The sequence below is a fragment of the Rhodamnia argentea genome, chromosome 5 (genome assembly GCF_020921035.1).
Source record: "Rhodamnia argentea isolate NSW1041297 chromosome 5, ASM2092103v1, whole genome shotgun sequence".
Lineage (NCBI taxonomy): Eukaryota > Viridiplantae > Streptophyta > Magnoliopsida > Myrtales > Myrtaceae > Rhodamnia > Rhodamnia argentea.
Window position 1 is genome coordinate 31926979 of NC_063154.1, and position 288358 is coordinate 32215336.

At 39.5% G+C, this 288358-nt stretch overlaps 3 protein-coding genes and 1 long non-coding RNA gene across 8 annotated transcripts; all 4 read right to left on the bottom strand.

Moving 5' to 3' along the window:
• Window positions 1–944: 944 nt before the first annotated feature.
• On the bottom strand, window positions 945–11599 carry LOC115745820 (probable disease resistance protein At4g27220). Its single transcript, XM_030681422.1, has 6 exons — window positions 8816–11599; window positions 5898–6486; window positions 5729–5793; window positions 2428–3045; window positions 1185–1257; window positions 945–982 (listed from the first exon to the last, which is right to left on the bottom strand). The coding sequence occupies exons 1-6, from the start codon at window positions 11597–11599 to the stop codon at window positions 945–947; spliced, it is 4167 nt and encodes a 1388-aa protein (XP_030537282.1).
• Window positions 11600–54132: 42533 nt separating this feature from the next.
• On the bottom strand, window positions 54133–58756 carry LOC125315176. The gene is made up of 3 exons (XR_007198531.1): window positions 58701–58756; window positions 55103–55106; window positions 54133–54356 (listed from the first exon to the last, which is right to left on the bottom strand). It is a non-coding gene; the product is annotated as an uncharacterized LOC125315176 (long non-coding RNA).
• Window positions 58757–85281: 26525 nt separating this feature from the next.
• On the bottom strand, window positions 85282–196109 carry LOC115745815. The gene is made up of 12 exons (XM_048279801.1): window positions 194247–196109; window positions 192931–193183; window positions 191783–191847; window positions 184437–184683; window positions 184259–184323; window positions 182788–183247; window positions 181015–181319; window positions 89768–90484; window positions 87586–88071; window positions 86257–86712; window positions 85533–85720; window positions 85282–85378 (listed from the first exon to the last, which is right to left on the bottom strand). The coding sequence occupies exons 1-12, from the start codon at window positions 196107–196109 to the stop codon at window positions 85282–85284; spliced, it is 5202 nt and encodes a 1733-aa protein (XP_048135758.1).
• Window positions 167877–175667, bottom strand: LOC115745811. 5 transcript variants are annotated; one of them, XR_004015961.2, is made up of 3 exons: window positions 173763–174305; window positions 173192–173307; window positions 167877–167889 (listed from the first exon to the last, which is right to left on the bottom strand). XR_004015961.2 is itself a non-coding variant. In XM_030681412.2 (3 exons), exons 1-3 carry the CDS (start codon window positions 175610–175612, stop codon window positions 173218–173220), a joined length of 390 nt encoding a protein of 129 aa, XP_030537272.1. In that variant the 5' UTR covers window positions 175613–175660; the 3' UTR covers window positions 173157–173217. The 5 variants fall into 5 exon arrangements, 1 of the variants encoding a protein (XP_030537272.1); XM_030681412.2 differs by lacking the exon at window positions 167877–167889 and adding an exon at window positions 175532–175660 and having other exon boundaries at window positions 173157–173307; window positions 173847–174065; XR_007198524.1 differs by lacking the exon at window positions 167877–167889 and adding an exon at window positions 174312–174354 and having other exon boundaries at window positions 173160–173307; window positions 173763–174065.
• Window positions 196110–288358: the final 92249 nt, after the last annotated feature.

Genomic DNA, 288358 nt, shown 5'->3' on the forward strand with positions numbered 1-288358 from the left:
AAGAGGGTGGAAGTTAAGTAGATTAGCAGAGTTACATGAAAACTTACTTTGTAGTTATATACTTGACATGTATCTTTAATAAGAACTGATTTCAGCTTGCTTTACCAAATCGTACAATTTCATTGACTTTGATGTTCGATTTACGGTTTATGAAATTGAGATATTTGTAGTTTGATTTGACAAGATGATCAATCTAAAAAACACAAAAGCATTGACATTACAAAAAACAGAAGCATTTCCTCATAGAAAAAACCAAAAGACTGACCTGAGGAGTGAAAAGTGAAGGGGTGCCATGGTTAATCTCCATAGAAGCTTGCCAAGTCAAACTTCTCATCTTGGGGCAGTGGGCAATGATTAGATCTTGTAATCTGGGGCAATCCAACGTATTAGTCTTCCCTGAGAGGAAACTAGTCAAATTAGGCAAGCATTCCAACCTCATTGAACTAAGGCTTGGGAATGTAATTTTCTCCACAGCACTTCCCTGCCCTTCTTCCGCCGTGATCACTCCTTCGACGTGACCACACTCCTTTATGTCCATTCGAACAAGATTGGCAAGGCACTTAGCCATCAATGGAGTGAAAACGTGTCTTAAGTTGCTACAATTATAAAGGGTTAGGTCTCCTAGAGACTTGAAGGGCAGTGTTCCTTGAAGATCTTTGTTCCATAATTGGCTCAACTTTGGTAGATTGACCAAGTCCAGATGTTGTAGCTCAGGCAGCAGAGGAGTACTTCCCACGGCCTCTAACCTTCCAAGATCAAGTATTTCATCTAGTGACTTGCAATCGCGCACTTGCAATCTTCTCATATTGTTTAAAACGGGCATCAATGTGGATGGAATAGCATTATTAAATGATGGACACTTATCCACCACCAGCGATTCTAACTGCCAAGGTGACTTAATGGGATGAATTACGTTGTGCCATTTTTCCATCAGCCTGGGGCACTCAGACAGCCGCATAAACTTTACTCCAGGAACCATAGCCTGTCAAAAAATGCATCAATAAACATAAACTTTCAGTTATGACCAAAAAAAAAAAAAAAAAAAAACATAAACTTTCAGTTAGCACAAAGTAATTACTATGTGGGTTATCAAAATCATCCAATTACAAATAAGATGGTAACTGATGTATACCATTTCTTCAAACATATTTTGGATAGTGATTTCAAGGTTTTCCTTCCAATACGGCTCTGCTCCTGATTCTTGTACTCCTGATACTTGTGCTCCTGATACTTGTACTCGTGATACTTGTGGCGCTTCTATTGGACCGCAAGAAAAGAACTCCATATTGAGACATCCAGTCACAATGACCTCTTCCAGGAGAGGGAATTGCAAAGTGCATCTACCTAAGCTAAAACATCTCAACCCTATCAACCCATCGAGTTCCATATACTTCAATCGATGGAAATTCACTACATCCTCCTCCTTACTCCCCTCATCACTAATGACTTGAGTCAACATTTTACAATTACTTATCTTCAATTTTGTGAGTCTCGTCAAATTTTTAGCAATTGCCGGTGTGAACATTTCCGCTAGCCCATCACAATGTGACACTTCCAGAGTGTTCAGATGAATAAAATACATTGAAAAGGCTGATATGCTTAGCACACGACTTGGGCCTCCTTTGCTTTCCACAGTGATGCCCTGAGAAAATAGTCAAATCAGTGTAAAGGCTGCTTAGTTAAAAGAGTACTTTTGTTTATGGTATAACTGCTGCATATCGCGAATAATTACTGCATTCTAAGATGTTCAGTCTCATGTGATTTACCAGGAGGAAATGTGCCCTCATGAAATAGAGATTATCATCAATCCGTTTAGATTTGACTTGTATCCGTAACTGAACTTAAACAATTTCTCTCATTCACGTTTCAATAGATACGTACCTCGTGAAAATAACTTCTCCATCAATTATAGTCACAATACCAAATATTTCAGGGATTAATGTCAGCAAGAATGTCCCATCATTCCGTTATAGTATAACATTAGTCCTCTCTGTAGGGTTCAGATTAGAGAGCACGCCCGGTCCACCGTAATATCACACCGCATTCCACGTGTTTTCAATCTTCGTGGTACTTAAGAGAAAGCTAAACCGGCAGAATTAGCCTAAACCCTTTTTCAAGGGGGGTCAATAAGCATGTACGTGGTATATCAGAAGTTGACAAGAATGTTCAGTCACTAATTAAAGAAAACATGATGCTTCGGTGTCGTAAATTTCAATGGATCCAAAGACAGGCCTACAGTTTACGTCTTCCTTTGTAGAGCCACTTGTATCAGACACTTGGCTGTGACCTTAATCATGACGTCAAACATTCACCATCGAAGCAAAACAAAAAATCTTGGGTCATACCATTTTTACCAAGACGGAAGGCTGTTTACGAAAGTGACATCTTATTCTCAGGATGCAAAGCAAAACAGAAACTCTTGCGTACCTTTTTCACCAAGACAGGAGGCTGTTTACGAAGTGACATCTTATTCTCAGGTTGCAAAGCAAGTGTCTCCCCTTCGTCACAGCCATGCTCTTCCAAGGTCTTCAATGGCAGCCAATGTGAAGCATGTGAGGTGTCCTCAATGATTTCCGCATTGCCCCATTCATTGATCTCCGACTCCTCAAGTTGCATTAGATCTCTGGCCATTGAGGCTGGAAACAGAGAGGTGAGGCTCTCGCATTTAAAAATACCAACAGAACGTGGGCACTGGAAGTTAACTTCATGGAAGAGCTCCTCATCCCATACACTCTTTAGCTCTGGTAATTCTATTAACTTAAGCTCTCTCAACCGAAAAGAAGCAATATCATTTCCATCCAGGGAATTCAGTTGCTGAAGTTTGAAAACAACTTCAGCCGAACCACATGCTTTAGCTTCCAACTTTTCCAGGTTGCAGAGCCATCGTAGAATGCAAGAAGGACCGATGTTCACTAGCTTTCTGCATTCATCCACGCATAGTGATTTTAGAGCGGGGAAAGAATCCGCAGCAATTCGAGAGTCCCAAATCATCTCGATGTTATCCATGCCTGTGATTTTCATTGTCTCCAATCTAGGAAATGCAACCTGCGTTGCTCACGGGAAAGGATTTTGTTAAATATAGAAGAGTGCTATGAGGCCTGTAGGTTACTCTAGTTGAGACTGTTTGTTTCTATTGAGCGAGGAGGGTAATGATCGAAAGATAAAGGCAACGTTTTTTCCGGTTTAACATAATAAATATTTTTTCCATTGATAACTGGGGGGTCAAGGATATCGCGTTTCTAAATTTTGAAAAAAAAAAGGAAATTAATTCATCATTAGTTTGATTGACCGAGATAGTATAGTAAGAGAGTTTCTTTTTATTGAGCGGGTAAGGGATTTATCAAACACTTCATTTCAAAATTCAAACTAGCTAGCAAAAAAATCGATTTTCGGATGAAATTTGTACATTAATCGATATTCAGATCCTACGCATATATATTTCCCATATTATAAGATGTTAAGCATATCACATAAGACTCGAGCGTTAAGGTGCCAGATAATAATCAGTATTGTCATAAATTGTCACTTCCAACTTGCTAATTTGGGTGCGACAATATCATGGACATATTACCTTTGTTGAATGCTCAAATGCGGAATCATACTTCAAATTTGAGTTTTTAGATTGACAAGAACAATGAAAAGATTCTATTTTCCAATATTGAAAGGGATATCTGAAAACAAAATTAGTCTTGAGGATCGCGTATCAACTCTAATCCCAAAAAAAAAAAAAGGAGAACAAAATATGAAAAGAATTCAATTACTGAATGTTCACCTTGATAAAATTAAAAAAAATGAAAAATTGATTCCCATCCAAACTTATCTGATTTTTTTTGTCGTCACGTCCTTTTTAATTTGCTCTACTTTTCCTTCCACATGCATGAATTTGTGATTGGATTCTCTCTCTCTCTCTCTCTTCCTTTTTCTCTCATTTTTCCTTTTTTTTGGCTATACAATCATTATTTATTTTTTTCTTGCTTTAATGATCTCTTGATTTTTCTAAATAACTCCAGAAGTCCTTATTCTAAAAAAGTGATGGAGATGTCTAATCTACCCTCTAATCTACAAGAGTGTAGCATGATATTTTTTATTCAAAGGGGACTAATGCTATCTAAGTTTACTATGAAATTCATCCATCCATTGAGTTTCAAAGTACGCAAAAGCAATCATGCACGCGAGTGAGGACAAAGAGAATTTTGTAGAAAAAATGAGGAGTGAAAGGGCTGATAATTTCTAACATGAATTAACACTTACACCATTTTATGGAAAATCCAAAAGTGATAACAAATTGACATGAACTTAATCCACATCAGTTTTATAGCTTAATTAACAACAATACAAAGTTTTCTAATGACATAATTACAAATTCGCTCGCGACACATGAACTCCAATTGTCCGCTAGTCATTTTTTTTATATGAAGTACATCTTTGTTAAGATCTAGATTTTTTTTTTTTTTTTTTTTTTTTTTGGGTCTGTCCTAAGTAAGAACTAGATTCAGTAGCCATGACAAAGGAGATAAAACTGGAGCAATCTTACTAACCGACACAAATAAGAGGATAGGGGCAAGTAAGAAAATGTTCAAAGAAAATCGATGAAATGGCTTGACTTAATGGGAGACTACGGAGCTGAGAGACTCCTTCGCATAATTCCTCTACATTTAATTTCGAGGCAATTAGCAGCATTCTCACACGTTGCAGGGATACAAATTTCGTCGTTAGTGTAAAATTGGAATGTGTTTTAATAAAAATACTTAGTTAAGTTGTATATCCCTCGTTTTGGAAAAGAAAAAAGGTGAAATTTATAACTATTATGTCAAACATGGTGACTTGACAACAGTTGAAAATTCCTAATTGTCGTTGCTATATGGCATAGGAGATTTTCTATGCAAATTGTAATATCGAGAAAAAATAATAAAGCTCATCAAATGAAATTTATACAGGAAGAATTACGTTGTTCATTTGCGAAGCCAAAACTCATTAAAAACAGTAGCATTGAACGAAGCAAGCACCTATTAGAGGGAGGAATCCTCATTGGAAGCAAGATGAGTTGAGAACGAAAAAAAGTTCCCTTGCAAAGAGAATGATCAACATTTTGCAAATTAGAAGTCTAATGACCAGAGTACAAAACCCGTTACTATTAGACTATTAGTTGCCAGGAATGAATTTCACCCTGTAATTTAAGAGTTAACAATTGAGCTCACTGAAGATTAAGCATCCCACTTCTGTATCCGTATTGCTTTATTTTAATTCTCGTTTTGAATTAAAAAATCTCAATTTGAATTGTAACTTTACTTTTGACTTATCCAGATTTTAGGGGGCAGTGATTACGTGGAATGTGACCCAAATCTGAATTAATTTCATTTTTTTCTCAATAATTTTTAACCAAAGTAGGCTCTATAGGTAAATTAGTTAGTTCGCTATGCCTTGACTCCAGAGTAACTATGTAATGGCTATATTCAATTATTTATATAGGTGGGCACATTAGTCATTTACACTCCCATGTCTTTTTTTATATAATTTTTTTAATGTTTTCATGTGATTGATCCAACTCTTGCTTTCTTGGGACTGGCGTGAGTTTAGACTTGCTAATCGTCTGGAGTGCCATGTGGCAACTCAAAATGCGCAGCAAGTAAACGTCCCAGATACCATGACACATAACATTAATGCCACGTACCTTACTCCAACAGAAATCTACTATAATTGCTATTTTGATGTGAAGTTGAAGGCGTACCTCTCCATTGAAGAGGGCGGTGGAGGGTGATTTAATGTGATATTGACTCCGAACTCCCCGTGAACCTGCCAACGATTGATTATTGAATGGAAAAATTGCAACCATTAGTATTGCATAGATGAACTTATTTACAAGATCATCAATGACGACGATAAAAAATCAATCTTACCATTTCCATGAGAGAAGCACGTCAAACTTTCTAAACGTTCAAAGCATAAAGAGGTTAACATCGGAAATGCTAGAGCTTCTGATGTTTCCGTCCCAAACTCTTCTTCCTCAGCAATGATGGCCTCCATTATCTTACAATTTTGTATCGTTAGATCTCCCAATTGTGCAAGAGATTTAACCATGGATGGAAAAAATATAAACTTGAGGTTGTCACAGCCAGACACCTTTAACTGCTTTAAATAATCGAATCTCACTATACCACAAGGATTGTTGCTCCATATGCGCCTCAGGCTTGACAATTCCTCTAAACAAAGGGTGTCTAGCATAAAGGGAATCCCACCATTTTCATTGGCACTTGATTCATCAAGGTCAAAAATTGCATGCACCGAATCACAACGTGCTACTTTCAAGGTGCGTAACTTGCGTAGTTTTACTAGCGAGCCGAAGTTGATAACCTTCGAGAGGGATTTGCACCTCACCACCTCGAGAGATTGGAGACCGGCCAGCCCCAATGAAGAATCATCGCTCCATATTTCTTTGAAATTGGGAAGTCCAACCATTATCAAGGACTCCAAGGACGGGATTAAGACCTGAGGGATAAACCCATCAACAATAGCATTTACAATTGCAAAGGACAGGTAGGAGACTTATACATGCTATAGCAAATTATTGTTGGTGGTTGAAAGAAATTTACGAGCAAGGGAATTTACGACCCTTAGGTTTAATTTTTGCATTTACAAAAATCTATGATTAAAAAAAATGCTAGTTTACTGTTCAATCAGGTATTTTACGACCCAAAAAACAACTAATGAACGTTACTTTTTGTTAAAAATATAACCAGGTATGTCTTCATAATTAGAATTTGTTTGCAATTTACTAACATAAGGGGAAGTACGGTCGTAAAAAATTAGCATTCCTTCACTTTACTAATGACAATGAAAATTAGTGACCCACAATGCAAAAAGACCCGTCGAGGGCTAAAAAGATCCGTCGAGGTCTACTATCTCCCGAGTGGAGATTACTACCATGAAAAAATGAACTATACAATGACCGTGATTATTGAAGACATAGGCAATTTACTACCAAAAAGAAAATTGCTCATTGCAACGAGTGATTGACTATCTCAACAAGATGAGATTGCAATCATGAGAAGTAAATTACTGTGCTATAAAATCTTAATATTCATCCAAGATTGTATGGCCACACACTTCCCATCATTAACATTAACTTCCTTCGTTGCATGGCCTTCAATATAGCTATAGAGATCGTGACTCATCCTTTGATTTAGCTATAGAGATCGCGACATGTAGAATGCCATCAATTGACAATTACCTAATAACAAAGTTAAATCAAATTATTAGCTATTGTGTTTCGTAATGAGCTGCAGCAATCTCAAATTTCCTACAAGTTTTTGTTACCTCAAGTCCTCGTACATTTGAAAGTCCTAGAGACCCCAACTTACCATAGGATAAGTAAACAACTTGAGATTACCCTGAAGTTCGTTTTCCCTGTCATTAGTTAATTAAGGGTGAGTCTAAATCCATAGCCTACATGTCTAAAACCAAAACATTTTACGTGAAGAGACCCAATTGTCCAGGATTACAATGGAAAGCTTTATTTCATTCCCCTTTTTTTCATTTTTCTAGAAGAGTAATTCGTTCAGAAAACTTTCGAAAATCCTTCGCCTGCAAAGTTGCTCGCAATCTCCCATCACCCGTCGCTCTCATCTATACAACAAGTTCAACTTCTCTGGGTTTCGTTCATTGGGCTGTTGTGGTTATGATCCAAATCATCAACTACATATTCAAAAGTTTTCAATTACATAGCGCCTGAGTTAATTCTTAAAGTCTGATTTCTAGGGGATAAAGATAAATAAGAAACCATTATTTATTCATATCGAGAACGTTACTTCAACGAATTGAAAACTGTAAAATTTTCTTAATTAGTTTCTGAACAAGGGGCACTCGTTTACTAAGTTCAACTAGTAATAATAATGACAACAACAACAATAATTATAATGATGATGATAATGATGATATACTCATTTCACAATTTATAATTTATGTAAATGCATCTAGGGGGGCAAGAGAGAGATTCTATTGATAAAAATAGAGAAGAATTACAAATTTACTCTTGAAAAATCACATGTTGGAACATGCAACTAAAGAAATGGAGAAGGGTTGATGGCTCAAAGGGTTTTGCGTAAATTTTGAAATGTTGAAGGTAAATGTGTATCGCCCTAAATCTCCATGGGGGATTTCGTATAACTTTGCATCAAAGTCGCTCACTAATGCCAACGATTAGGAGATATTAAACATAAAAGTGTGCAAGTATTATACAATTTCGTACACGTGTGCATGAACATGCACAAAATTGTGTACTGTTCTAGCTATGGGTCTTAAGCAATTACTAAGTGCTTATTTAAATGTACAATACACGAAAGATGTGCATCAATTAGATTATAATAGTTCCTTTTATTTCAAACCCAGTCCTCTTACCCATTGTTCGTATTGGTTGTTACCTGAGTCATCTATATGATATATTTTATAGGCAATAGCAAAGTTAGATAACTAACTCCAGAGGGAGCTCAAAAAAATAAAAAATAACTCCAGTGGAATCCATTTCACAAGACTATGAAATTACTTTACCGTGGAATTATTTAAATGCCAAAATTCCCTTCGGGTTTGCTTTATGCAACCTTGTTGACATACATATACTTGCAGCATGAAAGTTGAAAAAAACTCAGAACCTATCAAAAAATAAACCTACATGGATTTCGTAAAATTAGTTGGATTACTACAAAAACAAGAGGAAAGGGAAGATTGCTTCATCTAACTAGAGAAAATCAACTGACCATAATAAAATCAATAAGCATTATAATTTGTCATTATAAACTATATTCTTTTGATAGTATGTTACCTGTTGCCCATAGAAGAATGCAACTTGAGTGCCAACATGGCCATCTGATGTACTACTGGAAGAAGCCGTCTCCGCAGAGAAAAAGTTCTCGATATCTGGCAATTCACGCAATTCCAATACCCGCAAATTAGGGAACTCAACTTTGCCACAATCATTAACTTCTACAATCTTTTGCATTGATTCGCAACTGAGAACTCTAATCTCTTTTAGCTGTGGAAGTTGCCTTGCTAATGGAAAAGGAAACAGAACTTTGATCTTGTCACAGCTTTCAACTTGTACTTCTTGTAATGAATTGAAGGACTCGGAGAAGGCACGGCTCTTGCATATCTTTTCCAAGTTGAGGAGATTCTTGAGAATTAATGACTCCAATGTCTTAAAATAAGTAACGGAAGGGCGCAGGAGAATGTAATGGACGGAGGGACTATTCTCGACCCATAGATGCTTTAATTTCTGAAAGTCTTCCTGGGATAACTTGCAAATAGTTCGCACACTTGGATCCAACCCGTCCAAATACAGATAGTCAGTGCTGTCTAAGATTTGTTGTATGCATGCGTCCCAAAGTTCAATTCTTCCTGGATTTGCCTTGATCATCAATGTCTTTGATTCTTTGTAACATGGCAAGTGCGACACATCACCTATTTGGATTTTGTACTCCTTCAATTTTTCCACCTCTAGATCCTTTGGGAGTACACTCAAATTGAGAATGGATACATGCAGAGTGCAGAGGTTCGGCATGTTTTTCAACTCAGTAAGACTAGCATTAGTACGTGGAGTTTTCGGATGCACGGGATCCCATTGATCAAAGCTATTCTCCAAATACAACTCCTCCAATTTGGTCAATCTTCCAAGCACATCCGGTACAATTGTCTTGAGTTGCGAACACTTACTCAAGTCTAATAGCCTCAGCTCTGTCAGCTGCCCAATTTCTGTTGGCAATCGATCAATTTTGGAGTTCACCAAGCTGAGAATTTGTAGCTTTTTTAGCTCACCAAGAATGGATACATCATCAAACGAACATTCATCAAGGCAGAGAGTTTGTAAGCTATCCAACAACCGAAACGGTGAAGGCAAATGCGAACGCGAACGAGTGAGACGTATCCCAGTAAGATTTAAGACTTTGAGTTTACTCATGTAGTTGAAGTACGAATCCGACACCTCAAGAGATTTTTTGCCAGAGAACAGCAAAAAGATGAGTAAATCAGGGCAATTTAACTCTTCCGGAAGCTTCACCGCATCAGTATCAGGAATACATATAGCCCTACAACTTTTGAGCTTGTCCTGCTGCAGGTTATCTTGATGTTTCAACAGGAGAATATGGTCATCCCTTGAAGCAACCAAGGCAACAAACTTATGAACCAAGTCATGTATCTTGAAACTATCCGCGTCTCCACGGTCTAACGAAAGAGAGGAGTCTTGAAGAGTCTTAATCAGTGTGTTCACCCTATTCCTGGCACTTCTCATGCTGTTATATTCTGAGACTAACGCATAACCCACGCCGTACCGCACCAAGTTTTCACGCTTGGGCTCAGCCACGCCATAAACAACACAAAGTCGTAAAAATGACTTCACCTCCCCGCCTTCTAAACGATCATAACTCGATTGGATCTTCTCATTTATTATCTTACCAATTCCTTCATTTGCGCACATGTCGATTTGGTTCAAAGCATCACTCAATGCAAATTCACTAGCATCTGTAAAATGATTTGCCATTTCGACAATAAGGAAAGGCAAACCTGCACATTTGTGGAGTGCTTTAGCCACAAAGGGTTTGACATCATCATGATGAGCTCTCTCTCCCATCTTCGTCTCAAACAATTTCTTTGCCTCTTTCTCATCCAGCTTAGGTAGGCGAAAGACGCTGTTGCTCTCGCAACGCATGTGCGTAGTCAAGACATTTCGATCTCTCGACGACAACAACAGCTTGCATCCCCTGACTTTGTTGCCAGGTTCGCAAGGAATGCCGACTCTATCTAAATGGAGCTTCTCCGAAAGGTTGTCCAGTATTATGAGGACCTTCTTGTTCATCTGCCCGTCGTTATCTAACCTACTGCGCAGGAAGTCCGCTCGCCGTACGTCATTCTCTATGTTCGGCATGGTCAGTGACAATTGGTTCGCAATCGCTCCTTGAATACTCGTGACCTCTCGTTTTCCCAACAAGTCGGCCTTAGCGATCACATCGAACGAACCCTGTTTCCTTATAATCCTTTCGACAGACGATAAAAGGGTGGACTTGCCGACCCCGCCCATCCCGTAAACCCCGACCACGCTTTTGCTGTCATCGGCAAGAGCGTCCATGATGTGCAACATGATCGAAGCTCTGGATTCGAAGAGGACTTCTTCCTTGTGCTCAATCCCCGTAACAGGAACGGTGAAATAGATCCCTTCGATATTCGCGCCTATTCGAAGAAGTCGCTGAATTTCCTCGATTTTGTCCTCGGCCTCCGAGCTGAACTGATAGAGATCACTGGGTTCGGGAAGAGTCCTGTAGCAGCAAGTCTTGGCCGCCTCTTCGAATTTACGCAACAGGTGTTGCGCCTCCATCAAGGTCGTCTCAGCATTTGCCTGCCAGTACGTGACACTATCATAGACAATCCCAAGATTGTTTCTGGCCTCCACCATGGCATTTCGGACTTGATCAAAAAGGAGTTTCAGTTTCGCAACTTCTTCCCGAAGATTCCGGTCGTAGGTCCTGGAGGAAGTGAAGTAACTGAGTTGATGCTGTAAGGGAACAGCTACGATCTTCAAGACATCCCATGCAATAGAAACGGCAGAGTCGCAAGACATTTTCCCTTGAATTTTTTTTTTTTTTTTTTTTGAGAGACAAAGAGAGCGACAAAAGAGAGAGAATGATGGAAAAAGAGCAGCAGATAATGAAGAGGAAGAATGGTTGATCGGAGGAGAGGAAAGAGAGAAACAGAGCAAGAATGATGAGAGAGGAGGAAGGCGAAGAGATTTGATTGCACGGAAGGACGACGGGAGGGGAACGTGGAAGGGCAATCAATGGAGAAGGAAACACGGCAAACCGCAGAGATTTAGATCTACCTAGAGGAGGCCAAATGGACCCGTGGGCCCGGAACCGGAACCGGCCCTCAAGGGCCGGTTCCGGTTTGTAAATTGTTGGAACCGGCCCGGAACCGTCGGTTCCGGGCCGGTTAAAAAAAAAAAAAAAAGTAGTAGACCGGGTGAAAGAGCAATTGGGCCTTGGAACCAGCGGTTCCGAACCGGAACGGGAACCGGCGGTTCCAACTATTTTTTGAACGGGAACCGCTTGCCTGAACCGAAACCGATGGTTCCGTTGAACCGGCCACCAATAGATCTACCGATCCATCCCACTATTCAAAACGTCATAACATTAACAAAGACCCAAACAGGCTCAACCAACCATCAGTCAATGTCAATTTTTGAGAAGCTGAAAATTCGGTAGCAAATTGCTCCCCCTCGTCACTAACCAAACATGAAAATTTTTAAAAAAGACCCTCTGGTCGTCTCAGTTAAGACAAAAAATTGTGGGAGCCATAAAAAAAAGGGTTAATACCATGGAAAACCCCAAACTAGTACACTTGTGACAAATTTACCCCAAATTATTTTTTTGACCACAAAAAACCCCAAACTGGTACACCCGTGACTAATTTACCCTAAACTGGTACACATGTGACAAATTTACCCTCCGTTAATTTTTATTAAATTTAACTATCAAATTGTTGATTTAGTGACATGTGATAGTTAATGGGTATACCAATATGGGGTTTTAACCCTCTATTTGTTACTGAGTTTATCAATTTGAGATAGGCGATCTTCGGATCCGGCAGTACGGTCTCGTGGAAGGCAAAAGCATTAGAGACGAGGTCTTCGAGCCATCGCCTTTCTTTGTAAGATCGAAGACTTGCTTTCCGTATCATTGTTACCGGGTTATCCCCATGGTCTCCATGGTCGGGATCTTCGCCACTGGGTCGCCCTAAGGCTTACCTATTTATGTCAAATCGTGAACCTCCTTCCTTCAATAGTCTCTTCTTGTACGATGACACCATCCATAGCGCACGGATAGGTGGAGCACCAAGGGTTGTGTCCTCCTATACCGTAGCAGACCAAAAGCCAAAACAAAGTGACAATTTAACGTGGGGTGAATTTGTCACATGTGTACCGGTTTATGGTATTTCGTGGTCAAAATAATTAGTTTAGGGTAAATTTGTCACAAATATACCGGTTTAGGATTTTTGGTGGTAAAAAAAATAGTTTGGGGTAAATTTGTCACATATGTACCAGTTTGGGGTTTTTCGTGGTTAAAAAAATAGTTTAAGGTAAATTTGTCACGGGTGTATCAGTTTAGGGTTTTTCATGGTATTAACCCTAAAAAAAAATGCAGTAATACCTATAGGCCTACATGCGAGAAATTATTCCGTGATTAGCAACTATTACGTCATGAGCCTATATGGGGTGCGTGCTCCACTAAAATAATGACACATGTCCTCCAACATGGAAAAGATGAAAAATGAGAAACTAAAATAAAGAAGTCTCGTTTATTTCTCCTCTGCAAAAAGCACTGAGCACAAGCAAACATTTATTGCTTGCTCTTTCTCTCTACTCTCTCTCCCCTCTTTTACGTTTTCAACTCTCTTCTGTAATAATGCTTTCGCCCTTTCATCCTCTCCCCCATTCACCTCAAGCCGTCCTCTTCTCCTTCTTCTTCACCTCCCTCCTTGTCGCCATCATCGCCTTTACGGCTTCGCTCCAAAGATCGTCCATTGGCTTCTCGAACTCTTCTTCTTCGTCTTCTACTTCTAATTCGCTCCCCATTTAGGACTTGGGTATGTTGCCAACGATTTTGAAATGGGAGAGGTCTGCGATGCTAGATATACCGGTGGCCACTCTGAGTTTTGAGGTTCCGGCTATTATAAACCAGTATAATTTTCTTCCTTTGCTCGTGTCTAGACAGTTGACATGCTTCTCTTGGGGGTGCGCCTTTACAACACCCGATTCTGCGTCTTTTCAAATCAAGTCCCTCGAAGGGTCTCTCCCCGTGCTGTACGCCAACCGAAGACAACCCCATTGGAGTCTGATTCTACGTCTTGTTTAGGAATCTACCTTCTTTATAATTTTGGGATTTCTAGTTCTGGTTTTGGTTATATTTGTTATCCACAACATTTGTGATTTTTTACTAACAATACAAATAATCCCCCAAACGAACTCAATCAATTTCGTGATACATCATTTGTAATCGCACCAGGCCGAAAGAACATTACAAGCTTTTCTAACCGAAAAAGATCTATATAATGTGGATAACAACCGAAGGCCCGCATCTAGATCCTCCAAGGCGATTCTTCTTAGTTCATTTCACCCGGGCATAAGGAGCATGTCTACAAAATCAAAATCAAGCCGAAGATCCAAAGTCTCCTTGGCGTTTATCAGCATTGTTGTTGCTAAACCCGCATTCGGTTTTAGAAAGATACCTCTCAAATATATATATGCGATCTCATCCGGTCATTTTCACGAACGCTTGGTGACCCCTTCAAACAAAGAGCACAGAAGCATCATCGAACAACTAATTCCAACCCGGACGATTTCGGGGACATTAAGACATGCTCAAACAACTGTTTTATACTAATCGAGACTCGATTTTTTCTCAAGCTTCAAATACAACTTTTGGACTCAGCTTACTAAAACAGATCAATGATGTACGTAACTTCAGTGACATTAAAATATGATGAGTTTTAGGAGAGGCCAAGTCGGCGATTTTTGGAGTCTGAGAGGCGACGATGGCTATAAGGACGAAGGCTAAGGCCCTGTTTTGGTTCAAGATTTGGCCAAGGGACTTTGAGAAAATGCAAATACCTTTGGACTAAAGGCCTTTTTCAAAATGCAAGTAGTGTTTGGTAAAGTATATTTTAAAAACACATTTAAAAAGCAACTTTGACGAAAATATTGTTTGGTAAAAAATGAACTTTGTAAAATATTTTTTCTTTTTGAAAAAACAAGCGGCGGCCGGCGGCGGCGACCGGCGGCGGCAGCGGTAGCGGCAAGCAAAGGTGAAAAAATTAAAATAATAAAAAAATTAGTTGCATTTCGCTAAAGTCCTTTAGCCCAAAGTACCTCTGGAGGTACTTTGGGCTAAGGGACTTTGGAGAGCATTTGAGATGCAATTGCATCTTCCCAAAGTGAGTCAAAAAATGAACCAAAAATCATTTGCATTTGACCAAGGGACTTTAGAGCCCCAATGCTCATTTGCAATGCTGAACTAAACAGGCCCTAAGAAGAAGGAGGGGAGGGCTTGAGGTGAACGAGGGAGAGGAAGAGAGGGCGAAATCATTTTTGCATAAGACAGAGGTTGAAACGTAAAGGAGGAGAGGGAGGGAGAGAGAAAGAGAGCAAGCAATAAATGCTCGCTTGTACTCAATGCTTTTTGCAGAGAAAAGAGCAACGAAAGCTCTTTATTTTAGTTTCTCATTTTTCATCTTTTCCATGTTATAGGACATGTGTCACTTTTTTAGTGGAACATGCACGCCACATAGGCTTATGACGCGGTAATTGCTGACCACCGAATAATTTCTCCAACGAAGGAGAGCTCCGTCAGACAAAAGAGTACATATGGCCCCCCACCTATGGCATGCATGGTTGTTGACGCCTAAATTTTGATTAATCTATTTTTTGCATAAAAATTATAAAAAATCATCTCACATATTTATTTTTAGCGTACATTGCATTGGCATATAATTGGGCAAGCGGAACACTTAATTTAGCATGCGTCTAGACTAGGTACGGGATGGAAAAATACACCGAGAAGATTTGAAACTTCGGGGATCGTATTGCAAATACTTAAAATTTCGGGGACTGCATTGCAAATACTTGGAACTTCAGGGACCGTATTGCAAATACCAAAAGAAGATGAAGAAGGGAAGATGAAGAAGGGAAGATGATGAAGGGAAGGTGATGAAGGGAAGATGAAAATGGAAGGTGAAGAAATGAAGATGAAGAAGGGAAGGTGAAAATGGAAGGTGAAGAAATGAAGATGAAGAAGGGAAGATGAAAATGGAAGGTGAAGAAATGAAGATGAAGAATGAAGGGTGGAGAAATTTGGCTATAAGAGAGGGGGGAAGTGGAAGAGAATTGAGAGAGAGAGTAGAAGAGAATTGAGAGAGTTTTTTAGGAAGAGTGGAAGAGAATTGAGAGAGTTTTGAGAGAGTTTTTGAGAGGAATTTTTAGAGAGGAAAAAGAGAGTTCTTGAGAAAAATCAGAAGAGAAAATTCGAGAGTGAAGAAAAATGTTTTAGTCGAGCATCATCTTCGACGAGTCCCGACACATATTTTGCCTCTCGCCACCCAACAACGCCATTGCTTGCCATTTTCGACGACGGCCGCGTTCTTCCAACTCCGAGATCTTGAAGGGAACTATAACGTGTATGTGAGTAAGATTTTGTGTAATAGAAGGTAATCCTTTCCATCTCGATCTACAAAAATGTAATCGTTTGGTTTGAACATTTGTTTGTTTATTTTAGACATGCCACGTGTTCCAAATTTTAGCATTATTACATGTTAATTTATTTTTATAAATACTCGTGATCGGTCGTTTTCTTTCTTTCTAAATCACCCATGGTGTATATCGTACAAAGTTCAATGTTTTACATCCCCATAAAAAAGAGAAAAAAACCAAAAACATTGCATCTTTGAATTTCAAGTAAAATCCATCAAAATTGCCAAATCAAATATTTTTCATGAAAATGGTACCGAAAGGGCGTTAGAGTAATCTAGCGTAACCAAATCCCCGAATTCAAAATCTCCGGTTCGCGGAAATAAGATAGTTTTCTCCCGCTATTTTATTTAGGTTTCTAATCAACCTACCGAAAATGATTAGTGGCGACTCCAAATTCAAAACACGTTACATGTTAATTATTCGAACCTTAAGTTGCGATTTGGTATGGACTTGGGAGAGTCCGAGTTAGGTTAGTTAATTAATTAACCCGATAATCCATTAGCCCGAAAATTAACTCGTTTATTTTTTTTGAAGGTCGCGACAATGGTGCAATCATGAAATAATAACATTAGTAATGACGTCATGGAAAACAAAAGCACAGATCGAGAGCACTAAGTGGACCCCCCTTATTGCATGCAATTTTCGGTCATAGAATTGTGGTCATAATCCATGGCGGCCTTCTCGGAATAATAGCTTTAGTAATGATGCTATGGAAAATGAAAGCGTAGACTAAGAGTACCGAGTGCTTCCATCAAGTCAATCGCCGGTTAAAGTTGTTACGAGGAACAAGCGATCGAATAATAAAATAAATAGAACAAGAAAATAAATCGGACACCGGATGTACGTGGTTCAGTCGTAGAGAGAGCAAGAACAAATTCCACTATAGAACGAGCGATACACGGAAATTACGCACCAAACTCGAGTAACTCAAACACTCTCGGTGTCACGCCCCGACTCTCGAGCTCGCGATCATCCCTCCCTTACTCGCCTCGTGTCATAATTGATAGCGTCCCGGGTAGACTATCGACCTATGAATTTACTGCGCATGCGGAATGTACAATCTCCCGGACAATCAAAACAGAAGGGATAGTATAGTAGGAAAAATTAACACAACCAATTCACAAAACATAACTTCATTCAAAAGACAGAATAGACAAATCTTAACCCTACCGAGCTACTGAAGATATACAACCCCATGCTTCGGGGTGGCTCACTAGGACCTCAAAAAGACATAAGGTTGGGTAAGGTTAACCCCTCGTTTACTCCCAAAAATCCTACCATAATCCTCTCGGTTCATCGTCCACGGCCTCCAAGATCGCTCGAAAATTGTTAACCACGACGGGGTGAGAAATTAATCTCGGTGAGCCAACGCCTAAGCCCGGTTAGGACGTTGATTCGCTCGTACACCCTAAAAAGCAATCACATGAGCACAAAACAGATATTTCAATCACGGGCAACTTACCCTCCAAGCCACACGTAATGCAATGCGCACTCGACTCAACGCTCAATCAACCAAATCAATTCATCACCGCAAAGCATCATAGCACTTGCATGCACAAGACACCACACGTAGTTCATTTATTATCGATCCGACCGTAGGTCCAAAGACACTAGTCGGTTGGTGCTCTCCCGGGCAGACAGTGCATCGCCCCTTACTTCCGGCGACGGCCTCGATAATCCATGCAACTCGCCTCGACCAACCGTAAGACAATGATTGTCGACACGACACGTAGCTAACGAGAATCCATAAAAGGCTTCGGCCCATCACAAGATGCGACCGGCAAACGTACACCCAAAAGACAATGACTGACGCACATTCAAGAACTAGAAGACAATGATTACCAGGACCGAACGACCGTAAGACAATGATCGTCGGAATTATCCCATTATGTGACCACTCGGGCACTTCGACAACCAGCCAGTTCATTTCTTGGATTTAGGTAGAATGCTCACACTCGCATGTTCAAATACTTGGCCAAAGGCCGTTTTCATGCAAAAACATGCAATTTTATCTCATACGGGGTCACATGAATGCGCAATTTAAATTGACTGACGGACCAAGCAATTTGGGGCGATTAACCTTTAATTGGACCCCCACGCAATCGCCAGCCAAACCGGCACTCACGGCCAATAATTCAATTAATCAATTGCGGCCAATCAAATATTAATCTCAATTTCAATTTCCAATTGTGCACTCGTCTCTGACCTATCGCTCGCTCGCGATCAATCAACACAAACAATCAGATCAATCAACCAATATAATCTAATTAGGCATAAAATCTTAACTAATTAGACTAACTTAACCAATTAGGGCCATTGAACCTAAACCAAGTGTCTAACCTATACCGGCCCTAATCGAGCTACCTAAATACCTAATAATCTAATTAATCTATTCCGAACGTAATTAGCGTCCTAACCAAGAGTTAGGGGCTAACTCACCAATTTAATAAGCTCGGGCGGTCTCAACTCGAGCGACGGTGACGCGAACTCGGCCCGGCCCGCGGCAATCGGCGACGACTCGCGGCCCGACTTAACTCCGGGCTTCCAACTCGGTCCGGGATGGCCCAAACAACCCGGAGACACTTTGGGACGGTGGCGCGGGTTTCGAGGGTGGTGGCGGCTTGAGCGGGCGGGAACAAAGGATCGGCCGACGTGAACAATGCATCGGGCAGAGGCAAAATGTAATGAACAAATGATCATGTGGCAATTTTGGGTGGTTCCGGGCGGCCAAAGGCTAGGGGAAAGGTTGGGCCTTGGTCGGGGGTCTCCGGGGAAGCTGGTGGGGGCGCCGGGAGCGGCGGCGGACGGCCGGAGGGGGGCTGAACAAGAGCGACCGTAACCGCGCAGAAAACAGGGCAATTTCGGGCAGAACGGGGGAGGGAGAAATCGGGCTCAATCCGAGCTCTACGGGCGGCGATCGGCTCCCAACGACTTCGTGGAGCCGAGAGAGGTTGAGGGTGACCATTTAGGGTGGTCGGCGGGCGGTAGGTCACGGCGGAGGAGGCCGAAACAACGGTGCGAGCCGGCGACGCGAAAACAGGGGATGTTGGGCGACGGTTCCTGTCGGGGCTGAATCGGGACGGCACGGGCGGCACACGGCGGTAAGGCGGCTTCTCGGGGTTGGAGGGGAGGTGGAGTGGTGGTGGGTGACGGCCAAAAGAGGCTCGGGGCGGTCGGAGCGGCTCACAAGCTCACTGGACCCGAAACAGGCGGGCGGTGCGTGGGAGCTCCGGGCGGCGGTCCGGCGGCTTCGCGGCGGTCGGAGGGGCTGGGCTGGACGGGCCGTGGTGGTGGTGGTCGAGGAAGGTGGCTGGAGGTGGTGGTGGCGTAAACCGAAGAAGAAAGAAGAAAAATGCTGCACGTGGCAATAAGTTTCGCGAGCGCAGGAGAAGAGAGGGAGCGGACGGGGAGAGAGAGAGAAGAGATAAGTCACGTGGGTCGCTAGAGGGTGGACCAGATTTGGCCGGGGTTTGATCGAGGTGGGGCCCACAAGATATTTTAAAAAATCTTGTCTTATATGCATTGTTGGAGGGCAATTTGTAATTTGATAAATCGGGATCGATCAGATTTTTGGCTCAACCGATTGGGAATAAAATGTGGATTTTCACGAGCTAGGCTCGGTCTGGAAAATTTTAGGCGCGACGATTAAAAATCCTAAGTCGCGGCAACCACGGTTTCGGGATCCAATCGAAACCGAACAAAATTTCGGGACTCGTCCAAATTCGTCACTTTCGTCCTTTCGATCCAAAATTTGCACCGACTGAAATTCAATTTTCTTCATTTATTGAATTCGGGCAAATTTTACAAACTTTGAATTTCCCGGGCGTCACACTCGGTGTTTTCCAAGCTCTAATTACATCCAAGAACGCACACAGTATTTAACCTCAATTCCTAATGAAATAATATATCAATCTCGCAAAGGAATTACACAAATCTAAAACTCACAAGATTTAATCGGCTCGAGCACTGGTTCTTCTCGATGTAATTCTGCGAATAAAGAAGTCCCAATGTCAAGCACTCGCTTGGAAACGGCGCTTCAAAAACTCCACAATTTCTTCGGATGAAATTCACGAGCAACTAGTTGCTCCGTAGAGAAGTCCCTCTGGTCAACTATCAGCGCCCTAAAAAAACAAACCCTTTTGAGAATATTTATATGTATAAGCCACCGCCAAAGAAAGTGCATGTCAATCTCGGTCAAAGAAGTCAACACCGAATATGCAAAGGGAGATTTCCTGTTCGGTTATTATCTTGCCAAATTTATACGAAACTGACTTCCGCATCTTCTTTTATTCTTATCCTTTATCTTCTGTTAACGGAGTCCAAGTCTGCGTTGGACTTTTCTATTTCTTGCTCAAAGACACCAACGCACAATCAACTTTAATTCGTAAGTTGATTACGTATATATTTTCCTTTGCTCGATTTAGAATGTCCGCAAATATTCGATTCAGAATCTTCACAAATTTCACTTTGGGCTTAAACTCGAGACATATTATAACAATCTCCAACTTGGCTCGATGTTTGAGCCAAGTCCAATCACTTCGCTATAATCCGGACATCATCTGCTACTCTCCCAACAGCCCCAATGGGCTCAATCGCCACAGATATCATCTAAGTCCAAGCCACGCTTGAACTTCGCCGTAATCGTGGACCTCATCAGAATATCAACTTTACATGCACCTTTAACTGCTCCACAAGTACTTTCCGATACAAGCTCCTTAATTGCGGATAAAGCAAAACCACCATTGCATCCATATCCGTCGGAAGATCGAATACGTACCTTGTTAATATCAGCGATTTGTGAAATCGTTGGCTCTACGGGCTCCACCTCGCTACAAGCATCATCTCGTGTCGACATCGCGCTAGTACTCGCTACCTTAGGAGTTTATGGTTGCAACTCCACCTCAAGCTTAACACCGTTCGGATCCGTATTTATACCGCCACAAACACTCCTACCCGGAAATCTTGGAGACTCGTCAAAGGTAACTTTTCTCGCGCGAACGGGAGAATTTATATTCGGCCACCACAACCGATAACCCCACTCACCTCGTGCATAGCCATGGAATATGCACCTTGCCCTCACATCGAGCTTACCATCACTTACTCGATAATAACACATACAATCAAATATTCTAAAAGTAGAATAATCAGCGACGTTACCCGACCACACTTTTTCGGGAGTCCAATATCCAATCACAATCGATAGAGATCGATTCATCGGGTAGCTTGCCATATTAAGCGCATCCGCTAGAATTCTTCTAACCATACCAGACCGTGAGATTATTTTACGGGATGTCTCTAGTAATGTTCTGCTCATCAATTCTACAAACTATTGTGGTTTATCGGCACTAGTGCGGTGTTTCACTATGCCCTTTATCATACATAATTTATTTATCGCCTTCGAGAAGGATTCCATGCTATCGTCAGCTTGCACATGCTTGATCAACTTACCGGTCTCCTTTTCGATTAAAGCTCTCGATCGCATATTCCCGACAACAAGATCAAACTTGTGCACGGGCACGTACACCCAAGCCTTCCTCGAGCATTCATTAGAATCTCGAACGGATGTCGACGTATCCGGAGCGAAACCTGTCAATGTCTCACCTTGAAGTTCATACGTGCCACCATGCTTGATTCCTTTCATTATCACCAGGGCATCTCGAACAATCTTCGGAACTCCACCTTGTAAAGAATACCTACATCCAATTGAATCTAGGGTTCCCAAGGAAATTAAGTTCTTTTTCAATTCGGAACATGTCTTACTCCGGTCAATGTCCTCACAATACCATCATGCATCCCGATTTTAACATCACTAACACCCACAACATCACATTCGGCGTTGTTTCCCAACCGCACTTTACTACTATTCGTGCACCGATAAGTAGCAAACTAGTTTCTATTTGGTGTAGCATGAAAAGAACAACCATAATCCATAATACATCCGTCAAATGACGAATTCTCGATGACAGACAAGACACTATCGACACCATCAGAATTTTCTGCTACACATGCAATATCATCCGCAGATTCAACTCTAATTTCCTTACCTTTCTCGTTTTTCAGCCTTAAGCAATTCCTTCTAAGATGCCCTCTCTTGCCACAGTTCCAACAGACAAAGACGCTGGCCCTAGACTGTCGTCGTCTATTCGAATTCATACTATTTCTGCTAACACGAGTATAAGTTCTTCCTCCATTTTCACCTACTAAAGCAGTAGATACATATTCACCAGATTCTCTTCTACGGATGTCCTCGCTCATAATTAAATCTCGAATCCCATCAAAAGTTAAACTTGTTGATCCAGAGGAATTACTAACAGCAGAATGATTAGTATTCCGGCTATCGTGCAATGAGGATAATAGAATCAAAACACATACCTCATCTTCAAAGTCAATATCAACTGAACTCAATTGACTAACAATCACATTGAATTCATTAATATGAGTAGTAACAGACGCACCTTCGCTCATCTTCAAATTAAACAGACATCGCATCAGATATACTTTATTAATTACGTAAGGCTTCTCGTACATATCCGAGTGAGCTTTCATCAAACCCGCAGTGGTCTTCTCTTTGACGATATTAAACGCGACGTTACGAGCCAACGTCGCCGAATAACACTCGCCGCTCGTCTATCCAAAGAATTCCCAATCGCCTTGCTTCATCGTCTCCGGTTTCTCCCCAGACAAGGGCAAGTGCAGCTTCATCCGATATAGATAATTTTCAATCTGCATCTTCCAGAAACCAAAGTTCTTCCCCTCAAATGCGTCGATTTTCACTTTTACTTCTTCCGTCGCCATCGATTCGCTTCAATTCGATAAACCTGGTTTCGATACAAATTGTTGCGAGGAACAAGTGATCGAACAATAAAATAGACAGAACAAGAAAATAAATCGGACACCGGATGTACGTGGTTCGATCGTAGAGACCTACATCCACGAGAAGAGCAGCAACGAATTCCACTATAGAACGAGCGATAACGGAGATTACGCACCAAACTCGAGTAACTCAAACACTCTCGGTGTTTCCCAAGCCCCAATTACATCCAAGAACGCACACAGTATTTAGCCACAATTCCTAACGAAATAATACATCAATCTCGCAAAGGAATTACACAAATCCAAAACTCACAAGATTTAATCGGCCCGAGCACCGGTTCTTCTCGATGTAATTCTGCAAACAAAGAAGTCCCAATGTCAAGCACTCGCTTGGAAACGGCGCTTCAAGAACTCCACAATTTCTTCGGATGAAATTCACGAGCAACTGGTTGCTCCGTAGAGAAGTCCCTCTGGTCAACTATCAGCGCACTAAAGAAACAAACCCTTTTGAGAATATTTATATTTATAAGCCACCGCCAAAGAAAGTGCATGTCCATCTCGGTCAAAGAAGTCAACACCGAATATGCAAAGGGAGATTTCCTGTTCGGTTATTATCTTGCCAAATTCATAGGAAACTGACTTCTGTATCTTCTTTTATTCTTATCCTTTATCTTCTGTTAACGAAGTCCAAGTCTGCGTTGGACTTTTCTATTTCTTGCTCAAAGACACCAACGCACAATCAACTTTAATTCGTAAGTTGATTACGTATATATTTTCCTTTGCTCAATTTAGGATGTCCGCAAATATTCGATTCGGAATCTTCACAATTTTCACTTTGGGCTTAAACTCGAGACATATTATAACAAAAGTACCGGCCATTTTTGGACAAAAAAACACAAAAAGTACCTGCCATTTGTTAAAAATGCGATTTAGTTTAACATCAGTTAAAAGATAGCGGTACAACAAAAACAAATATGGCTTATAAAACAAAAAAAGCGACGCAACCTAATTCTTGTGATTGCAGTTTGGACATGACAGAGAATATGATAAATGTAATTTAGATGTCCCTTTTTTGTACAAGATGCGACGGATCTTCGATTTTATCTTGCACAATCTCTCTCCATGTCCAAGAGTTGCAATTCGATTATTCGCTCATATATCCCTTGAAGAATGCAAGAAGAATTGTCTACCTGCATGTATATTTGAACAAGCAATGCATGGTTATGAAAGACCAAAATATAAGCACATAGAATGAGAAAAATAAGAAAAGATGGGCTACTTCGACATAAACAATCGTAAAAATAAGAAATATAGAAAATATCAGCTTGACCTTGACTATAACCATAGCTTAGGAAAATCCATCATGTATTAGCCAAATTTTGAAGAAACAAAATTGTTTTTTTAAATTGCATGAATCGAGTCCTCCCGAATCCAAATGATCTCACCCTTTGCATCACGTGATTTTCACTTGAGACCCAAATGATGATAAACGTTGAAATCCAAATATCTCACTCTATCTAATTACTTTGATAGTGTGGACTGTGGAGGTTTTAATATGTGGAAATAGAGTTTCATAAGAAAGGGAGACGATCTAAATTGACAAGCACAAATGATCAATTTATTCAAAAAAATTAACAAAAAAAGGTTAAGATTAGGTCATGATCAATATCGAGACATACACAATTCTTCTATTTTCATCGAAGTTTGAGGTACTGGTGCTTTAGTATTGCTGGGAAATTGCACACTCGGTATTAAAGGTATTGTATAGAATGTAATCGAATACTAATCTTTCGGTTGCACCAATTTAGTTCTAACTTTTCGAGGAAAAGTGTAATTACATCCTCTTGGTTAAGCTTTGCCTGATTTATTTGACGTGTCGGCCTAACCATGGCTGATTAGGCAAAATTATCCAAAAAGTTCTAACCCTTTCACACTTTTGCTAATTCATTGGTAAAGTTTTAACGATTGACTCCTAAACCTTTTCATTTTTTTGCCGATTTACTCATATTGATCGGAAATTGCTGATTCGAACACCGATCATCCTACATAGCACCGCTCGCGCTAACTTGGAGTGGACAAATTATAATAATTTGTTAAAAGTTTTACAAAAAATGTTGATTTTTTTCTATCTATTTTATCTTTTTTTTTATTTTATGATTTAGGGTTCAAGACTCGTGGCTTCGCCGATTTAGGGCCGGTAGGGGTCGTCTGCCCTTAGGCAAGGGCCGGTAAACCCCGTCGGACCCGGGACTAGGGATGCAAAGTCCTCGATGTGGCCACATCCGGCTAGGTGAGGGCCATTAGTGGCCAAATTTGGCTACATGAAAAGGTTTATGACTAAATTGACAAACTTAGAAGGTTTATGATTAAATTAGTAAAAGTTTGAAAGGTTTAGGACTTTTTTGTACCTTGCATGTAATAAGGGACAGATTCCATTTTGCGCATACGTGTAACTTCGTACATGAACTAACTATGACCATGATCAACGAACCGGCAAGACGCGTACCTATGACCATAGTCATCCAACACACAAGTAGCACTGTGCAGCGTGTCTAAAGATTATTTACACAAGATCAAATCACGAACGATTAGACATTGACCATGTTGATGGCTTTTATGTTGCTAATCATTGAATGCGTATCACATTTGGTGAACTTGTTTGGTACAAGCACATGTATTCTAATTCGGGCATCGCAATACTTAATGACTCGTGACTCGTCATTCTATCAAATATGTAATACTTAATAGTAAACTTAAGAACACATTGTTCTTGGCAGGATCATTAATATCCATTCAATGATACATCAATCGAGAACAATTTAAAGATTCAATCTAAATGTGAATCTATCACTTCTTGACGTCTCAAGAATAGGTTCAATCACAATTAATCTTATGGAATCATTTATATATATAAATAATTAAATAAATGAATGAACACGTATTTGTCACTAATTAAATATAAATTAAAAATACAACTAAAATGCTTAACATGAAACTATTATACGATTGTGTTAGGACATATGTCTAACAAGTTGTGCTGAGGAGAAGAAGGAGCAAAATAGAGCAAGGACGATGAGAAACGAAGAAGACCAGAAGGTTGAGTGCAAAGAATGACGAAGGAATGGTAACGTCGAAACATAGCAACTTTTTGCTGAAAAAGTTGAAGATTAGTCCGAGGGGTTGCATGCTACATGAGGCGTGCTGAACCTAACAATCAAACTCTCCTGATTCCTCGCATATTTTGATTTTTAATATCTTAAAATAAAAAAAAAACATCAGTATTATAACTTCTATGAAATGCTCATTTAAATGCCATAAATTCTTTTATAATCACTGGAGTGACATTATATTTTGAAAGTATTCGTTCTAAATGTCATGTCACGTCAAATTTCTGGCATTTCAAATGAACGTTTTACAAAAAATTAAGGTCTAAGAATTAAACACCATTAAGTGGACATAGAAATGGATGATTTTCTAGCAAAGACCCAACCATGAGAAAGATAGAGGAGATGGATACCATCAATGGAGCACACTAACCTAACTTTAGTTAGGCCTTAACTAAACATTAGTTAATTCCTTGGATATAGAAATGGATGATCTTTTGTATTATTGTTTCTCTATTGGAGCTAAGCACATCACCGATGTCCATATCTTCATCATTTTCTTCGCCACTAACGGATAGACATTGATAAGTAATCTGTCCTTTTATCCTTTGCCATAGCAAATGGTCATTTCATCCTTTTCCACCGCTAATGTGTTACTACTAATCCATCTTTTCAACATTATCTCCACCGGACAAACACCGATTAGGTACTAATTTTAAATATGGTCTTTGCGCGGGTCAATGAAATCATATTCAAAATATAGAAGTAACTTTATAACTAAGCAGAGACCCCTGTACGGGTTGATCGACCCCGTCAAGATAAGAATGATAATATGGACTTTTAAACAATTTGGATGACTTTTTCTGCATTTTGCTGTTTCTTGATCAGTGACCGTCATTAATATCTAAGACTTTTCTTCCGCCCACCATGGACAACAATCCAAAACATACCAAAGATTGCTTTGATTATGGTAGTGGTGGGAGCTGAGATGGCCTTTGATGCGACAAGTCCCTCTTTGTAGAAATGGGTATCTTTTTCTGCATTTTCTGTTCCTTTATTAATTAGTATCGTTAATGTGATAAGTGATTGGAAAAAAGCTTTCCCTTCACTTCAATTAAACCTTTAGTTGCGTGAGGATATGTGATATCCCAGTAAGAGTTAAAAGAGAAGGGTGATCTCAATGATTAGCCCATTGTCAAGATGTTCTCCTTGTGGACATTTTAGATTTAGTCTAATTTAGATTCTCATATCTAATTAATATTAACCAATACTTGAGAATAAGTCTTGACATTTCACATAGTATATTTAGCAGATTTGTTCATAGAAAGCCCCTCTAAGCGTCCCTTCACGTGGAAAACATAAAAACTCAATTCACAAAATAAAATTCAAGTTGTTTAATTTTTATGCCAACCATAATTATTAGATTAGAATGTGTAATAATTATCATAAAATTGCCGTGGGATGATATGGTTTGGAATTCTATTAGTATCTCTCTGTTCTTGCTCTTTTAAAAATTACTTATTGATATGAGTTTAATGTAAATTTTTCTAATTATTCTCAAACGGCAACATCGATCAATAATTTTCTTTGGTTTTTCTTTTGAGAAAGAAAGAGGTGAGTCTCGCACCAATAATGCAATGTGGTATTGTGTCCACTCGAAGTCCTCATCTAAGCTGTCAGAACTTTCATCCTTTTCTCTTTCAAATTTCTTGACGAGCTGTTCCATTTCCCACTACCTAAACAATAGTCTATCCTGGTGGTACATCAATGGAAGTCACATGGACATGTGTCGGCATTGACCCCACAAAATAAAATTAGTCTCATCCATGAGTCAATAAAGCAATAATAAAAAAAAGGCAACATTTGACCCCAAAAAAAGAAGAAAAAGGAAACACGGGAAACAAAGTTGTTCTAGATACTTCAAACATGTGCACCTCAAATGATACTCAGTAATGTTTCGTGAGTTGCTATGTATATTTTTAGCAAAGATTTTGAAAAAAAAAAGGTTTTTATTTGTTGAGAGCACGCAGTAGAAACCCAGCTTGGAGAGATTACCAAGAGAGAGTCCAAGTTTGACCGTGTCAACATATCAAATTGAATTCATCTTCACTTAAAAACTTAAACTATTGAGTTATGGATCAATTTAGATATATTAACTACTCTACAATACACCAATTTTCGATGTGGCACTTCTTTAACACAACTCACACTTATATCTAAATATTATTCATTGCATTTTCCAAGAAATAGATGATGGCTTGAACTAGCTCCGGAGGAGGATTTGATAATTAATAAGGGATTTAGGCATCGTAGTAATTAAATTTTTTACAAACGTTGTCGTTAGGTCTTTAAATTCTTTTTTTTTCTTCAATCAATTATGTATGTACATTGTATATTTAGTTTGTATTCTTTCAAATCCTCTTTATCAAAAATGCAAACGGAGTTGGTCATGATGTGGACTATATGCATCGGATATCTTTTAACTACCGCGTCATGGTGTTAGAACGTGTCATGAGTTTGAGCCCGAAGCGAAAATTTAAATATGTCGATTTGGATATTTCGTATTTTGATTGATATCACATTAGTTAAAGAAAGTCCGAATTTGAATGTTCTTGGATATCTACGACTATGCACTACGGAAACATAAATTCTGCTTGGTGATAATCGAAGTTGGAGAATAAATGATCTTTCCTATTGGCAGTTGGGAGTCTGCGCGTGAAACAGGAAAGTACAAGTGGACTGTGATTCGGTCAACAAAACAGCAAATATATGGCCTGTCGTAGTTGGATTAAAAAAGGGCTTGATGTATATATATGCTTGGATCATTAATTTGTCTTCAAAGCTACGGTTGATGTGCAAAGGGGACTTCTTCGTGGATTATAAGCGTTGCATGTAATTGCTTCGCTAATTGCATCCTGGTAAGGGTTAGATAGCTAATTAAATCTTGTTATTATATTTGTGTAAAGGAAATTGTTTCGTGAGAAATTGAGGGCTAAATACTGTGTGCGTTATTGGATGTAATTGAGGTTGGAAAATACTGCGAGCGTTTAGGTAACTCAGAGTGTGATTTGTAACATCTGCGTATTGCTTGATCTATAGTGAAATTCATTGATGTTTTTCTCATGGACATAGGTCTCTACGATTGAATCACGTACATCCGGTGTCCTATTTTTTTTTCTTGTTCTGTCTTTTGTTGTTCGATCGCTTGGTTTCGCGCAATAATTGATATCAAAGCTGGGCTTTGCTTGAATTAAAGTGAATCGATGACGACAAAAGAAGTTCAAGTGAAAATCAATAAATTTGATGGGAGGGATTTTGATTTCTGAAAGATGCAGATTGAGGATTATCCATATCAGATGAAATTGCATTTATCCTTTATTTAAGGAGAAGTTGGATATAATGAAGCAAGTTGATTGGGAAATATCCATCATAAATTGCCATATGATGATATGATCTAAATTTGGTTATTTCTCCCTCTTGTCTTGTCTTTAAATTACCCATCATAATTTTCTTTGATTTTCCTTTTGACAAAAGAAAGCTCTAAGTCTCCATACCAATAATGCAGAGTGGGCCCAAATAATTCAGACGCGGATGGACACATCTTTTGACGACTGACGGGAACTTGATGGTATATCAAAGATCAACGGAGCTCACAGCACACGTGCTTGCAGAATGTGCACATCATGCACGAATAAAAAAAGGCAACAAAAAAAAAACAGAGAAACAGACAGAAAATCAAGAAAAAGAAGGAAGGAGGAGGAAAGATGGTTCTGCCGAGAAGAAGAAAGGGGGAAACAGAGCAACTTATGTTTTAATGTCCGAGTGGTTGCTTGCTGCATGAGGCGTGCATGGACCTAACAATCAAAACTATATTTGATTCCTCTGCATATTTTACTACCAAAAGATCTCGTGATTACCATCTTTTCCACATTTGTAGCCAAAATCTCTTGTGTTTTCTGCTTCACTTTTGTCTATTTTTATTTCTTTTTTTTTCAAAAAAAAGTATCTTTATTAATGGTGGGAGCAACGTGCAAAGCTATTTTCCAATGAAAGAGAGCTCCATCAGACAAAAGAGTACATACGGACCCCCACCTATGGCATGCATGGTGCAGTCATGGAATAATAACATTAGTAATGACGTCACGGAAAATGAAAGCATAGACTGAGAGCACTAAGTGGACCCCCCTTATTGCATGCATGGCCCGGTCATGGAATTGTGGTCATAATCCATGGCAGCCTTCTCGGAATAATAGCTTTAGTAATTATGCTGTGGAAAATGAAAGCGTAGACTCAGAGTACCGAGTGCTTTCATCAAGTCAATCGCCCGTTAAAGTACCTGCCATTTTTGAACCAAAAAAAACAAAAAGTACCTGCAATTTGTTAAAAATGCGATTTAGTTTAACGTCAGTTAAAAGATAGCGGTACAACAAAAACAAATATGGCTTATAAAACAAAAAAAGCGACGCAACCTAATTCTTGTGATTGCAGTTTGGACATGACAGAGAATATGATAAATGTAATTTAGATGTCCTTTTTTTGTACAAGATGCGATGGATCTTCGGTTTTATCTTGCACGATCTCTCTCAATGTCCAAGAGTTGCAATTTGATTATTCCCTCATATTATCCCTGGAAGAATGCAAGGAGAATTGTCTACCTGCATGTATATTTGAACAAGCAATGCATGGTTATGAAAGACCAAAATATAAGCACATAGAATGAGAAAAATAAGAAAAGATGGGCTACTTCGACATAAACAATCGTAAAAATAAGAAATATAGAAAATATTAGCTTGACCTTAACTATAACTATGGCTTAGGAAAACCCATCACGCATTAGCCAAATTTTGAAGAAACAAAATTGTTTTTTTAATTGCATGAATCAAGTCCTCCTAAATCCAAATGATCTCACCCTTTGCATCACGTGATTTTCACTTGAGGCCCAAATGATAAATGTTGAAATCCAAATATCTCCCAAATATCACTCTACCTAATTACTTTGATAGTGTGGACTGTGGAGCTTTTAATATGTGGAAATAAAGTTTCACGAGGAAGGGAGACGATCTAAATTAACAAGCACAAATGATCAATTTATTCAAAAAATTAACATAACAAGGTTAAGATTAGGTCATGATCAATATCGAGACATACACAATTCTTCTATTTTCATCGAAGTTTGAGGTACTGGTGCTTTAGTATTGCTGGGAAATTGCACACTCAGTATTAAAGGTATTGTATAGAATGTAATCGAATACTAATCTTTCGGTTACACCAATTTAGTTCTAACTTTTTGAGGAAAAGTGTAATTACATCCTCTTGGTTAAGCTTTGCCTGATTTATTTGACGTGTCAACCTAACCATGGTTGATTAGGCGAAATTATCCAAAAAGTTCTAACCCTTTCACACTTTTGCTAATTCAATGGTAAAAGTTTTAACGATTCACCCCTAAACCTTTTCATTTTTTTGCCGATTTACTCATATTGATCGGAAATTGCCGATTCGGACACCGATCATCCTACATAGCACCGCTCGCACTAACTTGGAGTGGACAAATTATAATAATTTGTTAAAAGTTTTACAAAAAATTTTGATTTTTTCTATCTATTTTATCTTTTTTTTTAATTTTATGATTTAGGGTTCAAGACCAGCGGCTCCGCCGATTTAGGGCGGTAGAGGGTTGTCCGCCCCTAGGCAAGGGCCGGCAACCCTCGTCGGACCCGGGACCAGGGACGCAAAGCCCTCGATGTGGCCACATTTGGCTAGGTGAGGGCCGTTAGTGGCCAAATTTGGTTACATAAAAAAGTTTAGGACTAAATCAACAAACTTAGAAGGTTTATGATTAAATTAGCAAAAGTTTGAAAGGTTTAGGACTTTTTTGTACCTTGCATGTAACAAGGGACATATTCCATTTTGCGCATACATGTAACTTCGTATGTGAACTAACTATGACCATGATCAACGAACTGGCAAGACGCGTACCTCTAAACCATAGCCATCCAACACACAAGTAGCACTGTGCAGCGTGTCTAAAGATTATTTACACAAGATCAAATCACGAACGATTAGACATTGACCACGTTGAAGGCTTTTATGTTGCTAATTATTGAATGCGTATCACATTTGGTGAACTTGTTTGGTACAAGCACATGTATTCTAATTCGGGCATCGTAATACTCAATGACTCGTGACTCTTCTTTCTGTCAAATATGTAATACTTAATAGTAAACTTAAGAACACACTGTTCTTGGCGGGATCATTAATATCCATTCAATGATACATCAATAGAGAACAATTTAAAGATTCAATCTAAATGTGAATCTATCACTTCTTGATGTCTCAAGAATAGGTTCAGCTACAACTAATCTTATGAAATCATTCATATATATAAATAATTAAATAAATGAATGAACACGTATTTGTCACTAATTAAATATAAATTAAAAATATAACTAAAATGCTTAACATGAAACTCTTATACGATTGTGCTAGGACATATGTCTAACAAGTTGTGCTGAGGAGAAGAAGGAGCAAAATAGAGCAAGGACGATGAGAAACGAAGAAGACCAGAAGGTTGAGTGCAAAGAATGACGAAGGAATGGTAACGTCGAAACATAGCAACTTTTTGCTGAAAAAGTTGAAGATTAGTCTGAGGGGTTGCATGCTACATGAGGCGTGCTGAACCTAACAATCAAACTCTCATGATTCCTTGCATATTTTGATTTTTAATATCTTAAAACAAAAAAGGCAATATAAGTATCATAACTTCTATGAAATGCCCATTTAAATGTCATAAATTCTTTTATAATCACTAGAGTGACATTATATTTTGAAAGTATTCATTCTAAATGTCATGTCACATCAGATTTCTAGCATTTTAGATGAATGTTTTACAAAAAATTAAGGTCTAAGAATTAAACACCATTAAGTGGACATAGAAATGGATGATTTTCTAGCAAAGACCCAACCATGAGAAAGATAGAGGAGATAGATAACATCTATGGAGCACATTAACCTAACTTTAGTTAGGCCTTAACTAAACATTAGTCAATTCTTGGATATAGAAATGGATGATTTTTTGTATTATTGTTTCTTTACTGGAGCCAAGCACATCACCAATGTCCATATCTCCATCATTTTTTTCGCCACTAACGGCAAGACATTGATAAGTAATCTGTCCTTTTATCCTTTGCCATAGCAAATGGTCATTTCATACTTTTCCACCGGTAACGTGTTACTACTAATCCATCTTTTCATCATTATCTCCATCGTACAAACACCGATTAGGTACTAATTTTAAATATGCTCTTTGCGCAGGTGAATGAAATCATATTGAAAATATAGAAGTAACTTTATAACTATGCAAAGACCGCTGCATAGGTTGATCGAGTCCGTCGAGATAAGAATGATAAGATGGACTTTTAAGCAATTTGGATGACTTTTTCTGCATTTTACTGTTTCTTAATCAGTGACCGTCATTAATATCTAAGTCTCCACATCCTTTCTTCCACCGATCATGGACAACAATCCAAAACATACCAAAGATTGCTTTAATTATGGTCGTGGTGGGAGTTGAGATGGCTTTTTGATGCGACAAGTCCCTTTTGTAGAAATGGATATCTTTTTCTGCATTTTACTGTTCATTTATTGATTAGAATCATTAATGTGATAAGTGATTGGAAAAAATACTTTCCCTTCACTTCAATTAAACCTTTAGTTGCGTGAGGATATGTGATGTCCCGGTAAGAGTTAAAAGAGAAGGGTGATCTCGATGATTAGCCAATGTAGAGCGGTTCTCCTTGTTGTCATTTTAGATTTAGTCTAATTTAGATCCTCATATCTAATTAATATTAACCAATACTTGAGAATAAGTCTCGACATTTCACGTATTATATTTAGCAAATTTGTTGATAGAAAGCCCCTCTAAACGTCCCTTTCCGTGAAAAACAGAAAAACTCATCTCAAAGAATAAAATCCAACCATAATTATTAGATTAGAATGTGCAATAATTATCATAAAATTGCCATAGGATGATATGGTTCGAATTCTGTTAATGTCTCTCTATTCTTGCTCTTTCAAAAATTACTTATTGATATGAGTTTAATGTAAAATTTTCTAATTATACTCAAGTGGCAGCATCGATCGATAATTTTCTTTGATTTTTCTTTTGAGAAAGAAAGAGTGGAGTCTCGCACCAATAATGCAGTATGGTGTTGTGACCACTCGAAGTCCTCATCTAAGCTATCAGAACTTTCGTCCTTTTCTCTTTCAAATTTCTTGATGAGCTGTTCCATTTCCCACTACCTAAACAATGGTATGTCCTATTGGACCAAAAAAAAAAACAATGGTATGTCCTAGTGGTACATCAATGGAGGTCACAGGGGCATGTGTCGGCATTGACCCCACAAAATAAAATTAATCTCGTGCATGAGTCAACAAGGCAATAATTAAAAAAAAAAAGGCAACATTTGACCCAAAAAAAAAAAAAAGAAGAAGAAGAAGAACGAAACACGGGAAACAAAGCTGTTCTAGACACTTCAAACGTGTGCACCTCAAATGATACTCAGTAATGTTTCATGAGTTGCTACGTATATTTTTAGCAAAGATTTTGAAAAAAAAAAAAGGCTTTCATTTGTTGAGAGCACGCAGTAAAAATCCAGCTTAAAGAGATTACTAAGAGAGAGTCCAAGTTTGACCGTATCAACATATCAAATTGAATTCATCTTGACTTAAAAGCTTAAACTCTTGAGTTATGAATCAATTTAGATATATTAACTACCCTACAATACACCAATCTTCAGTGTGGCACTTCTTTAACACAACTTACACATATATCTAAATAATATTCATTGCATTTTCCAAGAAATAGATGATGGCTCGAACTAGGTACGGAGGAGGATTTGATAATTAATAAGGGATTAAGGCAACGTAGTAATTCAATTTTTTGCAAACATTGTCGGTAGGTCTTTGAATTATCTTTTTTTTCTTCAATCAATTGTGTCTGTACATTGTATATTTATTTTGTATTCTTTCAAATCCTCTTTATTAAACATGCAAACGGAGTTGGTCATGATGTGGACTATATGCATCGGATATTGTCTAACTACCGCGCCATGGTGTTAGAATATGTCACGAGTTTGAGCTGAAGTGAAAATCGGAATGTTTCGATTTGGATATTTCGTATTTTGATTGATATTATGTTGGTTAAAGAAAGTTCGAATTTGAATGTTCTTGAATATCTACAACTATGCACTACGGAAACATTTATTCTGCTCGGTGATAATCGAAGTTGGAGAATAAATCATCTTTCCTATCGGCAGTTGGAGTCTGCGCTTGAAACAGGAAAGTCTAAGTGGACTGTGATTCGGTCAACAAAACAGCAAATATATGGACTGTCGTAGTTATATATATTTGCTTGGATCATTAATTTGTCTTCAAAGGTACAGTCGATGTGCAAAGGGGATTTCTTCGTGGATTATAAGCGTTGCATGTAATTGCTTCGCTAATTGCATCCTGGTGAGTGTTAGATAGCTAATTAAATCTTGTTATTAGATTTGTGTAATTTATTTGTGAGATTGAGAGATTATTTCACGAGAAATTGATGGCTAAATACTGTGTGCGTTATTGGATGTAATTGACTCTGAGAAACACCGAGAGTGTTTGGGTAACTCGAGTGTGGTTTATAATATCTGTGTATCGCTTGATCTATAGTGAAATTCATTGCTGCTCTTTCCGTAGACATAGATATCTACGATCGAACTACGTACATCTGATGTCCGATTTTTTTTTTCTTGTTCTATCTTTTATTGTTTGATCGCTTAGTTTCGCTAACAATTGGTATTAGAACTGGGCCTGCTTGAGTTGAAGTGAATAGATGATGGCAGAAGAAGCTTAAGTGAAAATCGATAAATTTGATGGGAGGAATTTTGATTTCTGAAAAATACAGATTGAAGATTATTTGTATCAGCTAAAATTGCATTTATCCTTATTTAGGGAGAAGTTAGATACAATAAAGCAAGCTGATCGGGAAATATCCATCATAAATTGCCATATGATGATGTGATCTTAATTTGGTTATTGTCTCTCTCCTCTTGCTCTTTAAAATTACCCATCATAATTTTCTTTGATTTTTCTTTTGAGAAAAGAAAGGGCTAAGTGCCATACCAATAATGCAGAGTGGGCCCAATAATTCAGACTAGGACGGACGCATCTTTTGAAGATGATGTGCAAGAATCAATGAGGCATGTGCTTGCAGACTCTGCACATCATGCAAGAATCAATAAGGCAACAAAAAAAAAAATAGAGAAACAGAGAGAAAATGAAGAAAAAGGAGGAAGGAGGAGGAAAGATGGTTTTGCGGAGGAGAAGAGAGAGGGAAACAGAGCAAATCATGTCTTAATGTCTGAGTGGTTGCTTGCTGCATGAGGCGTGCTTGGACCTAACAATCAAAATTATATTGATTCCTCTGCATATTTTTACCACCAAAAGATCTCGTGATTACCATCTTGGCTTATTATTAATCTATTGATTTATTTCCACATTCGCAGCCAAAATCGCTCGTGTTTGCTGCTTCACTTTTGTCTATTTTGTCTTTCTTTTTTTCAAAAAAGCATCGTTATCAACGGTGCAGTCGAGAGGGAGATGGGACATCCCGCTATTTAACGTCTAGTACAATTATTGCATATTCTGGGCCTGAGCAACGTGCAAAGCTATTTTCCAACGAAAGAGAGCACCATCAGACAAAAGAGTACATACGGACCCCCACCTATGGCATGCATGGTGTAGTCATGGAATAAAAACATTAGTAATGACATCATGAAAAACGAAAGCATAGACTAAGAGTACTCAGTGGACCCCCTTTATTGCATGCATGGTTCGGTCATGAATTGTGATCATAATCCATGGCAGCCTTCTCGGAATAAGAGCTTTGGCAATGATGCTATGGAAAATGAAAGCATAGACTGGGAGTACCGAGTGCTTTCACCAAGTCTTCCGTTTTAACACTAAACCTTTTTCGAATTTTGTCGGTTTGCTGTCGTTGATAAAAAATTACTGATATGAATGATTTAATTGAAAATCGTTGATACGAACGTCGATCGTCTTATAATACCGACAGCGACATCTTCATTGAATGTGGACGCGGGAGGAGGTGGGGAGACCCCATTTATCTCATGTCTTAGTCAAATTATTGCATCTTGTCGACCTGACCCACGTGAACAGTTTTTTTCCAATGATAGTGCTCTATTGATCGGGAATCCCATGAAGATATTCGTATATCATTACAGCCTGAAAAATTAAGAGCAATAAGTGATTCTAGGAACACAGACCCTCGTGTCTCAACTGGTATTAGCCATTAATTGAAAATAAATCTTGACTTTTCATGTAGCATCTTTTTCAGATTTATTGATAGAAGGCCCCCAAGGAGCCCCTTTGAGTGAAAAAAATAAAAATAAAGAATCAGTTCACGGACTAAAATTGAAGTTGTGTCATCTTTGTACCAACCATAATTACTCGATCAGAATGTGAAATGACGACCATAAAACTGCCACTTGATGATATGCTTTAAATTTTGTTATTGTCTCTCTGTTCTTGCTCTTTTTTTAAAAATTACGTATTGATGCGAGTTTAACGAAAGTTTTTCCTACTATTGTCAAAGGACAACATCAATTCACAGTTTTCTTTGCCTTTTTTTTTCTAAGAAAGAGAGAGCTGAGTCTCACACCAATAATTCTAGTGGGATGGGCGCACCTTTTCAGGACATCTTCTTTGGCAGAGACCGATGAGAACTTGATGGTACAAGACTCTCCACTTCTTCATCAAGATGTGTGCACCTGAAACGTTACCCAGAAATATCTTGTGTTGCTCCCGAAATTGCATTCGAAATCTTTCTTCTTCTTTATTTATGTTGAACAGCTCATCGTCCTATTGCTTGTTTAAGACAAGATAGAAAAGATGAGATATTTCGACCTAAACAATTTTAAAGATAACGGATATGGAAAATACCAGCTTGACCTTGATTATAAAAATGGATTAGGAGTGATGGTGCGGCATGGATTAAAATTACATAAAAGAATAGCATTTGTCCATGGATAAACGGCGTCGTTGCTTGATGATGCCTCCCCAATTGCCGATGAGCAAGGTGGTACTAGATCCTGGCACATCTTTTATTGAATGTGGACAGGAGAGATAGGGAGTGGGGACACCCCATTTATCTCATGTCTTAGTCAAATTATTGCACCTTGTGGACCGGAAGCCAGGTGCGCAGCTTTTTTCCAATGACAGAGCTCTATCGATTGGGAATCCAATGAAGATATCCATATCTCTTTATAGCCTTAAAAAAAGGAGCAACAAGTGGTTCTAGTAACACAGGCCACCGTGAAGCGACGTGTGGAAGTTGCTTTGCCGACAACTTTAGGCCGGTTTTTTATCCGGGAGATATTTAGTCCAATTTTCTTTGTTGATTCTCATTGGACGAGCTAAAGACATTAAAAAGTATGTAGTATTAAATTATGAAATTGTACGCACCGTTCAATTATGTCTAAGAATATTAAGATTCGATCCAATGTCATATTACTCAATGCAATAGCATTTTTTTTAAATGCTTGTAAATTATTTAGTAGCTAAGATGATAGAAATAACATAGGAGCTCCTGTGCATTAAATAAGATTTTCCCATTTTTTCTTGAGTACCCACGACTTTTTTTGGCCTTATATCCAGACTTTTAAATGATTAACCTAAAGTGCTCATTTCACGCTGTTCTTTCTTTGCTCCATGGGCCTGATCCTTTAGGCCATTTTTCTGAGTACCCATGACTTTTCCGGCCTCATATCCAACCAATGGCCATTAGCTATATCGTGCTCAGGCCTAGCCAACCCATCTGCCAATCCCAAAGCAAAGCTGTAAAACATCGTCTAACTAGTGAACAATCAACAATCAAGAACGTTTACTTACCCGGTACGAAAAAAGAGGTTACTTAATTCATTCAAACAATTGATGGTAGCTAGAATTTCCCAATTATATGGTTATTGGCCTACCAATTACAATCGGAGTTCTACATTTTAGTACTTAAGATTTATAAACATCACAAGTACAACTATCATTCCAACAAGAGGCCTCTCTCTTTGACATCTCCAACTCAATTCAATCACGGAGTCGTTCAGTCTCTTGATAAGAAGTGAGATCTCCCTCTAAAATATTTGCTCTTCAAAATTTTGTTCTTCGAAATTTGTTATTCTCTCAAGAATTCACTTTCTCTCTAGCCTCTATAAGTCGAACCTTCTCCATCAACTTCACCTTTTGAGCCATCAACATCCATACGACTTCCCAGATGTAAAATGGGACTCTGAGGATCATACCATTCGAATAAATTCACAATCATCTTCCTCTAAAGCATTCAAGAATCGCTGCAGTAGGTCTTTGGTGGAAGCAATACCCAATCAAGCATCAAAAGCAATTACTCATTATCATAGCAAGTTTCACAATATCCATCAAAAATGGAAACCAACCACACCGAGACCTTCAGTTGTTGCCACCAGAAAGAGAAGACTGATAAAATACTTTGTTCGAAGAAAAAGCGGAGAATCAATTTATACGGAATCAGTCGAAACAACGTGCATGAAATAGTCGGGAAGTCTCATCTCTTCGAATTTTCTATACAAATTGACAGTGTAGTGCCCGAACGTCTTGGACTTAGGGCTTTGTCGACAGAAAAAATCCCAAATTGAATCTCTAATGGGTCAAAGTGTCGTCTAGACGTTACCAATCTTTTAATTTGGACTTGCTTGCGGACCCTCTTATTGGCTTAGAAGCGAATCCCTGTCTCATGATTTTGCTCATGCTCTCGCATTCGCAAGAGACGTTTTCTCTTATACTCCTCCTTCTCAAAGAATTGTTAATCTGGAGTCCCAAAATGAGGACTATTATATTCAAACAGCTTCACGTGTGTCGGAGCAAGAGATGAGTCCGCAAGGAGCAAGGGGAGTGCCAATTTAACAAAATTTTGTTGGTAATGCCAGTATAGAATGTAATTTTCTTGCTCGTAATCTAAAATTTGAATAATTTTAGGAGGGGAGGAGCTTTTTCTGAGGTCCTCGTTAATATTGTGTCAAATATTTTCGAGGAATGTATTAATCAATGGATAATGCACTTATTAAATAATCAATTTACGAAAATATCGAGCTTTCGATGACACAAACTTTAGTGTTATCATATATAACGTTGGCACTTGAATTTTTGTCGACAATTCAAGCGTCCGCCCTTGTAAAAGTACGAAAATAGAAAATAGCAAAGACAACAAAAGAGTGCGAAAAGGAATATATAATAAATAAATAAATAATACACTAATTAAAAAATAAAAATGAATTAGAAGATGATGGTGTTAAAAAGGGGGCTTTTTTGTAATTTGCTTCTCCAATCATTCCCAGCATGTGACCGACCACATCAAACAGCTGAAGATCGCTTGAACACTTGTATTCCCGTCAGTTCCGACGTATGCGACCTTAATGTAGACCCGGCCCAAAAAATTAGGTTGGATTAAAAAAAATGACAAATAATAACAACAATAATAATATATTCAACAAGATAGAAAAATTGAAAAAAATGAGTTGTCAGATTTTAGTACTAAATATAACTTAATTTTATTTAGATAACATACACTTAGTTTAGGCATTTAGTGAACAACTTTCATTATGGTTTAGTTTTAGTAGATTGATCTTTTAGGTAAGAAATTGGACTCAATTTGAACTTAGATCATGGAATTGCTGTCCTGCAGCTTGATAACAAGGTCGTGTTATATATTTCTACCTATTGATATTAGATTACTTTAGGACTCTTTCTTTAATTGTTCTGATGAATTTGTTGTAATTCTTTTATATCGCTTTTGGGTCGTGATTTGCATGTTTTACTTAAATAGGTAGATTACATTTTAGCATCACAATAATAATAAAAAAATCGTGTGGACAATCGGTGAAGATATTGTATTTAATGTAATCAAGTTCTCAACCTTTTAACTGAATCAATTTAGTTACAACTTTTCGAGGAAAAGTATAATTACACCCTCTCGGGTAAGCTTCGCTTGATTTATCTGATGTGTCAGCCTAATCATGGCTAATTGTCTTACGTGTAAGCGTGATGGTGCAACGTGAATTAAAATTACATAAAAGAACAGTGTTTGCTCTTAGATAAACGGCTGAAGCCTCGCAAATTGCTAATGAACGAGGTGGTACTAGATCTAGCCACATCTTTATTGAATCTTCTGGACCGGAGCCAGGTGTACGGTTTTTTTCCAATGAGAGAGCTCTATCAATTGGGAGTCCAATGAAGATATCCAAATATCTTTACAGTCTGAAAAAAGGAGCAACAAGTGGTTCCGGGAACATAAACCACTATGTAACGACGCGTGGAAGCTGCCTTGCAGACAACTTTAGGCCGGTTTTTATCCAGGAGATATTTAGTCCAATTTACTTTGTCGATTGTCATTGGATGAGCTGAAGACATTAAAAAGTCCATAGTATTAAATTATGAAATTGTACGGATCTTATGATACATTGGTGTAATTGATATGGGCAACTACATAACAATTCTCATTTGTTCCCAAACGAAGTTAAGTATAATTTAGTGCATCCCCGTTATCATACTTTTTTTTTAAGCAGTGTATCAATTTTTTAGATTCCAAGTGCAGAGTATCCAAATTTATGTTGAGTTAGCATACATTTCAAGGATGAATTGATTAAGTGTATTTGACATTCAATTATGTCTAGGAAAATTAAGATTTATCTAATGTAACATAACTTAATGCAATAACATTTTTTTAAATGCTCATAAATTATTTAGTAGCTAAGCTAATAAAACTAACATAGGAGTTACTGTACATTAAATAAGACTTTCTCATTTTTTCTGAGTACAAATGACTTTCTCGGCCTCATATCCAAACTTCTAAATGATTAACTTAAATCGCTCATTTCATGCTATTCTTTCTTTGCTCCAAGGGCCTAGTCCTTCAGGCCATGTATAATCATACTGGGCCAACCAATGGCCATTAGTTGTATCGTGTTTAGGCCCAACTTTCGACTGGTCAAACTATTTGACTGCACTTAATTAGTGCTGACTTAAAAATTCAATTAAGTTAGAAATTTACTTATCTCATACACAAAATAGGTTACTTAATTCATTCAAACAATTGATGGTAGTTAGAATTTCCCAATTATATGGTTATTGGCCTACCAATTCCAATCAGAGTTCTATGTTTGGAAAGAAATTCCAAATATTTGATGATTGTCAACCAACTTTTTATTTTAATTTTGGTACTTAGGATTTATAAACATCACAAGTACAACTGTCATTCCAACATGAATCCTCTCTCTTTGATTCTCCAATTCAATGCAATCACGTGCTCGTTCCATCTTTGATTGATGTATATAAGAAGTGAGATCTCCCTCTAAAATATTTGCTCTTCAAAATTTTGTTCTTCGAAATTCATTATTCTCTCAAGAATTCACTCTCTCTCTAGCCTCCATAAGTTGAACCTTCTCCTTGAACTTCAACTTTTGAGCCATCAACATTGGTATAACTTTTTTGTTGTAAAATGGGACTTTGAGGATCATACCATTTGAATAAATTCACAATCATCTTCCTATAAAACATTCAAGTATCCCTACAGTGGGTCTTTGCCGTATTACACAATCAAGCATGAAAAGCAATTACTCATTATCATAGCAGGATTCACAATATGCATAGAAAACAAACCATTGAAAATCAACCTCATTGAGACCTCCATTCGTCGCCACCAGAAAGAGAAGATTGATAAAAATCCTTTGTTCGAAGAAAAAATGGAGAACCTATTTGTGGTTAATTAGTCGAAACACTGAGCACAAAATAGTCAGGAAGCCTTATCTCGTCGAATTTCCCCACAAATTGACTGCGTAATGCCCGAACGTTTCAGATTTAGGGCTTCATCGAAGGAAAAAGTCCCAAATCGAAACTCTAATGGGTCAAAGTGTCCAGTCTTCAATTTGGACTTGCTTGCAGACCCTCTTCTGGCTTAGAAACAATGCCCTATCTCATGATTTTGCTCACGCTTGGGGTCGCAAGAGAAACTTTCTTTAATACTCCTCCTTTTCAAAGAATGGTCAATCTTGAGTCCCAAAATGAGAACTATTATATTGAAAGTGCTTCACGTGTATCAAAGTTAAGAGATGAATCTGCAAGGAAAAGGGAGTGCCAATTTAACAAAATTGTCAATAATGCCACTATAGAATGTAATATCGATTCTTATACTCTAAAATCTGACTAATTTTGGGAGAGGAGGAGCTTTTTCTTTCCTTCCTCGTTGTTATTTTTGGTTTTGTGGAAACTATTTCTGAGGAATGTGTTAAGCAATGCAAGATGCACTTGTTAAACAATCAATTTACTAAAGTATCGAACTTCCGATGACACTAACTTTCGTGTTATCCTGTATATCATTGACACTCGATTTTTTGTTGACAATTGAAGTGTCCGCCTTGTAAAAGTAGAAAAACAACAAACAAAAAAAACAACAAAAGGGAACGAAAAGGAATAGATAAATAGACATATAACAGCCTAATTAAACAATAAAATTGATTACCGACAAATTTTTTGTCGGTAATACTCATAAATAATGTAATTTTGATACCCATACTTTAAAATTTGACTAATTTTTGAAGGGGAGGAGCTTTTTCTTTTCGTCCTCGTTATTATTTTTGGTTTTGTGGGAAATATTTCCGATGAATGTGTTAATCAATGCACAATGCACTTGTTAAGCAATCAATTTACCAAAGTATCGAGCTTTTGATAACACAACTTTAGTGTTATCATTTATATCATCGACACTTAGGTTTTTGTTAACAATTCAAGTGCTTTTTTTTTTTTTTTGGTAAAGGTAAGAGAACAATTCAAATGTTCATCCTTGTAAAAGCTCAAAAATAAGAAAATAGCAAAAACAACAAAAATAGCCAAAAAGAATTGATAAATAAGTACTTTATAATAAACTAATTAGTTTGACAAAAAAATTAATTAGGAAATGATGGGTGTTAACAAGGGGGCTTTTCTGGTTTGTGGCCCAATGCACATAGCTCACAAGATAAAATTTCGCTTAAGTCCATCAAGCCCATCAAGATAAAATTATGCAGAGCAGATACATTCTCGAACCAATTCCCTCTATATGCCCAATCCACAAGTATTCTTCAGAACTTAGTGGAGGGGAACTTTATGATTCATGATTTGGTAAAAAAAAAAAAACCGAGTGGGCATTTTAGCTGACACACAATCAAGTTTGGGTATCGAATTGGCACTAATTAGATAAACTAGTGTAATCAGCATTACTGAAGATGGAGACTTTTGAACACCATGTTGTTCCTATCAATGAGCTCATATACAAACTTCTCCTTTATTCAGACAAGTTTCTCTAGCAAATGTGGACCAACCATCAGAGAAGTTCGAGGTACGGTGTTGTTGATTGATGTCTAGCTTCGCCAGCTCTGATATGTTTGAATTGTAAAAGTTCAATATCAGTTCAATGGTACCAAATCTATCACCTGAATTGATACAAACACAAACATAAAGGCCATCTTACGATTACTGTTCTGATAGCCTTTTTACCAAGTTCCATTACTCGGTCATTAGTGTGGTCGGTAAAGCCATGAGCACTTCAACGAAAATAACATGTCATGGGGTTTCATGTTCAAGATATACCGGTGATGAATGGAGATCACGTTGGTACCACTTGTCCTTTCATAACAAGAGATTGCCAAATCGCCATTTTGGAAAACGGATACACTGATTCAAATCCTTTAGTTCTTTCAAGAGGGTCATTGATGAGTAGAACAATGAAAAATTGGCTCGGCTTGGCTCACAAGACATTTAGGCCGTTTGGTCTGATCTCGATGAAGGAGAAGGAGATTCTCATGGGCACACATCCGAACCGAAGACGAGCTTCTGGGAAATGATTTAGCATAGTTTGCTAATCAATAAGTGTGAACATGGAAACTGGAAATTTTTTGACACGCTCTTAGTATTAGACATAACTATTTACTACAATTTGAGCCCCTCAAATCAATGCCATCATTCAGCATACCAAAAGCTTATCATCAAATTTTTAAGAATTTGGAAAGCGATAAATGACAGGTCACACCTCCAAATTATCCCCGAGTAGCAGTCCTGAACTTCTTTTGCTCGTTGGTGTTCAAAGCTTAGTCCTTTTTGGCCTCAAGCATACTTATTTGAAAAGTCAGGTCAGTGAGGGTGCAAATTGATTACTATGACACTCACAAATTGAAAAGGAATTCAACATCTTGGAAGGCCGATAAGAAGGTAAATGTAATTTAGCCCTTAGTTTTCGACATGGCGAGCAACCCTCTAAATCTTCAAGGTCCATGAGATCTTCAGATTCTTCCCATTTTCTCGAGAGGAATTCGCAATCTGGTCTAATATTTCATAACCCGCTTGCAATAGTAGCTCTCGTAAACCAGTTTTTGCAAGGGAGCAATATAGCGTTGCGGTGAGCTCAGTCATGGCTTAAGCTGGACATTTTGTGTTGCTTCTTCTTCCCAAGCCTAGGCAGCCAGAGAAAGTACCAAGGAGTCACTGTTCGGAAAAAGGGATACTCCGATTTGAATTCTTCGGCTTTCTCGAGGGCGGTGAGAGGCCTCGGGCACTTGGCACCATGAGAAAGCTGCTCGGGTTCATTGGGCATTTTTAGACTGCCTGTTCTGACCTACACAAAAGAAAAAGAGAATTCTGATGAGATTGTAGCTAGGTCAAGAAAGAGAAGCAAAGCCACAAGTAAGAGCACTTTGAATTGATTCATTGCAACTGAATAAAAGAAGCATGAATCGTTCAAACTAAGTATGCGATGCAGTTAAATTATGCGATGCACATAAATGTACGGCCTTATCTCAATCGACCTAAGTGAGGTCCTTACCAGCATAAATGGAGATGGAGACTTTGACCATAAACGTGGGGCAACCACCAGAGATTGTTTGCTGGGTAACGGTGTTGATAGGTAATCTTGTATCCATACTTTACTTTTAATATATATTTTTTTATCTGTTTAACGAATTTTCTAAGCTTAAAGTAACCCTAAATCAATAAGAGGTTCGATCACTTTTACATGAGTTAGTTACTTTTTATTTTTATTTTTATAATCATCACTTGACATAAGTATCGAACCCTATTTAAGCCACGACTCCGCATAATTCAGATAATTTAAGTATGATTTTCAATAACTGCGTTTACTTCTATTAATCCCCCAAGTTCTTTTTCCCTTGGCTAGTGGTTCATTTCATAGGTGGAGGAGGTTGTGCCCTCTTAATCCTATGGCTTTTAAGTTTTAACTAGTCTCTGTATTAACCACGAGGGAGCATTGAATATTTTGATGAACACAGACTTCCTTCGAGACTCTCTTTTTCCTTAAATGAATGGAAATTTCCCTTCGGGCTTCGAAATACAGTGAGCGGTTCGACAATGGAAATCTACTATGGGAGGAGCGAGCAAATGAGGCTGGCGTGGCTTGTACTGGAAGCTGGTTGCTTCCTCCATGCCATGGCTCATGACTAATCGCCATATGGTGACTGTTTAACATTAAAATCAAACAAAGGTTTCACACATTTGTTGGAACGAAACTTGTGCTTTTATCTGATTTTCCGAATCGGAAGAAGCAGATTCTAGCCAAGCAATTCTGAAGTTCTGTTCTCACCGAAAGCGAGCTAAAGCCGATGCTCTCCTCTGCCGTCTCCTATTGCATAGGATTTTTCACCTACGTTGGTCAGTGGTTTTGAAGATGTATAATCTAGACACGACGTTCATGGCCGATGAGCTTCCCTGGCCATGATTTGTCTTGAAAGATGAGAGCCACGGTCTGCGGGCTTTCCTTGATGTGCGTCTTTGGGAATGAATCTTCAAGTAGACGTTTCTCAATTTTGTCATCAGAAAGAAGAAAACAACCAATGATTTCAGAGGAAGACAATACGAGGACCATTTTCATAGCATGTCAAGGATAAAACATGAATTATTTGTTGGGATACACGTAACATGCATAGGCAAATAAAACATATAAAATACGCAACGGAAATAAATAAAAACCTATACACGTATCTCCGGAGGCGTAATTCGTGCGTTTCAATCGAAAAACATGTGCAACGAAGGGGGTTTAACGGATTACCTCTTGAAGCATGCTTGAGACAAAACAGGTTTAGATATTCTTCGATCCGAGCCCCACAAGTGTCGAGCCTCTAGTTTAGACACACCACCAATCACGAAGACGAACGGAAGAACGAACACGCGAAAGTTACCACTTAAATTGTGCTAGCAATTTGTGGCGACAATTCTCCGCACGCTCGATTCTCGGTCACCGCAAAAACGTAAAATGCAAAGAGAGTATTTTCTGTTTTCTCTCACACTTTTTCGCACCCATCCACACTTTGGACTTGAATCTGATTCACTACGTCGATGCGGTTTTCACATCTCAATAACCCTAAGCGGTTGCCGATCGTGAGAAACGCCCACGATCAGCAACCGCTTGCTGATCGTGGAAGAACACCCACGATTCATTAATCGTGGGTGTCCCACGCACACGGTCAGCAAGTAGTTGTTGACCGTGTGGTCAGCAACTACTTGCTGACCACATAGTGCATTACCTTTATTTTTATTTTATTTTTTTTAAATAATAATAATAACAATTATTATTACTATAAAAACAAAAAAGGTACACCACCCTTATGTGCGTAAATTGGGCACATCAATATGTGTTCGGACAATACGTATATGTCATTATATGCACGTATGTCAATGACCGAAAATAAAATTAAATTAAATCTCATTTAATCTAATTTTAGTCCGACTAATTCGATAGTCGTGATTGCAAACAAATTTACAATATCGCATTTCCGTTTAACGTCGTTATTTATTGGTTAAGGTGTGTGACATCCCTAGGTTCATCCCCGAAATGGCAATAAGACATGCACTAACACGTTAGTACTTCCAAGAGAATTAATTGTCCCGATTAACCTCTAGGTCCCACAAGCCATGAGTGACATCTAGCAATATGTCATGGCTACCCAGGCAGTGTGAATTCTTTAAGAACATAATGAACCCGTCAGCTCCGGCTACTGTGTAATTCAATCCCTCTGTCTTACTATATCCCGATCGAACAAAGACCATGGAATATTTGTCAAGCCACCAATTCGATCATTTGCACAAATTTAATCGACATGCATTTATACGAGACATAAACATTTTATTCTCGAATACAACCCCGGCCGAGGATTTCAATGCATTGTCATAATTAAATTGCATAGGATATCATACCTTGCATGTGACAAGGAAACAGATTCCATTTTGTGCACACGTGTGACTTCATATGTGCATGAACTGTGACCATCAAGTACAGAGACGGATCGACGAACCGTCAATATGCGTCCTTGTGAACCATAGCCATCCAACACACAAGTCAACACCGTGCCTCGGGTCTAAGGATTATTTACACAAGACCAAAGCATGAACGATTAGACATTGACCACGCTAAAAGCTTCCATGTCGCTAATCGTTCAATGCGTGTCACGTTCGATGAACTTGTCTTATACAAGCACCTGTGTTCTAACTCGGGCATCGCAATGCCCAATGACTTGTGACTCGTCATTCCCGTAAGCATCCAATGCTCAATAGTGAAGTTAAAAACACACCGGTCTCAACAGGATCATTGATATCCATTCAATGATCCATCAATCGAGAACAGTTTAAAGATTCAGTTTAACTGTGAACCTGTCACACATATTCTCAACGTCTCAAGAATAGGTCCAGTCACAAGCGATCTTATGGAATTTATTCATATAAGTAAATAATTGGACAAATGAATAAATACGTCTTTACCATTAATTAAATAAGAAATTGAAAATACAACTGAAATCCCTACCATGTAACTATTACATAGTCACTTTAGGGCATATCTCTAACATTATTGACACGAAGCACGATTAACCTAGAGCGAATAATAGCGTAGGCGACTCTATGTGATTTAAATCCAAGAGCTGTTATTATCATGAGAATCTTACCACATTGTTTTCTTCAGCTATGTTCGCCTCACTGCAATTTGCAAGACAGAATACTCGGGTCTAAATTTGGTGGCCGGTTCAAAAGCTCTGCCCGCCCCTGGCTCTGCTTGCTTCACCTGCATCAGTTGAAAATAGAACATGAAAAGAAAGCTTTCGCTTTCTAAGGCACATAATATTCTTGTTATGTGAAACTCATATTCACCGACACAGCGACCTTAAATCAACAGATCCAGTCTTTCTAATAGCCAAGCTTTCAAGGCCTACAAGCACACCGATGTCATTTTCATCACAATCAAATTCTATATGGCCGGTTCTGTTTGTTTCCATTGGCTTGACATTTACGAGATCCCCCAACACATATGTGCGCGCAAGCGCCCGCGGGGGAGCCAGAGACAGAGAAACATTATGAAGATGAATTAGCTCTATCTTAGCCTAACGACAAGGGGAGTTCCTTTATGGACCTCGAATCTAACAAGAGAACAACACAGTCGTGGGGAGAATTAGCTTGTAGATTAAGATTCACACCTCGAAAATCTAGTGGTGCCCATCTCTCCCCAAACTCCGTGCTGAAATTAATGTGAATAGAAACTGCCACGAACACCGCAAACTTAAGAAGCTAAGGATGGTTCGGCGAATGCAATTCAACCCCTAAGACTTAGAGCTCAGACGCAAACATCATGGCCATCGCTGGTGTCTCCGGTTGCTCACCCATCGGCACTTGGTGGTGGATATTCTATCTCGGATGCTCATTTATCAAACACGATTTCACGGAAAGGGAGACCCCTTCGTATCTGAAGACCAAAAATTGGCCATCACAGATCCATTCCAACCCTTTTGATAACCAAACCATCTCATCACGCTTTTCCTATTCCACAGGCCGAGCAATTCCACCATTTGAAACTCTCTTAAGCTTACTATGTCTGATAGTCTCCGGCACGAAAAGCAAAACTATTTCCTTTGTAGTCGACCATAAATCTTATATCTCATTAATATAATGGGACTTACGATAACTAAAACCTTTTGAATCAGGTTGTAGTAGAATGCGTTTGATTTTTTTGAATTTCTCAGAAATAGTAATAGAGATTTTGAAAGATACATAATATCTTCATGTACAATTGGATACCTACAAACAATTTCATTCAAGAGTCTATATTTGTGTTAAATCCGAAATGAACAGAACATAAAAATATCACGTGCAAGCCCATCCATTGGACGAAACAACCACATATCGGGGTTTAGCATGTTGTAATATTAACGTGGAAACGAGAACGGATCTTGCAAATACGTCAATGTGAAATCACTAGAGAACAAGGAATAAAAAAGGACACAAAAGATTTACGTGGTTCTGTCCGAGTGTTGGTACCTACATCCACGAGGAGAGCTAGCAACAAATAATTCACTAAAAATCAGAGTATTAGAGTTCCGATCGCTCACATTCTCGAGTGTTCTCCATATCTAGATTATCCCAAACCCAAAATGCTTAAAAATAAACAACTCAAGTCTGTCCTGGCCCAGCACAAATCAATTTTCATGTGTCCCTCTCTTGTACATGCTGATGAATGTGCATAGGAACTGTCATGAACTTCCCAAACCTGGTCAGATTCCAATGCCTTGCCAAGCCGAGGACACTTGGGTGAACGCAATTCATCCACAATTGTTGAGGCTCAGGTCCTCGTGTTGGCACTCATTGGCGGATATTCTATCTCAGACATGCTTTTATGAAATATGATTACACGGGAAAATGGAGTCCCCTTCAGATTTGAAAATTTGGCCCTCACAGATAGAGTAATGCTCTGCAAATTCGTTCCAGCCCTTTGATAACTAAACCACCTCGTCACATATTTCCAATTCCACATGCCAAATAATTGGACTATTTGACACACTCAGAAGCATCCCTTTTGAGAGATTCTCACCATATTTTCTCCTGAACCTCTTTGGTGTTCCCCGTGGAAAAAATATAACCCATAACCTTAAGCCTATGATACTTGATTGCAAACTCAAATTGAAGAACGAATAACAAGAATGCCTAAATCAAAATGTGACACCCTAGGATTTATGAACTACAAGATGAGGGCATTGATGAAGGTAGGACCCAATTTATTCCTAAGACCCCCAAGTCAAAAGTTGGCAGCCTACATCTCTCTCTCTCTCTTCCACGTTATCCCCCTCTGCCGCCTCTCCTTTTTCTTCTTCCTTCTCTTCTTTTCTTCTTCCGTCTTCATTTTTGTGCACCCAAAAGCCACCGCCATCACCTCCAGCCATCAGCCACCATTCCATCCGCTGCTAAAGATCATCACCACCGCCGCCGTCGCCACCGGAGTTGCCCGGAAAGGCCGTGAGACAGCCCCGCAGTCGGAGTGCCCTGTTTATGGGTTTACTGCTGCTCTGTTTTCCTGCCCCTGCAGTTGCTTCGGTTCTGCTTCTGTTCAACCCAACTCCGCCATGTCCAGTCGTCTTCTGCCTAGTCCAGACTACCCTTGACCATCCTGCGCCGCCTGCAATCACCACGAAACCGCCGGAGCAGCCCCGAAGCCCAGTCTGCCCTGCTCTGTTGCCTAACCCTGTTTCTGCTCTTCCACTTCTGTTCGAGCTTCCCGGCTCGGCTTCGCCTGACCCCGACCACATCCGGCCACCCCTGGCAATTTTCCTCGACCTCTAATTGTCGGCCAAGCTCGCTACAGACCAGTCGTTGCTCGTTGGACCCGAAACCAGCCCTGCACAGTCCCGATTCCCCTGTTCTGCGGCCTCCCCTGCTCTGTTCCATGTGCTGCAGCTTCTGTTTGCTGCTGCTTCGCCCCACTCCGGCCACCACGAGCGACTAACGGCATCCCCCGATATTTCCTTAGACCCCCACCAGTCTTCCTTGCCGCCGCCTTAGCCGCCTGTCGCTAGAAAAAGCCGCCACAGTCCTAGAACCCTCCCTACACCGCTTGCTCTGTTTTGCCCGAGTGCCCTGTTTCGGGCCTGAACAGCGGGCCACCGAGCTGGGCCATGGCTTGTTTTGACCTGGGCAGCGCCTGGCTCGTGTCCGGCCAAGTTGGCCGAGAGCCTGGGCCCTGTGCCAGGCCGTGGCCGAGATTCTGGGCTGAGTGGGCCGGCCAAGTTGGCCGAGGGCCTGGGCCATGTGCCGGCTCCGTGGGCCAATTTGGCCGAGAATTTTGGTCTATGGGCCGAGAGGGTTGGGTCGATTGCTCGAGGTGTGTCCCAAGTTTGTGCTTCAAGATTTTGAAGGATCGCCGCGTCTAATCGATGTGAGTCGACCTCTAATCCTTGGCTAAGTCGTTAATTACGTTTGGATTAGTTTAATTATATTATGAAGGTATTTAGGTAAATTAATTAGGGTCGGTTTAGGCTAGAAACTCGATTTAGGTTAAATGGCCCTAATTAATTAGGTAATGTGATTGTGGCTAGTTTGGACCGAATAATTGATTGATTGATTGGCGTTGCTTGATCGCGAGCAAACAATAGGTCAAGGATGAGCGTATGATTGATTGATGATCTGAATTTAATTACGTACGATTGGATTGATTGTTTATCATTGAATTACTTTTCTACACTCGATTATAATTTATATAGATTAATTGATGAAATGCCTTGGTGGATGGCTAGTCAAATTGATTGATTGGTTGGAGTTTGATCACTCGGTTTATGAATGTAAGGTCGCATGGGTAACATGTGCATTTGTGTGATTACTCAAGGAGTTTTGTTGTGTGAGCATATCGCGTGAGTATTTGACTAAATGCGGATTATAAACCGGCTATTTGCTAAGTATGCTTGAGTGGTCACACGATGGATTATTCCCGACAAGTTCGTATCGTGTCGGTCGTACGGAATCATACGACTTGTCGGATGCCCGTCAGCCCGTGCCGTGCCGGTCGTACGGATCACATGTATTGTCGGATGCCGGTTGCGGCTTGTGACGGACCGAAGCCCCTACGGAGATTCCCGATAGTGCTATGTCGTGCCGGTCGTACGAGTCACACGGGCTATCGGATGCCGTCATTGGAAGTAAGGGACGAAGCTCGATCCCGCCAGTAGACATTGCCGGTCGTAGTGTAAAGTCACACCGGCCGTGTGCAATTGGGCCGGATGGCCGTTAATAATCGGACCACATGTAGTGTCTACGTATGCGATTGACATGATGTCTATGGGTTGTTATGTGTGGCATATTATGTTGGTTATTGCATATCGTATGATTTTCGGCCAGTGAGTTACATGTGATTGAGATATTTATATATCAATATGTGATTGACACATAGGACCCTCTGGATGAATCAACGCCTTAGCCAGGCTTTGGCGTTGACTCACTGAGATTTATATCTCACCCCATCATTGTTAAATTATTTTTAGGTTCTAAGTGATGGAGCTAGTAGTACTTGAAAAGCTATTAAGGACGAGAGTGACGTAGCCCTATTGAAGTAGGTACTAAGTTGATCCTACCCCGTCTCGAAGTATGGGACCAATTAGCGTGTCATTTCGGTTGACTCACGACGTGATTGTAAATTAAATGATGTTTTTGAATTAATGTGTTTTTTCTACTTGCCTATCCCTATTTTATATTTTTGTCTGGGAATATTATACGTTTCCGCATGCGGAGTTAATCTTATGGGTTGATAGCGTGCCTGGGACGCTATCCTTTTAACCCGAGGGACGAGATGACAGGGATGTTGCGCGCTCGAGGATCGTGGCGTGACACAAAAAGGACATCCTTTTCGGTTCATTCAAATTTGAATGTGGCATTAATGAGTGTGTGCATCTGGATTATTATGAACCTTAAAAACCCAATTAGAATAGACGTACACTTCACTGAGTCATCAAGACTATACAAAGGAGACACTATTTGGAATACTGAATTTACTTTGGACCAGCCAAAGTAACACTTCCAGAGTTCTTTTTGGTCAATGCATATCAAGTCCTTACCAGCATTAATGAATATGTGGACTCTGCACACAACATCATCCCTATCAATGAGCGTAAACACCCAAACATCCTCTACATGCAGAAGATTTTCTCTTGCAAATGCAGGCCAACCAGCAGAAAATAATGGCCCCCCGATCGCGTCCATAGCTCCTCAGCTTCACCATCCATGACCTGTCTGAATACCTGACAGTTGCGATTTGCTTGTTTTCCAAAATATTTTGCCTGCCCATGTACACGGTTGAAAACCAGCTTATGAAGAAAGACCAAAACATAAGCATACACTAATAAGCGAATCAAATCACGCACTCCGCAAGTTTAAGGAGATAGTTGCTAGTTTCATGAGTTTTAATAGACAGCAAACCATATAATGGAAGTCATCATCAATCTTGAGCCGCAATCCAAAGTCAAATGTCAAAATCTATGCTCCTAGAGTGCAATAAGGTAAATACTCAGAAGAACCATGTCCTATATATACACGCACATACATTCAGCCACACGGACCACAAGCGCAGGGGAAAGAGAGCAAAGACATCAATGACTGGATTATGGATGGAATTGAAAATAAGCTGTTCAATGCTTTCAAGTGCAGCTCAAATAAGGTTTTATCAAACTATTGGTTCAGTTTGACAAAGTAGACTTAGCTTTTTTTTTTTCCCCCAAATATCTCATTAATATAACAAAATTCAACAGCATCTCATTAACACTATTAGTCACTAGATCTACAATGAAATTTCAGAATCATAAAAAGTCACCCCCTTATCTTTCAGGTCTTTCCCTTTAGCAATGAATGCAGCAATATTATTTGCAATTGACTTGTCCATATCAACATAGTCTCCTTGTGCGATTTACATATATATTCTACTTTTACGACATTGAATAACGCTGTATATTTTTTCCATTTAGCAGGACTTGGATTCTAGTATTAAGACTTGACTTAGCATGTAACACCCTGAAAATTGGGCGATCAAAATAGTGAAATCTAGTCTATGGAACGACTAGAAAATTTTAATTTGATGCCCAAGATAGGATACCAAGAAATTAGAAATCGGAAATTGGGAACTTCCGGGGTCGTTGCTCGAATTGGAATAAATTCTGATTAAATGAATAATTGTGTCCTAGAATTAGAAAATTTCATATTAATCCTCATTTGGGCTAAATTGACTCGAGTTTGGATTAAATAAGCCTCCGTCGAGTTTTCGGACGTTCGAGTTATCTAGAATGTGAAATTACCAAAATACCCTTGACCAAAGTGAAAATTACAAAAATGCCCCTAGGGTTTATTTGCTAAAAGATAAGGTTATTAGTGAGATGGGCCCCACCTTATCAATTCAGCCTACTTGGTCAAAATTCCAGATTTCTCTCTCTCTCTCTCTCTCTCTCTCCCTCACAGCTGCCCAAGTACACGTGCATCCCCCTCTCAACCGACTTGCAGCAGCTCTCCTTCTTCCTCTTCGTTTTTCATTTTTCGACCATGAGACCCACTGCACGAACTACCAGCACAAACTACGACACTCATAGAATCCCATCGACACCACCGGACCACCGCCGCACCACCGGAGTCGCCGGAAAGCCGGCTGCAAGACTCCTTCCCGACTTGCCCTGTTTTTCGCCTGACTTGTGCTACAGTCACCTTTTCACTTCTGTTTTGTCCAAGCCCAGCCACCGCCACTGCCTCCGACCACCCTCAGCCATCCCTGGACGTTACCTAGCTACCCTAGCTCGCTCAGCCACCGCCGGAAAGCTCGGCGAAGCCCCAGGACCGCCGGAATCCTCTGCTGCCCTGTTTTGGGTCCCTGGAGTGCTGGTTCTGTTTTTCAGAGCCAACCGCCGCCACACCGCCTTTCTCCGCCCACCTCCAGCCACCATACACTCTCCAATACCCCCTCAGAATTTGGCCACCAACCCGGCGAAGCCCCGTCGCTGCCGGAGCCCCGAAACAGCCCTGACCTCCTCCCCTGTTTCGGCCTCCCCTGCTCTGTTGTTGCTGCAGCTGCTGTTTGCTGGTCGCCGACGCCACCTCCGGCCACCGTGAGCCACCACCAGCCACCACCATCTCCCTCCGACCACCTTTCACCTCCACCACCAATCCCGAAGCCACCCACAGCCCCTAGACTCCCTAGAACAGCCCCCCAACCGTGCCCTGCACTGTTTCTGCAAGTGGGTGCTCTGTTTTTGGGCTGGGCCGGGTCTATTGAGCCCAAATGTGTGGGCCCGCGAGCTGGGCGGAGGCCCAATTAATTTGTGCACAAAGTTGGGCCTTCTATTAGGCCCGTGGACACATTAAACCGGAAGTTGGGCCCGTAGTTCGAGGATTTTGGTTCGCGATCCGTTCGAGCCCAAAGTTCGTGTCGAGAATTTTTCGAGGATCGTCGTCGGGCTAACCTCGCGCAATTAACGGTGAGTCGACCTCTAATCCTTGGTTAGGTCATTAATTACGTTCGAATTAGTTTATTTAGATTATTAGGTGTTTAGGTAGCTCGATTAGAGCCGATTTAGGTTAGAAACTTGGTTTAAGTTCAATGGCCCTAATTGGTTAAGTTAGTCTAATTAGCTAGGATTCTATAGCTAATTGAATGAGATTGATTGATTAAATGATCATTATTGATTGATCGGAAGTGGGTGATGGATTAGGGACAGAGTATACAATCGATTGACTAATCGAATCGGCTAATATTAAAGTGTCTCTTGAATTGAACATAAGTGCATATAATTCGATCAATATTCATGAGTGAATTGATTGACTTGCTTAGATCGTTCGTTTGTATCAATTGCCCGATTGAATACTTTGATTGAATATTGATGGATTGGATGTTCGATTTGAGGGTAAAATCACCCCGTGATGCATGCAGAGATCATTACATAATTTCGTGCATTCGTATGACTATATTTGATATCAATTGCACGTATTGACGTGAAAACGGCCTTGGGTCGAGTCTTTGGATACGACCGTGCGAGCATCCGCCTATAAGGAAAGTAAATAAATTGGCTTGATCAATGAGCATGCTTGTGTAGCCATGTGGTGGTCATCGTCGGCCCGGGGGTACCAGGAGACGATATCTAACATACTTAATGTATCCGTCCCGGGGTACCAAGGGGATCATTATCGTTGGCCCGGGGTTATCAGGGAACAATATTCAATATATTTATTATATCCGTCTCGGGGTACCGGGGAGGATTATGATCGTCGGTCCGGGGGTACTAGGGGACGATATCGATATATGTCCGTCCGGGGGTACTAGGGGGACTATCGGTTGCCATGGCCGAAAGAAATGGAATGATGCCTTGTCTTGCCAAAGAGAGCATCGGTTGACTAGAGCATTGGCACCCACCGACTAGTGTGCCTAATTAAATAACCCTAGTTATTTCGATTGAATTGTGTGATATTCTACTAGTGAATTGACTTGGGGTGACCGACGTATCAAGTTGTCCTTGTATGTTATGTGGTTTCTGACGGGTAAATTACATATGATTGATTAATATGATATTTCGGACGAATCAACGGCCTAGCCGGACTTAGGCGTTGACTTACGGGGATTTATTTCTCATCCTATTGTGGTTAACCTTTTTCGTGTCCGAAATGATGGAATTTAGGGTTCTGTTCGAATTGATGCGGAGGGCTATGTTGACATAGTCCTCTACCCGGAGAAGATGTGAGTTGACCCTACCCACTCCGAAGTATGGAGCTAAATGGTGTATTGTCTTGATTGGATAAGACAAGTTTGTCAATAAAATGATGTTTTTGAATTAATGCGTTTTTCCTACTTGCCTATCCCTATTTTATATTTTTGTCCGGGAATATTCTACGTTTCCACATGCGCAGTTAATCTCATGGGTTGATAGCGTGCCTGGGACGCTATCTTTTTAACCCGAGGGACGAGATGACAGGGATGCCGCGCGCTCGAGGATCGGGGCGTGACATAGCATGTGCTTTTCCAACAATTTTAGACGCCTCACCACTAAAGAGGAGATTATTGTTATCTCTCGAAACTCTGATGACCAACTTATGTCCCCACAATTGTCCTTTCAATTTTTTTCCCCCGCTTTAATTATTCCATTGTTAATATATATACCTGGTTATAAACATAAACCCATGAACATTCTTAGGAAAATAACATGTCGTGTGATTTCCTACACTATTGAAGTACACTTTGAAAAAACACTAGAGTATAAGCAAAGATATTAATAGCCTTCATATATTTGATTTTCAGACATGCCAGTTTGAGCTAATAAGCTTGGGATCTTACCGTGCCACCTTAACATAAGATGCACTTAGAAAGCGACAGCTTTAGAAACAGTTTATGTACACTTCATTCATCTCGATCAATATAAATCAAGTCCTTACCAGCACTAGTGAATATGTAGACTCCGCACACAGCATCATCCCTATCAATGATCGTAAACACACAAACATCCTTTACATGCAGAAGAGTTTCTCTTGCAAATACGGGCCAACCAGCAGAAAAGAATGCCCCCAATCGTGCCCATAGCTCCTCAGCTTCACCATTCATGACATATCTGAATACCTACCAGTTGCAATTTGCTTGTTTTCCTGAATATATTGCCCGATGAATTGAACAGCAGCATGCCCATGTACATGGTTGAAAAACCAACATATGGTGAAAAAAGACCAAACATAAGCATATACTAACGAGGGAATCAAATCATACACGGAGCGAGTTTAAGGCACTAAACCATATAATGAAAGTCATCAATCTTATACTGCAATCCAAAGTGAAATGTCAAAATCTATGCCCCTAGAGTGCAATAGGGTAAACAGTCAAACTGACACATACGCTGCACCAGAGAAAATGCGTAGACCAACAATTTGTCGCTGAATACGCTGCACCCAGGGAGTTTCGGCTGAAAAGCCAAGGAAGCAAAACACATGGGACAAAAAAGAATGATAACTAGAGAGAGATAGAGGCAAGTTGAAGCTGCAAGTTGGAGCTATCAGTTTTTAGAGGCTGATGAGGGCGGCTGTACGGGGCAAAAAAAAAAAAAATGTCAGAGTTTTGGCTGTGCATGGCAGAATATCTACTGGAAAATTTCAGTTCCAGCAGAGAGGGAATGATGATAAAAAATAAGAAGCAAGTTGCAGCTTGGTTCAGCCAATTCCCAAGGAGCCGCAGACCCATCGCTAGAGAGAGGAGGAGACACGGCTGCAAAAGGAATATTAGAAGGTATAATATCTCTGCAGCAGAGAAGTTTGGTTGCAACATGAGATAATCTCTACTGCAGAAATATTTGCAGCATGGATAAAGAGCAAGTTGCAAAGCCAAGTTACAGAGCAAGTTGCCGCCAAAAAAACAAAGAAAGGAAAAAAAAAATATATATATATATACATACACACACGTGGCAGAAAAGAATGATTACTGAGGATCAAGCTGGAGCAGAAGCATTTACAGAAAAATATCTTCTGCAGAAGGAAATTGCAGAGCGAGTTGGCATGAAGATTGATGGCCAAGTTCGGCTGAAGGACTAGAAAGGAAGAATGCTTGCAGCAGAGAATGTCTGCTTCAATAGTGGACAAGATTTCCAAGATAAGAACAAATTGCAGTTGAATCATTCATTTCTTCCCCCCTTCACGCCTGCTAGAGGAAGAAAACAAAAAAATGAAATGATGACTGAAGCAAATTACAGAGGCAAGTGGCCGGGAGTTCAACTTGTTCCCAAGAAGCTGCGAGCCAACTGATTGGCTACCAAGAGAGGTGGAAGGGACTTGGAGCAGCAGAATATCGGCTGCAGCAGAGAGAATGATGATTCAACGCAAGTAGCAAGTTTGAGATGATGTGGAGCTGATGTGGATGGCTCTTGGAGCCAGATTGAGGCTACTGTTTCAAAAAAAATTTGCAAAGAATGAGCTGCAGGATTTTTTCGGTTGAAAGGACATAAATGCAGGGGATTTGGATAGGTTTTGCCTCTTGCAGTGCAGGGGAGTTCGATTCTCGAAAGGATGAGAACGCAAAAAATAATAGCTGTTAACTGGAGTGAGACTATAAAAGGTGGAGGAGGCAGAACGTGAAGACAGGACGACTGATCGTTCTTTCTCTGAGAAAAAATAGGAAAAGCACAACAATAGAGAGGGAAGTAAAAAAAAAAAAAAAAAGGAAAAGAACATGTGAGGTCTGAATATATCTGAGCACGAGGAAGGCTCCCATGGTTTTTGACATCGGATTCATCGTTATTTGCTGTCCTTCCAACTTTCAACAGGTAGAATATCTCGTGGAGTTTGTTTCGTTTTCTTTGTAAACTCCCCAGGTTCGCCGGGCCAAGGCCCTTGTTTTACTCGGTCCGGCGAACTCGTACTCAAGCTGATACTATAGTTCATGTAAGGTGGAATCAGTTCATGTGATGTTATCACTGTATATCACATCGTCTTCTCTAGGTAATGTTCTACTTTTGGTTGTTGCGTGTGATTTTTGCTGTTGCAAGTATGCAGACTAGAAGTTATATGGCCCGATGTAGAGGTCTCTCGCATAGCCTGCTTTGCGATGCTTTTTCTGTGCGTCTGTTCAATCCTTTCCCAAGCTGATTGATGCGTTGAAAACTTCATGTTACCCAGTTTCATCCAGATCGAACCTTCTTTCTTCTCGTGACGTACGTGCAAAAGATTTCGGACTAGAATTAAGCTGTGGAGCGTGTCTACTTGTTTGGGATAAAACCCAGTTTTTACGAAATATGCTCAGTCGACAACTCTGGAGCGGCTTTCTCGTCACTTTCCTTTTTTGGTTGTTCATTTTATTTGCTGGTATTCGATTAATGCCATTCTATACGTACAGTAGTATATGTCTGTGTTTGAGGTCACCTTTTTTTGCACTTAAATCTCGAGACTGAAAGGTCAAAAGGAACCTCTGAAGGATAGTCTTCTAATTTTTTTTTTTAAGATAAAAGTGCTTAAGGAAACGCCTCAAAGAAGAACTCAATTCGCGTTATGTTTCGACTTTCTTTTTCCTTCTTTTAATAAAAGGCAGTTCGCAAATCCTTTAGAAAAAATAACGTAGAATTGGAAACGCATTTTCTTTGTATGTAAAAAAAAGAAAAAGAAAGAGGACATGAAAAAGAAAAGCAAAAAAAAAGGGTAATCCACTTTGTGCAAACTCATGTCGTTTTTATATAATTCGTACACGATCTTGGTTTTACATTCCTGTTTCACACTTTTCTAACGCGAAAGCTTTTTTTTTTCTTTTATATAGCGTAGAGTTAGAAACTTTTTTTTTGTTTATATAAAAGAAAAGTAAAAAAAAAATTTCAAAAGGGATGCAAAAAAAAAATCAGAAGAACCAAACAATCTTTGCTTTTGCATTTCCGCCGAATTAGTTTCTTTTGTCATTATTTTGCAATGGGGGTCGACTGATGTCCATTCTTGTTTAGTTTGTTATATACCCGATCACGTTTCATGTCCGATTATTCGAGTTTGCAATTCATCCTCGTGTTTACTTTTTTTTACTATAAATAGTCTTTATATATATATATATATATATATTTGGTTAACGCCCATTTTAGTTTAGTTTGTTATATACCCGATCACGTTTCGTGTCCAATTATTCGAGTTTGCAACTCATCCGCATGTTTATTTTTATTTTTATTTTTTTTGTCTGTAAATAGTCTTTCTTTTTTTATATATTTGGTTAAGGTCCATTGCGGTTTAGTTTGTTATATACCCGACCACGTTTCATGTTCGATTATTTGAGTTTGCAATTGATCCGCGAGTTTACTTTTTCGTTAATGGATAGTCATTTTTTTTCTTTTTTTTTCCTTTTAGTTAACGTCCGGCATCTCGCTAAAATTGCATTGAGGTTTCCTTTTGTTAAAGCTCCTTCTTATGAATATTAGCCTGAGAACTAAGTAGATAATTACATGAAAATGACAAAAAAAAACATCATGCCTAGTCACCTAGTTCTAGTTAGACGTCTTTAAGTTTTGATGTAATGGGTAAAATGCATGGTCATTTAAGGAATACCAATTGGTTAGGTACCGAAAGGGCGTTAGTTAAAATAATTAGCGTAAATAAGTCCTCAAACTTAGATGCTCTGGTTGCGTAGAAATTAAGATAATGCTCCCGTATTTCGATTGGTTTCTAGTCGACCCTAAAGGCTAGTGCCGACTCTTAATGGCTTGGAATGTTAGTTCATAAAAATGAATTCCAATATCACGCGAGGTAAGATTTGGGAGAATTTGCGCCTAAACGGATAGGTAATGCCTCTAAACCTAAACTATCCTTAGGAGGGGAAAGGATATGTCGTGACAATAAGCAAAGATATAAAGAGCCTTCATATATTCGGTTTGAGTTGATAAGCTTGTGATCATACAGTGCAATGCTTAACATAAGATGTGCTTAAAAAGCAACAGCTTTAGAAACAGTTCATTTACCCTTGATTCTTTTGTTTTTATTTTACTTGATGAAGCCACAAGGAGTACTCTGCCCATGCACATTTTCAGACAGCCAGTGTGATAAAGAAAGATCGTATATACTCCCGACAGAAGCACGCAAGACGTAGATTTAGGGCAACTATTGCAAGTTTAAGGACTTGTGCTTTTAGGCGTCAAAGCTCAAGAAGACGACGATTGAGGAAGGTTTTATGAAAACGAGCTTCCAATTTCAACTAATTTATGCGCAACAAGACACGAAAATCAGAAGAAATTCCGGTAGACCGAAGAACTCATGAGTGAAGAAAGGGCAAACTTACAAGTTCGCCCGAACTTCTGATTTCTCTGGCGTCGCACTTTTGTCTTCTCTCAAGCAACAGCGGCAACGACGACGACCAGAAACCATGAACTTCAGGGAATGGTGGGAGTCTCGCAAGAAAAATCCGTTCTATTTGGATAAACCTTGCAGTGAAGGAGGCGAAATCCGATGGGGTCGATGGTGTCGCCTAGCTGAAGTAAGAAACGAAAGATGAAATATCTCATCATTCAAGTTTTCCTTCTCTCGGGGAAAGCGAAATAGAAAATGGATTGTAAAAGACATTAATTGGATCTTACTAGTTTGCGCGGACCACTTTCGTATGGCTGTATTGAGATCACCCATCAAAGTGCATATCCCACTCGCATCTGAATAGCCTCCCATTTTTTTAGTTACCAGATGTATCAATCATATTTTGGATGGTGATGTTGAGCTTTTCCTTCCAAAACCACGCTTCCTTTGTTGCTTGAACTCTTTCCAGCTTTGGTGCCTCTATTAGTCCCCTAGAGAAAAACTTCATGTTAGGACATCCGGTCACAATGACATCTTCCAAGAGAGGCAACATCAAAGTGGATCCACCAAAGTTGAAACATCTCAACCCTATCAACCCATCAAGCTCCATACATTTCAATTGATGGAAAGCCACTTCATGCCCCTCCCTACCTCTCTTGTCACTAATGACTTCTGTCAATATCCCGCAATTACTTATCCTCAATTTTGTGAGAGCCACCAAATTTGTAGCCATCGTACGTGTGAACATATTTGATAGTCCATCACAGTATGACACATCTAGATTCTTCATATGTCGAAAATTGTCCATAACAATTTGTAGCCATGGCAGCGTGAGCTCGAGAAGGCCCGGCGACAAATGAATCTGGTCCAAACATGTGCAAGGACAGGAGAGGGAAGACTTAGAATTAGAGAAGAATTAGCAACGGGGGATAGCGTGCGTGCGACTCAAACATGGAATTTGACAGTGTCGCTCACTGTGGGATGATCTTGAATTGATGGAGATGAATCGGGGGAATCTAGAGCAAGATGTTAATAAGATGCAAAAAGATCTGGTCGAAGAAAATCTGGGGAGAGAGTCCGAGATGCCTTTGGCTGCAGCTAGAGAAAGAGCTGGATGATAGTGATGGTGGAGCCGGTGAGTTTGAGAGAGAAAAAAATGGAGGAAGACTCGTCGAAAAAGAAGGATGGACAGAGAGAAAATGTTGCTTGGCCGAAGAAGAAATGGAAAGAGATGACTCCAATTAAATGAAGGGGATTGATCTCTAGCTAATGATTCAATGCAACTGCGATGATGGGGGAAATTACCAAAAAGATCATAAATCTATTTGTAATTGTGCAATTTCAGTCCTAAATCTTCTTTTTTTGTCAATCCAATCCTAAATCCTTTGTGTTTATCCCAAAGGAAGGTGGCGGAGATGAAGGCTTTGCATAATGTGACAGAGAAGGAAAAGCTGGAGAATGCTCTTTTGGGCCAGGCGCTGCAATATCAGATTTTTTCGTAGGAAGAGATTGTTTCTGATACATCATCATTCTCTGAAAGTCTTAAGATCGGAATGGGAGCTTATGGAACTGTCTATAACTACAGTTTGCATCACACAAATGTGCAGTCAAAGTTTTTCACTAGAAAGACAGACACAAGCGAAAACAATATCATCCATTGTTTCACTTTGACCGCGACGTAACGTCCTGAATGACCCGAGTACCAAAACGGCAAATAATAGATCCAATTATGACAGAAAATCCGAAGATGGCGAGGAGTCCGTCCACAGAGTGTGCAACAGGACATTGAGCAGTTTGGATTGTACTGCATGCATGAGCAATGCGCAGGATCGAATAAAAGACAAATCCGGACACAACACTGGGGCCTAAATCCAACTCCGGGATTGTAGAGCTAGGCACGAGAAATACCTTAGAATGCCAAGGTGTTTCCTATGAAGAATATTTGGATACTTCGACGAAAGTATATATGTATGACGCCTAGCTAACTAGATATTTTCCATCCTTGACATGGAAGGACCGCAACTGGTGAGTATTCAAGGTCATATGTCAACAAACATATGATAAAATCCGTAGGACTGGTTAAGGCAAATAGTCCAGATATCCCCCATTACAAAAGTGAAAGAGTGATGGAAGTATTGAATGTTATAATACACGTTTATCTTGAGACATTGTAAAAATTAGGATTTAAGCAATCAATTGTTGATTGCTCCCTGTTTACTTTAAGGAGAGGAAATTCATTTCTCATTAACCTAATATAATCGGAAATGACATTGGGTTAATTTTCCAATTAGGGAAAATTCAAATAAGAATTTCAATTTGAAAGACCTCGGAAAAATAAAATGTTTCTACTGATTTTTTTTTTTTTGTTGGTTTCTACTGAATTGAAGTTGCAAGAAATGGGGTGGAATTTTCCCTTCACAAAAGGAAGCACATATTTTAGACATTATGAAGGATATGGGAATGAAAGGATGCATGCCTAGTAATATCTCAACGGGGTAAAAGTCCAAATAATCAAGTATCGGATAGACAAGGCTCATACAGAAGATTTGTGGTATATTGTTATATTTAGTAATTTCCCGAGTAGACACCACCTTTTTTCTAACACTCCAAGTCACTTTATGCAAAATCCAAGGGAGGAACATTTAGAAGGACTAAGGTTGTATTTTGTTCAACTTTCTCAAGGGCCTTGAAAGCCCCCTCAAGGAAAATTTGGGTTGCTTCGCAAGCTTTCCCAAGAGGCTTTAGGCCAAATGCTAGCCTTAGGTAAGCTATAAGCTCAAGGCAGGCTGCGTTTGGTTAAGTTTTCTCAAGGGGCTTTTAGCCTCCAAAGCCCCTTGGGGAATAGTTGGGGTGTTTGGCCAGCCATCTCAAGGGGTTTTCGGCCAAATGTTGGCCCGGATCACCTACCTTGAATTTTCAGTATTTTTGGAATGCTAAAATGATGAATTAATGATTTTTGGCTAGTTTCCTGTTTGGCCCTAAAAAACTTACTAAAGTGAGACAAAATCCCATTCCTCGCTCACGCTGCTCCTCCCTCCCTCACGACAGCTCCGCTTGATTGCTCTCTCTCCCTCACGACCGATGCATGCTCCAAGTTGGAATTTACAATTTTGAACCCCGTGATTCCGATCAAGTGTTGCAATTATATGAAATACAAAAAACTACATTAGGATTCCGTTTGTTTCATGAAAAATAATTTTCAGGAAAATAATTTTCATATTTTTCGGCTTTTTGTTCGTGAAAAATAAGCTAGTGAGGAAAAAAATTTCCGTCCATGGAAAAAACTCATTCAAAAGTAGGGATAGTGATTTCCTCTTTTTGAGAAGATGAAAACATTTTTCCCATATTTCCTTCCTCCTTCTTTCACATTTCCTTCCTTTTCAATTGTTCTTTTTTATTTTCTTTTCATTTTTTATTTTTTTTAAATGTTCAAAATTTTTTATTTTTCTCTTTTTTCTTTTTTTTAAAATTTTTAAATTTTTTTTTTTTTTCCGTTTCCCTTCTTCTTCAATGCCATGGCCATGGCAGGCAATCGGAAGAAGAGGACAAAAAGAAAACATAAAAAAATAAAAAATTATAATTAAAATGCAGTTTTTAAAAAAGAAAAGATAAAATAAAAATAAAAAAATAATTAAAGTTAGTGCACGGAGGAGAATTAAGTTGGATTTTCCATACCAAACGGTGGAAAATGTTTTCTAGTTCATTTTCAGATTTAGCCAAACATTGACAAATATTGTCATTTTAGCAAAAATGACTAGCTGGAAAACATCTTCTAGAAATGCCACATTTTTTTTTGCCAAAAAACGGAGCCTAAATTATCTGCAGAAGCATCATGTTTGCTGTTGTGGGAATGACCATCATTATTTTATATTGTTAGCTTTAGTGTTTTGCTGGCTCAATTAGGCTTTATTTGTGCTCTTTTTGTTGTTTAATTGGGATCCTTTGGACTTTTAGCTCAAGATAACGAACATCTTTATCTTCTATTGTTGGCCTTACCTTTTTACTTCACTTGTGCCCTTCTTTATGGTGAGCATCTGTAGAAATTTTAGACGGCATAGTCCTGTTGTGTGCTTTATTGGCGTTTTTACTTTACTTTTTAATTTCAAAAGTTGATAGGTTGTATGAATTCGGTGAGAAAAAAAATATTATTTACCTCATGGGATCTTGTGCAGAAAGATTTAAGATACCTTTACTTCTTGGCAATAGAAAAATAATCGACTTTTCCTTTATGGTTAATCTTATTTATTTGTGGCATGTGCCTCTCAAATTTGTGCAATATTATTAGTAGATTGCAAGTTCATCAAAGGAAAATGCATTTTGGAGCTTGGAAGATGTAAAAACCTTTTGTAAATTGTGCGTTAAGTAAATTGAAAAAGATAATTGTTTTGCAAACAACAAAATGGATGGATGGATAACCATAATTAAGACTATGGACTACTTAAATTAAAACCTTGCTAATTCTAGTAACACAAAATGGTTAGCAGCATTTTCTGCACTTACCTACTTGACTACAACGAGTATGTCCATGGAATTCAACATTCATCACATGTACAAGTACACATACATCGTGACCAACGACTTCACTTTTCAAGATCCACGCTAATTTTAAGTTGGTATCTTCTTATGCACTAAATTATGGGAAAGAAAATCTGGATGCATATTGTAATGACCCGATCCGACAAGGGAAGGGAGTGGTCGCCGAGGTTAGTAGGCTTGGATAAGAAGTGGCTTTTGGTAGGCTTCAAGGATGCGAAGGGGGCAAGAATGAATCCAACCATGCACTGAATAGGGAGAGAACGATTCTGGAATATATATGTAAAAAATGAAATTAACTAACGGATGCGCCTTTTGACGTAACGACAATGCTTAGCTTTGAAACTCCAAAATTAAGCATGCTAAGGTGGGAGCATTCCTAGGATGGGTGGCTTCCTAGGAAGGTGCCCACTTGTATGCCAAAGGACAAAATCATGAGGTTCAGTATGGGACGGGAAAAAGAAAACAATTCCTCAGTGAATTAATTCAGGATGTCACAACAAGGTATTAGAAGGGGACCCCTCCAGTAGGCATGTGGTTCGGTGACGAACCAAGCGAAAGCTAGTGGGTTTGTAACGACTCGGTCCGACGAGGGTAGGGAGTGGTCATTTGGGCTATTGAACTTGGACAAGGAGTGGCTCATGGCAGGCTTTTAGGATGGCGAATGGGACGGGCCAAAGGACAAAACCATGAGCTTTGGTATGGGACGGGCCAAAGCGGACAATATCCAATTCAGGATGTCACACATATCGTGTCAATACTAATATTCAGAAATGTATCTCAGTTGGGGATGTTGGAATCTTATTTTCTCATGATTTAAATGGGATTCGTTTGGTAAGAATGACTTGCTTATATGCATGCAAATTATCACAAAAAGGCATGACAAGAGAATTGAATTGGTAAAGAGCGACAAATTGGAGATTAAAAAAATGGGATTTTGTTTGTGGCGAGAGAATTCAAAAATGGTAGTACATTTGTGGCGAGAGACAAAATGCATTTCATGCGTTCTTGTATTGGGAATTCGAAGATTCTTGTGGAATGTAATTACACAAGAAGTTGGCCCTCATTACTTCCAAAATGTAAAAAAAGTGATAATATGTATACAAATAAGTAACTCATTTACTTTTGATAAGAATGAATCCCATTTAAATTTTGTGAGAATATGATAGCAACACATACGAGTGAGATGTATCAATGGAGATTACCATCAACAAGATATGCATCTAGATTTTCTTTTCCAGAATTTAATGCATAAGAAAATACCAACTTGAAATTATTGAGAATCTTAAAAAGTGAAGTTGTTGGTTACTATGTATGTGTACCAGTACACGTGATGGATGATGAATTACATCGACGTACTCATTTATAGTCAAGATGCGAACACAGCTGAGCTAGAGATGGAGAATCTTTATGAGGATGAATTAGCTCTTAACCCAATTTATCTTAGCCTAACGACGTGGAAAGTTTATGTATGGACTTCGAATCAAACGAGAAAACAACGCGAACACAGCTGGCAGGTTCCACTTTCATTGAAACAAATCCACAATTGCCAAGGCTCGGTTCCTTACCATCGGCATTTGGTGGCAGCTATTCTATCTTGGACACGCTTTTATCAAATATGACTGAATGGAAAACGGAGTCCCCTTCGTATCTAAAGACCCAAAATTGGCCTTAACAGATGCATTCCAAATAATCAAACCGTCTCATGACATTTTTTCCAATTCCACAGGCTAAATAATTGCACCATTGCAACCCCAAAACTTGGTCTCTCTCTCTCTCTCTCTCTCTAGTTGCCCACCTTCAGATATCATGAAATAATGCTGAGGCGGAACTCACCAGGCTCTGTGGGTGGGGTTTTTTCCTGCGGAAGATGAAATTGTTTCTGGATTTCCAGATTTGCTAGAGAATTGCGACGAGGCGCTCAAAGCAAAATGAGGAATGGCTGAAGTTCAGTAACCAATTTTCAATTCTGGTTAATCCATAAGCATTAATATGAATCTGTATAGCAAAGTCTGACCATATATCTTTTGTCTAGGGGCAGAGCAGAAACAAATGCTCAGGTGTTTTGGGTTGTTGACGACATAAATCACAAGTATCCTCTTCTGCAATTCTCCACCTGAAAAGGTTTACATTGGTTCGGATGGCATTTTGGCACAATCAATGGCTAAGAAAATCTGAGTCTACCTCTCTGACTCCATCCTGCATCCATTGTAGCCCCTCTTAACCGACTACTCACCTGATTTAGTGTTTGTCCAAACCAGCTTATCTTGAACTGGTAAAGTTCCCAATGGTTTTGAAAGAATCTCATTGGTTAATTCCTCACCGAACCAATTGACAAGAGTTTGTTCCTTCCCTGCATGATTTTGACCATCAATCAATTCCGAGACCGTCGTCGGTTCACTGCTATTAGCTGATCCTCCAATCATCCCTCTTGGTAGCCACTTACCCTCCCTAATTCTGATTTTTTTCCCCATTTCCTACAAACCATCTAACAGAAGGCTCGATAGTGTCTCTCCCCATTAGGATACCCTACCAGCCCCAGGACGCTCTAGTAGTTTCCCTTGCTTTCCAGAAGTCGCAACCCGAAAAGTATAGTCCCTTGAGCACTTGGCCCCAGAGAGAAGAAGGGGAGTTTGCCAAACGCCATGCCAGTTTTCCCAACAATCGTTAGGAGTATTTCCTGACCAGCCTTTGATAGCAATTTCTCCTTCCAACCCTCCAATTCATATATACCCAGGCTAAGATCCACGAGAATATCTGTGTTTTGGAAACGCCCCAATTCGAAAGAATCCCCAAATACTTCCCTGTTTTTTCAATTTCTGGGACGCATAAGTCGACCATCATATTTGATCTTAATCTGTGAGGACCGTCCTTGTAGTTAAATGATTTGATTTTTAAAGTCCTTGAAAATGTCAATAAGATTTTGAAAGATAATATCTTGTACGATTGGATAGCTACAATTCCAGGGTAAGCGCTGAATTAGAGATCCTTTCCAAAAAGGCAATTGTAAAAGCGTAGCAAGCTCAAGCGAAATGCCCAAAGTAGAAAATGTGTGCAGGACTTTTACGTATACCCAAGAGTCGCAATTTGCTGGTTTCCTTAACTGTATGTCTTTATGAATTCACAAGGCACGCTCTGCCCATGAAGACATTTGTCCAGCCGATATATGATGAGACATAGGAATGTAGGCATACACTAAGAGAAAAGGCAAACAAGATGTGCGTTTATGCTAGTATTTGCTAGTTTCCAGAGTCCACATTAGCAGTCTAAATGGCTTAATTGGAAAGTCTTTAATCACAAACTTGCAATCTGAGTTCAAAATATCACAATCCTGTGCTCTTAGAGTCTATAGCAAGAGCATGTAATCAATATAGAGACACGTGTCATGGGCTGGTTGTTCGAACCACGACCATGCGGCAACTCACGGCCGTTTGAGTGATATTGCGCACTAGTCGAGCCTAGGCCTGAGGATCGGTCACTTGCTCACAACGCTCGAATGTAGAGGGATGAGAGGGAATCGAGAGAGATTGAATCATGGGAGAGAATGAATGCTCTATTGCTTGATGATGTGTGTACAAGGTGTGTTGCAATGTGGGGGTTCACGCCTATTTAGACAAGAGAAGGCAGATGCGGATGGCCCCTTCAAGTCCTCTGTTTCGTCTTTTTCTGTTCGTCTTTTCTCCTTGTCTTGCATTGCATGGGTTCTTGGATTTTGTCTAGAATGGCTCGTCCCTTAGTGAGTCTTTTCGGCTCCCCCATGGCTGAATGCGTGGACTGCTCCATGGATGTTCTAGAAGCCCTTGGGAGGCGAGGGGTCTTGGTGACTCTTTGTCTGCCCGCTTGCTCGCTTGGTCATTCATCTGGTTGTTCGCTGCATCGTGCAGATCGGTCACTGATTGATGCACAACATCGTCCATGGAATCATGCTGAATGCATCGTATGCTGGTTCATGGTGAACGAGCACGGCATCAGTCCCGGACTCATTCTGATCAAGTGATGCATCATGCATTGAGTCAGGCTGCACGATCCGTGTATTTAACCGGACCGTGATACATGAATCTGGTGAATGTCTGAGTCGCCAATCTTGCATTGCGATGTCCATCGAACAAACATGAAAAGCTGCACCTAGGGTCCTAGATGGATACACATTCAGAAAAAGTAAGTAATCTTATTTTCCCCGGCAAACACGAAGTGATCTTCTTTTCTTCTTTTCATACCACCGAGGTGGTTGGACTAATATTAAAGGGTCTAGGGCCCAACTACCTTCCCTTCATTTCCGATTGCAAGTTTGAACCTGCTTGCAGTAGTAGCTCTCGTGAAGCAATTGTTGCAAGCTGTTGTCGTGAGCTCGGTCATCCTAAGCCTAGGCCTGTTGCAGTAGCTATGGCTTAAGCAGGGCGTATTATGTCGCCTCTTCTTCCCAAGCCTAGGTCTGTCGCAACTGAATAAATGAGGCATGACTCGTTTTAGTAAATACACGGCCTCAAGTGAGGCTTCCAGTGTTCATCTCAATCGATCTAAATGAGGTTCTTCCTAGCATAATTGGAGATGGAGACTTTGACCATAAAATCATTCCCATCAGCGAGCTCAAACATGTAGACATTCCCTTCATCCAGACAAGCTTCTCTCACAAACATGGGCCAACCACAAAAGGCATGATTTGTTCAAAAACCTAAGACTCCGAATTTGCTGATTCTTCTGAGTCTATCTCTTTATAAAACCACAAGGAACGCTCTGCCAATGTAGTATGACAAGGAAAAGAATAAATACAAACAAAATTTAAAGAGAAAAGGCAAAAGAAATGTAAATACATGCTAGTATTTACTAGTTTCAGGAAATTCAATTGACAGTCTTTACTGGTTCATAGAAGTCATCATTCCCAACCTGAAATTTGAAGTTAAAATGTCACAATACTGTTCTCATAGTCTCTACAAATAGCGCTCATAATTTTTGAACTCTCATGGTAACGCTGCAGGAGTTAATCTCATGTTAGCGCAGTTCTATCCTTAATAAAGGTGGCCAGATTACCAATTTCATAAATGGATACTCCAATTCAAATTCTCTAGGTTTTTTTCAAGAGCAGTGGGAAGCCATGAAAACGAGGGACCTTGCAAGACCTGCTCAAGGGTCTCACTTGAGAAATGAGAATTCTCATAGGTACTGCTGTAAACCTTGTATCGAGTTGCAACAATCTACAAATCAATACCCGTGATCATGGTATTAACATGTACATGTTCTTCACGTTAGACATAACCGGAAGAAGCCTTTCAATATACTGAATGTACTTAACACGCATACCGCAAGTGCAGGGGAAAAAGCAAAGAAATCAATGATCGTAACATGGATGGAATTGAGAATTTTACCTTAAGTTGTTCAATTCTTTCAAGCACATCTAAATTAATGATTTATCAAACTATTGGTTCAATTTGACAAAGTAAAGTAAGCTTTTTTTCCTCAAATATCTGACTAATATGACGAAATACAACAGTATTTCTTATTTGATATTTAATTTGTTAGCCATTAGATCTACAATGGAACCTTAGAATCATAACGAGCCACCTTCTTATCTGTCATGTCATTCCCTTTATTTATGGAGGTAGCGACATTCTTGCAATTTGCTTGTACATATCAACTAGTTTCCTTGTGTGATTTACATATTTATTCTACTTTAACAGCATTGAATAACATTCTCCATGTAAGAGGACTTGGCTTCTAATTCTTAAGACGACTCATCAATTGCTTTTCCAACACACACATAAATAAGGGCCAACCAATAGACATTATCTAGGAGTGTCAAAACCGAATTGGAAAATTGAACTGAACCACTAACTGAACTAAAAATTTCGTCCTATTTTATTCATTTCAATTGTCGGTTCGGGCAATTGAAAAATAACCGACAATTGAAAACTAACCATTATGTTTTTCCATTTTCTGTTTTTTCAATACAATTAACCAAATCGTACTAAAATTTTTCAAAATAACCATTCTTTTTTTTTTTTGTGGGCAAAGGGCAGTGACCCCACCGGCCATGGGTGAGGGGTTGCGGCCCGAGGCTGCTCTTGTTGTGGCCGATAAGGGCTTAGGCGAGGGCTCACGATGCCAAATCTGGCATTGGTGAGGGTCACGACCCCTTGCCCAAGGCCGGCGGCTCCGCCGGCTTTGAACAAAAAAGAAATAAGAAAAGAAAAGAAAGAAAACGAAAAAAAATCGAAAACCGAATCGAACTGGATTTTTTTGTTAAGGTCATATTTAGTTTAGGGCGAGATTTGGTTCCTTACACCCTAATGGTTCGATTTCTCAAGAAAATCGAACCAAACTGAACCATTGACACCCTTACCATTAGCCATGTCATGCTCAGGCCGAGCCAACCCTTTTGTCAATCTAAAGAAAAGCTGTAAAACACTACCTAACTAGTGAACAATCACCACAAATAGGTGCAATTTCAACAACAAATTATGGTTATAGATTTTAATGAATGATAAAAATATTATTTGTTACCCACCCACGCATGGCGTGGTTGGTTGAGTGCGTGCCCTTCTTCGTCCACGTTGAGGGTTCGAAACTCCCGATCGACGTATAGTCGCGGGCGTAAGCCGTGCGGATTCTTGAATACCAAAAAAAAAATATTATTCGTTCATTCATTTTTATAAGTGATATAAAAGATTATTTTCAAAAAAATATCTTTCAAATCGTTTATTTTTCCATAAAAAAAAAAGAAGTCGCTAGATGCCGTCCTAACAATTATTTAGTTGGCCAGCTTATAGGCTTCGTCATAAAAGTTAACTTGGGTCCTTGGTGTTGACTGGCCTCCGTCGAGCGAAATTTTGTTTTGCGGCCCATTGGTCTCCAAACTTCAACGTCCCTAGATTAAAATACATAAGAAACTAGATGGAGAATACAAATATAGGATACAAAACCACGATGTCTTCGATTAAGGGTTGAACTTGGGCGTTACTGAATAATTTGACCATCAATTGCGACGAAATTCATGAATAATACCTAATTTATCGATGTAAAATCGGAGATCCTATATCTACGACGTGTCTAGTATCTAAATGCAAAAGGGATGTAATTGGGAAAATGGACATCGTGTTATGGAAACTGACTATTTATTTTATCAGCAGTAAAATTTCATTGGTGACAACGAGTCTAATCTCTTAAACGAGTTTCTATGAATATGAAACTCGCTGGCGAAATTCAAGTGTCAACAATGTCAACATGAGCCACTATAGTGCCCAATTTGAGATCTACTCAACTCCATAATTGATGTTCCAAACTTAATTTTGCCTCAACCAAGTATTAATTTCATGTTGGAGCTTGACTCGAATAAAAGTCAATATTTTTACCTATACATGAGTGTGGCTAAGGATATCTACTCCTGATTTTAAAACAATTATATTTTTTGAATTAGGTTCAAAAGCTCGTTGAACCGAGTATTGGCGGACTTGAGCTTTAGTTTGACAAGATACTCAGAGTAATTTGAGTTAGAGCTTCACTATATTTTGGTCGAGCCGATCTCAAATGATTATCACCCTAATCTGAAATGGGCCGTGAATAGTTTGACTTAGTTCCGCTCTTTTTCTTTCTTCTTTTTTTTTTTTTTTGCCGAAAAGGTCTGCTCTTATTAGGCCTCCATATGTGCTGGTTGTGAGAGGAATAGGGTATATATAGGCTGTATGTAACATAATTTGCCCGACTTAATTAGCATGACAAGGGATCATATCTTGTGCTAGCACTAGCATGCTATTTTACATAAATTCTCATCTTAATACCAGGATATGAGGAGAGTATGGTTTGCAAAGACGTCAACAAATTCTGAAAATCGTTGCTTCGTTTCATCCCCGATTGAACTCCAGAGTGCATTTCGATTCATTCCAGATTTGTCTGTTGATTTCTGTTTCGCTTTTGTATTGTCCCATTCTCTCCTTATCTTCTGAATTTCCATTGCTGTCGGTTGTGCTGTGAAGGAGGAACAGAGTTCGCAAGGAAGTTATTCGGTGGAAGGAAGAAGCTGGACTCTGTTTGGAAGAATACCCGCTCAAGAGAGAGAAAGTCAGTGAGCTTTATCCGGCGGTAGAGCAAGTTCGAGTTCCAGAGCGCAAGTTATGGTCGGTACTAAGACGAAAAGCCACTACTGGGGGCTCAGATGCTGTCTTGTCGAGAGAGAGAGGTAGTCAAAGATTTGTGCTGCAGCTACGTGGTTATAGAATTATGCTACTAAGGCGAAAGAGATTAGTGTGAGAGAGACTCTGAATACTACGCATGCTGAGGAAATTCCCAACCAAAGTTCTTCCACCTGGAGGAAGCTTTACCTAAGCCGGCCAAGTTGAATCACCATCACCCTCAGGATCTTTCGGACGCGAGAATCGTCCATGGCATACAGAATAAGAGTTGCTTCGTCGGATTCTCGAAAAAGAGAAATATGACCGTTGTGTGTAACATCATCTCTGGTATGTTCCTCCAGCCAAAGTTCTTGCTCATGCTCTGCTTTTCCAGATTTTTGCAGTCACTAATTTCTTATGCAGGGGTCATCAAGGAGTGGATAGTTTGCGGGGTCACGAACTTAATTGGTGTTTATTCAATTCTGCTTTTCAGTTGCTATTAGCTATTATGGACGGTATCAACATAAGCCACAGAAAAATGAGACGGACATGACCCAAATGCTCAATATAAATATGGTAGGCGTAGGATGGTACCATTGTTATTACTCTTCTGATTAAACTCGACTTGTAAGCATTTGTTCGAAAGGGTAAGCAATCACTTGCAAATTCTGGATGCGCTCCTCTTGTTTCCAAGCTGTAATTTGCTTTGTGCTATTCAATGGCTCTATGCCCTCGTAAACTTTGTTCGTTGACTTCTTGTCGCATAGCTTAACCATGATTCTCTGAATTGTTGTTCCATTTGGTAACGAGGGTAATTAGTCAATGATTCGGTCTCGTCGAATTCGACCAGTAAATTATTTTGTCCGCTGTTCTAGGGAAATTTTCATATTGGGATCTTGATTTGCTTCATCAGGAAACCTTGTTTGCATGTCACCGAAAGACTTGGCTAGCGAGTTTAATGTCAATGTTCTTCCCATCGACTTTTCCTCCTCAATCCGGCCTAGCCTACTCATTATTTCCTGCATACCGTTCAGTTGTTTCTTCTGGAGTTCTGCCTCAGCTTGCAACTCCTCTTTTTCCTCATCCATGGCAGCGGACTCGTCATCCTCATTCTCTGTCTTCGAGTTCTCATCAATCTCCCTATTCGGGTATGACTGCGCCGGCCGACATGAAAATTCACAGGTTTCAACAGATCAGGCTTACCAGGATGTCTCTCTTCTTCTTTCGCTTCCTCTTGGAGGAGGAGGAGTCGTAGTCCGATTCGGAGTCCCCACGACGCGAAGACACCGTAGACCACGTCCTCCTTGGTCTCTACGCGCGCTTCTCTCTCCGCCGCCGGTAATAGAGCTCCCCGTCGATCCACTGTGGGTCCTTGTAATCATTGTCCATCCCGAACCTCTCCATCTCCTGGTCCTCATCCATCTTCGACAATCCCGTAGAACCGAAGCAAGAAACCTCTTGGGTTTGGGGGCTTCGGAGGCAGAGAAAGAGGTGCGACGTTGATGCCACATGCCAAGGCGACCGGCGGCGTGGATACGGCGGTGGTCGGAGACCTATATAGGCGGCATAGCTCGGCTCAAGGGTCGGAGAGAGAGATTGTGCGATGTTGCGAGAACGACAGGAAGAGAGGTTTTAGCGAGTGGAGATCGAGAAGAAGCGGAGTGACCGACGCTCAAAACCCAAGAAATGGAAAACCTACGAATCTTCTTCTTCTTCCCTTTATGATTTCTCAGGGGTTAACAATTCATGATTTTTTTGTTGTTGATCTAACCATAACCGGAAATCGCATTATGTAAATTTTCCAATTATAGACCTAGGAAAACTGAAGAAATTATTCTTTGGAATTGAAGTTGCGAAAAATAAAAGTGAAACTTTCCTTTGTTTGAAATGTATGTTAAATGTTACAAAGGACGAGGGAATGACACAACGCAAACTGATCAGGGATTTCTCGATCTCGTCCAAAAGTTAAAATTATCAGGGATTTCTCTGGGTACATTTCAAGTCAATTTATGGAAAAATTAAACGGAGGACATTTGGTATTTAATATTTCTCTACCTACATTTACTAATGCTCACATGCTTTTATCATTTGAGCTATTGATTGTCATAGGGATGAAAAAAATACAAGAGAATTAGGACTACCGACTCCTCTTGAGTAATGAGATTTTTCAAGAATAATATTGCACTCGAATTTTACGCGTAAGGATCATTAACCGCTTGAACAGATACGTCAACTCCTATTAGTCGAATTGGGTGTCAACATGGCTTGGCTTAAGGGTCAAATCGAGCTGCTACAGTGCCATACTTCTGATTCCAGCTCAAAAGTATTAATTTGATATTGGAGCTTGATTTGAATAAGAAGTCGATATACTCTATATATGTGTGAGTGTAGGGATCATGATGTCTATTTTTTAATTATATAACAATTACACTTTTTGGATGTGTCTATTTGAGTGAAAGTATTTTTGAGGAATTTATTTTTCGAACTTTCATTCGTTTGATTCATTAAAAATGACAAGACAATCGAAAATACTTTATGATCAAAATAAAAATGTTCATGCATAAAATCAAAGAAAGCGAAGAGGTGAAGACTCTAAGCAATTTTCTTCTTCTATTTTCACACGTACTTCTTTCTCATCCAACGGCCGCCGCTTCGCCTTTTCGCCACCGTTCTCCCTCAACTCAATCCACCCAAAATCCGAATCTTCACCGCTCCGCTCTGCACCGAATTCTCGTTGTTCTCTCTTCAGCTCGCCGCCGATCTTCACGCTCCGCCCATCGTCTCGGACAGACGATGACTCGATTGGCCTCGGATGCTTCGGTTGATGAAGCGACGCCGGACCGGGGGAGAGGACCGAGAGTGAAACCAAAAATCTCATCATTCGAATCGAGCGGATCGTATCCAGATGATCCAACCTCAGCTTGGCAATCCGGATAAGCTCTTGTAAACACCAGCGGCTCCCCGCTTTGCGCGCGGCCTAGACGGGCGAAACGAAGGACTCGCAAGCGACGGCAATTGAAGTGGAAGAGAACAGAAAGAAAGCAAAAATCGACAAATGTATTTGGAATGAATCGAAATTAACTCAAAAGTTCAATCGGAGATGAAACGACCTGATGGTTCAGCAGCGACGACGGTGTGAGAGAGAAAAAGAATGGAGGAAGACTTGGTGAAGATGAAGATGGACAGAGAGAAAATGATGGATAGCCGAAGAAGGTAGATAGAGAGAGCTAGCTCCGGTTGAATGAATGAAGGGGATTGATTGATGTGGAGAGAAGATGAAGCTCAGGGACCACCCATGGTTGCCTTGCCTGTACAGAAGATGAGGCTCGGGATCGTCATTTATTGTTTAGCCACCACGACTGTCGAACTTGACCACGGACTTTCCTGGTCGTTGAATGTGCTGCGTCCTCTGACCAGCAAGTGTTCGGTCAATTGCGCAAGAGAGCATCAGAGGGTGAGACGATTTTGAAAAAACAAACAGGGGAAGACAGCCGTTTACTCGCGTCATGCAGGCGATGCCGAAATTCTCAATGAACAGTCACACTTACTAGGTCGTTTCTTCTCCGATTGAACTCTAGAATTAATTTCGATTCACTCTGAATTTGTCTGTTGATTATTGTTTCGCTTTTGATTTCTCCCATTCTGTCACTGTCTTCCCAAATACCATTGCCGTCGGTTTCCCTGTGGTGGAGCAATCGAGTTTGCAACGAAGGTGTTTGATGGAATGATGACGAAGCTGGACTCTGTTTCGAGGAATACCCGTTCAAGAGAGAGAATCCGCAAGCTTTATTTGGCTATGAGAGCAAGTTCAAGTTCAAGAGCGCAAGATTCTGAGGCGAAAAGCCACTGCCGGAGGCTTGAATGCTACGTTGTTGAGAGAGAGGTTGTGCCGCAGCGACGTGGTCACAGAGTTATGCTACTCAGGGGAAAGAGATCACGGTGAGAGAGGCTCTGAATGCTACGCTTGTCGAGGAAATGTCTGCAGATCCTAGAGTTTTTCTTATGTGTCTAAAGTTTTTCTTATCTACATATCGGCTGGCCTTATATCAGTCCCAAATAGTTTCAGGAGGAGCTGCAGCAGGAGTTGGTGCCCAACATTCGAACACCCTGCGAAGACGTGGCCATCCCACCAAGAGGAAGCTTTACTGGATCCGGCCTCGTTGAATCACCCTGTCGAATGCAAGAATCGCCCATGGCATACAAAATAAGATTGCTCATGAACTGTGTGTGTGTAACATCTCCGGTATGTTCCTCCAACCAAAGTTTTTCCTCATCCTCTGCCTTTTCAGGTTTGCAGTCGCCCATTTTGAATGCAGTGTATTAGTTGCATTATTTGAATGCATTGTCATCGAGGAGTGGATAATTTGCGTCATCACAAACTTAATCGGTGTTTACTAAAGTTTCCTTTTCAGTTAATATTATGACGGTAGAAACATAAGCCGCAGAAAAATGAGATATACATGGCACAAATGCTCAATGCAACATCGTAGGCACAGGATGGCACCATTGTTGTTGCTCTGATTAACTCAGCTTGTAATGTTTGGTATTAGGCTCAGAAAGCTTCATGTCTCCTCCGTCCTTTTCCCACCTTCTTTTGTTTGAAAGGGTAAGCAATCACCCGCAAATTCTCGACATGCTCGTCTTGTTTCGAACTAGCAAATTGCTTTTGGTATTCGGTGGCTCTTTGCCCTCATAAAATTTGGTTGGTGACCTGTTGTTGCATAGCTTAACCCCCTATTCTCTAAATCGTTGCTCCATTTGGTAACTAGGGTAATTAGTCGATGATTCAGTCTTATCGAATTCGATTTGTTAATTACATGCTCTGGTGTTCTAGGGTTTGGATCTGCTTTGCTTCATGGTTATTAGTGTCAATATTACGTGTTGTTTTATTCTGTAATAATGCGGTGCAAGGAAATTGGTGAGCTCCTAAAGCTCACTCCTAGGCAACGTTGTCATCGATTATAGGCTACCTGCTGCATTTGTTTCTCTTTGTATACATGTATCTAGTGACAGCAGATTAGCATAAAGACTTTTGGCAATACAAATCATCTTCTTTGTGGATTTTTTTTGGCTACATGGGGAAAAAGCACATAGTTATGTGTGAATTATTTGTGATTGACGTCTATCAAGAAGCTATGACTGTATGTCTTTCTTTCGCAAATGCCTGCCAACCCCGGGATAGATACTACATCCCTCTAGCCCATCCATGACTCCTAATGAGCTTCACTAGCCACGATTTGTTACAAATACCAAAGAGTTGACATTCGTTTGTTTTCCTGAATATGTTGCTTGGCGAATCCAACCGGAACACCCTGGACAAGTACATGTTTTGAACAGCCAATACATGAAAAGATGGACATGAGAAATATCTGTGATGATTTAAGCTCCAAATCTTAACAGGCTATTGGTATGACATCGTGGGATCGCCGGTTTGAAAAAGCGATACTCCAAATCAATTTTGCTGTCCAGTTCAAGAGATGTGAGAGGCCATAAAAGTGTGGGACCATGAAAATCTGACTTAGAATGGCTCGCTTTGCACATAGAATGTTCGATCCCACCCGTCGGGGAACATGAGAACTACAATAGACTCGGGTGTGAAATGTCTTTTAAATTTGCTTGCTACGAAAAGATTTAGCATAGATTGGAAATTTTTCTTATCATGAAAATCAAAATTCAGTTAGTTCAACGGAATAAATTCTAAATCCTCTTCATAACAGAAGAAACTAACGTAGTATAAGTTGCACCAACATGCAAAAGGACTAGCATAACATCTCCAAGAATGTGAAAAGAGATGACGAAAGGAATGTGACGTAAGTAGTTAGATCTCGAAAAATCCCAGGTTGCTTAAGAAAGTTTTTTTTTTTTGGTCAAATTAGAAAGTCTAATTGACATTATGCCTCATGAAAGTCATCTATGTTAACCTGCAATCTAAAGCATTCTTGAAGAATTGGTGTCCATTAATAGCTATTTTCAATTAGTTAAAGGCAATCACAACCCAATTACTGTCTTTACTTAATTCATTTTTTCCCTAGTTCCGAATGGACACTTTGAGAACAATAACATGTCATATAGTTTCCGAGACAAGCCAAATCAACTTGGCAAAACGTAATATCGAGGCCTCATATATAGCAATCGTAATTAAACTTGATATATGCCAGTGATGGATTAGGCTAGATATTACCACTTTACTCTCTTGGTCTTGCTGTGTTAGCACTTTGAAGAGGGGATGCTCCGGATCAAATTCACTAGCTAATTTAGGAGAATTGGGTGGCTTTGGAGGTGGAGGATCACAAAAAACCGGCTTATAATTGTTCACTCGAGTCTAGACAGGTTCGTGGCTACAGTTAGCTAAAAATGAAAACTTTAATAGTCTTTCGTATGAGCACTTCCTCAACTATTTTACTGTGAAAAGATCTATACGTAGATTGAAATTTATGATTATCGTGAACCTCGAAATTCAAACAATTCGACGGATATATTATAATTGCTCTCCACGTTAGAAGAAGGTAATGAGAAATACGGGGATAAATTTATCCTTTAGAAAGTGCTCGAGTATGAAAGAAATTGCTAGCTAACATCCTTTTATAATACATATTACTAATGAGTATCATCCTAGTAATCTATTTGATTGCATTATAAACACTATACAGAGGAAAAAAATCTCCAACAAGTGGACATCAACTGCCAATGCAATCATGGAAATCCTTACACCGAGGAATTCAATAGACATTGGATTGAAAATTTCTTTAATTGACCAACTATGAAAAGATGTAGTACAGATTGGAAATTGCTTTGCCATGCCCATCAAGATTCAGTTAATTTACCAAAATAAATTCTGAATGCTCTTCCCATGAGAAGAAACTAATAAACTTCAATTTGCGCCCACATGCGAAAACACTCGTCATAAAATCTTCAAGAATTCGAAAAGACAAGACAAAAAGAATCTGATGAAAGTTCACTGGAGCTTGTAAAGCCATTATCATAAAATCTTAAGCCCTATGCCTTGAATTTCAGAGTTGGCATACGGCTTCAGAGAAGTGTACTCGATGTTACTGCACTCTACAGTTCCAAAGGTTGAGCCACCAGAAACCTTAAAGCAGCACCTAATTCAAGATGTTGTTTCCAAGATGGAAGTTATATAATCGACATTAGCAATCAGCTTCCTCCGTCTCACGACTCATGCCTACATGGTGACTGCTAACACTAGGATCAAGGAATGGGATCGTACACTTTCCGGACCATCGCATTCTTTAAAACAAAGCTCATGCTTTTATCCGTTTTGCCAAATCGGAAGCAGAATCCAGCCTAGCAATTCTGAAGTTCTGTTCTCACCGAAAGTGAGCTACAGCAATGCTTCCTCTGCTGCGTCCTGTTGCATAGCTTTGTTCACCCAAGTCTTATCAGTGGTTCCGAAGATGGATAGTCCAAACACGATGTCGTCCCTTCTAATAGGCTCGAACACACGCGTCTCCCGCATTCAGAGAAGTTTCTCTCAGGAATGCAGCCCAATTGGCAGATAACTTTCCATAATGTTCATGGCTGATGAGCTTCAACGGCCATGATTTGTCTTGAAATATGAGGGCCATGGCCTGCGGGCTTTTCTTGATGTGCATCCTTGGGAATGAATTGGGAACTCTCTGCTCAAATAGAAGTTTTGCAATCTTGTCATTAAAAAGGAGAAAAAACCAGTGTCTTCTGAGGAAGACAGTATGAGGATCCTTTTCAAAGCATGTGAAGGACAGAAACAGAAACTCTTGGCACGATGCACGATTAACCTAGAGCCAAAATAGTGTAGCGATTCTATGTGATTTAAATCCAAGAGTTGTTATTGTCATGAGGATCTTACCACATAGCTTTTCTTCAGATATATTCACCTCACCACAATTTGAAAGATAGGATACTTGGGTTTGAATTTGCTGGCCGGTGCGAGAGCTCTGTACAGGCCCAGCTCTTTTAGCTTACCTGCAGCAGTCGCAAACATAACATGAGAAAAGTTTTTGTTATGTGAAACTCATATCCACCAACACAGCAACCTTAAATCATTAGATATATGTCTTTCTATTGGTCTAGCTTCTTGAGGCCTATATGAACACCAATACGATTCTCAGCACAATCAAATCCAATATGTCCGGTTTGCTTTTCTCCATTGGCTTGACATATATGAGATCTCCCAATACATAGATATGCCCCCACGAGAGAGCTAGAGACAGAACTACAAAAATGACTCAGCCTAACGATTCGCAGAGTTCCTGTATGGAATTCAAATCAAACACAAGAACACAGTCTAGGGGATATTAGCCAGTAGATTAAGATTCATACCTCAAACTCAGTGCTGATGAATGTGCATAGGAACTGCCATGAACTTCGCAAACCTGATCAGATTCCATTGCCTGACGAATCCAAGGACAGTTGGGTGAACGCACCCCCCAAGACTTCAAGCTCAAGAGAAGCATCACGGCAATCACCGGCACCTTCCAATTTCGGGCGAGACAAATCCACAACTGCTGAGGCTTGGTTCCACGAATTGCCACTCATTGGCGGATATTCTATCTCAGAGGTGCTCATATTGAATATGATTCATGGAAAATGGAATCCCTTCAGATTTGAAGATAAAAAATTGGGCCTCCCAGAGAGAGTAATGCTCTGCGAATTCATTCCAACCCTTTGATAATCAAACCATCTCATCACATTTTTCCACTTTCGCAAGCCAAATAATTGCACTATTCAACACTCTCAGAAGCATCCCTTTTGAGAGATTCTCACCATATTTTCTCATAAAACTCTTTGGTATTCCATGTGCGAAAAATAAAACCCATAATCTTCATAAGACTATGATACTTAATTTCAAATGCAGAATGAAGATCAATATAACAAGAATGCATAAACCAAAAAGGACATCCTGAAGCACATTCTTTTCGGTTCATTCAGATTTGGAATGTGGAATTAATGACTTTGCCCATCTGGATTATTATGAGCCTTACAAACCCAAAGTGACACTTCCAGAGTTCATCTCGATCAATGTAAATCAAGTCCTTACCAGCACTAGTGAATATGTAGACTCTGCACACAACATCATCCCTATCAAGGAGAGTAAACACACAAACATCCTCCACATGCAGACCAGCAGAAAAATGCCCCGATCATGTCCATAGCACCTCAGCTTTACCGTCCATGGCCTGTTTGATTACCTGACAGTCGCAATTTGCTTGCTTTCCAGAATACTTTTCCTAGTGAATTGAACAGCAGCAGTTTCCCCAGGTACATGGTTGAAAAAACCAATATATGGTGAATAAAGACCAAACATAGTAAGCATACACTAATGACAGAATCAATTCACACACACCGCGAATAAAAGGTGGTAGTTGCTAGTTTCATGAGTTTTAACATACAGTAAACAATATAATGAAAAGCCATCAATCTTAGCCGGCAATCCGAAGTCAAATGTCAAAAAAATCTATGCTCTCCATGTCCTATACACTATTCCACACACACAAATGAACTTGAGCCACACAGACCACAAGCGCAGGGGAAAAAGAGCAAAGACATCGATGACTGGATTATGGATGGAATTGAAGATTTTAATTGAAGCTGTTACAATTCCCTCAAGCGCAGCTTAAAAGGAAGCCACAAAAGTTTCAATTCGTATTGGCCTTCGCAAGTGGCGTGAAGCGGCATGTCCAATATTAATCTCAATCAAATAACTCCGGTACTCACCAGCTTTGAGACTTTGAACACAATATCATCTCCATCGACTAGCATGAAATACGCAGAGATCTCCCTACACAGACTTGTTTCTCTCGCGAATGCTCTCATACGGGCAGAGAAGAAGGCCACATGCTTGTGTGGAAAGCTCCTTTATCTTCACCGGCCACAATCTGCACTCCCAGGTGCAAGGGAAAAAACGGAATTTAAAAAGGGAGCCCTAGCTGAAGAAGACGACGATTGAGGAAGGTTTTACGAAAAGCAGGTTCCGTCTTCAACTAATTGACACGCAATAAGACATGAAAATGGGAAGAAATTCTGGCATACCGGAGAAATGACGTGTGAAGGAGCGTGCGTATGGACTGTCTAGACTCGGCGGTGCCATATCCGGCATCGCGCTTTCGTCTTCTCTCCAGCAACGATGACGAAGAGCAGAAACCATGCTCAGCTCGCGCGAAGAATCCTTTGCAGGGATGGAGGCGAGATCCGATGTGGTGGGTTGATGATAACGTCGCCTGACCGAAGCAAAGAAACGAAAGATGAAATTATCTCTCATCTTCATTCGACTTTTCTTGTTCCTCTCGGGGGGGTCAAAGGGAAAATGAAAATTGGGAAAGAAATCAATTTCAATTGGATCCACTTTTACCTCATTTTTTTATTGCGCATATGTATTTGTTTATGCCGACAACTTTTGTATGGCTCTATTGAGATTACCCTCCCACTTCCGTCGCCAGTCGTATCCAAACAGAGTCCCATCACTTAGTCTTGGCGTGCTTAGCCTACCCTTAGAAAAGATCTTCATTTTGGGGCACTCTTCCACTTTAATACACCACAAGTATGGAAACCTCAAGATGCAACTTGTCGTGGAGGAGAAGCATTCTAGGCTTGGCATATTTTTGAGTTTCAATATATGAAGATTCCTAAAAGAAATCACTTTTATGTCTTCATTTTCATCTTTTGCCACTACTTCTTTCATTCTTTCACATCCTATTATAGTCATCGTCCAAAGATGCACCAAATTTGTGATCGCGGAAGCTGTCCCTAGATGTACCAATCTAGAGGAATTATTCACCACCAACTCCGTCAAATTCCAAAAGGATGTCACGGCCGGAAATAGTACCGTCAACTCGGGACAATCCCGGACCTCAAGTGTTTTGATGCTCAGAAGAATTTTGGACACTAAACAGTCTTCCCTCCACACACGCTTTAACTTGTGTAGCTTGCTCAACTTAAGTTTTCTTAAACTTTCAAGCACTGGATGTTTTCCCTCGTCAACAATCCCTCCGACGGGGAATATATCTTCAAAAGAGCTACGGAAGATCTCAAGACTTTCCATATTCTGAAATCTCTCTAATAGGAAACTAGGAGGAAAGGTGGCCTTTTCATCATGGAAGCATGCCAATGTTAGTGCTTTTGGCTTGCCAAAGATGTCATCGGGAAATTTCCCATTTTGTATCATCTGAATATCCTTAGCGACTAATAAAAGTCTCTCTAAGTTGGAAAAGTCCTGTCAAATTGCCAATGCAACATGAGAAATAAATTCAACAAAGGTTCATCAATAAGTGAAGTGCTGTAAAACCTAAACCTAATTTAGATGATTCACATGAAAGGTGGTCATCTTCCTACGGTTCATTAAATCTCAAGAGCCTTGCATACAAGTCTTAAGGTTTTAAAGTCTCAAATAGAGACTGGTAACATTAAGTTGGTAGAGCGAATCTAAATTCAAGTGCCCTCTAGCTCTTTGTATTCATCTTTTATTAGAAATATCTTATCTTGGTAATAAAAGTTTATCATCTTTGGAAATATTGTAATGAGGTGCACTCATAATGTTTCTAAGAAAAATACGGGTTCCACAAACTTGATAGTGTGCTCATTTGCAAACTCATAGGTAGGGGGTTTCGTGATCTCCATAGTATTATATTCTTACGTGATTATGTAGCGGACATGAAATATAATGGGTGAATTAAAGAATTAAGTTAAAAAATAGTTTTGAGTTTATTTTTCTTAGAATTTGTAGAAAAAAATAGAGCATAAAAGTACAATGTAAGACGTGTCAACAATGGGGGGATCTCATGTGAAATCCTCATTGACTTCCCCAAGGAGCACCATTAGATAAGATCAGAATACGAACATATCGTGTAGTCAGCAAAAATCTGTTATCATTTTTGTAGTTCTACGTAATGGAATATCGTATGTGTTTCCACAAATGAAAAGTATACTTGAGATACTAAAAATATCTTATGTTGTCGACAAACTAATTGGCAAGACAGATCATATTTTTTGTACTATCATAACGTGACGTGATTACGTAGAGGACATGAGATTAGTGGGTACTTTAAAGAACTAAGTAGAAATGGAGGAAAAGCAGATGAAATCATACCCTCTCAAACGAAGAGTGCGCTTCTTGGTTTGAAAGGTCCTGTTGATCATCTCTCCGAGTCCACTTGCTCATGGATGCCGCAAAAGACAACATGTTCAATTTATCACAGTGGGTCACTCGCAACTCCTTCAAGAATTGCCAATTCAAAGTGGGCAAATTAGGGCAAAAGGTCTTGAGTTGTGGCATATCATGTAACACCAAAGAGGTTAGTTTTGGAAAAAGAACTCGAGCAATATTGGAGTGTCGAGTGTTGTCTCCATTAGCGACTATTTCCTCGATCCTACAAGATTCCACTCGAAGCTTCTCAAGTTGGGTTAGACTTGTAGCCACCCAATGCGGAAACAGATTTTCAAGGCTCTCGCAGTTTTTGGTCTTCACTTTCATAAGAGAGCCAAAAGTGAGAGTTTCTTGAGGATTGTCGGGCCATATTTTGCTTAAATTGTCCATGTGAGAGAGAACCATGTGCCTGAGCCCAAGAAATTGTACCTGCCATATTGAGAAAAATGATACAATGAGTGTGATCATATTGAATTGTGATCTCGAAGAACGAATTTCCAAAGTTCCCTAGCTCTCACAAATCATGAGATGCAAGAGCTTGCTAGTGACATAAACAGGGAGGGGCTAATTGATGCTTTCATTTCAGCTATGATAAATGCATTCAGATAATCACTAGTACATTAAGCATCCCTTTAATTGTTGGAAAGTTGCAATGATGAATATTAACATGCAGTTTGTCAGATTTGTTCACACTCATCAATAACAAAGTTGGTTGCGCTAATCTTTTCATGAGTTGAGAATTTCTTAGATTTATTTGCTTTCAAGGAATGAATGAACTTCAAGCACGGTTCAAAGCGGGTTTGACACACGTGCTTCAATTCGGTCGAGATTTGTATACATATTCTTCTTCTCTCTTCCTAATGTTGGCTCCAATGCCCCGCTGATGGGTGCAGTTCAAAAAAATTAAATTCCCTTTTTTTTTTTGTAAGGTTTAACTTCCCATTTTCATCTCTACTAGATTTAGAAAAATCCAGAAATTATTAACAAAAGCGAATCGGTTACATTATGTTAGTATCATGTGTACGGAAGTGAAAGTACTCTGTACTATGGTGTTTATTTGCTTGTTATAGCATGGACTTGGAAGATGATTATATATATATAGATCAATGGCTGAGATCAATATGCTTGTTAAAATTCATGACCCGCATAACAACAAAGCCAACCTCTATGGGAAAACTTCAAACCCCTCGCAAACGAACTTTCAAAATGGTATTTGTCTTAAATAAAAAAAAAAAAAGCCCTGAAATTGTTGATTTCGAAATAGTACTTGTCTTAAATCTTTGCCAACCAGCGACCACGTGCGTCTCACGTGCCATTTTACTCTCTAGGGCTGGGGGAATTTCGAAATTTGCTAGGTGTGCTTCTTTTGAATTTTCCCCTCCTACAATCGTAAAAAAAGGTGAAGTCTCCCCCGCTAATCACGCAATGAACCCCACCAAATCCGAGAAAGAAAGCTGGAAAAAAAAAAAAGAACAAGGAGAAACAAAGACGCGGGTCAAAGAAATGGGAGACAGAGCTTTTGGTCCAACCGTCCAACGCAAGAGTTGACAAAAAAGACTTTGCGCCATCTGAATTCCAACAGCTCTTTTTCCTTCTCTGTTTAATTATTATTATTATCATAGTCATTATTATCATAATTATTCCATTTTCTCAAACATTTTTTATAATCTAATACAGTACCACTACAATTGATTTGCAACTCGAGTCCAATACTATTCAATGCGTCTTTTCGTTACATAGATTATTTCTTCAAGTTTTGTCTTTATTATTTATGGAAATTTTTGTACTGGAAGAAAATTAATTCGAAATAGGCATGGGCAACATAACAACTTGAATAAATGACCTATGTTATGATCTTAGAAAAAGCAAATTGGCTCAATTTACTAGTTCTACATTGAGAAGATTCGGATCCAACCACTGGCAAAAAGTGGGTGTAAGAGGAAACCAATTTCTTATCCTTGATTGATGCCGTGTTCCGAGGATATTTTTTTTTACACAAACAAAAAACCAAAATCGGATGTTACATTGCTCTGGGACAAAAATTGTTTCATGTGACGCGTGCATTCATTTGACTAGATGATTTATTTGAAAAACAAAAGCATTGGATTTAGAAAAAGAGACTAACCTGTGGAGTGAAAAGTGAAGGCGTGTTATGGTCGATATCCATTGAAGACTGCCAAGTCAAACTTCTCATTTTGGGGCAGTGGGCAATCCTCGGATAATATAATTTGGGACAATTTAGCACATGATTCTTTCCCGATAGGAAACTAGTCAAATTGGGCAACGATTCCAGTATCATCCGACCGAGCCTTGGGAACATAATCTTCTCCATTGCGCTGCCCTGCCCTTCTTTCTCTTCGATCACTCCTTCCATTTGATCACACTCCTTTATTTCCATATATTCTAAATTGGCAAGGCACCAAGCCATTGATGGAGTGAAAGCATGTGTCAAGTTGCTGCATTTATAAAGAATCAAAGAAGATAGAGCATTGAAGCGCCTCGTTCCTTGAAGATCTTTGTTCCATAGTTGCCTCAACTTTGGTAGACCGATGAAGTTCAACTCTCGTAAGCGAGGTAGCACCCGAGTGCTTTCCATAGCCTCAAGCCCTTTAAGATCGAATATTTCTTCCAAAGATTCGCAATTGCGCACTTGCAAGCTCGTCATTTTCTCCAAAACAAGCATTAATTTGGATGGCATAGCATTGATAAATGAGGGACACTTATCCACCACCAGGGTTTTTAATTGCCAAGATGAATTGACGGGATTATGTTCGTTGTGCCACTTTCCAACGAGCTCGGGGAACTCAAACAGCCGCACAAACTCAGCCTTAGCAACCGTAGCCTGTCGGAAAATGCATCATTAAACGTAAAATTCTAGTTAGCCAAAAGCATTTACTTCGTCGTTGATCAAAAACAACCAATTGCACAAAATTTAGTAGCCGATGCATACCATTTCTTTAAACATATTTTGGATGGTCATGTTGAGGTTTTCATTCCAAAAATACTGGTACTCTGTTTGTCCAAACCGTCTAATCATATCTACTTTTACTCTATCCAGCTTTGGTGCCTCTATTGGCCCCTCGGAGAAGAACTTCATGTTGGGACATACATTCAAAATGACATCTTCCAAGAGAGGGAATATTAAAGCGCATCCACTTGAGCCGAAACATTTCAACTCTATCAACCCATCAAGCTCCATACATTTCAAATGATGGAAAGCCACTTCATGCCCCTCCTTACTTCCCTCGTCACTAATAACTTCCGTCAATATCCTGCAATTACTTATCCTCAATTTTGTGAGAGCCACCAAATTTTCAGCTATTGTCGGTGTAAACATACTTGATAACCCATCACAATCCGACACATTTAGAGCCTTCAAATGTTTGATTTGTCTTGAAAAGGGTAATATTACTTTTTGCTCTTGACTAGGGCTTTCCATGGCTTCCACATTGCTGCTTGGCTCTTCTAGATAAGATTCACGTATGACTAGCTCTTCCAAGTTGGTTAAACTCTCAACAAAACGACTTGTAGATGTTGCAGATTCCTTGGAGAGATGACAAAGCTCAAGAACTCTAAGCTTGCAGAAGAATTCTTCATCATGAAAATCCCCATGCCATATCTCCATCCGTTCGCATAAATCCAATTTGAACTCTTGGAGATTAGGGAATGTGCCCCGAGAGAATAATCAAATCAGAACTTAAAGCCGGCTTATTTAAAAGAGTACTCAGGTGTTATGACTTTAGTCCCGCATATCGCACACAATAACTGTATTTTAAAATGTTGAGTCTTATGTGATTCAACGGAAGGAAATGTTCCCACGTCAAAAGACCCATTATCACTAATCTTTTAAATTTGACTTGTAACCATATTAAACTTAACTCCTTACATCCACGTTTCTAAAGATATATCCGTTGTGAAAATAATGTCTGCATCAATTACGGTCACAATTGCACAAAGTTCGGTGATTAATGTCAATATTAACGTCACATCTTTCCGTTTTTAGCTTTGCATCGGTAATCTTTAATCCAAATTATACAACACACTTGTAGGATGGTAAGATCACAACACATGCCACGTGTTTTCATCTTTGAAGCATTTAGGAGAGAGCTAAACCATAAGAATCAGCCTAAATCTTAAATAAAATGGGATTAACGAAAATGCATTTGATTCGTCTGACAATGCGATGTTTCAATGTTGAAATATTTCTATGGTATCAAGGTGAGTCTTACAGTTTACATCTTCATATGTGGAGCTACTTGTATGAGATGCTTAGTTGTGGCCACAAGGATCACTTCAAATATCCACCATTGAATCAAAACAAATAATCTTGGGTCGTACCTTTTCTATCAAGAAGAGAGGTTGTTTATGACGTGGCATCTCATTCTCAATTTGGGTAGCAAGTATGTCTACTTTGTTACAGCCATCCACCCTCAAGGTCTTTAATGCTGGCCAATGGGAAGTATGTGTTCCGGTGTAGAGACACTTCAACTCTGTAAGATGCTCAAGTTGGAGGGAGGTTAACTTTGGGAAATCAAACCTGGGAACTCTTACTCCTTCTTCCTTCTCGATGAGTTCTGCAATGCCACATTCACGGATCTCCAGCTCCTGAAGTTGTGTTAGGTCTCTAACTATCGAGGCTGGAAATAGAGAGGTGAGGCTCTTGCAGGAGGAAATGCGAATAGAATGTAGACACTGGAATTTAACTTGATGGTGGAGTTCCTTATCCCATACACACTTTAGCTTATTGCATTGATACACACAAAGCGATTTTAGCTTGGGGAAAGAATACGCAGCAGCTTGAATGCCCCATACCATCTTGATGTTATCCACGCTAGTGATGTCTAATGTCTCCAAGCTAGGAAATGCAACCTGCGGGTATTCGCTCGCAAAATTGGTGATTCAGTAGAATTACGATTCATGAACTTCCAAGATATAAATATAAATGAGTGTCAAAATGTAAATTATGAATACACAAAATTGATGATTCTGTCTCAATTTTAAAAGATTAAGATTATCTATCAAAGTCGGCGTATTAATCTTGTGGGAGGGCCCATTTTCACAGCCCCTTTGGCTGCATAGGCAACATTTTAGGTGAACGGCTTATATTGCTTTCCATTGAAACGTTCTTCCGCTATCCACTCAACGAGTCGGATGACTCAGCCGAAATGTATTTTATTTCTTTAACAAGAGTTTCATAAGAATGGTCTTGCAGTGCATGCGATAACTCAAAGGGGTGATTTCCAAAAGCCCCGGACCACGACCCTAATTGCGCCACTTCCTTCGATCATGGGGAAAAAGAAGAAGAAGAAGAAGATATTGTATATGAGAGGTTGCTGAGAGTTTTAAGTTTCTTCTAAATCTCGGAAAGCTTTTACAAATCCTGTTCTGCAATTGTATTACCCATTCATGTTTTGTGCAGATACCACGAGAGATATTCTACCATCTTTATGGAAACTATTTTCAGAGAAATTAAAAATAGGAAATTGCGACTCATAAAACATGTCAGCAACTTTCAACACTCGTGCTTGTACACTGCTCGTTTTCTTTTAAAATTTTATAACCGAAGCACACTTTAAAAGTAATTTAGTTAGTTTTTATTTTGGCTATGCTTTGTCTCTTGCATATTTTAATCCTTTTGTTATATTTAATATTTTGACGTAACGTTACGCATCGGGAATGCAAGAGTTTCTGATGCTTCCATTCCCAACCCTTTTTCCTCCATCATGATCGCTTCCATCTTCTTGCAATTGCTTACACTTAGTTTTCTCAGGTTTATGACAGATTTAACCATGGATGGGAAGAACATAAAACCGAGGTTACCCGAGCCGCTGATTTCTAATATCTCCAATCTCGAAAAGTCAACCCGCGGTAGTCACTCACGGAATAAGAGATTAAACATAATTATGAACTTAGGGGCTTCCAAGATGTAAATATAGATGAGTACCGAGGGGTGGGGGGAATTACTGAGTTCAACAAAAAGGGAAAAAGAAAGAATGATTAAAAAAAAAAAAAGCAGAGTAAGAAAATCAAGATAATAATATCGTTTCTAGTTTACAGTCTTTCCTGTGGCAAAGAACTTGCAATGCGGAGCTTAATTTGATTAGTGAGCCGGTTTTATTCCGTCCGTAAAATAAAGCAAACCCAACGAAATATGCAATGCTTGGCCAGTGTGTCTAATGAGAAGTACTAGTACTCAGACATTAAGAGCGTGTAGGGCCCACAAATTGTATTTCCACGATTCTTTACCAACAAGGAAACTATCATATTACGAGAGTCTTGGGCCCCACTGATTTAAACAAGATATCAAATGCCAAAAGTCCATACAAATATATCTCTATCCATGCTGTACGCGTGAGTGAACACGCACGAAATTTTGTGCTCTTACAATTATGGAGCCTATGCAATGACTAAGTTCTTATTTAAGCACAATACACATAAAATGAAAAACGTGCATCAATTAGGTTAGCATATTATACATTTTTTTTGGGATAATAACAAAGTTAAGTAACTAGATTCAATGGAATCCATTTCAAAGGAGTATAAATAACTATGGAATCCATTTTGAAGGAGTATAAATAACTTTACTTATGATTTAATGCCAAAAACATCCCCTTCAATTTTGCTTTATGAAACCCAACTAATATCGATAAGCTTGCAGAATGTAAATTTAAAAGAACTCGCAACCTCTCTCACAAACTAAATTTACATGGATTTCATTCAATTAGTTGAATTTCTACTCAATTAGGAGAATCGGAAGATTTTGCTTTATCTAATTGCAAGGAAGGCATGAACGGACAAGGCAATTATGAAGAAAATAAACTGAACATAACAAAATGAATAGGCATCATAATATGTGCTACATCTAATTAGCAAAGGGAGGAAAAAGTAATTAACAATTAATCTTCTTTTAATAGAAAGTTACCTGTCGTCCATTGAAGAATGCAATTTGAGTGCCAACTTGGTCGTCTGATGTACTACTCGAAGGAGACAAACCGCCGGTGATAAAATTCTGGATATTTGGCAAGTTACGCAATTTCAATACGCGCAATTTAGGCAACTCAAATTTTCCACGATCATCATCAACCTCTACAATCCCCTGCATTAACTTGCAATCGACAACTTCAATCTTTTCTAGATGTGGAAGTTGTCTCACCACTGAACAAGGAAATAGAACTTCCATCTTGTGGCAACCTTCAACTCGTACTACTTTTAATGCACGGAAGGACTCAGTGGAGATATGGTTGTGGTATATCTTCTCCAAATTGACGAGACGCTCGAGACCTAATGACTCCAACGTCTTAAAAGTGGGAAGGGAAGAGCAGTCGAGGATGTAATGGAGGGAGGAACTACCCTCGACCTCTAGATGCTTTAATTGTGAAAAACCTTCTTGGGATAACCGGCAGATACTTTGCTCAATTCCGTTCAAATTTTTCAAAAACAGATTGTCGGTTTTGCGCAAGACACTTTGTATGCATTTTTCCTGAAGAATATCGCTTTTTGAATTCAACTCCAGCTCCAATGTCCTCGATCCTTTGTACTCTCTCCAGCGCCATGCAGCACCTATTCGGATTTTGTACTTGGTTAACTTCTCCACATCTAGATCCCTTGGGAGCGCACTTGGATTGCGAATGAATACATGCAGAGTGCGGAGATTCTTCATGTTATTCAATTCAATAAGATCGGCATTTGTTGCTGGAGTTTGCTCCACGGCATTCCACTGATCAAAGCTACGATCTATGTACAACTCCTCCAAGTTGGTCAAGCTTTCAAGTACACCCGGTTCAATTATCTCAAGATTTGAACATAGGATCAATTCTAACAACCTGAGCTCTACCAATTGCCCAATTTCTTTTGGCAATCGCTGAATTTTGGAGTTCACAATGCTGAGAATCTGCAACTCTTTTAGATCGCCAAGAATGGCCACATCCTCAAATGAACAATTCTTAAGGCACAGGGTGTGTAAGTTCACCAAGAATTGAAACGGCCGAGGAGAGCAAGTGAGACGTATGCTAGTAAGATTTAAGACCATGAGATTCCTCATGGAGTTGAAATATGAATCTGGGATATGAATAGAACCGTTGTTTGTGGACAGCAAAAGGATGCGCAATTTGGGGCAATTTAATTCTTGTGGAAGCTCTTTCATGCTGGAAAAGCACATTGCCTCACAACTTTCGAGCTTGTTCTCCGGCGACTCTGTTAATGGCTTCACTTTATCTTCCAACACGAGAAGAGGGTGCTGATCTCTCGAAGAGACAGAGGCAACAAACTCGCGAACTAAGTCATGTATCTTGAAACCACCAACGTCTTCGCTATCTAACAGAAGGGCGGAGGCCTGAAGAGCACGGATATGTGTGTGCAACCTATCTCTAGCTTGTTCCATTCTGCTGACTTGTTGAAAGAACCCCAAACCGAAGCCGTACCTCACCAAGTTTTCAAGAGAGGGCTTGGAGACACTGTAAACAACGCAGAGTCGCAATAATGCCTTAGCCTCATCTTTTAATTTATCATAACTCCATTCCAACATGTCATCTATCAAACTATTGATTTCTTCACGGTTAAACTTCTCCATGTTTCTCAAAGCGTCCCTCCATTCAAATAATTCAGCATTTTTAAAACGTTTTGCCATTGCAACAATCAGGAAAGGCACACCTGCACATCTGTGGAGTGCTACTTCCACCCAGGGCTTGAACTCGTTATCGTGAACTTTGTCTCCCACCGTTCTCTCAAACAAAGCTCTTGCCTCTTCCTTCTCCAGCCCACGAAGGGGGAACTCCCTGTCGCAGCCCATTTCCCTTTGCAAAAGATGTTGATCTCTCGACGTCAACAACAACTTGCATCCTATGGCTTTGTTGTCATGTCCGCAAGGAATGCCGACTGATTTCAAGTCCAGCTTCTCCCAAAGGTTGTCCAGTATTATGAGGACCTTCTTTTTCTCCCTCTCCTCTTCTTTCAACCTCCTGTGCAGAAGTTCCGCTCGCGCACTGATAGTCTCTTTGTTTTTTATGTCAGTAAGACCCAAGGCATCCGCAATATCTCCTTGAATCGTATGGATGTTTGGATTTTTCGACACGTCGGCCTTAGCGACCCAATCAAACGACCTCTCTTCGATTAGTATCCTTTTGACATCCTCCAAAAGGGTGGACTTGCCCACCCCGCCCATCCCGTAAACCCCGACCACGCTCTTGCTGTTATCAGCAAGAGCGTCCATGATGTTCCGTATCATCGAAACTCTGGATTCGAAGACGCCATGGTCCCTAAGCTTAACGGACATCGAGGCAGATAAAACGGAGGCCGTCGCATCATTGCCTTCTCTCCTGGCAGGACCGCTGAAGTAGATCTCCTTGTTACTGTTTGCTTGAATGAGATTCATAATGTCATCGGTCATGTGCTTGGCCTTCCTGCTGAACTGATAGCGACAATTGGGGTCTGGAAGAGTCCCACGGCAGCATGTCTTGCTCGCCTCTTCAAATTCGCCCAACAGGCCTTGCGCCTCCCTCAAGGCCGCCTCAGCACTTGCCAGAAACTTTTCGACCCATTCGTGGGTTTTCCGAAGATTGTTTGTGGCCACTTCCGCGGCATTGCGGACCCTGGCAAGCTCGTGCTCCAGATTGTTGGTTTCCCTCCGAAGATCGCCGGCGTATCTCGTGGAGCACGTGACGTATTCGAATCGACGCTTGATGGGAAAAAACACGATCTTGAAGGCATCCCATGCAATTGAAACGACACAATCGGCACACATTTTTCTTTGATTTTTTGTCCGAGAAACAAAGAGCGCGAAAATAGAGAGAGTGATGTGATGAAAAGGAGCAGCAGATAATGAAGAAGAAGAAGAAGCAGCCGAGGAGGAAGAAGAATGGTTGTGCGGAGGAGAAGAGGGAAACAGAGCAAGGGCGATGGGAGAAGGAAGGGGAGCAAGAAAGAAACAGAGAATTGAGTGCAAATGAGGAGAAGAGCGAAACAGAGCAAGAACGGTGGATGGGAGACGAAGAAGGCCAAGGGATTTCAGTTAAAAAAAATGAGGATGCAGGAAAGGGAGCAAGAACGAAACAGAGATTTGAGGGCACATGAGGAGAAGAGCGAAACAGAGCAAGAACGACGGGAGACGAAGAAGGCCAAGAGATTTTGAGTGCAGATGAGGATGAAGGAAGGGGAGCGACGAAGACAAATCTATTTTAGCGAAAAAAGGAAAGGCCTGTAATCTAACCTTAGTTAATATCTTAACTAAACATCAGTTAATTACTTAGGTTGCTGCTTGGTAGAACACTGCTGCAACTCGAAACTGACCAAAAACACGAATCAATAGGGCAACATGTGTAACACGATTCGACAAAACAAAAAATTGTAACACAATATACTTAAATCATCAATTAATTGTCATAACCTTTTAAAAGTGTTTTATCTCAAGTGTCATGTCACGTTCAAATTTTCAGCATTTAAAATTATTATACTTAAGTGATCAATTGAAAGATATGACAATCAAGTCATAAATACTAGTCAATGGGCATGGAATATATCATTTTCCAGCATAGGCTCAAACCACGAGAAATAAATGGGAGATGGGTGGAGCTCCTAAACCTAACCTTAGTTTAACCTTAACGAAACACCAGTCAATTCCTTGGGCATAGAAAATTGATGATTTTCTGCATTATTACTCTTTTACTGGACCAGTCACTACCATCAATGTCTATGCCTCCATCCTTTCCTCGACCGTAAATAGACAGATATTAATGAATTATCTATCATTTCATCATTTGCCACCGCAAATAGCCCTTTCGTCCTTTTTCCACTGCTAATATGCTAGTCATAATCCATCCACTCAGCTTGCCCTCCACTGTTAATGGACAACCTTTGATTAGCTACTAGTCCTAAACCTGATCCTTGCACGGATCAACGAGATCATATTTAAAATATAGAAGTAACATTACAATTAAGCAAATTTATAGATTAGACTGTCAACCTAACTTCAGTTAGAATTGTTAGGTCAAAACTTCTACCTAAATTAAACGTTTGCCGTTCTTTATTTTCCTGGTCTCTCATTCCGATTGAAGTTTCCCCCTTTCCTTTCAAATGTTTGGGTCTATTTGGAGTCTTTCACTTTTAACATTCACTTTTCAAATATTGCAGTCATCCCAAATCGGTTTTAAATTTTCCAAAGACATGCAATTATTGACAAGTAAAGATATGCGGGTTTTCATCATTGACGAACCTAATTTTTCTCTCGTTTTCGAAAGACGGGGAACGAAAAAAATCAGCAACATTTTCCTGAAAAGCTTTGGTTTATAATAAACGGCTGAGTTTTAATACTAGGGAAAAAAGAGAAGATGGGAATGGATGGAGCTACACTTGGGAAGTTGAATGGTAAGCAGACAGCCCCGACGTACACACTCGCCAAAAGGTAAAAATACAAAGAGAGATCACTGCACAAGTCGGTCACCTCCATCCAGGGATAGAAATGGATGATTTTTTTGCAATTTTGTTGTTCCTTGATCAGTCACCGTCACTGATGTCCAAGTCTCCAGGTCTTTCCTTCTACTGCTCATGGAAAACCATCTAGAAAGACTGCTTCAACTAGGGCAGTTGTGGGAGAGGGAGAGGGAGAGAGAGAAATAGAAAGAGAGAGTAATCGGGGGTAGTGGTGGGAGCTTAGACATGGGATAATCATTCTGTTTATATATATTTTTTATTTTTTATTTTATTTTTGAGAATAGATTTAGAATAGAAATTCGTTTGTACATATTTTTATTTATTTTTATTTTTTGAACAAATTTTTAACTCAGAAGTAGGTTTGGAATAGAAATAACAAGTACAAATTATCTATTTTTCTATTTTTGCAACAAAAACAAAAATAAAAACTCTTCTTGTCATCAATGTCCATCCGCCAATCACAATTCACCAGTCGCCTGACCGCCATCCGTCGATCTCCAATCATTGGTCATCGATCACCATGGTAATTTTATGATCTTATTAAATAAATTTTTATTTCAAAAATAAAAATTTTGTATCATCATTAAACGCATCTCTTTATTAAAAATTGTTTTAGGAAGTGAACGGGGATCATCCATGGTGACACGAAAGTCCCCCTTCTAGAAATGAATGGCTTTTCTGCATTTTACTACGGTTGCTTTACTTGACCAGACACCATCACTAGTGTCCACCTCCACTTCTTTTCGTCCCTCACTACTGGACAAGCATCTGAGCATACGTAAGATTGCTGTAATTAGGATAATTGTGACTCTGAGAGAGAGAGAGAGAGATTAAATGAGAATAGTTGGGGGAGCAGTGATGGCACTTGAAGCGACAACTTCCTCTTGGCATCCACTTTGAGAATTAAAGAGCCGGGGAATCTCCATGATTTGCCAATGTAAAGATTATATAATGAACGTCAATTTTTGATAGCGTTCTCCTTATTGGTACATTATACTTAGACTAACTTAGACCCTTACATCTCACTAGTATCAACCATTAATTGAAAATGAATCTTGACTTTTCATGTATTATCTTTTCTAGATTTGTTGATAGAAAGCCGCTCAAGTTGAGGAGTCCTTTTAAGTGAAAAAAAATCTCAGTTCACAAAATAAGGAAAAAGTACACTATAAGTGCCATAACTTTTGTACGGTGTTCATTTGAGTGTCATAACTTTCAAAACGTTCACTTAAGTGCCATAACTTTCAAAAATCGTTTACTTTAGTGCCATGTTAACGTGGACGACGGAAAAGATGACATGACACGCCGGGAAAGTTACTATAACACGCCGGAAAATAGACGTAGCACATCGGAAAAGTTGCTGTAGCACTCAAGTGAACGATTTTGCTCCGACATAGCACTTAAGGGAACGATTTTTTGAAAGTTATGGCATTTAAGTGAACATTTTGAAAGTTATGACACTCAAGTGAACGCCGTACATAAGTTATGATACTTCTAATGTATTTTTTTCACAAAATAAAATTGAAGTTGTGTATTCTTTATTCCAATCACAATTATTAGATTAGAATGTGAAATATCAATCATAAAATTGCCATATGTTGAAATGGTTTGAATTTGATTGTTGTCTCTCTGTTCTTGCTCTTTTAAAAATTACCTATTGATATGAGTTTAATGTAAAATTTTCCTATTGTTCTCAAACATCGGCAATTTTCTTTGATTTTTCTTCTGACAAAGAAAAAGCTGAGTCTCGCACCAATAATGCAGATTGGACCCACTAATTCAGACTCGGATGGGCGCACATTTTGAGGATTGACTGGAACTCGATGGTACATCCAGGTCAACAGAGCTCACAGCGACATGTGCTTGCTGACTGTGCACATCATGCACGAATCAAAAGGCAACCAAAAAAAAAACAAAGAGACAGAGGAAGAACAACGGAAAAGAAGGAAGGAGGAGAAGAAAGAGTGAGACAGAGCAAGAACGAAGAGGGACGAAGAAGGCGAAGAGATTTGAGTGCCAAAAAAAAATATGTAAGAACAATAAAAGCTTTCATGATTCCTCCGCATATTTTATTGCCAAAGATCTCGTGATAGCCATGTTGGCTTATCATTAATCTATTGATTTATTTCAATATTGTAGCCAAAATCTCTTGTGCTTGCCGCTTCACTTTCTTCTATTTATCTTTTTTTTATTATATTAAAAGCATCTTTATTAATGGTGGAGTCGAGAGGGAGATGGGATATCCCGCTATTTAATATCTAGTACAATTATTGCATCTTCTGGGCAGGAGCAACATGCAAAGCTATTTTCCAACGAAAGAGAGCTCCATAATACAAAAGAGTACATACGGACCCCCACCTATGGCATGCATGGTTCAATCATGGAATCATAACTTTAGTAATGGTGTCATGGAAAATGAAAGCATAGATTAAGAGTGCTGAGTGCTATCACCAAATAATTCGCCGTGTAATGCTTATCGTCAATAGGAACTCATATTTTCAAGTACTTGCCCTTCATAAAAAAAAAATGCGATTCAATTTCACACCGGCTAAAAGATAGCAGTACGAGAAAAAATATGGCTTATAAAAAAACAATCGACATAACCAAACTTTTTAATTGCACATCGGACTTGGCATAGAATAAGATTAATGTAATTTAGTCATTCTCTTTTTGACAAGATGTGATGGATCTTCGGTTTTACCATACACGATTTGTCTTAATGCCCAAGAGTAGTAATTTGATTATTTCCCTCGATATATTCCTTGAAGAATGCAAAGAGAATTGTATGCCCGTATGCATATTTGAACAAGCAATGTATGAATGTGAAAGACCATAATATAAGCACACATAATGAGAAAAATAAGAAAGGATAGAAAAGATGAGCTATTTTGAGTTGAACAATTGTAAAATAATAAAAATAGAAAATATCAGCTCGACCTTGCCTATAACCATGGCTTAGGAAAATCCATCACACATAAGTGAAGGACGTTCCTAGTTGCCATCGGAGCCAAAATTTGAAGAAACAAATTTGTCTTTTTAAAAGAATGAACCCAATCATTAGGCATAGAAATAGATGATTTTCTGCATTATTATTTCTTTACTGGAGCCAAGCACATCACCAAAATCCATGTCTCCATCATTTACTTCACCACCGACAGATAAATATTGATGAGTAATCCGTCCTTTTGCCCTTTGCCATAGCAAATGGTCATTTCATGCTTTTCTACTGCTACTGTGTTACTGCTAATCCATCTTTTCATCATTATCTCTATCGAACAAACACTGATTAGGTACTAGTCTTAAATTTGCTCTGTGCACGGATGAATGAAATCATATTCAAAATATAAAAGTAACTTTATGACTAAGCAATGACCGCTGTACACGTTGATAGCCTCCGTCAAGATAAGAACGGTAGACTTCTAAACAATTTAAATGACTTTTTCTTCATTTTACTGTTTCTTGATTAGTGACCGTCGTTAATGTCTAAGTCTCCACATCCTTTCTTCTGCCGATCATGGACAACAATCTTAATATACCAAAGATTGCTTTAATTATGGCAGTTGTGGGAGATGAGATGGCCTTCGATGAGACAAGTCCCTCTTTGTGGAAATGAGTATCTTTTTCTACATTTTACTGTTCCTTTATTAATTTGTATCGTTAATGTGATAAATGATTGGAAAGAAGCTTTCCCTTCACTTCAATTAAACCGTAGTTGCATGAGGATATGTGATGTCCTAGTAAGAGTTAAAAGAGACGGGTGATCTCGACGATTAGCCAATGTAGAGATGTTCTCCTTGTTGACATTTTAGATTTACGCTAATTTAGACCCTTATATCTAATCAATATTAACCATTACTTGACAATAAGTCTTAACATTTCATGTATTATATTTAGCAGATTTGTTGGTAGAAAGCCTCTCTAGGCGATCATTTAAGTGGAAAATAGAGAAACTTGGTTCACAAAATAAAATTCAAGTTGTTTAATTGTTATGCTAACCATAATTATTAGATTAGAAGGTGAAATAATTATCATAAAATTGCCATATGATGATACGGTTGGAATTCTGTTAGTGTCTCTCTGTTCTTGCTCTTTTTAAAATTACTTCTTGATATGAGTTTAATGTAAATTTTTTCAATTATTCTCAAACGGCAGCTTTGATGGACAATTTTCTTTGATTTTCGAGAAAGAAAGAGCGGAGTCTCGCACCAGTAATGCATAGTGGACTTAATAATACAGACTTGTGAGGCATCGGGAGAGATGCCTTACATAGCACAAACAGTGTGCAAGGTGGTGTTGTGTCCACTTGAAGTCCTCATCTAACCTGTCGGAACTTTCGTCCTTTTCTCTTTCAAATTTCTTTAGGAGCTGCTTTATTTCCCATTGCCTAAACAACAGTCTGTCCTGGTGGTACATCAACGGAGGTCATAGGGACATGTGTCGGCATTGACCCGACAAAATAAAATTAGTCTCGTGCATTAGTCAACAAGGCAATAATAAAAATAAATGAATAAGGCAACATTTGACCCAAAAAGAAGAAGAAGAAGGAAACATGGGAAACAAAGCTGTCCTAGACACTTCAAACGTGTGCACCTTAATGATACTCAATAATGCTTCGTGAGTTGCTACGTATATTTTTAGCATAGATTTTGAAAAAAAAAAAAAGGTTTTCATTTGTTGAGAGCACACAATAAAAATTCGGCTTAGAGAGATTACCAAGAGAGAGTCCGAGTTTGATCTTGTCAACATATTAAATTGAATTCATCTTCACTTAAAAGTTTAAACTATAGAGTTATGGATCAATTTAAATATAGTAACTACCATACAATACACCAATCTTCTATGTGGTACTTCTTTAACACAATTCACACGTATATCTAAATATTATTCATTGCATTTTCCAAGAAATAGATGATGGCTCGAACTAGCTCCGGAGGAGGAAATGATAATTAATAAGGGATTTAGGCGTCGTAGTAATTGAATTTTTTGCAAACGTTGTCGGTAGGGCTTTGAATTCTTTTTTTTTTCTTCAATCAATTGTGTCTGTACATTGTATATTGAGTTTGTATTCTTTCAAATCCTCTTTGTCAAACATGCAAATGGAGTTGGTCATGATGTGGACTATATACATCGGATATCGTCTAATTACGGCGCCATGGTGTTAGAATATGTCACAAGTTTGAGCCCGAAGCAAAAATATAAATATTTCAATTTGGAAATTTCGTATTTTGATTGATATCACGTTAGTTAAAGAAAGTTCGAATTTGAATGTTCTTGGATATCTACAACTATACACTACGGAAACATATATTCTGCAATAATTATCATAAAATTCCATAGGATGATATGGTTGGAATTCTGTTAGTGTCTTTCTGTTCTTGCTCTTTTAAAAATTACTAATTGATATGAGTTTAATGTAAAAATTTCTAATTATTCTCAAACAGCAGCATCGATCGATAATTTTCTTTGGTTTTTCTTTTGAGAAAGAAAGAGCGGAGTCTCGCACCAATAATGCAGTATGGTGCCGTGTCCACTTGAAGTCCTCATCTAATCTGTCAGAACTTTCGTCCTTTTCTCTTTCAAATTTCTTAACGACCTGTTCCATTTCCCACTAACTAAACAATAGTTTGTCCCGATGGTACATCAACGGAGGCACAGGGACATGTGTCGGCATTGACCCACAAAATAGAAGTAGTTTCATGCAAGTGTCAATAAGGCAACATTCTTCACCAAAAAAAAAAAGGCAACATTTGACCCCAAAAAAAAAAAAAAAAATAAGGTAACCTGGGAAACAAAGCTGCTCTAGACACTTCAAACGTGTGCACCTCGAATGGTACTCAATAATGTCTTGTGAGTTTTTTTTTTTTTTGGTCCATTTTTAGCAAAGATTGAAAAAAAAAAGTTTTCATTTGTCAAGAGCGCGCGACAGAAATCCCACCAAACGACAATCCAAGTTTAACCGTGTCAATATATCAAATTAAAACATTCACTTAAAAGCTTAAATCATTGAGTTATGGATCAACTTAGATATATTAACTACTTCACAACACATCAATCTTTGATGCGGTATTTTTCTAACACAACTTACACGTATATTTAAATATTATTCATTGCATTTTCCAAGAAATAGATGATGGCTCGAACTAGCTCGGGAGGAGGATTTGATAATTAATAAGGGATTTAGGCATCGTAGTAATTGAATTTTTTGCAAATGTTGTCGGTAGGTCTTTGAATTCTTTTTTTTTCTTCAATCAATTGTGTCCGTACATTGTATATTTAATTTTTATTCTTTCAAATCCTCTTTGTCAAACATGCAAACGAAGTTGGTGATGATGCGGACTATATATATTGGATATCGTGTGATTACCGCGCCATGGGGAACCCAAGAAAAGGAAGGAAGGAGGAGGAAGAATGGTCGAGCTGGGAAGAAGAAAGAGAGAAACAGAGCAAGAACAAAGGAAAAAGTAGTAAAAAAAAAGCCATAAATCTATAATTGAACTAATTCAATCCTAAGCCTTTTTGCATTGATATTAATTGAGTCTAGCCAACTATAATTGATCAAAAATCACCGATGTAAACGCCGACCATCTTATGTGATACGACCGGCACTAATGTGGATGAAGTTAATATCATCAATCTATTGGTTTATTTTCCACGTTTGTAGCCAAAGTCTCGTGTTTGATGCTTCACTTTCCTCTATTCAGCAAAAGCATCTTTATTAAATGTCAAGTTAAAATTATTTTCTAATGACAGGGTTCTATAGAAGGAAAGAATATACATGCAGCCTTGTATTGCCGATTTGGATCGCCTAACATTGGAATTTTTGTGACATGCATGACATTACTCAAATCAAGCCATTCAAATTAAAATGAATGGCTTGATTTGAGCCACGTCATATGTTGAAAGGGAGGAAAAAATGTGGGCGAGAATTTTTTTGGGGTTTGAAAAATTTTGAATCCCAAACGTGGCTCAAATCAAGCTGTCTATTTTCATTTGGACGGTCTGATTTGAGTAATGTCACATTTATCACGAAAATCCCAATGTTAGGTTATCCGGATCCTCATATTGCACGCATGGTTCAGTTATGGAACTGTGGTAAAAATCCACAGCAGCCCTATTGGAATAATAGATTTAGTAATGATGCCATGGAGAATGAAAGCATAAACTCAGAATACTGAGTGCTATCATCAAATCATGTGCCCATGTCATGCTTTTCGTTAATAGGAACTCATACTTTTAAGTACCTGCCATTTGTAAAAAAAAAAATGCAATTTAACTTAACACTAGTTGTATAGCATTGTGAGAAAATATATGATTTATAAAACAACAAGCGACATCACCAAACTCTTGTGATTGCAGTTCGAACTTAACAGAGAATATGATAAATGTAATTTAATCATCGCCTTTTGGACAAGATGTGATGGATCTCCAGCTTCACCATGCACGATATATTTGGATGCCTAAAATTTGTAATTGGATTGTATCCCTTAATACAACCCATGAAGAATGCAAGGAGAATCGTCTGTCTACATGCATATATTTGAACAAGCAATGTATGAGTATGAAAGACCATAATATAAGCACATAAAATGAGAAAAATAAGAAAAGAAGGGCTACTTGGACTTAAACAATTGTAAAAATAAGAAATATAGAAAATATCAGCTTGACCTTGACTATAACCATGGTCCATGGCTTGGGAAAATCCATTGTGCATGAGTGAAGGATGTTACTTGTTGCCCTCGGATCCAAATTTTGAAAAAATAAATTTCTTTTTTTTTATGCATTAACACAGTCCTCATGAGAGCCAAATTGATCTCACTCTTTATATCAAGTGATTTTCACTTGGGACTCAAATGATAAATATTGAAATCCAAACATCATTCCGCCTAAATACTTTAATGGTGTGGAGTTTCTAATATGTGGAAATAGAGTTTCACGATGAAGGGAGGACATTAAATTAGAAAATCAAAATTGACAAGCGCATTTATCAATATACTCGAGAATTACGAAATGTATGAGGTTAAGATCGGGTCATGATCAATATGGAGACATGCCCAAGACTCTTCCATTTTCATCAAAGTTCAAGGTAATAGTGTTTTAGTATTGCAGAGGAAAATTGCATAATCGATTTTGGGCATATTGTAGAGAATGTAATTGAGTCTTAAACCTTTCAATTAAACCAATTTAGTCCGTACTCTTTGAGAAAAAGTGTAATCAAGTCCTCTTGGTCAAGTTTTGTTAGCTTCATATCCCCTGAATGACCCCGATTCAATTCGATATCTACGGGGCAAACCGGTCTGTTGACAGAAAATGCCTCGTCTTTTCTATATTCGAATTTGAATTTTAAATGTCACGGTTTTGATTATTATTATTTTTTCCCTTAAGGAAAACGGAAATCGAGTCCAAAAGAACTTGATCAATGCGTGGCATTTACGTGAACAGATTGGGACATGCGTGGGCATATTTGGAAGTCCGCTGAAAATTCGAAAAGGCAAAGACGTAAAGCTCCGGGAGCAAAAGCAGCACCACGTACAAAAAGTAGCCGTTGACACAGACGAAATTACGGTTATACCCTCACGCGTGATCCTCGGTCCCTGTGAATTGTGATGGCCCTTGGCCGATGATGAAGCTCGGGGATCGCGAATCCATGGCCGTTGATTGGCACCTGGGCCAGGTGGGGCCGGGCTGGGGCAGTGACGGGATTTCGTGGAGATGCGATACGGGGATAAGAGATAAAAATGTCGGCTTGTTTTGTCCAACTCGAAGCTGGCTTTAGGTTTTCTTGGAAGTGAAAAGACGTCGATGCCCTCGATCGCGACCGACGTCGACAGCAGTCCAGCCGAGGAGAACTAATGAATTTTCTTTGAGTTCAAACTGATACGTTCTTGGAAAAAAAATCAAGGAATCAACCGTCCACTGCTTTTGAAGAGATTCTCGTACTGCACAAGTTGCCATTAGACGATGAGTTATCGGCAATATTTGACACTGCTTTTGAAGTGCCCTTTGGAGTTTTAACTCTTTAATACTCAGATTCAATAGCTTCGGCAGGTACACACCAACAAAAGATTGATTAAATTGAAAAAAAAGACATTAGTTGATGGTGCTTAAATAATCTATGTGCTTAATCAATAACTAGTATCATACTTTGAAGGATTAATTATTCATCCATATGAAACGGTTTGTACGTTCTTGAAAAAAAGATTTCATCCAAAATTTCAGACAATTAATCTCGTTTCTTAAATGAGATTTCCTTTTACTTTCTCATGATCCTAGTGGTTTTCTCGGCTATAGTGTATGACGAGTAATCAAATCAATGAACAAATTAGTCGTAGGTCCAGGTCCAGCCACCTCATTATAGAACGTGGACTCAAGAGGGAGTGGAGGTCACACCCTATTGTCAATGTCTTAGTTAAATTATTGAATCTTGGGGTCCTGAGCATCGTTCATAGCTTTTTTTTTTTGGCAATTGGAGAGCTCTATTGATTGGGAATCCTATGCAGATATTCGTAAGTTCATATCATTACAGTTTGGAAAAGCACAAATAGATTGCTTGGTGACTAAGGGAAAGATGCTTGACATTAAGACACTAAGAGGAAATGGAAAAAGGAACGATGATCACGAAGCGACTCGTGGAAGTTGCTTCGCGGAAAACTTTAGGTCGGTTTTTATCCGGGAGACGTATATTCCAATTTTACTCTGTCGATTCTCCTTGAATGAGCCAAAGACGTGCATAAAAAAAAAGTATGTACTACCAAATTAGGAAATTATACGGATCTCATGAAACTTTTGGTGCAACTGATATCGCTTACTCTACGACAAATCTCTTGTGCTTCCAAATGAAATTAAGTAATTTAGTGCATTTGCATTATCGGATTTTTTTTTAAGCATTGTTTCAATTATTTAGATTCGCAAGTGTAGTGTATCTAAATTTATGTTGAGTTAGCACACATTTCATGTATGAGTTTTGGTACATAATATCATCTCAAGTCTTAGCCACGGGTGTAAGGAATTAAAGCAAACAAAGCGAAAAAGTCAACAGCAAACTACTGGGTAAGCTTTCCAATATGAAGACATGACACTAATGAATTAAGCATGGTAAGATAGCCACATCACCTAAGTGAATCCTGCTAAGAATAATTGATAATTGGCTAATTATTGCATCACTTTTATAAATCAGTTTCATGATTAAATCCTTATAGTTGTAGTATTACTCTTTGTTGATTCATCTTGCTTGGTGCTAGGTCAATCACAAGCTTACTCTAAACTCTAGACCGAGATGACATTACAACTTCAAAAATAGCAGTACTCGAAAAGGATGAGCTCGTTCGAATCAAACGATTGTAAAAGTTAGAAGAATAGAAAAAGATCAGCTTGACCTTGACCATAAGCATGGCCTAGGAAAATCCATCACGCATGAGCAAAGGAAGTTCTTTGCGAGCCAAATTTTGGAGAAACAAAATTGTTTTTTTTTTTAATTGCATGAACCCAGTCCTCACAAATTCAAATGATCCTGTTCTTTGCATTATTGATAACAATTTATGTCTTGATATATTCTCATGCACTATGAAATTATTATCATTTATTTACATTTGAAAGTGATACAAACGATTAATTTTGAAAATATGTTTTTTAAACTATTTATTTTCTGTAAATTAAACGGAATTTGTTCGCGAAGATGAGACGAAAAGATGAACTAGATCTTAGGTAGCAATAAAAAAAAAAAAGTGGCTGTTCAACCAAAGTTAGGACTTAATAATGATGTTGTCATAAACACCAGGAAATCCATGTGCAAATGTCGTCGCACTTGAGTGGTGGAATATGGTTGCATATCCATATCATCATTTGATTATGCGTCGGAGGCCTACCGTACTCACTGTTAAATTTAGTAGCAATCTAAGAAAAGAAAAAAAGAAAAAGTTCACGACTTCCACTCAAAAGACAAATTGTTGGAGCCGAAAGGGAGATGGAATGTGCGAGGTAGATGCAGCAATAGTCCAAGTAGGATAATTATCTTAAAATTGCAATATCATAATATGGTTGGAATCTTGCTAATGTCTCTCTCCTCTTGCTCTTCTAAAAATTTCTTACTGATATGAGTCTAATATTATTTTTTTCTGTTATTCTCCACGGCAACATCGATCCACAATTTTCTTCGACTTTTATTCTGAGAAAGAAAGAGCGAGAAAACATAGAGAAACCCCCTTCCCAGCTTCCAACAGAAAACAGAGAGATAGAGAGAGTGATGCAAAAGAGGAGCAAATACCAAAAAAGAGAAAGAGGAACAATGATTGTGTTGGGATACATTTAAAATGCATGGACAAATTGAGACATAAAACGCACCGGGAATAAAAATCGTACATATGTTTTCAGAGGCATTATTCGTGTGTTTCAAGCAAAAATCAAAATAAACGACGAGGGTTAATCAAATTGCCTCTCGAAGTGTGCGCGAAACGATTTGGTTCGGATGTTCTTCAGTTTGAGCCCCACAAACGTCGGACTTCTTATTCAAATACACCAAGAATCGTATGTCGAACGGAAAGCGAACTTGCGAGAAATCACTACTTTAGTTGTGGTAGCAATCTTATGAAAAAATAATCCGAACTCTCTTATATTTTTTGGTCATGGCAAGAACAATGAAAGCAAGACAGAATAACGTTTTTTCTGTTCTCTCTCAAGTTGTTCTGCACACACAAGTAGTACTATGCCTCATATCTAAGGATTATTTACACAAGACCAAAACATAAACGATTAGATATTGACCTCTCTAAAAACTTTCATGTTGCTAATCATTGAATGCATGTCAAGTTCAGCGAACTTGTCCGGTGCAAGCACATGCATTCTAACTTGGGTATTACAATACCCAATGACTCATAATTCATCATTCTCTCAAGTATATAATATTTAATGGTGAAGTTAAGAACACATTGTTATCAATAGGATTATTAATATCCATTCAATGATCAATCGATCGGGAACAATTTAAAGATTCAATTTAAATGTGAACCTGACACTTCTTGACATCTCAAGAATAAGCTTAGTCACAACTAATCTTATGGAATCATTCATATATAAATAATTAGACAAATGAATGAATACGTCTTTGTCACTAATTAAATAAAAATTAAAAATATAACTAAAATTCTTAACATGTAACTATCATATGATTGTATAAGGACGCATGTCTAACTGGTTGTGCCATGGAGAAGAAAGAGCGAAATAGACCAAGAACGATGAGAAACGAAGAAGGCGAAGAAGTTTAGTGCAAAGAAGGATGAAGGAAAGGTAACGTTGGAACATAGCAACATTTTGCTAGAAAAGTTGGTAATTAGTCTGGGTGGTTGCATGCTGCATGAGGCGTGCTGAACCTAACAATCAAACTCTCATGATTCAATAGTATATTTTGACCTTAAATATCATGAAAAAAAAAAAAGACAACATAAGTATCGTAACTTTTGTAGGGCACTTATTTAAATGCCATAAATTCTTTTCTAATCACTTGTGTGCCATTACATTTTAAAAGTATTTGTTCTAAGTGCCATGCCACATCAAATTTTCAGCATTTCAGGTGAACATTTTACAAAAAATTAAGATTTAAGAAGTAAATACTATTCAATAGATGTAGAAATGGATGATTTTCTAGCAAAGACCTAACCACGAGAAAAATAAAAGGAGATGAATATGGTCTATGGAGCACATTAACCTAACCTTAGTTAGGCCTTACCTAAACATTAGTCAATTCTTTGGGCGTGGAAATGGATGATTTTATGCATTATTGTTACTTTACCTGACCTAAGCACATCACCAATGTCCACGTGTCCAGCGTACCTTTGCCATAGCAAATGGTCATTTCATCCTTTTTTTTTCACTGCTAATGTGTTACTACTAATCCATCTTTTCATCACCATCTCCATCGGACAAATACAGATCATGTACTAGACTCAAATCCGCTCTTTGTGCGGGTGAATGAAATCATATTCAAAATATAAAAGTAACTTTATGACTAAGCAAAGACCGCTGTACAGGTTGATCGCCTCCGTCAAGATAAGAATGATAGACCATTGAACAATTTGGATGACCTTTTTCTGCATTCTACTGTTTCTTGATCAATGACCATCATTAATATCTAAGTCTCCACGTCCTTTCTTCCGCCGACCATGGACAACAATCCAAAACATACCAAAGATTGCTTTAATTATGGTAGTGGTGTGAGCTGAGATGGCCTTTGATGCGGCAAGTCCCTCTTTGTAGAAATGGGTATCTTTTTCTGCATTCGCTATTCATTTATTGATTAGTCTCGTCAATGTGATAAATGATTGGAAAAATGCTTTCCCTTCACTTCAATTATGAGGATATGTGATGCCCCAGTAAGAGTTAAAAGGGAAGGGTGATCTCAATGATTAGCCAATGTAAAGATGTTCTCCTTGTTGACATTTTAGATTTAGTCTAATTTAGAACCTCATATCTAATTAATATTAACCAATACTTGAGAATAAGTCTTGACATTTCACATATTATATTTAGCATATTTGTTGATAGAAAGCCCCTCTAAGCGTCCCTTTACGTGGAAAACATAAAAACTCAGTTCATAGAATAAAATTCAAGTTGTTTAATTTTTATGCCGACCATAATTATTTTATTAGAATGTGCAATAATTATCATAAAATTGCCATAGGATGATATGGTTGGAATTCTGTTAGTGTCTCTCTATTCTTGCTCTTTTAAAATTTACTTATTGATATAAGTTTAATGTAAATTTTTTTAATTATTCTCAAACGGCAGCATCGATCGATCATTTTCTTTGGTTTTTCTTTTGAGAAAGAAAGAGCGGAGTCTTGCACCAATAATGCAATGTGATGTTGTGTCCACTCGAAGTCCTCATCTAAGCTGTCAGAACTTTCGTCATTTTCTCTTTCAAATTTCTTGACGAGCTGTTCCATTTCCCATTACCTAAACAATAGTCTATCCTGGTGGTACATCAACAGAGGTCATAGGGACATGTGTCGGCATTGACCCCACAAAATAAAATTAGTCTTGTGCATGAGTCAACAAGGCAATAATAACAAAAATAAATAAGGCAACATTTGACCCAAAAAGAAAAAGAAGAAGGAAATATGGGAAACAAAGCTGCTCTAGACACTTCAAACATGTGCATCTCAAATGATACTCAATAATGTCTCGTGAGTTGCTACGTATATTTTTAGAAAAGATTTTGAAAAAAAAGGGTTTTTATTTGTTGAGAGCTCGCAATAGAAATCCGGCCTGAAGAGATTGCCAAAAGAGAGTTTAAGTTTGACCATGTCAACATATCAAATTGAATTCATCTTCACTTAAAAGTTTAAACTATTGAGTTATGAATCAATTTAGATATATTAATTACTCAATAATGCACCAATTTTCGATGTAGCACTTCTTTAACACAACTTACACATATATTTAAATATTATTCATTGCATTTTCCAAGAAATAGATGATGGCTTGAACTAGCTCAGGAGGAGGATTTGATAATTAATAAGGGATTTAGGCATCATAGTAATTGAATTTTTTGCAAATGTTGTCGGTAGGTCTTTGAATTCTTTTTTTTTTCTTCAATCAATTGTGTCCGTACATTGTATATTTAATTTTTATTCTTTCAAATCCTCTTTGTCAAACATGCAAACGAAGTTGGTGATGATGTAGACTATATACATTGGATATCGTGTGATTACCGCGCCATGGGGAGCCCAAGAAAAGGAAGGAAGGAGGAAGAATGGTCGTGCCGGGAAGAAGTAGTAAAGGAAAAAGTAGTAAAAAAAAGTCATAAATCTATAATTGAATTAATTTAATCCTAAGCCTTTTTGCATTGATATTAATTGAGTCTAGCAAACTAAAATTGATAAAAAATTATTGATGTGAACGCCGACTATCTTATATGGTACGACCGGCGCCCATGTGGATGAATTTAATATCATCAATCTATCGATTTATTTTCCACGTTTGTAGCCAAAATCTCGTGTTTGATGCTTCACTTTCCTCTATTCAGCAAAAGCATCTTTATTAAATGTGGACTCGAAAGGGTGATGAGACATCACACTATTTAATGTCGAGTTAAAATTATTTTCTGACTAGAGGGTTCTAGCGAAGAAAAGAGTACATATGCAGCCCCCCTGTTGCATGAATGGTTCAATTATGGAACTGTGGTAAAAATCCATGGCAGCCTTGTTGGAATAATAGCTTTAGTAATGATGTTATGGAGAATGAAAGCATAGACTCATAATACTGAGTGCTATCGTCAAATCATGTGCCCGTGTCATGCTTATCGTTAATAGGAACTCATACATTTAAGTACCTGCCATTTGTAAAAAAATGCAATTTAACTTGACACTGGTTGAAAAATAGCGGTGCGAGAAAATATATGATTTATAAAACAATTAGCGACATCACAAAACTCTTGTGATTGCAATTCGAACTTAGCAGAGAATATGGTAAATGTAATTTAATCATCGTCTTTTGGATAAGATGTGATGGATCCTCGGCTTCACCATTTATGACATATTTGAATGCCTAAGATTTGTAATTGGATTGTATCCCTTAATATAACTCATGAAGAATGCAAAGAGAATTGTCTGTCTGCATGCATATATTTGAACAAGCAATGTATGAGTATGAAAGACCATAATATAAGCACATAAAATGATAAAAAGAAAAGAAAAGATGGGCTACTTCGACTTAAACAATTCTAAAAATAAGAAATATAGAAAACATCAGCTTGACCTTGACTATAATTATTGAAATATAATACGCGAAAACTAACCAAGATCTTGCAAAATAAGTCAATATGAAAAGCCCAAAGAAATAACGAGAAACGATAAAGGGCATCAGAAATTACGTGGTTCGATCCGAATATCGGTATTTACATCCACGAGAGAGCCAAGATAAATAATCCACTATAATCGGAGAATCGAAATTACAATCGTTCAAAGTGCTCGTATTTCTCGTACCTAGATTATATCCAAACCCGAAGTATTTATAGATAAAACAACTTAATTGGATATATGAAAACTCACGAAGCAAATCTTCTTGTGTTCGGACTCCTTCGTGCGATCAAAGAAAAAGCTCCACCGTGCGGCTACTCAAGAAAGCGTCTCTGTATGTTTTCTTTCCTTCGGCCCCTGTTGGAGTTTTTTTGTTCGTCCTATTATGGAGTCACCGTGCGCGGTTTTTTCTTTTCTTTTTACTCTTTTAATACGGCTAGAAAAGAAAGTCTCCTTTTCTTCTGTACGAAGTTCCCTATTTGCCCCTCGAAAGGAATAAAAAATAGATATATGCGCAGCTAGGGGATTTCCACTTGCACGGTCAAATCTTTGATAAAAGATTTGGACTTTCTTGACCAACTTCCCACAGTATATTGATATTCTTTTCTAGAAAAATACTAATTCAAATAGGCAATATCAATTTCGAAGAAGTTGTCCAGCGCACGTCATGAAGATTTTCTTTTAACAAATCATATTCGAGCTCAAAATCGAGACAAAATTTAATAATAACCATGGTCCATGGCTTAGGAAAATCCATCGCGCATGAGTGAAGGATGTTACTTGTTGCCCTCGGATCCAAATTTTGAAAAAAAAAATTCTTTATTTTTTAATGTATTAACATAGTCCTTATGAGCCAAATTGATCTCACTCTTTGTATCAAGTGATTTTCACTTGGGACTCAAATGATAAACATTGAAATCCAAATATCACTCTACCTAAATACTTTAATAGTGTGGAGTTTCTAATATGTGGAAATAGAGTTTCACGATGAAGGGAGGACATTAAATTAGAATATCAAAATTGACAAGCGCATTTATCAATATATTCGAGAATTACGAAATGTACGAGGTTAAGATCGGGTCATGATCAATATGGAGACATACCCAAGACTCTTCCATTTTCATCAAAGTTCGAGGTACTAGTGTTTTAATATTGCAGAGGAAAATTGCATAATCGGTTTTGGACATATTGTAGAGAATGCAATTGAGTCTTAAACCTTTCGATTAAACCAATTTAGTCCCAACTCTTTGAGAAAAAGTGTAATCAAATCCTCTCGGTCAAGTTTTGCCAGCTTCATATCCCCGTAATGACCTTGATTCGGTTCGATATCTACGGGACGAACCGGTCAATCGATAGAAAATGCCCCATCTTTTCTATATTCGAATTTGAATTTTAAATGTGGCGCTTTTGATTTTTATTATTTTTTCCATAAGGAAAACGGAAATCGAGTCGAAAAGAATTTAATCAATGCATGACATTTACGTGAACAGATTGGGACATGCGTGGGCATATTTGGAAGTCCGCTGAAAATTTGAAAAGGCAAAGACGTAAAGCCCAGGGAGCAAAAGTAGCCATTCACACAGACGAAATTACGGTTCTACCCTTGCGCGTGATCCTCGGTCCCTGTGAATTGTGATGGCCCTCGGCCGATGATGAAGCTCGGGGATGGCGAATCCACGGCCGTTGATTGGCACTTGGGCCAGGTGGGGCCGGGCTGGGGCAGTGACGGGATTTCGTGGAGATGACCGGGATAAGAGATAAAAATGTCGGCTTGTTTCGTCCAACTCGAAGTTGGCTTTTCGTTTTCTTGGAAGTGAAAAGACGTCGATGCCCTCGATCGCGACCGACGTCGACAGCAGTCCAGCCCAGTAGAACTAATGAATTTCCTTTGAGTTCAAACTGATTATGTTCTTGGAAAAAAATCAAGGGATCAACCGTCCGCTGCTTTTGAAGAGATTCTCGTACTTCACAAGTTGCCATTAGACGATGAGTTATTGGCAATATTTGACACTGCTTTTGAAGTGCCCTTTGGAGTTTTAACTCCTTAATACTCAGATTCAATAGCTTAGGCAGGTACACACCAACAAAAGATTGATTAAATTGAAAAAAAAAATACATTAGTTGATGGTGCTTAAATAATCTATGTGCTTAATCGATAACTAGTATCGCACTTTGAAGGATTAATTATTCATCCATATGAAATGGTTTGTACATTCTTTAAAAAAGGATTTCATCCAAAATTTCAGACAATTAATCTCGTTTTATCAATTTATTTCTTAAATGAGATTTCCTTTAGCCTTCTCATGATCCTGGTGGTTTTCTCGGCTATAGTGTACGACGAGTAATCAAATCAATGAACAAAGTAGTAGTAGGTCCAGCCACCTCATTATAGACCGTAGACTCGAGAAGGAGTGGAGGTCACACCCCATTATCAATGTCTTAGTCAAATTATTGAATCTTGAGGTCCTGAGCATCGTTCATAGCTTTTTTTTTTCTCTCAATTGTAGAGCTCTATTGATTAGGAATCCTATGCAGATATTCGTAAGTTCATATCATTACAGTTTGGAAAAGCACAAATAGATTGGTTGGTGACTAAGGGAAAGATGCTTGACATTAAGACACTAAGAGGAAATGGAAAAAGGAACGACGATCATGAAGTGACTCGTGGAAGTTGCTTCGCGGAAAACTTTAGGCCGGCTTTCATCCGGGAGATGTATATTCCAATTTTACTCTGTCGATTCTCCTTGGATGAGCCAAAGACATACATAAAAAACAAAGAGTATGTACTATCGAATTAGGAAATTATACGGATCTCATGAAACTTTTGGTGCAACCGATATGGCTTGACAAATCTCTTGTGCTTCCAAATGAAATTAAGTAATTTAGTGCATTTGCATTATCAGATTTTTTTTTTAAGCATTGTTTCAATTATTTAGATTCGCAAGTGTAGTATATCTAAATTTATGTTGAGTTAGAACACATTTTCATGTGTGACTTTCGGTACATAATATTATCTCAAGTCTTAGCCACGGTGTAAGGGATTAAAGCAAACAAAGCGAAAACTCAATAGCAAACTACCAGGTAAGATTTCCAATTTGAAGACATGGCACTAATGAATTAAGCATGGTAAGATAGCCGCATCACCTAAGTGAATCCTACTAAGAATAATTGATAATTGACTAATTATTCACATCGCTTTTATAAATCAGTTTTATGATTAAATCCTTATAGTTGTAGTATTACTCTTTGTTGATTCATCTTGATTGGTGCCAGGCCAGTCACAAGCTTACTCTAAACTCTAGACCGAGATGACATTACAACTTCAAAAATAGCAATACTTGAAATGGATGAGCTATTTCGACTCAAACGATTGTAAAAATTGGAAGAATAGAAAAAGATCAACTTGACCTTGACCATAACCATGTCTTAGGAAAATCCATCACAAATAAGTGAAGGATTTTTCTTGTTGCTATTGGAGCCAAATCTTTTGAAGCGAATATATATATATATATATATATATATATATATATATATATATATATATATATATATTGGTATTTTGATTGCATGAACCCAATCCTCAAGAGCCCAAATGATCTTACTATGTCCCGTCATTTTCACTTCAGACTAAAATGATCCATGGTGAACCCAAATTTCTTCCAAATGCTACTTATATATGGAAATAGAGTTTTGGAGTAGATAAAATTAGACAATAGGAGTGAGCATGGTTCCAGGGTAGAACCGAGAACCCGGAACCGGAACCCGTAGGATCCGGTCCGGTTTCGGGTTCCAAGGTATGCAGGGTAGGTTCCAGGTTCCACTATCTAGAACCTGGAACCTAGAACCTAGACCCTAGTTTCTAAAATAAATTTTTATATTTTTCTTGGTATATGTTTTTGCACGATCATATAATATTCTATGGCATCCGATGATGAGTGTATAATTTAAAGCCAAACAAATTTTTAGGTTTTAGGTTCCAAAAAATGATAAACGTGTTCCAATAGATTGGTTTCAAGTTCTAAATGTAACATGTACAGAGTCTAAAATCACTCACCTCTACTTTCTCTTAGATGTTGTAGTGTTCACTGTCATTTTGCTTACCTAAAAATGAAAAAAATAAAAGAAAATAACAGAAATTGATAGGTTCTTGGGTACCCTGGAACCGACCCTAGAACTTGTGATAGGGTAGGTTCCGGGTTCCAAGGTATGACGGGTAGGTTCCAGGTTCCAAAAAATAAAGAACCCGTTCCGACGAGTAGGTTCCAGGTGGAACTTGTAAAGAATCTGGAACCGCTCACCTCTGTTAGACAATCAAATTTGACAAAAGCAGGTTATCAATTTTACTCAACAAATCATGAAAGTTCAGGTGCTAGTGCTATAGCGTTGCTGGAAAATTATACAATCAATATCAAACATATTGTACGGGAAAAGTGTAATCAAGTGCTCTCGATTAAGTTTTGCCTAATTAACCTGACGTGCTAGTCCAATCATGAATGTAGTCCTATGTGTAAGGAAGATGGTGTGACATGAACTACTACTTGGCCGAGCGGCCAAAGCCCCAAATCACTAAATATTTAGCTCGAATGTTAGACTTAAACAAAAGGATCGATGGTATACTCAGTGCATGGAACGATGGAAGCAAGCCCCAATAGCCCCACCAACAAAGCGACATGACTCGTTTGAAACAAGACTGTTACAGAAATACGCCAAACTCACCACAAAGGAAGGCATACAACAAAACAGAAGCAATTTCAACGTCAAAAATGAAATTTGCCGATGGACAACCAATTTTTTTTTTAATCATTAACCTATAGATTTATTTCCACATTGTAGCAAAACTCTCTTATGTGTAATGCTCCTTATGCTAAGCCATTTATAAATAGTCAAAAGTTTCGTCCTTTTAGCTTTATTATAAAGCATCTTTATTAAAGGTGGATTCGAGAGGGAGAGGGGACAACCCACCATCTTTTGTCTATTCAAATTTTTGCATCTTTAATGATGGGATTTTGGTGATAACGATTTTAATATGGATGTCGGAGAAAACGAAAGTAAAGACTAAGATCTTTAATGTTAAGAAAAGGAAAGAAAAAAAAATATATAAAACATAAAATATAAAATTTGATAAAATATTAAAATATTATTTAAAATTATCACTTTAACATCACAGCAATGCTAATCGTCAAATCGGTCAAAGTTCTTGTGTGAAATGCCCCTTGTGCTAAGCCATTGATGAAAAATCACCGCCTTTGTCCTTTTCATTTTTTTTTCAATAAAGCATCTTTGATGGAGATAGATGGGACACCCCACTATCTTATGTTTTCGAAATTATTGCATCTTTAATGATGGGATTCTTCTGATAATACAGGTTGCTTTCGTGGAATATTAAGTGGACGATTAGCTAAAGCAGCCAGTGTTGTGGCGAAAGTGACTGCAAAAAGCCAGTGTCGTAAATGGATGTCGTGGAACACAAATGGGCCCAATTCGGTTATTAAGAGTATGTACTATCAAATTAGGAAATTATACGGATATCATGAAACTTTTGGTGCAACTAATATCGCTTAATATATGATAAATCTCATGTGCTTCCAAATGAAATTAAATAATTTAGTGCATTTGCGTTATCAGATTTTTTTTTTAAGCATTGTTTCAGTTATTTAGATTCGCAAGTGTAGTGGATCTAAATTTATGTTGAGTTAGCACACATTTTCATGTGTGAGTTTTGGTAAATAATATTATCTCAAGTCTTAGCCACGGCGTAACGGATTAAAGCAAACAAAACGAAAACTCAATAGCAAACTACCAGGTAAGCTTTCCAATTTGAAGACATGACACTAATGAATTAAGCATGGTAAGATAGCCGCATTACCTAAGTGAATCCTACTAAGAATAATTGATAATTGACTAATTATTCACATCACTTTTATAAATCAGTTTTATGATTAAATCCTTACAGTTGTAGCAGTACCCTTTGTTGATTCATCTTGATTGGTGCCAGGCCATTCACAAGCTTACTCTAAACTCTAGACCAAGATGACATTACAACTTCAAAAATAGCAACACTCGAAAAAGATGAGCTATTTCGACTCAAACGATCGTAAAAATTAAAAGAATAGAAAAGATCAGCTTGACCTTGACCATAACCATGTCTTAGGAAAATCCATCACACATGAGTGAAGGATTTTTCTTGTTGCTATTGGAGCCAAATTTTTGAAGCAAAAAAAAAAAAAAAAAAGAACTGGTATTTTGGTTGCATGAACCCATCCTCAAGAGCCCAAATGATCTTACTTGGTCTCCTGTGATTTTCACTTCAGACTAAAATGATCCACGATGAACCCAAATTTCTTCCAAATGCTACTTATCTATTTATTTCAATAGTGTGGCGCATTTAACATATGGAAATATAGTTTGGGAGTAGATAAAAACAGACAATCAAATTTGACAATAGCATATTATCAATTTTTCTCAAACAATGAAATGTGCGAGGTTAAGATTCTGTCATGATCAATATGGAGACATGTACAGGAATCTTCCATTCTCATCAAAGTTCAGGGTGCTGGTGTTGTAGTGTTGCTGGAAAATTATACAATCAATATCAAATATATTGTACAGGAATAGTGTAATCAAGTGCTCTCGATTAAGTTTTGCCTAATTAATCTAACGTGCTAGTCCAATCATGACCACAGTCCTATGTAAGGAAGATGGTGTAACATGAACTACTACTTGCCCGAGCGGCTAAAGCCCCAAATCACTAAATATTTAGCTCTAATATTAGACTTAAACAAAAGGATCGATGGTATACAACAGTGCAAGGGCACAAGGCCGAGGACCCCCACCAACAAAGTGACACGACCCGTCTGAAACAAGACTATTACACAAGTACGCCAAACTCACAACAAAAGAAGGCACACAACAAAACAGAAGCGATTTCAACGTCAAAAATGAAATTTGCCGATGGACAACCAATTTTTTTTTTAATCATTAACCTATAGATTTATTTCCACATTGTAGCAAAACTCTCGTATGTGTAACGCTCCTTATGCTAAGCCATTTAGAGACAGTCAACACTTTCGTCCTTTTAGCTTTATCATAAAGCATCTTTATTAAAGGTGGATTCGAAAGGGAGAGGGAACCACCCCCACTATCTTTTGTCTATTCAAATTTTTGCATCTTTAATGATGGGATTTTGGTGATAACAACTTTAATATGGATGAATAATCAACGCTTACGTCCTTCCCAGCTTTTTTTCAATAAAGCATCTTTGAGGGAGATAGATAGGACACCCCACTATCTAATGTTTTTTCAAATTATTGCATCTTTAATGATGGGATTCTCCTGATAATGCAGGGTTGCTTTCTTGGAATAATAAGTGGACGATTAGCTAAAGTAGCCAGTGTTGTGGCGAAACTGACTGCAAAAAAGGGTGGAATTGGGCCCATTTTTAATATGGATGTCGTGGAACACAAATGGGCCCAATTCAGTTATGAAGTTTAGGTCGGAAAAAGGCCCGTTAGAAGCACGGCCCCTTTCTCTCACAAAAAATAGCATGGAATGGTTGGGCAATTGTAAGAAGCACCGTTTCGTGTCCAAGGGATACTACATTGCTTGCCTAGTTTAAATTAGTAATTGCATATTTGTGCAATTGTACGTCATCATGATATCTCCAAGGTACTCTCCTTGAATAATAATAATAATAATAATAATAATAATAATAGGCAAAAAGACGAATTCCCTTGATATTTGAAAACTATGAGGTGCAAATGGCCAGTGGAATAATGCTCAGTGATTTCTCGCTGCCCTATCCACAACGAGACCAAGTCATTATTTTCAGTGAACAAAGCACTTTGTTTAACGGTTTGATTCACGAAGCTACTTGGTTGAACTTACTGGATAAATCCTAGGATTTATTTGTACTTTGTTTAGAGGTGTTTAAAGTTTCTGGAGCACTTATCTTTATTTCATGTGAAAGGATTCCATATATAGACTCAAAGATCATAGTGTCATTTTCATAGACAATAAAGTCGCGTGGAGTCAAGATTTGCATATACATTTGCACCGCCAAACTTGTAAGATGGATGTCACATATGATCCAATTTACTTCGTCGATTCTCCTTGGACGAGCTAAAGACATTAAAAAGCATGTAGTAATAAATTGTGAAATTATATGGATCTTATGAAAAAATTTGGTGCAACGGATATGGCTAACTATATAGCAATCTCATGTGCTCCCAAACGAGGTTAAGCGGTTTATTGTATCTGCGTTATTGGGTTTTTCTTTCTTAGCATTATATTAACTATCCAGATTCGCAACTGTAGTGTATCCAAATTTATATTGAGTTAGCCCACATTTCATGGATGAGTTCTGGCAATCACGTTTATGTGCACCGTTCAATCATGTGTATTCTCATTATGATTGCCCAATACACCAAAAATATAGCTTAATGTAATAGCTATTACAAAACTATTCCTTAAAATGCTCATAAATTATATAGTAGCTAAGATAATAAAGGGATAAATAGGAGTTCCCGCGCATTAGAGTAGACTTTTCCTTTTTTTTTTCTGAGTAACCATGAGTTTTTGGCCATATCACATCCAAACTTTCCTCGCTAGTGGCCAGCAAGGGCTTGCAGGAGACTGCTGGCCCAAAGCCAAAATAAAAAAGAAAATAAAATTTATTGAAAGATAGTTAAAAAATTCAAAAAATATAAAGATATTATTAAAAATTATTATGTCAACGTTGACCGGCTAAATAGACTGAATTGACACAATTGCAAAAGGTTTAGGATTGAATTGGCAAAAAAGAAGAAGTTTATAACTAAATTGACATAACTATAACAGGTTTAGGAATTTTTTAATAATTCTCCCATCCCGACCCGATCACAGTCTTTACTTCTATTTTTTTTCCCTTTTTCCCGATTCGACATTACCACACCATTGGGATGCCCCAAGTTCAATCCAAGAAAAGTAACTCTTGTCATATGGTTTCCAACACGAACCAACTCAAGTAGGGCAGACACAATAATGAGGCAAGATTCGGATAGTGAACGTAATCGAACTTGATGAGACGGATCAAATGTCGATTGCTCGTAACTTGCGACTCAAATATGGAATTCGATGGTGCTGTTCACTACGGGAGGTGAACTGGGAGAATCCAAAGCGAGAGGGTAGAGATGTAAAAAAATCTGGTCGGAGAAAATCTAGGGAGAGAGTCCGAGATGCCTTTGATTCCAACTAGGGAAAGAGCTGAGTATTTTCTCTATGCCAAGGATCAAATTTAGCTGTTGATGACGAGCCTAGACTTAAATGATTTTAGAATATGGAACTTGCTAGCCAAATTCAAGTGCCAACAATGTCAACATGGCCCGCACCTAGGGTTCAAATCGTGCCATTACAGTGCCTAACTTCAGATCTACACAACTCCATACGCGCTAGTAAAAACTCAAATTTACCCCTTCCAAGTGCTGATTTCACATTGGAGGTTGACTCGAATAAAAAGTCGAGATTTTACATATACATGTGTGTAGCTAAGGATGTGTATTTCTTTTCATTTTAGCTATTAGACTTTTTGAGGTAGGTTCAAAAGCTTGTTGGAATCCAGTATTGGAGAACTTGAGCTTTAGTTTGACAAGATACTCGAGTAATTTGAGTTAGAGCTTCACTAGATACCAGTCGAGCGGATCTCAAGTAATCATCAACCCAAGGTCGAACAGCTTGTGAATAGTTTGACTTAGTTTCGCTCTCAGTAGGCCTCCGTATATGTGCTGATTGCGAGAGGAATAAGGTATATATTGGCTGTATGTGCTAATTTGCCCAACTTAATTAGCATGATAAGGGATCATATCTTGTGCTAGCACTAGTCGGCTATTTTACATCAATTTTCACTATAGTACAAGGATATGAGAGAGTATGGTATGCAAAGACGTCAACAAATTTGTGCATTTTAAGGGAGAGATCCGTCTCTCGTAAGATCGTTGCTTCAAGAAATCTGCATGGACAGCCGGTTCCTCGCCACAATCAGGCGATGACGGCATTCGTCATCTACGATTGAACTCTAGAATTAATTTCGATTCATTCCCAATTTGTCTGTTGATTTCTGTTTCGCTTTTGTTTTCTCTCATTCTCTCAGCTGTCTTCTGAAATTCCGTTGCTGTCATTTGTAATATGGAGGAGGTGTCGAGTTCGCAAGGAAGGTGTCCGATGGAATGACTAAGCTGGATTCTGTTTCGAAGACAACCCACCCAATCAAGAGAGGGAGAATCAGCAAGCTTTATCTGGCGGTTTGGAGCAAGTTCAAGTTCGAGAGTGCGAGATGTTGTCGACTCTATGAGGAAAGCGAACTGGGGGAGGCTCGCAAGCTGTGTTGTGCCGAGAGAGAGGTGGCGGAAGAGTTGCGCGGCGGCGGGGTTATGAAGTTAGGTTACTGCGGCGAAAGAGATGAGTGTGAGGGAGGCTCAGAATACTGCGCTTGATGAGGAAATGTCTGCTGATCCTAGAGTCTTTCTAATGGGTGTGGAGGTCGGATGATACCAAGGAGCCTACACACAAGCTGGTCTTCTTTGGCCGAAGTATGGACCTGAGAGGGTGGTTGATACTCCAATCACAGAGGCTGGTTTCATCGGAGTTGAAGTCGTGTTGCGACCTAATTATCGGTTTCATGCTAATAGGTTACCAGATTAATTAAATTAATTAATCTAGTTCAAGTTCTCTCAAGCTCTATCAAATCGCAATTTATGGTGTAATATTAACACGCGAATATTTTAATTCGAAGTCGCCAAATTGATTAGAAATCTAAATAAAATAACGAGAAAAACTATTTTATGTCTACAAACAAGAGATAATGTGTCCCGGAACTTGATTACGCAAGATTACTCTAACACCCTTTCGATATCATTTCATTTTATGAAAACATTTTTAAGCAAACAATTTAATTGATTTTAACATAAGTCACTATCATAGGTTATATCATACGGGTGTATAATCAATTAAATGAACAATTATAACTCAAGAAAATTGCATGGAGCATGCGACACAGAATTATTTTTATGATTTTAGTTTTTAAAAGGGGAAAAACTAACCTGTATGCAATGGATGAATTTATTTTAAAAATGCAATGACATGGATGAAAGCAAAACTATCCTATGATAGTTAATGTATACGAAATTAATTTAACTAACTACATGATTATTCTATATGACATGCAATTTAATTAAGCTAATGCGCTAATGATGTTACGGTCTAACTAAATTGACTACATGACGTGCAAATTAATTAAAGACCTAAACATGCAACTAAATGCGGAGTTAATTAACTAAACAATTGAACCATTCTCTGAAGCTTTACCGGATTTGTCCTTGGCATTCTCTTAGTGGGCATGCTGGACTTGTTAATCAAACCAAAGGAACCAAATGTTAATCTGTATTAACCGAGCTAAAAGACCAAAAGAAAAAAAAAAAAAAAACTACTGATGGGCTTCACTGGAATTTGGTGAGCGCGAGTAGAAGAATCACGGACAAGGACACCGAAGTAGGGAGAGACTTGACTCGTGCTCGTCGACTGGTGACAACCTGCAAAAACTGAAGCGAATCAAGTTAAACAGGGGCTCAACCACGACTGGTACAGACTACAGAGCATGAGCGGGGAAGCCGATGGGGTTCGCGGCTGACTCTTCGAACGACTTGGGGTGCTTGGTGAGGCTGTTGTGCTCGTGGGTATAGCTACAGTTCACAAACGAGAACAGGGACACCAGTGATCCACGGTCTGAGTATATTGCTCACGAATCACCAAGGTTGCTATCCTCTGTAATCTAACGTCTCTCTTGAAAAGTGCTCGTCCAGAGAACACTCTCGTGAGTGGATGATGACTTTTAGTGGATCCTGAGAAAAATAGAAACATGTGATATAATGTGTGTCTATATATACACACACACAAAGGATTATCCTCCGGCCTCTGTTTTTTTCTTTTTTTCAAGGAAACATAAAAAGGAAAAGTCTAAAAAAAATAAAAAATAAAAAATAAAGGAAATTAGGCCTTTTTTTTTTTTAAGACTTCATGGCCACTTCTGCCCTTATTTGAAATAAGGTTCACTTTTGAGAAAATAAGAGCACTCGGGCCCTTATTTGAAACAAAGTTCACTTGTGGCCTTTATTTGAGAAAATGAGAGCACTTTGGGCCTTTATTTGAAATTTTTCCAAGTAAAAGATTATCAATATAAATCCCTATCCGCCAAACACATGGTCACGTACAACAATAAATAAAAAAGTTCAAACACGTAATCACATATAATTATAAGCAATAAAAAGTTCAAACATGTAACATAAAACATAGATTATGACACTTGTTCCCCATTCATCAAAATAAATTTTTTAAACTCTCTTCTCCATTCATTCATAGAAATATTGATCCAATACAAACAAAGATATGTGGCAAAGAATGAAGAAGAAACAGATGAGGCGAGGCAGAGCTAGATTCAACTTAAAGAAATATGTTGCTTTTACTGTAGCTAATAACCGATTCCAAAAACGGTTCGGTTTCTGGATGGGTCTTCACAAGGAATCAAGAACCGAACCTATTCAAACTGGTTATAAAAACTTGGAATCGGAACCGGACCTGTTCACATTGGAACAGGGAATGGACCTGTTTTTCGAGCGGTCCGGTCTGGTTCCTAGTTCTACCCGATCCGGTTGCACACCCCTAGTTAATGCCCAACAATCCCAAGCCCTGCGAAGACGTCGCCATCCCACTTGGACGAAGCTTTACCGGATCCCGCCTCGTCGAATCACTCATCACTCTCGCGATCTATCAGACTCAAGAATCGCCCATGGGGTACCAAAAAAAAGTGTGCTCATGAACAGCATAACATTTTAGGGATGTTCCTCCAACCAAACTTCTTCCTCATCCTCTGCTTTTTTCAGATTCGCAGTCACTAATTTCTATTGCAGTGGGTCAGTCGCATTATTCGAATGCGTTACTTTACTCAAGTTCCCTTTTCAGTTGCTATTATTTTATGACGGTATCAACATAAGCACAGAAAAATATGACAAGGCAGGCACAGGATGGGACCACTGTTATTACTCTGATTAAATTCAGCTTGTAATGTTTGGTATGAGCACTATCATCATGTCCACCACGCACAAAATCCCAGTCCTGCTCGTAGTACTTTGACACTGTTTTTGTATCATAAGAAGTAACTGAGGACGCGACTTTTGTAAACAAGGCATGCAATGTGGAGCATTACTACGATTGGGACGATTATGCCGAGGCATTCTACACCGTCTTGCGCGATCTGAGGTCCACCACCGCGGAAAAGTGGTCCGACTACTACACCCATGCTTCTCTCCATCATGCCAAGGGCTTCAGCCACAGTGCGTGCAATCGTGCGTTGACACACGCTGGTTGTACTAGCTGCGTGGATTTCGCCTACAATGAAGTCCAGAGAGTGTGCGCCGCAGCTTTGGCTTCGCGATCGTAGACTTAGGTACGAGGAGCATTCAGTGATGGAATAAGCTAAGCTTTTATTGGAAATATCCAATATCATGATGTGTGCCGTCCAAGAAAATGTATAATTCAATAAGATCTCTGTTAAATGGGAAATAACTTGATATGGAACGAATGACATTGTTGGCGTCCCTGATCTTTGTATACGTCTGAACTAATCAATCTGTCTACAAGTATGAATCAATTTGATCCGACAATGTTTGCTTGACCTCACTCGGAATTGACAGTTTTAGACCTGGAAGGAGAGGAATGATTCCGTGTTCTGAGGGAAAACCCCCAAATCCAAAACCCTAATCGCGTCTGCAGAAGCAACGAGATGCTGTTGTTTAAGCAAAAACGGTAAACTCGCAACCTTTAGCAAGAAAACAGCTCAACGTCGTGAAGCATGGACTCCACTGAAGGAAGGGTACCTAAAGTTGAATATAAATGCATCGTTGGGGGAGAACGGCACCGAAGGATCCGTCGCAGGGGTGCTCCGAGACTCGTCGGGGGCCCTCCTTGATGGTTTCGCCAAAAAGATCCGAGTTTGTTCACCGGAGCTCGCCACAAATATAATAATTAAATTCAAAGAGGAAGGATTTCAATCTCCGACTTTTTTAGAAAATATCATGTAATGATGTGTCTATTATTAGAATGTACTATGGGAATACGGTATAATGTAATGGGCGAAACCATAACATAGAAAATCAAGATTATCGGCAACTAATTGCGTGAATATATGGAAAAACAGAGCAGACGCAGTTAATATGAAAAAAGTTAGACAGGCAAAATGAAGGATGCAAGTGAGAGCGACTCGAATATGGAATCTGACGGTGTCGCTCACTGCGGGATGATCTTGAATTGATGGAGGTGAACTGGGGGAATTCATAGCAAGATAGTTAATAAGATGCAAAAAGATCTGGTCGAGAAAATCTGGGGAGAGAGTCCAAGATGCCTTTTGGTTGCAGCTAGAGAAAGAGCTTGACGATAGTGATGGTGGAGCCGGTGAGTTTGAGAGAGAGAAAAAAGTGGAGGAAGACCTTTCGAAAAATGAGGATGGACAGAGCGAGAATGATGCTTGGCCAGAGAAGAAATGGAAAGAAATGACTCCAATTGAATGAAGGGGATTGATTTCTAGCTGATGATTCAGTGCAACTGCAATGAAGGGAAAATTTACCAAAAGGATCGTAATTCTATTGCAATTATGCAAATTCAGTCCTAAATCTTTCTTCTTCTTTTTTTCAATCCAATCCTAAATTTTTTGTGTTTATCCCAAAGGAAGGAGTGGAGATGAAGGCTTTGCATGATGTGAAAGAGAAGGAAAAGCTGGAGAATGCTCTTTTGGGCCAGGCGCTGCAATATCAGATGTTCGCGTGGGAAGAGATTGTTGCTGCTACATGATCATTCTCTGAAAGTGTTAAGATTGGAATGGGAGCCTATGGCACTGTCTATAAGCGCAGCTTGCATGGCACAAATGTGGCAGTCAAAAGTTTTTCCCTAGAAAGACAGTCACTAGTCAAAACAATATCATCCATTGTTTCACTTTGACCGCCCGACGTAACCTCCTGAATGAACTACAAAACAATATCATCCATTGTTTCACTTTGACCGCCCGACGTAACCTCCTGAATGAACTAAGTATCAAAATGGCGAATAATAGATGCAATTACGAGAGAAAATCCGAAGACGGCGAGGAGTCCAGCCACAGAGCGTGCAACAGGGCATTGAGCAATCCGGGTTGCATTGCATGCATGTGCAACGCGCAGGATCGAATAAAAAACGAATCCGGACACAGCACTGGGGCCCAAATCCAACTCTGGGAAACAGAGGAGGCAGCGGGTCCGGGGCTATTTCGGGGTTTAGTGAGCAACGGCTGGCCACCTGGGACTTGGCTGGCGTCGGGGGATCGAGGACGGTCGCTGTCGGTGGTCGGCGAGAGGCGGAGCTGGCCGGAGGAAGTCAGAACAGCGACGGCAGCGACAGGGGCAAAAAACAGAGCAGGGGGGCTGAAGCAGGGGTTTCGATGACTGGGAGCTGCTCCGGCGGCGTATGGTGGATGGCGACAGCTGAGGGGGGTGATAGAGGTGGCTGGTGGTTGTCGAAGGGGTGGAGCAACCAGCGGCAGCCATAGAACAACAGCAGCAGCAGCTTCGGCCCAAAACAGAGCAGAGCTGGCGTCGGCTTCTCCGGCTGTGGGGGTGGTGCGGCGGCTCGACGGGGACGGAGGATGTTCGGTGGCGGTGGTGTATCGTGGTGGCTCGGTGGGTGTCGTTCAGCCGAAGGAAAAGAGGAAAGAAGAAAAAGAAAAGGGGGCAAGGGAAGTCAATTCCGTGAAATAGAAAAGGAAGGGGGAGAGAGAGAGGGTTGGGCTGCCGACCTTGGGGGGTTTAATTGATAGAATGGGTCCCACAAGCATTGATTTCCTTGTCTTGGCATCCATTAGAAATCCCAGGGGCATTTTTGTCAATTCGAAATTTGGCTGAGGGCAATTTGGTAATTTTGTAGTCAAGGGTAATTCGGACATTTGGAAATCCGACGGAGGGTATTGTAGTCCAATCTCAAGTTGGTTTAGTCAGAACGAGGCTCCCGCGCGAGAATTTCAAGTCTAAGGCGCGGCAACCGATCAATCGAAACCTAATATAATTCGATCAACGATTCGAGAAATTTCCAATTTCCGTCGCTTAATTTCTAGGAATTTAATCTCAAGCAACAAACTAGAATTCACAGTCATTCCATAAACCGTATTCTATTATTAAACAGATGTCGAATTTCCAAAGCATCATAGAAAGTCAAGTGTGGTAAAACTAATATGATTCGCTAGATTAAGTAGAAATGGTTTTAGATTACTTCACTAGTCACTATTAGCAACGTCCATGTCTTCACATACTTTACGCCACCGCTAATGGACAAACAATGATAAAATACTAGTCCTATGTCCACTCCTTGTTAAGTCACTGAGATCATATAAAAACTACCGAAGTAACATTGTAATTCAAATAATTGAAAGGGAAAAATTTGAAGTTTAATTTTCTAATGATATACAGATTGAAACATCTCTAAAACGTAAAACGGCCATGCTATTGATTTACTTATTGAATATCATTTTTTGAAGATGTTTGCTTATTGACATTAGATATTGACCGTTAGTTGAAATAAGTCTTGCCTTATCATCTATTGTCTTCCAAATTTTCACAGGTTTGTTGATAGCAAGCCACTCAAGTGTTCCCTTTTGAGGCAAAATTACAATTTTAGTTCCAAAAGTTATATACGAAGATCACTTTAATGCCAAAAGTTTCAAACGGATCACTTTAGTGCCAAGTCGGAGACAAAAGGATCACTTTGGTGCCTACGGTAAAAAATTTTGGCCAAAATGGCCACGTGGAATTTTTAATTAATTTTTGAATTTTAATTGGTATTAAAAAAAAATGAAGTCCATTTTGGTCCACGTGGACTTCAAAATTCAGAACAAATGAAAATAATAAAATAAGATTATTAAAAATAAAAACTAACAAAAAAATTTTAAAATAGAAACTTTATTTGAAATAAATAATAATAATCTGAAAAATAAAAAAAAAATATAAATTTAAAAAATATTAGGAGCAACCCTCGTTGCTGCCGCCCCACGATTATCGACAATGGCCGACGAGGGTGGGGCATGGCCAGCGGTGGTTGACAGCGATGGTGGGGCGATGGCAGCGAGGGTTACAACAATCCTCGCTGCCTAATTTTTTTTATTTGTAACTTTTTGTTGAATTTTTCAGGTTATTTCTCAAATTCTTTTAAATAAAAAATTCAAGTTAAAAAAAAGTCATGGTGGACCGCCGGCGAGCCACGTCAGTCGAAAATATTAATAAAAAAGTGCCATGTTGGATTTTTTGGCGAAGCAAAGAGGACTTAGTGCAAAGTGATCGTTTTTCAAAAAAGTTAATACTAAAGTGATCCAATTGAAACTTTTAGCACCGAGATGATCTCCCTACACAACTTTTGATACTAAGAGTATACTCTTCCCTTTTAGTGAAAGGAAAACTCAGTTTACAAGGGAAAAAATGTCCGATTACTTCTGTATCTGTATATTGCTATTTGATAAGTTAATGGCTAATTTCAAACAAATAAAATGTTATGACCAATTAAGTGTCATGGGTGGGGTTCTCTTCGTAATGATTTCTGTGACGATGTTCTTATAATAACTACCTAGTGTATGAGGATTTGGTACTTATAATCCTGCAAGTCCCATTAAATCGTTAAGTACAATCCTTCATTTTCTGAGTTTAAAATATCCCAGCAGCCCAATCATGAGATTATGTGTGTGTGCATATATATTTTGCGTTAGGTATCCTTTCTTAAGAAAATGACATTGATAATTTATCATATTATTGAGGGAAAAGTGCCAAAGTTCATATACCTATTGCATTGGTGCCAATTCAGGTATAAACATTTTGCATTTATACCAATTTAGTCCTAATCCTTCATTGGTACCAATTCAGTCCTAAATATTTTGTATTGTTGTTAATTCAATGCCAAATCTTTTGTATTTCTATTAATTAAGTCAATCCGAACAAATTTGATTAGAAATTTATTGACGTGGATGTCGATTGTCCTACGTGACATGGCCAGCGCTAGCGTGGATATTTTAAAATATAAATTTACTATTTTTAAATAAGTCTAATAAATTTTTAAATGATTGAGAAAAGAAAAATAAAAAACAAAAATATTTATTAAAAATATTAAAAGTACCAAAAAAATATCAAAAAATGTTCACGTTAGAGTCGGCCATGCCACGTATGACAATCGACATCCACGTTAGCGAATTTCCTACTAAAATTTGTTTGATTTACTCAATTAACATATACAAAAGATTTAGACTGGATTGGTACCAATGCAAAAGGTTTAGGACTGAATTGGCACTAATAAAATGTTTAAGACTAAATTAGCATTAATACAAAAAGTTTAGGACTGAATTGGCACTAATAAAATATTTAGGACTAAATTGGTATCAATGCAATAAGTTTAGGACTTTTTTTAAGACTTTTTCCATATTACTGACATTTAACAATTGCAGGATAGAGATGCTAAGTAACTAATTGTTTTTTTAATTGTGAAGAATAAGTGTACTTCGCATTCTGCTCAATTTCTTATGATAAGATGAGAGCTTTATGGATTGTTTGACTGCAATTTTGAATCAAAATATAGAAGGTAAAAGATTCACTGCATTGCTTATGAATTAATTTTAAAGTGAATCTATCGATTTTTTCAAGGAATTTTCTTTGTAAAGTTGTGATGTTGAAGTGGATTCTCTTAAGTAATAGTGTAGATTAATATTCCGAAACATATTTTTACAGCAACAAACAAGTTCATAGTATTATCCGCATCAGCCTTTAAGTTACATTTTACCCAAAATTCATTTCGTCTTTTAATCAATATCCCATACTTTTTTAATTTTATACCAAATTTTCTCGTCGGGATGTTAAATTATCGGCTCCTCTATATTGACAGATGTCTATATAGTTTGTTTAACATATAAAGTTGAATTAAAGAAATAATGACGGATAATCACAATACAACAAACTTAACATTTAAAAAGTTACGAAAATTAACTAACTTGAAGTGGGAACAAAGCACAAAAATAGTTTTAAATAACATCTTAAAGAAAAGAATATATAAATATAGGCCTGGACCCGTTCAATGAACAGACATTTTGCTAGATTTATATAAATTCATCTACAATTACGGCCCAAAATTTTGTTTAAGATGAATAGAGGGGTATCATGCCCACAAACAACGTACTAGCTCGTCGGCACTTTCATGTGTGAGCGGACAAATTGTGGCCCAAATAGCGGACTTCCTGGTCGGTAGTACATCATTAGCTTAGGTGGCCGCAATTTCCATTTTACTTTTCAATGGAGGATTTAGCAAATCCAATTCTTGGAAGAATGAAAATCCTTTCTAGTTATCTAGAGTTCTGTGTATCAACCTTAGAGGTTGCTCTTAAGGAAAAGACTGTTCTCAATAATTCTTCATATATTTATAAGCTCATATGAAACTAGAGCTAGGAAGGCCTCATTTTGTTTTGTTCCCGTTTTTATTTTCCTTCTTCTCGATTCATGGGGGACTTATCATATTTAGAATCTTTTTGCGATGTACTATGTTTACTATTCTTCGGTACTCTCTTCTCTTTCTCACGTGATAGGTCAACGAAGCACCTGTATATATATCCTTATATAATTTTATGCGTGAAGTGAGTGCTTTTGTTTATGATAGTATAATTTGTCACGGGGAAAATCTACACCCAACAAACACAACGATAAGCATAATTAAATTCAGAGCCCTTTCCACACATAGAGATTATGCAGGTCATGATATAGAAACCCCGAAGACAAGACAGGCAATGGCAATCTTAAAATGTGTTATCTTAGCACTTTTTTTTTCCTTTTTGGTCGCTTGAGGGAATATCACGGTAAAATTTGGAACCACCCCAACGAAGTATCACGTATAAAATTCGATTTTCCATGGGATCCAGAGAAAGCAAGGCCCTCTTATGAAAAATGTCTTAAGAGGGGCTTCCATCGTCAAGCGAACTAACAATAAGCTAAGATTTTTATTGAAAAATAGTACAGGCAATATGTATTGTTCATTTTTTTAACCTATTCATAAGATTGCACATTCCCTTAATAAATGCTACTAGTATCGAATAGATGTATCTATCATTGTGGAAATGTGTTTCATGGTAAAACATTTCAGATGTTGTAAAATCACTCATTAGTAGTAACAAGTTATTTTTAGTACTATTTCCTTTCCATCAGTGTAATACCAACAAAAATCAATCGACCGAAACAAATAATGGTTAATCAAGAGCAAAACAAATAATCGTCGATCTTAACCTGCAATCTAAAGCATTCGTCGATCTCAACCTGCAATCTAAAGCATTCTTGAAGAAGTAGCTGTCCATCCAAGCTGCTGGACACGATAAGTTTTGGTACGAATGACATGCGTGTGATGTTATATGCATGGTCCTTGAGGTGTATAAATATGCATAGTGAGATGGGCATTTAAAATGTGAAATGTGAGGAATTTGATCTCATTTATGTAGTAGTGTTTTAGTCATGTGAATATACAGAGAGATGCTGCATTGATGTTACATTTGTTTTCCATCAATTTGAACGTTTCAAGGCATGAAACACATAAAAATGATAGGATTCCACGTTCCCAAGATTTGAATCAAGTAAAGTTGTTAGTTGTTGATGTTACTTAGTCATACTTGGACCTCCTCGGCATGTATAAATGGTAAGTTTCACATTAAGGAATAAAGTGAACGAAAAGAAGAGACCTTTTTTGCTCGGCAGCCAAGTGGTCCTCAAGTTAAGTTCCCTATGTTCGGGACACAGAGTGGACAACGGACTAACCTTTCTCTCAGATTCTTTATGAAAATTTTCATTTATAAAAACATGAATCTTCATGCGAAGTGGTATTCATATAAGAAAGTGACGTTTTGGATTTATATTGATTTCGTATTTGACTATCACATTCATATGCTTGAAGCGTACTTGAACTCAATTCGGGACGTTGTGTACAGCTTATTCTGAGCAATCGAAACTCACGATATTGTGCTATCATAATTGTGCCTAAGGAAAAATAAAAAGGAGCAACATGAGGCTGAGTGAGTTTAGTTTGAGCAAAGAAGAAGAAGAGGAGGAAGAAGCGCAAACCGGAACCGTGTTTTTGGTTCGGGTCCGATGCGGTTTGAGTCGGGTTTAGGGTCACAGCAAGCACATAACGACAGTTTCCGTTCGGGTATTAAAAAAAAAAAACAAACCTGAACTGTTAACAACCATTGCCAGTGATGGATTAGGCTAGAGATCTTACCCACTTTACTCTTGTGATCTTACTCTATTAGCACTATGGAGAAGGGATGCTCCGAATCACATTCACTGGCTAATTTTGGAGTACTTGGGGGCTTTGGAGGTGTAAGACCGCGAAAAACTAGCTATGGCTCACTCTGTGTCTACTGTCTAGACTGTCTGTCCCTGTGCTTAGCTAAAAAAGAGAACTTTAATAGTCTTTAATACGAGCGCTTCTTCAGTTGTCTTACTATGAAAAGATCTATGCGTACTGCATAGAATAGAAATTATGATTATCATGATAATTAAAATTCAAACAATTTAACAGAACGTACTCCAAAATCTCAACCCATATGCCTTGAATTTCAGAGTTGGCGTATGGCGTAATGGAAGTGTACACTTGATGTTACTTCACTTACAGTTCCAAAGGTCTTCATATTCCATAAAGCAGCACCTAATTCCAGAGATTGTTTCTGAAATGGAAGTTAGAGTGCCGACATTATCTGTTTTGCCACTCCGTTGATTGGTACAAGACTCATGCTTTTGTCTGTTTTGCCACTCCGTTGATTGGTACAAGACTCATGCTTTTATCTGTTTTGCCGAATCGAAAGCAGAATTCAGCCTGGCAATTCTCAAGTTCTGTTCTCACCAAAAGTGATCTGCAGCGATGCTTCTCTGCTGTGTCGTACTGCATAGTTTTGTTCACCAAAGTCTTATCAGTGGTTCTGAATATCACCCTTCTAATGAGCTCGAACGCACACAGGTCTCCTGCCATCAAAGAAGTTTCTCCTGTGAATGCGGCCCAATTGGCAGATATATGCATACCTAGGTATACAAACCAAATCAACTAGGGAATAAACAATAATGAGGAAAGATTCAGAGAGCAAACATAATCGAACTTGAAGAGAGATGGAAACAAATGTGGATTGCTCGTAACCTGCAAGTCGAGTATGGAATCCGATGGTGTTGTTCGTGACGGGATGATATGACTTGGTGGAGATGAACTAGGGGAATCCAGAGCGAGAGGGTAAAGAATGCAAAAAAATCTGGTCGTAGAAAATCTGGGGAGCGAGTCCGAGATGCCTTCGCTTCCAGCTAGGAAAGGAGTTGACTATTTTCCCTTTGTCAGGGGTCAAATTTCGCTGTCGACGACGAGTCTAGACTCAAACTGATTTTAGACTTGACTATTTTCGCTGTCGACGACGACGACGACGAGTCTTGACTATTTTCCCTTTGTCAGGAGTTGACTATTTTCCCTTCTGAAATTCCGTCGTTGTTGGTTGCACTATGGGGGAGGCGTCGAGTTCGCAAGGAAGGTGTTCGACGTAATGACTAAGCTGGACTCTGTTTCGAAGACTACCCAATCAAGAGAGAGAGAGAATCAGCAAGCTTTATCTAGCGGTTTAGAGCAAGTTCAAGTTCGAGAGCGCAAGATGTTGTCGATTCTAAGAGGACAGCCAACTGGGGGAGGCTCGCAAGCTGTGTTATGTTGAGAAAGAGAAGACGGAAGAGTTGTGCGGCAGCGGCGGCGCAGTTACGGAGTTAGGCTACTGCGGCGAAAGAGATGAGTGCGAGAGAGGCTCTGAATACTGCGCTTGATGAGGAAATGTCTGCATATCACGGGCTGGTCTTCTTTCGCCGAAGTAAGGACTTCAGAGGGTTGTTGATACTTCAATCACGGAGGCTAGTTTCATTGGAGTTGAAGCCGTGTTGCCATCCAAAAATCGGTTTCATGCTAATAAATTATTAAATTAATTAAATTAACTAATCTAGTTCGAATTCTCTCCAACACTACCAAATCGCAACTTATGGTGCTATATAACATGCGGATATTTTAATTCGGAGTTGTCAAGTTGATTAGAAACCTAAATAAAATAGCGAGAAAAAATATTTTATGTCTACGAATAAGAGATAATGAGTTTGGAGACTTGATTATGCTAAATTACTCTAACCCCTTTCGATAACATTTCATTTTATGAAAACATTTTTAAGCAAACAATTTAATTGATTTTATCATACGGGGTGCACAATAATTAAATGAACAATCAGAACTCAAAAAATTTGCAAGAATCACACACCACAGAATTATTTTTATGATTTTCGTTTTTTAAAGGGGAAAAGAGTAACCTATATGCAATGGATGAATTTATTTTAAAAATGCAATGACATGGAAGAAAGCAAACTATCCTAAGTTAATGTATATGAAATTAATTTAACTAATTACATGACTATTCTATATGACATGCAATTTAAGTAAGCTAATGTACCAATCATGTTACGGTCAAACAGATTGACCATATGACGTGCGAATTAATTAAAGACCTAAACACGCAACAAAATGCCGAGTTAATTAACTAAACAATTGGACCATTCTCTGAAGCTTTACCGGATTTGTCCTTGGGGTTCTCCTAAGGGGCATAAGCAGGGAAGCCAACGGGGATCGCGACTGACTCTTCGAACGACTGGGGGTTGTTCGGTGAGGCTGTAATCTAATGTCTCTCCTGAAAAGTGATCAAACAGAGAGCACTCTTGTGTGTGGATGACTTATTAGTGGATCCTGAGAAAAAGAGAAACATGTGATAGAATGTAAAGATGACATTTTTTAAAAAGGATTGCCCTCCTCTTTTGAGCGTGTCCTCTCAAACGGCAGTGTGCGTCGGCGTGTGTTTCTTCCCTCTGGAGTCAATGTCTTCACTGTCTTGGGATGGGGAACAGACCGGTTCTTCGGGCGGTCCGGTCCGGTTCCTAGTTCTACCCAATCCAGTTGCACTCCCTTATTTGGTACCGAACAATCCCAAGCCCTGCGAAGACTTCGCCATCCCACCTGGACGAAGCTTTACCGGATCCCGCCTTGTTGAATCAATCATCACCCTCGGGATCTATCATACTCGAGAATCACCCATGGGGTACGAAATAAGAGTTTGCTCACGAACTGCGTAACATATCTGGTATGTTCTTCCAACCAAACTTCTACCTCATCCTCTGTTTTTTTCAGATTTGTAGTCACTAATTGCTACTGCAGTGGGTCAGTCGCATAATTCGAATGCGTTACTTTACTCAAGTCCCCTTTTCAGTTGCTATCATTCTATGACGGTATCAACATAAGCACAGAAAAATATGACGACCCAGACACAGGATGGGACCATTGTTATTACTCTCATTAAACTCAGCTTGTAATGTTTGGTACGAGCATTATCATCATGTCCACCACGCACAAAATCGCAGTCCTGTTCGTGAACAATAGGTGCAATTATGACAGAAAATCCGAGGACGGCAAGAAGTCCAGCCGTGGAGCGTGCAATGGGGCATTGAGCAGTCGGGATCGTACTGCATGCAGAAACAACGTGCAGGATTGATTTGAAAAACGAATCCGAACACAGCACTAGGGCCCAAATCCAGCTCCGGGATTGTAGAGCTAGGCACGAGAAATACCTTAGAATGCCAAGGTGTTTCCTATGAAGAATATTGGAATTCTTGGACGAAAGCATACATGTACGAAGCCTAGCTAACATATGATAAAATCCGTGGAGTATGGTTTGCAAACACGTCAAAAAATTCTGAAGATCGTTGCTTCGTTTCATCTCCGATTTAACTCCAGAGTTCATTTCGATTCATTCCAAATATGTCTATTGATTTCTGTTACGTTTATTGTATTCTCCCATCCTCTTGCTGTCTTTCGAATTTCCACTGCCGTCGGTTGTGCTGTGGAGGAGGAACTGAGTTCGAAAGGAAGTTATTCGATGGAATGACGAAGCTGGACACTGTTTCGAAGAATACCCGTTCAAGAGATGGAGAAAATCAGCGAGCTTTATCCGGCGGTGAGAGCAAGTTCAATCTGGCCTAGCGTACTCATTATTTCCTGCACGCCATTCGCATTCAGTTTTTTTCTTCTGGAGTTCTACCTCAGCTTTGCAACTTGTCTTTTTCCTCATCCATGGCAGCGGACTCGTCATCCTCATTCTCTCTCTTCGAATTCTCTATCAATCTCTCTGCTCGAGCATGACTGTGCCGGCGGACACGAAATTCCTTTTGCCTGTGCTTTACCAAAAGTTTTCCGCTCAACCTGCGAAGACTGAGCCAAAGTGGCTTCAAAAGATGGCGTAACGCTCGTTCGGCAGGTTTTCATTCAACCGAAAGCGAATTCCAGTGGTGATGGTGACGATGGGCGAGAAGGCGGTGATTGCCGCTACGAACGGCGGCTAGGTTGAAGGGGAAAAGTGGAGTTGTCTTGAAATTTGTTAAAGGGAAACAATGGATGAGAACATCGTAGAAGACGACGGATTTATATATCCGTGCCATATATATCCAAAAGAACACAAATGTTAGTATTGCTTAGTCAAAGAATATTATTAGATGCATTGAGATTGATTTTCAAAATATAAGACCTACTTATTTAGGGTCAATCAATTGTGATGAGTGAACTATGTAGCGCATTTTTGCGACCGGGTCATTGAAGTTTGATTCCAATCATCCAATGAACTTCAGAACTTGTAACTAATCGAAACCCGACCAAATTTCAGCCAATTTGGTTGTCTCTAAAAACTTTCTTGATGGGGGGAAAACTCTAGTAAATAACGATTATTTCAGTAAATGAACAAACTCTGACACTACGGCGTTTGACGGAATCCGTCAATGAACAGTCACACTTATCCGAATTTATCTGCTTTGTTTCTCTTTCGTTTTTCTTTCACCCGTTCTCTCGCTGTCTTTCGAAATTCCATTGCTGTCGGTTTCCTCGGCGTTGAAGTCGGCCCCGCTTTCTACGATTCTAGGCCTGTCGTGGAGTTTATTGACATTCAATTTCGCTATGCTGGCGATTGACCACATTATAAGTTCTGCTGCAAAGACGAACTACATGTTGGCTGGCCATATATTAAGTCGCTATAGTTTCAAGAGGAGCTGCAGCCGGAGTTGGTGCCCGACAGCACACTCACAAAGCCCTTCTAAGCGGCCACCATCTCACCTGCAAGAAGCTTTACCGAATCCGGCCTTGTTAAATCACTGTGTCACCCTCGGGATATATCGTGTGCGAGAATCATCCAAGACCAAGGCGTACGAAATAAGAGTTAGCTCGTGAACTATGTAACATCAATGTCAGTAATATTAAAGCAAATTGCTGGTCTTGTTTCGAAGTAGTAATTTTCTTTTACTATTCAACGACTCTTTGCCCACGTAAACTTTGATTGGCGACCTATTGTTTCTGTAGCTTATCCGCCGTTTTCTCAATTGTCATTCGAATTGGTAACGAGGGTAATTAGTTGATGAGTCAGTTTAGCCGAATTCGATTTGTTAATTATGTGCTCTAAGTTACGGGTAGTATAGAGAAGCTGTTGTTGCAAAGAATGCAGGCCTTCAAGTGACTATCTCTTTCGGGCCTAGACAGAAATGGACCTCTTCCAACAAAATCATGTGTTGTCCCATTCGTTAAAGAGTGTGGTTTATGAATGAGACGTGTAGTTCGTGTATTCTTTTCGACCACCAGAGCTAGTTAATTGCATATTTACAGTCATTCAATATCCTGACAAGTAATAATAATAATAATAATAATAATAATAAGATCAATGAAAAAATGACAAAAAAATGGACGTTGCACTTTAGATTTAAGGGACAATTGCACTGGAAATCTTAAAACTTCTCACGAAGGTGCAATTAAGTCCTAAAACTTTTAAAAAGTACAATCAAGTCCCAAAACTTTTTACAACATTGCAATCAAGTTCTAAAACTTTTAAAAGGTGCAATCAACTCCAAAAACTTGTCGCGAAAGTGCAATTGAGTTCTAAAACTTTTAAAAAGTACAATCAATAGGGCTTGATTTCATCAATTTGACAAATTTTAAAATTTAATTGCACTTTTTGAATTTTGTAGGACTCAATTGTACTTTCGTGGTAAGTTTTAGGATTTCTAACTCATTTATTCCTAAATTTAAAATTGAGTGCTAAGTCACACCGCATTCTATTTTCGATCGGCGTCTCATTTTCATGGTTTAGGTAGGGAATTCGCATTCTCTAGTCTAGGGTAACCGCATGTTTAGATTCAAATTTAACTCACGAGGGTTTCTGTCTATATTCTTTGCCCGACTCTGTATCGGGTTATACTTTCCCGCACTTTTTAACTTTGATAGTCTTTACTTTTGTAATCTTGATTTGATGTCTCTCTTAGGCCGGGCGTGTCACTGAACCAGGAGGGGGCGTGTCCAGTAAAGCCCACGTTTCAAATTTTTCAAAAATCCCTCTCTCACTCACCACTTCTCTTCTACAAATATCCCCACCTTCGCTCACTCCATGTTTCTGCAAAAGAAGGAAGGTAAGTCTAGTATACCCAATATTTTCTCCAAAGGAGAGGGAAGGGCTCATCTGGCCTTTCCAAGGACCAAAATCGTCGTTCAAAGAGCTACGTCAAGCCTCATGCCGATGTCTAATTGATCAGACTTTCACGCCCATCACGGCCTAAAATTCCCAAAAACACAACTCGATAGTCGCAGGATTTTGGGAATCAAGTCGAATGAATGACCATGGTGAAAGGTGTCATATTTTCTTCGTTGAAGAGCTAATCACCGTGATTTTCGTAGTGCCATTAAGCTTATAACTTGATTTTTGAGATAGAATTAATCGGTCGGGCTAAATCATAAATTCCTTATACCTTACGAGTTATTGACTGTGATTAAAAGATGTGAAATCTTAAGATCGTACCATTCAATATGAAAAATTAGTTATGTTGGAAAACTCTTCATGAGTATGATCTGATTGTACCCTTCAATAAGCAATATTCTTTAACCTTTTTTTAATTAATAATTTTCTTGTGGGAAAGCAAAATGCTATAAAAGGTACTCAATATAAGTGCAAGCAAATAGAACTAGAACCCGACAAAATCGTGGGCTTAATAATTAATATGCAAGTTGCTGAATCGTTACACATAGCTTCTCTAATTAGTGCATTCCAACGTTGTTTTTCTTTAACTACTCGTATTACTTGCACAAAGCAAAAGGTTATGACTAATTCCTATCAAAAAATGTTTTGAGCAATTAAAGTCCGGCGTAACGTTCTCTTTGAAGTTAAGTTGATGAGGATCTTTTGCATAACAACTACCTAGTGTCTAAGGAAAAGTGCATATATAAAAAAAAAAAATTACCATGTAACGTTAGCATTCTCCTAGGTTATGCATTTTCCCTTTATATTTTAGGGGCATGAGTGTGGAGACTAGTCTGCCACGTAGCTTTAGCAGCGTGTAAGCCCCATGAACTGATTAAGCTCCGGTCTTGGACCCATGTAGATGCTTTTAATTCAGGGCAATTTGCACGCAAAGTGGACGACTTCTAGATTCTCAAGTTGGAAATTCCCTTAACGCCCCGATCAATCGCGTCAATCCTGAGGTTAGGGGCGCATAATTTTCTATCGTATAGAATGAATGTACCTTGCACTTTGTATCATTTCTTAAGAAACTGACAACTTTAAGATGAATTTATCATATCAATGATATAAAAAAATTGCCATATAGAGAGGCTGAGTATTATTTTTATTTTGTAAAGAATAAGAGTACTTTGCATTCTGCACAATTTTTAAGCTAATTATAATGTTATAAAACATAGTATCATATGAAAGATACTCATGATATTGGCCTAAGAACTACTTTGTACATTAAGCGGGATAAAATTTTATATGTTTGCTACTTTCACATGACAAATTTGTCGATAAAAATTATTAGGTTGGAAAAGTCAATTTACCTCTAAATCTGTAATTGAACTATGACCGTTTGAAAATATTTTGACTAATAAAAACAATTAAAGTCATGGGGGACACTATCCTTATAATTAGATTGAGTAGAACCTTTATCTAGTTTATAAGGAATTTTTAATATAAAAAAATCCCATATTCTGGAAAATGTTGATTTCTCTTTACTCAACACAAAATTGTTTTTAGATAGTCAAGAAGTTGAATCAAACGATGAGCTTCCACCATTCTCCTTTTTAGCTACAACCATTGTTCTTGAAGTGAAAACAGTGGCGTAGAAAAACAAAAGAAAATTAAAACTGCTCAAAATGAAATTCTCACCCTGTGCTCTTCCAAATTTTCTAACATTGTAAAAACAGAATAACAGATTAGCTATAGAAAAATAAATAACTTTTAATGTCTCAAAGCCATTGTCCGTGAGCATTTGCATAAAGAGAATTATGTGTAAGGTTATTATGTGTAAGGTTATTGAGATAACGATTTTAAAACTTCATGTTTATGGGTGAGCGATTTCAAGTTCCGGATAGGTTCCACCCGAAATCTACTGTTGGAAGAACTTCCTCATTTTTTGGAATCTAAAACATACCATGCATACTCTGGAACCTAGATCCGATAATATCACAAGTTTCAGGATCGGTTCTAGGGTCTATTCGGAAACTACATGTATTCTTAATCGAACGATTGCAATAATTCATCACCTTTAATGATCGCCATTTGTTGCTACAATCTATTGATCACAACTCATATTTAGACAATAAATAAATAAATATAACATATTAACAATATAAAAGTCTCAATCATAAATATCTTCCAAAATGGAAGCTCAAACTAGTGATTCTAGATAAATTTTTATATAACCAAAATCTTGATATAAGAGGAGTAGGTGAGAAGATTTAAATCAGAATCTCTTAGCAAGAGTCTCCAATAAATAAGAAAATGTACAAGACATATTTAATTTTTTGAAATAAATGGCGGGTCTATTAATGATTGAGCATATACTTATCTGAAGAGGCTACATTGTTCACTTTACTTAAATGGAGGTCATTTAATCTAAATTGGGTGCGTAACGATCGCCTGGCAGGGACAAAGAAACATAGCCCACCCAAAGTGTGGACATATGTTTACACCACTCGGTCCAATGAAGCAATTCTCAGTGCCAAAAAGATGACAAACCTAGAGAAGAAGAACGGCAAAGAGCCCTTCTCTTGTTTTCTCACCACAATCAAGAGATTCTCCTATCTTTTTTCTTTTACATTTTCCCTGACCCGACACCTCAAACATTTAATGTAAAGATTATGACAAGAAATTCAATCATGATATACTGACGTGTCATCGCGTATAGAAACATATACTGCCACAAGCTTCACATTAAAAAAATTGCTGTTCTTTGTTTGAGTGGGACTTGACCGGTTGTTACTGCTGGACCACCTGCTCGACCTTTGCCTGCAGCATCGGGAGACTATTTGACATGTTATTTTAATAATATGTCTACTTCATGTCTCTTTTGATGTGAAGAGTATGTCAAGTTGTCTGAATTCCGATATTCATAATAAAGATAATGTCCAATCTATGAATAAATCTTTTCATAGCAATTTAATTGAAGAAAGGCTCACACTATAGCCTATTAGGGTTCTTAGTTTTAGCTCAACGCAAAAACGAACTGTCTAAACTCATAATGAATCATTCTGAGCTAGTTTTTTTGTGGTCCTATGATTCCAAAGCCAATTGCTGCTCCTGAATTAGCCTGTAAATTTGATTCGAATCATTGCTCAAAGTGGTGAACAACATCATGGGAGTAAAGTGGTAAGATCTCAAGCCTAATCCATCACGGACATATCTCAAGTTCAAATACGATTGCTATAAATCATATCTCAAGCAACAAAGATGAGAGACCAAGCAAGCGAAGAGATTTGAGTGCAAAAGAGGATAAAAGGAAGTGGAGCTTCGAAGAGCAATCAATTTTAGCGTCGAAGAGCTCGATAATCTAACCTTAGCTAAGGCCTTGGCTAAACACCACTCAATTCCTTGGGTAGCTAAAAACTTGTTAGCAAAATGCTTAAAGTCGTCAACGGCCAAAAAATAAAAATAAAGAAAGACCACTTTCGGTCGCCTCAATCAAGACAACGACATGGACACATAAACAATCCGAGTAATACAAACATTGGTTGGGTACTAGTCCTAATGTCTTAATCGCTATTTTATATACATATATAAGTGGATGATTCTCCGCATTTTTGTTGTTCCTTCACTAGTCACCATCACAAATGTTTATGTCTACATCCTTTACTTTACCGCTAATAACCAAACATTTATTAATTACGTATCCATCCTTTCCTGCATTGCACCGCTCAAAGACAAACGGTGACTAGACAAACATTGATTAGGTGAATCATCCTTTTTCTCCATGGCTGTTGGACAAACATTTTTTTTATGAAGTCTCCATCCTTTCCTCTGCTAATACACAAAAATTGATTAGGTATCGGTTTTTTCCCGCACCGCTTAGAGATAAACAATGATTAGACAAACTGTGATTAGATAAACAATCCTTTCCTCCACGGCTATGGACAAATATTTATTAAGTCTCCATCCTTTCCTTTATCGCTAATGGACAAACATTGATTCTTACAGCCGTGTTATTGATTTGGGGAGTGAATACAAAATTTTGATGCCATTACCTAACCTTATTGACAACTTGGGCTAATTTGGACCCTTATATCTACTTAGTGACCATGCATTACTCATTCTAAATGAGATGCCATTACCTAACCTTGGTATTTAAATGAGTCAATATCATCCAGCGTGCCAAGATGACAAATCTAGAGACGTGAACGACCCGGCCCAATAAAAATAAGAAAAAAATGGACCTCGACCATAGCTACGGCTTAGAAAAATCCATCACTTATGCAGTGAATAATGTTCCTAGTTGCCATTATAACCAGATTTTGAAGATACAAAAGGGCTTTTCTATTGCATGAACCCAGTTCGCATGAAACCAAATGATCTCACTCTTGGTATTAAGTGATTTTCATTTGAGGCCCAACAAATATGAGTTGAACCCAAATATAGCTCAAACAAAAAAGAGGCAAAAATATGGAAAGGTGCAATTGGTACCTTGGGTTCATCATGGCCACATGTGTGGGACTCATCATAGGAAGTACTTGCTTGCTTGGGCTTTACTCTTTACCAGATTGAGCCCATTGCTCATGTGAGTCTCATGTGAATATCACATATAAGCTTAGACAATCAACGACTAACCTTGACTCAGCTTAATAGATCCGGTACAGGCAACAAACAAGTTGACACATCAATTCCTAAAGCTCATCAGGTTCATAGAGGACCAAGTTTACACAAAAATATCCCCATTGCCATTAACTTTGCCTATTAGGGTTTTGCAACTTTTGCCACAAACAAGAACATGGAAGGAATATAGACCATTCAGCTCCAGCATAAAGAAAATATTGCAGTGATATTTTCCGCCCTTAATTTGTATGTCATAAGTACTCAAGCCGAAATTCAAATGAGATTTTTAGTTTTTTGCTGACCTACTTCCTTTCTTCTTCTTTCTGTGGCTACTCAGCAACTCCCAATGGGGCAAATATAAAGGAGGAGATTCCTTCAGCCTTAACACCAAATCAGCAGAGCAGAGAGAGAGGGAGGGAGAGATAGCGAAGTAAGATATTGTGCTTTCCCAAGTTGATATGGTTTGGATCGTAAACTATATGACGTCATTTTTCCTTAATGTGCCCATGGGGAATCCTCATGATGGAGTATCGTGAAACCAGGAAAAAAGGAAAAATAAGTAAAGACATCACTTGAATATTCAGACATTCTTCACGAGCTGCTCTGTTAATTACCCAAGTGAAAGGATGGACAGTCACTTGATGTGGTAAACCTACTGAAATGGCTATTAATGGAAAATTCACTTCCTAAAGAATGCTTTGGATTGCTGGTTAATTAAGATCGATGAGTCACTTAAGGCTGTTGATTAGAACTACTGAACTAGCCAATAAGCCTGTCAGAGAGGATGATCCTGAAGAAGTGAGGGCTGCTACTTGGAGGACTCTCCTGCTCGGCAACAACTTCGTCTTGTCTACGGCGACAATCAACGAGGACGAGGATGAGGCCGAGCCATACATTGAAGGAATTATGAGAAGGACAGAAGACGGTGGGCGCTGCGAATGCCCATTTGCCTTGAGAAAACAGAAACAAAAAGACCATCAATATCACTTGCTGCATGCGCAAATTCGATGCTTATATGGAATATCATTTATTTTTAATATTCCTAAAGTCAAAACCGAAATCAAAAAATGAAATAAAATAAAAAATGATAAGAAGATCGAAAAGATATTTTAAATGGATTTCGCTGGATAATGATCTCCTAGATATATCCAATGAAATAGTTTTTAAACATTCATGTTTGAAACTTACATATCAACTAGCACGTAAAGCAAAATTGAAGGTCTATCAGTTTAATATTCTGAATTATTTAGATATGGTTAAGTGAATTATCAAACATAATTCCTATCACTTTACAGGAGATGAAGATAAAAGATATCTCTCTAAATTGGTGAGAACAAACTCTGAATTAAGAATTATAGTACGGTTATGAACGAGTTTTTCAAGGAGTTTTAGTATTATATGGATTTCGATAGGTCTTAAAGAAATTCTCACAATAAAGCGTACTTAGGTAAGAACATATTTTACAAATGCATGAAAATTCTAAATCAGTAAACAGTAAGATATCAACAAAAATAAGAGTTACCTATCATTTCAAAAAATGATGAAAAAGAAAAATTTTGTACCTAGGCATTGTTTCACCAAGAAAGATGAGATAAACTAATATTGTATTAGAGCTACATTTTGCCATGATTCAGCGGTTTCATGCTGTTGATTTTCGTCGCAGGTCTTGCTTCTCTAAGAAATATTAGATAAGTAGGTGTGTTGCTTCTGAGGCGAAACTTAGGTCTTCGAATTTGACTTTTGTCGATTTATTTTCGATTGATGCTAGATTCAATCGCCCTATACTGATGTCATTTTTTTACTTTTCTTCTTTTGAATGGTGACGATATTGCAGCAGGATTCGGCATCAGGGTTGCTGCGAAATCCAAGCATCGGATAATTCCTCCAGCAAGATTAGTTGAATGAGAATTGTTTTGTAGCACATTCCAGTGGTTTCACACGCAGACCATATGATGCTTTTCTCAGTATATGATTTATGTATCTTTAGAAATGTATCAAATGCAATCATGCGATGCTTTTGCCTTTCAAATTTATGAGTTGTATCTTTCACACTGACTGGTTTTGATATATCTCCAAAAGTGCGAAGTTTCACTACAACTATAGAGAAAAATAATGATCAAAGGACTCCACTTAAACAAGCTTTCACTACACACCTCTCTCTCCTCCCTATGACCCACATTTTGGCCCATTCTTTGTGGAAGTAAGTAATATGATATTGATGTTGAAGTAGTTTCATACGTTAGTTAACTAGTCAACGGAGCATCTGTTGTTTTAGTGGATTTTGATCCATTTTTTTTTATATTTGAAGTAACATCTCATTCATATTCGGAAAAAAAAAAAAAAACAAAGTGAAACATCGCAATTCGGATTACTACAACTTCAAAACACGACAAGTTCCAAATAACAAGATAATTCATCAAAAGAAAGATAGGAGTCACACGCTCAAAAAACAAATCTATGCCTTCTTCAAACCAAAATCGGCGGCCGATCATCGAATCCGTCTCCAGTAATGAGCATATATAGAGATCTTCATCTATTGTTATAAATTTGCCTTTCGGCGGTGCACCTAAGTTTAGCGTTCCCAACACCATTGCCATGCAAAATAAAAATGCTGAACGAGTATAGCTCCAATTGTGAGAGTGAAATCTTCACAAAGACTTGTACACTAAAGAAATTCGAGGGAAGCGAAATCCCGAAAACATAGCTAAAAAATTTCTCAAAACCAGAGAAAAGCTTTTAGATCTAGAATAGATTGGAAGAAAAAGCCTCAACAAACGGGAGAAAATCAAGAAATAAAAACTAAAACAGTTAACGAACAGAAAAAGGGAGGGGAGGGAGATCTCTAGCTCAAACCCTCCACTACATGGGAGCGAACATCTCTGTTTGTGGTTTTTCAAGTGTAGGATGGGAATCGGTTGTCCGAGTGCCCGAGTAGCGTATGTCCTTCAAATTTGAAACCTTGCCTTTTCTGGTTCAAATAATAGCTTGGCAGTTATGCTTTTCTTGGATTCGCTCCTCCATAACGGCGTCCCCCGTTGGTGGCAATGTGGTAACCATTTTCCATGATTGCCATGATAGGCATTACAATCAGGAACGAACCAAGAACTTGGAGGGTATGCTTTGGTTCGACATGAATCGGTTGTGTAATATAGTGTGGCTCACTTATAAGTCGATGTGTGTTCGACTGCTGATGTAGTCCAATCAGAACCATGACAAACAGGGAGGTTCACCGGTCCGCTAAACGTTTAAATCCATTGCGTTGGGCATCTAACTCCAGTGCACGCATGAGTTCTATATACTCCTAACATTGCATTTGATTTGATCGGAACCAAATCACAGAGGCATGTCCGAAAAAGCAGTTTTCTATGTGCTTCCCATCCTTGGAGCAAGTCTCTCGTTTTTGGACATAGCTTTCCTGCTGAACACTGCATATGAAAGAGGCTTGGTTACGCACCACTTATGGTTTGCAGCCTGGGTGAGCTTCTTAGCTATGTTGGTTTTACCTCATCGAATATTGCAGCATTTCCTAGAGAATGATGGAAATCACACAGGAAGAACAAAGGAAGGAAAACCAAAATCAAAGCACCTAATTTGACACAATGCAAGAAGTACAAATTGATATGTATAAATAGTAGATACCCACCGTCGTCTTCTTCAAGGAATGCTCTGGCATCACTATAGCAGAAACTGCAATAGTTAAAAGATGGATGCATGACTAGCTCATCTCTCTTACAAACAAAATTCAAAAACTAACAGCTGCTTGTGATTCCAAAAGCAGAAGCAGACTATGCAGTCCCAAAAGTTATTCAGCTCAACCTTCAAAGACTCAGCCAAAGTGGCTTCAAAAGATGGTGATGGTGAAGATGGGAGAGAAGGCGGTGATTGCGGCTACGAGTGGCCGCCAGGATGAGAACGTCGTAGAAGACAACGGATTTATACGTACTCACCATATAAGACCTACTTAATTAGGGTCAATCAATTGTGAGGACTGAATTATGTAGCGCATTTTTGCGACCGGGTCATTGAAGTTTGATTCCAATCATCCAATGAACTTCAGAATTTGTAACTAATTGAAACCCAACCAAATTTTGACCAATTTGGATGTATCTAGAAACTTTTCTTGGCAGGGTAAACTCTGGTCAATAACGATTATTTCAGTAAACAAACAAAAGCTCTTGAGCTTAAAAATATGTCAGAAAATTACCATTGTGCCGGTTTGATTTGTTCATAGCAACTAGAATTTCATGATGCTAAAGTCGCTTGTTGAGCTCTATCAGTGTTACGGGGGCAAATTAAAATCAAAATAATCATTGTCGACTCAGTTATATACATTTTTAGAGAATCTTATGGGGGATAAAATTCATTTTCTAGGCCCAAAAATCTGGAATATAAGTCAAAAACCTTCAATTATTCAAAAAAAATGAAACATATGTGGGGCCATCAACCTTCACTACCCAAAACCAAGTTCTGTCCAACCGGGGATGGAGAGGAGCGATCCTCTCGAATTCAAGTGGACAAGATAATAAATTACTCTTTTGAATATTTCTATAGTCTACAAGTGCATGCTAGAGGCGTGCACAGCAACACTTTTGGAGTGAAATTTTTGTTCCAGCAGAAACCCGTCGAATAACGGGTACAGTTACTACAGCAAATCCGAAGACGGCAATGAGTCTCGTTGCGGCCATGGAGCATGTAATGGGGAATTGAGCAATCAGGATTGCACTGCCTGATTGAGCAACACGCGGGGTTGAATGACAAACCAAATATGGGTACGTCATTGGGGTCCAAATCGAACTCCAAAATTGTAGAATTGGGCACGAGAAATACCTATTTCCAGAAAGCCAAGGTGTTTCCTGTGAAGAATTTTTGGATCCTTGGACAAAAGCAGAGTATGCATGGAGCCTACTAGCTGTTTTCCTTCCTTGTTACAAAAGCGACCAGTGAGTACTAATGTCATTTATGTCGACAAACATATGATAAAACACGTAGGACTAGTTAAGGCAAATAGTTAAGATTTCCCCTATTAGAAAAAGTTAAAGTGTGATGGAAGTATGGAAAGGTATAGAGCACGTTTAAACGAGACATTTGTCTAAATGAGGACTCAAGTAGTCAATCCCTATTGATTTTAAGAAGAGGAAATTTACTTATCATGAGTGATAATCTATGTCGATGACAGAAATTTAAATAGGACCAATTGTGCAAGAGAGAAGCAGAGAGTGAGGTGATTCTGAAACGACAAACAGAGGAAGATACGCCTAGAGACATATCCACGGACAGCCGTTTCCTCGTGACACTCGGGCTATGGCGGAATCCGTCAATGAACACTCACACTTATCCGATTTTGTCTGTCTTGTTTCCCTTTCATTTTGCTTTCAACCGTTCTCTCGCCATCTTTCGAAATTCCATTGCCGTCGGTTTCACCGGAGTTGAAGTCGGCCCTCCTTTCTACGGTTCCAGGCCTGTCGGTGGAGTTTATAGACATCCGATTTCGCTATGCTGGCGATTGACCACATTATAAGTTCTGCCGCAAAGACAAACTACATATTGGCTGGCCATATATTAAGTCCCTATAGTTTCAAGAGGAGCTGCAGCCAGAGTTGGTGCCCGACAGTACGCTCACAAAGCCCTACTACGCTCACAAAGCCCTGCTAAGAGGTTGCCATCCCACCTGCAGGAAGCTTTACTGGTTCCGGCCTTGTTAAATGACTCTATCACCCTCAGGATATATTGAGCGCGAGAATCGTCCAAGACCAACGGCGTCCGGACTCCAAAATAAGAGTTAGCTCATGAACTCTGCAACATCTCTATCACTAATTTTAAAGCAAATTGCTAGTCTTGTTTCAAAATAGTAATTTTCCTTTTGCTATTCAATGACTCTTTGCCCTTGTAAACTTTGATTGGCGACCTATTGTTTCCTTAGCTTATCTGCTGTTTTCTAAATTGTTATTCCATTTGATAACGAGGGTAATTAGTCGATGAGTCAGTCTAGTCGTTAATTCGCTCTAAGTTACGAGTAGTATTGAGAAGCTGTTGTTGCAAAGAATGCAGGCCTTCAAGTGACCATCTCTTTGGGGCCTAGATAGAAATGGAGCTCTTCGGACAAAATCATGCGTTCAAACAGTCCCATTCATTCAAGAGTGTGGTTTATGAATGAGACGTGTAGTTCGTGTATTCTTTTCGATCACCATAGCTAGTTAATTGCATAGTTACAGTCATTCTGTATCTTGACAAGGAATTAAAAAAAAAAAAAGATCAATGAAACAATGACAAAAAATGGACGTTGCACTTTAGATTTAAGGGATAAATGCATTGGGAGTCCTAAAACTTCGTACGAATGTGCAATTAAGTCCTCAAATTTTCAAAAAGTACAATCAAGTCCTAAAATTTTCACAACAGTGCAATCGAGTTCTAAAACTTTCAAAAAGTACAATCAAGTCCAAAAACTTATCACGAAAGTGCAATTGCATTGAGTTCTAAAACTTTCAAAAAGTGCAATTAATAGGGCTTGATTTCATCAATTTGACAAATTTTAGGATTTAATTGCACTTTTTGAATTTTGTAGGACTCAATCGCTCTTTTGTTACATGTTTTAGGATTTCTTACACATTTATTCCTACATTTAAAATTGAGTGCTAAGTCACACCACATTCTATTTTCGATCGGTCTTTTCATTTTCGTTGTTTAGGTAGGGAATTCGCATTCTCTAGTCTAGAGTAACCGCATGTTTATATTCAAATTTAACTCACGAGGGCTCCTGTCTATGTTATCCGCTCGACTCTGTATCGGGTTATACTTTCCCGCACTTTTTAATTTTGGTAGTCTTTACTTCTGTAATCTTGATTCGATGTTTCTCTTAGGGTGCCGATCACACAACCATTGATGCATGGTCACTCATTTCAGCATGATTTTCAAATAAAAATAGACAACACTGCATGATTCACATTTTCGAATTAGACCAAGAATAGAAACCAAAAAGGCGCTAGTTAAACCTTATTGTCTTTGATTCGTATTCACTTGGTCTAACCGGTCTCGATAGAATCTTGTACTTGCAATAGAGATTTCCAATCGTGAAACAACTTCCAACCCATGTGAGGGATTCCGAAGAGGATCACACTCCTCTGATAAACACAGGGAGTGCAAATGAGCAAGCAATGCAGGATAAATTACGAAGTTCATAATCACCAGGGAACCTTGTTTGCAAGTCACCAAGAGACTTGACTTCCTGGAGTTCTGCCTCAGCTTGCAACTTCTCTTTTTCCTCTTGCAAGCTCAGAGCTGTCTCCTCATTCCTGAGATCCATCCCTATCGATCTTCTCAATATCCAACTCGGGCACGTCCACAATCAACCATACATTGTGCCGGAGCTCCGGCATTGGACTATCACTCTCCCTCGTCTTCTCTTCCGACATTCAGATTCAACACCCTGCTCCTGCTTCTTCGCCAACAGCTCTTCTGCTGTAACAAATGCCACTTTGTTTAGACCAAAGCTTCTCCTCACCGGGCACATCAGGTAATGACTTCTTTTCCTCTGGCTCGAGTGAGGCAACAGGTGCCTTTGCAGGAGTTTATTTCTAGTCGTTGGAACCCATGCCCATATTCTTTCTTAGGACGCAACTTTGCCTCCATGGGCGTCACAATCCCCTGCTGCTGGTTCTTCCCTTGCTGCGCTTTCTTCTCCAATTTGGATTGCTCTCTCCTCCTCTCCGCTCCTTCCTTGGTATTTCGCCCAAATGCCGTTGGCAAGAACTTGTCCTCCCCGTCGCCGTTCTCATCGAAACCATCATCTCGCTTCTTAAACCCCAAACCCACACCAGCACCAACCCCCAAGCCCGGCCTATCCTCATCCATGGCAGCGGACTCGTCATCCTCATTCTCTCTCTTTGAAGTCTCATCAATCTCTCTGTTCGGCATGACTGTGCCGGTGGAAACGAAATTCACAGGTTTAGATAGATCAGCCTTACCCAGGAGGTCTCTGTTCTTCTTTCGCTTCCTTTTGGAGGAGTCGTCGTAGTCGGAATCAGAGTCCCCCGATGCGAAGACACCGTAGAGCACGTCTTCCTTGGTCTGCGCGCGCTTTTCTCTCCGCCGCCGGTAATAGAACTCCCCATCGATCCACTGCGCGTCCTCATAGTCATTGTCCAGCCCGAAACTCTCCATCTCCTGGTCTTCATCCATCTTCGACAATCCCGGAGAATCGAAGCAAGAAGCCTAGGGTTCGGGGGCTCCGAGGCAGAGAAAGAGCGGCGACGTTGATGCCAAATGCCAACGAGACTCTCGGCGTGGATACGGCGGTGGTCGGAGGACGAGATAGGCTAAGCAGGTCGGCCCGAGGGTTGGAGAGAGATGGAGAGAGCGGAGATTGAGTGATGTTGCCAGAACGAGAGGAAGAGAGGTTTTGGCGAGTGAGATCGAGAAGAAGCAGATGGTCGGATGCTCGAACCCTAAGAATTGGAAAACCTACGGAGGATATTCTTCTTCTTCTTCTTCGTCTCTTTTTAATTTCTCAGAGGTTAACAATTCTTGATTTTTTTTTATTATTCTCTTTTTAACTTGAAGGAGACGAAATTCATTTATAATGATCTTTTTTTCGTTGTTGATGATATAAAGATGACCGGAAATCACATTAGGTAAATTTTCCAATTATCGACCTAGGAAAATTGAAAAAAAAAAAACTATTGCTTTGGAATTGAAGTAAAACAAAAGTGAAACTTTCCTTTAACCATAGGAAATATACGTTAAATTTTACAAAGGACGACACAATGCAAATCTAGTAATTTCTCCGTCGAGTCCAAAAATTGAAATTATCAAGAATTTCTCCGTGCACATCCCGAATCAACTTATGGAAAAATTTGAAAGGAGAACATTTGGTATTTAATATTTCTCTGTGCCTACATTTACTAATGCTGACTTGCTTTTATTTTTTGGGCTATCGAATGTCATACGGATAGAAAAATACAAGAGAATTAGAACTGTCGACTCCTGAGTAATGAGATTTCTCAAGAATAACCCTGCACTCTAATTTTGCACGTCAGAATTATTAGCCGCTTCAATAGATCGTTTATTTCTATTAATCGAATTGGGTGGCAACATGGCTAGGCTTAGGGGTCAAATTGAGCCACTATAGTGCCAAACTCGAGATCATGTCATCTCCATGCTCGGAGTTCAAAACTAGATTTGAGCTCGAAAGTATTAATCCGGTGCGGTAGCTTGATTTGAATAAGAAGTCAATATACTATTATGTGTGTGTGTGAGTGTAGAGATAATGATGTCTATTTTAATTATAGGAAATATTTCAAATAAAAGTTGGAAGTGCTTAAATTATTTCAAAGAAGGGCCTGACCTAAGGGTCTTTTGGTCCTTTTAACTTTTTTCTATTTTTCTATTTTTTACTTTTTCTTTTTGTCTTTTCTTCCCTCTTTACCCTCTTCCCTTCCCTCCCTTTCTCATCGCCATCTCCATCGTGTTAGAATAGTTAAATATTAAACCACGCATTTAGGGAAAATTTCAAAAAAGGGCCGCAAGTGCTTTAATTTTCTCAGAAAAGGGCCTGAAGTAGCCATTGTTTCAAATAAGGGCCTCAAGTGTCCTCTTTGTTTCAAAATAGGGCCTAATAGGGGATGTTTTCGTCTTTTAAATTCAAAAGAGGGCCTAATAAGGGATATTTTCGTCTTTTACATTTTAAAATCTGTTCTTTTATAATTTTTCTGCGTTCCTTTACTTTTCTTTTTCCTATTCCTTTCCTTTCTCCTCTCCCCTCTCCCACCCATCGTCGGCTTCGACTTCTCTTCAATCGGGCGCATCGACTTACCCTCTCCTCCGAATGTCCTTGAGTTGCACCAAATGAAGAATCGACCCAACTTAGAAAAAAATCGGCAAACGTTCGACGAGAAGCAAGAACCATCCAACGCCCGCTGGAAAAATCAAGAACCGGAAAGAAAACCGCCATGTCCCGTACTTGGTGAGGAACTCCGAAATGGGGTGAGAACATAGGATCGGAGACTTCTCGCCCTAGTGATACGAGCAACATCCGGCTGGAGGTCCTCGTAGGTGATCACGGGCATGGTCTTCTTGTAGGACTTGCAATCGGTCTAGCCATCAAGGCCGTGGCGGCGCATGTACTCGACGCGAGCATTGCGGCCGGGGGTCTCGGCGAGGACCCACCTCTGGACCTCATCGATGGTCGTGACTACCTTGATGAACTGGAGGGCCTTCTTATTCTTGTCGAGGAGGTTATGGTCGGATGGGAGTTGAGTGGGTAGGAGATGGAGACAAGGGAGGCATAGAAGGGGTTGGATCGGAGGGTGACATAAGAGCAGTAGGAGTTGCGGAGGTCGTTGAAGGCGAAGCCCTCGGTGAAGTTGTCGTTGGTGGTGTCATCGCGGGCGAGTTGCTTGTTGTTGACGTACACTTGCCGAGAGAGGAGGAGGCGAGCTTGGTGGAGGAGGAGGAGGAAGAAGATGGAGAAGGAGGAGCGAGCGGAGAGAGAGACGGTGGACTCCATGGATTCCTCTATTGCTCAAAAATCAAAATAAGAATTGGAGTTGTTGGAGGAGGAAGAAGAAGACGATGACAGGGACGACTTGCAATGAAGGATGGAGAAAAAAGGGAAAAGGAAAGAAAAATAATAAAGAAAAGAAAAATGGGAAAAAATTAGAAAATGTAAAAAGACAAAAACACCCTTATCGAGGCCCTTTTTTGAAACCAAGAAGGCACTTTGGGCTCTTATTTGAAACAAAGTCTACTTCAGGCCCTTTTCTAAGAAAACTAGAGCACTTGAGGCCTTTTTTTGAAATTTTCCCCACGCATTTATTTAACGGCTTAAGCTTTTAGACCAGTTAAAAGTAATTTATAAAATCTCACATGGTATCAGAGTATGAGACCATGAGTTCGAATCTTCCCGACCCCATTTGCCTTCCCAATTATATACGTTCATGCTTAGTACTAGGCAAAAAGATCAGATTAAGCCCGAGGGGGGTCTAACAACTTCAGGGCACCGAAAAAGGTCCTCGAACATGCAAAAAGATCATATTAAGCCCGAGGGGAATCTAACGGCTTTAGGGCACTGGAAAAAGTCCTCGAACATGGAGTGCGGGTCCTACATCATTTGCAATCCGCATCAAGTATGTCGAAGCTCTCCAGTTGCTCTAAGCTCGTTTTCAAGTCGGGCGCGTACTCGTTTGCGACCATGGAGCACTCCACTGAAGCATTGTAGAACAATTTGTGGCTGCAAACTATGGACTTGTGGGGACAAAAAATAATTTCTGAAGAGAGGCTTTATTCTCGATTACGTGTACTCCTTACAAGCAATACAATGACTTACTTATAGGTTGTAGTCTGCCCATCTAATATTTAATTATAGACAATTCTATTAATAGCCATAAACCAAAATTAAAAACCATTATCACCTGTAAGAGTAAGCTGCGACTCTTGACCTTTCATTTTCTTACAAAACAAAAGCTGCTGAAATAAACTAATAAAAGACGGACATTTAATGTTTATTCAACAAAACTCCCCCGTAAACTTAAATGCTTCTGCCATCCTTCATGCCGATCAATCTTTTGCAGTTGTCGAGAAGTATAGTCGGTAGTGGTTTCGTGAAGATATCCGCGACTTGGTCCCGACTTGCCACGTGCACTAATTCCACACTTCCTTCCTTCACTTGATCTCGGATGAAGTGAAAGCGAACGTCAATATGCTTGCTTCTCTCATGATTCACCGGGTTCTTGCTCAACTCAATTGCTGATTTGTTGTCAACTCGTATCACGGTCGCATCGAGTTGTTGTTGCTCCAACTTGCCCAACAAATTTCTGAGCCATATCGCATAACGTACACACAAAGATGCTGCCGCATATTCAGCTTCACATGTCGAGAGTGTCACGATCGGTTGCTTCTTTGAAAGCCAGGTAAATGCCGTATCACCCATAAAAAACACATATCCCGATGTGCTTTTCCGATCGTCCAAATCTCCGCACCAATCGCTGTCGGAGTACCCAACCAACTTGTAATCTGCCGCATTTGTATAGAATAACCCGAGTGACCCTGTTCCTTGTATGTACCGTAGGATTCGCTTCAACGCCTTCCAATGTGAATAAATTGGCTCCTCCATGAACCGACTTACAATGCCGACACTTAATGCAAGGTCCGGCCTTGTGCATGTGAGATAGCGAAGGCTTCCCACTAAACTCCGGTATTTGCTTGCGTCGACTCGTTCTCCTCCATCAAACTTAGAGAGTTTTGTACCTGGTTCCATTGGTGTTGAAACCGGATTGCAAGACTCCATCTTGTACTTCTTCAAAATCTCCTTTGTATATGCCTCCTGGGATACAAAGATACCCGTCTTTCCTTGTCTTACCTCCGGACCAAGGAAAAACTTCATCCAGCCCAAATCTGTCATCTCGAATTCCCGTGTCATTGTGCTCTTGAACTTTTGTATCATCTCATTATTATTCCCCATAAAAATGAGGTCATCGACATAAAGAGCAACAAATAACATATTACCTCCACTCTTCTTCACATAAAGGGCATGTTCGTAGGGACATTGCTCGAACCCGTTCTCCTTGAAGTATGTATCGATATGAGTATTCCACGCCCGCGGTGCTTGCTTCAACCCGTAAAGTGCCTTCTTCAATTTCAACACCTTCTTTTCTTCTCCGATTTTCATGTACCCGGGTGGTTGTTCGATATAAACTTCTTCTTCAAGCACACCATTCGGGAATGCCGACTTGACGTCCATTTGTAATATCGGCCATTTGAATTGAGCCGCTTGTGAAATGAGCAAACACCTCGTCATAGTCGATTCCCGCCTTTTGCTTGTATCCCTTTGCTACAAGTCTCGCCTTATACCGTTCTATCTCCCCTTGAGCATTCATCTTTCTCTTAAACACCCACTTGACACCAATGGGCTGAGTTCCTTTCGGCAAGTCCGCTAACTCCCATGTGTTGTTGCGATCTATTGCTTTAATCTCCTCGTCCATGGCGGTTTGCCACTTCTCGTCTCGCACCGCTTGTTCAAAACTTATATTCTCGGAATCCACCAAAAGACATACAAGGTGTACCTCATTTGTCGATTCATACAAATCTTGTAAACTTCGCATTTTGGGTTGTCGCGGTTCATCTTCATCATCAATAGTTTCAGAATTTTCCGGTATGGTTGTTGGTATAGCAGTTGATGATTCTCCAACTTTGATGATACCCTCTGTTGCTTTATCCCAATCCCACTCATTTGCTTCATGAACTCGTACATCACGGCTCACTAGAATCTTCTTGCTTATCGGGTCGAATAGCTTGTATCCTTTTGTTTTCTCATCATACCCAATAAAAACGTACCTTTTGCTTTTGTCTTCGAGCTTTGTTCTTCGCCGATCCGGCACGTGTGCGTAGGCCAAACCGCCGAATACTTTGAGATGAGAGCGTCGGTTTTTGTCCGCTCCATGCCTCTTGTGGTGTTTGATCATACAACTTCGCATGTGGACACCGATTTTGAACATAGACGGCGCATTGCACGGCTTCCGCCCAAAATTCCTTCAGCATTTTCTTGCTCTTGAGCATTGACCGAACCATGTCGAGAATGGTCCGGTTCTTCCTCTCGGCCACACCGTTTTGCTGTGGAGAGTACGGTGCGGTTAGAAATCGCCTTATGCCTTGCTCCTCACAATACTCCATGAAAGTCGTCGAAGTGTACTCGCCACCTCTATCGGATCGTACTGATTTGATGTGTCTACCGGTTGCCTTTTCCACCAGCACTTTGAATTTTTTGAACACCTCGAACGCCTCGGATTTTTCTTTCGGAAAATAAACCCAAGTTTTTCGTGATAAATCATCAATAAAGGAAATGAAATACCTTTTGCCGCTGAAAGATTCGGGGGTGATTGGTCCACATATGTCGGAATGAATCAACTCGAGAGGTTGCTTTGCACGATATTCTGCCTTCTTTTGAAACGATGTTCTCGCATGCTTTCCAAGCACACATTCTTCACAAAATTTTCCCTCGTATTCCATGTCCGGTAGTCCGTGCACCATGTTCTTCTTTGCCAACTTGTTTAGGCCTTCATGATGTAGGTGACCAAAACGGTGATGCCACGGTGACGCCTTGTCTTCTACGTTGACTTGCAAACATTTTTCTCGTACACTTCTCAAATTCAGTTTGTACATCCGATTTCTCCCCATTTCAACTTGAGCGACTGAACGCCCTTGCTTGTCTTTCAAGAGTAATATCCGGTCTTTCATAAAAACCGAATAACCTTTCTCCATGAGTTGTCCCATACTTAAAATGTTGCTCTTAAGGTTTGGTACGTAATACACATCTTGGATTGACCCAACTAAACCATCCTTTTGTAAATAATAAATCGTACCTTGGCCTTTTACCTCAATCTTCGAACCATCTCCAAACGATATATTTACAGCTTCAACCTTTCGCATCTGTTTAAAAAAATGCTCGTGCCCACACATATGGTTGCTTGCACCCGTGTCGAGGTACCACACCGTGTCGTTGTCGGTGTTGACTTTGTTGTATCCCATTAAGAGAAAACCTTCTTTCACCTCATCTTCCGTGGCTAGGTTGGGTGTATCTTCCACCTTTTTCTCGACTCGACAATCTTTTGCAAAATGCCCCACCTTTCCACAATTGTAACACTTATCGGAGTGGCAATCCTTCGCATAGTGACCATATTTGCCACACTTGTAGCACTCGATGTTGGAATAATTTGACCGACCGCCTCTTCCACGACCGCGTCCTCTTCCTCGCCAATTCTGTTGGTTTGATTGCCCCTTCTCCTCATAATACCCTTCTTGACCGCGGCCTTTCCCACCGCGACTATTTCCTCGACCACCACGGCCACGCCATTTACCTCGAAAGTCTTGAGAATAGAGTATCTTTTCGTCATTGATCGATGCTTTGGTTTGAAGTGCTTGCTCAAGTGTCTCCTCCTTCTTCTTCTTCTTCTTACGATGTTCATGTGCCATAAGGGAACCGGCAAGCTCATCGACCGTGAACGTTGCTAGATCCTTCGACTCTTCTATGGCACATACGACATTCTCGAAACCGTCGGTTAACGACCTCAAAATCTTCTCCACGACCCGCGCATCGGACAACTTTTCTCCGTCTCGGTTGAGTTGATTCACCACGGTTTGAACACGCGTGATGTAATCGGACACACCTTCCAACTCCTTCATCTTCATGCCTTCCAACTCTCTGCGAAGAGTTTGAAGGCGAACTTGTTTAACTCGGTCGGCTCCTTTGTGCGCGATCGCCAAGATGTCCCACGCTTCTTTTGAAGTTTCCACACTAGCAATCTTCTCAAAGCCCGATTCATCAACAGCTCGGAAAAGCATGTACAATGCCGTCTTATCTTTTGATCGCGTCTCTTTCAACGCCTTATTTTGAGCCGCCGTATATCCTGCGGTAGTTGCTGGTTCTTCGAAACCTTCTTGAACCACCTCCCAACAATCCACGTAACCGAGAAGAGCTTTCATTTGGATGCTCCAATTCTCGTAGTTCACCTTCGTTAATCGGGGCAGCGGGACATTATTGGTTACACTCCCCATCGAACTCCCCATCGGCTACGATACCAAATTGTAGAACAATTTGTGGCTGCAAACTATGGACTTGTGGGGACAAAAAATAATTTCTGAAGAGAGGCTTTATTCTCGATTCAGTGTACTCCTTACAAGCAATACAATGACTTACTTATAGGTTGTAGTACGCCCATCTAATATTTAATTATAGACAATTCTATTAATAGCCATAAACCAAAATTAAAAACCATTATCACCTGTAAGAGTAACTGGCGACTCTTGACCTTTCATTTTCTTACAAAACAAAACTGCTGAAATAAACTAATAAAAGATGGACATTTAATGTTTATTCAACAAGCATGAGGCTCTTCGGTGGTGGAGGTAGATGAACAAGCCTGTTGGCTCTTTGGCGACGGCGACAAGGGTTTTGGGAAGCCACTCGTAGACCCTGGATTTCCATTTGGAGACGTTTCATCAAACCATTTCTCTTGTAAATCCTGGATTTCATATATCGACCCCAAACACGGCAACCTATTTCGTCCCCCCTCTTTTGTACCTCTATATATACATGTGTTTTGTGTGCATATGTTCATCATCTTACGCTCCCATATCCTTAAAATCTTGTTCCATGGACCATTGATCCTCTTTCCATAATGGCATCTCGGCCACCAAGGACCCCGCCCCGGATCTCCTTGGCTCGGAGGAGGAAGACAACGATTCCTATGCTGAGCTGTGGTAACAGATCCTGAAGCCGACTTTGGATGAGGACGACAACCCAGCCGGCCCGTAGAATCAAGTCCTATACCCGATCATTGCACGCCGTCTCCAGTTAGCTGTTCTGATTGGTGGATGAACAACAGTAACTTCGTCGAGTACTTCTGAGGAAATAATTGCACCATGTTATGCTTGTGATCGTTGGTGGTCGTCGACGTCATGGTCGAGATGCTCACACCGACAGAGCTCTTCACGAGATAGATTTGATGGTCTCCAGTGAGGTGGAGGTTCAAGGAAGAAGGAGGAGGAGGAGGATTGCCGGTGAATGGGCTTACCGGAAACCCTCCGGAGAAGGTGATGAGAGTAAACGTGGTCAAAGTCTACGGGTTTCGGAGATGGCCGCAAGGTGAGTAAAGAGAAGCGACGGTAGCACTAGAGGAAGAGTTGAGGAAATCATGGAGGAGAAGCATGTCAAGCGTGGAGGAGCTGGCAGCGATGCTCCTCTAAAAAGGCGATGTAGTGGTCAATGGCGGCGCCCGAGGGGAGGGGGATGTGGGACTAGCAAGTAGCAGTGGAGATGGCTATAGCAAGAGAGATGAGAAGGTAAGAGAAAAAAGAAAAGAAAAGAAAAGGAGAAAAGTAAAAAGTTAAAAAATAGAAAACAAGTTAAAGGATGAAAATACTTTTCGTTAGGCCCTTCTTTGAAATGATTTGAGTACTTTAGGCCCTTATTCAAAATATAGTCCAATTGAGACTCTTATTTGAGAAAATGAGGGCACTTCACGCCCTTGTTTGAATTTTTCCCTTAATTATATAACAATTATACATTTTGGGTATTGTTTTTTTGAGTGAAAGTATTTATCGGGAATTCTTTTTCCGAACTTTCAACCGTTTGTTCGTTGAAAATATCAAGTCAATGGAAAACACTTCTTGGTCAGCAAAAATATTCATGAATAAAATCAGGAAGATGAATTTTCCAATCTAAGGAGGTGAAAACAATTTTCGAAATTACTATTCTCGAATTTTTTAATGTCTTTTAACATTATATATTTCATTTTCATTTTTATTTTTCTTTGCCTTAGCTGGTCGCCGGGTCAACGAGGCTCGACCTTGCCCAAGAACTCACCTAAGGCCAGTGAGTCTCGGCCTAAACACCAGCAAGGTAGAAGGAAAAAAAAAGAAAAAGAAAATAGCAAAATAAATAAATGAATAATTCGAATTTAAAATTGAAAAAATTTAATATTTTTTTGCCTATGATAAAATCATGAGATTGAAATAATTTTTCAAATGAGAACCAAATATAAAAAATTGGTTAAATATCACCAAACAAAGGAAAACAAACTAATTTTTTGGAAAATGATTTCTTTGGCGGGGCATACCGTTACGCCCTAAATCTCGGGCACGCAACAACCCTGAAAAAATGCCTCAGGTCATTAAGGACAACGTCCCGGACGCGTTATCAACCTTTTCATTTTATCTTTGATTAAGCGTATGCGTAACGTGCTACTTCCCCATATAATATTTAAACGACAGTAGGGATAGACTAGCGGGCGGTCAAATCAATCAACATCAGCAAAACATCATTTTTATTTATTTACTGTTAACCCCGAGAAGTACGTATATGCAAGCCCTACCTCAAGGCCACTTTCTGCAATCATCAAAAGATACCAGATCGGAGTTGGGGTTAACACTACTTCATACTACTCAAAAGGAAGCGACGTCCATGTCCATCTCAGAACAAGCTCTCCATCGCTAGGGTCCTGAAAAATGGTTAACAACAACGGGTGAGATATAAAATCTCCATGAGTCAAAGCCTAAGTCCGAGTAGGGCATTGATTCACTCGGGGCGGTCTAACCTTACAGAACAAGTCGATAACAGGTCAATAACGTGCGACTCACACTACGCTCTAACTATTACAGAGGCGGGCACAATCCGACGGTTTATCATTAATCACATGCAAGCTTACCCCGCCTTGATTTACACATAATGCAGGACTTGGCACCAATCAATAGTCACACGGATCAAGGCACACAACCAGAACACTCATCATAGTTTGCATGCATAATACATCACACGTATTCCAATTATTAATGATCGAACGAAATCACAAGCAAAATCATGTTCTTCGACAGGACCGGGATTTGTCCCATTCCTTCGGCGACGGCAACCCATAAGCCATGTGGTTCCAAATACCTCTGGCATGAACTAATAATTTGGTATTCCTGTAGAGAGCGTCGGTCCGCACCTTGCCGCAACCGACAACCGATAAGCCGTGTGATTCTAAGTATCCTCGGTACGAACTTACCAGGCTTGACCCCAAGCACCCTCGAGATGATGGTAACCATTATATGACCATACAAGCATGTCGGACAACCAGCCAATTCTTATCTTTGCATTTAATTAAATACTCACGCGGTCGTGCTCAAAACTTGGCTCAAGGCCATTTTTCATACTCAAATATGCAATTTGACTCTACACGTGGTCACATGAACATGCTTTATCCACTAGAATTTGCATCCATATAAGGGTGATTAATCTTCTTATCCGTACATGTATATACACACAATCAAAGTATATATCAATCATCAACGGTCACCAAACAATTACTCAATAATAATTAATTAATTATCCGACCAAGATTAATTAGCACAACTATAATTAATTAACTCACTTAAATTAATTAGCCCGACCGTAATTAGTTAGGTCTACCTCGGTTAATTAGCACCATAATAATTATCTCAGTTGATTATTCCGATCATAGTTAATTAATCTAAGCGTAATTAATTAACTCAATAATAGTTAATTAGATCAACCTTAATTAATTAACCCGACTGTAGTTAATTAAACTAATTATAATTTATTAGTCCAACCATAATTAATTAAAATCTACTTTAATTAATTAACCCATTTTTAACTAGCTAACTCATATTAATTAATTAACTCTACTTCGATTAATTAGCACATCAATATTCCATCAACTCAACTTTAGGTAATTAAACTAACCACGATTAATTAAAGTAACTAGAGTTAATTAAACTAACCATGGTTGATCATAAAGTAACTACGGTTAACTAAAAGTAACTATAGTTACTTTAACTAACCAGGGTTAACTTAAACTAACCATGAACAACTAACTTAACCATAGTCACTAATCTAACCCAACCACGGTTAACTAAACTAAATCGCCATTAAACTAATCTAACCAACGATTAACACTAATTAAACTAATCCTAAGTGCAATTAATGACCTCATAAGAGATTAAGGGTTAACTCACAACTAACGGTCCGGCGACGACGGCGGCGGCGACAACACTCGGACTACTCGCGACAAACAGCATGAGGCTCCAGGGCACGGGTGCAACAATGGTGGTCCTCGGCGTTTCTTGGCCTCTCGGCTCGAAACGACGGCGTGGCGAAGGGGCTGCGGGTCTTGGGCTTATCGGCGGCCACGGGTCGTGGGACGACGAGCTCGGGTTGTGGGCTTCGGTGTTGCGGTGGAGGAGGGCGCAGCGACGATGACCACGGTTGCTCTGGGGCAGGGTGGACACGCAGCTCATGGGTGAGGTGGAAGGACGATGGGTCACCAGCGGAGGTTGGGCCGGCTCAAGCGACGCGGGTCGCGCGCGAGACTCATGGCGACGACAACAAACGGTGTGCGGCAACGTGAGAGGCGCGGCTCGCGGGGGTTCTCGGAAGACGGGTCATGGGAAGCATGGCGAATGGTGCGGGGGCTACTGATGGCGACAAAGCTTAGCGTGGCGGCGACAGACTTTTGGGGGTGGGGGGGGAGGGGGACTAAGGAGGAGAATGGAAGGATGGTGAGGAAAAAATTGAAGGAAAGGGAGGAAATGGGGAGGGGGCTTCGGTTGTTGGGGGGGAGAGAGAGAGAGAAGCGTGATTTGAGAGGTGGCGGGGGTCGCAGTCAAATTGCACTATTTACTATTTAGTCATATACGCATAATATCTAGGAATAAAATGATAATTAGCTCATCGGGGGTAAATTAAGCTATTAATACTAAAACTGAGGACGTTTTTGGTAATTTCATAACTAGGACTCGATCAGGGCTAGGCTCAAGCAAGAAAGGTATCAGTACTACGACATGACGGTTCGACTACCCGGACTTGACTTTTTCTGAACGACGTCTCGGGATAGTTCAATTATTGTCCCTTAAATCCTTGAACATCCAATTTTATTTTTTAGGCTGGAATTCATGATTTAAATTCATCAAATTTAGTTATCTTACATACGTCAAAATTTCGAGACGTCACACATACTCTTCCTTTAATGTCCTTTTGATGGCAATGAAGCACAATAGCTCATTGCACATCGACAGGATGGTTTGGCACCTCGATGTCGCCTCTTTGCCACCGGGATTATAGAATGTTCCAAGGGTTGTGTTGTTCGCCCTCGAATCCTGTCTTTGACAATGATCATAGTGTGTCACGTTGGGAAATTGATCGAATGTTTTCTGTCTCGATTTCGTTTGTTTTACGAAAAATGAATGATTTGAAAAATATTCTCCTGAAAACAGTCTCTCATATCTCGTACAAAAATGAATAAATGAAAAATATACTCATCATCCACGAAAATATTTGGATGTGAACTATTGGCAATAATAAAAATATTTTCCATGGACTAATTATTTAAGCAACACAAGCAATCATTTTTAGGAAAAAAAAATTTCAAATAATTTATTTTTCATGAAACAAATGGAGCATCGCAGAAAATATGACATTTGTGAGATTTCCTCACTAGTCAAATCCTCCCTCCCCTGCGCCGCCATCACGCCCTCGTCCACCCTCGCTCAGCTCCTCAAGCGCGTCGGCGACGCTTGCAAACAGGCCATTGGCGACAGCGGCGGGACGCCTGTCCACCATGGCTCCCTCTATGTCGACCCCAGCAACGCCACCCTTGAGCCGCGCTCCCTACCCTTCGTCCTCCACTTCAACAACCTCACTTATAGTGGTGAAGGTTCGCCGCAAGGTCGCGCTGTCCTCACTTCTCCCCCGGCACCGTGGCAGCAGAGGTCATGAGGAGAGAGAATGCGGTAGCAGTCGTTAGAGGAGAGAATGGGAAGGGAGGAAGAGGGGAGAGAGCGAGAGAGGAAGATGTCTTTGGATATTCTTTTCACAAGCACGGGAGAGAAGCGTGATCGGGAAAATCATTTCCCTTTCTCAAAAAAGGAAATTAGTTTCCTCAAATTTAAAAGGAAGTTTTCTATTGATTGAAAAATATTTTTCTTGACCACATATTTTCTGCCTCCCAAATGCTAGAAATTGAGGAAAATGTTTTTCAGGACAACTTTTTCAGTGAAATAAACGCAGCCTCAATGTCAAGAAATTTTCCGTGAAACAAACACATCAAACACATCCTTTGAATTAGGCTTACGAACTTTATCGAGCTGAGTATTGGCCTTGTCGACCTTTCAATTTGCAAGATAGTCAAGTAGCTCGAGTTAGAACTTGACTAGATGTAGAACCGTCAATATGGGTCCATGACCCATATTTGATCCATATTTTGAATAAATAGGTTCTATATGAGTTGTTAGCTTTTAGAGGGCCTAGTAAAAATGAGTGCAAAAATTTGAAGCTAAATGTGATAAGTCAAAAATGGGTTACATATATAACACACATAAAGCCCATTCTCGACCCATCAAAAGGTTAAATTATCGATATACTTGGGTTGGGTCATGGGCCACCGACCATCGTCGCCCATCGTTAGCCACTACCATTGCTGCTATCCGCACTCGCCGAACACCGCCCGCCGCCCACCGTCGCCGCCACCAACCTCCGATCGCCCCCTGCCGCAGTCCTCTACCCGCACCTACTGACCACCACCGCCAACCACCACCACCACTCGCCGCCAACCGCCCCCGCTGGTAGCCACCCGCTGCCCCCCGATCACAGCCGACTGCCACGTTGCAAGGCCATAGGTAACAAGTTACGTACACGAACAATGCAAACATGGCAATCGGCATACATAATACACGAGGCCGTCGAGAATGGACTGGACTAGTGGAGAATCAATGTAATAGGCAAAGTTTGAAAAGAGCTGGAAAGAAAGTATCAAGGATGAAAGAAAAGTTAGGATTGGCCATGTTTGATTCCCTCGATTCCCGTGTAAAAGATTTGATTTATACGACGTTTTTTTGTGGGTGTGGCCTTAGAGATATGTCCATATTTTGACCAGAAATTCTAATCCTGCTCACATCTACACTTCCTAATTCCAATTTGATTGAGATTAGGGATTTAACAACTGCGACATGCTGGCATATTTTCCTTTGACAGGATAAATTTTATCCAAAATACCAAATTAGCCTTAGTGAATCATCTCTCGTGAATAAAATATATATCACAACAATTGTTAACTAATCCCTTAAATACTTTATTTTCCACCATTGTATTGTTAACTAGACATGTAAAAATTACGGGATTCTATCATTTTTTATTTTACTTACTAATTTTTTTATTATTTAATTTGCTCTTTTCATTTTATGTGAAGTTTTTATATGGTAACATATACACGTGAAAAGCTTAAAATAGGTTAAATGAGTTGTATAGGTTTTTCTAAAATATTAGTGTATTTTGGTAACATGAGTCAAAACGGGTCGGGTCGGGTCGACAATGGGTCGGTTGCGGATCGCGTCGGATACGGGTCATCAAATAGGAGTCAAAACGGGTTAGATGGGTCAATATCGGTCGAACTATATTCGACCCAATCCAAATCCGACCCGACCCACCCATTTGACACCACTAGATGTTAGTTCTCAAATAATCATCTATCCTAAGCTCGAACAACTCATGAATAATTTGACGTAATTTCACTCTTGGTGGGCCTTAAATGCTCAATTTGCGAGGAATGGAGTATGTACGGGGTGTAAGTAACATTTTCCCAACTCGATTGGCCTGACGAGGGATCATATCTTGTGCTATCACTAGTTGGCTAATCTACATAAATTCTCATTTAAATATAAGGATATTACAAAATATTGATTTGCAAAGCCGTTAACAGATCTTCAAATTCTTTAAGGGAGAGGTTCCTCTTTTGGTCTCTCAATTTAAATTATCTGAAAATCAAATTATGATAATATATCGAATGAAATTTTAAATGAATTCAAGGTCAATTTTTGTCATCTAGCACTTAAAAGTGAGAATCATCATTAACGGCCACTCTCCACTGCCCTCCACTATCTTAATGGAGCTAATAAATTGTAAAACAGAAATTATAAAGAGGCATTGCATAATCGTTCATCTACTACATGCGGTAACGTATCTTGTACATAAGCTTCACGTCGGATCACTTCTTATGAGAATCTGACCCCATAGAGGCCCGACGAATGCAAGTCTGAGTATGTGTGATGTGGAGATCGTCATCCTAGGGTTCTTTGTCTGGGATAAGATTGCCACACCAGTGCTTCTTATGGCGATGCCACATGCTTCGGCCGTGGAGCAGGTGCCGTCGGCTGGCTCAGTCGGATTGTGCTACTTGCATGGATTTCGATTTTGATCAAATTAAAGAGTTATGCCCGCTTAGTGTCGGAGCACAACTTTCACTTTTTGACTGTCACATTAGATATGAGCAATATGAATTCATCGAGTGAGGTATTAAGTCCACAAAAGTTGACAATCAGTTAATGAATGAGGGAGCGTATAACAGTCTTTACTATCATATGAAGGAGGGTTTGAAAGCTATGTTATGTTGTCACTTGTCCACATCTTGCTTAGGTTTGGTATGGTGAAGTGGTAAATTTTTTTTTACCATTTTCTGTTTATTTCTTTTTCTTTTATTAAAAAATATTTATTTCTCTCCAAATTTGTTGAATATATAGGTTTCCAAAAAAAAAAAAAAGTGGAGTAGAAAGATCTCCATACTAATACCGTTTCTAATTTCCAAAAGTATTTCGGAGAATAACAGTCTTTTCTTGGGCAAACAACTTTGAATTGCAGAGCTTACTTTGTGAAGCATAATAACCCCCCTCTCCCCTTGGCACTCATCTCCGGTATAATCGATGTACAACAAACAATATCATTATGTGAGGAAGATGTGTTTACTGCATTAGACACATTTCTCATATTTCCCAAATGCATAATTTGTTATGACTTTTATGATTAGATATATAAGTATATACAACTCATAATGAGATAGTTTTCTTATTCTCATATTTGAAAATTACATGTTAACTAGCACGTAAAATAAAAATTATGGGTTCATTTCTTGATGAAGATAATTCGTATTTCTTTAGAATTGGTGAGGAAAATTTTGACTAAAGGATTACAGTGATTCTTTTGGAGAGCCTTTAAAAGAGTTGCAGTATCCTATAAACTTCGATAGGTCTTGAGAGAATTCTTATAAGAATGTTTACTTTAGCGGGAACATCTTTTACGGATGAATGAATATTTCATAGCTATACAATAAACATTATATTTATGTCACAAACATATCTTTAATAAATGTGTTTTTCATATATTACACAATTTGGCATGCATATATTGAAGATTTTCTTGAAGGTGTTTGAGAAGTACCTTTAGGGATAACTTTGCTAGCTAGTAGTCAACTGATAAACTTGGAGCAGAACTCATTAGAGATGATTTGGACAATCTCCTAACCCTTGTAGTGGGTTCAATGTTTTTCCTAAACGGGGTCGCACCATGACAAGATTAGATCCGTTTCCCATCCCGACCATCTTCACTATAAGTAACCCCAATGAATTTGTCCGTTTGGGGGACTTCAAGATAAATGGTCCTTGAGAGCTCATTTTCAAAATTGGCAACTTCAATGGATGAAGCTTTTCAATTTAGTCTTCTTCAACCAATCCACATCGGTGACTTCTTCGATTGACTTTAACCTTACATGCTCTTCACATTAGATGTAACGATCTATCTTCAATTCTGCACCTCCTAGATCATTATATAATCATGTAGGTGATGTCCGTAAATTGACCACTGTTTTTATCACTCTTTTTTCCTCTAAAATCTTGATGTTCCCCAACATCTTCGAAATTTTGCCCTTTCCGAGAGAGAATCTGACCCTTAGATAGTTAATCATTAATTAACAAGGGACAATCCATCAAACTTTCACTTTGCATCGGCAAAAGAGTTCCCTTCATATTCGAAAAGCATGGGGTGATCCTAACCAAAAGAGAGATACTTCGTCAACTAGCATCAGAGCATAATGTTTTTACACTTTCCAAAATATGGTCAGTTTAAGCTGCCACACAAAACCTTAAAGATTCACCGAATTTGAGAGCTTCTTTTCGAGCAAGGTAGCCTTAGAATTGAAACTAGCACAGAAAAGAAGAAAGGAGAAAACAAAGACAGAAACTAAGTGCTTTCCATGGATTCAGCACTGCGCTGCTCAATAAAAGAGGCATATTTTCACGTCCTGAATTCGTATCCAAGCTGCAATGGCCTAAATTAATGCTTTCGATGTTCATCTCAATCAATGTGAATCGTGACATTAGCAGCAACACTCAATGGAGAGTTTGAACCTGATATCATCCCAATTGATGAGCTCAAGCATTAAGACATTTACAGCAACAATGAGTTTCTTTGACTAATGCACGCCAACAGGCAGATAAGGCCCTATGGTCCCTCTGGCCTGTCCATGGCTCCTAATGAGCTTCAGACAATCTTTCTAAGTACTGAAGAGTTGGCATTTGTTTGTTTTCCAGAATATGTTGGCGAATCCAACCGGAACACCCTGGACATGTACATGTTTTCCACAGCCAACACACGAAAATTGTTATATTGAACATGAGATATATCAGTGATGATGTAAGCCCAGGCTACTGATGTGACATCGCGGGATCACCAGCATCACCGGCTTGAAAAAGGGACGCTCTAAATCAATATTGCTGGCCAGTTTAGGGGAGATGTGAGAGGCCTTGAAAGTGTAGGACCATGAAAATCCAGCTCAGAATGGCTTGCTCTTCATGTAGATGGTTCAATCCCACCTGTAGTAAAACATGAGAACTTTGTAGACATTGGTGCTGAACGTCTCTTTAATTGACTGGCTATGGAAAGAATTAGCATAGATTGGAAATTACCGTTATCAAGAAAACCAAATTCTGTTAATGTGACCGGAATTAATGACAAATGCTCTTCATATCAGAAGAAACTAACGAACTACCAAGTTTCACCAACATGCAAAAGACTTGCACAAAATCATCAAGAATTTTGGAAAGAGATAAGAAGAAGTATGTGATTAAGTTGAAATTGACCTCGTAAAAGAACAGGTTGCTCAAGGAAAGTCTAACTGACATTATCACACTTTATCAGTTTTATAGGCCAGGTTGAGCCACTGGAAACCTTAAAGAAGCGCCAAATTTGAGAGTTTCTTTCTAAAATGAAAGGTACAGAATTGAGACTAGCGCAGAAGAGAAGAAAACATAAACAGAAAAGAGTCTACTTTTCATTGATTCGCAACTACTGAGCAAAGGAGGCAAAATTAGGAATCCTGGATTAATATCAATGCTGTAAATCAGCTCCTTACCGGCATTAATGAAAATGGAGACGTATCAATGAGCTCAAACACAGATATCTCCCATACACCGATGAGTTCTGCAAATACGGGCCAACCAGCAGCAAAGAACACCCGGATTTCATGCATATAGCTTAAGAGCTTCACCGGCCATGATCTGTTTGAAAACCTAAGAGTTGCCATTTCCTCGTTTTCTTGAATATGTTGCTTTGCAAATTGACCAGGAAAGTCCTGCACATATGTACATGTTTGAACAAACTACTGTATGCTAAAAGGACATCGCAAAAGAACACACTTGCGAAAAAAGCACATGATGTAGATTCATGACCATATTTGCTAGTTCAGGAGCTTTAATCACCAGCCTTAAGAGGCTCATGAAAGTCATCAATCTTAACCTGCAATCTAAAGCATTCTTTAAGAAGTAGCTGTCCATTAATAGCTATTTTCAGTTAGTTCACCATTCAAGTGACTGCCCACTCGGATAGTAAATAGAGCAGCTTGTGAAGAATATCAGTGATGGACTAGGCTAGAGATCTTACCACTTTACTCTCATGATCTTGCTGTCACCACTTTGAAGAAGGGATGCTCCAAATCAAATTCACTAGCTAATTCAGTAGTGAGGACCACGAAAAACAAGCTCAGAATGGTTCACTCTGCGTTTTAAACTGTTCATTCCTGCGTTGAGCTAAAAATGAGAACTTTAATAGTCTTTTAGGGTAAGCAATTCTTCAATTGACTTACTATGGAAAGATCTACACACAGATTGTAAAATATGATTATCACGACAATCAAAATTTAGACAATTTGACAGAACATACATTACAAGTGTCTTCACAACCGAAGAGACAAACTACCTAGAATTCCCACCTAAATCATTATGTGCCAAATGAACCAGAGTCTTACTAAAACGATTGTGTCTATTTATAAATAACAACGAAAAAAAGTGTACTTGTCAGTGATGCAGCACAACCAAATAAGGGAGGCATAATTGTAAACCCAGAAGTCAAGTCACGCTATAACCAGCCCAAAGTGACACTTCGAGTACTCACTTCGAACAATGTAAATCAAGCCCTTACTGGAACCATTCAAAATGGAGACTTCGAACGCAATATCATGCCCATCAATTAACTTGAACACGCGGACGTTTCCTATAGGCAGACGAGCTCTCTCGAAAATGCACATCAACCAGAAGAAAAACACAGAGACAGAGCCCCTCTGATGTGTCTGCAGCTCCTGACGGGCTTCACTGTCGCAATACCTAAGACGTTCTTTGCTTTTCCTGAATATCTTGCTTGATGAATCCACCCAAAACACTCTGCTAATTGTTTAAGTGGAATGAGAAATCCAAGGACAAAATTGGATGGCAAAGAGCAAGAAGGTAATGACTTGAAGTAGAAGAAATCCAAGGATGAATTTATCCTTTTGAAAGTGCTCGAGGATGAAAGAAATTGCCAGCTAACATCTTTTCTAATACATGTTATTAATGAGTATTGTTCTAGTAATCTATTGAACTATATTGTAAACACTATGTAGATGGGAAAAAAATCTCCAAGAAGTGGACATCAACTGCGAGGATGAATTAGATCTAACACAGTCTCTCTCATCCTAACAACATGGAAGCTCCTGTATGGAATTTGAATCAAACACAAGAACAACACAGTCAAAGGGATAATTAGCCAGTAGATTAAGATTCACACCTCAAAAATCTTGTGATGAGCATTTTGAACTTTCGTCTCTCCCCTAACTCTGTGCTGATTAATGTGCGTAGGACCTGCCATGAACTTCACAGACCTGATCGGATTCCATTACCTTACAAAGCCCAGGACACTTGGTGAATGCAATTTATCCCCTCAGACTTCAAGCTTGGCTGCAACATGACGAGAGAATCAAATCACACAAGGCCTAAGTTTACGGCGGTTTCATGAGTTTTAACAGAATATAATGGAAGTCATTAATCTTAACCTGCAATCCAAAGTCAAACGTCAAAATCTATGGTCTAGAGTGCAATAGGTAGACATTCACAAGAACACAGACGAATTTGAGCCACACAGACCACAAGCACAGGGGAAAATCTGTCTAAATGAATGTGTTTCCTGACGAAGCCACAAGGAGTACTCTGCCCATCCACATTTTCCAAAACAGCCAGTGTGAGAAAACAAGAGACCACACATACTCATAGGAGAAGCGCGCAATATGTATAGATTTTAGGGGCAACAATTGCTAGTAGTTTGATTTGAGGATTAGTGCTTTCAGACTCTAAGGTAGCCTACATGATCTTCAAGTCACAGGCGCAAAAGGGAAAAACAGAGCCCTAGCTGAAAAAGAAGGCGATCGAGGAAGGTTTGACGAAAACCAGCTTCCGACTTGGACTAATTTAGGGGCAAGAAGACAAGAAAATTGGAAGAAATTCTGGCAGACTGGAGAAATCATGGGCGAAGCGACTGTGAAGACACGAATTTGCCGGATTCAAGAGTGAAAAGAGAGTACCATCTTTGATGAAGTGAGGACTGTCGAGAATCGGCGGTGCGATCTCCGGCGTCGCACTTACTTTCGTCTTCTCTCCAGCAATGGTGGGAGGGCGCGGCGCACTGTTCAGCTTGCAAGAAAAATCCAATGGGGGTTGATGATGATGTCGCCTGACCGAAGCAAAGAAACGAAAGATGAAAATATCTCATCACCATTCCACTTTTCTTCTTCCTCCCTCTAGGGGGAAAGGGAAAAAGGGAAAATGAAAATTGCGAAAGAAATCAATTTCAATTGGATCAACTTTACCTCATTTTTTATTGCGCATATATATTTGTTTATGACGACAACTTTTGTATGGCTCGATTGAGATCACCCTCCCACTTCCGGATGTGTCGCCAGTCGTATCCAAACAGTGTCCCCCAACATAGTCTTGGCGTGCTTAGCGTACCCTTAGAAAAGATCTTCATTTTGGGGCACTCTTCCACTTTAATATATTCCAACGATGGAAACGTCAAGATGCAACTTGTGGTGGAGGAGAAGCATTCTAGGCTTGGCATATTTTGGAGTGTCAACTTTCCTAGCTTCTCAAAAGAAATCACTTGTCCTTCTTCATTTTCATCTTTTGCCACTACTTCTTTCATTCTTTCACACCCTATTATAGTCATGTCCCCGAGATGCACCAAATTTGCCATCGCTGAAGCCGTCCCTAGATGTACCAATCCGGAGGAATTCTTCACCACCAACTCCGTCAAATTCCGGAAGGATGTCATGGTTGGAAATAGTATCGTCAACTCGGGACAATCCCAAACCCCAAGTCTTTCGATGCTCGGAAGAATTTTCGATACTATATAGTCTTCTCTCCACACACGCTTTAGCTTATGTAGCTTGCTCAACTTAAGTTCTCTTAAATTTTCAAGCATCGAATTTCTTTCCTCGTCAACAAATCCTTCGTCAGGGAATATATCTTCAAAGGAGCTGCGGAAGACCTCGAGGCTTTCCAGATTCTGAAATCTCTCTAGGAGGAATGCGGGAGGAAAGACGGCATTTTCCTCGTGAAAGCATGCCAATGTTAGCGCTTTAAGCTTGCCAAAGATGTCATCGGGATATTTCCCATCCTGTATCATCTCAATGTCTTCATGGACTAATAAAAGTCTCTCTAAGTTTGGAAAGTCCTGTCAAATTGCCAATATAGTGAGAGAAATAAATTCAAGTAGAGGTTCAACAATAAATCACTAATTGTGAAAGGTAAACCTATTTCATTTGATTTGCGTGATAGGTGGCCATCTTCTTACAGTTCATTGAATCCAAAGAACTCTACATACATATCTCAAGTAGAGGATGGTAGAGTGAATCTAAATTCCAGAGCCCTCCAGCTCACCAAATTCCTCTCATATTAGGTATATCTTATTTGGAATTTTTTGTAATGAGGGGCCCTCGTAATGTATCTAAAAATTATGGGGCCCACACCCTTAAAAGTGTGCTTAATATATAAGAGACATCTTATTTCATTTGCAAACTCATAGGTAAGGCATTTTGCAATTTTTATAGTGAAGCAGACATGAAATATAATGGGTGAATTAAAGAATAAGTTTAAAAAAAATTGTTTGAGTTCATTTTTCTTAGAGTTTGTAGAAAAAAAAAATAATAGAGCATAAAAGTACAACGCAGGACGTGTCGACAATGGAGAGAATCTCTTGTGAATCCTCATTGACTTCCCCACGGAGCACCATTAGATAAGAGTAGATTACGAACATATTGTGTAGTCAACGTAAATCTGTTATTATTTTTGTAGTTGTATGTAATGGAATATCCTAGGTGTTTCCACAAATGAAAAGTGTACTTTAGATATTAAACATATCTTATGTTGTCGACAAATTGATTGGCAAGGAAGAGCATATTTCCTATAGTATCATAACGTGACATGTGATCATGTAGAGGACATGAGATTACGTTAAAGAACAAAGTAGAAACCAAGGAAAAGCAGTTGTAATCATACCCTCTCAAACGAAGAGTGTGTTTCTTGGTCTAAAAGATCCTGTTGATCATTTCTCCGAGTCCATTTGTTCATGGATGCCGCAAAAGACAACATGTTTAGTTTATCACAGTGAGTCACTCGCAACTCCTCCAACAATTGCCAATTCAAAGTGGGCACGTTAGGGCAGAAGGTCATGAGTTGTGGCATTTCATGTAACACCAAAGAGGTTAGTTTCGGAAAAAGAACTTGAGCAATGTTGGAGTGTGGAGTGTCATCTCCATTAGCGACTATTTCCTCGATCCTACAAGATTCCACTCGAAGCTTCCCGAGTTGGGTTAGACTTGTAGCCATCCAATGTGGAAACAGATTTTCAAGGCTCTTGCAATTTTTTACCTTCACTTCCCATGGAGAGTCAAAAGTGAGAGTTTCTAGAGGATTGTCGGTCCATATTTTGCATAAATTGTCCATGTGAGAGAGAGCCATCCGCACAAGCCCGGGAAATTGTACCTGCCATATTGAGAAAAAATGACACAATGAATGTGAGTATATTGAGTTATCACCTCAATAAGGGAATTTCCAAAGTTCGCTAGCTCTCACATATCATGAGAATGCAAGGGCTTGCTAGTGATATAAACAGGGAGGGGCTAATTGATCCTTTCATTTCAGTTGATTGATGACTGAGGCCTAGTATATTATTGCATTGCAAAAAGCATGAAAATGATAAATGCATTTACAATCACTAGTACATTGAGCATCGGCTTTTACGGAGTTTAATTGATACTTAATATCGGCGACGCCTTATCCCTTTAACATTTGGAAAGTTGCAATGATGAATATTAAAATTTAAAAAGCGGCTTGCACCGATCATTATCAAAGTTTAGAGCACTCTAAGGGGAACATGCAATTTGCCAAATTTGTTTGCACTTATCATTATCAAAGTTGGTTGCGCTAATCTTTTGATGATGCAACATTAGATAAGCTAAGAATTTCTTAGATTTATTTACTTCAAGGAATGATTGAAACTGAAGCATAGTTCAAAGCGGGTTTGACACACGTGCTTCAATTCGGTCGGGATATATATTCATATTCTTCTTCTCTCTTCCTAAAGTCGACTCCAATGCCATGCTGGTGGGTGCAAGTAAACAACGCTCCAACGACAGGTATAAGCTGGTTCTACATTATCTTTTTTATATTGAAAAAAATTAGCTTCCCATTTTCATCTTTACTAGATTTAGAAAAATCCAGAAATTATTAGCAAACTTGATTCGGTCTCATTATCTTAGTATCATACGGGTACGGATGCATTGATGGCAGAGATCAACAAACCACGGAATGGGAGCACAAATGAGAGTAGAGCAACTTCACTTATAATTAATTTGCAACTTGAGTCCAACACAATTCAATGCATCTTCTCGCGACAGAGATTATTTCCTCTAGTTACTGTGAGCACCGCTTCTTATTCAACACTAATACTAATTGCGAGCATTGCTTATGAAAATTTTATGGCAAACAAGATAAAAAAATAACTTCAATTGTTTACTAGTTTTGCCTTTATTATTTATGGAAATTTTTGTACTGAAAGAAAATTTATTCGTAACATGCATGGGCAACATAACGACTTGAATAAATGACCTATGTTATGATCTTAGAAAAAGCAAATTGGCTCAATTTACTAGTTCTACATTGAGAAGATTCGGATCCAACCACTGGCAAAAAGTGGGTGTAAGAGGAAACCAATTTCTTATCCTTGATTGATGCCGTGTTTAGAGGATTTTTTTTTTTTTTACACAAACAAAAAACCAAAATCGGATGTTACATTGCTCTGGAACAAAAATTGTTTCATGTGACGCGTGCATTCATTTGACTAGATGATTTATCTGAAAAACAAAAGCATTGGATTTAGAAAAAGAAGACTAACCCGTGGAGTGAAAAGTGAAGGCGTGTTATGGTCGATATCCATTGAAGACTGCCAAGTCAAACTTCTCATTTTGGGGCAGTGGGCAATCTTCGGATAATATAATTCGGGACAATCCAGCTTGTGATTCTTTCCCGCTAGGAAACTAGTCAAATTGGGCAAGCGTTTCGGAATCATCTGACCGAGCATCCGGAATGAAATCTTCTCCACTGCGCTTCCTTGCCCTTCTTCATCTTCGATCACTCCTTCCATCTGATCACACTCCCTTATTTCCATATAATATAGATTGGGAAGGCACCAAGCCATCGATAGAGTGAAAGCATGCCTCAAGTTGCTGCATTTATAAAGTTTCAGAAAATATAGAGCATTGAAGCGCATCGTTCCTTGAAGATCTTTGTTCCATAGTTGCCTCAACTTTGGTAGATTGATGAAGTACAAATTCTCTAAGTGAGGTAGCACCCGAGTGCTTTCCATCGGCTCAAGCCCTTCAAGATCGAATATTTCTTCCAAAGACTTGCAATCGCGCACATGCAAGCTCGTCATTTTCTCCAAATCAAGCATCAATTTGGATGGCATAGCATTAATAAATGGACACTTATCCACCACCAGGGTTTTTAATTGCCAAGATGAATTGACGGGATTATGTTCGTTGTGCCACTTTCCAACGAGATCGGGGAACTCAAACAGCCGCACAAACTCAACCTCAGCAACCGTAGCCTGTCGGAAAATGCATCATTAAACATAAAATTCTAGTTAGCAAAAGCTGTTACTTTATCGATGATAAAAAACAGCCAATTGCACGGAATTTAATAGCTGGTGCATACCATTTCTTTAAACATATTTTGGATGGTCATCTTGAGGTTTCCCTTCCAAAATCCCGCCCTATCTACTTTTACTCTCTCCAGCTTTGGTGCCTCTATTGGCCCCTCGGAGAAGAACTTCATATTGGGACATCGATTCACAATGACATCTTCCAAGAGAGGGAATATTAAAGCACATCCACCTGAGCTGAAACATTTCAACTCTACCAACCCATCAAGCTCCACACACTTCAAATGATGGAAAGCCACTTCATGATCCTCCTTACTTCCCTTGTAACTAATAACTTCTGTCAATATCCTACAATTACTTATCCTCAATTTTGTGAGAGCCACCAAATTTTCAGCTATTGTCGATGTAAACATACTTGATAACCCACCACAATCTGACACATTTAGAGCCTTCGGATGTTTAATTTGTCTTGAAAAGGGTAATATTACTTTTTGCTCTTGACTAGGGCCTTCCATGGCTTCCACATTGCTGCTTGGCTCTTCTAGATAAGATTCACGTACGACTAGCTCTTCCAAGTTTGTTAAATTCTCAATAAAACGACTTGTGGATGTTGCGGATTCCTTGGAGAGATGACGAAGCTCAAGAACTCTAAGCTTGCAGAAGAATTCTTCATCATGAAAATCCCCATGCCATATCTCCATCTGTTCGCATAAATCCAATTTGAACTCTTGGAGATTAGGGAATGCGCCCTGAGAGAATAATCAAATCAGAAGTTAAAGCCATCTTATTTAAAAGAGTACTCGGGTATTATGACTTTAGTCGTGAATAATCAACTCTTGGAGATTAGGGAATGCGCTTGAAAAAAAAAAACGAAGTCAAATCAGAAACCGAAGTCAACTTACTTAAAAAAGTATTCATGTATTATGGTTTAAGTCCCGCACATCGTGCATTTTAGAATATCGAATCTCAAAAAAATAAAATAAAAGAATATCGAATCTCTTGTGACTCAACGGAAAGATATGTGCCCTAATGAAATAAACACCGTCGTTGATATTTTATATTTGACTTGTATCCTATTTAAACTTAAGTAACTCCTTACATTCATCTTTCTATAGATAAATCCATTGTGAAAATAACATTTGCATCGATAACAGCCACAATTGCACGAATTTCAGTTGTTAATATTAATGATAATGTCCCATCTTTCCGTTTTTACCATAATATCAATATCCGTATAGGCTTCAAATTAGACAACACACTTCGTGCCATGGTAAGATCACACCACATGCCACATGTTTGCAATCTTTGCGGTACTTAAGAGAGAGCTAAATCATCGGAATTAGCCTTTTTTTTAAGGGTTCAATGAGTAAGCATTTGGAAAATCAGACATGGACAACAATGTTGGTCAACACTTGAAGAACATATGATGTTTCAATGTTGTAATATTTCTATGGATTCAAAGCAAGTCGTCCAGTTTACATCCTCGTTTTTAGAGCTACTTTTATGCGATGCTTGGCTTTGACGTTAACCATCACTTCAAATATTCACCATGGAAGCTAAACAAATAATCTTGGGCCGTACCTTTTCTATCAAGAAGAGAGGTTGTTTATGACGTGGTATCTCATTCTCAATTTGGGAAGCAAGTATCCCCACTTTGCTACAGTCATCCATCTTCAAGATCTTCAATGTCGGCCAATGGGATGTGTGTGTTCCATTGTAGAGGCACTTCAACTCTGTCGGATGCTCAAGTTGGAGGGAGGTCAACTTTGGGAATACAAACCCGGGAACTAGTAGTTCTTCCTCTTCCTCGATGAGTGCTGCAATGCCACATTCATGGATCACCAACTCCTCAAGTTGGATTAGATCTCTGGTTACCGAGGCTGGAAATAGAGAGGTCAGGCCACTGCATTTGGAAATGCTAACGTAACGTAGACGCTGGAATTTAACTTGACGGTGGAGTTCCTTATCCCATACACACTTTAGCTTTGGTAATCCCGATACTGTCAACTCTCGTAACGGAAGAGCAACAGGATGCCCATCTAGAGGAAGTAGTGGCTGAAGTTCAAAAACAACTTCAAGTGAAACACATGCTTTTGCCACCAAACTTTCCAGGCTCTTGAGCCGTCCCAGAACGAAAGAAGGAACAACGGTCACAAGCTTATTGCATTCATCCTCAGAAAGCAATTTTAGCTTGGGGAAAGATTCCGCAACAACTTGATTGTCCCATATCATCTGGATGTTATCCAAGCCGGTGATACATAATTTCTCCAAGCTAGGCAAAGCAACCTGCGGGTATTCCCTCACGAAGTTGGTGATTCAGTTAAATTACGAATTCATGAACTTCCAAGATGTAAATACATATGAGTGTCAAGATGTAAATTACAGATTCACGAAATTGGTGTTCTGTTTTAAGTTGCACAAAAGAAAAAAAAAAGTTAGCAAAACATCTCCATACTGATGTGTATGAGTCTAGGACGGGAAGGGTAGGCTATTTGAATTACTAGAGACAAATAAAAAAGTAGGAATTCTATTCCGACCAGATTCTGTTGACAGTGGACAAAATAGTAATCTGGATATGCTCATATAACAATCATATAATCACATTAGTCTAAGAGAAAGCAATTAAAAAAAATTACTTGGTGCAAAAGAACAAATCTTACTTGCATCATTTCACACTTGAAATAACTAGATACACTTAAATCGATTGAATTTTCCCTTTAAAATTCATTGATCTTTTATCAGTGCTAGACGAGTCGGATGACTCAACTGAAATGGCTGATCTGCAAAATGTATCTTATTTATTTAACAACAGTTTCATAAAAATGGTCTTGCGGTTCATGTAAAAACTAAAACCGGTGATTTCCTTTCGCTGGTGCAATTAAGAGAGAGTAAACCTTCCTTCGATTGGGAAAAAAAAGTGAGATCTTGTAAGTGCAAATGAAGTCAAGTGCGCGCCTTGCAAGTGCAAATGAAGTAAATTAAGAGAGAGTAAAGCTTCCTTCGAACTCTTGAACCTTACTGCTCGTTTTCCTCTCAATTATTTTCGCAATTGCTTTCAATGCATATGTATACGTGCAAGTACCATTAGAGATGTTCAACAGTCTTTATGGAAACAATTTATAGAGAAATTAAAAGTAAGAAATTTGCAACTCATACTTGTTGGAAACTCTCAACACTTATTCTTATATGCTACTCATTCTCTTTTTTAAATTATTTTAATCGACGTACAGTTTTGTAAGCAATTTAGTTAGTTTTTATTTTGGCTATGCTTTGTCTCGGGTATATTTGATCACCTACCTCTTGATTGAAGAGTGCAGAGGAGCGTGATTTGACGCGGTTCTGACTTCGAGTTTCTCGTGAACCTGTCATTGATTTTTCATTGGACGAAAAGAATGTCATCATTTGTATTGCCACAATGAATATATCTATAAGAAAATCTTTAGTGATGAAAATAATAAATCAATCTTACACTTACCGTGAGAAAAGCACGTTAAACTTTTCAAATGTTCTAAGGATAAATTGGTTAACATTGAGAATGCCGGAGTTTTCGATGTTTCCATTCCCAACCCTTCTTCCTCCATAATGACCGCCTCCATCTTCTTGCAATGCCGTATGCTTAGATTCCTCAGTTGCGCGAGAGATTTAACCATGGATGGGAAAAGCATAAATCCGAGGTTATCCAAGCCGTCGATATCTAATAATTCCAATCTTGGAAAGGCAACCTGCAGTATTCACTCACGAAATAAGTGATTCTGTTTAATTATGAATTTAGGGACTTCCAAGATGTAAATTTAGATGAGTGCGAAGGGGAGAGGGGATTATTAGGTAATACAAAAGGAAAATGAAAAAAAATAAAGAAACGGAGTAAGAAAATCACCCCGCTAATGTCGTTTCTAATATCCAGTCTTTCCTTTGGTAATGAACTTGCAATGCATAGCTTAATTTGATTAATTAGTTAGTTTTATTGCATCTGAAGAACTTCTTCAGAAATGATTTTACGAGTCGAGCATTACTTATGTCCCTCTATATGAAAAAGCATGCCCCAACTAGGAAGAAGAACACTTGGCTTAAGTACACCCCAAGTGCCATAAGTTGTGTACGGCGCTCACTTTAGTGCCAAAACTTTCAAATCGATCACTTTAGTGCTAAGTTTTTGTAACTTCGATCACTTAAGTGCCAACTTCTTTTTAAAACGATCACTTTAGTGCCAGAGCTAACGTGGCTTGCTGAAAATTCGACACGTGGTATTTTTTATTAATATTTGAGATGACGTGGCTCGGTGAATTTGACACTAAAGTGATCGTTTTTAAAAGAAGTTGGCACTTAAGTGGTCGAAGTTACAAAAACTTAGCACTAAAGTGATCGTTTTGAAAGTTTTGGCACCGAAGTGATCGAAGTTACAAAAACTTAGCACTAAAGTGATCGATTTGAAAGTTTTGGCACTAAAGTGAGCGCCAGACACAACTTATGGCACTTGGGGTGTACTTAAGCCAAGAACACTTGCACTACGTTGTGGGACCCACAACTTATGCGTCTTGGGACCCACCATCAGTTTCATTGACTATCGCGCCATTATAAAAGCCACGCGCTTTCCCCAACTGACTGGCCAATTTTTTTTCAGTCATCTATTGACAATGGACAAAATAGTAATTTGGATATGCTCATATAACAATCATATAATCACATTAGTCTCCCACGGATTCCAAATTTAAATAAAATCTCTCCCTCTCTTCAATTTAGTTACTTCCCTAAAATAATGAATTAGCTAATGTGTGTAGCGATAGTTAATTCACTTACAGACGAGGAAGAATTTATTTAGAGAAACAAGAACCGCTTCAAAAGGGTAGCTAACATTAGAACTTAGAAGTCAATGGATTGACATGGTAAAAGAAAAATGCAGCTGAGGATAGCTTGAGGAAGAATATTAGCAATTAGAAAGAAAAGGTGTGATTTTATCTACTACCTAGTGCCTAAAATCAATATTATATCACTCTAAAGCAATTTAAAAAGGAATTACAATGATCAAACGAACAAATCTTACTTGCATCATGCCACACTTGAAAGAACTATACTTAATTCGATTTAGTTTTCCCTTTAAAATTCATTGATCTTTTGTCAGTCCTAGAAAGTCCAATAGTTAGATACTAACGACATATCATACCCACACTTGAGTCAAATGATTGAAGATTTTCTGAACTTATTATAGAAGATTAAAGTTATCTAAGATAGTCAACGTATTAATCTTGTGGGACGGCCCATTTTCACAGCCTAACAACATTTCAGGTGAATGACCCATATTGCTTTTAGTTTAGTTAGAATGGACCTGCCCGTAAATTAATCTTTTGTCATTTTCCAGTGAAATGTTCTTCCACTTCCGCTAGAACCATAATCCTGTGGAAAGCTTTGTTTTCTGTTTTTATTTTTAATTTCTTTTTTGTAAAGAATAACTAGTCTTTTCCAAACGTTCATTACTATAAGAAAATCCTCCGTCTGCCGCGCCATCACCCATCACACGTTTTGAGAATCACGTTTTCTCTTCGTAGACTCTAAGAGCATATTGAAGAATCTCGGGAAGCTCCTCGCTTGAAGAAATTCGGCTAAGATTGTGTTCAAAATAACCACCAAAAGCTTGAAAAAAGCTAAGCAACGGTAAAAATTATAAAAAGAATTCTAAATGCATTGCACTTTTTCCAATTAATGATAAACTTTCCAATTTTGTCAATTTGATCCTAAATATTTTAATAATTTGTCAATATAGTCCATCCGGCCAACTATGGCCAGAGATTGACGACGTGGACACCGATCGTCCTACGTGTTACGGTCGACATTGAAGTGATTTTTTTTTAAATTTTTCTCAATTTTTATGTTTATTTTTTAATGTTAAGGGTCGGATTAGGCCGCCGGCCACCCTCACCAGTTGTGGTGACTGTCGCAGCCCTTGCTCATAGGCCAGAGAGCCACATGCCGCCGCCCAATAGCCGGTGACCCCCTGTCGGCCATTGGAGTATCGTCAACACCGACAAGATTACGACGAAAAAAGAAAAAAGAAAAGACAAAAAAAAGCAAAAGAGCAAAAAAGCAAAGCCCCACCATCAACTTCGGTGATAATGATGTAATTATAAAAGGGCAATCTTGTCTACTCAACTAAAACGTTCCACTCCACTGCAATTTTTTCCCGTATAAACTATAGCCGTGAGCTTTTCTTCTTAACTAGGCAATTGTTTATCATTAGTTTACCAATTCAGTTTAATGTTAGTAAATTACTATTAATGACCAACTTAACAAGTGGAATTTGTTTTGTTTTAAATCCAACGGCCGATGTTGGATAACGGGACTGGTCCCGTAAAATAGCATATAGGGCCATAACATTTATTGTTAATAGTGTAACGTCATTTTCATTGATAAAAAAATAATAATAAAGCATTTTCCACCTGCCTTTGCTCCCCTTTTTTAACTTGAATGATTTGTCATCTTTAAAGTGGGAGTTGAGATTATACCTAGTGGATCTCCTATTAAATGTCATTACTAAAGCTAGTTAAACAGTTAACTACGTCTCCGCCTGCTAGTCTGGAATTTAATATACTATAAATAATCTGTCAATTTCTGCCATTAATTGTTGTTGTCATGATCTAATTTATCAATTTTGTATTCAAAATATTTACTATTACATAGTGCTTGTGACACTTCTCTAAGTCGGATTTCGATGTGATAAAGGTTAAATATATAAAATGATTAATTATCAATATTATGAATGTTAAGATCTATTGTGTCTCAATTACCATTTCATACACCAGACAAAAAAGGAAAAATTTGCCATTTCATACACTTGAGTCACGACAGCATCTTGGCATGATGCTTCTAACTATGGGTTGAGCTTTTTCTAACTATGGGTTGAGCTTTTGCTATGCTTTGTCTCGTGCATCTAATTTGATGTAACGTAATCACATACCTCTCCACCGAAGAGTGCAGCAAAGTGTGAGTTGACACGGCCACGACTCTCGGCTTCTAATGAACCCGTCATTGGTTTGTCATTAGATGAAAAGAATGTCATCATTTGTATTCCGAGGATAAATCTATCTACACGAAAATCTTTAGTGATAAAAAGAAAAAATCGATCTTACACTTTCTGCGAGAGAAGCACTTCAAACTTTTCAAACGATCTAAGCGTAAATTGGTTAACATTGAGAATGCCAAAGTTTTTGATATTTCCATTCCCAGCCCTTCTTCCTCCGCGATGATCGTCTCCATCTTCTTGCAATTTGATACTGTTAGATCTCTCAGTTGTGCGAGAGATTTCACCATGGATGGAAAAAATATAAACTCGAGATTGTCACAGTCATCCAACTTAAACTCCTTTAATTTATGGAAACTCACTATTCCACTAGGATTCTCGTTCCATATGCGCCTCAAGCTCCCCAACTTATTTAATTCCAAGGTGGTTAACTCTGACAGAGTCTCGACATCTCCATTGGCGCTTGGTCCTTTAAGGTAAAAAATTTCTTGCACCAAACTGCAATCATTGATACTTAAAGTTTGCAACTTGTGGAGCTTTACCAACGATCTGGAGCTGATAAACTTTGAGAGAGATTCGCACCGCACCACTTTGAGAGATCGGAGATTGCTCGACTCTAGTGGAGATTCATCGCTCCATATCTCTTTTAAATTGGGAAGATTTCCTATTGTCAAGGAGTCCAACAATGGAAATGAAACCTGACGAACGGACCCATCAACAATAGAATTTACAATTACAAAGGACGGGCAGGAAATTTATGTGCTTATAGCAAGTTATCATCATTGGTCACTGAAGAAAATTTACAAGCAAGATACTTTACAACCTTTAGATAATTTTTTCCATCACAAAAATTTATGATAAACAAAAGCTAATTTACAATACAAAATGCAATTATATGACCCCAAAAGACAACTAATGAACTTGACCATCAATTTTCTAGTGACAAGGAAAACTAGTCACCCATAAAGCGAATGGAAAATAAAGCTTTCAAGGTAAATTACTTCCTGTAAGGTAAGCCCATAAAACCCATCTCAATTAATCTTCCTCGTTGTCATAATTTCTTTAAGGATGAGTCTACATACGCAGCCAACATATCTGAGACCATAAGATTTTAGGTGAAAGGACCCAATTGCCCCTGCTCTACAATGGAAAGCTTTATTTTCTATGTTTTTCCAAACGATCATTGCTAAAAACTCTGGAAAATCCTTCACCCATGGGACAATCGTCATCCCCAACAAGCATGTGGGACCCACGATTGCCATGACTCTTCGCTGACGGGGAGCGGGCTCAGATTCCTTCTGCTGGTGCACCTAGGGCCAAGGGAGAGTAAAGCTTCCTTGGACCAGGAAATAAACGGTACGAAATTCCAACTCATATATGTCCGCAACTCTTGTGAGATATTTCAATCAAAGTAAAGGTTGTAAGTAAATTTAGTTAGTTTTAATTTTGACTATGCTTTAGCTTCTGGTATATTTAAGAGATGTAACGTTAATCACGTACCTCTCGATTGAAGAGGGCACTGGAGTGTGATTGGATGCGGTCCCGACTCCGATCTTTTGGTGAACCCGTTATCAATTTTTCATTGGACGAAAAGAATTGTGAACATCTGTATTCCATGGATGAATCCATCTACACGAAGATCTTCGATGATGAAAACAAAAGATAAATCTTACATTTTTCGCGAGAGAAGCACGTTAAACTTCCCAAATATTCTAAGGATAAATCGGTTAACATCGGGAATGATAGAGTTTCTGATATTTCCACTCCCAATCCTTCTTCCTCCGTAATGATTGCCTCCATCTTCTTGCAAAAGCTTACATTTAGCTTTCTCAGTCGTGCGAGAGATTTAACCATGGATGGGGAAAACATGAACCCAACGTTGTTCAAGCCAAAGACTCGTAATGTCCCCAAACTTGGAAAGACAACCTGCGGAATTCGTTCATGAAATTGGTGATTTATTTAAATCTAGAATTTATGAACTTCCAAGATGTAAATATAGATGAGTACCAAGGGGTGAGCGAAATTATTGAGTTGCTCAAAAAGAAAAAAAAGAACAAAATAAATTAAAAAACGTACTAAGAAAATCACCATACTAATGTGGTTTCTAGTTTCCAATCTTTTCCGTGCGTGTGGAAGAGATTGGAAAATTGATGACCCGAAGACCCGGTTCGTACCGCGATGTGAGCGAGTTAGTTGGTGGATTAGCGACCATGGGAATTGACTCATTAATTAGTCAATTTAGGAAGTCGCGATTTTGAATTTTAAGCCGGGCCTATATGTGCTCTGCACAGCCATTGACCCCCCCTGGTTTGACTTTTCGTAATTGCCCTTTATTTTCGTTTATTTTATTTTTGCACATTTTCTGCTCTTTCGTTATTTTCAGTTGCGATACGATGCCGGCAACAACTGAATTGTCTTTACTGGATTATTTCAAATGTCCCGAGATAAACGGCCAATTTTGAGAAGAGCTTTATATTCATTGACAACAACGGTAGGCAAGATGCAACCATGCATACTAGAAAGTAGAAATAAATAAATAGAATAATGCTTAAAAGAACAATCATGTCAAATAAAATCAAGAGAAATGTGGATAAGGGCCTGAAGTGGGCTCATTTTCTCAAATAAGGATCTGAAGCGAATATAGTTTCGATTAAGGGCCTGAAGTGGGCTCATTTTCTTAAATAAGGGCCCGAAGCGAACATTGTTTCGATTAAGGGCACGAAGTGCATTGTTTCTAATAATTCTCTTTCCAATTATTTTAATCAAAGTACACTTTGTAAGAAATTTAGTTAGGTTTTATTTTGGATATGCTTTGTCTCGGGTATATTTGATCACCTACCTCTTGACTGAAGAGTGCAGAGCGGCGTGATTTGACGCGATCCGGACTTTGAGTTTCTCGTGAACCTGTCATTGATTTTCCATTGGATGAAAAGAATGTCATCATTTGTATTGCAAAGATGAATATATCTACAAGAAGATCTACAATGATGAAAGAATAAATCAATCTTACACTTACTGTTAGAGAAACACGTAAGACTTTCCAACCCCGTTAAGGATAAATTGGTTAACATCGGGAATGACAGATTTTCCGATATTTCCGCTCCCAATCCTTCTTCCTCCGTGATGATCGCCTCCATCTTCTTGCAACCTCTTACCGTTAGATTTCTCAATTGTGCGAGAGATTTAACCATGGATGGGGAAAACATAAATCCGAAGTTGTCCAAGCCCCGGACTTCTAACGTCTCCAAACTTGGAATGGCAACCTGCGGAATTCGTTCATGAAATTGGTGATTTAGTTAAATCTCGAATTCATGAACTTCCAAGATGTAAATATAGATGAGTACCAAGAGGTGAGGGGAATTATTGAGTAGCACAAAAAGGAAAAAAAAGAGAAGAATAAAATGAGCAAACGGACTAAGAAAATCAACAAAGTATGCAATGCTTGGCCAAGGTCTAAGGAGAAGTACTAGTACTCAGACATAAGAGCGTGTAGGGCCCACAAATTGTATTTCCACGCTTCTTTACCGACGAGGAAACTATCATATTGAACTCTTGGGCCCCACCGATTTAAACAGGATATCAAATGCCAAAAGTCCGTACAAGCATATCTCTATCCATACTACTCGCGTGCATGAATACGCACGAAATTCTAAAAAATCCCCATCAATTTTGATTTGTGAAACCCTATTAATAACGCTATACTTGCGGAATGTAAATTTAAAATAACTCGCAACCTCTCACAAACTAAATTTACATGGATTTCATTCAATTAGTTGCTCCCGATATATTAAGAGATGTAATGTTAATACCTCTCGATTGAAAAGCACACTGGAGCATGATTGGACGCGGTCCAGACTCCGATCTTCTTGTGAACCTGTCATCAATTTTTCATTCGATGAAAAGAATTGTTAAAATTTGTATTCCGGAGATGAATCCATCTGCGCGAAGATCTTCGGTGATGAAAACAAAAGATAAAATCTTACATTTTTTGCGAGAGACGCACGTCGATTTTTTCAATCGTCCTAAGCGTAAATCGGCCAACATCGGAAATGACAGAGTTTCTAATATTTCCACTCCCAATCCTTCTTCCTCCGTAATGATCGCCTCCATCTTCTTGCAATCACCTATCTTTAGTTTTCTCGGTTGTGCGAGAGACTTAACCATGGATGGGGAAAACATAAACCCGACGTTGTCCAAGCCATGAACGTCTAATGTCTCCAAACTTGGAATGGCAACCTGCGGAATTCGTTCATGAAATTGGTGATTTAGTTAAATCTCGAATTCATGAACTTCCAAGATATAAATATAGATGAGTACCAAGGGTGAGGGGAATTATTGAGTTGCACAAAAAGGAAAAAAAAAAGGAAGAATAAAATGAGCAAACGGACTAAGAAAATCAACAAAGTATGCAATGCTTGGCCAGGGTCTAAGGAGAAGTACTAGTACTCAGACATAAGAGCGTGTAGGGCCCACAAATTGTATTTCCACGCTTCTTTACCGACGAGGAAACTATCATATTGAACTCTTGGGCCCCACCGATTTAAACAGGATATCAAATGCCAAAAGTCTGTACAAGCATATCTCTATCCATACTACTAGCGTGCATGAATACGCACGAAATTCTAAAAAATCCCCGTCAATTTTGATTTGTGAAACCCTATTAATATCGATATACTTGCGGAATGTAAATTTAAAATAACTCGCAACCTCTCACAAACTAAATTTACATGGATTTCATTCAATTAGTTGGTCCCGATATATTTAAGAGATGTAATGTTAGTACCTCTCGATTGAAAAGCACACAGGAGCGTGATTGGGCGCGATCCCGACTCCGACCTTCTTGTGAACTCGTCATCGATTTTTCATTCGATGAAAAGAATTGTTAAAATTTGTATTCCGGAGATGAATCCATCTACGCAAAGATCTTCGGTGATGAAAACAAAAGATAAAATCTTACATTTTTCGTGAGAGAAGCACGTAAGACTTTCCAACCGTGTTAAGGATAAATCGGTTAACATTGGAAATGCCAGAGTTTCTGATATTTCTACTCCCAATCCTTCTTCCTCCGTAATAATCGCCTCCATCTTCTTGCAATCGCCTATCTTTAGTATTCTCGGTTGTGCAAGAGATTTAACCATGGATGGGGAAAACATAAACCCGGGATTGCCCAAGCCATCAACTTCTAATGTCTCCAAACTTGAAAAGGCAACCTGTGGAATTCGTTCATGAAATTGGTGATTTAGTTAAATCTCGAATTCATGAACTTCCAAGATGTAAATATAGATGAGTAACAAGGGGTGAGAGGAATTATTGAGTTGCACAAAATGAAAAAAAAAAAAAGAATAAATGAACAAACAGACTAAGAAAATCAGCATCACCATACTAATGTCGTTTCTAGTTTCTAGTCTTTCCTTAGGTAAAAAAGTTGCAATGCAGAGCTTAATTTGACTAGTGAGCCATTTTTATTCCATCCGCAGAATAAAGGAAGGAAACCAACGAAGTATATGCAATGCTTGGCCAGTGTGTCTAATCAGAAGTACTAGTTAATAGTTCCATTATCATATAAAGCAAGCTCTCTCTCTCTCTCCGTGGAAGCTCAAAGCATGAAGAGAAGATTTAAGAAGTACTCAGGCATAATAGCATGTGGGAGCCCACAATTTATATTTCCACCAACTCTTTATGGACGAGGAAAACTATCATGTTGCTGGAGTATTGGGCCCCACCAATTTAAACAGGATATCAAATGCCAAAAGTCCATACAAATACATCTCTATCCATGTTGTAGGCGTGCATAAGCATGTACGAAATTCTGTGCTCGTACAATTATGGGGCCTATGCAATGACTAAGTGCTTATTTAAACACAATACACATAAAATAAAAAAAAACCGTGCATCAATGGAATCCATTTCGAAGGAGTATAAATAACTTTAATTATGAAATTAATTTAATGCCAAAAACGTTCCCTTCAATTTTGCTTTGTGAAACCCAAGTAATATCAATATGCTTGCAGAATGTAAATTTAAAATTACTCGCAACCTCTCACAAACTAAATTTACATGGATTTCATTCGATTAGTTGAATTTCTACTCAATTCGGAGAAACGGAAGATTTTGTTTTATCTAATTGCAAGGAAGGCATCAACGGACAAGGCAATTATGAAGAAAATAAACTGAAAATAACAAAATGAATAGGCATCATAATATGTGCCGCATCTAATTAGCAAAGGGAGGAAAAAGTAATTAATAATTAATCTTCTTCTAAAAGAAAGTCACCAGTCGTCCATTGAAGAATGCAATTTGAGTGCCAACGTGGTCGTCTAATGTCCTGCTCAAAGGAGACGAACCGGCGGTGATAAAATTCTGGATATTTGGCAAGTCACGCAATTTCAATACGCGCAATTTAGGCAACTCAAATTTTCCACGATCATCATCAACATCTACAATCCCCCGCATTAACTTGCAATCGACAACTTCAATCTTTTCTAGATGCGGAAGTTGTCTCACCACTGAACGAGGAAATAGAACTTTCATCTTGTCGCAACCTTCAACTCGTACTACTTTTAATGCACGGAAGGACTCAGTGGAGATATGGTTGTGGTATATCTTCTCCAAATTGATGAGACGCTTGAGAAGTAATGACTCCAACGCCTTAAAAGTTGGAAGGGAAGAGCAGTCGAGGATGTAATGGAGGGAGGAACTACCCTCGACCTGTAGATGCTTTAATTGTGAAAAACGTTCTTGGGATAACCGGCAGATACTTTGCTCAATTCCGTTCAAATCTTGCAAAAACAGACCGTCGGTTTTGCGTAAGACACTTTGTATGCATTTTTCGCGAAGAATATCGCTATTTGAATTCAACTCCAGGTTCAATGTCCTCAATCCTTCGTACTCGCTCCAGCACCACACATTTCCTATTGAGATTCTGTACTTGGTTAATTTCTCAACATCTAGGTCCTTTGGGAGCACACTTGGATCGCGAATGGACACATGCAGAGTGCGTAGTTTCTTCATGTTATTCAACTCAATAAGACTGGCATTAGTTGCTGGAGTTTGCTCAACGGCATTCCACTTATCAAAGCTACACTCCATGTACAACTCCTCCAATTTGGTCAACCTTCCAAGTACATCCGGTTCAATTATCTCAAGTTGATAACAATGGCTCAAATCTAATAACCTCAGCTCTACCAGTTGCCCAATTTCTTTAGGCAATCGCTGAATTTTGGAACCTCTAAGGCTGAGAATTTCTAACCCTTTAAGCTCGGCAAGAATGGCCACATCTTCTAACGAACAATTATCCATACATAGAGTGCGTAAGTTCTCCAGGAATTGAAACGGCAAAGGCAAACGACTGAGACATATCCCAGTGAAATTTAAGACCTTGAGTTTTCTCATAAAGTTGAAATATGAATCTGGGACCTCTAAGGATTTATCGTTTGCGAACAGCAAAAAGATGCGCAATTCCGGACAAACTAATTTTTGGGGAAGCTTTTTCATGTCAACGTAGGGAAAGCATATCGCCTCGCAACTTTGGAGCTTGTCCTGGGACAACTTTGCAACAGACTGGTCTTTCAGCACAAGAAGAGGGCGGTCTTTTGAAATGATCGAGGCAACAAACTCACGGACCAAGTCATGTATCTTGAAACCATCACCTTCTTCGCTGCGTAACAATAGGGAGGAGTCTTGAAGATCTTCGATCAGTAAGCTCAACATATTTCTAGCATCTTCCATGCTACTATTTTCTCCGAGTAACCCCAAACCAAAGCCGTACCTCACCAAATTTTCAAGAGAGGGCTTAGAGACACCATAAACAGCAATGAGTTGTAACAATGACTTCGCCTCCTTGCGTTTTATACGTTCATAACTAATTTGCAGAGTCTTGTTTATCAACTCACCTGTCTCACCGGTATCTTTGCTCCAGATTTGTGTCAAAGCACACTTACATGCAGAGTAAGTAGTGTCTATAAAAAGCTTTGATATTGCAACAATTAGGAAAGGCAAGCCTGCACAGATGCCGAGTGCTTCCTCCACCAAGGGTTCCCACCCAACTTTAACTTTGCCTCCCACCATCTTCTCAAACAATCTCTTTGCCTCTACGTTTTCCAGCTCACCAAGGAGGAAGGCGCTGTCGCAGCGCATTTCCCTTCGCAAAACACGTTGCTCTCTCGCCGTCAACAACAACTTGCATCCTGTAGCTTTGTTGTCAGGTCCGCAAGGAATGCCGACTGATTTCAAGTCGAGCCCTTCCCAGAGGTTGTCCAGTATTATGAGCACCTTCTTTTTCTCCCTCTCCTCCTTTTCCAACCTCTTGTGCAGAAGTTCCGCTCGCGCCGTGGGATACTCTTCGTCCTTCATGTCAGTAAGGTCCAAAGCGCGCGCAATCTCTCCTTGAATCCTCTTGATATCTGTATTTTCCGACACGTCGGCCCTAGCCACCCAATCAAAAGAGTTCTCTCTCCTTATTCTTTTTTCGATATCTACCAAAAGGGTCGACTTGCCGACCCCGCCCATCCCGTAAATCCCAACCACACTGTTGCTGTCATTGGCAAGAGCGTCCATGACTTTCTGTATCATCAAAGCTCTAGATTCGAAGACGCCATCCTCCCTAGGAGTAATCGAAGTCGAGGCAGAAGAAACAGAGGCCGTCCCGGTGGGCGGCTGGACTCTCCTGGCCGGATTCGGAACAGTGACTTCCCCTGGAGCAGGAACCCAGGAGATGTCGTTCAATTCCTTGAATCGATCAATGGATTGTTGAGCGAGCTCCCGAATGGCCTCGATCTGGGCCTTGGCCTTGGTGCTGAACTGATAGCGACATTTGGGGTCGGGAAGTCTCCCGTAGCAGCAACTCTTGGTCGCCCCATCGAAGGCGTCCAACAGGCCTTGCGCGTCCCTGGAGTTCCTCTTGGCATCATCCTCCCACCTCGTGAAGCCAAGGTACAAGGCCCGACAATTGTTTCTAGCACTTTCGGCAAGACGGCCGACCCTCTCCACCTGTTCATCGAGCTTCCCGACCTCCTGCCGAAGATTGTCGGCGTAGCTCTTGGAGGACATGACGTATCCGAATCCACGCTTGATGGGATCAAACCCCATCTTCAAGACCTCCCATACAATATCAATGGCAGCACCGATCGGCATTTTTCTTTGATTTTTTTGTCCGATAAGCAAAGAGCGCGAAAATAGAGAGAGTGATGAAAGGGAGCGGCGGATAATGAAGAAGAAAAAGAAGAAGTAGCTGTGGAGGAAGAAGAATGGTTCTGCGGAGGAGAAGAGCGAAACAGAGCAAAAGCGATGGGAGAAGGCCAAGAGATTTGAGTGCAGATGAGGATGAAGGAAGATGAGCAAGAACGAAAAAGAGAATTGAGCGAAACAGACTAAGAAGAGCTAAACAGAAGGCCAAGGGATTTCGGTTAAAAAGAAAAAAAGAGGATGAAGGAAAGGGAGCAGGAACGAAACAGAGATTTGAGTGCAAATGAGGAGAAGAGCGAAACAGAGCAAGAACGTTGGGCGACGAACAAGGCCAGGAGATTTGTGTGCAGATGAGGATGACGGAAGTGTTGGACCAAAATACAAGGGGGTGACTCGGATATATGAAACGAGGCACGAAAGATGGAAAAAATATTCTTATTGAAGAATATTTCTGATGGAAACAACTCGAAGCTCACTTTTTGTGAAACCGTGACCAGGCCCAAACCAGCCCGTGGCCATATCTATCTATAATCTAGTTCATCTTTTCATCTCGGCCTAACAAATAAATTCTGTTTAATTTACAGAAAATAAATAGTTTAAAAAATATATTTTCAAAATTAATCATTTATATCACTTTTAAATATATAAATGATAATAATTTCATAGTGCATGAGGATATATCAAGACATAAATTGTTATCAATAAGGCAAAGAGCAAGATCATTTGGGTTCATGAGGACTGGGTTCATGCAATTAAAAAAAAAAAACACTTTTGTTTCTCAAAAATTTATCTCGCAAGGAACATCCTTCGCTCATGCGTGAAGGATTTTCCTAGGCCATGCTTATGGTCAAGGTAAGCTGATATTTTCTAATTTCCTTATCTTTACAATTGTTTAAATAATGCCTTTGTCACAAACACCAGGAAATCCATGTGCAAATGTCGTGGCACTTGAGTGGTGGAATATGGTTGCATATCCATATCATCATTGATTATGCGTCGGAGGCCTACCGTGCTCACTGTTAATTTTAGTAGCAATCCAAGAAAAAACAAAAGTTCATGACTTCCACTCAAAAGGCAAATTGTTGGAGCCGAAAGGGAGATGGAATGTGCGAGGATTATCAATTTGTTGAATGAACGGATAAAGGGATTAGCATAAAAAGCATAATTAGGGATCAGAGCCGTCTGATCGGCTACTAAATAATCGCGTCGAAGAGTCCTGCAAGCATATTGGAGCTCATTGCCCAAGAGAATTGAGCCGAAATAATGCCATGAGGTGTCGGTGGCGATCGTGTTCCGGTATGGGGGTTTGGGTAGGAGTAGGAAATTCATTATTCAGGAGGGAAATTTTCGAAAAAAAGAGAGAGAAGAAGATATGTTCGTAAATATGTTGACAAGCACAATTAACGTGATGGTGTAGAGTGGTCAAAAAAAGTAAAAATCCAAATTAGGATTTTGGTATTATTTTTCACAATTTGGCTTTTACCATTATTCCATTACACAAGAACATGTGCTTGGTTAGAATGATATGGTTGGAATTTTGCTAATGTCTCTCTCCTCTTGCTCTTCTAAAAATTTCTTACTGATATGAGTCTAATATTATTTTTTTCTGTTATTCTCCACGGCAACATCGATCCACAATTTTCTTCGACTTTTATTCTGAGAAAGAAAGAGCGAGAAAACATAGAGAAACCCCCTTCCCAGCTTCCAACAGAAAACTGAGAGATAGAGAGAGTGATGCAAAAGAGAAGCAAATACCAAAAAAGAGAAAGAGGAACAATGATTGTGTTGGGATACATTTAAAATGCATGGACAAATTGAGACGTAAAACGCAGCGGGAATAAAAATCGTACATCTATTCTCAGAGGCATTGTTCGTGTGTTTCAAGCAAAAATCAAAATAAACGACGGGGGTTAATCGAATTGTCTCTTGAAGTGTGCACGAAACGATTTGGTTCGGATGTTTTTCAGTTTGAGCCCCACAAACATTGGACTTCTTATTCAAATACACCAAGAATCGTACGTCGAACGGAAAGCGAACTCGCGAGAAATCACCACTTTAGTTGTACTAGCAATCTTATGAAAAAATTGTCCGAACCCTCTTATATTTTTTGGTCACAGCAAGAACAATGAAAGCAAGACAGAATAACGTTTTTTCTGCTCTCTCTCGAGTTGTTTCTGCACACACAAGTAGCACTATGCCTCATATCTAAGGATTATTTACACAAAATCAAAGCATGAACGATTAGATATTGACCACTCTAAAAACTTTCATGTTGCTAATCATTGAATGCATGTCGAGTTTAGCAAACTTGTCCGGTGCAAGCATGTGTATTCTAACTTGGTTATCACAATACCCAATGACTCATAATTCGTCATTCTCTCAAGTATATAATACTTAATAGTGAAGTTAAGAATACATTATTATCAACAAGATCATTAATATCCATTAAATGATCCATCAATCGGGAATAATTTAAAGATTCAATCTAACAGTAAACCTGTCACTTCTTGACGTCTCAAGAATTAATAGGTTCGGTCACAACTAATCTTATGGAATCATTCATATATAAATAATCGGGCAAATGAATGAACGCATCTTTATCCTTAAAATGTAACTATTATATGATTGTATTAGGACACATGTCTAACTGGTTGTGCCGAGGAGAAGAAAGAGAGAAATAGAGCAAGGACGATGAGAAATGAAGAAGGCGAAGAGGTTGAGTGCAAAGAAGGATGAAGGAATGGTAAGGTTGGAACATAGCAACTTTTTGCTGGAAAAGTTGATAATTAGTCTGAGTGGTTGCGTACTGCATGAGGCATGCTGAACCTAACAATCAAACTTTCATGATTCAATCGCACAAATACCACAAAAACAAAAAAGACAACATAAGTATCATAACTTTTGTGGAGCGCTCATTTAAATGTCATCGATTCTTTTCTAATCATTTGAGTGCCATCACATTTTAAAAGTATTCATTCTAAGTACCATGCCACATCGAATTTTCAGCATTTAAGATGAATGTTTTACAAACAATTAAGGTTTAAGAAGTAAACACCATTCAATGGACATAGAAATGGATGATTTTCTAGCAAAGACCCAACCACGAGAAAGATAAGAGAAGATGGATACGGTCTATGGAGCACATTAACCTAACCTTAGTTAGGCCTTAACCAAACATTAGTCAATTCTTTGGGCATGTAAATGGATGATTTTATGCATTATTGTTGCTTTACCGGACCTAAGCACGTCAACAATGTCCATGTCTCCATCATTTCCTTCACCACCAACGGACAGACATTGATGAGTAATCCGTCCTTTCTTCCTTTGCCATCACATATAGTCGTTTTATCCTTTCTACTGCCAATGAATTAGCCCTAATCTATCTTTTCATCATTTTCTTCACCGTTAATCAACAAGAACCGATTAGGTATTAATTTTAAACCCGCTCCTTGTGCGGGTCAATGAAATCATATTTAAAATATAAAAGTAACTTCATAACTAAGCAAAGACCGCCATAAACGTCGGCCGCCTTCGTCAAGATAAGAACGATAGTCTTTTAAACAATTTGGATGACTTTTTTTGCATTTTATTGTATCTTAATGAGTGACGGTAATTAACGTCCGAATCTCCACGTCCTTTCTTCCGCCGATCATCAACGACAATCTAAATATACCAAAGATTGCTTTGATTATGGTAGTTGTGGGCGCTGAGATGGCCTTTGATGCGACAAGTCCCTCTTTGTAGAAATGGATATCTTTTTCTGCATTTTACTGTTCCTTTATTAATTACTATCGTTGATGTGATAATCTATTGGAAAGGAGCTTTCCCTTCACTTCAATTAACCTTTAATTGCGTGGGGATATGTGATGTACGATTAAGAGTTAAAAGAGACGAGTGATCTCAATGATTTGCCACCTTGTTGACATATTATATTTACGCTAATTTAGACCCTTATCTCTAATGAATATTTACCATACTTGAGAATTAAGTCTTGACATTTCATGTATTATATTTATCAGATTTGTTGATAGAAAGCCTCTCTAGGCGACCATTTAAGTGGAAAACAGAAAAACTCAATTCACAAAATAAAATTCTAGTTGTTTAATTTTTATGCTAGCCACAATTATTAGATGCGGTTAGAATTCTGTTAGGGCCTGATTAGTAACGTTTATGTTCCAAAAAAGTGAATCTAATTAAAATTAATTTTTTTTTAATTATGTTCTCTGGATGAGTTTTAGAAAATCAGAACGCATTTGATAACTGCATAAAATTTCTGTTCCCGGAATGAAAATGCTTTTGGTAATTGCACAAAATTTATGTTCTGAAAAATAATTTCTCTTCTCAATTTGTCATTTAAATCAAATAATTACATAATCACATTTGATTACTTTCATCATATCCACAGTTGCGATTCTCTTGCACCATAACATCTTTTTGGCCAAAATAAGGATGCTTCAGATTTGTTCTTTGAAATGATAATACACTAAACTTGTTGTTTTTCCATGCTTCTCTTGAGGCTATGCATATGTCAAAGTTGAAAGAGGTGACTTTGATTATCTTTTATTACTCAAAATGAATAAATTCTATCTCTGCTACATAGGTGGCTTACTTTTACCCTTAAATATCATATAGATGGTCACTGATGCAGTATAGTACTCCCGCAACAAATCAAGTAGGGCTTGGGAAAAATCAAAATGCAAAATCACCAAAAATAGAACTGGCCTATTGAATGGACCCATTTCCTGTTTTTTGAGTTTTTTTTGAGAATTTTGGGATTTTTTGGAACGATTTATTCATGAGGGGAAAAATCATCATTTAGGAGAAATCGGAAGGTAAAATCATAAAAAATAGGATTGGCCAGTTGAAATGACCCATCTCCTAATTTTTGAGATTTTTTTGGATTTTTTGGATTTTTTTTCCAATTTTTATGAATTTTCCATTTTTTGGATTTTTAATTGTTTTTTTAATTTTTTATTAATTAATTAATTTTTATTAAAAAATTATTCGGACCGAGTCGGGTTGACCTGGCTCACACCTCACAGGCGTCCGACAAAAGTGAGAGAAGACTATCGCTACCTTTTTTATTGTCAAAATTGTTCCTTTTTTTTTAGAACCAACTTTTTTTTGTTCTTATTTTTGGTCCAAAAGTATTTTTGGGAGCATAATCAAAATCATTTGTGTTACTCAATATATTTTCAATTCTTTTTGTCTCTCTGTTCTTGCTCTTTTTAAAATTACTTACTGATATGAGTTTAATATAAAAATTTTCAATTATTCTCTAACGGCAACTCTGATGGACAATTTTCTTTGATTTTCCTTTTGAGAAAGAAAGAGCAGAGTCTAGTACCAATCATGCATCTTGGACTCCATAATACTAACTTGTGAGACATCGTGCAAGATGCCTTACACGGTACAAGCAGTGTATAGTGCGGTGTCGTGTCCAATCGAAGTCCTCATCTAAGCTGTCAGAACTTCCGTCTTTTTTTCTTTCAAATTTCTTGACGAGCTGTTCCATTTCCCATTGCCTAAATAATAGTCTGTCTCGGTGGTACACATCAGAGGTCACAGGGACATGTGTCGGTATTGACCCACAAAATAGAAGTCGTTTCATGCATGAGTCATTAAGGCAACATTCCTGACCAAAAAAAAAAAATAAGGCAACATTCGACCCAAAAAAATAAGGCAACATGGGAAACAAAGCTGTTCTAGGCACTTCAAAAGTGTGCACCTCAAATGATACTCAGTGATGTCTTGTGACTTGCTATGCATATTTTTAGCAAAGATTGAAAAAAAAAAGTTTTTCATTTGTTGAAAGCACGCAACAGAAATTCAGTTTGGTGAGATTGTCAAGAGAGAGTCCAACTTTGAATATGTTCACATTTATTCAAAAGCTTAGACGATTGAGTTATGATTAGATTTAGATATATTAACTACTTTACAACACATCACTTCTTCGATATGACATTTTTTTAACATAACTCACAAATGTATCTCAACGTTACTCATTGCATTTCCCAAGAAATAGATGATGGCTCGAGCTAGCTCCGAAGGAGGATTTGATAATTAATAAGGGATTTAAGCATCGTGGCAATTGAATTTTTTGCAACGTTGTCGATAGGTCTTTGAATTCTTTTTTTTTTTTTATCAATTCTGTCCGTACATTGTATATTTAATTTTTTTATTCTTTCAAATCCTTTTTGTCAAACATGCAAACGGAGTCGGTGATGATGTGGACTATATACATCGTCGGATATCATCTGACTACCGTGCCATGGGGAGCCGAAGGAAAGGAAGGAAGGAGAAAATGGCTATGCCGGGAAGGAGAAAGAGTGAAACAGAGCAAGAATAATAGTAACCAATGATAGAGCTCTATTGATTGGGAATCCTATGCAGATATTCATAACTTCATATCATTGCAGTCTAAAAAAGCACAAATAGATTGCTTGGTGGGCGAGGGGAATATGCGAACAAGCTTGTTAACCAGGGGTACACTACCAGCAAAGATGGTTAACAAGCTCGTGCTAACAGAGCAGGAGTTTTCACTCCAGCGACTCACCCCAGGCGTGGGTGGAGTTATTTAACCCCGGCCTACCTGGCAGTAGCCAGTCAAAGCAAACGCATAGTGTACTTTTCCTACTGTTGCTCTCCCAATTTCTAATAATTTATTTTTTCTTCACTTGTTAGGAAGGAAATAACCCCAGAATTTACGTCTCAGAGTTCAAATGAAATACTTTAAAGATTTGTTCAGGTCCAAAACAATAAGACACTAATAGGAAGTGAAAGAAAGGAAAGACCATGAAGCAACACGTGAAAGTTGCTTTACGGACAACTTTAGGCCGATTTTCCTTCGGGAGATGAATATTCCAATTTTACTTCATCGATTCTCCTCGGATGAGCTAAAGACATAAGGAAAAGTTTGTACTTGTAATTTATAAAATCATATGGATCCCATGAAACATTTGGTGTAACTGCTATGGCTTACTATATGAGAAATCTCATGTGCTCTCAAACGAAGTTAAGTAATTTAGTGCATTTGCGTTGTCATATTTTTTTTAAAGTATTATATCAGTTATTTAGATTCATAATCCTGTTGTAACTAGAGTAGCTGTGAGAAAGAGATTAAGGGAACATTTAGTGGCATTTTTTATTTTTATTTTTCTGTTCTTTTATGCACCCAAACAGAAAAGAGCAGCAATTCATTTGTATACGTCAGTTTTTTAGCTCCTGAGAATAGAATTATGGCTAGAGAATAGATTAGTGACAGACAGCGAACAACGAATGGCAAACAGGAGTCGAGAACCGGAGAACGGTGGTTGGCGATTGATTGCCGGCGGCAGAGATGCGAGAGAGACGATTGGCGGCCAGCAACTAGCGACCAATGGTAGTAATGTTGGAGAGAGGGAGAGAGCAATAAGAAAAATTATTATTTTTATTTTTGGAAAGTATAAAATTTATACTTCTTATTTTTATTCCAAACACATTTTTGGGCAAAAAATTTACCCTAAAAACAAAAAATTGAAATTTCGTACCAAATGGATTTTTACGTCAAACCTCTTTCCGCAGAATAGAAAATAAAAAAAATAAAAAATAGAACTGTTGTTGTGCGCATCTTTATGCAACATGTATTTTAATTTTTTGCGAAGATTGTTGGTAGGTCTTTGAACTCTTGTTTTGCCGGTTGCGCCCGTACATTATATAATCCCTTTTTTATTCATTCCCATCCTTTTCGTCAAACATGCAAACAGAGTTGATGATGATAGATGCTAAAGAAAAAGAAGGGGGCAGGTGGAACGGTTGTGCCGAGAAGAAGAAAGAGCAGAACAGAGCAACAACGATGAGAGACATAGAAGGCGAAGAGATTTTAGTGCAAAGAAGGATGAAGGGATGTAGCATAGAAAAACAGCAACTTTTTGCTGGAAAAGTTGATAATTAGTCTGACTGGTTGCATGTTATAAGAGGCGTGCTGGACTTAACAATCAAACTCTCATAATTTCTCACATTAAATCACTTGATTGTCCTAACTTTTTAAATATGTTTTTTCTCAAGTGTCATGCCACGTTGTATTTCCGGCATTTGGGATGAACGCTTTAAAAAAAATAATGATGCATGAGTGATCAATTGTAAGATATGACAATCAAGTGAACATTTCAAGACACAAACACTTGTCAATGGACATAGAAATGGATGCTTTTCTAGCGAAGACCTAAACCACGAGGAAGAAAGAGGAGATGGATACGGACCATGACCTAACCTTAGTTTATTCTAAACGAAACATCAGTCAATTCTTTAGGCATAGAAATTGATGATTTTTTGCATTCTTGTTCCTTTACTGGACCATTCACCATTATCAATATCCATGACTCCATCTTTCCTCCACCACTGATGGACAGACATTGATGAATTATCCATCATTTTATCCTTTACCACCGTAAATGGTCATTTCGGCCTTTTTGCACCTTTAATGTACTAGTCCTAATCCATCTATTGAGCTTGTCCTCCACTGTTAATAGACAAACATTGATTAGTTACTGGTCTTAAACTCGCTCCTCGCGCGGGTCAATGAGATCACATTTGAAATATAAAAGTATCATTATAATTAAGCAAATTGATAAATTAAAATGTCAATGGTAATTGTTACATTAGACGTAACTTCAGGTAGAATTGTCAGATTAAAACTTTTAAGTAAATTAAACTTTTACCATTCTTTAGTAGCATCATTCTAAATAGGTTTACTTCCTTGAATAGCGCTACTCATTACTGGACAAAATTAATATGACAAACAATTCCGAGTCACCACCAACATTACATCTTGGTCTCTCAGTCAGATTGGAGTTTTGCCCCTTTTCTTTCAAATGCTTGAGTCTATTTGGAGTCTTTTACTTTTAACATTTACTTTTCAAATATCGCAGTCATCCCAAACTGGTTTTAAAATTTTCCAAAAACGTGCAATTATTGACAAGAAATGATATTCACGTTTTCATCATTTACGAACCCAATTTTATTTTAAGTTTTAATTTTTTTCGAAGGACAGGGAGCATGGAAAAATCAGCAACGTTTTCCTGAAAAGCTTTGGTTTATAATAAAGGGCTGAGTTTTAGTACTAGGGAAAAAAAGAGAAGATGGGAATGGATGGAGCTACATTTGGGAAGTTGAATGGTAAGCAGACAGCCCCAACGTAGACACTGGCCAAGAAGGAAAAATACAAAGAGACCACTGCACACGTCGATCGTCTCCATCAAGCGATAGAAATGGATGATTTTTTGCATTTTACTGTTCCTTGATCAGTCACCGTCACTGACGCCCTAGTCTCCAGGTCATGTCTATGGAAAACCATCCAAATATTCTGAAGACTGCTTTAACAAAGCTAGTTGTGTGGGAGAGGGAGAGGGAGAGGGAGATGAAGAGAAAGAGAGAGAGTAATCCACGGCAGTTGAGGGAGCCTTGACATGGTATAATCATTCTGTTTAATTTTTTTTATTCTTAAAAATAAATTTAAAATGAAAATTTATTTGATAATGTAATTTTATTTTTAATTTTTAAATAAATTTTAATTCAAAAGTAGATTTATAATAAAAATAAAAGTAAAAACTCTTCCCATCATCGATAACGTCAGCAAGGCGCCATGCATCAGTTTCTGGTTGCCATCCATCGGTCTCCAGTCATCAGCTGCCAATCATCTCAGTAATTTTATGCTCTTATTTAATGAATTTCTGTCATCTCTTTTTTTTTAGAAACTCGTCCAAAAAAAAATTATTTTAAGAAGAGAACGGTTATCATTCGGGGGGAACACAAGAAGTCCCCCTTCAAGAAATGCGTGGCTATGCGTGGCTTTTTTGCATTTTACTGTTGCTTGACTTGACTTGACCAGACAACATCACTAGTGTCCATCTCCACGTCTTATCGTCCTCCGCTACTGGACAAGCATCTGAGCATTCATAACGTAATGGCAGGGGATCCGGTTGCCTAAATGTTTTCAATTCCCTCCCCTCTTATAAACAAGGATGGATGGTGAGGATGTGACTGAGCGATTAAATGAGAATAGTTGGGGATGCAGTGATGGCACTCAATGCGACAAGCCTACAACTTCATTACAAAACCGGGGAATCTCGATGATTTGCCAATTATGTAAATATTATATAATGAACATCAATTTTTGAGAATTTTCTCCTTTTTGGTGCATTGGATTTGGACTAACTTAGACCCTTGCGTCTCACTAAAATTAACCATTAATTAAAAATGAATCTTAACTTTTCACGTATTATCTTTTATAGATTTGTTGATTAAAAGCCCCTCAAGTTGATAAGTCCCTTTAAGTGAAAAAAAAAACCCTCAGTTCACAAAATAAAACTGAAGCTGTGTAATCTTTACACAAACCATAATTATTAGATTAACATGTGAAGTAACCATCCTAAAATTGCCATATGATGACGTGATTTGAATTTGGTTATTGTCTCTCTGTTCTTGCTCTTTGGAAAATTACCTATTGATATGAGTTTATTGTAAATTTTTCCTGTTACTCTCAAAAGTCATCAATTTTCTTTGATTTTTCTTCTGGACAAAGAAAAAGCCGAGTCACACCAATAATGCAGATTGGGACTCACTAATTCAGACTCAGATAGGCGCACCTTTTGAGAATTGATGGGAACTCGATGGTACATCCAGGTCAACAGAGCTCACAGCGACATGTGCTTGCTGACTGTGCATAACATGCACGAATCAAAATGCAACAAAAAAAAAAACAAAGAGAGAGGGAGAACAAAGAAAAAGAAGGAAGGAGGAGGAGAAGAAAGACTGAAACAGAGCAACGACGAAGAGGGACGAAGAAGGCAAAGAGATTTGAGTGCAAAAAAAAAAAAAAAAAAAAGGAATTAAAGGATTGCCTGCTGCATGAGGCGTGCCTGGACCTAACAATCAAAGCTTTCATGATTCCTCTGCATATTTTATTGCCAAAGATCTCGTGATAGCCATCTTAGCTTATCATTAATCTATTGATTCATTTCAATATTGTAGCCAAAATCACTTGTGTTTTCTGCTTCACTTTCTTCTATTTATCTTTTCTTTTTAAAAGCATCTTTATTAAATATGGACTAGAAAGAGAGATCGGACGTCCCACTTTTTAATGTATAGTTTAATTATTGCATCTTCTGAGCCTGAGCAACGTGCAAAGCTATTTTCCAACGACAGAGCTCTATCAGACAAAAGAGTACATAAGGACCCCCACCTATTGCATGCATGGTTCAGTCACGGAATAATAACTTTAGTACTGGTGTTATGGAAAATGAAAGCATAGATTAAGAGTACTGAGCGCTATCATCAAATAATTCGCCATGTAATGCTTATCGTTAATAGGAACTCATATTTTCAAGTACTTGCCCTTCATGGAAAATGTGATTTAATTTTACACCAGTTAAAAGATAACGGTACGAGAAAAAATATGGCTTATAAAACAAAAATCGACACAACCAAACTCTTTAATTGCAGTTCGGGCTTGGGTTGAAGTGATTCTAACCGTCACTGATGTCCAAGTCTCCAGGTCTTTCCTTCTACTGCTCTTGGAAAACCATCTAAATATTCAAAAAGACTGCTTCAACTAGGGTAGTTGTGGGAGAGGGAGAGAAAGAGAAATAGAAAGAGTAATCGGGGGTAGTCGTGGGAGCTTAGACATGGGATAATCATTCTGTTTATATATATTTTTTTATTTTATTTTTTATTTTTGAGAATAGATTTAAAATAAAAATTCATTTGATAACGTAATTTTATTTTATTTTTATTTTTTGAATAAAATTTTAACACAAAAATAGATTTGGAATAGAAATAACAAGTAAAAATTATCTATTTTTCTATTTCTCCAATAAAAACAAAAATAAAAACTCTTCTTGTTATCAATGCCCGTTCCCCAATCACTATTCGCCAGTCACCGTGCATCAATCCCTGACCGCCATCCGTCGATCTTCAGCCACTGGTCATCGATCACCGTGGTAATTTTATGCTCTTATTAGATACATTTTTATTTCAGAAATAAAAATTTTATATCATTATTAAACGCGTTTCTTTATTAAAAATTGTTTTAGGAAGTGAACGGCGATCATCCATGATAACACGACAAGTCCCCCTTCAAGAAATGAATGGCTTTTCTTCATTTTACTACTGCTGCTTTACTTGACGTCTTGACCTGACACCATCACTAGTGTCCATCTCCACGTCTTTTCGTCCTTCACTACTGGGCGAGCATCTGGGCATACCTAAGATTGCTGTAATTAGGGTAATTGTGACTCTGAGAGAGAGTGATTAAATGAGAACATTTGGGGGAGCAGTGATTGCACTTGAGGCGACAACTTCCTCTGGGCATCCTCTTTGAGAATTAAAGAGCTGGAGAATCTCCATGATTTGCCAATGTAAAGATTATTTAATGAACGTCAATTTTTTATAGCATTCTCCTTATTGATACATTAAACTTGGGCTAACTTAGACCCTTACATCTCACTAATATCAACCATTAATTGAAAATGAATCTTGACTTTTAACGTATTATCTTTTCTAGGTTTGTTGATAGAAAGCCCCTCAAATTGAGGAGTCCTTTTAAATGAAAAAAAAATCCTTAGTTCCCAAAATAAAATTGAAGTTGTGTATTCTTTATACCGTCCACAATTATTAGATTAGAATGTGAAATAACAATCATAAAATTGCCATATGACGAAATGGCCTGAATTTGGTTTTTGTCCCTCTGTTCTTGCTCTTTTAAAAATTACCTATTGATATGAGTTTAATGTAAATTTTTCCTATTGTTCTCAAACGTAGGTAATTTTCTTTGATTTTTCTTCTGACAAACAAAAAGCTGAGTCTCGCACCAATAATGCAGGTTGGACCCACTAATTTAGACTCGAATGGGCACACATTTTGAGGATTGATGGGAACTCGCTGGTACATCCAGGTCAACAGAGGTCACAGTGACATGTGCTTGCTGACTGTGCACAACATGCACTAATCAAAAGGCAACCAAAAAAAAACGGAGATGGAGGGAGAACAAAGGAAAAGAAGGAGGAGAAGAAAGAGTGAGACAGAGCAAGAACGAAGAGGGACGAAGAAGGCGAAGAGATTTGAGTGCCAAAAAATATATATGTAAGAATAATGAAAGCTTTCATGATTCCTCCGCATATTTTATTGCCAAAGATATCGTGATAGCCATGTTGGGGACTCGAGAGAGGTACCTTTTTCAAAAATATGGTAAAAAAAAAAAATCACCAATTTAAGCGTTTTTGTAAAAATTTTATCAATTTAGAACATGTGCGCTATGCGCCTCTATGGGAGGCGCCAAAGAGGCGCACATGGCTTGTGCCCACAATATTTTTTTTTACTTTCTTTTTCTTTTTGTAGCCCCACATTTTATTTATTTTTATTTTATTAATATTTATAATAATGTTTATTTATAACGTATATATTTATATAACTCGAACGGTAGGAAGGGTGAAAAACAGCAACATTTTGCTTGGAAAGTTAAAAATAAACGGCTAGGAAAAAATAGAAGATGGGTATGGACGGAGCTGGACGTGATAGAAATGGATGGCCTTTTCTTTTTTTTTTTTTTGGGTGCATTTTACCGTTCCTTGATCTGTCCCCATCGCTAATGTTCAAGTCCCCACGTCCTTTGTTCCAGTGCTCAAGGACAACCACGTGAAAAGGGGAGAGTCGTGGGAGACGGAGGGAAAGAGAGAGTAAATGAGAGTTGCTGGGGCAGCTGAGACATGGCCTTTAATGCGACAGCTCCCTCTTTCTGTATTTTACTGTTCCTTTACTTGGCCGGTTCCCATCGTCAATGTCTATCTCCACCTCCTTTCGTCCATCGCTACTGGACAAACATCTAATACACGTAAGACCGCCGTACTTAGGGTAGCTGTGAGAAAGATAGATATTTAAAGGCGCGTTATATTTGATAACCTTTTTAATTTTCTATTTTTCTGTTCTTTTATTTTTTGAAACGAAAAAAAAAGAAATTTATTTATGTACATCGATTGATTTTTTGTTTCCGAAAATAAATCAGAGGCCATGAAATAAATTTGAAATAAAAATAAGAATCGAGAATAAAAATAGAAACAATTTCATTTAAAAAAAACAAGTTCAATGTAATTTAATGCTCGTCTTTGCAATTACGAATCTATCATCGGTCACTTGCCGCCGCTAATTGTCACCATCACCGATCACCGCTTGCCAAAAAACCAGCAGGGGTCTGCCAGTTGCCGCTCACTGCCGTCTATCACCCTCGTCGATATAATTATTTTAGGGGCGTACTAAACGCATTTAATTTTTTTTTTTTTTAGGAATAAAAATTTTATATAATTACTAAATGCGTTCTTTTGCTCAAAAACTAATTCAGAAAATAAAAATAGAAAGAACTATTTCTAAAAATAAATTATTCTCAAAAATAAAATATTACCATACGCACCACCTAAACAAGACGACGTTTCATGCCACAACTTCATCTTCTAGCATCCTCATAATTGTGTGACAACTGATTGGAAAGAAGCTTACCAAACTTCAGTTGAGCCTTAGCCGCGTGAGGGCATGGGGATGTCCCATTGAGAAAAAAGTGGATGGGGATCTCGATGATTTGCCAATGTAAAGATTACATATTTATATTGCAAAATATGAAAAATAGAAAATATCAGCTTGACCTTGCCTGATAACCATGGCTTAGGAAAATCCATCAAAATCCATCATGCATGAGTGAAGGATGTTCTTTGTTGCCATCGGAGCCAAAATTTAAAGAAACAAATTTGTCTCTTTAAATGAATGAACCCGGTCCTTCGGCATAGAAATGGATGCTTTTTTGCATTATTATTTCTTTACTGAAGCTAGGCACATCATCAATATCCATGTCTCCATTATTTCCTTCACCACTTACGGATAGACATTAATTAATGAGTAATCCGTCCTTTCACTCTTACCATAGTAAATGGTCAACCATCCTTTTTCACTGCTAATGTGTTACTCCTAATCCATCTTTTCGTTATTACCTCCACCGTTAACGGACAAACACTAATTAGGTACTAATCTTAAATCCGCTCTTTGCACGGATCAATGAAATCATATTCAAAATATAAAAGTAACTTTATAACTGAGCAAAGACTGCTGTATACGTTGATCGCCTCCGTTAGGATAAGAACGGTGGACTTTCAAACAATTTGGATGATTTTTTCTACATTTTACTGTTTCTTGATCAGTGATTGTCATTAAAATCTATATGGACTACATAGATTACTGTTTCTTTGTCAAACATGCGAACGGAGTGGGTCATGATGTGGACTATATGCATTGGATATCGTTCAACTATCGTGTCATGGTGTTAGAACATGTTATGAGTTTGAGCTCGAAACGAAAATCTAAATATTATGATTTGGATATTTCGGATTTTGATTGATATCACGTTAGTTAAAGAAAGTCCGAATTTGAATGTTCTTGTATATCTACGACTATGCACTATGGAAACATATATTCTGCTCGGTGATAATCGAAGTTGGAGAATAAATCATCTTTCTTATTGGCAGTTGGAGTCTGCGCTTGAAACAGGAAAGTCCAAGTGGAATGTGATTCGGTCAACAAAACAGCAAATATATGGACTGTCGTAGTTGGATTCAAAAGAGGTATATATATATATATATATATATATATATTTCTTGGATCATTAATTTGTCTTCAAAGCTACGGTTGATGTGCAAAGGGGACTTCTTCGAGGATTATAAGCGTTGCATGTAATTGCTTCGCTAATTGCATCCTGGTGAGTGTTAGATAGCTAATTAAATCTTGTTATTAGGTTTGTTTAATTCTTTTGTAAAATTGAGAGATTATTTCGTGAAGAATTGAGGGTTAACACTGTGTGCATTATTAGATGTAATTGAAGCTGAAAAACGCTAAGAGTATTTAGGTAACTCGAGTGTGGCTTGTAATATCCGTGTATCGCTTAATTTATAATGGAATTCGTTACTGCTTTTCCCATGGACGTAGGTCTTTACGATCGAACCATGTACATTTGATGTCCGATTTTTTTTTCTTGTTCTGTTTTTTATTGTTCGATCGCTTGGTTCCACGCAACAATTGATATCAAAGTTGGGCTTACTTGAGTTGAAGCGAATCGATGACAACAGAAGAAGCTAAGTGAAAATTGATAGATTTGATGGGAGGGATTTTGATTTTTGGAAGATGCAGATTGAGGATTATTTGTATTAGATGAAATTGTACTTATCCTTGTCTAGGGAGAAGCCAGATGGGAGAAGCCACATACAATGAAGCAAGCCGACTGGGAAATATCCATAATAAATTGCCATATGATGATATGATCTTAATTTGGGTTTTGTTTCTCTCTCCTCTTGCTCTTGCTCTTTTAAAATTACACATCATAATCTTCTTTGATATTTCTTTTGAGAAAAGAAAGAGCTAAGTCCCATACCAATAATGCAGAATGGGCCCAATCATTCAGAATCGGATGGGCGCATCTTTTGAGGATTGACGGGAACTTGATGGTATATCAAGATCAGTGGAGCTCATAACGACATGTGCTTGCAGACTCTGCACATCATGCATGAATCAAAAAGGCAACAAAAAAAAAAAAGGAGAAACAGAGAGAAAATGAAGAAAAAGAAGAAAGGAGGAGGAAAGATGGTTCTGCGGAGGAGAAGAAAGAGGGAAACAGAGCAACTTATGTCTTAATGTCTGAGTGGTTGCTTGCTGCATGAGGCGTGCTTGGACCTAACAATCAAAATTATATTGATTCCTCCGCATATTTTTACCACCAAAAGATGCCGTGATAACCATCTTGGCTTATCATTAACCTATTGATTTATTTCCACATTCGCAGCCAAAATCGCTCGTGTTTGCTGCTTCACTTTTGTCTATTTTATCTTTTTTTTTTAAAAAAGCCATCTTTATCAACGGTGGAGTCAGAGGGGAGATGGGACATCCCGCTATTTAATGTCTAGTACAATCATTGCATCTTCTGGGCCCGAGCAACGTGCAAAGGCTATTTTCCAATCGGAAGAGAGCTCCATCAGACAAAAGAGTACATATGGACCGCCAGGCCCCACCTATGGCATGCATGGTTCAGTCATGGAATAATAACTTTAGTAATGAGGTCATGGAAAACGAAAGCACAGACTAAGAAACGAGGTGGTAGTAGATCCAGGCTCCTGCCACATCTTGATTGAATGTGGACGTAGGGAGTGGGATCCCTTTATTCATATTTTGAATTATTGCTTGTGGACCTGACTCACGGCCCGCTTTTATCAATGATAGAAATCTATTGACTGGGAATCCATGGAGATATTCGTATGTCGTTACGTCTAAAAAAAAAAAAAGTGGTTCTAGGAACAAAGACCTGTGTCTCAACTGATATTAACTATTAATTGAAATAAATCTTGACTTTTCACATAGTATCTTTGATTTGTAAGGCCCCCAAAAAACCCTTTAATAAAAAAAAAATTATGGCTAAAATTGAGGTGTTTTTATACCAACCATAATTAGTATGTGAAATAACGACCATAAAATTGCCACTTGATGATATGCTTTAAATTTTGTTATTGTCTCTATGTTCTTGCTCTTTTTAAAGAATTACATATTGATATGAGTTTAACGAAAAGTTTTTCCTACTGTTGTCAAAGGGCAACAGTGATTCACAGTTTTCCTTGCCTTTTTTTTTTTAAGGAAGGAAGGGCTGAGTCTCACACCAATAATTCTGAGTCAGATGGGCGCACCTTTTCAGGACATCTTCTTCGGCAGAGACCGATGAGAACTTGATGGTACAAGACCCTGCACCTCCAACGCTACCCGGAAATATCTTCTGTGTTGTTCCCGAAATTGCATTCAAAATCTTTCTTCTTCTTTATTTATGTTGAACAACTCATTGTCCTATTGCTTGTGTAAGACGAGATATTTCGACCTAAACAATTTTAAAGATAACGGATATAGAAAATACCAGCTTGACCTTGATTACGAAAATGGATTAGGAAAATTCATCACGCATGAGCGAAGGATGTTCCTTGTGATCCAAATGATCTCACCCTTTTGCATTACGTGATTTTCAGTAAAGGCCCATGTGTTAAACGTTGAAATCCAAATATCTCCCAAATATCATTGTGTGGAGTCTGTACTATCTGCAAATAGAGTTTCACGAAGAAGGGAGGTGATCAAAACTATCTAGGCGCAAACGATCGATTTACTCGAGAAATTACAAAATGTACAAGGTTAAGATTGGGTCGTGATCAATATGGAGACATACACAAGAATCTTTTATTTTCATTCTAGGTATTGGTTCTTTAGTACTGTTGGGAAACTGTATGGTTAGTATTGAATTAGAGTCATAAATCTTTCAATCAAATCAATTTAATTCTAACTTTTGGAGGAAAAGTGTAATTATGGCCTTTCCGTCGAGCTTCGCTTGATTTATTTGATGTGTCAGCCTAATCATGGCTAATTGTCTTATGCGTGGGAGTGATGGTGTGGCATGGATTAAAATTACATAAAAGAACAGCATTTGTTCATGGATAAACGGCGTCGTTGCTTGGTGATGCCTCCCCAATTGCCGATGAACGAGGCGGTACTACTGTACTAGATCCAGCCACATCTTTTATTGAATGTGGACGGGAGAGATAGGGAGTGGGGACACCCCATTTATCTCATGTCTTAGTAAAATTATTGCATCTTGAGGACCGGAGCCAGGGCACAGCTTTTTTCCAGTGACAGAACTCTATTGATTGGGAATCCAATGAAGATATCCATAACTCTTTACAGCCTTAAAAAACAGGAGCAACAAGTGGTTCTAGGAACACAGGCCACCATGAAGCGACGTGTGGAAGTTGCTTTGCCAACAACTTTAGGCCGGTTTTTTATTCGGGAGATATTTAGTCCAATTTTCTTTGTTGATTCTCATTGGACGAGCTAAAGACATTAAAAAGTATGGAGTATTAAATTATGAAATTGTACGTACCGTTCAATTACGTGGACGTGCTCCTGATTCAAAGATATTGTGCTTATGGATCAGTAGCAGCGGTCGGGGCTTTATTTGTACAAACTGCTGCTGATGTTACTCCACCAACAAAAGAGAGAACTCCGCTCTTAGGACACGAAACCAAACACACCGACACCCATAAGAACAGTATGGACATCAACAGTTGGTGAACAATAAGGGAAAGAAAAATGAAATTTTGGCCCTTGATTGGCGCTCGTAGATGACAAATTCAGGTCCAACACGCACCCACACACTCCCCTCGCATCTTCACCAACCTCCATTATTGTCTCCAGAATCACCCAAGATAAGGGTAAGAGAGAGAGAGATGATGATGATGAAGGAGACGGGGAAGCAAGAAAATCCAGATGCAAGGGACCCAGGAAAAATTGCAGAAAGAGTAGAATCCATGTGTCTTTTTCGTCGCGTTTCCATGGAGAAAGCCAGCTCGGACACCACATGTTTCCACTCCGACCGCCCCCACATGGGACTCTGGAAAAGTTGCTAATGATCGACAGGGCTTTGCAGATGCACGAGGCTCGTTTGGTACTGTCTATCGTTTAGCAGATGTTTGCTTTGATTCTTGATGGCAGGTTTTGTTATGGAGGACATGCAAGAAAAAGGTTAAAAAAGAGGAGTACTTGCGCTCGTGTTTGGAATGGGAAGATGATGATGACCTCCTCATAACCCCGTGAATCTCTCTTGTCTTTACTAATTTACTCTCTTTTAAAAAAAAACAATTATTAAACAAGTCACCTGACGTTATTGGAAAATATTTTTGAGGAAGTCAATTTTTTACTAAAAACTAATTTTTCAGAAAAAAAAAAATTAATTAGGAAATGATGGGTGTTAACAAGGGGGCTTTTCTGGTTCGTGGCCCAATTCACATAGCTCACAAGATAAAATTTCGCTTAAGTCCATCAAGCCCATCAAGATAAAATTATGCAGAGAAGATACATTCTTGGACCAATTCCCTCTATATGCCCAATCCACAAGTATTCTTCAGAACTTAGTGGAGGGGAACTTTATGATTCATAATTTGGTAAAAAAAAACTGAGTGGGCATTTTAGCTGACAGACAATCAAGTTTGGGTATCGAATTGGCACTAATTAGATAAACTAATGTAATCAGCATTACTGAAGATGGAGACTTTTGAACACCATGTTGTTCCTATCAATGAGCTCATGTACAGACTTCTCCTTTATCCAGACAAGTTTCTCTAGCAAATGTGGACCAACCATCAGAGAAGTTCGTGGTACGGTGTTGTTGATTGGTGTCTAGCTTCGCTAGCTCCGATATGTTTGAATTCTAAAAGTTCAATATCAGTTCAATGGTACCAAATCTATCACCTGAATTGACACAAACACAAACATAAAGGCCATTTTACGGTTACTGTTCTGATAGCCTTTTTACCAAGTTCCATTACTCGGTCATTAGTGTGGTTGGTAAAGCCATGAGCACTTCAACGAAAATAACATGTCATGGGGTTTCATGTTCAAGATATACCGGTGATGAATGGAGATCATGTCGGTACCACTTGTCCTTTCATAACAAGAGATTGCCAAATCGCCATTTTGGAAAATGGATACACTGATTCAAATCCTTTAGTTCTTTCAAGAGGGCAATATGAGGCCATTGATGAGTAGAACAATGAAAAATTGGCTCAGCTTGGCTCACAAGACATTTAGGCTGTTTGGTCTGATCTGTAGTAAGGAGAAGGAGATTCTCATGGGCACATATCTGAACCGAAAATGAGTTTCTAGGAAATGATTTAGCATAGTTTGCTAATCAATAAGTGTGAACATGGAAATTGGAAATTTTTTTACACGCTCTTAGTATTAGACATAACTAATTTACTACAATTTGAGCCCCTCAAATCAATGCCATCATTCAGCATACCAAAAGCTTACCATCAAATTTTTAAGAATTTGGAAAGCGATAAATGACAAGTCACACCTCCAAATTATCTCGTGTAGCAGTCCTGAACTTCTTTTGCTCGTTGGTGTTCAAAGCTTAGTCCCTTTTGGCCTCAAGCATACTTATTTGAAAAGTCAGATCAGTGAGGGTGCAAATTGATTGCTATGACACTCACAAATTGAAAAAGAATTCAACGTCTTGGAAGGCTGATAAGAAGGTAAATGTAATTTAGCCCTTAGTTTTCGACATGGTGAGCAACCCTCTGAATCTTCAAGGTCCATGAGGTCTTCAGATTCTTCCCATTTTCTTGAGAGGAATTCGCACTTTGGTCTAATATTTCATAACCTACTTGCAATAGTAGCTCTCGTAAACCAGTTTTTGCAAGGGGAGCAATATAGTGTTGCGGTGAGCTCAGTCATGGCTTAAGCTGGACATTTCGTGTTGCTTCTTCTTCCCAAGCCTAGGCAGCCAAAGAAAGTACTAAGTAGTCGCCGTTCTGGAAAAGGGATACTCCGATTTGAATTCTTCGGCTTTCTCAAGGGCAGTGAGTGGCCTCGGGCACTTGGCACCATGAGAAAGCTGCTCAGGTTCATTGGACATTTTTAGACTACCTGTTCTAACCTGCACAAAAGAAAAAGAGAATTCTGATGAGATTGTAGCTAGGTCAAGAAAGAGAAGCAAAGCCACAAGTAAGGGCACTTTGAATTGATTCGTTGCAACTGAATAAAAGAAGCATGAATCGTTTAAACTAAGTATGTGATGCAGTTAAATTATGCAATGCACGTAAATGTAAGGCCTCATCTCAATCGGACCTAAATGAGGTCCTCACCGGCATAAATGGAGATGGAGACTTTGACCATAAACGTGGGGCAACCACCAGAGATTGTTTGCTGGGTAATGGTGTTGATAGGTAATCTTGTATCCATACTTTACTTTTAATATTTTTTTTATCTGTTCAATGAATTTTCTAAGCTTAAAGTAACCCTGAATCAATAAGAGATTCGATCACTTTTACACGAGTTAGTTACTTTTTATTTTTATTTTTATTTTTATAATCATCACTTGACATAAGTATCGAACCCTATTTAAGCCACGACTCCGCATAATTCAGATAATTTAAGTATGATTTGCAATAACTGCATTTACTACCATTAATCCCCCAAGTTCTTTTTCCCTTGGCTAGTGATTCATTTCATAAGTGGAGGAGGTTGAGCCCTCTTAATCCTATGGAGCTACGTTAAGTTTTAACTAGTCTCTGTATTAACCACCAGAGAGCGTTGAACATTTTGATGAACACAGACTTCCTTCGAGACTCTCTTTTTCCTTAAATGAATGGAAATTTCCCTTTGGGCTTCAAAATACTGAGAGCGGTTCGACAACGGAAATCTACTATGGGAGGAGTGAGCAAATGAGGCTGGCGTGACTTGTACTGGAAGCTGGTTGCTTCCTCCATGCCATGGCTTATGACTACTTGTGCTTTTATCCGATTTGCCGAATCGGAATCAAATTCTAGCCAAGCAATTCTGAAGTTCTGTTCTCACCATAAGCGAGCTAAAGCCGATGCTTTCCTCTACCATCTCCTATTGCATAGGATTTTTCACCAACGTTGGTCAGTGGTTTTGAAGATGTATAATCTGGACACGACGTTCATGGCCGATGGGCTTCCCTGGCCATGATTTGTCTTGAAAGACGAGAGCCACGGTCTGCAGGCTTTCCTTGATGTGCGTCTTTGGGAATGAATCTTCAAGTAGACAGTTTCTCAATTTTATCATCAGAAAGAAGAAAACAACCAATGATTTCAGAGGAAGACAATAGGAGGACCATTTTCATAGCATGCCAAGGATAAAACATGAATTATTGACACGATGCACAATTAACCTAGAGCTAATAATAGCGTAGGCGACTCTATGTGATTTAAATCCAAGAGCTGTCATTATCATGAGAATCTTACCACATTGTTTTCTTCAGCTATGTTCGCCTCACTGCAATTTGCAAGACACAATACTCGGGTCTAAATTTGCTGGCCGGTTCAAAAGCTCTGCCTGCTTCACCTGCATCAGTTGAAAATAGAACATGAGAGAAAGTTTTTTTAAACATATATTCTTATTATGTGAAACTCATATTCACAGACATGGCCTTAAATCAACAGATCCGTCTTTCTAATAGCCTAGCTTTCGGGCCTACAAGCACACCAATGTCATTTTCAGCACAATCAAATTCTATATGGCCGGTTCTGTTTGTTTCCATTGGCTTGACATTTACGATTCCCCCACCTGGGCATCCGCGTGGGGGCAGAAACAGAGAAACATTATGAAGATGAATTAGCTCTAACAGAGTCTATCTTAGCCTAACGACATGGAGAGTTCCTTTATGGACCTCGAATCTAACAAGAGAACAACACAGTCGTGGGGAGAATTAGCTTGTAGATTAAGATTCACACCTCGAAAATCTAGTGGTGCCCATCTCTCCCCAAACTCCGTGCTGAAATTAATGTGAATAGAAACTGCCACGAACATCGCAAACTTAAGAAGCTAAGGATGGTTCGGCGAATGCAATTCAACCCCTAAGACTTAGAGCTCAGACGCAAACATCATGGCCATCGCTGGTGTCTCCGGTTGCTCACCCATCGGCACTTGGTGGTGGATATTCTATCTCGGATGCTCTTTTATCAAAAACGATTTCACGCAAAGGGAGTCCCCTTCGTATCTGAAGACCAAAAATTGGCCATCACAGATCCATTCCAACCCTTTTGACAACCAAACCATCTCATCACGCTTTTCCTATTCCACAGGCCGAGCAATACCACCATTTGAAACTCTCTCAAGCTTACTATGTCTGATAGTCTCCGGCACGAAAAGCAAAAGTATTTCCTTTGTAGTCGACCATAAATCTTATATCTCATTAATGAAATGGGACTTACGATAACTAAAACCTTTTGAATCAGGTTGTAGTAGAATGCATTTGATTTTCGAATTTCTCAGAAATATCAATAAAGATTTTGAAAGATACATAATATCTTCAAGGACAATTGGATACCTACAAACAATTTCAAGATTCCATATTTGTGTTAAATCCGAAATGAACAGAACATAAAAATATCACGTGCAAGCCCATCCACTGGATGAAACAACCACATATCGGGGTTTAGCATGCTGTAATATTAATGTGGAAATGAGAACGGATCTTGCAAATATGTCAATGTGAAATCACTAGAGAACAAGGAATAAAAAATGACACAAAAGATTTACGTGGTTCAGTCCGAGTGTTGTACCTACATCCATGAGGAGAGCCAACAACAAATAATCCACTAAAAATCAGAGTATCAAAGTTACGATCGCTCACATTCTCGAGTGTTTTCCATATCTAGATTATCCCAAACCCAAAATGCTTACAAATAAACAACTCAACTTGGATGTCAAACTCACAGCACAAATCAATTTTCGCATGTCCCACTCCTGTACGTGCTGATGAATGTGCATAGGAACTGTTATGAACTTCCCAAACCTGGTCAGATTCCAATGCCTTGCCAAGCCGAGGACCCTTGGGTGAGCGCAATTCATCCACATTTGTTGAGGCTCGGGTCCTCGCATTGGCACTCATTGGCGGATATTCTATCTCAGACATGGTTTTATGAAATATGATTACACGGGAAAATGGAGTCCCCTTCAGATTTGAAGACCAAAATTTGGCCCTCACAGATTGAGTAATGCTCTGCAAATTCGTTCCAGCCCTTTGATAACTAAACCACCTCGTCACATATTTCCAATTCCACAGGCCAAATAATTGGACTATTTGAAACACTCACAAGCATCCCTCTTGAGAGATTCTCACCACATTTTCTCCTGAACCTCTTTGGTCTTCCCTGTGGAAAAAATAGAACCCATAACCTTAATAAGCCCACGATACTTGATTGCAAACTCAAATTGAAGAACGAATAACAAGAATGCCTAAACCAAAAAGGACATCCTTTTCGGTTCATTCAAATTTGAATGTGGCATTAATGAGTGTGTACATCTGGATTATTATGAACCTTACAAACCCAATTAGAATAGACGTACACTTCACTGATTCATTAAGACTATACAAAGGAGACACTATTTGGAATACTGAATTTACTTTGGACAGGCCAAAGTAACACTTCCAGAGTTCTTTTTGGTCAATGCATATCAAGTCCTTACCAGCATTGATGAATATGTAGACTCTGCACACAACATCATCCCTATCAATGAGCGTAAACACCCAAACATCCTCTACATGCAGAAGATTTTCTCTTGCAAATGCAGGCCAACCAGCAGAAAATAATGGCCCCCCGATCGCGTCCATAGCTCCTCAGCTTCACCATCCATGACCTGTCTAAATACCTGACAGTTGCGATTTGCTTGTTTTCCAAAATATTTTGCCTGCCCATTTACATGGTCAAAAACCAGCTTATGAAGAAAAACCAAAACATAAGCATACACTAATAAGAGAATCAAATCACGCACTCCGCAAGTTTAAGGAGATAGTTGCTAGTTTCATGAGTTTTAATAGACAGCAAACCATATAATGGAAGTCATCAATCTTAAGCTGCAATCCAAAGTCAAATGTCAAAATCTATGCTCCTAGAGTGCAATAGGGTAAATAATCAGAAGAACTATGTCCTATATATACACGCACATACATTCAGCCACACGGACCACAAGCGCAGGGGAAAGAGAGCAAAGACATCAATGACTGGATTATGGATGGAATTGAAAATAAGCTGTTCAATGCTTTCAAGTGCAGCTCAAATAAGGTTTTATCAAGCTGTTGGTTCAGTTTGACAAAGTAAACTTAGCTTTTTTTTTCCCCAAATATCTCATTAATATAACAAAATTCAACAGCATCTCATTAACACTATTAGTCACTAGATCTACAATGAAATTTCAGAATCATAAAAAGCCACCCCCCTATCTTTCAGGCCTTTCCCTTTAGCTATGAAGGCAGCAATATTATTTGCAATTGACTTGTCCATATCAGCATAGTCTCCTTGTACGATTTACATATATATTCTACTTTTACAACATTGAATAACGCTGTATATTTTTTCCGTTTAGCAGGACTTGGATTCTAGTATTAAGGCTTGACTTAGCATGTGCATTTCCAACAATTTGAGACGCCTCACCACTAAAGAGGAGATGATTGTTATCTCTCGAAACTCCGATGACCAACTTATGTCCCCATAATTGTCCTTTCAATTTTTTTCCCCCGCTTTAATTATTCCATTGTTAATATATATACCTGGTTTTAAACATAAACCCATGAACATTCTTAGGAAAATAACATGTCGTGTGATTTCCTACACTATTGAAGTACACTTGAAAAAACACTAGAGTAGAAGCAAAGATATTAATAGCCTTCATATATTTGATTTTCAGACATGCCAGTTTGAGCTAATAAGCTTAGGATCTCACCGTGCCACCTTAACATAAGATGCACCTAGAAAGCGACAGCTTTAGAAACAGTTTATGTACACTTCATTCATCTTGATCAATATAAATCAATTCCTTACCAGCACTAGTGAATATGTAGACTCTGCACACAGCATCATCCCTATCAATGATTGTAAACACACAAACATCCTTTACATGCAGAAGAGTTTCTCTTGCAAATACGGGCCAACCAGCAGAAAAGAATGCCCCCAATCGTGCCCATAGCTCCTCAGCTTCACCATTCATGACATATCTGAATACCTACCAGTTGCGATTTGCTTGTTTTCCTGAATATATTGCCTGATGAATTGAACAGCAGCATGCCCATGTACATGGTTGAAAAACCAACATATGGTTAAAAAAGACCAAACATAAGCATACACTAACGAGAGAATCAAATCACACATGGCGCAAGTTTAAGGCGGTGGTTGCCAGTTTCATGAGTTTTAATAGACACTAAACCATATAATGAAAGTCATCAATCTTATGCTGCAATCCAAAGTGAAATGTCAAAATCTATGCCCCTAGAGTGCAATAGGGTAAACAGTCAAACTGATACATACGCTGCACCAGAGAAAATGCGTAGACCAACAATTTGTCGCTGAATACGCTGCACCGAGGGAGTTTCGGCTGAAAAGCCAAGGAAGCAAAATACATGGGACAAAAAAGAATGATAACTGGAGAGAGATAGAGCAAGTTGAAGCTGCAAGTTGGAGCTATCAGTTTTTAGAGGCTGATGTGGGCAGCTGTACAGGGCAAAAAAAAAAAAATTTGGCAGAGTTTTGGCTGTGCATAGCAGAATATCTACTGGAAAATTTCACTTCCAGCAGAGAGGGAATGATGATTAAGAATAAGAAGCAAGTTGCAGCTTGGTTCAGCCAATTCCCAAGGAGCCGCAGACCCATCGCTAGAGAGAGGAGGAGACACGGCTGCAAAAGGAATATTAAAAAGGTATAACATCTCTGCAGCAGAGAAGTTTGGTTGCAACATGAGATAATCTCTACTGCAGAAATATTTGCAGCATGGATAAAGAGCAAGTTGCAAAAAAAAATTAAAGAGCAAGTTGCCGCAAAAAATATATATATACACACACACACGTGGCAGAAAAGAATGATTATTGAGGATCAAGCTGGAGCAGAGAAGCAAGCTAGTGCAGAGAAGCAAGCTAGAGCAGAAGCATTTACAGCAAAATATCTGCTGCAGAAGGAAATTGCAGAGCGAGTTGGCGTGAAGATTGATTGCCAAGTTCGGCTGAAGGACTAGAAAGGAAGAATGCTTGCAGCAGAAAAAGTCTGCTTCAATAGTGGATAAGATTTCCAACAGAAGATAAGAACAAATTGCAGTTGAATCATTCATTTCTTCCCCCCTTCACGCCTGCTAGAGGAAGAAAACAAAACATGAAATGATGACTGAAGCAAATTACAGAGGCAAGTGGCCGGGAGTTCAACTTGTTCCCAAGAAGCTGCGAGCCAACTGATTGGCCACCAAGAGAGGTGGAAGGGACTTGGAGCAGGAGAATATCGGCTGCAGCAGAGAGAATGATGATTCAACGCAAGTAGCAAGTTTGAGATGATGTGGAGCTGATGTGGATGGCTCTTGGAGCCAGATTGAGGCAACTGTTTCAAAAAAAATCTGCAAAGAATGAGCTGCAGGATTTTTTTGGTTGAAAGGACATAAAAGCAGGGGATTTGGATGGGTTTTGCCTCTTGCAGTGCAGGGGAGTTGGATTCTCGAAGGGATGAGAACACAAAAAATAATAGCTGTTAACTGGAGTGAGACTATAAAAGGTGGGGGAGGCAGAACGTGAAGAAAGGACGACTGATCATTCTTTCTCTGAGAAAAAATAGGAAAAGCACAACAATAGAGAGGGAAGTTAAAAAAAATAAAAAGGAAAAGAACATGTGAGGTCTGAATATATCTGAGCACAAGGAAGGCTCCCATGGTTTTTGACATCGGATTCATCGTTATTTGCTGTCCTTCCAACTTTCAACAGGTAGAATATCTTGTGGAGTTTGTTTCGTTTTCTTTGTAAACTCCCCAGGTTCGCCGGGCCAAGACCCTTGTTTTACTTGGTCCGGCGAACTCGTACTCAAGCTGATACTATAGTTCATGTAAGGTAGAATCAGTTCATGTGATGTTATCACTGTATATCACATCGTTTTCTCTAGGTAATGTTCTACTTTTGGTTGTTGCGTGTGATTTTTGCCGTTGCAAGTATGCAGACTAGAAGTTATATGGCCCGATGTAGAGGTCTCTCGCATAGCCTGCTTCGCGATGCTTTTTCTGTGTGTCTTTCAATCCTTTCCCAAGCCGATTGATGCGTTGAAAACTACATGTTACCCAGTTTCATCCAGATCGAACCTTCTTTCTTCTCGTGACGTAAACGTGCAAAAGATTTCGGACTAGAATTAAGCTGTGGAGCCTGTCTACTTGTTTGGGATAAAACCAGTTTTTGCGAAATATGGTCAGTCGACAACTCTGGAGCGGCTTTCTCGTCACTTTCCTTTTTTGGTTGTTCATTTTATTTGCTGCTATTCGATTAATGCCATTCTATACGTACAGTAGTATATGTCTGTGTTTGAGGTCACCTTTTTTTGCACTTAAATCTCGAGACCGAAAGGTCAAAAGGAACGTCCGAAGGATAGTCTTATAATTTTTTTTTTTTGTAGATAAAGTGCTTAAGGAAACGCCTCAAAGAAGAACTCAATTCGCGTTCTATTTCGACTTTCTTTTTCCTTCTTTTAATAAAAGGCAGTTCGCAAATCCTTTAGAAAAGATAACGTAGAATCGGAAACGCGTTTTCTTTGTATGTAAAAAAAAAAAAAAAGGGGACATGAAAAAGAAAAGCAAAAAAAAGGGGTAATCCGATTTGTGCAAACTCACGTCATTTTTTTATAATTCGTACCTGACCTTGATTTTACATCCCTGTTTCACACTTTTCTAATGCGAAGGCTTTTTTTTTTCTTTTATATAGCGTAGAGTCAGAAACTTTTTTTTTTGTTTATATAAAAGACAAGTAAAAAAAAAATTTCAAAAGGGAAAAAAAAAAAAAATTGGAAGAACCAAACAATCTTTGCTTTTGCATTTCTGCCGAATTAGTTTCTTTTGTCGTTATTTCGTAATGGGGGTCGACCGATGTCCATTCTTGTTTAGTTTGCTATATACCCGATCACGTTGCGTGTCCGATTATTCGAGTTTGCAATTCATCCACGTGTTTACTTTTTTGTCTATAAATAGTCTTTATCTATATATATATATATATATTGTTAACGCTCATTCTGGTTTAGTTTGTTATATACCCGATCACATTTTGTGTCCAATTATTCGAGTTTGCAATTCGTCCGCATGTTTATTTTTATTTTTATTTTTCTTGTCTGTAAATAGTCTTTCTTTTTTCACATATTTGGTTAAGGTCCATTGCGGTTTAGTTTGTTATATACCCGACCAAGTTTCATGTTCGATTATTCGAGTTTGCAATTGATCCACGAGTTTACTTTTTCGTTAATGGTAGTCATTTTTTTTCTTTTTTTTTTTCCTTTTAGTTAACGTCCAGCATCTCGCTAAAATTGCATTGAGGTTTCCTTTCTGTTAAAGCTCCTTCTTATGAATATTAGCCTGAGAACTAAATAGATAATTACATGAAAATGACAAAAAAAAAATCATGCCTGGTCACCTAGTTCTGGTTAGACGTCTTTAAGTTTTGATGTAATGGGTAAAATGCATGGTCATTTAAGGAATACCAATTGGTTAGGTACCGAAAGGGCGTTAGTTAAAATAATTAGCGTAAATAAGTTCCCGAACTTAGATGCTTTGGTTGCATAGAAATTGAGATAATGCTCTCGTATCTCGATTGGTTTCTAGTCGATCCCAAAGGCTAGTGGCAACTCTTAATGGTTTGGAATGTTAGTTCATAAAAATGAATTCCAATATCATGCGAGGTAAGATTTGGGAGAATTTGTGCCTAGGCGGATAGGTAATGCCTCTAAACCTAAACTATCCTTAGGTGGGGAAAGGATAGGTTGTGACAATAAGCAAAGATATAAAGAGCCTTCATATATTCGATTTTCAGACTTGCCAGTTTGAGTTGATAAGCTTGTGATCATACAGTGCGATGCTTAACATAAGATGTGCTTAAAAAGCAACAGCTTTAGAAACAGTTCATTTACCCTTGATTCTTTTGTTTTTATTTTACTTGATGAAGCCACAAGGAGTACTCTGCCCATCCCATTTTCAGACAGCCAGTGTGATAAAGAAAGATCGTATATACTCACTACAGAAGCACGCAAGACGTAGATTTAGGGCAACTATTGCTAGTTTAAGGACTTGTGCTTTTAGGCGTCAAAGCTCAAGAAGACAACGATTGAGGAAGGTTTTATGAAAACCAGCTTCCGATTTCAACTAATTTACGCGCAACAAGACATGAAAATCAGAAGAAATTCCGGCAGACTGAAGAACTCATGAGTGAAGAAAGGGCGAACTTACGAGTTTGCCGGAACTTCCGATTTCTCTGGCGTCATACTTTTGTCTTCTCTCAAGCAACAGCGGCAACGACGAAGCGGCAACGACGATGACCAGAAACCATGAACTTCAGGGAATGGTGGGAGTCTCGCAAGAAAAATCCGTTCTTTTTGGATAAACCTTGCAGTGAAGGAGGCGAAATCCGATGGGGTCGATGGTGTCGCCTAGCTGAAGTAAGAAACGAAAGATGAAATATCTCATTATTCAAGTTTTCCTTCTCTCGGGGAAAGCGAAATAGAAAATGGATTGTAAAAGACATTAATTGGATCTTACTAGTTTGCGCGGACCACTTTTGTATGGCTGTATTGAGATCACCCATCAAAGTGCATATCCCGCTCGCACCTGAATAGCCTCCCATTTTTTTAGTTACCAGATCTATCAATCACATTTTGGATGGTGATGTTGAGGTTTTCCTTCCAAAATCATGCTTCCTTTGCTGCTTGAACTCTTTCCAGCTTTGGTGCCTCTGTTAGTCCCCCAGAGAAAAACTTCATGTTAGGACATGCAGTCACAATGACATCTTCCAAGAGAAGCAACATCAAAGTGGATCCACCAGAGTTGAAACATCTCAACCCTATCAACCCATCAAGCTCCATACATTTCAATTGATGGAAAGCAACTTCATGCCCCTCCCTACCTCTCTTGTCACTAATGACTTCTGTCAATATCCTGCAATTACTTATCCTCAATTTTGTGAGAGCCACCAAATTTGTAGCCATTGTACGCGTGAACATATTTGATAGTCCATCACAATATGACACATCTAGATTCTTCATATGTCGAAAATTGTCCACAACAATTTGTAGCCATGGCGGCGTGAGCTCGAGAAGGCCCAGTGACGGATGAATTTGGTCCGGACATGTGCAAGGACAGGGGAGGGAAGACTTAGAATCAGAGAAGAATTAGTAAGGGGGGATAGCGTGTGTGCGACTCAAACGTGGACTCTGACGGTGTCGCTCACTGTGGGATGATCTTGAATTGATGGAGATGAATTGGGGGAATCTAGAGCAAGATGTTAATAAGATGCAAAAAGATCTAGTCGGAGAAAATCTGGGGAGAGAGTCCGAGATGCCTTTGGCTGCAGCTAGAGAAGAGCTTGACGATATTGATGGTGGAGCCGGTGAGTTTGAGAGAGAAAAATATGGGGGAAGACTCATCGAAAAATGAGGATGGATAGAGAGAAAATGTTGCTTGGCCCAAGAAGAAATGGAAAGAGATGACTCCAATTGAATGAAGGGGATTGATCTCTAGCTAATGATTCAATGCAATTGCGATGATGGGGAAATTACCAAAAAAATCATAAATCTATTTGTAATTGTGCAAAGTCAGTCCTAAATCTTCTTTTTTTGTCAATCCAATCCTAAATCTTTTGTGTTTATCCCAAAGGAAGGTGGCGGAGATGAAGGCTTTGCATAATGTGAAAGAGAAGGAAAAGCTGGAGAATGCTCGTTTGGGCCAGGCGCTGCAATATCAGATGTTTGCGTGGGAAGAGATTGTTTCTGATACATCATCATTCTCCGAAAGTCTTAAGATAGGAATGGGAGGTTATGGAACTGTCTATAACTACAGTTTGCATCACACAAATGTGCAGTCAAAGTTTTTCACTAGAAAGACAGACACAAGTGAAAACAATAGGCTTAAGTACACCCCAAGTGCCATAAGTTGTGTACGGCGCTCACTTTAGTGCCAAAACTTTCAAATCGATCACTTTAGTGCTAAGTTTTTGTAACTTCGATCACTTCAATGCCAAAACTTTCAAAACGATTACTTTAGTGCTAAGTTTTTGTAACTTCAATCACTTAAGTGCCAACTTTTTTTAAAAATGATCACTTTAGTGTCAAATTCACCGAGCCACGTCATCTCAAATATTAATAAAAAAATACCACGTGTCGAATTTTCGGCAAGCCACGTTAGCTCCGACACTAAAGTGATCGTTTTTAAAAGAAGTTGGCACCGAAGTGATCGAAGTTACAAAAACTTAGCACTAAAGTGATTGATTTGAAAGTTTTGGCACTAAAGCGAGCGCCGTACACAACTTATGGCACTTGGGATGTACTTAAGCCGAAACCAATATCATACATTGTTTCACTTTGACTGCGACATAACGTCCCGAATGACCCGAGTACCAAAATGGCGAATAATAGATCCAATTATGACAGAAAATCCGAAGATGGCGAGGAGTCCGGCCACAGAGTGTGCAACAGGGCATTGAGCAGTCCGAATTGTATTGCATTCATGAGCAATGCGCAGGATCGAATAAAAGACGAATCCGGACACAACACCGTTGAAACTCGTAGTTGCGAAGCACGTCTTGATCCTCAAGATGATCGAAGACTATCAAAGGTGAAAGATTCTCTTCACACAAGAGAAGTTTTCAAGGGAGGAGATGGATGGACTCTATAATTTACTATATTCACCTTACTTTCACCTTATTGAAACGATTGCAAAACTCGCCTATATATAGGCGTAAAAACATGACTCCCGACATGCCCTAGGTACATGAAAAGACACGTCTAGATACATAGCAATAATTATACATCGGAATACTAAAAGACTCTCGAGACACACGACAACTAATGACTCTTAAAAAACTACAAAGCAATAATGACACTAAACACACGCGCCGGATAGACGACTGTCGAAAATCGAAAAGTCTATCAATAACCATAAAAATATGAAGAGTTACGTTATTGAAGATTCTAGAGTAGGCGGTGATATCTTCAATACTCCCCCTCACCGACTACTCTCTTTTAGGACAAATCTTGCGACTATACCAAGCTGAGTTCTAAACTCATCGAACTTTGCTGCTCCAAGACCTTTGGTGAAGATATCAACAACTTGATCAATTGTCTTGGTGTATTCCATTTTGATCTCGCCTTGCAAGACCTTCTCTCACGTAAAATGATAGTGTATTTCCACATGCTTTGTTCTAGCATGAAAAACCGTATTTTCTGCCAAACTTATAGCAAATAGATTATCACAAAACAATATTGTCGAATAATCTATCGATTGATGGAGATCCTTCAATAATCGCACTAGCCACGAACTCTCCCGAGCTGCTATTGCTGCTACTCAGTATTCAACGTCTGACATCGATAGAGACACAGTCGGCTGTCTTTTACTACACCAAGATGCTACCGCCGATCCAATATTAAACGAGTATCCAGTAGTCAAGCGCCTTGTGTATTGATCTCCAGCAAAGTCGGCATCGCAATAATTGACCAAATCACCCGATGAGACTTTCTTGTACAAAAGGCCAAAAGCAAACGTCTTCTTTACATACCTCGGGATACGCTTGGCTGCATCCAAGTGAGGCTTCCGTGGCTTTTCCATAAATCGACTTACTACTCTCACTGCAAAAGCGATATCGGGTCGAGTTATGGTAAGGTAAATTAGACTACCTACCAGTTGCTCGTACATGGTCGAATCTTCTAACTCTCGACCGTCATCAACACACAGCTTTGCATTCCCATCCAACGGAGTAGATATAGCCTTGCAATCGAGCATCTCGAACTTCTCCAAGAGATCTCGTGCATACTTCTGTTGACATAGGAATAATCCTTCCTTTGTCCGATCAATCTCGAGTCCCACAAAGTGTTTCAGCTCTCCAAGCTCCTTCATCCGAAAACGGACAGAGAGGTTGGCTCTAATTCGATATATCTCATCTTCATCATCTCCAGTAATGATGAGATCATCCATATAAACCAACACAGTTGCTATCTTTCCATCTTCCGCCTTCACGAACAAGCTCGAATTTGCTGGGGCTACTGAATAATCGCTTCTCAATAAGAATTCTGCGATCTTCCCATACCATGCTCTCGTGGCTTGCTTCAAGCCATACAATGCTTTCTTTAGCTTGCAGACATATTCTGGATGATTTTTGCTCTTGAAACCATCCGGCTGCTCCATGTATATTTCTCGATCAAGCTCTCCAAGTAAAAAGACATTCTTCACATCCATTTGCCATAGATTCCAAGACTTGCTTGCTGCAAGTGCTACTGTAACTCGAACCGTAGTAACCTTTGCCACCGGGCTAAAGGTTTCTTCATAATCGACGCCGTACTTTTGTGAAAATCCTCGAGCGACTAGACGTGCTTTATACCTCTCTATCAACCCATCCGGTTGAGTTTTCAATTTATAAACCCATTTGCAAGATATAGGACGTACCTCTTCGGGTTTCGGCACCAAGTCCCATGTTTCATTCTTCATTAGTGCGAGGATCTCTTCCTCCATGGCTTTCCTCCACTCTGCATCCTTCAATGCTTCCTCATATGTCGACGGCTCCACTGCGCCAACATCTTCGGCCAACGCCGCATTGGCATACTTGGGGTTTGGCCTCCTCTGCCTCCATGATCTCCGAAGTCGAGGCTCCTCTTCTTCGAGTTCCTCTACCCGACTTGGTCGAAATTCTTCTGTTACTATTCGATGCTCACCAGATGAACTTGTCGAACCTTGTGACCGTGCTTCGACGTCCTTTTCGACATCTTTTTCGATAGGATGATCCTCATCGAATTCTTTCAGTCTTTCTTGAAACTCTTCTTCGATATGCTGTGAATCCGGCAATTCAACAGCTTGAGATGACCACCATGACAACAATTCGTCGAACATCACATTTCTCGAAATATAGCACCTCCCCGTTGTAGGATCACAACACTTCCACCCTTTTCGTTGATCATCATAACCCACAAAAATACATCGAATCGCCTTCTTGTCGAATTTGCTGCGAAGGTGTTCTGGCACAAATGCATAACATACATATCCAAAAACTCTGAAATGACTTACCACGAGCTTGCAATTCCATAACCTCTCGTATGGTGAAACGAAGCCGAGCCTTGCTTGAGGCAATCTGCTAATCACATGCGTTGATGTCTTCATACACTCAGCCCAAAATTTGGGTGGAACATTCTTCGCATTAGCATGCTTCTGCATGTCTCTGCTAGATGCCGATTCTTCCTCTCAACAACTCCATTTTGCTGTGGCGTATACGGACAAGTAAACTGTCGACGTATCTTGCACTCTCGCAAATACTTCGTGAATTCATTAGAAGTATATTCTCCCCCATTATCAGCACGAAGGAAAAGAATTTTCTTGTCCACTTCACTTTCTACCTTCTCCTTAAACTCATTAAATTTGATAATGCCTCAAATTTATCTTTCATAAAATCAACTCAAACATACCTGGAGAAGTCATCGATAAATGTGATCATATACTTTGATCCACCAATAGACGATTGCTTTACTGGACCAAACACATCCGAGTGAATGAGCTCGAGAGGCATACGAGCTTTGAATGATGATTCCTCATAAGGAAGCCGATGTGCCTTTCCATACTAGCATCCGGGACAAATCACATCTTCTTGAACTTCCAACTCGGGGAGGCCCTTCAAGATATTCTTCTGCATTATCACTTTCAACTTGTGATAACTTACATGCCCAAGCCGCGCATGCCACAAATCAGGTGTATCATTCCTCCGGGTTTTGTTTACGTATGCCGTTTGAGCGGACATCATGTAAACGGACTCCGGTCGACGTCCCTCCATGATTGGTCGACTAGTGAGTTCACACTTCGGTACACCTTAACATCTCGTGGACCAAATATAACATAATTACCCGAGTCCGTGAGCTGAGACATAGACAATAAATTTTTCTTCATCCCCAGCACGTGATACACATTTTTTAATTCAACTTGCTGTGAATTGAATCGAGGAGTTATCACCGTCTCACCAATATGAGAAATTGGCAACCTCGAGCCGTCTGCAGTAATAACTACACGTCCACCGGTATAATTAAGCGTATTCGACGGCTTGCTTTGATCTCCGGTCATGTGATTTGAACACCTCGAATCAACAATCTAGTCAACATCATAATTAATCGACTTATCACTTACAGTGATTAAAGCCATCGAATGGTTCAACTCGACAATGGACGAGGCAGCGAGCTCGTCTTGCATCTCTGTTGCGACGGATGCATGAAAATCCCATTCCACATTGTCATCGAAATCATTCCTCTTCGATGATGCTGCGACATTTCCTTCAACTCTCTTTGCTCGACAATCTCTGGCGAAATGACCTTCTTTGCCACAACCGTAACATCGTCTACTACGTCTTTTGTCATTGCCATAGCGGTTCCACCAAGCTCCCCTTGATTGAAGGCTCATCTCTTCTGGATGCTTTTTCCATTCTCCACGAGCTGGCTGCTTTTGCCTTTCGTCATGAGTTTTTCCTGGCTTGTCATCTCTGTTGTCAACACCGATTCTCCTCTGGCCCTTGAACCCTCTTTTATCACCGAAGAGGGCACTCTCATCTCCCTTAAGCGAAACCTTAGACATTTGATTATCTAAAGTTTCTTGGTTGGCCAAAATATTCTCCAGTTCGGTCAATGTTGGTTGAGTTGCCCATCCACGGGTAGCCGTAACAATACCATTATACTCCGGCTTTAACCTGTGAATAATAATCCTTCTCATTCTCGTTTTAGAGATGGCATTATTTGGATCTAGCTTCGAAATTTCGTCACAAATGGACTTAACTTTGGAGAAATACTGACTCACCATCATATTTTGTTGTGACATCGACAGCAGCTCGTTCTCTAGCCTTTGCAACTTGGCATCATTCGACCTCGCGAATAACGCTGCCAAGTTATCCCATGCCTCCTTGGGAGTCTGCCCACTCTTTATATGTTGCAACAAGTCATCTTCAACAATCACAGCAAGAGCGTAAAGAGCCTTACCCGCTTTGATGTTCCATCTCCTCAGATCACCATCGTTTGTGGGTGCCGTGATGTTGCTTCTGCCAACAATATCCCACAAATCTTTACCCCGCAAATAAAACCGCATGCGGGTACTCCAATTATTATAATTGGAATTGTTGAGCTTCTCAATACCATTCGTCGAACTTGATACATTGCCATCTGATTGGAGAAAAGTGCCTAGCTTGGTCCCAATCAATTGATCACGCTCCCCGATCGTACACCGGCAGCAACTCGATGTACTCCGGCCCTCGACCGCTTGCACACGAACAATGGTCGCTGACCACCGTCTTCACGAACCACGCTCCGGAAGACTTAATTCACAGTCCCCGATAACTCCGGCTCGATACCAAATGTTGAAACTCGAAGTTGCGAAGCACGTCTCAATCCTCAAGATGATCGAAGACTATCGAAGGTGAAAGATTCTCTTCACACGAGAAGTTTTCAAAGGAGGAGATGTATGGACTCTATAATTTACTATATTCACCTTACTTTCACCTTACTGAAACGATTACAAGACTCGCCTATATATAGGCGTAAAAACATGACTCCCGACATGCCTTAGGTACATGAAAAGACACGTCTAGATACATAGCAATAATTATACATCGGAATACTAAAAGACTCTCGAGACACAAGACAAATAATGACTCTTAAAAAACTACAAGGCAATAATGACACTAAACACACGCGTCGGATAAACGACTGTCGAAAATCGAAAAGTCTATCGACAACCAACAAAATACGAAGAGTCACGCTATTGAAGATTCTAGAGTAGGCGGTGATATCTTCAATAAACACCGGGGCCTAAATCCAACTTCGGGATTGTAGAGCTAGGCACAAGAAATACCTTAGAATGCCAAGGTGTTTCCCATGAAGAATATTTGGATACTCGGACGAAAGTATATATGTATGACGCCTAGCTAACTAGATGTTTTCCATCCTTGACATGGAAGGACCGCGACTGGTTAGTATTCAAGGTCATATGTCAACAAACATATGATAAAATCCGTAGGACTGGTTAAGGCAAATAATCCAGATATCCCCCATTACAAAAGTGAAAGAGTGATGGAAGTATTGAATGGTATAACACACGTTTATCTTGAGACATTGTCAAAATTAGGATTTAAGCAATCAATTGTTGATTGCTCCTTGTTTATTTTAAGGAGAGGAAATTCATTTCTCATTAACCTGATATAACCGGAAATGACATTGGGTTAATTTTCCAATTAGTGAAAATTCAAATAAAAATTTCAATTTGAAAGACCTCGGAAAAATAAAATGTTTCCACTGAATTTTTTTTTTTTTTTTGGTTTCTACTGAATTGAAGTTGCGAGAAACGGGGTGGAATTTTCCCTTCACAAAAGGAAGCACACATTTAGACATTTTGAAGGATATGGGAATAAAAGGATGCATGCCTAGTAATATCTCAACGGGGTAAAAGTCCAAATAATCAAGGATTGGATAGAGAAGGCTCGCAAAATCCTTCTCAATACAGAAGATTTGTGGTATATTGTTATATTTAGTAATTTCCCGAGTAGACACCACCTTTTTTCTAACACTCCAAGTCACTCTATGCAAAATCCAAGGGAGGAACATTTAGAAGGACTAAGGTTGTGTTTTGTTCAACTTTCTCAAGGGCCTCCAAGGTCCCCTCAAGGAAAATTTGGGTTGCTTCGCAAGCTTTCCCACGAGGCTTTAGGCCAAATGCTAGCCTTAGGTGAGCTGTAAGCTCAAGGCAGGCTGCATTTGGTTAAGTTTTCTCAAGGGGTTTTTAGCCTCCAAAGCCCCTTGCGGAATAGTTGGGGTATTTGGCAAGCCTTCCCAAGGGGTTTTCGGCCAAATGTTGGCCCAAATCACCTGCCTTGAATTTTCAGTATTTTTGGAATGCTAAAATCATGAATTAATGATTTTTGGCTAGTTTCCTTTTTGGCCCTAAAAAACTTATTAAAAGTGAGACAAAATCCCATTCCTCACTCGCGCTGCTCCTCGCTCCCTCACGACGGCTCCGCTTGATTGCTCTCTCCCTCACGACCGATGCATGCTCCAAGTTGGAACTTACAATTTTGAACCCCATGATTCCGATCAAGTGTTGCAATTATATGAAATACAAAAAACTACATTAGGATTCCTTTTGTTTCATAAAAAATAATTTTCAGGAAAATATTTTTCATATTTTTCGGCTTTTTGTTCGTGAAAAATAAGCTAGTCGAGGAAAAAAATTTCCGTCCATGGAAAAAACTCATTCAAAAGTAGGAAAAGTGATTTCCTCTTTTTGAGAAGATGAAAACATTTTCCCCATCTTTCCTTCCTCCTTCTTTCACATTTCCTTTCTTTTCAATTGTTCTTTTTACTTTCTTTTCATTTTTTTTTATTTATTTTTAAACGTTCAAATTTTTTTATTTTTCTCTTTTTATTTTTTTAAAATTTTTAAATTTTCTTTTTTTTTTTTTTTGCGTTTCCCTTCTTCTTCGGTGCCATGGCCATGGCAGGCGATCGGAAGAAGAGGACAAAAAGAAAAAATAAAAAATAAAAAAATTATAATTAAAATGCTGTTTTAAAAAGAAAATATAAAATAAAAATAAAAAATAATTAAAGTTAGTGCACGGAGGAGAATTAAGTCGAATTTTCCATACCATATGGTGGAAAATGTTTTCTAGTTCATTTTCAGATTTAGCCAAACATTGACAAATACGTCATTTCAGCAAAAATGACTAGCTGGAAAACATCTTCTAGAAATGCCACATTCTTTTTGCCAAAAAACGGACCCTAAATTATCTGAAGTATCATGTTTGCTGTTGTGGGAATGACCATCATTATTTTATATTGTTAGCTTTAGTGTTTTGCTGGCTCAATTAGGCTTTATTTGTGCTCTTTTGTTGTTTAATTGGGATCCTTTGGACTTTTTAGCTCAAGATAACGAACATATTTATCTTCTATTGTTGGCCTTACCTTTTTACTTCGCTTATGCCCTTCTTTATGGTGAGCATCTGTAGAAATTTTAGACGGCATAGTCCTGTTGTATGCTTTATTGGCGTTTTTACTTTACTTTTTAATTTCAAAAGTTGATAGGTTGTATGAGTTCGGTGAGAAAAAAATTCTTATTTACCTCGTGGGATCTTGTGCAGAAAGATTTAAGATACCTTTACTTCTTGGCAATAGAAAAATAATCGACTTTTCCTTTATGGTTAATCTTATTTATTTGTGGCATGTGCCTCTCAAATTTGTTCAATATTATTAGTAGATTGTAAGTTCATAAAAGGAAAATGCATTTTGGAGCTCGGAAGATGTAAAAACCTTTTGTAAGTTGTACGTTAAGTAAATTGAAAAAGAAAATTGTTTTTCAAACAACAAAATGGATAGATGGATAACCATAATTAAGACTATGGATGACTTAAATTAAGACCTTGCTAATTCTAGTAACACAAAATGATTAGCATCATTTTATGCACTTACCTACTTGACTACAACGAGTAAGTCCATGGAATTCAACATACATCACATGTACAAGTACACAGACATCGTGACCAACAACTTCACTTTTCAAGATCCTCACTAATGTTAAGTTGGTATCTTCTTATGCACTAAATTCTGGGAAAGAAAATCTAGATGCATATTGTAATGACCCGATCCGACGAGGGAAGGGAGTGGTTGTTGAGGCTAGCAGGCCCGGACAAGAAGTGGCTTTTAGCAGGTTTCAAGGATGGCAAAGGGGTCAAGAATGAATCCAACCGTGCACCGAACAGGGAGAGAGCGATATATATATATATATAAATGAAATTAACTAACGGATGCGCCTTTTGACGTAACGACAATACTTAGCTTTGGAACTCCAAAATTAAGTGTGCTGAGATGTGAGCATTCCTAGGAAGGTCCCCACTTGTATGCCAAAGGACAAAATCGTGAGGTTCAGTATGGGACGGGAAAAAGCAAAAAATTCCTCAGTGAATTAATTTAGGATGTCACAACAGGATATTAGAAGGGGACCTCTCCAAGAGGTGTGTGGTTTAGCTGGTGGGTTTGTAACGACTCGGTCCGACGAGGGTAGGGAGTGGTCGTCGGGGCTATTGGGCCTGGACAAGGAGTGGCTCATGGTAGGCTTCTAGGATGGTGAATGGGGCAAGAATGAACCAAACCGTGCACCAAACAAGGGGAGAGCGATTCTGAAGTATATATATATGTGAAAACTGAAATTAACTTACGGAGATGCCTTTTGACGTAACATCAATGCTTAGCTTTGGAACTCTAAAGTTAAGCGTGCTTAGGTGGGAGTACCTTAAGGATGGGTGACATCTTGGGAAGGTGCTCACTTGTACGCCAAAGGACAAAACCATGAGGTTCGGTATGGGACAGGCCAAAGCGGACAATACCCAATTCAAGATGTCACACATATCATGTCAATACTAATATCCAGAAATGTATCTCAGTCGGGGGTGTTGCTACCTTATTTTCTCGTGATTTAAATGGGATTCATTTGGTAAGAATGACTTGCTTATATGTTTGCAAATTATCACAAAAAGGCATGACAAGAGAATTGAATTGGTAAAGAGCGACAAATTGGAGATTAAAGAAATGAGATTTTGTTTGTGGCGAGAGAATTCAAAAATAGTATTACATTTGTGGCGAGAGACAAAATGCATTTCATGCGTTCTTATATTGGGAACTCCAAGATCCTTATGGAATGTTATTACACAAGAAGTTGGCCTTCATTACTTCCAAAATGTAAAAAAGTGATAATTTGTATACAAATAAGTAACTCATTTACTTTTGATAAGAATGAATCCCGGGAAAAGTACACTAGAAGTGCCATAACTTGTGTACGGCGTTCACTTGAGTGCCATAATTTTCAAAATGTTCACTTAAGTGTCATAACTTTCAAAAATAGTTCACTTGAGTGCTACGTCGGAGCAAAATCGTTCACATGAGTGCTACAGTAACTTTTCCGGCGTGCCACGTCAACTTTTCGACGTGCCACGTCATCTTTCCGGCATCTACAGTAACTTTCCCGGCTGCCACATCAGCTTTTCCGGGTGCCACGTCAACATGGCACTCAAGTAAACGGTTTTTAAAAGTTATGGCACTTAAGTGAACGTTTTGAAAGTTATGGCACTCAAGTGAACGCCGTACAAAAGTTATGGCACTTACAGTGTACTTTTCCTAATGAATCCCATTTAAGGTCTGTGAAAATAGGATAGCAACACATACGAGTGAGATGCATCAATGGAGATTACCATCAACAAGATATGCATCAAGATTTTCTTTTCCAGAATTTAATGCATAAGAAAAAACCAACTTGAAATTATTGAGAATCTTAAAAAGTGAAGTTGTTGGTTACTATATATGTGTACCAATACACGTGATGGATGATGAATTACATCGACGTACTCATTTGTAGTCAAGATGCGAACACAGCTGAGCTAGAGATGGAGAATCTTTATGAGGATGAATTAGCTCTTAACTCAATTTATCTTAGCCTAACGACGTGGAAAGTTTATGTATGGACTTCGAATCAACGTGAACACGCTTTTATTGAAACAAATCCACAATTGCCAAGGCTCGGTTCCTCACCATCGGCATTTGGTGGCAGCTATCCTATCTTGGACACGCTTTTATCAAATATGACTGAATGGAAAACGGAGTCCCCTTCGTATCTAAAGACCCAAAATTGACCTTAACAGATTCATTCCAAATAATCAAACCGTCTCATGACATTTTTTCCAATTCCACGGGCTAAATAATTGCACCATTTCAACCCCAAAACTTGCCCTCTCTCTCTCTCTCTCTCTCTCTCTCTCTCTCTAGTTGTCCACCTTCAGATATTATGAAATAATGCTGAGGCGGAACTCACCAGGCTCTGTGGGTGGGATTTTTTTTCCTGCGGAAGATGAAATTGTTTCTGGATTTCCAGATTTGCTAGAGAATTGCGACGAGTTGCTCAAAGCTAAATGAGGAATGGCCGAAATTCAGTAACCAATTTTCAAATCTGGTTAAGCCATAAGCATTGATATGAATCTGTATAGCAGAGTCTGACCATATATCTTTTGTCTAGGGGCAGAGCAGAAACAAATGCTCAGGTGTTTCGGGTTGTTGACGACGTGAATCACAAGTATCCTCTTCTGTAATTCTCCTCCTAAAAAGGAAAATCTGAGTCTACCTCTCTGACTCCATCCTGCATCCATTGTAGCCCCTCCTAACCGACTACTCACCTGATTTAGTGTTTGTCCAAACCAGCTTATCTTGAACTGGTAACGTTCCCAATGGTTTTGAAAGAATCTCATTGGTTAATTCCTCACCGAACCAATTGACAAGAGTTTGTTCCTTCCCTGCATGATTTTGACTATCAATCAATTCCGAGACCATCGTCGGTTCACCGCTATTAGCTGATCCTCCAATCACCCCTCTTGGTAGCCACTTACCCTCCCTAATTCTGATTTTTTCCCCCATTTCCTACAAACCATCTAACAAAAGACTCGATAGTGTCTCTCCCCATTAGGATACTCTGCCAGCCCCAGGACGCTCTAGTAGTTTCCCTTGCTTTCCAGAAGTCGCAACCCGAAAAGTATAGTCCCTTGAGCACTGGTCCCCAGAGAGAAGATGGGGAGTTTGCCAAACGCCATGCCGGTTTTCCCAACAATCGTTAGGAGTATTTCCTTACCAGCCTTTGATAGCAATTTCTCCTTCCAATCCTCCAATTCATATATACCCAGGCTAAGATCCACGAGAATATCTGTTTTTTGGAAACGCCCCAATCCGAAAGAATCCCCAAATACTTCCCTGTTTTTTCAATTTCTGGGACGCGTAACTCGACTATCATATTTGATCTTAATCTGTGAGGAAAGTCCTTGTAGTTAAATGATTTGATTTTTATAGTTCTTGAAAATACCTACAATTCCAGGGTAAGCGCTGAATTAGAGATCCTTTCCAAAAAGGAAATGGTAAAAGCGTAACAATCTCAAGCGAAATACCCAAGGTAGAAAATGTGTGCAGGACTTTTACGTATACCCAAGAGTCGCAATTCGCTAGACCGCAGTTTCGGTAGGTCCTGATGGTCACCAGCGACAATGCGTCTCGAATACCCAAGAGTCACAATTTGCTGGTTTTCTTGTCTGTAAGTCTTTATGAATTCACAAGGAACGCTCTGCCCATGAAGACATTTGTCCAGCCGATATATGATGAGACATAGGAATGTAGGCATACACTAAAGAGAAAAGGCAAACAAGATGTACATTTATGCTAGTATTTGCTAGTTTCCAGAGTCCACATTAGCAGTCTAAATGGCTTAATGAGAAAGTCTTTAATCACAAACTTACAATCTGAGTTCAAAATATCACAATCCTGTGCTCTTGGACTCTATAGCAAGAGCATGTAATCAATATAGAGACGTGTCATGAGCGGGTTGTTCGAATCACGACCATGCGGCGACTTGCGGCTGTTTGAGTGATATTGCGCACAAGTCAAGCCTAGGCCTGAGGATCGGTCACTTGCTCGATGAGAGGAAACCAAGAGAGATTGAATCGCGGGAGAGAATGAATGCTCTATTGCTTGATGATGTGTGTACAAGATGTGTTGCAATGTGGGGTTCACCCCTATTTATACAAGAGAAGGCAGATGCGGATGGCCCCTTCAAGTCATCTGTTTCGTCTTTTCCCCTTATCTTGCATTGCATAGGTTCTTGGATTTTGTCTTGAATGGCTCGTCCCTTAGTGAGTCTTTTCGGCTCCCCCATGGCTGAATGCGTGGACTGCTCCATGGATGTTCTAGAAGCCCTTGGGAGGCGAGGGGTCTTGGTGACTCTTTGTCTGCCCGGTCGCTCGCTGGGTTGTTCATCGGGTTGTTCACTGCATCATGCAGATCGGTCGCTGATTGATGCACAACATCGTCCATGGAATCATGCTGAATGAGTCTTGCATCGTATGCTGGTTTGTGATGAATGAGCATGGCATCAGTCCCGGACTCATTCTGATCAAGTGATGCATCATGCATTGAGTCAGGCTGCACGATCCGTGTATTTCACCGGACCGTGATACATGCATCTGGTGAATGTCTGAGTCGCCAATCTTGCATTGTGATATCCATCGAACAAACATGAAAAGCTGCACCTAGGGTCCTAGATGGATACACGTCCAGAAAAAAAGTAAGTAATCTTATTTTCCCTGGCAAACACGAAGTGATCTTCTTTTCTTCTTTTCATACCACCAAGGTGGTCGGACTAATACTTAAGGGTCTAGGGTCCAACTACCTTCCCTTCATTTCCAATTGCAAGTTTGAACCTGCTTGCAGTAGTAGCTCTCGTGAAGCAATTGTTGCAAGCTGTTGCCGTGAGCTCGGTCATCCTAAGCCTAGGCCTGTTGCAGTAGCTATGGCTTAAGCTGGACATATTATGTCGCCTCTTCTTCCCAAGCCTAGGTCTGTCGCAATTGAATAAATGAGGCATGACTCGTTTTAGTAAAATACGGCCTCAAGTGACGCTTCCAGTGTTCATCTCAATCGATCTAAATGAGGTTCTTCCTAGCATAATTGGATTCGGAGACTTTGACCATAGAATCATTCCTATCAGCGAGCTCAAACATGCAGACATTCCCTTCATCCAGACAAGCTTCTCTCACAAACATGGGCCAACCACAAAAAGCATGATTCGTTCAAAAACCTAAGAGTCAGAATTTGCTGGTTCTTCTGAATCTATCTCTTTATAAAACCACAAGGAACGCTCTGCCAACGTAGTATGACGAGGAAAAGAATAAATACAAACAAAATTTAAAGAGAAAAGGCAAAAGAAATGTAAATACATGCTGGTATTTACTAGTTTCAGGAAATTCAATTGACAGTCTTTACTGGTTAATAGAAGTCATCATTCCCAACCTGAAATTTGAAGTTAAAATGTCATAATACCGTTCTTATGGACTCTACAAATAGCGCACATAATTTTTAAATCTCATGGTAACGTTCCAGGAGTTACTCTCATGTTATTGCAATTCTATCCTTAATAAAGGTGGCCAGATTACCAATTTCATAAATGGATAATCCAATTCAAATTCTCTAGTTTTTTTCAAGAGCAGCGGGAAGCCGCGAAAACGAGGGACCTTGCAAGACCTGCTCAAGGGTCTCACTTGAGAAATGAGAATTCTCGTAGGTACTGTTGTAAACCTTGTATCGAGTTGCAACGATCTACAAATCAATACCCGTGATCATGGTACTAACATGTACGTGTTCTTCACGTTAGACATAACCAGAAGAAGCCTTTCAATATAATGAATGTACTTAACACGCATGCATTTCACACGCAGACCACAAGCGTAGGGGAAAAAGCGAAGAAATCAATGACTGTAACATGGATGGAATTGAGAATTTTACCTTAAGTTGTTCAATTCTTTCAAGCACAGCTAAATTAATGATGTAGCAAACTATTGGTTCAATTTGACAAAGTAAAGTAAGCTTTTTTCCCTCGAATATCGAACTAATATGACGAAATACAACAGTATTTCTTATTTGATATTTAAGTTATTAGCCATTAGATCTACAGTGGAACTTTAGAATCATAACGAGCCACCTTCTTATCCGTCACGTCTTTCCCTTTATTTATGGAGGTGGCGACATTCTTGCAATTTGCTTGTACATATCAACTAGTTTCCTTGGGTGATATATATATATATATATATATATATATATATATATATATATATATATATATTCTCTCTCTCTCTCTCTTCACTGGCCTTCTTTTTCCCCCGGAACCCTAGTCTTTCAGTTTAACTGTCGTGTTTTCCCGCATTATTAGTTCCGTTTGCGGTCTAGTTGATGTTAAGGAGTTCCGGGGAGCGCAATCTTGCCTATGCATTTCCGGGTGGTCGACATTTTAGCTTCCTGGAATTTACTGCATGCACACTTGTCCAATTCGATGTTCGTTCAGCCTTCGGGGCAGGAGTTGGTACTGAGCAGTGCTTGAGTAGACGCTCGAATTTGTTCCATGTCGTGGCTTGCGTTCTTGTAAAACTGCGTGCTTTGGGGATTCTGGTGGGATTTAATTCGGATCCCAATCCATGTTTCTTTCATTTTGTGGAATGATTTCCTTCTCCCGTTAATGAGGATTTCTGTTCCACCCCCCTCCACCCCCAGCTTTTGATTACGCTCACTTGCTAGAAAACAGTGCTTTTGGAGTTCTCAAGGTCTATATTGGGCACATCTGACCCAGAAGCCATCCTTGGCTTAAAAGGTCTAATTACTGTGAAAGTCTCGATTCTGAACATATTTTGCATACTGGTTAATTTTTCCTCAGTGTCTTCCCCTGTGTGAAGATGATTTGTTTTGCATATCCAGGTTAATTTGCCTTCGAACATCTAAGTGAAAACAAGAAAAATCGAATTCCGAATCACACGTGTGTGTCGAGAATGGGTTTCGGGGGAATCGGATTCCGAATCACACCAGTCAATGCACGAATTATTATATAAAAACCATATTTTTTTAATGTGGATTGAAAAAATTGTAATTTCTATAGACAGGCTCTTAATAACACCTTTTTGTATTAGATCATGGGCAAAAAAAAAAAAAAAAAAAAAAAGCAAAAACAAAAAAATTAAGAAAAGGAAAGAAGAAGAGGAAGAAGATAAGTTCGCACTCTAACCTTTCATCGATGAAGAAGGTTGAAAACGGCAATGCACCAAAAATATATTGACAAAAATTGGTTAAGATAATCCGAAATTCGAACGATTAGATATTAATTAAATTAGTTTTTAGTTCCTCACTTGAGCACAAAAGTGCGCGAATTGAGCTTTTTCACAGAGCGTAAGTTTTACTCATTTAGATGAGATGGAAAAGTCAACGGATAGTATTTTGGCACAATCAATGGCTAAGAAAATCTGAGTCTAGCTCTCTGACTCCATCCTGCATCCATTGTGGCCCCTCTTAACCGACTACTCACCTGATTTAGTGTTTGTCCAAACCAGCTTATCTTGAACTGGTAACGTTCCCAATGGTATTGAAAGAATCTCATTGGTTAATTCCTCACCGAACCAATTGACAAGAGTTTGCTCCTTCCCTGCATGATTTTGACTATCAATGAATTCCGAGACCATCGTCAGTTCACCGCTATTAGCTGATCCTCCAATCTCCCCTATTGGTAGCCACTTACCCTCCCTAATTCTGATTTTTTTCCCCATTTCCTACGAACCATCTAACAGAAGACTCGATAGCGTCTCTCCCCATTAGCATACTCTGCCAGCCCCAAAACGCTCTAGTAGTTTCCCTTGCTTTCCAGAAGTTGCAACCCGGAAAATATAGTCCCTTGAGCACTTGTCCCCATCTTGTCCCCAGAGAGAAGATGGGGAATTTGCCAAACGCCATGCTTATTTTCCCAACATTGCTTTGTTAAATGATAATAGGTCTTTCAAGCCCAAACCTCGGTTGTCCTTTCTCAGTTTCAGTACTTCCCATTTTCTGAAGATTTGCACCAAAAATCCGCTATTTTCTGTTCAATGCTCCTACAAATTGATGTCGGGATTTTTAAAATGGACATGGCGTACAGTGGGAGAGCTTGAACAATAACCATTAGGAGTATTTCCTTACCAGCCTTTGATAGCAATTTCTCCTTCATATTTACCCAGGCTAAGATCCACGAGAACATCTGATTTTTGGGAACGCGCCAATCCGAAGGAATCCCCAAATACTTCACTGTTTTTCCAATTTGTCAGACGCGCTCAGCCATCATATTTGATCTTCTGTGAGGACAGTCGTTGCTAAAAAATAACATTGACTTGTTCAAATTAATAGCTTGCCCCGGAGCATAACAATATTGGTTCAAGATATTTGCTATTTGTTGACATTCTTTAATTGAGCTGTCGAGGAAAAAAATTGAAACATTAATTAACAAACAATAGATGAGTCAAAGTTGGGCATGACCCGTTCAGCTTGATTCTTATGTCCCCATTTTCCAAAGAATTCGTCACTTTTCACTCTGAAACATGTTGGAGAGTATGGTCTTGAAGAAATGGAGTGTGTCAGGCACGAAACATAAAAATATTTCCTTTATAGTTAATCATAAATTTTGTTTCTCATTAATACAATGAAATTTAGGACAACTAAAACCACTTGAATCAGGTTGTAGTGCAATGATTTGGTTTTTAAATTTCTTGAAATAATCAATAAGATTTTGAAAGATACATAGTATCTTGATGTGCAATTGGATACCTACAATTTCATGAAACCGTATTTGTTGTTAAATCCGATTGTAATAGAATATAAAGGCAAACCCATCCACGAGATGAAACAGCCACATATCAGGTTTTAGAATGAGTTGCGAATTGATAATAAGGGATCTTGGAATCTATTTCTCTTTTTAATTAATTGGGTCCAGTTATCATAATTGACAGTAATATTAACATCTTATTCAGTGTTTCGGTTGTGCTAACAAGGTAATTTCCCCTCAAAGCAAGAGTGAACATGAATAATATCTCAGAATGAAGATTCGACGTATTAAATGCTCATATATTTTTTCGGGATTGGTTAAATAAATGCTTATGTTTAAGCATCAACAAGATCAAAATCACACAATTAGCCCAGACAAAACGAGCAACTTCAAGTTCACGGATATGTTTACACATAACTTGTGATTGATGGTTTTGCTATTGGGATGTGGTTTCTACTTCCCACCGATAGAAAAACACGAGATCACACTCCCTAGTGAGCGGCGGGTATCCGAGAGAGCCGCCCGGCCGAAATATCAAGAGAGTGGCGCCCCTTGGACACCAGATGACTTTTATAGTTTGAGCCTATATTTTTTTCATTAATAGTTTGGGCTTGGGTTCATGAATAACTACTGTTATATATACTTTTTTTTATTGTAATTGAGGAATGTAATCGGAGGTGTGATGTGTTAATTATAGTGGAATCCTTTGCCGGATATAACCCTAGTTTTTGGATGAATCGAGATAAAATATTGTGTCTTGATTTCTCTTTTTCTCTATTTACGATTTACTTTATTATGATTGTAAGCCGAATCCTAATACTTGCTGCAGCATGAGCAATTCTTCGAGATCATCATAAAGAATGCGGTTGCACTCGAGCTTCGTGGCTATCAAATCATCGGGAGCGATTACTCGGACGAGTTTTGTGACGCCCGGGAAATTCGAACCATGTAATTTGCCCAAATTCAATAAAGAGGAAGAAATTGAATTTTAGTCGGTGCAAATTTTTGGATCGCAAGGACATAAGTGACGATTTTTGGACGAGTCCCGAAATGTCGTTCGATTTCGATTGGGTCTCGAAATCGTGGTCATCGTGACTTAGGATTTTTATTCGTCGCGCCTAGACCTTTTCTCGGACCGAACCTAGCCCGTAGAAATCCAAATTTTATTCCCAATCGGTTGAACCAAAAATCCAATCAGTCCCGATTTGTCAAATTACGAAACCGTCCTTGGATATTATTCATGTGAGACAAAAACCATTAATTGGATGGGTTGTGTGGGCCCCACTTTCAGTCAAATTTGGTCAAATCTTCAGCAGCCCACGTGACCTCTCTCTCTCTCTCTCCCGTTCCTCTCTCTCCCTCCTCTGTTTTGCGCGAGAACAGCCCCCCACCGTGTACAACTCCTCCTCCCTTGGCTGTTTTGCGCCACCACCACCTCCGACCACTTCCTCCGACCACCAGCCTCCTCCGCCACCTCACCGCCTCCGCCTCCGACCGCCGCGCGTCGCCGGAAAACGTGGAACAGCAGCTGCGACGCCCTGCTCTGTTTCGGCTCCAGCTTCGATTTTGCGTCGGCCAGCCATCCCGAGCCCCTTCCGACCACCACCCACCACCACACCATCTTCCCCTCGACCTCCAGACACCATCCCACCGCCACGTGCCGCCCCGGAAGTCGTGAACAGCCCCGGAACAGCCCGCTCAGTCCTCTTGCCCTGTTTTGCGTCGATTTGCTGTTCGCTGTCCTCTGCCGCGTTTGAGCTGCACCCACTGGCCGCCGACCACCCAAAAGCATCCTCCTCCACCTCTAGTTGTCCCACGAAGTCGCCGGAAGTCGGTCGCCGCCCGTAGAGCTCGATTTGAGCCCTGATCGGACCTCCCCTGTTCTGCCCGCTTTTCCTCTGTTTTCTGCGCGGTATGTACAGCCGCTGTTCCGCCGCTTCCGGCCGCCGTCCGCCGCCCCCAGCTGGTCCCGAAGGTCGTCCTCGACCTATAGGTGAGTCCCCCAGCCTTCCCCAGCCTCGCCTCAGTCCGTGAGATCGTTTTCCCCTCGATTTAGCCCCGGTTGCCCATGTTTTTACCTATGTTGATTCTGTTTTTCCAGCCTCCGCTGTTCGCCGGACCTCCAGTCGCCGAGCTGCTGCCGTTTGCAGCGATTTCACTACCGAACTCGTCACTATTTCGGCTGTGAACAGTGTCGCCGGAACAGTGCCACCGGTGAACAGTGATTTTCGGCCCCGCCTCAAAAATCGTGCCCGACCCGACCTCGACCACCGTTTTTGGTGAGTTGACCCTAATCCTTGGTTAGGGCGCTAATTGCGCCTAGGATTAGTTAGCTAGTCAGTAAGGAATTTAGATAGATTTGATTATGGTCGGATTAGTTAGAAACCCGGTTTAGGGTAAATGGCCATAATTGATTAAATTAGAATTGTCTGTGGTTAATTGTTGTTAAATGAATTTGATCGTATGTTGTGATTTGATCGCGAGTGAGCGATAGGTTAAAGACGAACGATCGATTGGCGATTATAAATCGAATTGGCTAATCAATGACTTTAGCACGAAATTGAGCCTTTATGTGGCCTAATCGAATTGGTTTATTCGTGTTGAATTGATGGCTTTGTTTGGGCGGATCGCCTCGTTGAAATGTTGATTTGAGTACCCTAAATGCTCGTTGAGTGAATTGGTGTTTGTTTGGGAATTAATTGTCCCGTGTGTCTTTGCGTCGTCTGTTTGGTAGTCTGCATATGCATATGACCGTGTGCAAAATCAAAGACATATTTTAGCATGAAAATGGCCTTGGGCCGAGTCTTTGAGCACGTTGTGTGAGCATCCGGCCTAAATCAAAGAGAATAAATTGATTGATGTGTCGGGTGTGCCGTATGGTCATATGAAAGAACGATGATGGGTTTTCCTGGCAAGTTCGACTTGTACACATAGTACACACCGTACCATATTTATGGGACCACACGACTTGCTAGAAGCACGATAATTCATGCCCCGTATGGTACGTACGGTTTTAAGGGATTATCGGATGCCGGTCGCAGCTTGTGATGGATCGAAGCCCCGTATAGGGATGCCTACTTGCGGTGCCACGCAGGGTGCACTGGATACACCGCTTGTAGTAGCCGTTGCCGAGAGCGAAAAGGAACGTAGCCCGGTCCTGCCGGAAGAGTGCGGGATCGCATTAATTGTGAGAGTCGATCACGCAGATCGCGTGGATCCTCATCACCGTGGCGCCATGAGCGCGATCATCGTTAATAAATGGACTTGTGTGGTGTCCAGTGCATACTTGTGAGTGTGATGTTGTGTTCAGTTGGTTGTCCGATGTGACTGTTGGGTTGAGTCAAGCATTGCATTATGTGTGTCCGAAGGCCGGTAAGTATGCATGTGGATGATTATTGCCATGTGATATGATTGTTGGATAAATGGTTATATCGTGGTGTTATAATCCGCGTGGTTAGGATGTTTTAGGTGAATCGGTGTCCTAACCGAGCTTAGGCTTGATTCACCGAGATTTATATCTCACCCCGTTGTGGGAACCATTTTCGAGTCCCAAGTGATGGAGCTTTATGGATACCAAGGCCAGGTTGAGGGTAGTCTTTTGGAGTAGATGAGAAGTTAACCTTATCCGACCTAGTAACCTTTTGAGGTCTTAGTGAGTCGCCCCGAAGTATGGGGTTGTATATATTTCTGTAGCTCAAGAGGGTTAAGACTTATCCGCCGTCTTGTAACTGTACATGTTACCTTTTGATTATTTGCCTTGGTATGTATCTCCCGCTATGCTATCCCCGCTTGTTTATATGTTGTCCGGGAGTAAACCGTTTCCGCATGCGTATGAAATTGAAAGGTCGATAACGCGCTTGGGACGTTATCCTTCGTGACCTCGTGGCGATTTGGTAGGGATGTCGCGGGCTCGAGAGTCGGGGCGTGACAAGTTTCTCTTGCAAACGTTGACCAGCCACCTGAGAAGTTCACAGTGTGGTATTGTTGATAGGTGCTGAGCCGCATCGGCCCGAACTGTTTTGAATTCTAAGAGCTGCAATTAGCGGGTTCTTGACACGTGTCTCTCCACGAGTTCACAAGGAACGCTATGTCCATATAGGTATTTTCCAGTTTATTGGGTCATTTCAGGTTCAGTTTGGATAATTTCCACCGGCATATCGATTCAATTTCAGTCCAGTGGTTTCAAATCAATCACCCAAACCAATAAGTTATAGTACGATTACTGTTCTGATTGCCCGTTTACCGCATTACTCGGTCATTAGGATGGTTGGTTAGCCATGAGCACTTCAACGAATATAACATGTCATGTGATTTCACATTGAGATATGCTCATGATGAATGGAGATCAGGGCGATAGCGCTTTTCCTTTCATAACATGCGATTGCCAAGTCACCATTTTGAAAAAGGGGATACTTCAATTCAAATTCTTTTTAAGGGCAATAAGGCAGTGTTGGATGACTAGAACTATAAATGACCAGCTTAGTAGATCTCACTTGACATTTAGGCTGTATGATCTGATCGGCAAGAAGGAAAAAGAGAATTCTCATGGGCAAATATGTGAACTTTTTCGAGTTACTACGAAATGATTTAGCATATTTTGCAAATCAATATGTGTGAACGTGGAAACTTACTTTCATGCGCTCTTTGTATTAGACATAAGTATTAACTACAATTTGGGCCACCCAAATCAATGCCATCAATCAACATATCAGAAGCTTATCATCAATTTTTTAAGAATGTGAAAAATGACTAAGAAAAGCTTGTCATGTGCACACACACAACCTCCAAAACGACAAGTGATACCTCCAAATTATCCCGAACAGCAGTTGTGAACTTCTCGTTCTCGTTGATGTCCAAAGGTTAGTCCTTTTGGTTCCAAGCATATTTATTTGAAAAGTCAAATAATTAAGTGAGAAATTAATTATTATGAAACTGACAAATTGAACTAGAGATCTTTTTCAAGAGTAGAAAATGTGTACAGGACTTTTAGTCACAAATATAAGTGCACTTTGATCCGCTTCATCACTAGTGAATAGAGGCATAAATCGCTTTTAACTGGTATACGGCCTAAAGGGATGCTTCCAATGTTCATCCCACTTGAACCTAAATTAGGTCCCTACCAGCACAACTGAAAATAGAGACTCCGAACACAACGTCGTCCCTTTCAATGGGCTCAAAGAGGCAGACATCCAAGAGAGAAGTTCCCTAGAGGTCCTGATGGTCACCAGGCACCATGCGTCTCCAATACCCAAGAGTCGCAATTTGCTGGTTTTCTTGACTGTATGTCTTTATGAATTCACAAGGAACGGCTCTGCCCATGAAGACATTTGACCAGCCGAAATATGATGAGACATAGGAATGTAGGCATACACTAAAGAGAAAAGGCAAACAAGATGTACATTTATGCTAGTATTTGCTAGTTTCCAGAGTCCACATTAGTAGTCCAAAGGGCTTAATGAGAAAGCCTTTAATCACAAACTTGCAATCCGCGTTCAAAATATCACAATCCAGTGCTATTAGACTCTATAGCAAGAGCATGTAATCAATATAGAGACATGTGTCATGGGCTGGTTGTTCAAACCACGACAATGCAGCGACTAGCCACTGTTTGCGTGATATTGCGCACGAGTCAAGCCTAGGCCTGAGGATCGGTCTCTTGCTCACTACGCTCGAACGTAGAGGGATGAGAGAGAACCGAGAGAGATTGAATCGTGGGAGAGAATGAATGCTCTATTGCTTGATGATGTGTACAAGGTGTTTTGCAATGTAGGGGTTCACCCCTATTTATACAAGAGAAGGTAGATGCGGATGGCCCCTTCAAGTCCTCTGTTTCGTCTTTTTCTGTTCATCTTTTCCCCTTGTCTTGCATTGCATAGGTTCTTGGATTTTGTCTTGAATGGCTCGCCCCTTAGTGAGTCTTTTCGTCTCCCACATGGCTGAATGGGTGGACTGCTCCATGGATGTTCTAGAAGCCCTTGGGAGGTGAGGGGGTCTTGGTGACTCTTCGTCTGCCTGCTCGCTCGCTCGGTCGTTCATTGGGTTGTTCGCTGCATCTTGCAGATCGGCCGCTGATTGATGCACAACATCGTCCATGGAATCATGCTGAATGAATCTTGCATCGTATGCTGGTTCGTGGTGAACGAGCATGGCATCAGTCCCGGACTCATTCTGATCAAGCGATGCATCATGCATTGAGTCAGGCTGCACGATCCGTGTATTTAGCCGGACCGTGATACATGAATCTGGTGAATGTCTGAGTCGCCAATCTTGCACTGCGACATCCACCGAACAAACATGAAAAGCTGCACCTAGGGTCCTAGATTGATACACATCCAGAAAAAAGTAGGTAATCTTATTTTCCCTGGCAAACACGAAGTGATTTTCTTTTCTTCTTTTCATGCCATCAAGGGGGTTGGACTAATATTTAAGAGTCTAGGGTCCAACTAACTTCCCTTCATTTCCAATTGCAAGTTTGAACCTGCTTGCAGTAGTGGCTCTCGTGAAGCAATTGTTGCAAGCTGTTGTCGTGAGCTCGGTCATCCTAAGCCTAGGCTTGTTGCGGTAGCTATGGCTTAAGCTGGACATATTATGTCGCCTCTTCTTCCCAAAGCCTAGGTATGTCGCAATTGAAAAAATGAGGCATGAATCGTTTTAGTAAAATACGGCCTCAAGTGACGCTTCCAGTGTTCATCTCAATCGATCTAAATGAGGTTCTTCCTAGCATAATTGGAGATGGAGACTTTGACCATAAAATCATTCCTATCAGCGAGCTCAAACATGCAGACATTCGCTTCATCCAGACGAGCATCTCTCACAAACATGGGCCAACCACAAAAGGCATGATTTGTTCAAACACCTGGGAGTCAGAATTTGCTGGTTCTTCTGAATCTATCTCTTTACAAAACCACAAGGAACGCTCTGTCAATCTAGTATGACGAGGAAAAGAATAAATACAAAGAAAATTCAAAGAGAAAAGGAAAAAGAAATGTAAATATATGCTAGTATTTACTAGTTTCAGGAAATTCAATTAAAAGTCTTTACTGGTTTATAGAAGTCATCATTCCCAACCTGAAGTTTGAAGTTAAAATGTCATAATACAGTTCTCATAGTCTCTACAAATAGCGCACATAATTTTTTAACTCTTATGGTAACGCTGCTGGAGTTACTCTCATGTTAACGCAGTTCTATCCTTAATAAAAGTGGCCAGATTACCAATTTCATAAATGGATACTCCGATTCAAATTCTCTAGTTTTTTTCAAGAGCAGCGGAAAGCCGCGAAGATGAGGGACCTTGCAAGACCTGCTCAAGGATCTCACTTGAGAAATGAGAATTCTCATAGGTACTGTTGTAAACCTTGTATCGAGTTGCAACGATCTACAAATCAATACCTGTGATCATGGTGCTAACATGTACGTGTTCTTCACATTAGACAAAACCAGAAGACGCCTTTCAATATACTAAATGTACTTAACACGCATGCATTTCACACGCAGACCGCAAGCGTAGGGGAAAAAGCGAAGAAATCAATGATTGTAACATGGATGGAATTGAGAATTTTACCTTAAGTTGTTCAATTCTTTCAAGCACAGCTAAATTAATGATGTATCAAACTATTGGTTCAATTTGACAAAGTAAAGTAAGCTTTTTTCCCTCGAATATCTGACTAATATGACGAAATACAACAGTATTTCTTATTTGATATTTAAGTTATTAGCCATTAGATCTACAGTGGAACTTTAGTATCATAATGAGCCACCTTCTTATCTGTCGGGTCTTTCCCTTTATTTATGGAGGTGGCGACATTCTTGCAATTTGCTTGTACATATCAACTAGTTTCCTTGGGTATATATATATATATATATACAACAGTATTTCTTATTTGATATTTAAGTTATTAGCCATTAGATCTACAGTGGAACTTTAGTATCATAAACCTTCTTATCTGTCAGGTCTTTCCCTTTATTTATGGAGGTGGCGACATTCTTGCAATTTGCTTGTACATATCAACTAGTTTCCTTGGATATATATATATATATATATATATATAGAGTACTTTTACAGCATTGAATAACATTCTCCGTGTAAGGGGACTTAATTGGCTTCTAATTCTTAACACGCCTCGTCAATTGCTTTTCCAACACACACACACATATATAAGGGCCAACCAATAGACATTAGCTAAGGGTGTCAAAACCGAATTGGAAAATTGAACGGAACCACTAACTAAACTAAAAGTTTCATCCTATTTTATTCGTTTCAATTGTTGGTTCGGACAATTGAAAAATAACCATTATGTTTTTCCATTTCTGTTATTTCAATATAGTTAACCAGATCGCACTAAAAATTTTCAAACTAACCGTTCTTTTTTTTTTGTGGGCAAAGGGCAGTGACCCCAACGGCCATGGGTGAGGGGTCCCGGCCCCTCGTTGAGGCCGCAAGGGCGTCGCAACCCTTGCTGTGGCCAACAAGGGCCTAGGCGAGGGCTCACGATGCTAAATCCGGCATCGGTGAGGGGTCGCGACCCCTTGCCCAAGGCTGGCAGCTCCTCCAATTTTGAACCGAAAAAGAAATAAGAAAGAAAAGAAAGAAAGAGAAAAAAAATCGAAAATCGAATCGAACTGGATTTTTTGGTTAAGGTCATATTCACTTTCAGGCGAGATTTTTTTCCTTACATCCTAATGGTTCGATTTTTCAAGAAAATCAAACCAAATCGAACCATTGACACCCCTATCATTAGCCATGTCATGCTTAGGCCGAGCCAACCCTTTTGCCAATCTAAAGAAAAGCTGTAAAACACTACCTAACTAGTGAACAATCAACACAAATAGGTGCAATTTCGACAACAATTTACGTTTATAGATTTTCATGAATGATAAAAATATTGTTCGTTCATTCATTTTTATAAGTGATATAAAGGATTATTTAAAAAAATATATCTTTCAAATCGTCTATTTTTCGAGAAACAAAAAGAGACGTCGCTAGATGTCGTTTTAACAATTATTTAGTTGGCCAGCTAATAGGCTTCATCATAAAAGTTAGCTTGGGTTCTCGGTGTTGACCGGCCTCCATCGAGCGAAATTTTGTTCTCCGGCCCATTGGTCTCCAAACTTCAACGTCCCTAGATTAAAATACATAAGAAACTAGATGAAGAAAATGTGTAGGCTTGTGACATATTTGCCCTAAATTTTGAGGTAAATATGTCATACGGATATAAGTTTGGGGTAAATGTGTCACATGAATAAAAGTTTGAGGTTTTTTTTTGTGACACAAAGAAAAGTTTATATTAAATGTATCACAAATGATATAATTTGGGATTCTTGGTGGCTTTTTTCCTTTATTTTATCATGGGTAAAATTTCGTTGGTGACAACGAGTCTAATCTATGAAATGAGTTTCTATGAATATGAAACTCGCGGGCGAAATTCAAGTGTCAACAATGTCAACATGAGCCACTACAGTGCCCAACTTGAGATCTTCTCAACTCCATAATTGATGTTCCAAACTCAATTTTGCCTCAACCAAGTATTAGTTTCATGTTGGAGCTTGACTCGAATAAAAAGTCAATATTTTTACCTATACATGAGTGTGGCTAAGGATATCTACTCCCGATTTTATGACAATTATATTTTTTGAATTAGGTTCAAAAGCTCGTTGAACCGAATATCGGCGAACTTGAGCTTTAGTTTGACAAGATACTCGAGTAATTTGAGTTAGAGCTTCACTATATTTTGGTCAAGCCGATCTCAAATGATTATCATCCTAATCTGAAATGGGCCGTGAATAGTTTGACTTAGTTCCGCTCTTTTTTTTTTTTTTTTTTTCCGAAAATGTCCGCTCTTAGTAGGCTTTCATATATGCTGGTTGTGAGACGAATAGGTACACCTGTCAAAATGGGTCTAAAACCCATTTATAAACTCATTTTTGTATAAATTGGTCATTAATGGGTCACTCTTTATTTTCAGGCCAGCCATAATGGGCTTTGAAAATTAGAAGGCCAAAATAGATGGGTCTTAAATGGGTATGCTCCGAACCCATTTAAAACCCATTTAACTTATTTGACCGAATATCTTCTTCGTCAATGTTCTTCAGACTTTCACCCACGACGCGACAGAATCTTCTCTCTCCCTCTTCACTCGACTCCCGCGTACCGACGACTTCCATGGAAGCTGGCGGATCATCCGAAGCTGCCCAAGGGGAAGACGATCGCCATGGTGGTCTTGGACGGCTGGGGCGAGGCCAATCCCGACCGGTACAACTGCATCCACATCGCCGATACCCCGACCATGGACTCGCACAAGGAGGTGCGTTTACGAGCTCGATTCTTTGTGTCCCTATTGCTTATGAAATATGATGGGTGAATGTAGGAATTGGGTTTTTTGGCTGATTTGGTTCCGATGCTGGGTCGGAGTTGCTTCGGTTGATTTGAGTGGAGTGGTGCAAATTGGATGCTAGTGATGGACTGTGGAGGTTAGATAGAGACTGTCGAGTGGATTCGAGACTGACCTGGACATCATTAATGTTTTGCCTTGGTTGCTGATGCTAATCCCGTGATTTGGATACTAATTGTTGCTTTTGGGCTTTTCTTTTTATTTTTGGTGATATGATGAATTGGTTACATGCGTGATGTGTTCTCTGCCGGTTTGTAATTTTAGGATAGTTAAAACACATTCTACTCGTAAAAAGTATTTGGTAGTACAAGTCGTTGCTTGCTTGGAGTTTTTTTGGATGATTTGGATGAGGAGTCTCTCATCGTCGACTTTCAAGACTATTTGCTGTAGGTACTTTTTTTCATCTCATTCTGTTGGTTTAGTCATATGATTTAATGCACTTTGATTTTTGCCAAGGTACAAAATGCACTTGTGATCAATTTGATTTTTACCATGATTGTTCTAGTGATTTCATTGTGCTCTTGCTTGGTTAGAAAACAAATAAAAATCGTGCATCTACTCTTCGGAGTGTGGGTACTGTTATTTTATCAATAAATTGACTAAATTTACTAATCTGAATTCCCAATGATTTAACATGCTAAATTTTTATCTGGTTCTCTCACTTTGGCATTTGCAATAGCTACTATCTCATTGTAGTGGCGGACTATCAGATCAATGTAATTCTAATGACCTGTATGTGTGAGTTGCGTTGTATTGATGATGTCTGTTAGGATATGAGAAGCTCCAGGGGATCGGCTGACCACTTTTTGGGAGTCCAAAGTGAGAGAAATATTGCTGGGAAAGGCCTGCTCTGTTCCATTTTTCTTCTTCTTCCTTTATTACTTTTTTTTTTCCTTTTTGAATTTGTGAAATTCCCATATGAGATTCTGGGATTCTATATTGATGTAAGAAGATTGTGAATGATCAGGTTGAATGCAGAGTCACATGATCGAATTGTTGAGGGGGAAGCGGTTGGTTTTCGTTGGCAATACCTTGAACAGGAATATGTGGGAATTGATGGTCTGCATCCTACGAGGCTCGGTGAAAGATCAAAAGAAAGTCCAGAAGCCAATGACAGACGTCACTTTTACTTTGAAGGAGTGAATGAACTCCATCCCTGCAGCATCTTATTTGCAAACTTGCTATGATTTGAACCTGCATTTGATTCTTGAGTGAAATCTCTTTACCTTTGGTATTGTTTGTCACTTGCTGGGACATCTTCTTCTAGTCTAGTTTGTTAGGTGTTGTCAGGAAGCTAACTCTAGTGTACCTGAAGAACATTTTCCCTCTTCAGGTTTTGAAGTGGACAAGAACATATTGGATGTAGTTACAGAGTTGACTATTTGTCGCGACCTAAAAAAATAAACAGGTTTATTTTCGGGCTAATGGATTATCAGGTTAATTAATTAACTAACCTAACTCGGACTCTCCCAAGTCCATACCAAATCGCAACTTAAGGTTCAAATAATTAACATGCAATGTGATTTGAATTTGGAGTCGCCACTAATCATTTTCGGTAGGTTGATTAGAAACCTAAATAAAATAGCGGGAGAAAACTATCTTATTTCCGCGAACCGGAGATTTTGAATTCGGGGATTTGGTTACGTCAGATTTCTCTAACGCCCTTTCGGTACCATTTTCATGAAAAATATTTGATTTGGCAATTTTGATGGATTTTACTCGAAATTCAAAGATGCAATTTTTTTGGTTTTTTTCTTCTTTTTTATGGGGATGTAAAACATTGAACTTTGTACGATATACACCATGGGTGATTTAGAAAGAAAGAAAATGCAGCTACCACGAGTATTTATAAAAATAAATTAACATGTAATAATGCTAAAATTTGAAACACGTGGCATGTCTAAAATAAACAAACAAATATTCAAACCAAACGATTACATTTTTGTAGATCGAGATGGAAAGGATTACCTTCTATTACACAAAATCTTACTCACATACACGTTATAGTTCCCTTCAAGATCTCGGAGTTGGAAGAACGCGGCTGTCGTCGAAAATGGCAAGCAATGGCCTTGTTGGGTTGCGAGGGGCGAAATATGTGTCGGGACTCGTCGAAGATGATGCTCGACTAAAACACTTTTCTTCACTCTCGAATTTTCTCTTCCGATTTTTCTCAAGAACTCCCTTTTTCCTCTCTAAAAATTCCTCTCAAAAACTCTCTCAAAACTCTCTCAATTCTCTTCCACTCTTCCTAAAAAAAACTCTCTCAATTCTCTTCTACTCTCTCTCTCAATTCTCTTCCACTTCCCCCTTCTAAAACTCTTCTCAAGAGCTCTCTCTTTTATAGGCAAAGTTCTTCATCCTTCATTCTTCACCTTCATTTCTTCACCTTCCATCTTCATCTTCTCTTCTTCATCTTCATTTCTTCACCTTCCATTTTCATCTTCCCTTCTTCATCTTCATTTCTTCACCTTCCATTTTCATCTTCCCTTCATTATCTTCCCTTCATCATCTTCCCTTCTTCATCTTCTTTTGGTATTTGTAATACAGTCCCTGAAGTTCCAAGTATTTGCAATACGGTCCCCGAAATTTTAAGTATTTGCAATACAGTCCTTGAAGTTTCAAATCTTCTCGGTGTATTTTTCCATCCCGTGCCTAGTCTAGACGCATGCTAAATTAAGTGTTCCGCTTGCCCGATTATATGCCAATGCAATGTACGCTAAAAATAAATATGTGAGATGATTTTTTTATAATTTTTATGCAAAAAATAGATTAATCAAAATTTAGGCGTCAACAGCTGCCCCCTCTTTGAGTGGAGGCTCGTAGAGGTTCCGCTCAAAGACAAAATTGAATCCTAAATTTTGATAGTGCAAATTATGGATGAACTATTTTGGCGGGAGTTTTAATCCCATTTTTTTTTTAATGTAATGAAGTGATGCATGATATGCAAGACTGTAAATAACATGTGTCATAATTCCTCTTTTCCATGTTAGAGAAACATGCACATGGATCGCATACAAGAATACCTGTTTTACCAAATTTCTCGTAAGCTAATGGTTCTCTTAATTTCCAAGTTTCTTTTTGCAGATGCAAGGATTTTAAGGTATTTGGCCTATACGTTATCGGAGACTTCTCCCTAATGCAAGACAGCGCAAGATATGTGTGTCGTTTGAGATCACAAAAGCTACGTCGTTGTGAGTCGAAAGAAGTGGGATCAAGTTCACAAGAGCTACGTCGTTGTGAGTTGATTAAATGTCGAAATCCGCAAGTGCATATGTCTTCACGATTCGATAAAGGGGGAACCAAAATCATAAGAGCTACGTCGTTATGATTTGGTTTGGATCAAAAATATGGGTGCTTATGTCTTCATGATTTGATAAAGGAGCCGAAAATCATAAGAGCTATGTCATTATGAGCCGACTAAAGGTCAAGATCACCGGTGCATACGTCTTCGTGATCTGATACCGAAATCATAAGAGCTACGTCGTTATGATTTGAAGAGATGTCAAGATCGCCAGTGCATATGTCTTCACGTCCCGAGATTGAAACCATAAGAGCTACGTCGTTATGATTTGATAAGATGTCAAGATCGCAAGTGCATATGTCTTCACGTCCCGAGATTGAAACCATAAGAGCTACGTCGTTATGATTTGATAAGATGTCAAGATCGCCAGTGCATATGTCTACACGACTTGACGGAAGAGGCATATTGCCTGAATTGAACAATATTTGATAGGAGCACCATCGAATGGAATCGATAAGTACAAAAGGGGCATATTGCCTGAATTGAATCATAACAACTATCATGAGAAGAGTTGTTAATTTGAAAAGGGGTTCGTAAAACTTACCCGGGTTCTCCAAACGATTAATCAAGGAACGAAGCAGATTGTTGTATCGTACCTGGTAGGCATTTGCTAGCAAAACTTGCTCATTCAATAATCCTTGGATGAATTTCGAGACCTTGGGAGGGAACTCGAACATCGGGAATGTATTACCTATCATAGAATGTCATAGGTAACACACACAAACATATTCAACAATGAGTATAATGCAATCACTCATACTATGGTTCATGCATAACCATTCTGTCAAGTTTGCATTACCAATTTTGTCCAGGGAGGTTCTCACATTACGAATACCTCGAATGTGAGCCGAATGGGGGGACTTCGGTTCGAAAGGGCTTTCTCTCACTCTCGAGAAAAGCTATTTATCCTGTCTGCAGGATTCAAGAGAAATCACTCAATCTTTCCATCATCGCATTCGATAAGGATCCAAGTAATCTCGCAATTGATACGACCGAGTCGATCCGGAGGTCTTGATTAGGACCGTAATGAGAGCCAGGTCAAAGGTTTACAAAGGGGACTCCAGTTGAGTCAAGGCTGCTGAAATGAATTTCTTCATCATTTGCTCCGGATTTACAAGTCAAGAATCCCGCAAAAAATGAGAGAGAAATAATCTTGCTCGAACTTTTTCGAGTGATGCTTAAAATCATTTAACTCTACGTTAACTCAAGTGCCCTAATCAGAAGAGACTTTGGAGGGTTATAACGTAGGCTAGGATTGGGGACCGAGGAACGAAAAGGCTCGTTTTGGCTCAGAAATTAAATGAGAAGGGGCTTGACGTTGGTGATCATCGCCGACTAGTCACCGATCTTGGTCTTCCCGGAAATGTCTTCGTAAAGAATACCATCATTGAATGAGGGATGGTAGTTTTCTCTACTGAAAATTGCACTTTACAAACCGATTTCTTGGGGAGTCTTCTTCATAACAAGTGTCTGTCAAGGATTTGCAAGAGACACAATGCAAACATGTACATGGAATTTACAACTTAACATGCAAAAATGTACATTCAAAATTCAGAAGTACTTTACAAATGAATGTGCATTGGCCTTACTTTTGGTAGGCACTTTGCTTTTCCTATGCTTGAAATTTTCATATGAGATCAGTCTTTGCTTTTCTTACTCCCGACTCTCATTTTTCTTTTTTTCTTCTTTTTTTCGAGAAAAGATTTCTTTTCCTTCTTCTTTGAGAGCCCTTCGACATCTCTTTATTTTGCTTTTTTTTTTTTTTTTTTTTTTTTTTTTTTTTTTTTAGAGCGGGCCCTTCTCCTTTAAGCTGAGTTTGCCTCTCCTTTTTTTTTACAATCCCGTGATTTTGAACTAGGAATTACAACAAACATAAACATTTACAAAGAAAAATTATGTAAACATAAAAAATCTAGCATACAAGAAATGAGTCAATTCGGGAATTCTCTGTTGACCCGACCATCTCCAATTCTAATCCTTGGGAAAATGCTATCTTCGTCTTTGGAATGAGCAAATGATCACCAACAGGGGTTTAAGAAATGAATTTGCAGGCTCAAGTGGGCTATGCAAAGAATGAAGTGTATAGGATAGAGAAGTGAATGCTCTTCATCATCCTAAGGCACTTGAATTAAAATTCGAGTATAAATGCAAAGAAACACCCGAAGATTAATGTTAGTCCGAGCAAGAAAATTTCTAACCATTTACCTCGTGTTGCTGCTAGAATTAACCTGTCTGGACCCCGATGTGGGGTGGTTCTTGACAGGGGTAAAGAAATGAAACCACCGCTCAAAAGGGGTAATCAATGGATCACCCGTAGTGTTTGGGATAGAAAACTGAATGCCTCTGTCATTTCGGCTATCGTACCTTTCGCGAGAAAACTCTTTACCTCGGGGAATGCGGAATTTTGCCACCGTTCATCTCGCTTTGAAAAATTGGACGTGTTTGGGAAAGGATTGCCTTTCATCATCCTGCCCTCGCCCATTCCATACATTCGATGTATCTTATGTAGTTCATATTCCTTATTCGAGTTGGTAAATTAAACATGAGGAACAGGTCATGCGCAAACTTTGCAATGTATGAGTGTTTTTGAGCATATAAAATGCAACAACTTTTTATCTTGGTGGACAGAATTCGCAAGCACATAAGAAACTTCTTAGGGGCGTGGATCGCGAGTTGCCCTCGCTCATGCAAATGAGTTGCAAAAACTTCATTATCCGGTTCGAGACATGAGATTGTCAAAGGCTTTAGGAATTTCTTATTTCATTAATTTTTCGGGGAGAATGGATACTTCCCTATCCGGAAAGGCAAAGTGACCCCTGTAAAAATCAAAAGGGAAAGCATCAATATACGTTCTCATGTCCTAAACGAGTTGAAACGATACCGCTTTACCCTTGTACGAATTTCTTGTGAACTTTGAATTGAAAAGATCAACTCATCTGAATCGGATTGTATGTCCGGGATGTTATCTCTCCGGTTTTGTAACCATCTGGGCTGAGCTTCAATCGGCATTGAACTGCGAAGCAAAAAGGTTTTTATTAATCTTTGTACATTGATGCCAAATCCCGGGATCGAACCTGGGACGCCTCGGACCACTGTCATTCCCCCAACCACTAGGCTGTGGTGATGTTGGCGTCCACGGTTGGTTCGCTTTTTGCTATATTGTTCTCAAAACAGTTGGCAATCTCCTGTCGAGAATGAAATAAGCTTAAATCAGAGTTTGAAATGATTGAGAGCCAATTGGGACGATACGGAGTTACCCATCTTTGAGCCCGCTTGGCCTTTTACTCGTATTCTCCCAAGTAAAGCTATTCGGAATCTCTCTTTACGGGCGTTCAGAGGCGTCGTCCACAAATTGATTTGCTACAGGCCTAGCTTAACAAGGAACTCACGCATTTGATAAGGGAGGAGAAAATTCGTTCTTTAACTCTGGATTAATTCTAGACACCTCTTCTACCGGCCACTCCAATGATTGACTGATTTTATCTTGGATCGGACTCCAACGATTGTTGTTTGAGGACCCATAATCACTAGCTTCGGATCACGGCTACGGAGGTCCTTGAGTCCCGAGCAAGCTCATCAAGGTGGCAAGCTCGTCATCAAAGTAATCCTCTGATGTTTCGAGCAATTGATGCTCGAATGGGTATTGTTGTTTGCTAACATCGGTGACTGATTTCCCACTTTGTTTTCGCCGTGAGCGGTCTGACTCCTTGAGCTTGAGCTTTCACCGTTGCTCGGGAACTTGTAGGGATGATCAATCGGTCTGCCGCTAGAACCACCAGCAGAAGGTTGGTATGGCCTGTATTCTTGATTGGGAAGTGGCCGGGTACCTTTTGCTCGGTAGGTTTTCCCGGTATTGATCTTCCATCCAACTTTGGTCCGGTCGCCTTGATTCCAAGCCGCATCGTGCTTCCTCAGCTTACCTCTAAACCTTTGAAGGTGATTCGTGACACTTTGCATGGTGAGTCCGTCTATATTCATTATTTTGAGTACGGTCGTTGGTCGTGCTGAATTGATTCCTAACCGTCGAACTGCCTCAATGAATATAGAATGAAGCTCGGTGGACCAAAGGGGCCTTTTCTTTTCGACAAAATCGTCGTCGTCGGCTTGGCCATAGTTTTTTTGTTCGAGTAATTGCTTCCTTACAGCATGCTGCCAAATGTTTTGGAGCACTCGAACGCAGACCGGCTTCTCTAGGATGTATCGAGCAATGATATCCATGCGGATAAATTTCACGATATTTCGTGCCGTGACCGCTAAATAGGATGCGGCTTCGATCCATTTGGAGAAATAGTCAATCGCCACCAAGATGAATCGATGGCCATTGGATGCTTTAGGGTAGATAGGGCCGATAACATCAATGCCCCACATAGAAAACGGCCATGGTTCGGATAAGCGATGCAACTCATTTGGAGGGACATTAATCTTGTCACCATGAATCTGACATTTGTGACAGCTTCGGACATGCTGAATACAATCTCTTTCGAGCGTGAGCCAATAATAACCCAATCTCATAATCTTCTTAGCTAACAAGTGGCCATTCATGTGTAGACCACGGATCCCTTCATGTACTTCCATCATCAGACGAACTGCTTTGGTTGAGTCAACGCATCTTAGCAGGATAGAATCGAATGACCGCTTGTACAAATTCTCTTCGTTCAAGAAGAACTTCGAGGCCATCTTCCTTATGTACTTTTGGTCGGATACGGTACTTTTTGAGGAACTCCCGCTTCTGAATATAAGTCTTGATGTCATGGTACCACGGCTTACCATCGGGTTCATCGATTATGGCCATACAATATGCCGTCTTTTTTAATACCTCGATCTTCAATAGGTCAACCTCAAGTCCATTGGCGACTTGTAACATTGAAGACAAGGTAGCCAATGCATCATCGAATCGATTATGAGTCCCGGACGGATACTCAAATGAGATATCCTCAAATTCCTCCACCAGTTCATCCAGATACTCATGGTAGGACAGCAATTTAGCATCTCTCATCTTCCACTTTCCTTACCGCAAACCTCTTAGTCGTCGTGGCGATATTACCGTACCAACCTTTCTTCATGCCGTTCTCGATTTCTTCAGCCATTGCGATGAGATGGCTGAATGACGTAGTGGCGGATCCCAAAATTCGAGTTCTCATAACTGGTGGCAGGGTGGAAACAAACAATTTCATGAGTTCCCTTTCGGGAGGGACTGTTTCAATTGAGATGTCACATTCCTCCACCTGGTGGCATACCGCTTGATTGTTTCTCCCTTCTTCATCTCAAGCTGCTCAAGGTTTTCTCTAGTGGTGAGCACGTCCAAGTTAAAGCTAAAATGTTTGATGAAAGCATTAGCTGCCTTTTCCCAATCATCCATCCGGTAGATCTCGTAGTCTATATACCATCTCATGGAAGCTTCTTTTAAACTAGCCTGGAAAGTCTGAACCATTAGAGGGCCGTTGGTCGCATGCTTATTCATTCTTGCCTGGTACATCCGGACGTGCTGAACCGGGTTGGAAGTTCCATCATACTTCTCAAAGTCGGGCATCTTGAACTTCTCCGGCATTGTGACCTTTGAAAAGATAGACAGGTCAATCTGGGGCATGTTGTGAGTCCCCTCAACCTCTCGGATCCTCTGTTCCATTTGGGTCAACAGCTTGGCCGCATCACCATTCAATCCGGGGGCCACAAGACCGGCTTAAGGGATTGGGACTACGGGCGGCGTGCTCGATCTCACGCCCGTGATGATCACATCATCTAGTGGCATTGTCGGATAGGGAGTAGCTTCCGGGGCTTTACCGAAGTTGTCCGTAGGAGGAACTAGAGCAGGAAGCGGCGGGCTGGCAGCGGATGATTGAAGTTTGGCGGTGAAGGCGGCCATCATTTCTTCCATCTTTCGGGACATCATCCCTTCAAAGCGTTCAGTCAAGGAGCCAAGTTTCTCGTCTAGGGCAGCACTAACGGCAGCGTTAATGTCGGCCATCCTCTTTGCGACCGATCGAGTAATATGTGGAGGATCCGTGATAAATTACCTGTACGCAGTAACAAACCCAAAATTAGTACGGGGAGCAAGAATAGCGAGCCGGCCCATGGCATCCCTCTAGACTCAAATGAACAAAGTGATTATGACCAAAGGATTGAAACATGTAATTTTCAGTTTGTCCGCTTTTACGAAAAAAATTCGTATTAATTCGTACGTTGATCAAAACATGTCCAAATTTTACGAGCTTGTAGTTGAGAAGATGATGAACAACTTTTATGTTGGCCAATCAGACTAGAAATGCACGGATCAAATCAGTTTAATGTATCTTTCCAAAAAAATCACGTTCAGAAAACTGTTATAACCGCATGTTGTTGAAAAAACGAAGGGCCATCTTAAATTATGAATTTAATTCTGAAATTTTGCAAGATATTAGTTGAAACATAGGTCTACAACTTTCGTGTTTGGCACTTACTCAAAGCTCGATCGTAGAATTTAGTAAAAATCGCACAACAGGAATAAGCCAAATCAGAATTGAGGACAACTAATGAAATTGTAAAAGCTGCGGAAGCAAAGTGCGAAATTGGAAATAAGACAATGAAACTTCTAAACAATCAACTTAAACCATGGACCGGCCCAAAATAAAAATGAGATAACAGGGTACAAGAGACAAGAAATTACCTCTCATACGAAGAAAATGTCAATCACGAAGACATGCGCATGAATCGTGAGTTTAAATCTTATTCTATCTATCCAAAAGGCTTTTGCAAAGTGAAATGATGAACGAAACGACATGTCGCAGCCTTGCGCGCAATCATCATGACTAGTCGCAACCTCGCGTACAATAGTCATGACTAGTCGGGTCCAATCACTTCGGCTTGGTTCGGTCGACAAGGGCAATTCTCATGCATCGTAGCCTCACGTGTATGAGAACGACCCTTGAGCCATTTTTTGAAAAAATTTTCGGGATCCGGATGGGGTAACCTTTAGCGAAACCTTACCACCAAGGTTAAAGAACCATCTAAATACCATCTTAAAACTATTAGTGTGACCCGTGTCCGGTCACGGGTTGTGTGCAGTGTAGTGCAAATACGATAAATCATGTACAACAATTAAAGGAAAACACCGCTTCAATGATTCAAAAGTTAAATCACAATTCCAATTCACCAAGCCTGCAAAACAAAGGGTTAGCCGATCACTCCTCCCCTTATAACTCCCAATCTGCAAAACATTTAACACCTAAGAATGAGAATTCAACCAAAGTTTACCAAATCAAGTGATTTCTTTTTCATGAAATTATCTGGCCTAAGTCCTCTTTGGATCCCCAAATGAGTCGCCAAGTCGTCGCGACCTAAAAAAATAAACAGGTTTATTTTCGGGCTAATGGATTATCAGGTTAATTAATTAACTAACCTAACTCGGACTCTCCCAAGTCCATACCAAATCGCAACTTAAGGTTCAAATAATTAACATGCAATGTGATTTGAATTTGGAGTCGCCACTAATCATTTTCGGTAGGTTGATTAGAAACCTAAATAAAATAGCGGGAGAAAACTATCTTATTTCCGCGAACCGTAGATTTTGAATTCGGGGGATTTGGTTACGTCGATTTCTCTAACGCCCTTTCGGTACCATTTTCATGAAAAATATTTGATTTGGCAATTTTGATGGATTTTACTCGAAATTCAAAGATGCAATTTTTTTGGTTTTTTCTTCTTTTTATGGGGATGTAAAACATTGAACTTTGTACGATATACACCATGGGTGATTTAGAAAGAAAGAAAATGCAGCCACCACGAGTATTTATAAAAATAAATTAACATGTAATAATGCTAAAATTTGAAACACGTGGCATGTCTAAAATAAACAAACAAATATTCAAACCAAACGATTACATTTTTGTAGATCGAGATGGAAATGATTACCTTCTATTACACAAAATCTTACTCACATACACGTTATAGTTCCCTTCAAGATCTCGGAGTTGGAAGAACGCGGCTGTCGTCGAAAATGGCAAGCAATGGCCTTGTTGGGTTGCGAGGGGCGAAATATGTGTCGGGACTCGTCGAAGATGATGCTCGACTAAAACACTTTTCTTCACTCTCGAATTTTCTCTTCTGATTTTTCTCAAGAACTCCCTTTTTCCTCTCTAAAAATTCCTCTCAAAAACTCTCTCAAAACTCTCTCAATTCTCTTCCACTCTTCCTAAAAAAAACTCTCTCAATTCTCTTCTACTCTCTCTCTCAATTCTCTTCCACTTCCCCCTTCTAAAACTCTTCTCAAGAGCTCTCTCTTTTATAGGCAAAGTTCTTCATCCTTCATTCTTCACCTTCATTTCTTCACCTTCCATCTTCATCTTCTCTTCTTCATCTTCATTTCTTCACCTTCCATTTTCATCTTCCCTTCTTCATCTTCATTTCTTCACCTTCCATTTTCATCTTCCCTTCATTATCTTCCCTTCATCATCTTCCCTTCTTCATCTTCTTTTGGTATTTGTAATACAGTCCCCGAAGTTCCAAGTATTTGCAATACAGTCCCTGAAATTTTAAGTATTTGCAATACAGTCCTTGAAGTTTCAAATCTTCTCGGTGTATTTTTCCATCCCGTGCCTAGTCTAGACGCATGCTAAATTAAGTGTTCTGCTTGCCCGATTATATGCCAATGCAATGTACGCTAAAAATAAATATGTGAGATGATTTTTTTATAATTTTTATGCAAAAAATAGATTAATCAAAATTTAGGCGTCAACACTATTCAATGTGAATTCTCGGGTTTCTTGCTCGGGGTGGCTTCATGATTGGAACTTCATTTCATACTCTCTTCTTGTAATATTTTGACCAATAGCATGATTCGTCTGTCAATTTTGACCAAAGACAAGTTCTTCCGGTACTTGTCGATGATCTTGTCTTCGTTTTACAAGTAATTCTTGTAGCGTATTATCTGTATTATCTGTTTAGTCCGTCATTAGACCGACTCTAATTAAATTATGAGATTGTCCTTTTTTAGTAGTTATGCGCGTATATTTCATTAACTCGGAGCCGATTATTAAATTTTTTTTTGGTCAAACCGATTATTCAATTTAATGGATCTTAAACTAGTGACGTAAAAGGCGAAAAAAAAAAAAAAGAAAACGTAAAAAAAATTATAAAATTATAAAATCATAAAAAAAATTAAAATTATAAAAATCCCGATTTGTATTTCGTGAAAATATTTCAGCAATATAATTTTATTAAACAATCATAAGAAATCAATTTTCATAGATTAAATTAAATATAGAAGTGTTTTCTTAAATGGGTTGGGTTGGGCATGAATCGGGTATGGGTCAAGAAATTTGTATTGTGTATAAATGGGTCATAAACTGGTTAATGGGTCGATTTGGGTCGGATCATTTATGACCCGACCCAAACCCGACCCAATCCACCCATTTGACACCCCTAAATAGGATATATGTTGGCTGTATGTAACATAATTTGCCCAACTTAATTAGCACGACAAGGGATCATATCTTGTGCTAGCACTAGTCGGCTACTTTACATAGATTCTCATCTTAATACAAGGATATGAGGAGAGTATGGTTTGCAAAGACGTCAACAAATTCGTAAACTTGAAGAGAGATATTCCTCTTTTGGTCTCTCAAAAATCTCAATCCATGGCAACTTTTTTTGCCAATATTTTGGAAAAAACCGTAAAGGTTGCAATTTGTTTACATACAATAGAGATTGGACATAATATATGCTTTTTCGAAAGAAAAAAAAAACTCCGTTTTCTTTATTTTATGATAAAAATCATTTAGAACTAAAAAATAATCCAAAAGGAGTGAACCTGTCAATTGGAATCGCTTCTAGCCGATGATTGGTGGCAACCACAACCGCGAATGGAGCACCACCAGCGCGATTCAACCAGATTGAACCCTCTGGAGATCGTTGCTTCGTTTCATCTCCGATTGAACTCCAGATTTCGTTTCTATTCATTCCGAATTTGTTTGTTGATTTCTATTTCGCCTTTGTATTCTCCCATTATCTCGCTGTCTTCCGAATTTCCATTGCTGTTGGTTGTGCCGTGTAAGAGGAACCGAGTTCGCAAGGAAGTTATTCGGTGGAAGGACGAAGCTGGACTCTGTTTGGAAGAACACCCGCTCAAGAGAGAGAAAATCAGCGAGCTTCCTCCGGCGGTAGAGCAAGTTCGAGTTCCAGAGCGCAAGTTGTGGTCGGTGCTAAGACGAAAAGCCACTACTGGAGGCTCAGATGCTGTCTTGTCGAGACAGAGAGGTTGCCAAAGATTTGTGCTGCGGCTACGTGGTTATAGAATTATGCTACTAAGGCGAAAGAGATTAGTGTGAGAGAGGCTCTGAATACTGCGCATGCTGAGGAAATTCCCAACCAAAGTTCTTCCACCTGGAGGAAGCTTTACCTAATCCGGCCAAGTTGAATCACCATCACCCTCAGGATCTTTCGGACGCGAGAATCGTCCATGGCATACGGAATAAGAGTTGCTTCTTCGATTTCTCGAAAAAGAGAAATATGACCGTTGTGTGTAACACCATCTCTGGTATGTTCCTCCAGCCAAAGTTCTTGCTCATGCTCATGCTCATGCTCATGCTCTGCTTTTCCAGATTTTTGGTCTCTAATTTCTTATGCAGGGGTCATCAAGGAGTGGATAGTTTGCGCGGTCACGAACCTAATTGGTGTTTATTCAATTCTGCTTTTCAGTTGCTATTAGCTATTATGGACGGTATCAACATGAGCCACAGAAAAATGAGACGGACATGACCCAAATGCTCAATATGAACATGGTAGGCGTAGGAAGGTACCATTGTTATTACTCTTCTGATTAAACTCGGCTTGTAAGCATTTGTTCGAAAGGGTAAGCAATCACTTGCAAATTCTGGATGCGCTCCTCTTGTTTCCAAGCAGTAATTTGCTTTGTGCTATTCAATGGCTCTATGCCCTCGTAAACTTTGATCGTTGACCTGTTGTCGCATAGCTTAACCGTGATTCTCTGAATCGTTGTTCCATTTGATAACGAGAGTAATTAGTCAATGATTCGGTCTCGTCGAAGTCGATCAGTAAATTATGTTCTCCGCTGTTCTAGGGAGATTTTCATATTGGATCTTGATTTGATTCATCAGGAAACCTTGTTTGCATGTCACCGAAAGACTTGGCTAGCGAGTTTAATGTCAATGTTCTTCCCATCGACTTTTCCTCCTCAATCCGGCCTGGCCTGCTCACTATTTCCTGCGTACCGTTCAGTTGTTTCTTCTGGAGTTCTGCCTCAGCTTGCGACTTCTCTTTTTCCTCATCCATGGCAGCGGACTCGTCATCCTCATTCTCTGTCTTCGAGTTCTCATCAATCTCTCTGTCCGGGTATGACTGCGCCGGCGGACATGAAAATTCACAGGTTTCGACAGATCAGGCTCACCCAGGAGGTCTCTCTTCTTCTTTCGCTTCCTCTTGGAGGAGGAGGAGTCGTGGTCCGATTCAGAGTCCTCACGACGCGAAGACACCGAAGACCACGTCCTTCTTGGTCTTTGCACGCGCTTCTCTCTCCGCTGCCGGTAATAGAACTCCCCGTCGATCCGCTGCGGGTCCTCGTAACCATTGTCCATCCCAAACCTCTCCATCTCCTGGTCCTCATCCATCTTCGACAATCCCGTAGAACCGAAGCAAGAAACCTCTTGGGTTTGGGGGCTTCGGAGGCAGAGAAAGATGTGCGATGTTGATGCCACACGCCAAGGTGATTGACGGCGTGGATACGGTGGTGGTCAGAGACCTATATAGGTGGTGTAGCTTGGCTCGAGGGTCGGAGAGAGAGATTGTGCGACATTGCGAGAATGACAGGAAGAGAGGTTTTAGCGAGTGGAGATCGAGAAGAAGCGGAGTGACCGACGCTCAAAACCCAAGAAATGGAAAACCTACGAATCTTCTTCTTCTTCTTCCCTTTATGATTTCTCAGGGGTTAACAACTAATGATTTTTTTGTTGTTGATCTAACCATAACCGGAAATCACATTATGTAAATTTTCCAATTATAGACCTAGGAAAACTGAAGAAAATATTTCTTTGGAATTGAAGTTGAGAAAAATAAAAGTGAAACTTTCTTTTGTTTGAAATGTATGTTAAATGTTACAAAGGATGAGGGAATGACACAACGCAAACTTATCAGGGATTTCTATGTACATTTCAAGTCAATTTATGGAAAAATTAAAAGGAGGACATTTGGTATTTAATATTTCTCTACCTACATTTACTAATGCTCACTTGCTTTTATCGTTTGAGCTATCGATTGTCATAGGGATGAAAAAAATACAATAGAATTAGGACTACCGACTCCTCTTGAGTAATGAGATTTTTCAAGAATAATATTGCACTCGAATTTTACGCGTAAGGATCATTAACCGCTTGAACAGATACGTCGACTCCTATTAGTCGAATTGGGTGTCAACATGGCTGGCCCTAAGGGTCAAACCGAGCTGCTACAGTGCCATACTTGAGATCAGCTCATCTCCGTACTCGGTGCTCAAAACTAGATTCCAGCTCAAAAGTATTAATTTGATACTGGAGCTTGATTTGAATAAGAAGTCGATATACTATACATACGTGTGAGTGCATGGATCATGATATCTATTTTTAATTATATAACAATTACACTTTTTGGACGTGTTTATTTGAGTGAAAGTATTTTTGAGGAATTTATTTTTTGAACTTTCATTCGTTTGATTCATTAAAAATGACAAGACAATCGAAAATACTTTATGATCAAAATAAAAATGTTCATGCATAAAATCAAGAAAGCGAAGAGCTGAAAACTCTAGGCAATTTTCTTCTTCTATTTTCACACGTACTTCTCATCCAACGACCGCCGCTTCGCCTTTTCGCCCCCGTTCTCCCTCAACTCAATCCACACAAAATCCGAATCTCCACTGCTCCGCTCTGCACCGAATTCTCGTTGTTCTCTCTTCAGCTCGCCGCCAATCTTCATGCTCCGCCTACGTCTCGGACGGACGATGACTCGATTGGCCTCGGATGCTTCGGTTGATGAAGCGACGCTGGACCGGGGGGAAAGGCCGAGAGTGAAACCGAAAATCTCATCCTTCGAATCGAGCGGATCGTATCCAGATGATCCCAACCTCAGCTTGGCAATCTGGATAAGCTCTTGTAAACACCAGCGGCGCCCCCTTTGCGCGGCGTAGACGGGCGAAACGGAGGACTCGCAAGCGACGACAATTGAAGTGGAAGAGAACAGAAAGAAAGCAAAAATCGACAAATGTATTTGGAATGAATCGAAATTAACTCAAAAGTTCAATCGGAGATGAAACGACCTGATGGTTCAGCAGCGACGACGGCGTGAGAGAGAAAAAGAATGGAGGAAGACTTGGTGAAGATGAAGATGGACAGAGGGCCGAGAGAGAGAGAGATGAAGCTCAGGGACCAACCATGGTTGCCTTGCCTGTACAGAAGATGAAGCTCGGGATCGTCATTTATTGTTTAGCCACCACGACTGTCGAACTTGACCACGGAGTTTCCTGGTCGTTGAATGTGCTGCGTCCTCTGACCAGCAAGTGTTCGGTCAATTGCGCAAGAGAGCATCAGAGGGTGAGACGATTTTGAAAAAACAAACTGGGGAAGACAGCCGTTTACTCGCGACATGCAGTTGATGCCGAAATTGTCAATGAACAGTCGCACTTAGCAGGTCGTTTCATCTCCGATTGAACTCTAGAATTAATTTAGATTCGTTCTGCATTTGTCTGTTGATTATTGTTTCGCTTTTGATTTCTCCCATTCTGTTGCTGTCTTCCCAAATACCATTGCCTTTGGTTTCCCTGTGGAGGAGCAACCGAGTTTGCAACGAAAGTGTTTGATGGAATGACGAAGCTGGACTGTGTTTCGAAGAATACCCGTTCAGGAGAGAGAATCAGAGAGCTTTATCCGACAGTGAGAGCAAGTTCAAGTTCGAGAGCGCAAGATGTTGGCGATTCTAAGGCGAAAACCCACTGCCGGAGGCTTGAATGCTGTGTTGTTAAGAGAGAGGTTGTGGAAGAGTTGTACCGCAGCAACGCAGTTACAGAGTTATGCTACTCAGGGGAAAGAGAACACGGTCAGAGAGGCTCTGAATGCCACGCTTGAGGAGGAGATGTCTGCAGATCCTACTGTATTTCTAATGTGTCTAAATGTTTTCTTTTCTACATATCGGCTGGCCTTATATCAGCCCCAATAGTTTCAGGAGAAGCTGCAGCAGGAATTGGTGCTCAACATTCCTACGGCCTTGTTGAATCACCCTGTCGAACCCGAGAATCGTCCATGGCATACAAAATAAGAGTGTATCTCATTCACTGTGTGTGTATAACATCTCCGGTATGTTCCTCCAACCAAAGTTGTTCCTCATCCTCTGCTTTTTCAGGTTTGCAGTCCCCCATTTTGAATGCAGTGTATTAGTTGCATTATTTGAATGCATTGTCATCAAGGAGTGGATAGTTTGCGTGGTCGCAAATTTAAGCGGTGTTTACTCAAGTCTCCTTTTTAGTTAATATTATGATGGTAGAAACATAAGCTGCAGAAAAATGACATATACATGACACAAATGCTCAATACAACATCGTAGGCGCAGGATGGCACCATTGTTGTTGCTCTGATTAACTCAGCTTGTAATATTTGGTATTAGGCTCAGAAAGCTTCATGTCTCCTCCGTCCTGTTCCCACCTTCTTTTGTTTGAAAGGGTAAGCAATCACCCGCAAATTCTGGACATGCTCGTCTTGTTTCGAACTAGTAAATTGCTTTTGCTATTCGGTGGCTCTTTGCCCTCATAAACTTTGATCGGTGACCTGTTGTTGCATAGCTTAACCCCTATTCTCTAAATCGTTGCTCCATTTGGTAACAAGGGTAATTAGTCAATGATTCAGTCTTATCGAATTCGATTTGTTAATTACATGCTCTGGTGTTCTAGGGTTTGGATCTGCTTTGCTTCATGGTTATTAGTGTCAATATTACGTGTTGTTTTATTATGTTATTGTTGACACCTAAATTTTGATTTTTCTAAAATCATCCATTTCGACCATAAAATGAGAACTAGTCATTAGTTCTCACCAAAAATAAATTTTTCATGCATTGCATATTTACTCTCTGTCATTGCATATTTATTTAGGGTCACAAGGAATGATCTCTATATTGCTACGTGTCCAAGAGGGATTACCATGGAAAGAAAAGGAGGTACGGGCATAGGAGGAATAACAAGTGGGAGCCGCAGGTGGTTTTTCTTTGTGGAAGTAAGGGGATGCTTTTGACAAATCATAAATAAAGCAGGCCCATGAGTTGTTTTGATTTGGTCATATAACTCTTACTCGTGGCTTGAATTTTATCTCAAATTTAATCTAGCCCATTTTTGGTCATTGAAGCCTTTAGTTTATTACTTGTTGAACTAATTAAGGCCCAAAGACCTTGAAGATTACGTGTGGTAGCCCATAAAGTGAGAAGAAATTTTGCCCACACATGATGACTTCACTTTGGCCGAAATTGATAGGTGTTTAGTTAGATTAGGACTCTTTTAAGGTCAAAATTCAAAATTTATTTAAAGAGTCTTATCTTAACTAAGATTTTATCACTAATTGGCTGCAAATAACAGAAAGTTTTGGTGGATACGGACTCTTAAAATCTAAGGCTTACATTCGATCCCGTTCTAACTAGAACTCTCTATCCAACGATCCAAATTGACTCCTATTCCTACTAGGATTGTCGAGACAAGTTCTATAAATACAAGGCTGCGTTCACGTTGGGAAAAGGGATTTCACACAGACCCTCACTCAGAAAAATTCCGAAAGTTCGAGAGACGCACGGGAGAATTGAGAGGCCAAAAGCTAAAAGTTGTGGCTGGGAATCATCTCGTGGGGGCGTTTTGTTTTATTCCTCCGATTGGCGACCGCTTCCTGCATACTCCAGTGTTGGCTCCATCTGCTGACCTTGTGATCCCTTTGATTGCCACAATCGTTACTACCGAAGTCAAAAGCTTCTGAAAAAAAAACGCCACTTGGAGGACCTTTCTGGGATATCTACACACATTGAAGGGCATCCACTTGGACGATACTCCTTTTCATGTGCACACGAAGAACCCCCAATAATCAACAGATCAGAACCGCCACTGTTCAAGGATTCCTAGAGAATTTTTTAGCGTCTAATTTTGCAGGACACCGATATTGAGTCGTGAACCATTGAGTCTTATCAAAATTGAGACCATTGACATCAACAAACTCTGCTCGTGAGTTCATCCGCAGGTCCCATCCACAAGACGGTTCAGTTTGCAAATCCTCTGAGCCGAACGTCAACGGGAGCCGTAAGTTCCATCCGCGGACAACTTGGCAAGTGGTTCTTCAAATTAGGTAATTTTCTAATATGTTGATATTATGAGAATATTTGCTCGACATGAATATTTCATGAATATTGCATGATTTCCAGATAAATTATAGTTGCTCAATTTAAAATTTCGAATTTGGGAGCATCTCGGGATATTGTGCATATATACTTTCGGATCACTTTTGAGCGTATCTATGAGGAAGTTTGTTGCTTAAATCTTGTATGTTCGAAAATTTCTGAGTAAATATGGGATATCATCCTTATCTTCCTGGATACTTAGCATATTATCTGGTAATTTGATTGTGAAGTGATTTGGATCATATCTTGCAAGATTGCGATAGATTTTTGAAATGTTTGAGCATATCTCATAGCCAAATCGAATTTTTGAAAGTACCAGGTATATCTATTCGAATATTGGAACATATCTTTTAAAATTTGGAAAGCTATCTAATACACTTTGAAAAATTTCAGAAGATAATCTTTCCATATTTTAAAAGATTTGAAATCCTTTTTGGATAGGAGCTTATCTCCTTGAAAATTTCAGAATCCCTTAAGGATTTTAAAAAATTCAATAAATATTTGCACATCTTTAAACAAACTGCCCATAACACATGCTCCCCAATTGTGCCTTGTCCCTCGGAAAACGTACATTAAAGGCAACATATGACTTCGATCTCGAAGTACGATCGTGCCCGTACGTGTGAATTAGATATCAAATCCTCGATCTCGAGGAGCGGATCGCTAATTCCTAAATAGAATTTCAAGGTTTGCCCTATGTATATAGGGACGACGGTAATTCTATAATATATTCACTTGCTAACCCTAATCTCGGGGGATGTTGTGAATAAAAATCGGAATTTCGGATTTAAAGGTGTTTTATGGGCAATATTGTTTATTTTTGTTCAAATTTCATTGTTTTCATGGTTTAAATAAATTCCAAAAAAATCCAAAAAAAGATGTCACGTTTTCTTAAGCTAAATCACATTTCTCTTCACTTTTTGCATGAAAATAATGTCTAATAAAATTAGGACTTTGAGAAATCAATTTCTTAAGTTAAATTAGATGTTACTTCACATTAGAGTAGTTTTTACCTTTATTTTTTTCATGAATCCGAAAATACACAAAAATATACCAAAAAAAAAAATACCATCCACGTTGCATAGCATTATAGTTTAGTTTGCATTATTATATTTTCCTTGTCATGCATATTTGCCACGTCATTATGCCATGTCACGTATTTTTGCCATGTCATTACATCTCACATGTCATATAGGTAGATTGCATTAGCATTGCATTTAATAAAAGAAAACCCCAAAAAAAAATTAATTAATTCAAATCATCAAACTAAGGATTTTTCATGAAAATCGGGTACCGAGAGGGCATTAATTGAAAAGTTAATGTAACCAAGTCCCCGAATCCATTTAATCTCCGGTTCGTATGAAATAAAGTATTTTCTCCCTAATACTTTATTTAGGTTTCTAATCTACCTACCATAAAAGATTAGTGGCGGCTCCAATTTAAAATCTTGGCATGTAATTGAACCTAAGTTGCGATTCGGTAGGATTTGGGAGAGTCCGAATTAGGTTAATTAATCTAATTAACCTAATAATCCGTTAACCTTGAAAAAGCCAATTTTTAGGTCGCGACACCTTGGCGACTCCGTTGGGGACATGAATTTTTTCGAAAAAATTCTGGTGGACTTAAGCCTAAGTGATTTTCATGTTGATTCTCCTTGGTTGATGATTTGGATTTGTAATTTGTTCGTTTTTTTTTCTCTTTGGGTGTTAATTGTTATATTGATTTTCTGATTATCTGCCTTTGTTTTGGATAATTGATAGCCGTGTCATATTGTAATTTAATATCTTGGGAATCATAAACTCTTGTGCATGAATTTTCATTTGTTTGCACTACACCATTTTCAAAACCTTAGTAAAATTTAGGACGGTATCAAGATTGGGAATCTCCTTAGCCTCGATCACGGGGAATGGGTGACCCCATCTTTGATCCCGAGCTTTGGTACGGAGGATCACCCAACCTGGCTATAATCTCATAGCATGGAATGGACCCTCGACCTAAATGAAATTCTTAAAGGCTGAGCATTGACCAATCTAATTTGGTACGGTTTGTCTATAAGATTTCGAACTTTTTTAAAAAAAAATCATAAAAAGGGCACACACACGACACCCGTCACGCGCATGTCTGTGTAATGTCATAATGTTGGTGGGTAAGCTTTCTGATCCTTTTCGTGCAAATTACTTATCCTCGTGTACTATTTCGGTCGGTCCATGGCAATTAGGTTGGTCGTGTCTCGATTTACTACTTCATGGAGTGCATGGAATGCAAGAACATCCGAACCGTTCCAATGCCCAAAAAGGGATTAGGCAGTTGGTTTACTCAGCTGGACAGCATAGCTCGAGATTATGTGGAGCACAGATTGGGGCGTTTGGTGCATTTTTTGTGAGATACGGGTCCGTACCGGGCTTATTCAGGCGATTGCTCATTTTTGGTGCCCCGAGACCTCGACGTTTATATTCGGTAAGCATGAGCTTACCCCAACTTTGGAGGAATATAGCATGCTCATTGGAAAGTCCCTAGATCCGGAACCTATTAGTCCATATATCGGTACCGATCCTCCACTCTTGCTTGCTGAATTTTTGAATATTGGAATAGCTGAAGTTCAAAGAAATTTAAAAGCTAATTACGGGAATTGCTCATTCTCGTTCTTGACCGAATGTTTTAATCAAGCTATTTCATTGCAAAAAGGGAAAATTTTCTTGCTGGCTTTCTTTGGATTAGTAATCTTTCCACATTGTAAAAATTCGATTAACCCAAAGATAGCTTACTTCGTTCAACAAGTTTGTGAAGAGAAAAATTTCGTCAACGCAATATTGGCGGAAACTTTTATGTCTTTGAACGAGTATAAGCGAGATAAATGTGGTACTTTTAAAGGTTCGGCTGAGCTTTTGCAAATATGGTTCCTTTCTCATATTAAAGGATGTCAAAATCTTGTAACAATCGAAAAGCTCAGAAATTTTTCTCCCCAATCATTGTTTTCAAAGAAAAACAGGATAAAATTCCAGATTACCATTTTTGTGAGTGGATAGGATTGTTAGAGGATCCGGAACCTAGGGGTTTCCTATGGCAAGCTAGTTGGTTCAAGATAGGTATGGCTCGTTTGGCAAGCGCTGGTGCAAGACCAATCCCTTTGCTCGGATTCACTGGAGCTACTGAGTATTATCCACTACGGGTGGCACGTCAATACGGAGTTGTCCAGACCTTACCACCACCCCTAGAGGCCGAAGGTGTTCGGCTCGACTTCACCGTCAAGGTCCCGGAGCGTGAACAATCAGTGATTACCATTCGCTCATTGTGGAATTTTTGTCGGCCATCCAAGCTCAAGCTACCGAGGAAGGAGTTGCTGGGCAATGAAAAGATATATCATGCCACCCCTCAATACATCAAGAAGCATTTAATTCCTGAAGCCTTACAACCGGTAATCCCAGAGGTGCGACCTACGGCTACTCTTCATGCTCAAGTGGAAGATCTCACGCAGCAATTGGAGCGGGCAAAGAGGAAAGCGGCAGAGGCGACACGGGCATTGAAACGGTTGAAAAACAAGAATGCTCTCTTGGAGTAGTAAATCGAGATCGTATCGTCATCGAGTCGTTTGGTTATTGGTCTTACATTTAATTAATTTTCTTCTCGATGTCTGGACACATTCTTTATTTTCCTAGGCCTCTTGTTAGGGAAACTTTCGTCAAGTGTTAGGCTTGTTATCCTTTAATTGCAGTTTCAGATAAATAAAACAGTCCTGTTCTCATTCTGACCTTGCTGTTCTGTAAGAATTTTTACACCCTTTTCCTGTTGGATTCAGTTTCCTCACTTCAAATGAAAAATGTTCATAAGATCTTGAACCATCTATTCAAAAAATTTCGTAATAATCCATCGTGTTTTCTATTTTTTATGGAATTAATGGCCGGAGTCAGGCAGGCTGGAATTTGACACGTTCTCAGACTACAGATTCATTTTGCGATTTACTACTAGTAAACGTGCCGCATTGTTAAATTGCCAAACATGAAAGTTGTTGATCTATGTTTCAATTAACAGCCTGAAAAATTTCGGAATTAAATTCACCATTTAAAGGGGTCCTTCGTTCTTTTAACAACAGGTGGACGAAACAGTTTTCTGAACGTAATTTTTCACAAAGATGCATTAAACTGGTTTGATCCACTCAGATCTAGCTCGATTGTCCAACACAAAAGTTGTTAATCAGCCTCTTGACTCTAAGCTAGTAAAGTTTCACACCATTTTCACAATCGGATGATTTTTCATGAATAAATTCCCGAAACCCGACGAGGCTGGAACCTGCAGGTCAAGGTCACGAGTCAAGTGCTCATGAGTCTAGTATAGCCATGGATCGGCTCAACATCTTTCATGCATTATACTCATCATATGACTCTCTTTTGTAGGTAATTTATCACGGATCCTCCACACATTACCCGATCGGTGGCTAAGAAAATGGCGGACAAAGCTGAAATCAACAACGCGGTCCAGGAAGCTCTGCGAGAGCAATTCGAGGTTATGAACCAGAGGTTTGAGGGTATGATGAGCCGGATGATGGAACGTATGATGGCTGCTACTGTTGCTTCTGCTAAGCACCCGACCGGTCCGACACCTCGGAACGTCGTCTCTCCGACCCTTCCCGCAAGCAATCCCGAGAAGGCTTCTGAGCATGTCCTTGATTACACCATGCCGCTAGAGGATGTTGTCATTGCTGGCGCTAGCTCGAGCGCCCCATCACCAGCTCTCATCTCCCAAGCCAGCCCCGTGACTATGGGACCGTCCGTTGAAATGGCCAAGTTATTGGCCCAAATGGAGCAGCGAATCCGTGAGATGGAAGGAACGCACAGCATACCCCAGATTGACCTATCTGTCTTTTCAAAGGTCACGGTGCCAGAGAAGTTTAAGATGCCCGATTTCGAGAAGTATGATGGGACTTCTAACCCGGTCCAAGACGTCCGTATGTATCGGGCAAGAATGAACAAGCATGCGACCAACGGCCCCCTAATGGTTCAGACTTTCCAGGCTAGTCTAAAGGAAGCTGCCATGAGATGGTATACGGACTACGAGATCTATCGGATGGATGATTGGGAGAAGGCAGCTAATGCTTTCGTCAAACATTTTAGTTTTAACTTGGACGTGCTCACCACCAGAGAAGATCTTGAGCAGCTTGAGATGAAGAAAGGAGAAACGATCAAGCAGTATGCCACCGGGTGGAGGAACGTGGCATCTCAATCGAAACCGGTCCCTCCCGAAAGGGAGCTCATGAAATTGTTTGTTTCCACCCTGCCGCAAGTTATGAGAACTCGAGTTTTGGGATCCGTTGCCACGTCATTCAGCCATCTCATTGCAATGGCTGAAGAAGTCGAGAGTGGCATGAAGAAAGGTTGGTACGGTGAAGCCGCCATGACAACCAAAAGGTTTGCAGTAAGGAAGGACAAGGAGCCGGCCCCACGAGTCAACATGACCTACGGCCAAAAGCCCATGACTCGGACGCCGGTCGTACTGATTCCTAATCAACAGCAGGCTAATTTCGGCGCGCAACGACAAAGAGGGAATCTACGGTCCCCTCGGCGGTTTACCCCTCTACCGGGGACCCCGTCGCAGGTACTCGCGGTTCTACGTAAGAGAGGCTTAGCGACTTCCGAGCCTCTGCGACCCAAGAACACGAGCTCGCCGAGATACGATCCATCAAAGAAATGTGATTACCATTGTGGGGAGCTTGGACATGATACCGACGGCTGTTTCGCACGTAAGCATCGGATTCAAGATCTACTCGATTCCAAGGCATTCTCGTTCCAGGGTAACAAACAGCCGAACGTCCGGAATAATCCTTTGCCGGATCATTCAAATAAAGTTAATGCTGTATTTGGGTTAGGAATTAGACAGGTTGTTGTTGTTAAGGTTGAAGTAGCCGATATCCTCGACGCTCCGATCGGGGCGGGATATTATAAGGTCGGTGAACCGATATCACTCGATCGGTTGAAGGAAAAGGTCTCCGGTCTCATGAAGAACGGATTCATAGTTTGGACAAGTCAAGTCGGGACAGTGGCCACCATTTCCCGGATCGTCATTGATTGGGATCGGGAACTTGCAGCTTTGACCCAACCCGGGACCTTTCGAGAATCTCGGGTAGAAGATGCTGATGTGATCGACTTGATCAAGAATGACCCAGAGTTGGCTGATATGCCCGCCTTGGAAGATGCAGTGGATGATGAACTCGGAATCGTCATTGCCTCGCCCCAGCCTTTTCCGTATGTTAGCGACAAGGCGGTTCCTTGGTCCTACGATCTTGCCCCGATAACAAGATCGGGACGTGCTTATAACGACGACCAGCCAACTAAGCAAATTGCTGAGAAGGATGCTAAGGAATTCTTAGCCGTGATCAAAGCGAGTGAGTATAGCATTGTCGATCGGTTGCGGAAGTCACCGGCTCGAGTGTCCCTACTTGAACTTACGCAATCATCCGAGAAGCATCGGGAGTCCTTAATGAAGGTACTCGGTCAAATTCACGTACACGAGAATATTGAGCAGGACAAACTGGAGAACTTTGTAGGGACGATCCTTCTAAAGGATCAAGTCGCGTTCGCCGACGATGAGATTCCGCTCGAGGGGGGGGTCATAACAAAGCTTTACACATAACGATCAAACACAAGCAAACTCACGTGGCTCGGGTACTTATTGACAACGGGTCGGCACCGAATATTTGCCCATTAGCCACATTGAATCGTCTTGGAATCGACTTGGCTAAGTTGCAGACGGCCAAGACTTCCGTCCGGTCGTTCGATGGCGTGAAGAAGGATGTCCTGGGGCAAATCAACTTGGAGATTCAGATCGGGCCTTCTTTGTTCGACGTTCTCTTCCAGTGTAATCGGATATTCCTTCGGCCTTTAACCTTCTCCTAGGCCGTCCTTGGATTCACAACGCCGGGCAGGTCCGTCAAGCCTTCATCAAAAATTAAGTTCGTGGTCGAGCGGAAGTTGGTGATTGTCCACGGAGAGGAAGATTACCGGATTTTCAATGAAACAGCTATCCCTTACATCGAGCCGGCGCATGATGAAGAAGATTCTTACCATGCTTTTGAGATAGTACACACCATCCATGCATCTCCGGAGAACCCTTTACCCATTCCGGAAGTGTCATCTGCATCTCTTATGGTGGCAAAAGTAATGGTCGGTTGTGGTTTCGAGCCCGGCATGGGTTTAGGTCGGCACGGCCAAGGGATCCGCACACCGATCAAACTTAAAGAGCAGTCCCACACAGGTGGTTTGGGATATCGAGGGTATACCCGCCCTAAACGTGACAAGCAATATACAACTGGTCGGAGCAAGGAAGAGCGCAGTCCTTTGCCACCGCCCCTGTACACTACCTTCCGATTGGCTGAAGTGACCGGTGGTTTTGATGAGTTGAGCCGGTTTGAGGATGATCCGGGAATAGTGTTCCCGGAATGCCAAAATGCTAATCCGATGATACTCGACAAAGAAGATGAAGACCTCGACCTTGCCGGTTGGTTCGATAATCTTACTATTGCTGCTGTATTGGAAGAGACCATAGAGGTTGATGGCGCATTTGTAGAGGAGCCTAATATAGCACATGAACTCCCGAAGCTATCCGTCGATGCCACGTTAGACGATCCATTGGAGGGATTGGTTTCAGAGTAACACTTGCTTATTTATTTTCATATTCCCCTGCGTGGGACATTTCCCGCTTTCCTTTAGGTTACATTACTCTCGTAGGATTTTGATTCAATGTCGTACTTCCCTTTCAATAAGATGTAATTCATTGATTTGATATCAATAAAATTACAATCAATTTTTATTATGATCTTTGGAATCTTGTCGGAGTATCCCAAACCAACCCAATGACGATAACCAACGATTGAACAATCCGTCATCTATGGTAAGCACTGAGGGTTGGACTCCGCCAAGATTTCTCGTCCCGGGGTCTTCAAAAATAAATAAAAAAAGTGGCTAAAGGTGCTCGATTTGCAAAGAAATGCATCGAATATCTAAACCCTGTTTGTCCTCCTAATTTTCCTATTTCTTGTTTCGGGGGTAAATGGGAAGAGGGAGACCTAGCGGATTCCGGAGTATATGACTTGGACGAGTTTACTCCCGACTACAAGGAGATACGTCAAGACTTCGAGCAACACGAGACGTTTAAACCTCTAACTCGCGATGAAACTATATCAATCAACTTGGGCGATGAGGAAAATCCTAAAGAGATTAAGATAGGGGCGAACCTTTCCCCGTAAATGTCCGAGCGCCCGATCAAGCTTTTGAAGGATTACCGGGACATTTTCGCCTGGTCCTATGCAGATATGCCCGGTCTTGACCGTTCCATTGTCGAACATTGTTTGCCGATCGATCCTTTGGCTAAGCCGGTAGTGCAAAAGGCGCGGAGGGCCAGCACTGCATTGGTACAAAAGATCAAAGAGGAGGTCATGAAGCTACTTGACGTCGGATTTATTGAGACTACAGAATATTCTGATTGGGTCGCCAATATAGTCCCAATCATGAAGAAAGATGGCCGCATTCGAGTTTGTGTCGATTATCGAGACTTGAATAAGGCCGATCCTAAAGATGATTTTCCTCTCCCGCATATCGACGTACTCGTTGACAGATCTTCGGGGTTCGAATTGTTTTCATTCATGGATGGTTTCTCTGGATATAATCAGATCCCGATGAATATCAATGACAAGCTGAAAACTACTTTCACCACACCATGGGGAATGTTCCATTACCGGGTGATGCCGTTCGAAACGCTGGAGCTACTTACCAACGAGCCATGGTTGCCCTTTTTCACGACATGATGCATAATGAGATTGAAGTTTATGTCGATGACATGATAGCAAAGACTAGGCATGGAGAAGATCACGTCGAAACGCTGAAGAAATTGTTCGACGGACTCCGAAAGTTCAAGTTACGCCTCAACCCCGCCAAATGTGTCTTTGGGACCAGCTCGGGCAAGCTGCTCGGATTCGTGGTAAGCGGTAAGGGTATTGAAGTCGACCCTTCTAAAGTCAAGGCTATTCGTGAGCTTAAGCCGCCGGCGACGGTTAAAGAAGTTCGAAGTTTGATGGGTAGGCTAAACTATATTGCTCGATTCATCTCTCGGTTATCGAAACCGCTAAGCCGTTCCTCAAGCCGTTAAAGAAGAATGCGCTAGTCGAATGGGATAGCGAATGTGAGGAAGCTTTTGAGAAGTCGAAGCAAACATCGATGAATCCACCCGTGCTTGTTCCTCCAGAGCCGGGGCAACCTTTAATCCTCTACCTCACAATCCATAGTGAGTCTTTGGGCGCTATGTTAGCCCAAGAGAGGCAGGAAGATGGAAAAGAACGAGCCATTTATTATCTAAGCAAGAAATTCACAGCTTCGGAAATGAAGTACTCCGGCGAGAAAACATGTGCGGCGTTAGTGCAGGTACTCGCACGGGCTTCGGCAATATACCTTGCATTACCAAGTGCTTCTGGTGACAGAGTGCGATCCTATCAAATACTTGCTAAATCAACCCGCCTTAATTGGTAGACTTGCCAAATGGCAAATCCTCATTTCTGAGTTTGATGTTCAATATTTGTCCCAAAAGTCAATCAAGGGACGGGTTATAGCGGATGTCCTAGCCGAAAATCCCGGGCGAGATGATGATGCCTATCATTCTGAGGATCGAATCATGTCGGTAGAGGATTACATCCGGACAATGTATTTTGACGGAGCTGTAAATTTATCTGGATCGAGCACTGGAGCGGTCCTAATATCCCCCGGTGGTCGGCATTATCCTGTGGCAGCAAAGTTGGTATTTCCTTGCACAAATAACATAGCAGAATATGAGGCGTGTATCCTCGGCTTGCGGGCCGCGATCGAAATGGGAGTTACTCGACTCAAGGTGTTTGGGGATTCGGCGTTGATTATCCTCCAAACAGGTTGGAAAATGGAAAACTCGGGATGCCAAACCTTTGCCCTACCACGAGTATCCTGGATGAATTAGTAGAGGAGTTTCACGATATCTCGTTCGAGTATTTGCCTAGAACTCACAATCAATTCGCCGATGCTTTGGCTACCCTGTCCTCAATGTTAGTCACTAATGGACTTGAGGTTGAGCCGTTGAAGATTGAGGTACTAAGGAAGCCGGCATATTGTATGGCTATGACCGATGAACCCGACGGCAAGCCATGGTACCACGATATCAAGACATATATTCGAAGCGGGGAGTTTCCGGAGAAAAGTACCGCGTCCGACCAAAGGTACATAAAGAAGATGGCCTCAAAATTTTTCTCGAGCGGAGAGAGTTTATACAAACGGTCGTTCAATTCGGTCCTTCTAAAGTGTATAGATTCCACCGAAGCGATCCGCCTAATGATGGAAGTGCATGAAGGAATTTGTGGTCCGCACATGAACGGACACATGCTAGCCAAGAAGATCATGAGGTTGGGCTATTACTGGCTCACCTTAGAGAGTGATTGTATTCAACATGTCCGGAGCTGTCACAAATGCCAGATTCATGGTGATAGGATTAACGTTCCTCCGAACGAGCCGCATCGGTTGTCCGAACCATGGCCATTTTCTATGTGGGGCATCGACGTGATTGGTCCTATTAATCCTAAAGCATCTAACGGGCATCGATTTATTCTTGTCGCTATTGACTATTTTTCTAAATGGATTGAAGCTACATCATACCCGGCGATCACGGCTCGCAATGTCGTAAAATTCATCCGTCGTGACATTATCGCGCGATACGGTTCGCCCGAAGCCATAATCACCGACAATGGTTCAAACTCGAACAACAAGCAGGTCGATGATCTATTCAAGGAATTCAAGATCAAGCATCCGAACTCTTCTCCATACCGTCCCCGGATGAACGGGGCGGTGGAAGCAGCCAACAAGAACATTAAGAAGATCTTAGCTAAGACAGCTGAGAATTATCGCGACCGGCATGAGAGGTTGCCGTTTGCCCTCATGGCGTATCGGACTTCGATTCGAACATCTATTGGGGCAACCCCGTACTCTCTTGTATACGGGATGGAAGCGGTATTACCAGTCGAGGTGGAGATTCCTTCTTTGCGGGTCCTATCTCAAGTCAAGCCGATCGAGGCCGATTGGATCCAACAGAGGATGGACCAGTTAAATTTGATCGATGAAAAGCGGCTTAAGGCCGTATGTCATGGCGAGTGCTATCAGCAAAGGGTTGCTAAATCCTTCAACAAAAAGGTTCGGCCTCGACACTTCCAAGGTTGGTGACCTTGTCCTGCGGAAATTGTTGCCCATTGTTCCACTTCCGGAAGGGAAGTTCGCTCCAAACTATGGTGGCCCGTATGTTGTGAAGAAGGTACTCCCGGGAGGCGCTTTGATTTTGAA

Coding starts and splice junctions, on each gene's coding strand:
- LOC115745811 (XM_030681412.2), bottom strand. CDS start 175,612: ATGGCAGGTCCTACGCACATTAATCAGCACAGAGTTAGGGGAGAGACG. Junction 174,066..175,531: donor CTCATCACAAGATTTTTGAG/GTGTGAATCTTA, acceptor ACATATGTGCAG/GACTTTCCTGGTCAATTTGC. Junction 173,308..173,846: donor CTCCATTTTCATTAATGCCG/GTAAGGAGCTGA, acceptor GTTTTACTACAG/GTGGGATTGAACCATCTACA.
- LOC115745815 (XM_048279801.1), bottom strand. CDS start 196,109: ATGCGCTGCGACAGCGCCTTCCTCCTTGGTGAGCTGGAAAACGTAGAG. Junction 193,184..194,246: donor CATTCTTCAATGGACGACTG/GTGACTTTCTTT, acceptor CGAATTCCACAG/GTTGCCTTTTCAAGTTTGGA. Junction 86,713..87,585: donor CGCACTCTTCGTTTGAGAGG/GTATGATTTCAT, acceptor GCAATTTGACAG/GACTTTTCCAACTTAGAGAG.
- LOC115745820 (XM_030681422.1), bottom strand. CDS start 11,599: ATGTCTTGCGACTCTGCCGTTTCTATTGCATGGGATGTCTTGAAGATC. Junction 3,046..5,728: donor CCGCCCTCTTCAATGGAGAG/GTACGCCTTCAA, acceptor TGAGCAACGCAG/GTTGCATTTCCTAGATTGGA. Junction 1,258..2,427: donor CTCCTGTCTTGGTGAAAAAG/GTACGCAAGAGT, acceptor GCGGTCCAATAG/AAGCGCCACAAGTATCACGA.